The sequence below is a fragment of the Rana temporaria genome, chromosome 3 (genome assembly GCF_905171775.1).
Source record: "Rana temporaria chromosome 3, aRanTem1.1, whole genome shotgun sequence".
Classification (NCBI taxonomy): Eukaryota; Metazoa; Chordata; class Amphibia; order Anura; family Ranidae; genus Rana; species Rana temporaria.
In genome coordinates, this window is record NC_053491.1 from 365000100 (window position 1) to 365210212 (window position 210113).

General features: G+C 46.1%; 2 protein-coding genes across 3 annotated transcripts; one reads left to right on the forward strand and one right to left on the reverse strand.

Annotated features, from left to right (window-relative positions):
• The first annotated feature begins 27811 nt into the window (after window positions 1-27811).
• KIAA1549 (KIAA1549 ortholog) lies at window positions 27812-183181 on the forward strand. Of its 2 annotated transcripts, none has more exons than XM_040345399.1 (20): window positions 27812-27973; window positions 105059-107776; window positions 113594-113682; window positions 128547-128724; window positions 132813-132943; window positions 133038-133221; window positions 145444-145503; window positions 147819-147964; window positions 152780-152957; window positions 155545-155723; window positions 156692-156900; window positions 157136-157266; window positions 159074-159279; window positions 160075-160298; window positions 161761-161905; window positions 162256-162567; window positions 167449-167501; window positions 175091-175236; window positions 178927-179099; window positions 181509-183181. In XM_040345399.1, exons 1-20 carry the CDS (start codon window positions 27898-27900, stop codon window positions 181737-181739), a joined length of 5769 nt encoding a protein of 1922 aa, XP_040201333.1. In that variant the 5' UTR covers window positions 27812-27897; the 3' UTR covers window positions 181740-183181. The 2 variants fall into 2 exon arrangements, with proteins under 2 accessions (XP_040201333.1, XP_040201334.1); XM_040345400.1 differs by having other exon boundaries at window positions 157139-157266.
• A 10958-nt stretch (window positions 183182-194139) lies between these two features.
• Window positions 194140-202228, reverse strand: TMEM213 (transmembrane protein 213). Its single transcript, XM_040345401.1, has 3 exons — window positions 202120-202228; window positions 198830-198868; window positions 194140-195101 (listed from the first exon to the last, which is right to left on the reverse strand). Exons 1-3 carry the CDS (start codon window positions 202181-202183, stop codon window positions 194932-194934), a joined length of 273 nt encoding a protein of 90 aa, XP_040201335.1. The 5' UTR covers window positions 202184-202228; the 3' UTR covers window positions 194140-194931.
• Window positions 202229-210113: the final 7885 nt, after the last annotated feature.

The window sequence follows — 210113 nt, forward strand, 5'->3', positions numbered from 1 at the left end:
GGCCCTCCGTCTTCCCCGGCGCCAGCGGAACCCCGAACCGATCAGCTACATACTGCAGCGTGCCCAACAGTACCGCGCATGTGTTCGCCCCGGGCTGGCCAATGCACAAGAAGTCATCCAGGTAATGAATGACGGAGCTGAGCCCTGATACGTCTCGCACCACCCACTCCAGAAAGGAGCTAAACGTCTCGAACAGCGCGCAAGAGATGGAGCAACCCATGGGCAAACAACGATCCACATAGTATGCCCCATCCCAGCTGCATCCCAACAGCCGAAAGCTTTCAGGGTGAACCGGCAATAACCGAAAAGCCGATTCCACATCTGCCTTCGCCATGAGAGCACCCCGGCCGCACTTGCGCACCCACGAGACCGCTGCGTCAAATGACGTATAGGACACCGTACAATCCTCCGGCGCAATGGCGTCATTGACCGAGCCGCCTTTCGGGAAGGATAAATGGTGTATCAACCGGAACTTGCCCGGTTCCTTCTTGGGGACCACCCCCAGCGGGGACACGACCAAGTCATCAACCGGAGCCGTCGCAAACGGCCCGGCCATCCTACCCAAACTCACTTCTTTGGTGAGTTTCTCCGAAACCACCTCAGAATGCAGCACCGCCGATCTCAAATTACTCGCTTCAGGGGGGACAACTGAAAGAGAACATGGAATCCTAAAACCGCTGGCAAAGCCCTCCTCCAGCAACTTTGCCGCGCGCCTGTCAGGGTATCTATTGAGGAAGGGAAGCATCCTTGCCACCCGCACCGGAGTCACCCCCTTTTCCCCCAGACTCGCCGGGACGACCTTTGTTCCGCTTAAAGCATTTTGCCAACGCGTGGGTGCCTCCGCACCCTGAACACGTGTGCTTAAATCGGCAGTTTGTGCCGTATTTGCACGTCCCTTCATTGAATTGCCAACAATAGCCCCATCTCTTTTCGGCCGGTAGTCCTGAGGCAGAAGCACCCCCGACCCCTCCCTGAAAAAACTGTTGTGGAGCCCGCGCCGCTGTCATCAAGGTCATCCACAGGTTGATGTCCTTCTGGTTCCAGCGCAGTGTCGGTCGGAAAGACATCCGTTGACGGAATTGCTCATCATACTGCAACCACGCCGTCCCGCCATACGTCTGGTGCGCCGACCGTATAGCCTCCTGGTATATAAATAAACCTGAACAGTGCTCAGGCGCTTTCTCCCCCACCACGCATGCCAGGATCGAAAACGCTTGGAGCCAATTGGTAAACGTACGGGGTATCAGACGATACCGCCGTCGCTCCTCGTCCTCCTTCTTATTCAATTCTGGCTTCACCCGGGTTAGATTAAATTTCTCGAGGGGAAGTAACGTGAAAATCTCCACGTACTCCCCCTTCCAAATTTTTTTCCTAACTTCCGGCTTCAGATGAGCCCCCAACGTCGCCTCAAAGCAAGTGTACATTTCGCTCTGCGCGGCATCTGCTAACCGGACCACCTCCCTCTTATCACTTGCCGCCTCCGGCGCAACCACCTGCGCCCCCGCCACACTCGTAGCCGCCGCTCCGCTCGCCGACGCCGCCCCCGCGCTCGGGCCCTCCTGCCCCACCGGGCCTGCTGCCTGAACCCCCTCCGTCTGACCCGACCCCCCCCCCCAGCGGGGACCACGCCACCGCTGGCGAGGGCGTGCTGCCAGCCCCTGGTTCAAACCTCCTAACCAAGTCCCGCAACCCGGCCCAGAGATCCTGAGCCTCACCCCCTGACAGTGCCCCGCCCGTGGCAACCCCCCTCGTCTCCTGAGCCCTGTCTTTCCCAGAGCCCCCCCCGCACCACTCTGTACTAACAAATCCTGCAATAAATTACAAACTGAAGTAGATTGTGACTTACCAGGCCGCCTTGGACTAGGTCCACGCGCCGCCGGAATGGAATCCACCGCTGCTCGATGTCCCGGACCATCATCACTCTCTGACCCGGACAGCTCGCCTTCGGACCGGTCCTCACTCTGCGCTGGCGAAAAGTCTCTCTGCCGGTCCCCGTCTTGTCGTGACGCAGCTGCAGACGGCCTGTGTTGCGCTGAACTCCGACCCCTCTGTCCCGGAACACCAGACCCACTCGCGACCTCCGCAGATGGGCTCCGTGAGCGCCCGCTGGCCCGGGCCTCCGCTCCCCGACCACGTCCTTCACTCCTCGCCGCCCCCATCCTCCGCTCCGAACTCCCTCCACTCGCTGCCGGGCCCCTGGCCGCCGTAGGAGAGTGGCCCCGGGCCCGCTGGCTGGACTCCACCCGCTGGGTCGCATGACTGCCCCGACCGTCCCCTGCAGTCCCGACCGCGCTGTCCGGGCATCTCCGTCGAGCTGGTGGTGAGGGCCCAGGCGGGCTGTCTGACCCCCCCACTGCGGCGCAACGTCCGCGACGCGGATTCCTCCCAGCCCCCCCCCGAGGGCCCAGCTGTAGACCGCTGCGGGGATGGAGCTGGAGGGCCCCTGGCGGGTCTCCGTGCGTTCCGGTCTGTGCCTGGGGAAGGCCCCGGACTGTACCGCTCAGGCGGTTTTGACCGCCTAGCGCGCGCTGTTTTACCCCCCTCAGCGGCCGGCGCCTCTAACGCTGCAGCCACCTGCTGTCTCACCCACTCGGCCCCCTCTGTGGCCGCCGCCGCGCGCAATTGCGCCATTAGCTCCGCTACCGCCGCCATGTTCAGAGGAGCTGCCGAGCAGACAAGCTTTTCCTCTGCTGTAAGATGGAGGAGTGACCCACGTCACTTCCTCCACGTCTGTCCCTCTGCCGACCACGCCCCCTCTGCCCGGCCAGCCCATCCCCTACTTCCCCCTGACCTATCAGCACTGACGGTCCCCCCCTGTCATGCGGCCCTTCCCCCACTGCGTTGCTCCGTGCCTTTCTGGCATGAGCGCAACCATGTTTGGATCCTAGTGTGAACACACCTGATCTATCAAATCATAAACAGCCGAGGCATTCCCCGCAGTTGCATGTGTAGTGCCTTGCTTCTGTTGAACAGGCGCTGCTGTAAATTTAGAGGGGGTTTGAGTTGTTATTTGTCTCAGACAAATATGATTAAGTGCACTCCTGTGATGATCCTGTGCTGTCCGTCCAGCCGGAGGAAGCCACTTGATGAAGGAAGCCAGGGGAGGACCTAGGGTTGCCACCTTTTCTTCAAGTCAAGCCCGAACACTTTAGCGGCGCACAGCATTTTTATATTTTTTTTATAAACTATACATATATTTTGATATTAAATAACATTTATAATCATATAAAGTTAATAACAAGAGTCCCCCTTCATTTCAGAGTCCACAGAGTTCCCCTTTTACATCTGAACTCGCAGAGTTCCCTTTCACTGTGAGGGGGGACCCTGCAGTCTATGAGGGACTCTAACATAAGGGGTGCTCTGGGAACCCTGATCTAAGGGGGAACACTGAGAACTCTGATGTACAGAGAGGACTCTGATGTAAGGGGGAATACTGTGGCCTCTGGTGTAAAGGGGAACTCTGATGTAAGGGGTGCTCTGAGAACCCTGATTTGCCTTAGTGTACTCACTCAGAGGCAGGAGAGAGAAGGGGGGAGACATCAGTCACAGACAGGGATGGATGGTGAGCTCACTCACCCCTTGGCAGTCAGCACCTCTCATCCAGATGTATCTGAGGCTGCTGGGCTTCAAATTTCTGTCCCCAACTTTCCTTTTCTAAAGGCACAGTGTCGGGGATTAGAGTGTGGGCAGACACAGAGGGGGAGGGGGAAGAGGTGCAGATTGAGCCCACTCTCCTCTCCCCTCTGTGTCTGTGTGTTTGGGGGGATTGTTAGTGTTGGCTTTGGGCAGTGTGAAGGAATGTAACAGACATTCTCAGCTTAGACAACCGCAGCCAGCAAGCCTGCTGGAAGCCATAGTCCATTCTGAATAATGTGTCTGGGTTTCAGGCAGTCTGAATCCCGGACGCATGATTCCAAACCTAAACTGTCCGGGTGAATCCTGGACAGGTGGCAACTCTAGGAGGACCTATCCTGGAGAGGACCATGCAAGAGGCTGGTATCTTGGGAGAAGGCCTGGAAACTTCATCGAAGGATGCACCGTACACTGAGAGGTTTGACAGTGTCGCCTGTCAAGTCTAAAGTTCTACTAAAACTAAGCTGGAGAGATCCGGGTGCTGAATCCTGTGGCAGGGGATTGTGGACCAAAAGTGTCTCCTCATAAGGGAAAGTCTGTGGAAGGACTGTACTTTATTCTGTGCGCCAATCTCGGCTGCTAGGCCAGTGAGAGGGACCTATCCGGGTGAGCAATACCCACTATGGCTAGAGTGGCGACTAGAACTGTTTGCTGGAAGCAGGAGTGTTTCCTATTTGTGACTATACACTTGAACCTACCTACCTACCCTTCCACCCCTCCAACTGCTTTTCTACTAAGTTCTACAAATAAATCCCAGAAAAAGAAGTGTATTGTGTGGACATTGGAATTCTACAAACTCTCATTTCACCCTGGACAATGAGAAGATAGAGGTAACGTGCCACCCTAAATTAATCAGCAGCTCCTTCGGGGGTAGTGCTACATATGTATACATGTTCCTTGTATACGTACAGCTGCAGGGGAAGGAATGCCTCGGCCGCTATTGATTGGCAGGGCACAGTGAAAGCTTTCTGGCAGGATAGCCCAAGCATGTTGGGACTAGGATCTAACACACCTGAGCTTTGAGCTCACCCCTAGTAAAATGCATGAGAATAATCTGCTGCTCTTGGGTGTTTAAGTGGTAAATGGCCACCAGGAGGCAGCAGAGGAATTCCTATGTCGTAGTGTCCTGTAGACAACATAAAACACAAAAGTCTTGCAGTCTTTTCCCCTCTATCCCAATTCCAAACACTGCAGCCCAACTCAAATTATACCTGGCAGTTGAGCAGCTCTGGCACTGCAAGGGTTAATTGCTTTTTTAGGTCCAGTGAACTTGTTAGAGAAGATGCACTTACCCAATCCCGTGTGCTGCTAGACCGGTCCTACAGCATCTTCTCCCTAAACGCTAAATTCAATGGAATCTATTCTGTACTCCTACTCTTATGCCGCGTACACAAGGTCGGAATTTCATATGGAAAAAGTCAGATGGGAGCTTTTTGTTGGATATTCCGACGGTGTGTATGCCCCAACTAGAGCAGGTTCTCTATTTTTCCGACGAAAAAAAATTCTATCAGAAAATAATTCCGACGCCACAAAAACCATGCATGCTCGGAATCAAGTCGACGCATGCTCGGAAGCATTGAACTTTTTCTCGGCTCGTCGTAGTGTTGTACGTCACCGCGTTCTTGATTGTTAGAATTTGGTGTGACCGTGTGTATGTGTGGCGCTACCCCTGAAGGAGCCGCTGGTTGATTTGGGATCTACTCTCTTTGGCTTGCTCACCCCTATTTAACTGGCTCGAACCCTCCCTTGACACATCAGAAGTCTGGTGGGTAAGGTATTGTGACCTCTGCTTGGCTGGGGTCACAATAGCAGGCACACAACATGCAGTAACAATATAACAATAGTATTACCTGCTTTTATGGATGGTCCCTTCAGACGAGAAAATACACTTCACACGGTAAATATATTTAAATCAGGAAAGATAAGTTTACTTTATGTGAACTTAAGAAACAAGCATAGATTTGAATCACAAACAAATAACTGTTAGGTAATGACTCACTATGATTCCGCAAGGGCCCTTGCAGGAATCAGCAATTAAGTTAACAAATAAAAGGGGTCAAACTAAAAAATAGCGCTATTCACTTAAACTAAAGTAGGAAGTCTATACTCGCGAGCTCCCTCTAGCGAGCAGTTCTACGGAACAGTTAATATCACGTTGCGGCCGGTTGGTGCACGTTAAATTTGTAATCCACAAGTGGCAATCAGGAAGAAAGTACTCAACTAAGTATCGGGAACAGTAAGCGCTGGTGAATTGATCGCTCGTCAGCGTCAGTCACTTCTATGAACATTTAAACAGGTAACTGGGCCGAACGTGTGTCTGCGGCCTGTGGGATGGCACTAAGGTGTCTGTCTATGTGGAAGTCAAAAGCTGAGCATATGCTCTCTCACCCGACAGGCCGACCCGCCTGAATTCTCCTCAGAAGGCGCATTAGTGAAACACTGCTCCACAGCACAAGGATCCCTGACGAGGGTGGCTCCACTGTTTCAGTTGTCAGCTGGGCTGCCTCTTTGATCTTCGGGAACACGGGCTGGATGCTGGAGTCTTGCTTCCTTCTGGATGGCTGCTTTCTCGGGTGGATTTAGGCCCAGGTTTCTGGCCTATTCGCACAGCTGTGCTCTGTCAGCAGCTCTGCAGAGGAGAAGATGCAGGTCCCGAGAGACAGAAATCAGCCGCGCCCTCTCTTTAAGTAACCTCCCCCATAAGTCTGTGCGGAGGTGTCACATGTTCTAATGTCGCAGGGCATTGTGGGATGTGTAGTCTGTTTCTCCTAAGAGTCAATGGAGTCCATATCTCCCGCTACTTGCAATCCCACATTGCATAACTCCTTAAAGGTAACTCACATATTTACAAGCATGAATAAAGTCCAGTGGGGATAGCCTGTCATTAGACTTCTGACAGGACGACCCCGCTACACACTCCCCCCACCTGAAATCGTTGGTCCCCAAAGAGGATGGAAGTATGTATCCTGATACATGCTTCCCAAAATACAAGCGGAGAAAAGTTTGGTAGAATTTGCAAGGCAATAAATTCTGTGCATCATTCCTTACTCTATTCAGGGCTAAACAACTCATTGACTGACATAGAGTGGACAGAGCATCCTCCCACCAATCAACAGGCATGGGCAGGCTGCTCTGTCCTTCATTCACTAACACTAAGGTGTTAGATTCAGATGTTTCAGGGGGTGAGCAGGGGTTATCCTCCACTAAATGGGAAACTGGAGGATCACACAGAGCGTTAGATCTTTTGGAGGTGAAGATAGCTTCTTCAGAACATTCCCCTAATTGACTATAGGTCAGTCTCTTTGGAGGATGAATGACTCTTCTTTCTTTCGGTTCTTCTGAAAATAAAGGGTTAGGAAGAACAGAGTCTGTTTCAGCATTCTGAAGAGCAGTATCATCCTCTGTGTCGGACACAATAGACTCCTCATCGCCTGAAACGTTTAAGTCTGTATTTGACAGGATTGAGGCCTCCATGAATTCTTCTGCAGAGTACAAATCAACATCACCCTCTGTTTCTTCGTCAAGCACATTTTGAGGTACGAATTCAGGAACCTTTGGCCGAAGTGTCCCACTACTTGTTGCTTCCGATGAGGGCAGGAACGAAGTACTAGGCTCTGGTTGTTGAGCAGACCATAACCACTCTGACCCTATCCATTCATCTGAGGACTCTTCATCTTCTGAATCTGGATATGATATTTCAGACCTAGTAACTGGCCCAGAGGGCTTGGATGTAGAGGGTAGGTCCAGAGGGTCAGAAACCGAGGGCAGACGAACAGCTTCAGTGAGGGGCAGTAGATGATTTCTATTCCAGGTTTTTAAGGGGGCCAACACTTCCTTCAGGTCTGACCTGGTATACGGGAAGGTCAAGCAGTTTTTTACAGATGACATAAGGCTAAGGCCGGGTACTCACGAACAAACATGTACGGTGAAAGCGGTCCGTCGGACCGTTTTCACCGTACATGTCTGCCAGAGGGCTTCTGTACGATGGTTGTACACACCATCGTACAGAAGTCCGCGCGTAAACATTACGCGGGGCGTGTCCGCGTCGTCGCCGCGACGATGACGCGGCGATGACGCGGAGACGTGGGCGGGCCTGCCATTTAAAGGCTTCCACGCATGCGTCGAAGTCATTCGACGCATGCGAGGGACGGCGGGCGCCTGGACATGTACGGTAGGTCTGTACTGACGACCGTACATGTCCGAGCGGGCAGGATTCCAGCGGACGGTTTTAAAACACGTCCAGGAATATTTGCCCGCTGGGAAAAGGCCCGGCGGGCAAATGTTTGCTGGAATTCGGCCCGCTCGCGCCTACACACGACCAAACATGTATGCTGAAACTGGCCCGCGGACCAGTTTCAGCATACATGTTTGGTCGTGTGTACGGGGCCTGAGACTTCCATCTGTCGGCTAATTTATGTTTCCCCAGAATGCCTAGGTTTCTTAGCAAAACTCGGTCTCCTGGCTGTAGATCCTGAATCCGGACTTTCAAGTTGAAATTCCTTTTATTCCTTTGTTCCCGTTTTTCAGAAGTAGCCTGTGCTTGTTCATAGGCAGTCTTCAGGCTCTTTCTTAAACGGTCTACGTAACCTTTGTGAGAGGCTGTGGAAGTATGATCTAAGGATAGTCCGAAAGCCAAATCAACCGGCAGTCGAGCCTCTCTACCAAACATTAACCGATATGACGAGTACCCAGTTGCGTCGCTCATAGTGCAGTTGTATGCATGCACAATGGCAGCCACATGCTTGCTTCAGTGTTGTTTCTTTTCCGAACTCAAGGTTCCCAGCATGTTCAAAAGGGTCCGATTAAATCGTTCAGGCTGAGCATCTCCCTGGGGATGATAAGGAGTGGTTTTGGTCTTATCTATGTTCAATATGCCCAATAGTTTTTGTATTAACTTGCTTTCAAAGTCTCTCCCTTGATCAGAGTGAATCCGTTGGGGCAATCCATAATGAACAAAAAACTTCTCCACCAAAACTTTAGCCACTGTGGAAGCTTTCTGGTCTTTGGTTGAGTATGCTTGGGCGTACCTGGTGAAGTGGTCAGTCACTACCAGAACATTTCCTATGCCACTTAGATCGGGCTCTGCACAAAGAAAATCTATGCACACTAATTCCAGTGGGCCCTGACTTTGGAGATGGCCCATTGGAGCGGCTGGGCGGGGTAAAGTTTTTCTCTGGATACACTGGATACAGGAAGGGCAATATCCTTCGACTTCGACCCTCATGCCAGGCCAGTAAAATCTGTCCCTAACCAACTGGAAAGTTCTCTCGGGGCCCAGATGGTCATGCTGGTCATGAAGCGCAGCTAGTACAGTCTCTCTGTGCCTGCTGGGCAGGAACAACTGCCATTTCTCTTCGGCTCCATCAGCGTGGCCCCTTCGGTAGACCACCCCTTGATGGATTTGCAGCCTGTCCCACTCTTTATGCACCAGCTGTGCTTCTTTTGAAAGGCTGGTAGGGAGAAACTTCGGATCTCGATTCTCCAATGTTTCCAGGACAAGCTTACCCAGAGGATCTTCTTTTTGGCCCTGTGTTAGTTCCTTCTTCGTTAACTGAGGCAAATCCCCACTCTTCATTTGGGTCACATCACAATAGAACTTGGGCACTCCTGCCGTCAGAATTCCCATCTCTTCAGCTCAGGACCCTCCTTTTTCCTGTAGCTCAGTCCCTTTGCACAGTGCCCGCACTCCTTTTGAAGGATATTTGTGTCCATTCAATTTCTGGGGGAAATGACCCATGGGGTCTCCTGGAGAGAGCATCAGCATCTTTGTTTCCCGCTCCTGGGCGGTACTTCAGGCCGAAATTGGAACCTGAAAGGGCCGCCAGCCACCGGTGTCCTGTTGCATCCAGCTTGGCAGTGGTGAACAGGTAGGTGAGGGGATTGTTATCAGTCCGCACCTCAAATTCAGCTCCGTAAAGATAATCTCTTTAATGCTAGGAATTAGAGTTTATGAGTGGGATAGTTCTTCTCAGATGGGGTTAAACTCCTGCTCACATAAGCCACTGGGCGTAGACAACCACTGTGTTCTTGGTACAACACTCCTCCTAGCCCCTCTCTACTGGCATCCACATGTAGCTCATAGGGTTTAGACGTATCTGCGTAAGCCAGAACAGGGGCAGTGGTCAGGTTCTTCTTGAGCTGAACAAATGCCTCCTCACAGTCAGGGGTCCATTGATCACAAATGGATTCTTTGGGTTTTCGAGGGCCCTGGTGAAGTTTCATCGGTTTCGCAGATTCAGGACTGTCATTCTCATCCTCTGTCTTCAACAGCTCATTCAGGGGTTTGGCGATTTTTGCGAATCCCTCGACGAATCTCCTGTAATAAGAACAGAATCCCAGGAACGACCGCAACTCAGTCACATTGGTGGGTCTGGGCCAGGAAGTGACTGCTTCTAGTTTTTCTGGGTCTGTCGATATCCCTTCTGCGGAGACTATGTGTCCCAGGTAGTGAACAGACGACTGGTAGAACTGGCATTTCTCTTTGGACAGCTTCAGGCCCTCATCATGTAATCGCTTCAGCACTTTTTCCAATCTCTGTTCGTGTTCTTCCAGAGTCTTCCCAAACACAATGATATCATCCAAGTATACTAACACTTCGATCAGGTTAATGTCTCCCACAGTTTTCTCCATTAATCTCTGGAAAGTGGCTGGGGCACCCGAAAGCCCTTGGGGCATACGGTTAAATTCAAAGAAACCCACTGGGGTGATGAAGGCCGTCTTTTCTCTATCTTCAGGTCCATAACACTGAACCACTTATCTCCTGACAGGCTTTGCAAGGCATCCTCAATCCGAGGAGTAGTGTACTGATCAGGAATAGTTCATTTGTTGAGGGTTCGGTAATCTATGCACAACCGCAGAGAACCATTTTTCTTCCTCACCACCACTATGGGTGAAGCATAAGGACTCCTGGATTCTCTAATGGTTCCGGTCCTTTTCAACTCTGCAAGCTGTTCCCTGAGATCTTCCAAATCTGTCAGAGGAACTCTCCTGACCCGCTCCCTGAAAGGCTTGTCCTCTTTAAGCCGGATTCGGTGGGTGGCACTTTTTGCGCATCCGACTTCGAACTCAGTCTTCGAGAATATCTTCTGCCACCTATTAAGTTGTGCCTCCATTCTCTCCTTCCATCCTTTTTTTTCCCCGCCAGATTAGAAGGACCCACTGGGGTGGCTTGGTGTACCCGGCCCAGTAGCACTCTGGCTGGCACTCTCACAGGCCTGGTGGTGGGATTCCAGATGTTTACGGATACCCATCCATGATTTTTCTCCAGCACCTTCAATGGGATAACTTCAGGTATCACCTCCAATCCCTCCGAGGGTCCTGTCGGGTCGGGTTCAAGGACAAGAAACGGGCCTGGCTGAGATCAGGTAAGTTTTACTGAGGCCCTGAGGCAGGTTACTTCTCCCGGGTGTAGGGTTCTCACGGATTTTCCTAAACGCCAAATTCTTCCCACTCCTTCTTCAGGGGCATTTCTGGTGAAACACCCTCCTTAACATTGGGTGGACCATTTGAATTGAGGCCCCTGCTGCTTCGGTTAAGGGGGTTAGAAGTCTTCGGACTAAGGCCGTGTTTGTCCCTATGAAGAGAGAGCTCTTATGGGCCCCTGGGGGCCGAGGGCAGACTATTGCCAGGGTGTCAAAAGTTTTGGCGACTCCGGCGGTTGAAGGATCAAAAGTCAGGCATTTTTGTAAATACCCATCATAGGGGAAGCTCTGAGTTCCGATGCCCCATATCTCCAACTCCTCTAACTTCTGTAAAGGCAAGTGAGAAAGGCACTTATCGTAGAAGTCTCTGTACAGGAGAGTCACTTGTGCTCCGGTATCCAGGAGGGCCTTGGTGTAGATTCCTTCTACTTGAATGGGCACTAACAGGGAGGGGAGGGCCCCACCAAATTCTCAGGGAACTTTTGAATTGTAGCTCTCTCTCCTGTAACTTGCACTCTCACCCTTCCCTTGCGAGGGCTTTTTTTGGGCCCCATCCAATTACGTGAGCGGGGATGGGGGGTGCTCTTGGAGGGTTTTTTCCCTTTGATCTGTCCGTCTCTTGTTTCACATTGGAGCCATCTGTGTTGAGTGGGCCCCCGGTTGACTCCTTCACCGGGACCCTTTGAAGTTTTCCGCCAGCTGAAATGCGGGTTGGTAGACACTGACCGGGCTAAGACAAACTTCTTTGACATGTCCTATTCCTCCACAGTTGAAACAGACAGTGAACCTCCTTGGTTTATTTTGCAGATTGTAAGACCCATAGGTGGGTTTTTCAGCCTTATCTCTCCTAGGTTGGTACTGGGAAAACCCCGCTTGGCTGGTCAGAGCGGCTACTATTTCCGTCAACTGAGATACTTGGGTCGTCAAAAGTTCAACTTGAGGGTTGTTGTCCTCAGTGGCCACAACACGCACTCGTGCAGGAGTTTCTGTGGCTTGGTATTTGTTCTTTTGATCTAGGAGGTCCTCTTCCTGCCGAATGATCCTGATCAGATCAGGATATTTCAACACTCCATTTTCTTTCTGAGTTTGCAACTGAAAGACAATGGGATCCATGGGTTGGGCTCCCCTCACCACTTGTTGGAAGTGTGTTTTATGCACATCCTTTGGCTCTATCCCTTTCTTTAACAGCATTCGGTGTAGGATCTTGTCCAGACGGCTGACAAATTCAGAGAGTTTTTCACCCTTCTTTTGGAAGCAGTGTTCCAGCTGGAAACGGAGCTCACTAATGTCTTCAATCCTCCCGAACACATTCTGGAGGACGTCCAGATAGTCTTAGGCGGTGCAATCACCTTTACTAAGTTTGAGGTTACATATGGCGTCTAGAGCTGGTCCTCTGAGGCTTTCCATGATCCTCTGTTTCTTACTCTTCTCTGGGATTGCCCACTCTTCCAAAGCTTGGGTGGCCTGATCCATCCACTCTTCAAAACCATCTTTTGAGGATGGCACAGGGTGTCTCCCGGAGAAGGCTCGAAGTTTTCTGTATCCTGTAATCAAACAGTCTGTAGAATCCTTCTTGCACTGGGCTACAATCTCTTCCAAAACAGCACACAACTCTGGGTTGAGGTCTTTAAGTGGTGCTTTGGCCGATCCTTTTACGTTTTTTCCTGAGGCCCCACTGGGTGCCGGGGTACTGGATAAGTAGAAGAGGCTGCGCTAGAGGAGGAAGGAACAGCTGACTTTTGCTCAGGCAGCACCAGGAAAAGTTCTTTGCCATTTGTGGTCTTCACACTAGAGACTTTTAAGAAGTCTGGAATTATGTCTCGCATTCACATAGGGCATGGGTGTGTGGGTTGGTTGTATCCACCTTCGAGTTCATCACCCAGAACTTCTGGCCTTTGGACAAAGTTTCTAAAACTAAAGATGTTTCCTTTTCATCCCAAACTTCTCCCCGCACTTCAATCACTAAGTCTTTCTCTATAGGGACACCTTCATCTTTGCACCACTTTGCAGCAGTGGCTGCATTCAAGGCTGATCTTGGCAAGGGCGAGGTTCAGTACTAAAGGGTAGTGGATGATTTGAGAAGTAGAATCCCGGACTAGCCCCCACGTGTAGCGCTACCCCCGAAGGAGCCGCTGGTTGATTTGGGATCTACTCTCTTTGGCTTTCTCACCCCTATTTAACTGGCTCGAACCCTCCCTTGACACTTTTAGAAGTCTGGTGGGTAAGGTATTGTGACCTCTGCTTGGCTGGGGTCACAATAGCAGGCACACAACATGCAGTGACAATATAACAATAGTATTTCCTGCTTTTATGGATGATCCCTCCAGACGAGAAAATACACTTCACACAGTTGATATATTTAAATCAAGAAGGATAAGTTTACTTTATGTGAACTTAAGAAACAAGCATAGATTTGAATCACAAACAAATAACTGTTAGGTAATGACTCACTATGATTCTGCAAGGGCCCTTGCAGGAATCAGCAATTAAGTTAACAAATAAAAGGGGTCAAACTAAAGAATAGCGCTATTCACTTAAACTAAAGTAGGAAGTCTATACTCACGAGCTCCCTCTAGCGAGCAGTTCCGCGGAACAGTTAATATCACGTTGCGGCCGGTTGGTGCACGTTAAATTTGTAATCCACAAGTGGCAATCAGGAAGAAAGTGCTCAACAAAGTATCGGGAACAGTAAGCGCTGGTGAATTGATTGCTCGTCAGCGTCAGTCACTTCTATGAACGTTTAAACAGTTAACTGGGCCTTTATGAGTTAGCCGGAGGCTGAACGTGTGTCTGTGGCCTGTGGGGTGGCACTAAGGTGTCTGTCTATGTGGAAGTCAAAAGCTGAGCATATGCTCTCTCACCCGACAGGCCGACCCGCCTGAATTCTCCCCAGAAGGCGCGTTAGTGAAACACTGCTCCACAGCACAAGGATCCCTGACGAGGGTGGCTCCACTGTTTCAGTTGTCAGCTGGGCTGCCTCTTCGATCTTCGGGAACACAGGCTGGATGCTGGAGTCTTGCTTCCTTCTGGATGGCTGCTCTCTCGGGTGGATTTAGGCCCAGGCTTCTGGCCTATTCGCACGGCTGTGCTCTGTCAGCAGCTCTGCAGAGGAGAAGATGCAGGTCCCGAGAGACCGAAATCAGCTGCGCCCTCTCTTTAAGTATCCTCCCCCATAAGTCTGTGCGGAGGTGTCACATGTTCTAATGTCGCAGGGCATTGTGGGATATGTAGTTTGTTTCTCCTAAGAGTCAATGGAGTCCATATCTCCCGCTACTTGCAATCCCACAATGCATAACTCCTTAAAGGTAACTCACATATTTACAAGCATGAATAAAGTCCAGTGGGGATAGCCTGCCATTAGACTTCTGACAGGATGACCCCGCTACACATGCAAGCCATGCTTGAGCGGAATTCCGTCGGAAAAAACATCCGATTTTTTTCCAACGGAAAATCCGTTCGCGTGTACGCGGCATTAGACCTCTCTGCTGCCTTTGACACATTGGACCACCCCTTCCTCCTCAAAAAACTCCACGCCTTTGGTCTCCATGAATGTACTCTTCGCTGGTTCTCATCCTATTTACTCAACCGCACCTTTAGTGTCACCTACAACTCTACTGCCTCCTTTCCCTTTCTCTGTCGGGGTCCCCCAAGGCTCTGTTCTTGAGCCTCTACTATTCTCCATCTACACCTCCTCCCTGGGTCAGGTAATAGCCTCCAATGGCTTCCAATACCCTCTCTATGCTGACAACACCCAAATCTATCTCTCTACCCCTGAGCTCACGCCTTCAGTCTCCTCACGTATCACTAACTTACTAACAGACATATCAGTTTGGATGTCACACCACTTCCTCAAACTCAATCTATCCAAAACAGAGCTCATGATTTTTCCTCCCCCACGTGCCTCTGCCCCTGATCTCTCTGTCAAAATCGATAGTACTACTATCTGCCCGTCCCCGCATGCCAAGGTGTAACCTATGTACTATGAAATATCCTTTCGGCCCCACATCCAAACACTTTCCTAATCTTGCCATCTCAACCTCCGCAACATCTCCAAAATACGCCCCTTCCTAACCAATGACACCACAAAACTCCTAGTTTACTCCCTAGTCATTTCCCACCTCGACTACTGCAAATCACTTCTCATGGGATTACCTTTGCACAGGCTATCCCCCCTTCTGTCCATCATGAAGGCTGCCTGCTGCCAGGCTCAGCTGCCTTACCAACCGCTTAGTGTCTGCTACCCCCCTCTGTCAATCCCTCCACTGACTCCAACTCACCCAATAAATTAAATTCAAAATTCTGATAACAACTTACAAAGCCATCCACAACTTGGCCCCTAGCTATATCACTAACCTAGTCTCAAAAAACCAACCTACGTGTTCCCTTTATTCCTCCCAAGAGTTCCTGCTCTCAAGTTCTCTCGTCATCTCCTCCCAAATTCTCTCGTCACCTCCTCCCATACGCACCTCCAGGACTTTTCCTAAGCCTCTCCCATCCTCTGGAACTCACTACCCCAATCTATCCGACTATCTCCTACTTCTACTTTTAGACAATCCCTGAAAACCCTTCTCTTCAGAGAAGCCTATCCGGCCCCCACCTAACAATTGTACTTTTATTTTCTCCATCAGATCATCCCCCACAGCTATTACTTTTTGTATCACTTGACTCTCCCTCCTAGATCGTAAGCTCTAACGAGCAGGGCCCTTGGATTCCTCTTGTATTGAATTGTATTGTAACTGTACTGTCTGCCCTCATGTTGTAAAGCTCTGCACAAACTGTTGACACTATATAAATCCTGTATAATAATAATTATGCTACAGCGTTCTAAGGTCCTGACATCATGGAGACCAATGCAGGGTTCATAGACATAATGCTAAGCCGCAGTCCACTGCTGGAGAGTGGGGGAGTGCCATCTGCTGGGGTGCAGAGGGTCAAAAAAGTTAAAGTGCTTCTCCTCTCCCCTAGACTAACGGAACATTCAACCCTTGGAGTGCGGGCACAGTGCCCACCGCAAGTTAGATTTTACAGGTTTCTCGTCAGAGCTTGGCTTTAAAATAGATTTTTTTTTTACATTTTGGATAACAATTAAAATATCTGTCAGGGTTTTTTTGTTGTCTGTGTCCCCATTAGGGAGATTCACCCTCTCAATTTTTCCTGTTTACCTCTATCACTGCAAATGAAAGGAAATCCAACACTTTGAGTCGTCCCCAGAACAGGAATAAAGGGTGAAATCCTCTGGGGACACTAGCTCTGGTGACAACAAGGGATTCCATCACTTTGGAGGGATTTCCTCTCCCTTCTTTTTTTGGCTATAGCACAGGAAGTGAAGTGAATTCTACCCAATGGGACACAGATGGCAAAAAAAGCCCAAAAAACACAGCAGTTAAAACCCTCCCTACATTACCCAAAATGAAAAAAAAAATGTTTGCATTTAGCTCCACTTTAAGTTTATAGTAAAACAATTTCTGTGTTAATTTCCTTGACCCTCTACAGTGGCACAATAGCTAATATTATTAATAAAATTCATCAACATCTAGTGGACCTAGCATGAGCACAGCACAAGCCTTCTCAGCTGGCTGTGTGCCATCCTTCAGTTGACCGTTGGACTGCCAATCAGGTCTACCAGCTGAAGGAGCTCACATGGCAGCTTTAAAGGCTGCATTCACACATGATTGTGGTCGGAATCGTCGTGATTCCGCCCGTGACTTCAAATGGCTGCAAAACGCAAGATGCATTTGCGATGCCATTACATCTAATGGAACCCCAGTCGCATCGCGATTTTGCTGTAGTTGTCATACGGTAAATTGCGCTGCAATGGCAGGAAATTGCAATGCGCAATGCTGTGGCCCAAAAGAGGCTCATGTTCATTTTTGAGCAACAAGCGTTGTGCGTTGCGATTGCAGTGTGATTTACTGCACGACAGTTGCTGCAAAATGGCGGCGTGATTGGGGTGCCATTAGAAGTAATGGCATCGCAAACGCGCTCCATGTTTTGCAGCCAGTTGAAATCGCGAGGTGGAATGGCGGTGATTACGCCCACGATCATGTGTGAATGCAGCCTAAATGTTAAAAATATATATACACAGTATAATTATACAGAAAAGCAAGAAAGGTGTGTGTGTGTGGTCAAAAATAGCTTTTTAATTGGAAATTGATGGTGTGAGGCCTGTACTGCACGAGAACCAGCTGTGAGCTCTCTGGGTGCTCAGTGGGCAGCACCGTGTCACTGGGGATGGTCTACTGCTGACATCTCACATTCCAATATCAGGAGTCTCATCAATATTTCACAGTCTGCTGGACGGGGAATACGATACAACTGGCATCATGAAACATTAATGGGCAACCTCTGATACTAGTCACATAGAAATTGAAGGCAGCAGGCACAATGATATACTAAATATTTAAGTTGATCATATACATAAAATAGTTTTAGAACAATTCCAACCAAAACAGAACTCATAGGCCATCCGCAAAAATATTTTATCTCCTAACCCCCCCATGCACTACACCCTCTATACAGTAAGGGCTTACTTGCTCCGGTGTAACGAGTGCTCCTGATTCAGGAACCTCGTTACACCGACTGCAGCCTAGGATGTGACAGACATAAGCCTCCTTATGCCTTCACATCCCAGGCTGCATTCTTGCGTTGGCCGCTAGGGGGCGCGGCCATTGTGATCGGCGTATAGTATGCAAATTGCATACTACCACCGATTCACAAAAGTTGCGCGGGCCCTGGGCACGCAAGGTACGGAGTTTCCGTACGGCAACTTTAGCGCAAGGTTGCTCCTGCTAATAGCAGGGGCAGCCAATGCTAAAGTATAGCTGCGCTTCCCGCTCGTGAAATTTAAATTTCACGTCGGTTACGTAAGTGATTCGTGAATGGCGCTGGACGCCATTCACGTTCACTTAGAAGCAAATGACGTCCTTGCGACGTCATTTGCCGCAATGCACGTCGGGAAAGTTTCCCGACGGAGCATGCGCTGTTCGCTCGGCGCGGGAGCGCGCCTAATTTAAATGATTCCCGCCCCCGGCGGGATCATTTACATTAGGCACCCTTACGCAGGGCTAATTAGCATTTCGCCCGCGCAATTTACGGAGCTAATGCTCCGTGAATCGCGGGCAAAACGAAATATTTGCGTGGGCGCAGAGAAAAATCTTTGCTCTTTGCCCACGCAAATATTGCCCTGATCTACCTGAATCTGGGCCTATGTATTCTATACCCTACATCATGCATACACTATACCCTCCATACACTCTATACATGTATTCTATACACTACACACTCCATACACTATGTATTCTATACACTATGGCCTAGATTCACGTAGGGCGGCGTAAGTGTGGGCGGGCGTAGCGTATCGTATTTACGATACGCCGCCGCAACTTAGAGAGGCAAGTGCTGTATTCACAAAGCACTTGCGTCCTAAGTTACGGCGGCGTAGCGTAAATGTGCCGGGGTAAGCGCGCCTAATTCAAATTGTGAAAAGGTGGGCGTGTTTTATGTAAATAAAGCATGACCCCACGTAAATGACGTTTTGAACGAACGCCGCATGCGCCGTCCGTGGACGTATCCCAGTGCGCATGCGTCGGATAGAATGCCTAAGATACGTCGAACACTGCCTATGACGTGAACGTAACTTACGCACAGCCCTATTCGCGTACGACTTACGCAAACGACGTAAAAAGATAGGCCTGATCCGACGTCCATACTTTGCATGGGCTGCGCCACCTAGAGACCTGCTTTATCTTTACGCCGGCGTATGTCTTACGTAAACGGCGTAACTAATTGCGACAGGCATACGTACGTTCGTGAATCTGCGTATCTTGCTTATTTACATATTCGACACGGAAATCAACGGAAGCGCCACTTAGCGGCCAGCGTAAATATGCACCCCAAGATACGCCGGCGTAGGGGACTTACGCCGCTCGTATCTTGGCCAAATCTATGCGTAACTGATTCTATGAATCAGGCGCATAGATACGACGGCGGCCATTCAGGCTTACGTCGTAATTCTTTGTGAATCTGGGCCTATGAATTCTATACACTACACCCTCCATACACTGAGGGCCAGATTCAGAGAGAGTTACGCCGGCGTATCAGTAGATACGCCGTCGTAACTCTGAATCTACTCCGTCGTAAATTTAAGTGTATTCTGGAAACCAGATACGCTTAAATTAGGCTAAGATACGAGCGGCGTAAGTCTCCTACGCCGTCGTATCTTAGGGTGCATATTTACGCTGGCCGCTAGGTGGCCTTCCGTCGATTTCAGCGTAGAATATGCAAATGAGCAAGATACGCCGATTCACGAACGTACGTGCGCCCGTCGCAAATAGTTACGCCGTTTACGTAAGAGATACGCCGGTGTAAAGATAAAGCTGCTCCCTAGGTGGCGCAGCCCATGCAAGGTATGGACGTCGGAACAGGCCTATCTTTTTACGTTGTTTGCGTAAGTCGTACGCGAATAGGGCTGTGCGTAAGTTACGTCACGTCGTAGGCAGTGTTCGACGTATCTTAGGCATTCTATCCGACGCATGCGCACTGGGATTCTTTCACGAACGTCGGGTCACCAGTCATTAACATAAAACACGCCCCCCCGTTCCACATTTGAATTAGGCGCGCTTATTCCGGCCCATTTACGCTACGCCGCTGTAACTTAGGAGGCAAGTGCTTTGTGAATACAGCACTTGCCTCTCTGACTTACGGTGGCGTAGCGTATATGCGATACGCTACGCCGCCTCAACATTAAGCCGGTCTATCTGAATCTGTCTATATGTATTCTTTACCCTACATCCTGCATACACTATACCCTCCATACACTATGTATTCTATACACTACACACTCCATACACTATACCCAGGGGCGGACTGACCATTCGGGCACTCGGGCACTGCCCGAGGGACCCATGCCACTAAGGGGCCCCATCAGGGATGCCAGCCTGAGTAATACCAGTGACAGTATGTAAAAATCTGTGTTTTTTTTAAATCCCAAGATTATAGATGCTCCGCCTCTCCAGTACCTCAGTGTGTGTATGTATACTGTGTTTCTGTGAGTGTATACTGTGTATGTACACTGTATGTGTGTGTGTGTGTGTATACTGCCTGGGGGCCCCATAATCTCCTATTGCCCGAGGGCCCCATGAGTTGTCAGTCCGCCCCTGACTATACCCACCATACACTATGTATTCTATACACTACACACTCCATACACTACACCCTCCATACAGTATACCCACTATGCAGTATCTATTCTATAAACTATGTATTCTATACCCTACATCCTCCATACACTATACCCTCCATACACTATGTATTCTATACACTTTGGGCCAGATCCACAAAGCGTAATTTTTAAAGTTCCTGTGTCGCATCTTTGTTTTGTATCCACAAAACAAGATACGACTAAATGAGGGATCGATCCGACAGGCGTACGTCTTAGTACGCCATTGGATCGTCGGTATATATTTACGCTGGCCGCTAGGTGGCGTTTCCGTCAAATTCCGAGTCGAGTATGCAAATTAGCTAGATACGGCGATCCACGAACGTACGTCCGGCCGGCGCATTTTTTTACGTCGTTTGCGCTCGGCTTTTTACGGCGTATAGTTACCCCTGCTATATGAGGCGTATCCTATGTTAAGTATGGCCGTCGTTCCCGCGTCGAATTTTAAAAATGTTACGTCGTTTGCGTAAGTCATTCGCGAATAGGGCTTTGTGTAGAATGACGTCACCGCCGTAAACATTGGCTTGTTCCGGTTTAATTTCAAGCATGCTCACTGGGATACCCCCACGGACGGCGCATGCGCAGTTGAAAAAAACGTAATTTAAGGTCAAGACGTATTTACAAAACACGCCCCTATCACATCCATTTGAATTGCGCGCCCTTACGCCGCCAATGATACACTACGCCGCCGTAACTTACGGCGCGCCTTCTTTGAGGATCCAAAAAATAATAATAAGTTACGGCGGCGTAGTGTATCAGAGATACGCTACGCCTGACGGAAATATGCGCCAGGGTACGTGGATCTGGCCCTATGTATTCTATATGTAAAAACAATAAGGATATGGACAGCCGCACTCCAGTAACTTGAAAAAAGACGTGCCCTTTATTGGGTACAGGAAAAAATGCACTACAGATATCAGCACACAGTGGGATAAACAGCTGACGCGTTTCGCATTGAGTGTCAATGCTTAATCATAGCTATGATTAAGCATTGACACTCAATGCGAAACGCGTCAGTGGACATCAATTACCCTAGTGAGCTCACCTGGAGCGGCAGCTCTCTTACCCCTATGTATTCTATACCCTACATCCTCCATACACTATGTATTCTATACACTACACACTCCATACACTACACCCTCCATACAGTATACCCACCATACAGTATCTATTGTATACACTATGTATTCTATACACTACACAGTCCATACACTATACCCACCATACAGTATGTATTCTATACGATATACCCTCCATACTGTATGTAGTCTATACACTACACCCTCCATACCATATGTATTCTGTCAATTTCACACTCCCTAATATGTATTCTATACACTGCACTCTCCATACAGTATGTACTGTATACACTACACATCTATACACTACACCCTCCACACAATATTTACCCTATACACCAATCCCTGTGCACTACACCCTCCATACAGTATGTACTCTATACACTACACCATCTTTATACTACACCCTCTGTACAATATGTACCCTATACACAAATCCCCATGCACTACACCCTCCATACAGTGTGTACCCTATACACTACACCCTCCAAATAGAATGTATTGTATACACTACACTAAGGTGACCAGATTTTTTAAATGAAATCCGGGGACATATTTATTTTTATTAGTAATGGCCACAATCAACGACTCTCTGCCCGTCGCCGCCCGCCTCACAGCCCCGTCAACTCTCCAGGCCCTGGCTACTACTGGGTGGGGAGCGGAGGAAGATCACTCCAGGGAAGGCAAGGCGATAGGCAGGCGGCTGGCCGGGACTTGAGCCAAGGCAGAAGAACATGCAAGCAGAGCAGAACGAGCATGCACCCGAAACTGAAGAAATATTTCCTCCACTCCGACCAACACATGATCATCAGAAAGGGGCACAGATAATGAAAAAAAATACACCCACCCCCTGTAATTCAGATTTATTTATTTTTTTATTCTGCGCTGACTGTCTTTGAAATTGCCCTAGCTCTTGTTCAAATCCAATCCGGGGACAAAACCAGGAACAGACTTGGTCCGGGGACAGTGTCCTCAATCCGGGGACTGTCCCCTGAAATCGGGGATGTCTGGTCACCCTACACTACACCCTCCATACAGTATTTAACCTATACATTACACCCCATACACTACATCCTCCATAAAGTATGTTCCCTGCATACAGTATGTACTCTATATACTACTGCCTCCATACAGTATGTAGTCTACACAACACACCATCTATACACTACACACTCCATACAGTATGTACCATCCATACATTATGTACTCTATATACTAAACCATCCATGCACTATACCCACCATCTATACACTACATCCTCCATACAGTATGTACTCTATACACTACACCATCTATATACTACACCCTCCATACAGTATGTACTCTATACACTACACCCTCCATACAGTATGTACCCTCCATACAGTACAGTCAGGTGCATAAATATTGGGACATCGACACAATTCTAATCTTTTTGGCTCTATACACCACCACAATGGATTTGAAATGAAACAATGTGATTTAACTGCAGTCTTTCAGCTTTAATTTGAGGGTATTTACATCCAAATCAGGTGAACGGTGTAGGAATTACAAGTTTGTATATGTGCCTCCCACTTTTTAAGGGTCCAAAGGTAATGGGACAATTGGCTGCTCAGCTGTTCCATGGCCAGGTGTGTGTTATTCCCACATTATCCCATTACAAGGAGCAGATAAAAGGTCCAGTGTTCATTTCAAGTGTGCTATTTGCATTTGGAAGTAGAAATCGAAAGAAACAACTGCGCTAGGCTACAAAGCTGATTAAATAAGTGTAGCCTAAAGCTCTTGTTGTAAAGCAGCAACTAACCTGCAAACGAATTGGAAACAATATATATAATTGCGCTAAATCCTAATCCACCCTTGAGAGGCAGTAATATGAGTACTTCCGCTAAGGAAGTATCACATCTGCACATACAGTGTAAAAATAAATGGTACAATTTATCATAAATGACCAATGAAAAAATAGTGAACAAATCAAATTCATAAATCACAAGTGTAAAAACAAAACATAAATGTAAATCACACAGTGAAAAAATTAATGGATGTCAACACTAAGGCCCCTTTCACACGGGGCGGATCAATAATGATCCGCACCGCGAACCTCCGCTTGCTCAGCGGGGATCGCTCCGTTGATCCCCGCTGAGCCGGCGGATGACAGGGCGGTCCCCGCACACTGTGCAGGGACCGCCCTGTCTTTTCTCCGCTCTCCCCTATGGGGGGATCGGATGAACACGGACCGTCTGTCCGTGTTCACCCGATCCGATAGACGGATGGAAAAGTAGGTTTTTCCTCCGTCACACTTTGGCGGATCGGAGCGGGTCGGATGTCAGCGGGCATGTCACCGCTGACATCCGCGGCTCCAAAGAGGAGCACGGAACGCCCGTTCAGGTCTGCCTAAAAAACTGGCAGGCGGACCTGAACGGGCCGCCCGTGTGAAAGAGCCCTAAAAGTGACCATGTATGGTATAAGTCCAAAGCAATAAAAGAGTCCATTAGTGACTTCAGTGAAAGAAAACACCCATGTGATAATCCAAACAGCTGGACTCTCTTGACAGAGTCTAGACTAGAGCCAAAGTGAAATCCGCCACCATTTCATAGGTAAACTGCTTACCAGAACCAATGGTCCTGTGGACCTGAACCAGCGTGTATGTAGTACCCAGCGGGCAAATGACAGCAACTGTATCCTCAGTATGGTAAACCATCAGGTAGACTCCACAGCTTTCATGCTCGTTGGTATGGTACATCATGCAAGGAAACGAATGTCTCACATAGTGTAAAACCAATGATGTTTATTTGATAAAATTAGTAAACAGTAAAAAACTCACATTTTCATCAAAAAAGACCAGCCTTAAGCCTGTTGCGCCGGCCGGACGCAAACAGGCAAACCCGTCTGTATGGAGATCGAGCAGATGAGGGTGATGACGTCAGCACCCTCATCTGCTCGATCTCCACTCTGTCAAGAGAGTCCAGCTGTTTGGATTATCACATGGGTGTCTTCTTTCACTGAAGTCACTAATGGACTCTTTTATTGATTTGGACTTATACCATACATGGTCACTTTTAGTGTTGACATCCATTAATTTTTTCACTGTGTGATTTACATTTATATTTTGTTTTTACACTTGTGATTTATGAATTTGATTTGTTCACTATTTTTTCATTGGTCATTTATGATAAATTGCGCCATTTATAATATTTTTACACTGTATGTGCACATGTGATACTTCCTTAGCGGAAGTACTCATATTACTACCTCTCAAGGGTGGATTAGGATTTAGCGCAACTATATATATTTTTTCCTATTTGCATTTGGAGTCTGTTGCTGTCAACACTCAATATGAGATCCAAAGAGCTGTCACTATCAGTGAAGCAAACCATCATTAGGCTGAAAAAACAAAACAAACCCATCAGAGAGATAGCAAAAACATTAGGTGTAGCCAAATCAACTATGTATTCTATACACTACACAGTCCATACACTATTCCCACCATACAGTGTATTCTATACACTCCATACAGTATGTATTATATACACAATGTATTCTATACACTACACAGTCCATACACTATACCCACCATATAGTATGTATTCTATACACTACAAGGTCCATACACTACACCCTCTGTACAGTATGTATTCTGTATATTTCACTCTCCATACAGTATGTACAGTATTCTATACACTACACCCTAATGCACTACACCCTCCAAACAGTATGTACCCTATATTCTAGACCCTCCCTAATATGTATTCTATACACTGCACTCTCCATACAGTATGTACTGTATACACTACACCGTCTATATACTACACCCTCCATACAATATGTACCCTATACACCAATTCCCATGCACTACACCCTCCATACAGTATGTACTCTATGCACTACACCATCTATACACTACACCCTCTGTACAATATGTACCCTATACACTAATCCCCATGCACTACACCATCCATACAGTATGTGCCCTATACACTATGCATTAAGGTTCACCTGCTGCGCTCGCCCCCGATGTCCTCTTCTCCACTCAGTCTGGCTGTTGATTGGTTAGATTGGATGGATTGATAGCAGCGCAGTCATTGTCTAGCGCTGCTGTCAATCACATTCAATGACGCGGCGCGCTGGGTGTGGGGCCGAGTGATACAGTCGGCAGCTATAGCAGCCGGCTGTATCGCGGGAGCGCGCCTGCAAGAACTAACCCCCATGGGAGAGAGCTCCCATGAAGGGGGTTAGTTCTTGCGGGAAGGAGCCAAGACAGCTGCCGAGGGACCCCAGAAGACCAGGATTGGGGCCACTGTGTGCAAAATGAGCTGCACAGTGGAGGTAAGTATAACATGTTCGTTATTTATTTATCTTTTTAAACGGGAACCTTTAGCCCAGGTTCACACTGGGTACGATTTCCTTAGATTTGAGATGCGATTTAACATGTGAAATCGCATCTCAAATCGGCGGCATTTGCCGGCAATTGTCGGCAATGACACTGTCCTAATCAGTGCGACGCCGCATCTGCGGCGCTGCACCGATTTCAAAAAGTAGTTCCTGTACTACTTTTTGCGATTTCGGGCCGCGATTTACATAGACATCTGTGCAGAAACCTGCACAGATGTCTCCTAAATCGCGGCCGAAATCGGGACTGCCAGCGGGAGTGAAATCGTGCGAGTTTAGCTGAACTCGCACGGCTTCACTCCCGCAGCCCAGTGTGAACCAGGGCTTAGTGTCCCTTTAAGAGTTTCAGTTTGTATACAATCAGGCAGGCCCTTGCACTACATGGTTTTGGTAAATCTAAAGACAAAAATCTGCAGAAAATCTGGTGGATGGAGGGCCTTAGAAGCCACACTTGGGAGTAGGGAACACATTTAACTCTTTCATTGCCCCTGATGTTAACCTCTTCCCTGACAGTGTCATTTATACAGTGTCAGAGCATTTTTTTAAGCACTAATCACTTCCTTTGAGTGCTGGATTACCCTCATTCCCCCATGGTCCCTGGACTTTTTTACTTGCTTAAAGACTGTTCGCCCCCCAACATTTGGCATTTCATTTTTTTTGGGGGGGGGGGGAGTGTTTACCTTACTTTTAGTGGGACTTCCTGTTCTACTTCCTGCTTCCTTTTTTCGCCCTAGGTGGCCCCTCCCTGCCAGCGATCTTCTGGGACACAACACAGGTCCCAGTAGATTGACTGGTCATGCCGTAAGCTGTCACGGCCGGGTGCCCACAGTTATGATGATGGCGCGGAGGTGAGAATGGGGAGAGGAGCGAGCCTCCGGGCGGCCGCATCGCTGGACCGTGAGGCAGGTAAGTGTCTGTTTATTAAAAGTCAGCAGCTATGCTTTTTGTAACTGCTGACTTTTAATAAACTAAAACACAGGAAGCTTTAAAAAAATATATAGGCCCAGATTCACAGAGAGCACAGCGCACATTACGCCACCGTAGAGTAACCCATATACGCTACGCCGACGCAGCGCAGAGAGGCAAGCATGGAATTCAGAAAGCCAGTGCTCCCAACGCTGCGCCAGCGTGGCGTGGGTATCAAAGGCGCAGGCTGGCGTAGGTGTAAGTGGGCGTGACCCATGCAAATGAGGTGTGACCCCATGTAAATGATGGGCCAAGCGCCAGACAAGTACTTATAACGAACTGCGCATGCGCCGTAACGTTGATGCATCCCCCTGCGCCTGCTCACAACCACGTCAAAACAACTGCCTAAGATACGCGGGATCACTGCGTACGCCGTGAACGTAACCTACGCCCAGCCAGACACATGTCCAACGTAAAATTTGCCGGCTTGTGTTTCTTGGTGCAGACCATTGCATGTCTGCTGCTGGGTTACACCTCCTTTACGGGGCATAACTTTACGCCGGATGTACAACTTACGCGCACCTCTCGTAGCCTGCGTCGGGCGCACGCAGGTTCGTGAATCGCCGTATTTCCCTCATTTGCATGTTTGAATAGCTAATTAATGGGAGCGGCACTATGCGCCCAGCCTAAATGTGCGCCTACTCTACGCCGGCGTAAGCAAGTTACGTCGGCAGGGTGAAGCCTATTTTTAGGCGCATCTCTGTTTGTGGGTCTTGCGCACAGATACGACGGCGCACATTTGCACTTACGTCGGCGTAACCTGATATATGTCGGCGTAGGTGCTTTGTGAATCTGGCCCATAATGTTTGGGGGATTTCTAAGATCTCCAGCGCTCTACTTCTCGGCAGTTCCTCTTCTTCCCGCTAGGTGTCACCCGGCCACCTCCAGGGATCTCAAGAGAGCTGCAATTCCTCGTCTGGTCCCTGGATGTTACCCTCCTACTCCTCCTCCGCTTTACAGAAGGGAGCGGAGAGCAGCTGCAGTTCCCCGAATGACCGCTAGGAGCTACCCCACTTTCTCTTCCATTATGGAAACAGAGTAGACAGGCGTTGCAGTTCCACGGCCGGCCACTGGGTGCTCCTAGAGAGCGGAGCTGCAGTTCCCGGTCCGGCCACTGGGTGTCTCCGAAGCGGAGAGGAGCCGCAGAAGCAGCAGCAGCGGTAGAAGCGGCCCCGGGATGCCGCCTCCCCCTCCCCGCTGACCGCTACACCGGGACATGGAGCCGGGGGCCCCTTCCACCTTCCTCACCATCATCAGCCTCATCCTGCACATCCAGCCCGGGGCGCCTGAGAGTAAGAACCGGAGGGGTAATGTGGTGTCGGGGGAGGGGGAGATGCCAGCACTGGCAGAGGGGTGTCCGGGGAGGGGGATGTACAGATCGCCGCTCTGCAGATGGGGGGCACAATGTGTGATGGAGGGGGAGAGGGGCACACACCCGGCGCCCCTCCGCCTACATTCTATAGGGGGGACTCGTACCCAACCAGGTGGGCACTGAGGATCCACAGAGGACGATAATGACACCTGGGAGAACCCCCCCTCTCTATTGGGGCCAGGGCTCTGATCAATAGGGTGTTATAGGTACATATCTGTCCTGTAGGATGCTATAGGTGGCCTTGCTATAGGGTACCATGTATGTCTTCTCCATAGGGTGCTGTATGGATCCTGTATATACAGGACCCTCCATGCATCTTTTCCATAAGGTAATAGTGTAATGTACATATCTGATCTATAGGGGTCTAATCAATAGTCTAATATTGGTGTCTGATCAAAAGTGTGATATAGGGGTCTAATATCGGTGTCTGATCAATAGTGTGATATAGGGGTCTGATCAATAGTGTGATATATGGGTCTCATATCGGTGTCTGATCAATAGTGTGATATAGGGGTATGATCAATAGTGTGATATAGGGGTCTAATATCGGTGTCTGATCAATAGTGTGATATAGGGGGCTAATATCGGTGTTTGATAAATAGTGTGATATAGGGGGCTAATATCAGTGTCTGATCAATAGTGTGATATAGGGGTCTAATATCGGTGTTTGATAAATAGTGTGATATAGGGGGCTAATATCCGGTGTCTGATCAATAGTGTGATATAGGGGTCTAATATCGGTGTTTGATAAATAGTGTGATATAGGGGTCTAATATCGGTGTTTGATAAATAGTGTGATATAGGGGGCTAATATCCGGTGTCTGATCAATAGTGTGATATAGGGGTCTAATATCGGTGTCTGATCAATAGTGTGATATAGGGGGCTAATATCGGTGTTTGATAAATAGTGTGATATAGGGGGCTAATATCGGTGTCTGATCAATAGTGTGATATAGGGGGCTAATATCGGTGTCTGATCAATAGTGTGATATAGGGGGCTAATATCGGTGTCTGATCAATAGTGTGATGTAGATGCTGTCAATAGTATGCTACGAGTGTCTGATCAATAGGGTGTTATAGGTACATATCTGCTCTGTAGGGTGCTAGGTGGCCTTGCTATAGGGTACCATGTATGTCTTCTCCATAGGGTACCATGTATGTCTTCTCCATAGGGTACCATGTATGTCTTCTCCATAGGGTACCATGTATGTCTTCTCCATAGGGTACCATGTATGTCTTCTCCATAGGGTACCATGTATGTCTTCTCCATAGGGTGCTGTATGGATCCTGTATATACGGGACCCTCCATGCATCTTTTCCATATGGTCATAGTGTAATATACATATCTGATCTATAGAGTGATATAGGGGTCTAATCAATAGTCTAATATCGGTGTCTGATCGATTAGTGTTATATAGGGGTCTAATATAGATATATATCTGCTCTGTAGGATGCTATAGGTGGCCTCTCCATAGGGTACCATGTAGGTCTTCTCCATACATATCTGATACATATCCGATCTATAGGGCGATATAAGGGTCTAATCAATAGTGTGATATAGGTGACGGTGTCTGATCAATGGTGTGATATAGGGGTCTGATCAATAGTGTGATATAGATGCTTAGCCAGTAGTATACTATGGAGGTCTGATCAATAGGGTGTTATAGGTACATATCTGTCCTGTAGGATGCTATAGGTGGCCTCTCCATAGGGTACTGTATGCGTCTTCTCCATAGGGTACTGTATGCGTCTTCTCCGTATGGCGCTGTAAGGGCCACACCACAATTCCTGCATGCCAGATGCATTTCTGTATGTGCGATTTTAATGCCTTTCGTTGCATGTTGTCATTTTTTATCCTTCATCTGAGTTGAGGAAACTTCAGGAAATGTGAGGTCCAGGGCATTTTTGATGCGTCTTGCCACTGGTGTGAACTATGGAATGGACTGGCATACATGTTAAACAGTGTCTATGTGTTTTTAATAGAGGATAAAAACGCACTGGACTGCATGGGGTGTGAAGCAGCCCTGTGTGTTCTCTCTGTAGGGCGCTGTAAGTGCGATACATGTCCCTGGGACTGCTGCTTTACATGTCACTACAAACCTACCCGGGTATAGTTTTATGTGTCCTTGACGCATCTGTATAATATATAATACTATATGTGGCTGATAACGCCTGCTATATATTGTTACTAATGTTACTCCAAGTCACTGCTACTGATGGATGGATATTACTATATATATTGATGAGTGTGCTTTTTATATCCTCCTGGTTTATTACTAAACTTGTCTGTGATAGGACTGGATCTACTATACCTGTCTGTGTGATAGGACTGGATCTACTATACCTGTCTGTGTGATAGGACTGGATCTACTATACCTGTCTGTGTGATAGGACTGGATCTACTATACCTGTCTGTGTGATAGGACTGGATCTATATGACTATACCTGTCTGTGATAGGACTGGATCTATATGACTATACCTGTCTGTGATAGGACTGGATCTACTATACATGTCTCTGTGATAGGACTGGATCTACTATACCTGTCTGTGTGATAGGACTGGATCTACTATACATGTCTGTGATAGGACTGGATCTACTATACATGTCTGTAATAGGACTGGATCTACTATACATGTCTGTGTGATAGGACTGGATCTATATTACTATATCTATCACACAGACAGGTATAGTAGATCCAGTCCTATCACAAACAGGTATAGTAATATAGATCCAGTCCTATCACAGAGACAGGTATAGTCATATAGATCCAGTCCTGTCTCTGTGATAGGACTGGATCTATATTACTATACCTGTCTGTGATAGGACTGGATCTACTGTATATTACTATACCTGCCGGTGATAGGACTGGATCCACATTACTATTCCTGTCTGTGTGATAGGACTGGATCTATATTACTATACCTGTCAGTGATAGGACTGGATCTATATTACTATACCTGTCTGTGATAGGACTGGATCTATATTACTATACCTGTCTGTGATAGGACTGGATTCACATTACTATACCTGTCTGTGATAGGACTGGATCTTTATTACTATACCTGTCTGTGATAGGACTGGATCTATATTACTATTACCTGTCTGTGATAGGACTGGATCCACATTACTATACCTGTCTGTGATAGGACTGGATCCACATTACTATACCTGTCTGTGATAGGACTGGATCCACATTACTATACCTGTCTGTGATAGGACTGGATCCACATTACTATACCTGTCTGTGATAGGACTGGATCTATATTACTATACCTGTCTGTGATAGCACTGGATCTATATTACTATACCTGTCTGTGATAGCACTGGATCTATATTACTATACCTGTCTGCGATAGGACTGGATCTATATTACTATACCTGTCTGTGATAGCACTGGATCTATATTACTATACCTGTCTGCGATAGGACTGGATCTATATTACTATACCTGTCAGTGATAGGACTGGATCTATATTACTATACCTGTCTGTGATAGGACTGGATCTAATGTATATTACTATTCCTGTCAGTGATAGGACTGGATCTATATTACTATACCTGTCTGTGATAGGACTGGATCTATATTACTATACCTGTCTGTAATAGGACTGGATCCACATTACTATACCTGTCTGTAATAGGACTGGATCCACATTACTATACCTGTCTGTGATAGGACTGGATCTATATTACTATACCTGTCTGTGTGATAGGACTGGATCTATGGGCCAGATTCACGTAGATGAGCGGCGGCGTAACGTATTGTAGATACGTTACACCGCCGCAATTTTTCATCGCAAGTGCCTGATTCACCAAGCACTTGCGATGAAAACCTACGCCTGGCGGCCTCCGGCGCAAGGCAGGCCAATTTAAATGGGCGTGTGCCATTTAAATTAGGCGCGCTCCCGCGCCGGACCTACCGCGCATGCTCCGTTTCCGAACTCCCGCCGTGCTTTGCGCGAAGTAACGCCATTTTTTCGAACGGCGACGTGCGTACCGTAATTCCGTATTCCCGGACGGCTTACTCAAACAACGTTATTTTTTAAATTTCGATGCGGGAACGACAGCCATACTTTATACAGCAATACGATTGCTGTGTAAAGTTAAGGCACCAAAAAAAACTACTAACATTGCGACCGGAAACTAGACTAGCCGCGACGTAGCGAACGCGAAAAACCGTTGGGAATCGCCGTAACTCCTAATTTGCATACCCGACGCTGGTTTACGACGCAAACTCCCCCCAGCGGCGGCCGCGGTATTGCATCTTAAGATCCGACAGTGTAAAACAATTACACCTGTCGGATCTTATGGCTATCTATGCGTAACTGGTTCTATGAATCAGTCACATAGATAGAACAACAGATACGACGGCGTATCAGGAGATACACCGTCGTATCTGCTCTGTGAATCTGGCCCTATATTACTATACCTGTCTGTGATAGGACTGGATCCACATTACTATACCTGGATCTATATTACTATACCTGGATCTATATTACTATACCTGTCTGTGATAGGACTGGATCCACCTTCGTGAAACTGTCATGAAGCCTTTGGGACTCCTACCCACAAGTCGGCGCTCTGCCCACTATACAGCGCTGGGCTCAGTCCAACATTTAAATAACAATCCTCCGGATGGAACACTGTTAGATAATTTGGTGATTTTCCACACTAATGATTTAACACCGTAATCGCTGTTTTGTGGGGTGATTATAGCAATTATGGGATTACAGGCTATGTTCATTATGCTGCTGCGCCATTTCATTTTTATACAACATACTGCATAATACAGATTAGATTGTAAGCCTTGTGGTTTAGGGCGCCTGTGTTTGTTATAAGCCGCCTTCTGCTCTCTTTTATGAAAGCATTGCAATACTTTTGGCATTTAAAGTCAATTTGCTATGGCATATATTTTAGGGTACTCAGTAATGTGTAAATGTAACACTTCCAGGTATTTATTCAATCTCTGCGAGAGGTAAGTACTCCCCCCCGGCAATGCCTTCATCTGCTTTTCTCTCCAGACAGATGGAGCCATCATTTTTTAGGCATCATCCAGGGTCTCTATCTACATCTGGACTGAGAGGCCAGCTCAGAGATGATATAATCATGTATATCCTAATGCAGGGCTCGACAAATCCCGGTCGCCAGGTCGCCATGGCGACTAGAAATAGCCTCCTGGCGACTTGGCTTGGAAGGTGGGCAAAAAAAAAAAAATTTTTTTGGTGAAGTCCCCAGCTCTTCTTTGTGTGAGCTGGCGCCATCTAGTGGTGGCCGTTGATATTACAAGTTAAGCATTACAAGTTAAACAGCAATTCTAATGTAATTTTTCCCTATTTTCACTGCCATCTTCTTCCCTCTAATTAGAACCCCCAAACATATATATTTTTTATCCTAACACCCTAGAGAATAAAATGGCGATCGTTGCAATACTTTCTGTCACGCCGTATTTGTGCAGCGGTCTTACAAGCGCGCTTTTTTGGGAAAAAATTACACTTTTTTCAATTAAAAAATAAGACAACAGTAAAGTTATCCCCATTTTTTTTAATATTATGAAAGATAATGTTACGCCGAGTAAATTCATACCCAACATGTCACGCTTCAAAATTGCGTCCGCTCGTGGAATGCCGACAAACTTTTACCCTTTAAAATCTCCATAGGCGACGTTTAAAAAAATCTACAGGTTGCATGTTTTGAGTTACAGAGGAGGTCTAGGGCTAGAATTATTGCTCTCGCTCTACCAATCGCGGCGATACCTCACATGTGTGGTTTGAACACCGTTTACATATGCGGGCGCTGCTCACGTATGTGTTCGCTTCTGCGCGCAAGCTCGTCGGGACGGGGTGCGTTTTCTGGCTCCTAACTTTTTTAGCTGGCTCCTAGATTCCAAGCAAATTTGTTAAACCCTGTCCTAATGCCTGTGCAGTTCTTGGCTGTGTTCACAAATGTCAGACACAGATCAACCTCTGCTGTAGCCTCTCACCTTAGGCCTCTTCCACACCGGCGGACTCCGTTGCTACGGGAGTCGGCGGGAGACCTACCTGCTGAGCCGGTGGATGACAAGTCTCTCTCTGTTCACTGAGCGGGGAGGGGCTTGTGCAGCGCCGCTGCCTCCTATAGGAAGATCTGATGAAAACGGACAGCATGTCCGTTTTCATCAGATCTCACCCGATCCGCCATGGACGGGTCGGATGTCAGCGGACATGTCTCCGCTGACATCCGACGCTCCATAGGACTGCATAGAGCGGCCGTTCAGGTCCGCCGTCAAAACTGACAGGCGGACCTGAATGGTCCGATCATGTGAAAGGGGCCTTATGTCTCCATGCACACTGGAGCTGATTATTATTTTTTTTAAAGCCCATAAACTCCACTTTATGTTAGCCTATGTGTCCATGCACACATGGACATTGTTCAGCTTTAATGAGCAGTGAAGTTTATGGGGGTTTTTTTTCTGAATGCCCGAAAATCCCGTACAAAGTGCATTTTTTTTTACCTCAAAAACGCAGAATGCCGCTAATAAACGCTCAAAAATGTGGCTCGCCAGCATTTTTTTTAGCGTTTTTGACAGGGCTGTGGAGTCGGAGGAAATTTTGGGTACCTGGAGTCGGAGTCAGAAAACAATGCACCGACTCCAACTCCGACTCCTACTAAATTTAGATTGTCGGAACATTTAGGAGTCAAAACCTTTATCTACCGACTCCACAGCCCTGGTTTTTGATCCAGTGAAAAAAATAAAATGCTGAATAACGCAAAAAAAAAACGTGAATAAACGCTATTGCAAAAACTTTAAAAAACGTTGAAAGACTCCCTGCAAAGCTACTGTGATTTTTATAACATTATTTTAGCGTCCAGTGTGCATGGCGCCTCAAACTTACTACAAAGTTACAATATTGATGTCTGATCACAGAGGGGGGGGGGGGGGGGGGGTGACTGAGGAAATTCTCCCTCCAGCAGACTGATGACATCATCTTGACAAGGGCAGCTTTTTAATAATAAAAGATGGAGATTTTATGATACTGTTGTTGGAACTTATTCATGCAGATATGTAAAGTTCTCGAAAAAATGCAGCGAGTGCTTAGAAGGCGAAGCTGCTGCTGCACAAAGGTGACCAACCCTATAAAATAACTCAATAATAAAAGTGCAGCGCTACAATATTTTAAACATTAAGTGCCATGTGCAAACAGAAACATATGTTATAGGGGTGCAAGGATCAAAAACTCAGTTTCTCGCATCAGAGTCACGGATCGGATAATTTTTCGGATCAGAAGGAAAAAAAAAAGACAAGACAGGGGTTCAAGCTCCTCCTTTCCTCTGCTCACTATGACCACGCTGTGTGTGGACTGATTCCTTCCCCAAAGTAGAGGCAGGATGTGGAGGCGCTTCGGTTGCGGCCACAGGCAGCCTGGAGGCCGGAACACTGGGCAGTCAGGGAAGGTATGGGAACTCACCTAGGCCGCCACCGGGTGGAGCAAGATGGCCGCCGCTCCAATAGGTAGGTCGACGCTGCGGCCTGTCCCAAGGCAGGTGTAGGCTGCGGATGTGCTGCGGGAACACTCTCAGGCACTCCGGAGGCTGATCCAGGAGGGGAACGAACTCCAGGCAATCGGGAAGGCCAGGAAAGCTTGTTGCGGCCGCCGCTGGGTGGACCAAGATGGCCGCCGCTCCAGGGAGCTAGGCTGAAGCCCCCGCCTTTCCTATGGCCGAGGAGCCTCCGAAACCCGCAGATCACGCGTGTGCCGATCCGAAGATGTTGATCCGTACGGATCACAGATCGAGGACGATCCGTTGCACCACTAATATATTATGCATGTGATCATTATAAAAGGGTCCATAAAGTACAGTGCATATAAAAAAAATGTGTAAAGATCATCCAATGAAGGTATGTCCCCAAGTGGTAATAGAAGAAAAGTGACAAAGATGCTGTTCCACATAAAACGATTCAGTGCTGTTTTCTTCACCAATATGCACTCGCAAGAATGCCATTGGTATATGGCATAATATCAAATATCCCTTAAAGTGGTTGTTAGATCCTTATTACATCCCCATTGTTAGATAAAAGCCTGTATCCTAGTGCAAGTGCTTTATAAAAAATGAAGATTTCTACCTGTTTTACCAGCCTCCTGGCGATCAAGTGACTCCCAGCTCTCTCCTCTCCACGTCTGACAGCTTCTGTGTGTGGGGCAGAGATTCCCTCGCTGACGTCAGCCAGGGAGGCGAGGAGGAGAGAGCTGGGAGTCGCTTGATCGCTTTGAGGCACTGTTAAAACAGGTAGAAATCTGCTTTTTTATAAAGCACAGGCACCCGGATACAGGTTTTTATCTAACAATGGGGATGATATAAAAGATCAGATAGTTTTGTAGCAGCGGGTAGAGGAGCTGACAGGCAGGGAGTAAAGGGGGACAGAGGACACAGACACAGAAAAGCAGAGCTTTTTACGGAGGCACGTAAACTGACCACAGTGTCAGGGCTCAGCAGCCCTGATAAGCCGTGGTCAGCTTACAGGAGGAGGGAAGAACCAGGCAGGATCAGCCAGGTATTTCAGGTGTTACAGGGGCCAAATGACACAGCACAAGCACTGTGCTGTATATCATGCTTTAAGGGAACAGGATCCATATAATATATATCGTATATACTCGATTATAAGCCGAGGTACCTAATTTTACCCCAAGAAACTGGGAAAACGTATTAACTCGAGTATAAGCCTAGGGTGAGAATGCAGCAGCTACTGTAAGCGGGAAAAGAGGGTCAACAATGCCCATTTGCACGCCTCGCTGTGCCCCTTGCCACCTCGCTGTGCCCCTTGCCACCTTGCTGTGCCCGAGTCAGTGTACCTGAAATTCTTGACAGGCTGCGGGCGTCCATTCATTGTTTAAAAGTCGTGGTCTCCTCCTGGTCCCGTTCCGTGATAGGCGTTTCCCAGCAGCCTATCACGAACATCTTCTCATCCTCGGACTCAGTTTCCCAGCAGACACTGTGTACAGTGTTTCACCAATCACGGACGTCTTTTCATCCTTGGACAAGAGAACGTCCGTGATAGGCTAAACACAGTGTCTGCTGGTAAACGCCTATGACGGAAAGGACCAGGGGAAAGCCGCGACTTTTAAACAATGGACGCTCGCAGACCTTCAGGTACACTGACTCGCGTATAAGCCGAGGGGTGTATGTAACTTGGCTTATACTCGAGTATGTACGGTATATATATTTTTTTAGGGTAACAAACACGTAAAGAGTTCCACTATCCAGTGACTCCTTCTCGGGTAAAACGGCCTCTCGTGTTGGAACCTGATCAGAAAGGTTCTCACCACATGGAGCCCGAGAAAAGGTTTATAGTGTAGCAATTTATTATAAAATTGGTATGATACTAGCAGCATACAATGCATTAACTGGAGGCATTGCGCCTTACGGCGTTCGGCCCAGCCAGACCAGAAATGAATTTAAGCAAACTCTACATGTGCTGAATGTCCTTTCCTTCTCGTGTGATTTGTTAGGATCAAGTGGACTCTCGCTAGGCAACAGGTGAACGCCAGCTGTCAAAATGAAAGCGTTGTATTAAAAGACAGTGCCAAGGGGCCACAGAATACATGTCATCTAAGAGATATGGGCAGAGTTTGTAGGGTAGCAGCAAACGTATAACCATTGAAAAATAAAAAAGTGCCAAATGTGGAGCGCAATAGGTGTGTCAAATAATATCTAAAATATAAGACATACAAAAACTGCATACACTGAAATGGTGTACTTGCAAGAAGCGTGTTACGACATTTACATTTGAGGGGCAGCGTCTTTGGTTGTTTTTTGCACTTTTTATTTTTTTTGCCATTTTTGCACATTATAGAAAGCGGTTGTAAAGCTCATACATGAACAAAGTGTATCGCTCTATGCAGGGCTCGACAAATCCCGGGCGCCAGGTCGCCATGGCGACTAGAAATAGGGTCCTGGCGACTTGGCTTGGAAGGGGGGCAAAAAAAAGTGCCCCCCTTTTGTGAGCTGGCGCCATCTGGTGGTGAGCCGTTGGTATTACAAGTTATTACCACCAGATGTGTGTGCTGGCGCCATCTGGTGGTGGCCGTTGGTATTACAAGTTAAGCATTACAAGTTAAACAGCAATTCTAATGTAATTTTTCACTATTTTCACTGCCATCTTCTTCCCTCTAATTAGAACCCCCAAACATTATATATATTTTTTATCCTAATACCCTAGAGAATAAAATGGCGATCGTTGCAATACTTTCTGTCATGCCGTATTTGCGCAGCGGTATTACAAGCGCACTTTTTTTGGAACAAAATAAGACAACAGTAAAGTTATCCCCATTTTTTTTTTATATTATGAAAGATAATGTTACGCCGAGTAGGGGTGCAACGGATCACAGTTGATCCGTGATCCGAACGCGTCACCCCCTTCGGATCGGATCACACTGTGATCCGCGGATTGCCACGGCTCCGGAGCTAGGCCGAAGCCGCGGCCTTTCCTAATGTTACGGCGGCGGCTCCGGAGCTAGGCCGAAGCCGCAGCCTTTCCTAATGTTATGGCCGTGGCTTCTGCCTACCTCCGGAGCCGCGACCATAACGCTAGGAAAGGCCGCGGCTTCGGCCTAGCTCCGGAGCCGCCGCCGTAACATTAGGAAAGGCCGCGGCTTCGGCCTAGCTCCGGAGCGCGGCCATCTTGGTACACCCGGCGGCGGCCCTCCTCTGTTTACACCCACAGAGGAGGAGCCCGCACTCGGGCACACCGCTCGGGGAGTGCCTGTCGGTACTAGCTGAGGGGGGGTCACTGTACTGAGGGGGGGGGGGTCACTGTACTGAGGGGGGGGGGTCACTGTACTGAGGGGGGGGGGTCACTGTACTGAGGGGGGGTCACTGTACTGAGGAGGGGGGGTCACTGTAATGAGGAGGGGGGGTCACTGTAATGAGGAGGGGGGTCACTGTACTGAGGAGGGGTCACTGTACTGAGGGGGGGTCACTGTACTGAGGAGGGGGGGATCACTGTACTGAGGAGGGGGGGATCACTGTACTGAGGAGGGGGGGATCACTGTACGGAGGGGGGGGGGATCACTGTACAGAGGGGGGGGATCACTGTACAGAGGGGGGGGGGTCACTGTGAGGAGGGGGGGGTCACTGTGAGGAGGGGGGTCACTGTACTGAGGAGGGGGGGTGTCTGCACTGAGGTGGTACAATAGTTGGTGGGGGGGGGGGGACATGTGGATATTACAGTGGGGGAGATTTTTTTTTTTGCCGATCCGAAAAATGATCCGATCCGTGACTCCTGATCCGAGGAACGATCCGAACCGTGAGTTTTTTGATCCGTTGCACCCCTAACGCCGAGTAAATTCATACCCAACATGTCACGCTTCAAAAAAACTTTTACCCTTTAAAATTTTCATAGGCGATGTTTAAAAATATCTACAGGTTGCATGTTTTGAGTTACAGAGGAGGTCTAGGGCTAGAATTATTGCTCTGGCTCTACCAATCGCGGTGATACCTCACATGTGTGGTTTGAACACTGTTTACATTTGCGGGCGCTGCTCACGTATGTGTTCGCTTCTGCGCGCAAGCTCGTCGGGACGGGGCGCGTTTTCTGGCTCCTAACTTTTTTAGCTGGCTCCTAGATTCCAAGCAAATTTGTCAAACCCTGCTCTATAGTGTGTACTTGTCTCAATCTGGGGCACTTAGAGAAATTAAGTAGCAGACAGAAATGACACTATCAGCATGAATCGCTTATGACACCGAGAGAAAAATGGTGACAGGAGAGGGACCTCCAGCTGATTGACAGCTTCAGCTCTGTTCCTGTGTGCTATGTGAAGGGGGTGTGTCCCTTTACTCCAATCAGCTCTCAGAGCTCTCCTCACTGAGCTTTGTAGAGTGTAATTTCAGCTTTCCGACCCCTTTTTTCTGGACGATCAGATAAGCTTAGAAATTCAGCTCTTTGAACCGATGAAGAGAAGACTGCAGATAAATACAAACTTTTAGGCCTCATGCACACTGGATGTTAAAATAACGTTCTAAAAACGCCAGTAGCTTTGCAGTGAGTTTTTCAATTTTATTCAACGTTTTTGCAATAGCATTTTTCAGCATTAGTGTTTTTTTTTTTTTCAATGGTTCAAAAACGTTAAAACGCTGATGAGCAAAGTTTTTGAGGGTTTATCAGCATTAGAGCGTTTTTACAGCTGAAAAACGTCTCTCAGAACCCACTAGTTTTGTTTTTTACTGCTCAAAAAACTTTTTTTCAGGCGGCTTTCGGCGTTCGGCTAGGAGATGGGAACATCTAGGCGGACAATACCGGCGTTTTTTCGCAGCAAATCGCGGTACAAAACGCCGCTATTTGTACCGCGATTTGCGGCGACAAAACGCCGCAAATGTGTCTGCCTAGGTGTGAATGGAGCCTAAAGGGGGCCTCTATAGAGTGTCGCCTGTATGCAGTTTCCAGGGCTCGCTCTACGTGCTGGCGCTCACATCTCAGACTGCTTCCTGGAATGTTTTTAATCGGGAGTCCAAATGTTTTTCTCCCAACGTATCAATAAACAATCACAGACGATGAAACAATAAATATTTATGAATGTTTCTGACTCGGTGTACAGAGGTTCTCAGCTACTCATACGTAATGGACTCATGTCAGACGGGCCGTTCTTCCACTAGAGACAAATCGCCAGCAGCTGCCCGTCTGTCCTTATAGCGGTATTAAACCCACAAGCAAACATTTATTATATTGCAGCTTTTAGGCTTTCTTTCTTCTATTTTCATCTGGTGATTCAGTCAGAAAATCTGTTATTTTTTTTTCAAAAGCTCACAGCACTAGCTCTCCAGCAGAATGTATCAGTTTATGTGGATGGGACAAACAACTTGACACTGGCAGGGGTGATTAAAATGATGAGCTTTTATTTATTGTATGTAAAACCTTTACCCTCCCCTAAAAAAACCCTCTCTTGTTTATAAAGTATTAGCTGGAATTTGGCTTCAATTTGTTAGTGTGTCTAAATCTGCTAATACATTTAACACTACCCTAATTTTAGTCCGGCGTAGCGTATCGTATTAACCGCTACGCCGCCGCAACTTTGAGAGGCAAGTGCTGTATTCACAAAGCACTTGCCTCTAAAGTTACGGCGGCGTAGCGTAAATCTGCCGGCGTAAGGGCGCGGAATTCAAATGTTAAAGATGTCGGCGTGTTTTATGTTAATTTTACTTGACCCGACGTAAATGAAGTTTTTTCTGTACAGCGCATGCGCCATCAGTGGGGGGTATCCCAGTGCGCATGCTCGAAATTAAACCGCAACAAGCCAATGCTTACGACGTGTACGTCATTCTACGCAAAGCCCCATTCGCGAACGACTTACGCAAACAACGTAAAATTTTCAAAATTCGATGCGGGAACGACGGCCATACTTAACATAGGATACGCCTCATATAGCAGGGGTAACTATACGCTGAAAAAAGCCTTACGGAAACGATGTAAAAAAATGCGCCGGACGTACGTTCGTGGATCGCTGTATCTAGCTAATTTGCATACTCGACGCGGAAATCGACGGAAACGCCACCTAGCAGCCAGCGTAAATATGCACCTTAGATCCGACGACGTACTAAGACATACGCCAGTCAGATCTAGCCCAGCTTCAGGCGTATCTTGTTTTGTGGATACAAAACAAAGATACGCCGGAGCAAACTAGCAGTTACGCGGCGTATCAATAGATACGCCAGCGTAACTGCTTCGTGGATCTGGCCCTTTGTGTTTAATTCTGCTCTAAAGTGGTTGTAAACCCTCGGGGACAAGTTACACCTACAGGTAAGCCTAGATTAAGGCTTACCTGTAGGTGCTTGTAATATCTCAGAGACCTACATGGTCTCAGAGATATTTGCAATTTCCCTGAGCGACGACTTCAACGGGGCATGCACCGCCTTAAAAGGGCACACTGTGCCGTTTCAAGCCGGGGTCATGCCGTGAAAGGCGGCTCCTGCACACATGCGCGGGAGTGACGTTGCGCGACTCTGGCCAGTCAGAGAGCCGGAGTTCGCGCCCCCCGGAAGAAGAGGGGTGAAGATGGATGCTCGCTGCCAGCGTGGAAGGCGGTGACATTGCGGGCTTCTCCTGCAGGTAAGTGTCACATAATGGGCTACTATGCTATGTAAAGTCTCTTTTTTTTTTTTTTTTTATAAAAATAGCAAACCTGTTCTACTTACCTGGCTGTTGTAGTGGATTTGCACAGAGCAGCCCAGATCCTCCTATTCTCAGGTCCCTTTTTGCTGCTCCTGGCCCCTCCCTCTTGTTGAGTTCCCCCACAGCAAGCAGCTTGCTATAGGGGCACCCAAGCTGTGCTGTAGATCTGTGTGTCCATTCAGACAAGGAGCTGCAGTTCGGCCACGCCCCCTCTATCTCCTGATTGACTAACTGACAGCAGCGGGAGCCAATGACACGTTTGCTTTGTCTCAGCCAATCAGGAGGGAGATTTCCAGATGTCTGAGACACTCGTGGACATCGCGAAAAAAAGATGGGGCTCCGCTTTTAGTATTGGGGGGGGGGGGGCAAGGGGTGCATAGAATGCATTAAGATAAAAAACCTTCTGACTTTACAACCCCTTTAAGGAATGGGAGCAGCATCTCGCTGCCTCTGTGGAGTGTTGGACCCCATTCACACCTAAGCGACAAAACGCCCGACGCGGGACGCTTCTGTCGCTAGAGGGGAGAATTCCCATTGCCGTCTATGGAGATGGTTCACATCTCATAGACGCGCAACGCCTGTCGCCTGAAAAAAAGTCCCGGACCCTTTTTTTCACGCGACAGGCGCGTTTTCCCATAGACAGCAATGGGAATACTTTAGGAAAAAAAAAAAAAATTGAAACATTTGTAATCGCGGCAAATCTGCCGCTACACGCGAACGCGGCTGTCGTTTAGGTGTGAATGCAGCGTTATATATATATATATAATGACCTGATTTCCCCTGGGGTAATCCTTCCTGCTGAGTTATTGTGTTGTGACAGTGGAGAGACTTCCCTGCCGTCAGAATACGCAGGTCAGTGGCACTTATTTATAACCTTCCTTCCCATACTTGGATCGAGATATGTCTGGTCCCTGCTAAACTGGACGAATTTCGATCCTTGTATGGCTGGCTTGAAGCTCATACATTTTATTTTTTTTTATTTTATTAGCCAGGGGGCTGAATTAAGAAAAAAAATACCATTCCTCCACTGTGGAATATTGTATTTTGACCGTGGCACCTACATTGGCTCCAGTCACTGATTGGGGAAAATTTTCCAACTTGTCCCTATAAACCAGGCATGTCGTAAGTCCGGGCCGGGGGCCAATTGCGGCGCCCGTTCCAGTTTAATGTGCCCCCCTGGTAATTTGGATATATACTGTATTTATCGGCGCTGCCTCGGAGGGGACGGGGGGGAAACGAGTGCTGTCAAATTACATACAGGAGAATCTCCGGTTTACTCAGTGACATCTGTAATAGGAGGTCCCGTCTCCTGGGCTGCCATTGGACGACTCCTCTGTCTATCATAGGAGGTGGGAGAAATTGTATTAAAGAGGCTGCTGTGTAAACAGGAGATTCTCCTGTATGTAATCTGTTGGTGCTCATCCCGGCCCCCCCTTCTCTCCGAGGCTGCAGATGGACATCGATCAGGCTGCATTCATGGCAAGGGAAGAGTCTGCATTCATGGCAATGGTGAGGCTGCAGATGGGCACTGATTAGGCTGCATTGATGGGCAATGACCCTTTTTTTTGCTTCAGTTTTTTTATTTTTTATTTTTCCCTGAAACTTCCCTCCTAAAGTGAAGGTGAGTGTTATACGCTGATAAATACGGTATATCCAAATAACACGCTCATCTCTTCACCACACACATCCACAAAGGCAAGAGAATTTGTGTTGGGCAGTGTATTAGTGCTCGAACGAACACACTTAGACCAAATTTTAATGGTTCAAAGAATGTCAGGCAAAATGGTCGGCCTTTACGCATGTTCACTTCATCAAATCTGACCCTCTTTGAAAAAAAGTTTGGACACCCCTGCTATAAACCATCAACTTCTACAGTCATGCTGGGGGGGACAGGCTAGGGGCCTTCTGGCCTATGAGCCACAGTGTAAAGTCATACTGGAAGGGACAGGCTAGGGGCCTTCTGGCCTATGAGCCACAGTGTAAAGTCATACTGGAAGGGACAGGCTAGGGGCCTTCTGGCCTATGAGCCACAGTGTAGGGTCATACTGGAAGGGACAGGCTAGGGGCCTTCTGGCCTATGAGCCACAGTGTAGGGTCATACTGGAAGGGACAGACTAGGGGCCTTCTGGCCTATGAGCCACAGTGTAGGGTCATACTGGAAGGGACAGACTAGGGGCCTTCTGGCCTATGAGCCACAGTGTAGGGTCATACTGGAAGGGACAGACTAGGGGCCTTCTGGCCTATGAGCCACAGTGTAGGGTCATACTGGAAGGGACAGGCTAGGGGCCTTCTGGCCTATGAGCCACAGTGTAGGGTCATACTGGAAGGGACAGACTAGGGGCCTTCTGGCCTATGAGCCACAGTGTAGGGTCATACTGGAAGGGACAGACTAGGGGCCTTCTGGCCTATGAGCCACATTGTACAGTCATACTGGGACGGACAGGCTAGGGGCCTTCTGGCCTATGAGCCACAGTGTACAGTCATGCTGGGAGGGACAGGCTAGGTGCCTTCTGGCCTATGAGCCACAGTGTAGGGTCATACTGAGAAGGACACACTAGGAGTCTCCTGGCTTTTGGGCCACAGTGTGAAGCCATGCTAAGAGGGACAAACTAGGGGTCTCCAGGCCTGCTACTCAAATAATGAAATATGAGCAGGTAGATCAGAGTTTCATATGGCGCCCACCAGAGTAAGCAGGGATGTAATTACTTATTCTAGTAGCTGCTTATTTAAAGTTAAACCACAGAGGAGAAGTCGAGACTGGTGGCCGGGGAATAGAAGGTTTAGAAGCTACCAGTCTTGGAAAACAAAAATGAGGACATGCCAATTTTTCTGGATAAATCCAGCATGGGTTTTTCAGAGTGGGGGAACCGCTGTGGGAAAAAGAAGAAGAAATGTATTAAGGCATAAAAGGACCTTTCCAAAACGAATATATTAATTCTGGCCGGAGTTCAGCTTTAAGGGTCAACGGGCTTTGGACTTGTGTGGATGACATCAGTTTGAATCTCTTCTCGGATCATTCAGGATTCATTGACCGGCTCATTTGACTTGCTTCAAGTGGGTTTTAAATTCCCATAGACTTTGATGCGATCAAAATCCCGTTGACGCAGTTCCTAAACTAGCTATACATATGGAAATCCAATTGTTTGATATCATTTTCCATCAAAATTGAATTTCGATTCATGGCTGTGCCATTGAAGAAATACGGTTTAATCAAATAGAATTCTGAACGCTTTCTATCAGATTGCTTGACAGGGCTTGTATGGGTGAATGTCTTAAAAATTAGTGACACCATACCGCATTGCGCCATGTTTTATGTGATAACGTGCATGCGGGCCCCTTGTTGTTCCCAGCTCAACTTACAGACCAGTCCGCAAACAACTAGAACTGGCCGATTTTATTATTTTTCCTAAATACATCTGCAATTTTTTTTTTTTTAAATATATATAAAAAAAACTTGATTTTTATTTATTTTTTGATGGACACCATGTTGGTCCTGAGGAGCTGCGGGCAGGAGTTTTTAGGTGAGGCCTAGTTTGCGGCGCTCGGCCTTGCAGCCTTTTCCTAAGATCGCGGCGGATTGACTTCTCCCCTGCACACCCTGGAGAGGCCACCAAGGCAGGAGGGACACAGAAGGGTCAGTTGTGAGGGTCCGCACCCAGTAGCAGGAGGACTCTAGCGGCGGTCCTGAGGAGCTGTGGGCAGGATTTTTTAGGCGAGGCCACGGCTTCGGCCTAGTCCACGATGGCCATCCTCGCAGCCTTTTCCCAGGATTGCGGCGGATTGACTTCTCCCCTGCACACCCCGGCGATCAAATTTTTATTCTATTTTCTCTCCAGGTCTAATGTTATCCATTACTGAATAGTGTGAGTTAGGAAAATCCCACATTATGGAAACTAGATGGAGCTAATGATCATACCAAATAAATATTTATTATGATTGTAAGCACTATCAAGTGACCACTCATTCACATGGGCAGAAAAAACGCTGCGTTTAGATGTGTTTTGTGCTTCTTATGCCTTGTACACACGATAGGAATTTCTGATGAAAACAGTCCGAGTAAAAAAATAGAACGTGTTTTAAATTTTTATGATGGAATAAAATCCTATGGGAAATTCCGATTGTCTGTGTGGAACTCCGTCTGAGAAAATTCCTACGCATGCTCAGAATCAAGTCGACGCATGCTCGAAAGCATTGAACTTTATTTTTCTCGGCTCATCTTAGTGTTTTACGTCACCGCGTTTTGTACGGTCAGAATTTTGTCTGACAGTGTATATGCAAGACTGATGGAAGACAGCTTGATCGGAATTCTAACGGAAAATTCCATCAGATTTTAGTCCATCAGAAATTCCTATTGTGTGTACAAGGCATTATAGTGCTAAACCCAGGATCTGCATTCACTATATCTGGTCTCCCACAGTACACATACATGCAATGCTTTTAGTAAATATAAACTGCTAAATACCTTTCGCATCAGCAATATATAGCAGTCTTGTGAAATTTATCAGTGTCTGGTTTAAGCTTGTAGGAGGAGTTTTCATTCTCCCCTAATTCTCTGTCTAGATAGTGCTGATTGGCCTTGTTCTGATCACATGCACCCTCCTCTAGGAAAAAGAAACCTCTGACAATACACACCAAACTGAGCATGTGCAGAGTATGACTCTGTTCTATCAGGAGATGGTTTGCGGACAGTGGAAGAAGAGGAGGTTCAGAGAAGACAGGATCAAACAGTGGAGTATTAACCCCTTAGGTTCCACAGTGCGTATAACCAACATGCTTTACTGCATATATACACTGATTTTACTGTTGTGCGTTTAGTAACACTTGGAGTGTTTGAGTTCAGCGACACTCGTATGATTTCGAACCGGCAACGCAGTCCGACTTCGGAGCGATTTGACAGACATCTGTGGGGGTTCATGCACAGATGTCTATTCAAATCGCCCCCAAAGGAACTACTTTTGGGAATCGGTGTGGCGCCGCAAAGTCGGCAATCGTACAGCTTGGAACAGTGCCATTGGCGGCGTCCTGCCGAGAAATGCCCCCTATTGAGAAATGCCCGGGTGGAACTCTGAATGCACAGTACGGAGCCCCAGAACAGCTGAGCTTACGATCAGCTGTTGTCTCGCGTTGCCGAGACACGTTCATGTAGCTGAGGGATGGATAGTTACATGAAGGGGGTGGATTTTTAAATGATGGCCAGTGGTTGGGCGGAATTTTTATTGATGGCCAAACTTAGCTGCAAAACAAATCTTTATCTGCTATTCTTTCTGGACGCTTGTGGGGCGTGTTTAGTCAATTGAAGCGCAGATTTTTCTCTTTTACATAAAGATTTATTTTGCAGCTTTGGTTGGCCATCGGGAAATAAAAATTACGCCGCCACCACTGCTCATCATTTTAAAATCCGCCCCCTTCATGTATCTATCCGCCCCTCTCCTACTTGAACGTGCCTCGGCAACGCGAGACAACAGCTGATCGTCAACTCGGCTCCGTGCGGGGCATGCGCAGTTCCACCCAGGTACTTCTCGACAGAACACCGGCAATAGCCAAGGATTTGACATATTAAATTGCACGCCAAATCGCCCAATGTGAACATAGGCTAACACAGTGCTATAGTAATCAATCAGTCCATACACGACTGCACCTTCATGCATAAATGTGCGTTGCGTTTAGCTGTGCAGAAAATAAAAAGTAGGACACCAGATTTGCAGATTTTGCACCCGAATGCGAATAAATGCGTACGCGCTTAAATGTTAAGCCAATTATTTGAATGAAGGAAGAATTGTACGCATCTAAACATGCAATTACCGTATATACTCGAGTATAAGTCAAGGCACCTAATTTTACCACAAAACAATGGGAAAACGTATTGACTCCAGTATAAGCATAGGGCAGTGATGGCGAACCTTGGCACCCCAGATGTTTTGGAACTACATTTCCCATGATTCTCATGCACTCTGCAGTGTAGTTGAGCATCATGGGAAATGTAGTTCCAAAACATCTGGGTGCCAAGGTTCGCCATCACTGGCCTAGGGTGTCCATCTGCATGCCTCACTGTGCCCATGCCTCACTGTGCCCATGCCTCACTGTGCCCATGCCTAGACTTGCGTTTAACATAGGAGTCTATGGAAGGGGTGCCAAACTTTGAAAAATCCGGGTCCCCAAAGTCCGGGAGATCAGGCGCAAAAAAGTGCCTCACGTATAAGCCGAGGGGGGCATTTTCAGCACCAAAAAAATGTGCTGAAAAACTTGGCTTATACTCGAGTTATATACAGTACTTTGGATGTGTATTTTCTGGAACCTGCAGTCACACAGAAAATATGCCTATGCCCTTGTGAATGGACCCTAGTAAGTCCCTGATTCATTCTATTCTGTATGAATAACATTCAACCTGGAGAGAAAATAGCCTAGCAGCATTTGCCCTATTCACACAGAACGAATGTAATGCAGTTTCCAAAGACAAATATTTTTCTAAGTTGGTGTGCGTTTTGTATATTTCTTCCATATTTGTGCAGTAATCCACTCTGTATATGAGCTTCCTGTAATAAAGACTAATCACTGCTGCTCTCTATCCTTGTACAGGGTGATTGGTCTTTTCTCCGCCCCCTCCTGTAGCAAGCAGCTTGTAGTAGGTGGAGCCTGCTGGTCCCTCCCACAGCTCTCTGCACAGCATAGTGATGATGTCACCGCTACTTGGTAATATCAGGGCTTGCAAAACCAAAACGTAGATTTAAATCCTTTGTGGCTATTGCGGAATATAGTTAAATGAAAGCTTTCATGTCTGGAATTCATCTTTTATTAGAGGCGGATTGATGGGGGTTTCTTGCAGACTGGACAGAAAGATGATTCTCTGGTGGAGCTCAGAAGGAAAATTGAATTAGGAAATTTGGCTCTTCCACGCTCGGGTTTGATATGTGAGAAGGAGATAAAATTGGATGGAGTATAAAGTGATTCTCCTAATTGAGTCCAGCTTGCGTGTGGGGCGAGTGTGAAGTTGCGCTTGCTGTCACATGTACGCCGTACCCCGGCTGGCTCTGTGTCTGGACCCCCCCCCCCTCGCCTCTCGCAGTACGGATGACGTCAGCCACTTGTCCTGAGAGTGCGTACCCTGCGGGCGATGTCAGGCTGCGGCTTCTCAGTAAGCGACCCTTTCATGCAATTCTCCGCTTTTCCATCTCTGTTAAAGGGAAAAAATGGGAGCTCGGAGTTAACCCTTCACTGGCTGAAGACTTTACAGCTCTGTGAAGGTGCAGCTATTTTATTATACTGTCTATGTATATACTGTGTGTTTTTTTTATATACAGTATGTGTGATATATATATATATATCGTATTTATTGGGGTATTGCGCGCTCCGGCGTATAGCGTGCACCCCTAATGTGGACCCGCAATTCCTGTAAAAAAAAACATTTTAGTACTTACAGTTTTGGTGTCTTGCGCGGCGTCCATCGGCGGCCTCGTCGGGTCCGTTGTCCGTCTGCGGCTTTGGTGGTGTTCTCCCGCGCTGTCTCCCCGTCGAATCGCAGCTTCGCTCGTGCTCCCGCTCTGTGACGTTTATGCGTGAGCACGAGCAAAGCCGAGCCTGGCCGAATGTAGACGAGTGTACTGCACTCGGTATATGTCGGCGCAGGCATTCAAACTGAGCGCGGGTATCGGCGTATATCGCGCACCCATGATTTTCCTATTATTTGAAGGGGAAAAAAGTGTGCGGTATACGCCGATAAATACGGTGTGTGTGTGTGTGTGTGTGTATGTATATATATATGTGTGTGTGTGTGTGTGTGTGTGTGTATATATATGTGTGTATATATATATATATATATATATATATATATATATATATATGTATATGTGTGTGTATATGTGTGTATATATGTATATATATATATATATATATATATATATATATATATTATACATATACACACACACACATACATATACACACACACATATATATAATATATATATATATGTGTGTGTGTGTGTGTGTATATGTATGTGTATATATATATATATATATATATATATATATATATATATATATATATATATATATATATATATATATATACACACACACATTTTTTTTTCCCACAAATATCTCAAAGAAGCTTTAACAAGTTAATGGCATTTCAAAAAATTTCAGTCTTTTTTAACCTGCAGCTCTCATAATCATAGTGAAGGTTCTTGTTGAGGCTCTTCCTGTTATAGAGTGACAACGCTCTGTCCCTGCCTCCCAAATGTGCTCCTGTGTTGTCACCTTGTCATTTGGGCTTTCAATGGTGGCTACAAATGTCGTTTTTTTTTTTCTTCTTAAAGCGGAGCTCCACCCGAAAGTGGAACTTCCGCTCATCAGAACAGGTATTCGCACCCACTTTCGGGAATACACTCTGCGGGGACCTGCGGGCAGTACACCACTTCTCGTCCCTCCAAAGTTGTGTTCTGGGAAACACACGGCTCCCAGAACACAGCGGGGACCAGTGAGGACGGTGCAGCGTGACTCGCGAATGCGCAGTAGGGAACCGGGCAGTGAAGCCACAACGATTCACTTCCTGGTTCCCTCACCGATGATGGCGGTGGGGGCAGCCGAGAGATGAGCGATTGCTTGTCTTCTGCTGCCGACGTCCCTGGACTCCAGGACAGGTAAGTGTCCTAGTATTAAAAGTCAGCAGCTGCAGTATTTGTAGCTGCTGGCTTTTAATATTTTTTTAAGGCGGAGCTCCGCTTTAACACACATTGCACAGGCATGGTTCACTTGTCTTCAGGAAACCCATCCCTAGAGATTCTGTGCATTCTTTAGGCCTCATGCACACTGGACATTTTTACAGCTGCTGTTTTTGGCTTCAGACTTTTTTTCTGCAGCCAATAATTACCCCAGCATGTTATCCTATGTATCCATGCACACATAGGGGTTTATTTACTAAAGGTAAATCCACTTTGCACTACAAATGCACTGCAAGTACACTTGGAAGTGCTGTCGCTGTAGATCTGAGGGGAACATGCAAGGAAAATAAAAAAAACGCATTTATGCTTGCACATGATTGGATGATAAAATCAGCAGAGCTTCCCCTCATTTTCAGATGTTCCCCTCAGATCTTTAGTAAATCAACCCCATAGGCTGCTATCAGCAGTTTTTGGCAGGGGGTTTTCTAGCTGGAAAACCCCCCAGAACTAATGGGTTTTTAGAGGCGTTTTCAGCTGTAAAAAAGCTCTAAGACCTCGTGCATTCTGGACGTTTAATTTTTTTTTAGCATTGGCGTTATAAAAAATAAAAAATTCCCCAATGGATCAAAAACGATAAACGTTGGCGAGCAATGTTTTTTTGCATGTTTGGGCGTTTTTAGTCGTTAGAATGTTTCTATAGCTGAAAACCTCCTCTCAGAACCCACTTTAGTTTTTTTACAGCCTATCTGCGCATGGACACATAGGATAACATGATGGAGAGTTTATTGACTATAGAAAAAAACTTCTGAAGCCAAAATCAGCTGCTGTAAAAACGTCCAAAATAATGTAAGAAAGCCAGTAGCATTAGCTGTAGAAAGTTGTAGCTGTGCGTTTTTTTTTTCTAGCTTTTTTCTTTTTAAGCAATACTATATTTAAAAACGCTGACTAGCCACCTTTTTCAGAGTTTTTAAAGGGTCACTAAAGGAATTTATTTTTTTAGCTAAATAGCTTCCTTTACCTTACTGCAGTCCTGGTTTCATGTCCTCATTGTTCGTTTTTGCTTTGATGTTGCTGTAATTCTTCTCTGTTCTGGACACTTCCTGGTTGTCTGTTTCCTGATCACCACAGTACTGGGAGATTTCTCTCTGTGGTGACTAATCAAGGAGGTGTGTCTAAAACCCCTCAGCACCAATCCAGTTTCGTTTTGCAAAACCTTCACTGCCCTCTATTGGCTCTCTGGCTCTGTACATCAGAGAACCAGGAAACAACAGCAAAATGAAACTAAACTGCAGGTACATTATATGATTGTTTTTTTTATCAATTTTTAATAATTTTTAAAAGGAATCAGTTAACTATTATGTCTCTATACCCTGTAAACAGCCATTTCAGCAAAAAAAAAAAATGTTTTCCTTTAGTGACCCAGCTGTTTTCAGCTTTTATCAGAGTAGTGATTGTAAAGTCTCATTTTTTTTTTAAATAAAAATAACAAACATGTTATACTTACCTGCTCTGTTGCAGTGGATTTTCACAGAGCATCTTCTGTGATCTTGGCTCCTCCTTCCTGTTCAGTGCCCCCACAGCAATCGGCTTGCTATGGGGGCACCCAAGCCGAGTCACATTTCATTCAGACTCAGAGCTGCCCCCTCTCTCACCTGATTGGCCAGCTGACTTTGACAGCAGTGGGAGCCAGTGGCGCTGCTGTGTCTTAGCCAATCAGGAAGAAGAATCTCGGACGGGCGAGACACTCGCCGGAAAGAGAAGGACTTCAGGTAAGAATGAAGGGGGCCTGGGGGGGGGGGGGGAGCTCTGCTGCACACAGAAGGCTGCACACAAATACACAGAAGGCTGCACACAGAAGGCTGCACACAAATACGGTATGTAACTATGCGCAACAGCACCCAAGTGACGCGGCGCCCCCCCAGTGGCCGGAGGAGCAGAGGACGTCAATAGACGTCCTCCCGGCATTGTAGAGCCGTCTTGTGGCCGTCAAAGTGCAATTGCCGGGATGGGAAGTGGTTAAAGTGTTTTTTTTTTTTTTTTTTTAATTGCTGCGCAAATATGTGACATAAAAAATTGCAACAATTTTATTCCCCAGGGTCTCTGCTCAAGAAACTGTATAATGTTTGTGGTTAATTTTCTAGTAAAAAAAATACTAATTTCAACTTCTAAATAAAAAGTTTCAGAAAAAGCCTGGTAAGTAGTTAATGAAGCCACTACATCTAATGATTGGAAAGCTGCAATTTATTCCATCTTTGGTTTTGGGTTTAATACCACTAATGAGTCTTTTAAATGGCTGCCTCAGAGTTTGTGAGACAGGTCCTCTTCAGCCCCATAACACTGCGCTGTGCGGCGGTCCCCGGGGTAGGATGTGATCGATGTCTATTTACCATCACTTTGCCTATTAGAGGTTGTAATTAGCGTTGGCTTTGCCCCTCTGGGAGAGACACCTCTGAGCGTCTATGCTTGGTGCCAGCGAGCGTCACCCGTAGCCGGGATACGGAACAATTCGGCAGTGATCTCCCCTGGAGGAATGCAGCCACCAAACCCTTGTCACCTAACCTCTGCCTGTAGGATGTCCGCACATCGCCTACATTTAAATTAGTCACGAGAGGTGAATGTAAAGTGCCAGGGCTGCTGTTTTAATAATTAGGACCATTCGTTGTTCTAACCCTCCAGGAAGGTTCAAGATGCTGCGTGTTTGGTTGGTTGGTGTTGCCTGAGTGATGTGCTTGTTTTGTGGTTACGTTTTCATTGTCCGCTTATTTCTTTTATCTTTTTTTTTTTAAGTCTATGTTGGATTGAAGAAGGAGTTGGGTCCTATATCTGAGTGACACCTTATAAAATAGGTGACACCAGGACAGGAAGTGAAGGAAATCTCCCGAATGGAGACACAGACTGAAATAAAACCAGATAGTTTCACTTTCTCTGCTCTAAAACTGAAAAAGTTTTGGCTGTGGGTTATAATTCAAGTTAAAGCGGTGGTTCACCCTAAATAACAAGTTTCTACCATGAAATTCAGCATACTAGCGCGAGCTACAGTATGCCTTTATTTTATTTTTTGGCGCCGTACTCACAGTTTAATCCCTTAGTTAAGTTTCAGACTCTCCGCGGGGAATGGGCGTTCCTATGCAGAGGGAAGATGATTGACGGCCGGCTTTGGCGCGTCACACTTCCCGAAAATAGCCGGAGTAGGTCTCGGCTTTTCACGGCGCTATACGGCGCCTGGACACAGACTAGGAGCTGACTGCGCAGGCGCCGGGAAGAGCAAAGTCCTATTTCGGCTATTTTTGGGAAGCGTGACGCGCCATAGCCGGCCGTCAATCATCTTCCCTCTGCATAGGAACGCCTACTCCTCGCGGGGAGTCTGAAACTTCACTACGGGATTAAACTGTGAGTACGGCGCCAAAAAATAAAATAAAGGCATACTGTAGCTCGCGCTAGTATGCTTGATGGCATGCTAGAAACCAAAAATTTTTTTTTAGGGTGAACCCCCGCTTTAATGTAAACCCCATTCATGAAATTTGACCTGGGCACATATATGTGTAGTGTTTTACTTGTCTCTCTCCAAAACCCTGAGTCCTGTGTCTTTCTGCTGTTTCGTTCCTCTGTTCTCAGCATAACAACATCTGTCAAGTTCTCCGAGATGGGAGATAAAAGCAGCCAGAAATTTATGTCAGGGGTGGGTGCTCTAAATAGATTAGCAGAGAGCTTGTCTTGTCACAGCACAGCTCTGCAAGTCTTTTTGTTCTTCTACCTATGTGGAGTGGGGGGGTGTGCCTTTCCTCCAATCAGCTGTCACACAGTGTAAGGGCCAGTTCATACCAGATGAAGTTATGTGCGCTTTTTTTTCTGCACTAAAAATGCGTGCACAGTGTTTTCCATGTATTCCAATGGCTTTTGTTCACACGATGCAGTCAGTTTCTGCACCGGAAACTGATTGCACTGGTGTGAACTAGAGCCATTGGAATACATGGAAAACGCTGTGCATGCATTTTTAGTGCAGAAAAAAAGCGCACAGAACTGCATCTGGTGTGAACTGGCACTAAGCCCGGACACCACCCCTACAACTAATTGAGGAAGTAAAAAATCCATCACAATGTAAGAATTCTAAAGAGTATGGAAAGCTGAAGACAGCAGATATACATGTAAAACTTATTTAGGGAGATTTGTTTCATTTCTGTGTATCATCTGAGGCTGTTCACTTCACTGGGAGAGTTTGCATCCACTTTAATGTACTTGAGGTCTGTATGCATAGGCGTGCGCGGGGGGTGTACCTGGGCACACCCTAATCACTACGTTCGGTACCGTTTCCCCTACTTCCCGAGCTTCCCCGCAGTGCTGTTGGCTTCCCCCTTCCTTTCTCCCCCTGGTTGCTGTGGGGGATGTTTCAGGATAAAGAGTGGAGGAAGGGGCTATTAAATATGTCATTTACCAGCCCCTTCCTTTTCTAAATGAATACACTAAACGCACTTGCTTAATGTGTCCATTCATCACTAAGGATTGGTAAACTGTGTTTACTATATATAGGGCCAGATTCAGGTAGGTGAGCGGCAGCGTAACGTATCGTAGATACGTTACACCGCCGCAAGTTTTCATCGCAAGTGCCTGATTCACAAAGCACTTGCGATGAAAACTACGCTGGCAGCCTCCAGCGCAAGGCGGGCAAATTCAAATGGGCGTGTGCCATTTAAATTAGGCGCGCTCCCGCGCCGGACCTACTGCGCATGCTCCGTTTCGGTATTCCCGCCGTGCTTTGCGCGTCGTGACGTCATTTTTTAGAACGGCGACGCGCGTAGCGTACTTCCGTATTCCCGGACGTGTTACTCAAACGACGTTAAATTTTAAATTTCGACGCGGGAACGACGGCCATACTTTAAACAGCAATACGATTGCTGAGTAAAGTTAGGGCAGGTCAAATAACGACTAAAATTGCGACGGGAAACTTGACTACGGACGACGTAGCGAACGCGAAAATCCGTCGTGGATCCGCCGTAACTGCTAATTTGCATACCCGACGCTGGAATACGACGCAAACTCCACCCAGCGGCGGCCGCGGTATTGCATCCTAAGATCCGACAGTGTAAAACAATTACACCTATCGGATCTTAGGGCTAACTATGCGTAACTGATTCTATGAATCAGTTGCATAGTTAGAAACAGAGATACGACGGCGTATCAGGAGATACGCCGTCGTATCTCTTTTGTGAATCTGGCCCATAGTGTCTGTCTATCTTAGGCAAAAGTGACCAGTGATAAATGTGATCTAATTGGGTTTCCTTTGCTGAGTGTTGGAGAATGTTTATTGCACTTGATCTCCCCCTAACCCTCCCTTACCATTTAGTAATTGATTGCGCTGTAATTGCTGTAACTCATTCCAGTAACGGGCACCTTCTGAAGTTCAATTAAATATATTGCAGCTTTCTAGTCCTTAGATGTGGTGGCTGCATTCGTTTTCTTTTTTTTTTTCAGACTGATTTTCCCCTGATGATCCTGACGGTAACACTTCCTGTCCTAGGGTGACAACGTCACTCAGTGTACTGTATTAAGGAGCAGTGTTGTCACCCTAACGCAGGAAGTGTGTTGGGACTACAGAATACCTCCCGTGCTTATTACCTCTGTAACATTGGGAAGGAGGGGTTTCGTAGTACACAGAGAGAACTGGGAACATTAGAACTGATAAAAGGACAGCAGAGGACGTTGTCAGCTCACAGGATTTCAGGATCGATCGATCGATTTTTTTTTTTTTTTTTTAAACTGGTCGGACAGGTATAACAAAACACTTTCAATGGTGTATGTAACAGAGCAGAGCGCTGAAGCCATGTTTTCCTGATTTTCAGTACACACAATACAAGCTAAGCTCATACAATGTCAGTGTTCTGAATTAGAGGATGGATATGCACTGTGCAGCCAAAATCACTTTTCTATTTGCCACCCGAGTAGCATTCGACCTGCATGTGGCCCCCAGACGGGATGTTATATAGAAGCGATGAGCGCAGTCTGTATCTACCAATGGCGTGCACTGTGCTCTCTGGTTGCCTGTATGTGATCGGCTTGGCCTGCTCTCCAGTTTCATGGGATGGCTTTAGTTAGACACTGCGGTGACCCCACTTCCTGTTCCTATTCATAAAAGATGAAACAAGTTTTGGGCTCCTCGCCAGCGGCCCGCAGACTCCGCTCAGACGTAATGGCTTACGCCGACAACAATAACAACTGGAAATGTGCACTCCACTCCTCTGCGGCTATTTATATCCTCATGTGAGACCCCCTGGGAGCCCCCCCTATCACTGGCACACCAACATCTGTGCATGCTGGGTTTAATTTACCTGAGTTCAGCCGGGACAGTATTGTAATTAATACCACATTGGCTGTGCTCAGTGGTCCATTGCAGTCTGCGCTGGTTTCTTGAGGGTTAAATGTCATGTGATCTAGCTTGGCAGTCATGTGATCGACTTCTTAACCACTTAAGACCCGGACCAATATGCAGGCTAAGGACCCGAGGTGTTTTTACAATTTGGCACTGCGCTGCTTTATCTGGTAATTACGCGGTCATGCAATGTTGTACCGAAACAAAATTTGCGTCCTTTTCTTCCCACAAATAGAGCTTTCTTTTGATGGTATTTGACTCTGCGATTTTTATTTTTTGCGATACAAACAGAATTTTGAAAAAATGATATTTTCTACTTTTTGTTATAAGAAAAATCGAATAAACTCAATTTTAGTCAAACATTTAGGCCAAAATGTATTCAGCTACATGTCTTTAGTAAAGAAAAAAATGCAATAAGCATATATTTATTGGTTTTCGCAAAAGTTATAGCGTCTACAAACTAGGGTACATTTTCTGGAATTTACACAGCTTTTAATTTATGACTGCCTATCTCATTTCTTGAGGTGCTAAAATGTCAGGGCAGAACAACCCCCCCCCCCCCCCAAATGACCCCATTTTGGAAAGTAGACACCCCAAGGAAATTGCTGAGAGGCATGTTGAGTCCATTGAATATTTTTTTTTTTGTCCCAAGTGATTGAATAATAACACACTGTTTTTTTTTTACAAAAAGTTGTCACTAAAGCAGGGGTGGGCAATTATTTTTTCGATGGGGCCACATGAGAAACTAAAAATATTTTGGAGGGCCGGGCCAAAAGGCTAAACTCAATACTGCATAAAATCAATTGTATTTCTTTATAAAAAGCAGTAAATATCATTGTTGGAAAACTGGTACGAGTACTTGTTATACACATGGCACAGGAGGGGGACAGAGGCTGGGGACATGGCACAGGAGGGGGACAGAGGCTGGGGACATGGCACAGGAGGGGGACAGAGGCTGGGGACATGGCACAGGAGGGGGACAGAGGCTGGGGACATGGCACAGGAGGAAGACAGAGGCTGGGGACATGACACAGGAGGGGGACAGAGGCTGGGGACATGGCACAGGAGGGGGACAGAGGCTGGGGACATGGCACAGGAGGGGGGCAGAGGCTGGGGACATGACACAGGAGGGGGACAGAGGCTGGGGACATGACACAGGAGGGGGACAGAGGCTGGGGACATGACACAGGAGGGGGACAGAGGCTGGGGACATGGCACAGGAGGGGGACAGAGGCTGGGGACATGGCACAGGAGGGGGACAGAGGCTGGGGACATGGCACAGGAGGGGGACAGAGGCTGGGGACATGGCACAGGAGGGGGACAGAGGCTGGGGACATGGCACAGGAGGGGGACAGAGGCTGGGGACATGACACAGGAGGGGGACAGAGGCTGGGGACATGACACAGGAGGGGGACAGAGGCTGGGGACATGACACAGGAGGGGGACAGAGGCTGGAGACATGGCACAGGAGGGGGACAGAGGCTGGGGACATGGCACAGGAGGGGGGCAGAGGCTGGGGACATGACACAGGAGGGGGACAGAGGCTGGGGACATGGCACAGGAGGGGGACAGAGGCTGGGGACATGGCACAGGAGGGGGACAGAGGCTGGGGACATGACACAAGAGGGGGACAGAGGCTGGGGACATGACACAGGAGGGGGACAGACGCTGGGGACATGACACAGGAGGGGGACAGACGCTGGGGACATGACACAGGAGGGGGACAGAGGCTGGGGACAGGCAGCCACTGTTTAATCAATAACAATTGATTAAACAGTGGCTGCATGTGATGGCACAGTGGCTGCGTGTGATGGCACAGTGGTTGCGTTTGATGGGCACAGTGGCGACAATTGATGGCACAGTGGCTGCGTGTGATGGGCACAGTGGCAACAATTGATGGCACAGTGACTGCGTGTGTTGGCACAGTGGCTGCATGTGATGGCACAGTGGCTGCGTTTGATGGGCACAGTGGCTGCGTGTGATTGGCACAGTGGCTGCGTTTGATGGGCAGAGTGGCTGCGTGTTATTGGCACAGTGGCTGCGTGTGATTGGCACAGTGGCTGCGTTTGATGGGCACAGTGGCTGCATGTGATTGGCACAGTGGCTGCGTGTGATTGGCACAGTGGCTGCGTGTGATTGGCACAGTGGCTGCTTGTGATTGGCACAGTGGCTGCATGTGATTGGCACAGTGGCTGTGTTTGGGAACAGTGGCAACAATTGATTGCACAGTGGCTGCGTGTGATTGGCACAGTGGCTGCGTTTGATGGGAACAGTGGCTGCGTGTGATTGGCACAGTGGCTGCGTGTGATTGGCACAGTGGCTGTGTTTGGGAACAGTGGCAACAATTGATTGCACAGTGGCTGCGTGTGATTGGCACAGTGGCTGCGTTTGATGGGAACAGTGGCTGCGTGTGATTGGCACAGTGGCTGCGTGTGATTGGCACAGTGGCTGTGTTTGATGGGCACAGTGGCTGCGTGTGAGTGGCACAGTGGCTGCGTGTGATTGGCAGAGTGGCTGCGTGTGATTGGCAGAGTGGCTGCGTGTGATTGGCAGAGTGGCCGCGTGTGATTGGCACAGTGGCTGCGTGTGATTGGCACAGTGGCTGCGTGTGATTGGCACAGTGGCTGCGTGTGATTGGCACAGTGGCTGCGTGTGATTGGCACAGTGGCTGCGTGTGATTGGCACAGTGGCTGCGTGTGATTGGCACAGTGGCTGCATGTGATTGGCACAGTGGCTGTGTTTGGGAACAGTGGCAACAATTGATTGCACAGTGGCTGTGTGTGATTGGCACAGTGGCTGCGTTTGATGGGAACAGTGGCTGCGTGTGATTGGCACAGTGGCTGCGTGTGATTGGCACAGTGGCTACGTGTGATTGGCACAGTGGCTGCATGTGATTGGCACAGTGGCGACAATTTATGGTGGCACAGTGGCTGCGTGTGTTGGCACAAGTGGCTGCATGTGTTGGCACAAGTGGCTGCGTGTGATGGGCACAGTGACCCCTCCCGGCCCTGCCTACTGTTATCACCGCGGCGGGGAATATTTTGTTTTTCCCCGCTGCGCAGAGACACTCCCCCTTGGACGGATCTGTCCAATCGCGAGCAAGGGGGAGTGTCTATGTGACTCCCCCTTGCTCGCGATTGGACAGATCCGTCCAAGGGGGAGTGTCTATGCCATAGACACTCCCCCTTGGACGGATCTGTCCAATCGCGAGCAAGGGGGAGTGTCTATGTGACTCCCCCTTGCTCGCGATTGGACAGATCCATCCAAGGGGGAGTGTCTATGCGCGGCGGGGAAAACAGCTGTTCAAACGAACGCTGTCTGTAATGTTCCCCGCCGCGGTGATTAACGTGGCAGCGGCGATTTCTGCGGCGGCGGGCCGGATTAAAAGGTCCGCCGGCCCGTATACGGCCCGCGGGCCGTAGTTTGCCCAGGTCTGCACTAAAGGATATATTGCTCACACATGCCATGGTCACGCCGCTCGTGCGCACCCCCAAGGGCGTGCAGCGTGACGATTGGTAGAGGTGTGTCCCTTGGACACAGCGCATCACCGTTCAGGGTTAAGAGCCAATGGCATTCAATGACATTGGCTCATTACCATGTGATCAGCTGTGTCCAATCACAGCTCATCCCATGTAAATAAAGGTTGTTATCTGCATTTCCTTTCCTCAGCGCTGTCACTGTGTGATAACTGGCTTTCCTGTGACAGCACACATTTACACTAATCATCAGTGCCAATTAGTGCCCATCAGTGTAGCATATCAGTGCAGCCTCACCGGCGGCCATCAGTGCAGCCTCACCGGCGCAGTCTATCAGTGCAGCATAAACAGCCCTTAAACTTGACTGCTGATAAACATCCAAAAACTTCCATGTGTGCATAGACACATAGGATAACAAAGAGGGAAGTTTATGGACTCTTGAAAAACAAAAACAACAACAAAAAAAAAAAAAAAAACGCCCAAACTCCCAAAAACTTCAGTTTTATGAGCTTCAGTGTGTATGGACACATTGACACCTTGGAGGTCCCCATACTATGACGCACTGACACTTGGGGGTCTCAGAACATTGGCATGCTGAGAGGGGGGCCCTGGACAATGACATTGCCACAAAGGGGGTTGTGTGTTTTCTCTGTACACAGTACATTAATTATTAGTATTACTGGAACTCTGAGCTGCCTGCTTGTCAACCTGATGAATTCCCGCTGTTCAGTCAGGTGTAATGTACACATTGTGCTCCTTGTACCCTGACACTGATCCTTTCCCAGCATGTCCTAAACTGCAATCAATTGTAGTTCCTCCAGAGTCTTCTACCAGTGCAGAGTATTTCAGGAGAGGAGAGAAGCTGAGTCTTCTAGCAGCATAAAAGTATTTCAGGAAAGGATAATTAAAAGAAAGGAGCAGAGTCCTACAGTGCAGAATACTTTGGGTGAGAACAGTTATATATTTATTACAGGTACTTGGTGTATTTTTCGCTCCATAAGACGGCACCCCCCCCCCCGCCCCCAAAGAAAAGGGGAAATGTCTGTGTGTCTTATGGAGCGAATATTGACCAATATAGTTTAATAAACTACAGTGGAACCTTGGATTTTGAGCATAGTCCATTCCAGGAGAATGCTTGTAATCCAAAGCACTTGCATATCAAAGCGAGTTTCCCCTTAGAAGTCAATGGACACGAAAATAATTTGTTCCACATGGACTTCTATAGCATGCAATACCGCATGTGGCCAGAGGTGAGGGGGCGCCGGAGAGACTTGGAAATACTCAGAAACCATTCGGCTGCACTCGGAAACACTCTGTAACGGAGTATTTCCAATCGGCTCCGATTGGCTCCGGCCCCCCTGCACCTCTGGCCAAATGCGGTACTGCACACCACAGAGGCTTGAATCCTGCTTGTTTTGCGAGACAAAACACTCGCAAACCGAGTCAGGATTAAAAACAAAAAAATAATTGTTCGTATTGCGAAATGCTCGTTAACCGCGTTACTCGCAATCCGATGTTCCACTGTACCTTTTTTTTTTTTTACATGGAACTTTCAGAGACTGTTATCCATTATGCAATCTGAACTATCATTTTTTTTCCCCCCCATATCTACATTAAGACTGTGATGGTACGTCCCACACTCTGCTTGCTTCCGTCAGTATATCACTTCCTAAGCACTGGAACATGAGACCAATTAATCTGGCTATAGTAACCCCAAGAACCAGGCAACACCAGTTTTGGAGAACACCAGAAATAGAACTGGTTATTAGAACAAGAATACAGTTTTTTTATACACTTGAGGAGTAGGTCCCCTCCCGATCATATTACCCTAACAATACAAACTGTAACCAGAAACAAAAATTAACATGAGCTAATTAACTAATCATTTAACCAGCCTAGGTGATTAGATTATCCAGAGGTTTGACCTTTTAGGTCAGCCTTGCTGTCTTCTAGCTCAGAAGACACCATGCACATTATCATAAATATAAACACAGGACACCTTCTCACAATAGCAGGAGCCCACCAGTAGCAGACTATTCGTCTCCTACATTGTACAGAAGCCAATGTGATCAGCTCTTTCGATTAATCACTTGCCCACCGGGCCTAGTTTGGCACTTCTCTCCTTCATGTAAAAATCTAAATTTTTTTGCTAGAAAATGAATCAGAACCCCCAAACATATATATTTTTTAGCAGACACCCTATGGAATAAAATGGCGGTTATTGCAACTTTTTTCTCGCACGGTATTTGCGCAATCATTTTTCCAACACCTTTTTTTGGGAAAAAAAAAACGATTTCATGAATTAAAAAATAACAAAACAGTAAAGTTAGCCCAATTTTTTTGTATAATGTGAAAGATAATGTTACGCCGAGTAAATAGATACCCAACATGTCACGCTTTAAAATTGCGCACACTCATGGAATGGCGCCAAACTTCGGTACTTAAAAATCTCCATAGGCGACGCTTTATTTTTTTTTACAGGTTACTATGTTCGACTTACAGAGAAGGTCTAGTGCTAGAATTGTTGCACTCGCTCTAACGCACGCGACGATACCTCACATGTGGGGTTTGAACGGCGTTTACATATGTGGCCGGGACTTGCATGCGTGTTCGCTTCTGAGCGCGAGCTACCAGGGACAGGGGCATTTAAAAAAAATAGTTTTTTTATTATTACACTTTTTAAAAAAATAAATTAAAAAAATTTGATCGCTTTTATTCCTATTACAAGGAATGTAAACATCCCTTGTAATAGGAATCACTGTGACAGGTCCTCTTTATGGAGAGATGCGGTGTCAATAAGACCCCACATCTCTCCTCCAGGCTTACAAGCATGAGATCGTGAAAAGAAATTCACTGATCTCATGCCGACAGCTTTGTTTACTTCCGGGTACCCGGGCGTGATGTTGTCACATCGCGCCCGGGCCTCCGACAGTCATAGAGATGACTGGTGACCATCTGGTCACCAGTCATCTCTATGCTTCCCAGCCAGCGCTGGCCGATTCGTTCTCCAGGCCCCCTGATGGCGCGGGAGAGCCCGGAGAAGCACCGGATGGCGGTGGGAGGGGGGGGGGGGGGACGTCCCCTCCCGTTGCCTATAAGAACGATCAAGCCTCTGTCCCGGGTGACTCTATCACAGAGACCATTTGGTTCAGAATATCATTTTTTTTTCTTGTTTTCCTCCTCTAAAACCTAGATGGGTCTTATGGTCATGTTCGTCTTTATGGAGCGCAAAATACGGTATATAGCGCTGTCAATTTACATATATTATACATACACATCAGTCCCTGCCCTCAAGGAGCTTATGATCTGAGGTCCCTAACTCACATTCATACATAAACATTCTAGAGCCAATTAACCAACTAGCATGTCATTGAAGTGTACAAGACTCGGGCACAAGAAGAATGTGCAAACTGCGGGCAGGTTGTGCCGTGGTCCTCAGTGCTAGGCGAAAGGGCTAACCACTTAGCCACTGTGCTGCCCCAAACAAAAGTTAGGCTTTGTTCACACTAGTGCGACTTTGTGCGTCCAAAGTCACAGCCTATTTATTCCAATGGCAACTGTTCCAAACTATGCGATTTAAAGTTGCTGAGACTTTAAAAAGGTTCCTTCACTCGGCTAAATGCAACTTTCTTGACTTTCTCTGACTTGTATGCCAGAGTGTAAAGTCGCATTAAAAGTTGCACTGGAAATTGCGCAACTTTGGAGTCACGGTAGTGCAGGGGTTGACAAATCTGCTTGGAATCTAGGAGCCAGCTAAAAAAGTTAGGAGCCAGAAAACGCGCCCCCTTCCCGACGAGCTTGCGCGCAGAAACGAACACATATGTGAGCAGCGCCCGCATATGTAAACGGTGTTCAAACCACACATGTGAGGTATCGCCGCGATTGGTAGAGCGAGAGCAATAATTCTAGCCCTAGACCTCCTCTGTAACTCAAAACATGCAACCTGTAGATTTTTTTAAACGTCGCCTATGAAGATTTTAAAGGGTAAAAGTTTGTCGGCATTCCACGAGCGGACGTAATTTTGAAGCGTGACATGTTGAGTATTAATTTACTCGGCGTAACATTATCTTTCATAATATAAAAAAAAATGGGGATAACTTTACTGTTTTATTTTTTAATTAAAAAAGGTGTAATTTTTTCACAAAAAAAGTGCGCTTGTAAGACCGCTGCGCAAATACGGCGTGACAGAAAGTATTGCAACGATCGCCATTTTATTCTCTAGGGTGTTAGGATAAAAAATATATATAATGTTTGGGGGTTCTAATTAGAGGTCGACCGATATATTGGCTGATATTTGGCCGTTTTTAAGAAATCGGCATCGGCCGATTATTGTAAAAAAATCGGCTGATTTTCGGCTGCCACGATAAACCCCGCTCCACCTACAGCAGAATCCTTCAGCCACGCTGCTGGTAGCCTGCGCGCCGGCCCCGCCCCCCCTCTACCTCGGCAGGCTGTAGCAGAAAGCAAACTTGTCACAAGCCCGAGCAGCTGCAGTACAAGTTGTCTGCGCGAAGAGATCACAAAAGCTTCCTGCATGCTGGGACGGTGGCGGGATTACTGAACATGGGCTCTAGGCTACGGCTCCAGCCAAGTCGCCAGGACCCTATTTCTAGTCGCCATGGCGACCTGGCGACCGGTATTTGTCGAGCCCTGCGGTAGTGTAACCCGAGCCTAAGATAGAGGAAGGAGCAGAGTCCTCCAGCAGTGCAGAGTATTTCAGGAGAGGAGAGTTGGATAGAGGAAGGAGCAGAGTCCTCCAGCAGTGCAGAGTATTTCAGGAGAGGAGAGTTGGATAGAGAAAGGAGCAGAGCCCTCCAGCAGTGCAGAGTATTTCAGGAGAGTTGGATAGAGGAAGGAACAAACAAAACCTCTCCAGAGTATTTCAGGAGAGAAGTTTGTAGATGTTGATAATATTTTTTGTGGCAGATCTTTTTATAGCCGCACATGGTTAATTTACGCCGTGTGTTCTGTAGCTTTGCGTTGGCTACATTCTCTGTATCCTATACAAGGCGATGGAAGTGGTTGCTTTATCCCCAGTATGTATGTAACACCTGTCCCCTGAATGTGAATATTTTGGTTTATCCCACCCCATTAATCTCCTGCCCGGGCATGCATGGCGTATCTGCGGCACAAATGGCGGAACATTGACAGTCTAGAAGAATTCTGTTTATATAGAACAGCTGTAACATTTTACACCCCTCTATTTCGATCTATGTCTGGGTGTACGTGTGTGTGTATGTCTGGGTGTATGTGTGTGTGGTGGGGGGGCTTTTAGATGTCGATCTCCATGGGGTGTGAATGTCTAAGCTTGAATGGTATGCCAGAAGAGCCACGAAATGTGGAATTTTCAACTCTTGTGCTGGTAAAGGTGCACTGTGCCTCCTAAATAAACTTTTATATATACCCCCTCCTTCCTCATTACCCTGGACAGATATTATAATACACCTCAAATGCAGACTTCAGGATCGATCTACATCTGTGTGCTGCGATATCGCATGACAAAATGCGACTTTACCGCAGAGCGAGATGTGTGGCGTCTTTCCATTTGAAGGGATGCCCACTGCACCCTGCCAGCCGCACTACAGTGCATGTAACTCTCAGGGCACCATGACGCATGAATGTGCAGTGTAGGTCCCAGGTCATTCACACCTGCTGAGAATAGTGTCGGGTTCTAGGGATGATTGGATCATTAGTGGCCTTCTTGGCAATGGCGTTTTATGGGCGGCGTCTATGTATAAAAAGTTAATTGAACTAATGTGTTTTTTTTTTCTAACATATTTAATAAAAACGTTCTGCACTATGGCCACTAGATGGCACTTACGATCATAGGAGATAATTATAGTACACAAAATATGGCAAGTTTTGGAGCTGTAAGATGTTTGTCACATTTACTTACCGTATTTATCGCAGTATAACGCGCTCCCGCGTATACCGCGCACCCCTAAAGTTGCCCCCGAAATTCCTGTAAAAAAAAATGTTATATGATTTTATTACTTACAGTTTTGGTGTCTTCCCAGCGTCCATCGTCCGGTCCAGCGTCCGTCTGCGGCCTCGATGGTGTCCTCCCGGCTTCTCCAGCGTGCCTCAAGTCAAGTCCACGTTTCCCGCGCTCAGTTCGAACGCCTCCGCCGACATATACCGAGTGCAGTACACTCGGGTACATTCGGCAAGGCTCGGCTTCGCTCGCGCTCACGCTCTGTGACGTTTATGCGTGAGCACGAGCGAAGCCGAGCCTAGCCGAATGTACCCGAGTGTACTGCACTCGGTATATGTCGGCGCAGGATTAAAACGCCATTGCCAAGAAGGCGTCACACTACCCTTCTTGGCAATGGCGTTTTATGGGCGGCGTCTATGTATAAAAAGTTCATTGAAGTAATGAGTTTTGTTTTTTTTCTAACATATTTAATAAAAACGTACTGCACTATGGCCACTAGATGGCACTTACGATCATAGGAGATAATTATAGTACACAAAATATGGCAAGTTTTGGAGCTGTAAGATGTTTGTCACATTTACTTACCGTATTTATCGCGGTATAACGTGCTCCCGCGTATACCGCGCACCCCTAAAGTTGCCCCCGTAATTCCTGTAAAAAAAAATGTTATATGATTTTATTACTTACAGTTTTGGTGTCTTCCCAGCGTCCATCGTCCGGTCCGGCGTCCGTCTGCGGCCTCGATGGTGTCCTCCCGGCTTCTCCAGCGCGCGCCTCAAGTCGAGTCCCCGCTTTCCGCGCTCAGTTCGAACACCTCCGCCGACATATATTGAGTGCAGTACACTCGGGTACATTCGGCAAGGCTCGGCTTCGCTCGCGCTCACGCTCTGTGACGTTTATGCGTGAGCACGAGCGAAGCCGAGCCTAGCCGAATGTACCCGAGTGTACTGCACTCGGTATATGTCGGCGCAGGATTTCAAACTGAGCGCGGGAAGCGGCTATCGGCGTATATCGCGCACCCACGATTTTCCCCTTATTTTAAGGGGAAAATAGTGCGTGATATACGCCGATAAATACGGTATACATTGATTTACTAAAAGAAAATAGACTGTGTACCTAGCAAATGCAGTTGCTCCAGAGCGTTAAAAAATAATTTAACTCCCGCTATTTAATTCTCTAGGTTGTCTGCTTTTAGAAAATATATATAATGTTTGGCAGTTTTATGTAATATTTATGCCTAAAATTAGTTCTTAAACGTGTGCAAAAAAATGCCTCTGGCTGTGAAAAAGTATAGGTTCACGTTCGGGAATATGTTACATGTAGTAAAAAAAATAAATAAAATGCAACTTTAGTTTTAGTCATATTTAGTCAACTAAAATAGTATTAACCACTTGGCAACCACCTTCCACATCTATACTGTGGCAAGGAGGCTCGGCTGCGCAAATCATCGTAGCTGTACGTCGGTCTGTGCATGAGATACAGTGGGCGCGCCGACATTGGCCACCTGCGATCATGGTACAGAGAGGCAGAACGGGGATCTGCCTATGTAAACAAGGCGGATCCCCGTTCTGACGGGACAATACAGAGATCTGCTGCTCCTAGTGATCAGGAACAGCAATCTCTGTGTTGTCCCAGTAAGCCCATCCCCCACACAGTTGGAACACACCCAGGGAACACAGTTAACACCTTAATTGCCCCCAGTGTTAAAGTGGTTGTAAACCCTTACAGACCACTTTAACCTACAGGTAAGCCTAGATTAAAGCTTACCTGTAGTTCCAAGAAATATCTCCTTAACCTACACGGTTAAGGAGATATTTTCCAAAAATAGAGGCACCGATGTCTACGGCGCATACGCGTTGTAAACGGCAACGCAGGCACACTGATGCACGACTGCGCAATTGTCAGTTAAGAGCCGGTTCACACAGGGGCGACCTGTCAGGCGACTCAGCCGCCTGACAAGTCGCTGTCCGCTCTATTCAATGGAACCGTTCTAATAGGAGCAACGCAAGTCGCTCCGACTTAGAAAAAGGTTCCTGTACAACTTTGGGGGCGACTCGGAGCGACTTGCATTGACTTACAATACAGAAGTCATTTTGCAAGTTGCCTCTCAAGTCGTCTTGAGATCGCCTTGCCGAGTCGCCCCCAAAGTCGTGCCGCCTGTGTGTGAACCAGCTCTAAAGCGATGCAGTGTCGCATCGCCAAAAATGGCCTGGTCATTAAGGGGGTAAATCCTTCTGGGTCTGAAGTGATTATATTAGTCGATGAAAAATATTTTAGTCAACGAAAATTAACACTGCCCTTCAGGCAGATGAAACGCTATTGGAATATCGCATGTAGGGCATATTCTTGGAGGTAAAACGCCCTCCTAGTGGCACAGGATTACTGCGGAATACTTTTTAGTCTCTTTGTGCTTTTATTCCTTTTCATTCCATTCCCCGGACACGCCTGAATTGCAGTGTGCGCCGTCTGAATGAAGCAATATGATCTGACAGGCTGCCACGAGTTCTCTCGCAGTTGTGTCTTACATAGAAATAAAAAATTATGTTGAGAGTGGAATAATTTATCTGTCAGTTCTCTTGGTGAGATGATTTGATGAACAATAATTGAGTTATTGGGATCATTGAGGCTTTGCGTGTAACTGTCATGTGATATTGAAGAATTGGGCTGTGAAATTGATGCCACACATACATGTACAGGACACAAATGAAAGATCGTTCGATGCACATAGTTCCCACCATTGGCTCTCTAATTGTGTATGTGTGAGGAAATTGGGACCGTACATGGAGAGACTTATTAATGGAGAGCAAGTTAGTCCTTCAAATGTCCGTGTGCAGAAAGATGGAGGAAGACCTGCTTGTACCTATTATGAGGTGTTCCCACCATCCCTCTGCCAAGTTCCTAGATGTACATACCTGCTATGTCCACTAGGAGGAGTTCTCACTATCCACATGCTAAGTTATTTGGTCAGCACACCTACTGTGCCCCATTATGATAGGTTTGCAGCACCCCTTTTCTGAGTTTCGTGCTCTGCACACCTACTGTGCCCCATTATAATAGGTTTGCAGCATTCCTTTTCTGAGTTCCGGGCTCTGCACACCTACTGTGCCCCATTATGATAGGTTTGCAGTACCCCTTTTCTGAGTTGCGTGCTCTGCACACCTACTGTGCCCCATTATGATAGGTTTGCAGCACCCCTTTTCTGAGTTCCGTGCTCTGCACACCTACAGTGACCCATTATAATAGGTTTACAGCACCCCTTTTCTGAGTTCCGTGCTCTGCACACCTACTGTGCCCCATTATAATAGGTTTGCAGCACCCCTTTTCTGAGTTCCGTGCTCTGCACACCTACTGTGCCCCATTATAAAAGGTTTGCAGCACCCCTTTTCTGAGTTCCGTGCTCTGCACACCTACTGTGCCCCATTATAATAGGTTTGCAGCACCCCTTTTCTGAGTTCCGTGCTCTGCACACCTACTGTGCCCCATTATAAAAGGTTTGCAGCACCCCTTTTCTGAGTTCCGTGCTCTGCACACCTACTGTGCCCCATTATGATAGGTTTGCAGCACCCCTTTTCTGAGTTGCGTGCTCTGCACACCTACAGTGACCCATTATAATAGGTTTGCAGCACCCCTTTTCTGAGTTCCGTGCTCTGCACACCTACTGTGCCCCATTATAATAGGTAGTTCTGAGGTCTGCATATATTATGAGGCGTTCCCACCATCCATCTGCCAAGTTCCTAGATGTACATACCTGCTATGTCCACTAGGAGGAGTTCTCACTATCCACATGCTAAGTTCCTTGGTCAGCACTCCTACTGTGCCCCATCATAATAGGTTTGCAGCATTCCTTTTCTGAGTTCCGTGCTCTGCACACTTACTGTGCCCATCATGCAGATTCCAACCATCTCTGTGCTGAGCTTCTGGGGCTGCACACCTGCTTTGCCCATTATGAGGGGTTCCCACCATCCCTGATGTCTTTTTAGACCTAATGCATACAGGATGTAAAAAAACGCAGCTTTTACAGGCGTTTTTTTTTTTTTCAGCCTATAAATGCACCACTATGTTAGGCCATGAACACTTAGCCATTTACAGGTGTATTAGAAAACAGAAGAAAAAAATACACCACCAGCGCATATAGGAGAGGAGCTTTTGGGCAAAAAAAAAAGAGCTAAATGCACCTAAACGCAAGGCGCGCTTAGCTCTTGAGCGTTCTATTCAGTGGCCAGAATAAATGAAAATTCTGGCTGGGGGAATAGGTGAATGCTTGACATGCCTAAACGTGTATGCAAAACGCTGCTTTAAGCACATTTTCATTTTTTTAGAGGAGTTTTTTTTTTCCTAATGCATTCTATGCATTAAGATAAGCCTTCTGTGTACAGCAGACCCCTAATGCTTACCGGAGCTCCATCTCTATCCAGCGATGTCCCCGAGTGTCTCGGCCACCCCTCCTGATTGGCTGAGACACAGCAGCGGCGCCATTGGCTCCAGCTGCTGTCAAAGTCAGCCAATCAAGAGAGGGGGGGTGGGGCCGAACTGCAGCTCCATGTCTGAAAATGGACACACAGGGCTGCAGCTTGGCTTGAGTGCCCCCCATTGCACGGCTTGTTACCGTAATGTGGGGAAAATTTCATGTCGCTAGTAGCTTTAGAAATATATTTAGAAAAATGGTGATGTGTTCACTACTTCTTTTACCCAGTGTGTGCATGTGTGTATGTATGTATGTATGTATATGTATATGTGTGTGTGTGTGTGTGTGTGTGTGTGTAATATATATATATATATATATATATAGTGTGTATATATATATATATGTATATATATATATATATATATATATATATATATATATATATATATATATATATATATATATATATATATAGTGTGTATGTATATGTGTATATATATATATATGTGTATATATATATATATATATATATATATAGTGTGTGTATGTGTGTGTGTATATTTATATATATATATATATATATATATATATATATATATATATATATATATATATATATATATATATATATATATATATATATAAATAAATGTGTGTGTGTGTGTATATATATATATATATATATATATATATATATAGTGTGTAAATATAATATAATTTTTTTATTTTATTTTTATTACTGGTACACTCTGCCTGTTGCTACTCTGAGGCCCCATACACACGAGAGGATTTATCCGCAGATACGGTCCAGCGGACCATATCCGCGGATAAATCCTCTCAAAGATTTCAGAGGATTTCTATGCGATGGCGTGTACACACCATCGCATTGAAATCCGCGCTGAAATCCTCTGCCGATGACGTGTCGCGCCGTCGCCGCTATTATGACGCGGCGACGGGCGCGACACTGTCATATAAGGAATTCCACGCATGCGTCAAGTCATTACGACGCGTGCGGGGAATCCCTTTAGACGGATGGATCCGGTAAGTCTGTACAGACGAGCGGATCCATCCGTTGGAATGGATTCCAGCAGATGGATTTGTTGAGCATGTCAGCAAATATCCATCTGCTGGAAATCCATCCCAGGGGAGATTTATCTGCGGATAAATATCCCACGGAGTGTACACACCATAGAATCTATCCGCTGAAACCCGTTTGCACGGATTTATCTGCGGATAGATTCTATGGTGTGTATGGGGCCTGAGAATATTACACAACAGCTGCTTTGCTTAGTTTTTCCACACCAGACCTTGGAAAAGGAAATATTGACCATCTGTAAACTTAGATTTTATTTTTCCAGTCGCTAATTTTAGTGATTTGATGAGGAGTGAAGATTTTTGTTTGAGACTGTACCATGTTATACAGAGGCACAGTCCACATTGCTCTGGATCACAGCTGATCATCGAATGCTAGGTTTTCAATTGCATAAATACAAATATAGTTCAATCAGGAAATCGGGAACAAGATATTCCTGCTACGTCTTTGCTTTTTTTCTGGGCAGCGGGGATTCACTGGTGCTCAGTTAGACCCCTTTCTGTGTTTAATATATATACAGTGGGGATCGAAAGTTTGGGCACCCCAGGTAAAAATTTGTATTAATGTGCATAACGAAGCCAAGGAAAGATGGAAAAATCTCCAAAAGGCATCAAATTACAGATTAGACATTCTTATAATATGTCAAAAAAAGTTAGATTTTATTTCCATCATTTACACTTTCAGAATTACAGAAAACAAAAAAATGGCATCTGTAAAAGTTTGGGCACCCTGCAGAATTTATAGCATGCACTGCCTTCTTTGCAAAGCTGAGACCCGCCAGTGTCATGGATTGACATCACCTGGTCTTCCCAGACGATGATTGATAACAATCTCAAAGGTTTTAAATGCCCAGACTCATCTGACCTTGCCCCAACAATTAGCACCATGGGTTCTTCTAAGCAGTTGTCTAGAAAACTGAAATTGAAAATAGTTGACGCTCACAAAGCTGGAGAAGGCTATAAGAAGATAGCAAAGCGTTTTCAGATGTCAATATCCTCTGTTCGGAATGTAATTAAGAAATGGCAGTCATCAGGAGCAGTGGAAGTTAAAGCAAGATCTGGAAGACCAAGAAAAATATCAGACAGAACAGGATTGTGAGAAAAGCAATTCAAAACCCACGTTTGACTGCACGATCCCTCCAGAAAGATCTGGCAGACACTGGAGTTGTGGTACACTATTCCACTATAAAGAGATACTTGTACAAATATGGTCTTCATGGAAGAGTCATCAGAAGAAAACCCCTTCTACGTCCTCACCACAAAAATCAGCGTTTGAACTCTGCAAATGAACATATAGACAAGCCTGATGCATTTTGGAAACAAATATATATATTTTTTTAAATTGTCGCTCTTTTTTTGTTTATAGCGCAAAAAATAAAAACTGCAGAGGTGATCAAATACCACCAAAATAAAGCTCTATTTGTGGGGAAAAAAGGACGTCAATTTTGTTTGGGAGCCACGTCGCACGACCGCGCAAATGTCAGTTAAAGCGACGCAGTGCCGGAAGCTGAAATTTCGCCTGGGAACGAAGGGGGTTTATGTGCCCAGTAAGCAAGTGGTTAAACAAGAATTCAAAGACTCTTGGCTGGCTACAAAAAGCGTTTACAAGCTGTGATACTTGCCAAAGGGGGCAGGGTGCCCAAACTTTTGCAGACGCCATTTTTTTTGCTTTCTGTAATTTTGTAAATGATGGAAATAAAATCTAACTTTTTTTTACATATTATAAGAATGTCTAATCTGTAATTTGATGCCTTTTGGAGATTTTTCCATCTTTCCTTGGCTTCGTTATGCACATTAATACAAATTTTTACCTGAGGTGCCCAAACTTTCGATCCCCACTGTGTGTGTGTGTATGTATGCATGTATGTATGTATGTATGTATGTATATGTATAGATAGATAGATAGATAGATACAGTACAGACCAAAAGTTTGGACACACCTTCTCATTCAAAGAGTTTTCTTTATTTTCATGACTATGAAAATTGTAGATTCACACTGAAGGCATCAAAACTATGAATGAACACATGTGGAATTATACATAACAAAAAAGTGTGAAACAACTGAAAATATATTTCATATTCTAGGTTCTTCAAAGTAGCCACCTTTTGCTTTGATTACTGCTTGGCACACTCTTGGCAATCTCTTGATGAGCTTCAAGAGGTAGTCACCTGGCGCAGCACCCCATCACTCTCCTTCTTGGTCAAATAGCCCTTGCACAGCCTGGAGGTGTGTTTGGGGTCATTGTCCTGTTGAAAAATAAATGATGGTCCAACTAAACGCAAACCGGATGGAATAGCATGCCGCTGCAGGATGCTGTGGTAGCCATGCTGGTTCAGTATGCCTCAATTCTGAATAAACCCCCAACAGTGTCACCAGCAAAGCACCCCCACACCATCACACCTCCTCCTCCATGCTTCACGGTGGGAACCAGGCATGTAGAGCCCATCCGTTCACCTTTTCTGCGTCACACAAAGACACAGGGGTTGGAACCAAAGATCTCAAGTTTGGACTCATCAGACCAAAGCACAGCTTTCCACTGGTCTAATGTCCATTCCTTGTGTTCTTTACCCAAACAAGTCTCTTGTGCTTGTTGCCTTTCTTTAGCAGTGGTTTCCTAGCAGATATTCTACCATGAAGGCCTGATTCACACAGTCTCCTCTTACCAGTTCTAGAGATGTCTGCTGCAAAAGGTGGCTACTTTGTTTCACACTTTTTTGTTATGTATAATTCCACATGTAATAATTCATAGTTTTGATTCCTTCAGTGTGAATCTACAATTTTCATAGTCATGAAAATAAAGAAAACTCTTTGAATGAGAAGGTGTGTCCAAACTTTTGGTCTGTACTGTGTGTGTATGTATGTATATATATATATATATATATATATATATATATATATATATATATATATATATATATATATATATATATAATTATGATATGATAAGGCAAAATGATTCAGCAAACAGGTGTCAGTTCTTGGGCATAAGTTTAGTCAAGGCATACATAACCTCAGTACTACCGCTAACCCTTAGTGGCACTGTGGGTACAGTTATGCTCAAAGATTGACACTTGTGTACCAGCTTATTTTGCATTTTCCAGGTAGAAATCTGGGTTTCACCAGGACTCATAACATAAAGAAGAGAAGTTGTGTGCTGCCGTTGATCATTTTACATAATATACCCACATAAAACATAACAGATACTGAGAATTACACCCAGCATAGAGAATAAGAGAAGTGACACCGTGCAGAGTCCATACATACAGAATAAGAACAGATACTGAGAATTACACCCAGCATACAGGACAGGAGAAGTGGTACTGTGCAGAGTTTATACATACAGAATAAGAACAGATACTGAGAATTACTCCCAGCATACAGGCTTCAGGGAATCTTCTGACCTACAGAGCAGAATTGTTTTATCCGCTCTGTGATTCTTCTTACAAACTGGATGAGACGTGGTACGCAGGCTGCAGGCAAGTTTTCCCTGAATGTTCTATATCTAGAGATGTAGGCTGGCAGGCCTGACGTCATCGGGCCCAGATCACATCTAGCTCTAACCCTATTTATATAGGAATATGATGCCCCACTTGTGCACTTTTGGAGAAATGTCCTCACACTGTAAGTACAACCTGTAATTATGCCAATAAATGGACATGAAATGGGACTGCAATATAACGCAGGGCACACACACAAATAATTGCATTGCTTAACTGTCCGTATTTACTTATTACATAGTTTAAGTATCTAACTTTCTTGCAGACTAAATATCATACACGGATTTAGGTTATTTTTACCAAAGAAATGTAACGGAATACATTATGGCCTAATTTATGAAGAAAAATTATTTATTTGCAAAATTTTATATAGAATTTTTTATTTATTTTTTAAAAATGTTGTCTTTTCTTTTTTTTTTTTTTTTTGGGTTTATGTAGCAAGGTCTCCGGCCTGCTTCAGTCTAATGGGAACCTCCAGGGCCAGAGATGGCTGACATCCTTCTGTAAATGGTGGCTTGTGAGGCATAGTGGGTCCATGGTGGATAAAGTTATTGGGCGCCAGAAACTTCTTGGATGCAAAAGAGATGTTTATTTCTCTTAAAACCTTTATGGGGGGAAAGAGGGTTAAGGCCAGGACACCCTTAAGTAGCTGCTAGTACAAGACTAGAGCAGACTCCAAGACTTTAATAGGAGGACAGTCGTGCAGGGAAAGGCCTCCAGCAAAAGCCACATCTGCACGTGCAGGAATACTGTCTCCTATGGCTACAGTCTTTAACAGTTCCTAACTTAAAGGGTCACTAAAGGACTATTTTTTTTTTAGCTAAATAGCTTCCTTTACCTTACTGCAGTACTGGTTTCATGTCCTCATTGTTCGTTTTTGCTTTGAAGTTGCTGTAATTCTGCTGTGATCTCCACACTTCCTGGTTGCCTATTTCCTTATAACCATGGTACTGGGAGCTTTTCACGGTGGTCTAAGCTGTCATTGCTGTGTGTCTAAAACTCCTCAGAACCAATCAGATTAATTTTAAAAACAAAACACTGCCCTGGATTTGTTTGTTTTTGTTCTGTGAGTCTTCCCGACTCACCTCTCACCCGGAACTTCATGTATGTACCTTTAAAACCGAAAGTGAAACTAGAGGCACGTTATATGATAGATTAAATTCAATTTTTAATCATTTTTAAAAGGAATCGGTTAACTTTTATGTCTCTATACCCAATAAACAGTCATTTCAGCAAAAAAAATGTTTTCCTTTAGTGACCCTTTAACATAACAGTACCTTTCAGCTTCACTACAACTTCTCCTTGTAGTTGTTCTTCAGCCCACTGAGCTCCCGATCTCTCACTAGACCCTCTGATTAACTGCCACCGAATCCCTTAAGCTCCTCCAATCTTCACAGTGGTATTTACCTCAAGCTTCACCCTGCCTCTCTGCTGGGTCCCTAGCTTGGTACCCACAGATGCTTCACCTCATTGGCCTGCTCCTTCCCTGGCTTGGCGCACAAGGCGGCTCTGCAAGCGTCACCTCCTCTGGCTGGGTCCCTGACTGGATTATCCACTGTTTGGCGAGAATACTGCTCCGGTACTTGCTTCAGTTAATCACTGCGGTCCCAGGTAACAAGGTGGATGGTCCCTTAGTGGCGACAACTTCCCCTCTACCCCCGACCACATACAGCAGGGGTGCCCAACCAGTGGCCCGCGGAGCCCTCTGATGTGGCCTGCGACCTCCTGCTCTGGGATGGCTGGTTGGCAAGCCCAGATTGCAGGTTGCCGACCTGCCATCCAAGAGCATCAGTGTTGTAAACGAAGCTGGCGGTAGAGGAAGCAAGCCACTTTTCGGAGAGTGCACCACACCTGCAGAATATAATAGACGTCTATACCAAAGTGCAGCTAACCGGCGGGAAAACCACAGGTACACTGCGCCGCAATTGACTGCAGACCATCAGTGTAAAAGCAGCCTTAGGCCCCTTTCCCATGATCGGTCCGACCCAATTGGACCCTCTAATCACCTCTATGGAGCGGCAGATGTAAACAGACTTCTGTCAGTTTACACCTGCCTACCTCCAATCCAATCTGCTAAAAAAAGACTATCTGATTGGATCGGAGTGCCCATAGAGTAGATTGGGCTGTGTCTGCTTTGCATATGCAGACTGGACACAGACCTGTCATCTGCCCACTCCACTCATTGTGGCCCGCGACTGGTTACTAAGTCGCTCAAGTGGCCCTCGGCCTTCAAAAGGTTGGGCACCCCTGACTTACAGGTTCTCTGGCCAACAGAACTGTCGCTTCTGGTTGGACTCCAAGCCGCAATCCCAACCCTGTGCTGCTCTCTTGCTTCTGGATAGGCCCTCAGACAGCCAAGCAGCCAGATGCCCCCAGGATAGGCCCAATCTCCGACCTAGCAGCCTGGGGCAACATGACACTCGTCCACCCAGACAGCCATCCAGGTGGCACAGAACAGAGATCACCTGACTCTACCCAAATATATAGGCGCTCCCAGCAGGCAATGGGATTCAAAGAAACCCTTGCCCATTGGCTTGACATTGCGTTGCCCTTCTCATATCCAACACCACCAAGTACCAGGCCACCTAGTGATAGTAGAGACAAATTCAACCAGGCCATATTTAGGGAGGAATCGATAGATCTCTAACAATCAACCAGGGTAACTACTCCTGGCAATTTAATTTGTGAGGAGCATCCCAACCTAAACTCCAGGGTGCTACATCCATTTAGCAAAAAATTCAAATCCAGTGGTGGTTAGGGACCAACAAAGGAAAGCCCCATCTGTCTTAAAAAAAAAAAAAAAGATAAAAACTTCATCTGGGTATTGCATGACATAATTTGTGTTTCATGACTGAATAATCTGAAAATTGGCCTGGGCAGGAAGGAGGTGAAAGTGTCCAGTATTAAAGTGGCTAAAGACATAGCGGTGACATTTTAACCACTTAAGCCCCGGACCTTTAGGCAGCTAAATGCCCAGGCCAGGTTTTACGATTCGGCACTGCGTCACTTTAACAGACAATTGCGCGGTCGTGCGACGTGGCTCCCAAACAAAATTGGCGTCCTTTTTCCCCCACAAATAGAGCTTTCTTTTGGTGGTATTTGATCACCTCTGCGGTTTTTATTTTTTGCGCTATAAACAAAAATAGAGCGACAATTTTTTAAAAAATGCAATATTTTTTACTTTTTGCTGTAATAAATATCCCCCAAAAACATATATAAAAATTTAATTTTTTCCTCAGTTTAGGCCGATACGTATTCTTTTACCTATTTTTGGTAAAAAAAATAGCAATAGGCACTTATCGATTGGTTTCCGCAAAATTTATAGCGTTTACAAAATAGGGGATAGTTTTATTGCATTTTTATAAAAAAATTTTTTTACTACTAATGGCGGCGATCAGCGATTTTTTTCGTGACTGCGACATTATGGCGGACACTTCGGACAATTTTGACACATTTTTGGGACCATTGTCATTTTCACAGCAAAAAATGCATATAAATTGCATTCTTTATTGTGAAAATGACAGTTGCAGTTTGGGAGTTAACCACAGGTGGGCGCTGTAGGAGTAAGTGTTCACTTAGTGTGTGTTTACAACTGTAGGGGGGGTGTGGCTGTAGGACTGACGTCATCGATCGAGTCTCCCTATATAAGGGATCACTCGATCGATGCAGCGCCATAGTGAAGCACAGGGAAGCCGTGTTTACATACAGCTCTCCCCGTTCTTCAGCTCCGGGGAGCGATCGCGACGGAGCGGCTATATACGAATAGCCGCGCCGTCGTCCTGGATCGCTCCCCGCGGGAATCCGACCGCCGCATGTAGCGGGGGGCGGTCCAGATCGGACCCCCCACCTGCTAGAAGGCAAGGACGTACATGTATGCCCATTTGCCTGTACGTGTGTGGACGTTCATATACATGCGGCGGTCGGGAAGTGATTAAGGAGCTGTCACATGCTGTGGCTATATACTGTATATGTATGTTGGTGTGATGTAGGATGGCATCTTGAGTGTTATTGACCTTCCTACCATCCCTCTGGATTCTAAGTCGATAAAAGATTTATGTTTCTTGCATCTCTGCTTGGGAAAATAATTTAGGATGTTACAATGTCTCTCCCCATTGGAGAGATTCCTCCTCTCTGTTTGGCCTGGTGACCATTATCGAGGAGATTGAAAGTGGCTGGAAATCCAAAATGTAACAGTTGTCTTCAGAACAGAAATAGAGGGGAAATCTTCCAATAGGCACACCTGTTCTGGTGCCAAAGGTCTAAGATAGGATTGCCCTTACTTTGGAGAGATTTACTTCTACTTCCAGTTGTGTAGCAGGACTGCAAGGTGTTTTCCTGACGCATTCATGGCAGCACACACTGGGTTGTGACTCCGCCCCCACAACCTGACAGGATTGGTTAGCTATAAATTTGAAGGGGAGACGCCCCGCACCATTCTCTTTTTTTATCCTCACCTGACAGATTGGACGAACAAGCAAGAAGCATGCCTCTTACCGCAGATCGCCCCAGCAGGTTCAGCCTCTCCTGTTTGGAAGTCTCTCCTGTACAGTCTCTAAATGAGCTTTATGGTGGGAACCCCCGTTCTGGTGGTCTCAGGGGCTCTGGAATTATACTGGCACCTGTAGCAAGCTTTAAAGAAGCTTCAAATCTCGCAGTGGCCCCCACTTTCGCTCTGTCTTTCCTTCCAGTGCAGTGTGTGCTTCCACAAAGGTATTTGTATCATTACATTTGCCACCTAAGGTTAGTCCGTTTTGTACCTTTGCCTGCCTGTTGTTTTTTTCTCAGCTCTGCTGAGCCCTGTGGTTCCTCTGACACCCCATACTCTCGGGGTCACCGCCGCGTACCCCTCAGCGCTCTGCGCATGCACGCAGCTCAGTGATGATGCCGCCGGTCTCCTCTGCCCTCTTCCAAATGGCGGCGCCATTTAAAAAAAAAAAAAAAAAGGAAACAGTCCTATCGCTCTTTAGTTCTGGCTGCAGTCCTGCTGCTCTGCTCTACTCAGAGTGAAGATTGCACCAGGTGTGTGCAGGCTCGTCCCAGTTCAGCCTGGGCCAATTGATTACACAAAAAAAAAAAAAAAAAGAGGAACAAATAGGATAGAAGATGTAATACATTTATATATTAATTTATAACATATTATAGGAGAAAGTATATCCATAATTAAACAATTAATATAATCCAAAAAATAAAAAATAAAATAAGGATAGATATATGTATATAAAATCATTATATTTAATAAATAGAAATGTTGGGGGGGGACATATTGTAATGTTTTCCCTTCTCTCTTTTTTCCCACCTTTCCGGGCTGTCTCCCTGCTATCCTCATGGGGGCCACTGCCCTCGCAGACCACCATCAGCTGACCAGGTATAGAGGCCGTCCAGAAGGTGGTAAGTAGAGAAGAGACAAAAAAGAGAGCTTGGCCACTGACGCTACAGTTTTGGTAGCCCTATCGGGTCAAAAGACGCAAGTTTGCGGCACAGAGGGAGATTCTAGCCATGCTTCCGGCAAAAGGCGCAAGAAGTCACTCAAGGTTACCCTCTTGCTTTCTTCAATTAAGGCATAGCCGCTCGCGTCACAGCCACTCCTGTCATAGTCGGTCCCACCGCAGACGATTACCTTCATCCCAGATGGAGCTATCTTACCCGCACCACAGCAAATGTTTGCCAAATATGCGGGGCGCCAGCCTTGCCAGGGGAATTGGCCTGCCGCTCGTGCTTCATTAAAGTAACCAAGGATTCGGAGGCCAGAGTATATACTGAGCTCCTAGGAGAATCGCACAGGGATCAATTGTGGGCGATCCTTCCCCAAGCACATCGCCCAGCACCCGGCCGTTACGCCAGGCTGCAAAAACCCTCTCTAAGAATGAGGAGTGTGAGCAGGCGTCGGACTGTCTCTTCTTTAGTTGAACCATTTGCCCATTCAGTCGAAGAAGCGATCGGCTGGGAAGGGGTTATGGCAGAACCTCTGAAGGTTCAGAAATATTTCCTGGTGCTGAAAAGGGGGTCCTGAATCATTTCCCTTCATCAAAGAGCTGGAAAACCTCATAAAGGATGAGTGGGGGAGATCGCATAAGCGGCCCAGTATGAGCAACAAGTTTGCAGATTGTACCCCTTGTGGGAGTCTTGGATCAATTCTTTGATCAATGCAACTACGGTCGATTCATCTTTAATGCGACTCGCTAGAGACGTTTCTCTACCGATTGAAGATGCAGTTACCATCCGAGACGTTCTTGATCGTGAAATCAATATAGAACTGAAGAAAGCCTGCTCCACGACAGGAGACGCTAGTAGGCCGGCTATCACCACGGCGGCAGTAGCTAAAACTATCGCTGCATGGGCGGCTAACGTTGAGAATTCCATTCTAGAAGGAGCCGACCAGGGGAAGATATTCTCCTCCCTGCAGGGAAATTAAGTTGGCTTACGGCTCCTGAGGGGGCGACTTCATGACTGGGAAGAGCCTTATGGCTGAGACCCTGGATAGCGGAGGCAGCATCAAAATCTACTGGTGCAAAACTCCATATGGCGGCTCAAGTGTATTTGGCACAAAGATGGACTTGGCCATCTCCAAGGTTACCGGGGGAAAATCCGGGCTGATTCCCTCCGATAGTAGACCAGAGCCCCAGAAGGGCCCCGCTTACAGACGCGATCTTCCTGTCAAGTACAGGGATGCTAGATCCTACCGTCCCGGCAGGGAATTTAGGAGGGACTGTAAGACTCGACCCTCCTTCATGTATTTACAGTAAGCCAAGGCTATCACAGCCGGGGAACAGCAGAAGTCCTTTTTGAGGGTCCGTCTGCCCGCCCAGCTCAGGTGGGCACCAGACTCAAGAGATTCGCTCGGATATGGGCAACTCGTATAACAGATTCATGGACACTATCCTCTATCAAGACCGGTCACAATTGGAAATTCACGGGCACATTGCCAGGGAACACATTCCAGCCTACCAAGTACCTCCGCACCAGAAAGGGAGGGGGTTTTATTCCCCTTTATTTCTGGTACAAAAAAAACAAAAAAAACAGGGGATCTACGTCCAGTCCTGGACCTAAAGAGGTTCAACAGACGATCAAAATAGAGGCCCTCAGATTGGAAAAGTCTTCAGTCCATTTTGTTGACAGTGGACGTGGGAGACTGGATGCTATCTCCTCGATTTTTCGGACGTTTACCTTCACGTCCCGATCATCCCGCCTTCCAGAGGTCCCTTCGGTTCTCAATCTATCAATCTCATTTCCAATTTTGGTGCCCCCCATTCGGCATCGCCTCAGCACCCAGAGCATTGAGCAAGTCGGGGTGTTCCTAGGGGCAGAATAATATACCAGGTTGTACCGGGTGCAACTCCCTCAAGAGAGGCTGAAGCCCTTACTCCAGAAGCCCTTACTACAGAATCTGCTATCATCCAGACGTCTACTGTCAGAGCTTGCCTCAGTACCCGGGGGTCCATGTCAGCATCCATACCTTTGATACAGTGGCCCTGTGACACATGCAAGTCTTACAGAACTCCTTTCTCAGGCAGTGGAATGGAACGTCAATACTCCAAACCATTCACATCCCGAACTGGGTAAAGCAATTAGTATGGTGGTGGACACACCCGTCCAACCTCAGGGAGTCCATTCCAATAGTTCCCCCAAGTCCAGAAGTAGTAACATCGGACGCCAGCCAGGGGGGGTGGGGTCCACACTATCTAGACCAAGTAGCCCAAGGACAGTGGCACTTTCGGGCTCAGGGCATAGTGTCAAATATTTTAGAGCTCAGAGCAGCCTTTCAGGCTCTCCTGGCCTTTGCGCCTCTTCTAGAGGGGAAGAGTGTCCTGATCAGGATGGACAACAAGTAGCGGTGTCATGTATCCAGATACAGGGGGGCATCAGGAGTCGCACGCTTCAAGAGGAAGTTTGCCCATATTGGAAAGGGCACAAGTGCACCTGTTAGATCTATGGGCAGTATACGTCCCGGCAACACAGAATTCGTTGGCCAACTACCTAAGCCGAGAGACACTTTCAAACAACGAATGGTCCCTGAACCAACAGGTATTCTCCATTCTTATGAAAACTTGTGGAATACCAGAAGTCGACCTAGCGGCCACGCCAAAGAACTCCAAGTGTCAGAGGTTCCTGTCCAGAGCCCACTTTCCATCAGCCGAAGGGACAAACTGCCTAGTTCTTCCATGGAGCTTCGAGCTGGGGTACATTTTTCTTCCAACTTCTCGGATTACAAGATTCCTGTCCCGACTTCGGAGGTCCTCAGCCACGGTTATTGTACTAATACCGTTCCGACCGAGGAGGCCATGGTTTACGACCCTGCTACAACTAGGTACGCGGTCTCCAATACATCTTCCAGTAACCTGGGATCTCGTACATCAGAGGCAATTCTTCCATCCAGCCCAGAGAAGCTGCATTTGCCAGCTTGGAAGTTGAGAGGGCTAGGTTAGGGGAACTAGGATACTCTCAGGAGGTAATATCAACCTCGTTACAAGCTCTAAGGAGCTCCACTGATGTCACCTATACTAGGATCTGGGAGAGGTTTGTGTCGTCGCAGCAAAGAGATTGGAATCCCATCTCAAATTCTTGAATTTCTTCAGTCAGGGCTAAACAAGGGCCCGGGCCCGGGTACCCTGAAGGTGCAAATATCCGCCCTTTCAGCCATGACGGGTACTAGATGGGCTCTTCATCATCCGGTCACTCTGTTCCTCAGGGCCTGCGTAAGATCAGACCACCTAGGAGGCCAGCCTTTCCAACAGGGGATCTCTGTGTAGTACTCGAGGCCCTGTCCAATCCAACCTTTTCTCCATTCAACTTAGTCTCACCGTGGAACCTAGCTCTGAAGATGGCTTCCCGTATTGCTATCACCTCAGCTAAGAGGACGTCGGAGATACAAGCACTTATGGCTAGGGAACCCCTATTTAGTGTTCTCCCCTGACAGAGTGGTTCTGAAGCCCTCAGACCATTTTTATCCAAGGGTAACTTCCTCCTTTCATTATAACCAGGACATCGTCCTTCCATCTTTTACTAATGAGAGGGGCGAGTCCCATGCCTAGGATGTCAAACCGACCATCTCCAGTTACTTCACAGCTACATCTCAGGAAGACGGATTCTGTCTTAATTATCCCACACGGGAGCAGACGAGGTCAGCCAGCTACCTCCCGTACCATTACCTCTTGGTTGTTAGGGCTATCGCGGAGACCTATTCCATCCAGCAACTTACGACTCCTAAAGAGCATTAGGGCTCATTCGACAGGGGCAGTGGCCACTTCTTGGGCAGCATATTGTGGGATTTCACCGGAAACCATAGGCAGAGCAGCAACTTGGTCTTCCCAACAAATCTTAATTTCTCACTACAGAGTGGATTCTGCTCTCCTGGCTACCGTCGACTTTGGCAGATCTGTTCTTAGAGCCAATTCCTCAGCGCTATAGAGAATAAATATTACTGTTTTCTTGCACCCTCCCGACTGGCGAGTTATTTCCCAGTGTGTGCTGCCATGAATGCGTCAGGAAAACGGAAAATTGTATACTCACCTCTCCGTAATTTTCCTTTCCTGACGCATCTTCATGGCAGCACACAGATGCCCGCCCTGCTGTTTTATGATGATATATACAGAGAATGGTGCGGGGCGTCTCCCCTTCAAATTTATAGCTAACCAATCCTGTCAGGTTGTGGGGGCGGAGTCACAACCCAGTGTGTGCTGCCATGAAGATGCGTCAGGAAAGGAAAATTACGGAGAGGTGAGTATACAATTTTCCGTTTTTTTCACCTTAATGTATAGGATGCATTAACTACTTGCCGACCAGCCGCCGTTATACGGCGGCAGGTCGGCTCCCCTGCGCGAGAGCCCGTAGCTATACGTCGGCTCTCGCAGTGGCCACTAGGGGAGCGTGCACACCACAGGTGGCGTGCGCGCTCCCTGCTCGTCCCTGACTCCCGTGCCCGGCAGGCGCGATCGCCACCGGGCACCCCGCGATTGCTCGTTACAGAGCGAGGACCGGGAGCCACCCCCCTACAGTTAGAACACACCCAGGGAACATACTTAACCCCTTCCCCGCCCCCTAGTGTTAACCCCTTCCCTGCCCCCTAGTGTTAACCCCTTCCCTGCCAGTGGCATTTTTATAGTAATCCAATGCATTTTTATAGCACTGATCGCTATAAAAATGCCAATGGTCCCAAAAATGTGTCAAAAGTGTCCGAAGTGTCCACCATAATGTCGCAGTACCGAAAAAAAATTGCTGATCGCCGCCATTACTAGTAAAAGAAAATATATTAATAAAAATGCCATAAAACTACCCCCTATGTCGTAAACGCTATAACTTTTGCGCAAACCAATCAATAAGCGTTTATTGCGATTTTTTTTTTTTTACGGAAAATATGTAGAAGAATACGTATCGTCCTAAACTGAGGAAAAAAATTGTTGTTTTATATATTTTTGGGGGATATTTATTATAGCAAAAAGTAAAAAATATTCACTTTTTTCAAAATTGTCGCTCTATTTTTGTTTATAGCGCAAAAACTAAAAACCGCAGAGGTGATCAAATACCACCAAAAGAAAGCTCTATTTGTGGGGAAAAAAGATGCCAAATTTGTTTGGGAGCCACGTGGCACGACAGCGCAATTGTCCGTTAAAGCGACGCAGTGCCGAATCGCAAAAAGTGCTCTGGTCTTTGACCAGCAATATGGTCCGGGGGTTAAGTGGTTAAGGTGAAAAAACACAAAGGATTTCAACCACTTTAAACCCCCTGTTGCCTTTGGTGGGTGCTACTGTCAGCCCTTCGTGACCCATTCCGCAATTCCCCCGCAACTGCATGCTTCTGCGGGGTCCAAGGAGTTAAAACAGGTGGTGAGAAAACTACTCAATGCTACCTGCTTTAACCCCTTGTTTTCTGTACTGCATGAGGTTAAAGTGCATTTGCAGAGCGGCTTGATTCACTTGAATGTAGAGGTGGAAATTTTAGTACCGAAAATGCAGGATGACAGTTAAAGCGGATGTGCCACTAAAAAACTATATTAAAAGCAAGCAGCTACAAATACTGCAGCTGCTGACTTTTAATATAAGGACACTTACCTGTCCTGGAGTCCAGCGGTGATCGCAGCAGATGACGAGCCGATCGCTCGTCACCCTGCTGCTCCCCCCTCCATCCACGGTGAGGGAACCAGGAAGTGAAGCGCTCCGGCTTCACTGCCCGGTTCCCTACGGCGCATGCGCGAGTGGCGCTGCGCCCGCCGATTGGCTCCCGCTGTGTGCTGGGAGCCGAGTGTTCCCAGCATACAACGGGGGGGGCGACGGGAAGCGGAGGAAAAACCCGTCCTTTGCCCGTATCGTAGGGCCGGAAGTGGGTGCAGATACCTGTCTGTAGACAGGTATCTGCACCCCCCTCCCCCCTGAAAGGTGTCAAATGTGACACCGGAGGGGGGGAGGGTTCCGATCAGCGGGACTCCACTTTAGAGTGGAGATCCGCTTTAAAAAAAAATATTTATAATTTTATATATGATTGCATTAATCTCATCCATTTAAATGAATATGAATTTCTTGTCGGCCATTATTGGCACCTTTAGCGCAAGAAGAGCTCAAGAAAAATGCATCCCTTTAAATCCTACAGAGGAGGCATCGGCTTATGCGCTCTTGTTTCCTACTACAGCTCCAATTCTACAAGTAGTCCCTCTGCATTGCACTCTGTCTGTTTGATGCTCTGGAATGGCTGGTCAGCAAACCCAGACCGCGATCTACCAGTCACCTGCCTGTGATCTACTGGTTGCTGACGCCCGCCCCAAGGACTTCTAACAATTACCTACGCTATCCATTACTAAAAATAGATTCGTTTTAGGTATACTTTAAAGCTGAAGTTTAATCTGCTTATTTTTTCCGCTCCCCCCTTGAAATCGAACCTTTTCATTTTATACCCAGTGATCACTGGGTCTCTTTGCTTCGCTATGCAATTCAGGTAGATCATGGTTTAGGGAAGGGACTGGCAAGATGCTGCTGTACATAGCTTCCTGAAAATCATCACTCTGCCTCGGTACTCCTATCAAGAATTCTCAGTCCTGATGCAAGCAGATGGCTGGCTCTCGGAAGGAGTTATGCACATATCAAAGTGCCTTGAATGAATGGATGTAAGGAAATGGCTGATTGGGCATTCCTAGGCATGCAGAATGCCCTGTGTAAAGCATACTTGCGATGATGAGTCTCCATGAGTAAAAGAACTGAAATCCTATTAAAGAAAAAACACCAGGTCAGGGACAGTCAGGATGGGGAGGAAGGTGCTACATGATGTCTTCCAACCAGGGAACAAGGTAGGCTGTATTTGACCTGCTGCAGCTTCTAATTCACAAAGGGCTAGATTCAGATAGCCCTGCGTAATGTTGTGTGGGCGTAACATATCTCCGATACGTTACGCCGCCGTAAATTAGGACGCAAGTTCCGTATTCAGAAAGAACTTGCGCCCTAAGTTACGGCGGCGTAACATATGTGGTCCGGCGTACGCCCGCCTAATTCAAATTTGGATGATGTGGGCGTGTTTTATTGAAATTTAGTGTGACCCCACGTATTTGACGTTTTTTACGAACGCCGCATTCGCCGTTCGTGAAAGAATCCCAGTGCGCATGCTCGAAATTACGCCGCAAATCATCAATGCTTTAGACGTGAACGTAACTTACGTACAGCCCTATTCGCGAACGACTTGCGCAAGCGACGTAAAAATGTCAAAATTCGACGCGGGAACGACGTCCATACTTAACATTGCGTACGCCTCATATAGCAGGAGTAACCTTACGCCGGAAAAAGCCTAACGTAAACGACGTAAAAAAAATGCGCCGGGCGTACGTTTGTGAATATCTACCTAATTAGCATATTCCTTGCGTAAATCGACGGAAGCGCCACCTACCGGCTATAGTAAAATTGCAACTAAGATACGACAGCGTAAGAGACTTACGCCGGTCGGATCTTAGTCAAATCTATGCGTAACTGATTCTAAGAATCAGGCGCATAGATACGACGGCGTATCTGGCGTTCCTGAATCTAGCCCAAAGTATTTTGCTTGCTGCCTCTTTGCTGTTCTTTTTGGCAGAGCACTTTTTCTAGAGAAGACGGAGTGGACAAAGACAAGGTAGCAGCTCTGTCTTCACCCTATTTGAATTACTAATGAGTATTACAATAGGCAAAAAAAGCCCATCCAGTACAGCAGGGGTGGCCAACCAGTGGCCCGCAGAGCCCTCTGATGTAGCCCGCGACCTACTGCTCTGGAATGGCAGGTTGGCAAGCCCAGATCGCAGGTTGCTGACTCGCCATACCACAGCATCAGTGTTGTGAATGAAGCTGGTGGTAGAGGAAGAAAGTGGCTGCAGAGCAGAGCCCCATAAGCCAATGCTTCCTCTACAGGGCTGGATTTTGCCACAGACGGAGTCTATGGCAAAGTTCAGCTAACCCACAGGCTAGACACAGGTGCACTACCCTGCAGTGTCTTAGGCCCTTTTCGGACGACCAGCCCGACCAAATTCACCTCTAAAGAACGACCGATGTCTGTTTATGCCCACCTACCTCCAATCCGAAATACAGAAGAAAATTCGTCCCCTTCCATCAGGGCGGATCAGAGGGCTGTGACCAGTCATCTGCCTGCTCTGCGCATTGTGGCCCATGACTGGTTACCAAGTTGCTCAAGTGGCCCTCACTCTTCAAAAGGTTGGTCACCCCTGCAGTACAGTGTGGAACCAACTGTCTACAAGTCCATCCTTCCCTTGTTCAGCATCAGCATCAGGAAGGTGCACAGCTTTCACCCACTTCACATTCCCGTGGGTTTACTGCAAAGATTGTAGCTGACATCCTAGGTTGTCTTGGGTTAATCTAGCTTTGGCTTTTTCCATGAGGATCAATGTTAGTCACACCTTTCTGAGCACTTTTGTATGCGTTGACCAGTTTTGTTTTAGTGCTATTTTGATGCGTTTCCTTTGCCATCGAATAACCCCTTCGTACCCGGGCCGTTTCTGACACTTTGCACCTACATGTAAAAATCCCCAAAAATGTACATTATATCTTTTTTTGCAGAGGCCCTAGAGAATAAAATGGTGGGTGTTGCAATTTTTTATGGCACAGCGGTTTTTCAAATGCCATAAAAAAAAAAAACCATTAAAGTTAGCCAAACTTTTTAGTATAATGTAAAAGATGTTACGTTGAGATACCCAACATGTCATGCTTTAAAATTGTGTTTGCCCACTACAGTGCTTTAAACGCCTTTACAGGTTACCAGTTTAGAGTTGCACAGGAGGTCTGGTGCTGGAATTATTGCTCTCGCTCTGACATTTGCAATGATGCGATCACCGCTTACATATGCGTGCGGGAGTAACGTTTGCCCGGTTGGACAGGGGCGCTTTAATTTTATTCTGTACAAAAATTATTATTATTTTATATTTTTATTTATTTTTTACTCACTTTATTGCTATCACTAAGGAACGTGCTTTTGTGATAGCATGGGCCGTGACAGGTCCTCTTTATGGAGAGGTTTGAGGTCTTTTACACCCCAAATCTCTCCTTTGGCCCCCCATGCAGCCAAGATCGCTCCGATTGGATACGTTCCTGGCTGCTGGTGGCCTGGTAAACAATGGGGCGTGACAAACTACTCTCCGCTCCTGGTTTTTAGGTTTACAGACAGAGGGGAACGGTGTCAGTTGCTCTCCCTCTGTACAGAACAGCTATTACCACCGGCCACATCACTCCTGGGCCTCCTCTGTGGGACAGGAGAGACGGCGGCGAGAGATGGGTGGGACCAGGGCTCAAGTCCTGCGGGAACGCATGGGAACAGAGTTCCTGCACTTTTTTCACAGCAGGAACTCAGTTCCCTTTGCAGGACTAGAGCAGCCGAGCCGCCCGAGCCAATCCTTCACTAAGCGGCGATGCCCAGCTCGAGTCACTGTCAGGGGCAGGTGAACCTTAGTAATCCTTTGTTACTGGCCGCTTCCTGTATATGGATTCATCAAGTAGTGTGCGGGTATTCCGTCACTTCCTCGATGCCGCAATGTCTCCTGGGAGCTTTTGTCATTGTTCCCAGGATACATTGCGGAGGTCTGCCACAAGTTATCGTGGGATTTAGAAAGAACTTGCTTCGCACACTACCCGATGAATCCATATACAGAAAGCGACCAGTAACATAAAGGATTACTAAGGTACAGTGGATCGAAAAACAAAAACAAACATGCGGTTTAGTAATTGTGCATATGAGCGTATCATTTTTTTTTTTTTTTGGTGGGGGAGTGGATCTTGGATGGGAGTTCCCACACTTTTTTCCCCAGGACTTGACCCCTGGGTGGGACCCCTTTCCGCCACCCGCAGAAGTGATGGAGTGGCTGGTAAGCCACTCCATCACTTCTGCAAGAAAGAGAATCGCCAGCTGAAAAGAATGGTACTGGGATTATGCCTGTAGGTTCAGGCATCATCCCGGTATAACCACTGAAACCCGAGGATGTACCTTGGGCGGGAAGTGGTAAACCTACTGGGCACTTTTACCCCCCTTCCTGCCCGTGCCCAAGCCAATTTTCAGCTTTCAGCGCTGTCGCACTTTCAATGACGATTGTGCGGTCATGCTACACTGTACCCAAACCAAATTTTTATAATTTTTTTCACACAAATAAAGCTTTCTTTTGGTGATATTTAATCACCACTGTTTTTTTTTTTTTGCTAAATCAACGAATAAAGAATGAAAATTTTGAAAAAAACACAAAACTTTTTCATAGTTTGTTATAAAATTTTGCAAACAGGTAATTTTTTTCCTTCACTGATGTGCGCTGATGAGGCTGCACTAATAGGCGACACTGATAGGCTGCATTGATGAGGCGACACTTGTGGGCACTCATGAGGCGGCACTGATAGGCGTTACTGGGTAGAACTGATAAGGGGCACTGATGGGCACTTATAGGTGGATCTGATGGGCACTTGTAGGTGGACACTGTTGAGGAGGCACTGGTTGGCATCCATTGGCAGCACTGGTGGGCACTGTTAGGACTGCACTGATAATTAGTACCCTGATTATCAGTGTAAATATCCCTTTAAGAGCAGCTGGTTATCGGCTCTCTTCTCCTCTCCTCATGCTATCGGCATGAGGCAAAGAATGCCGATAACCGGCTTCTGTTTATATCAGTGATCAGATGTGATTGGACACCGCTGAACACGTGGTAATGAGCAGCTGATTGGCTCTTTACCTCCATCTGTGATCATCAGTGCCTGGAGGACACTGTGATCACAGCGTGCGCCGCCCATGCCCTGCACAAACGGTGGGCTATCATATGACGGCCTTCCAGAACTAGCCGGTCACGTCAGAGCCGTCATTCAGCTATAGCGCGGTTGGCAAGTGGTTAATGCTCATTGATGCAGGTATGACTATAGCTCTTTAGTGGGACCTCAATTAGAATACTGTGTCCGGTTCTGGAGACCTCACTTACAAAATAATAGAGTTCAGAGACGAGCAACAAAAATGATGAAAGGTCTGAGGGATAACGTCAAAGTGGCACGTTTTCCAGTGTGACTTTGAGCGACTTTACACTCTCTGGATCAAAGTCTCTTCAAAGCAGTGCCAGGCACCTTTTCAAAGTTGTTGCGACTTTTTGACCGGGTACCATTGAAAAGATTGAGTTGCGACTTGTCATGTGACTTTGGTGTTCAAAGTTGCATGACAAGTCACACAAGTGTGATTTGGAGCCCGAATTACTTCAAACATGCTTGGGGACAGGCATAGATCTACATAAAAAGAAAAAAAAAACATTTGATGGACCACTTGGTCATTTTTCTGCCATTCCTTTTCTTTGTATCTATGTTCTATGTAGACTGTCTTGTTTCCATGTCGCGGCTCCTGAATACACGAATAACCATGAATAGCAAACAAATCACAGACTAGAAACGAATATTCTTCCAGGCTGGGAATAAATTCGGCTTAGAGGAGAATAAAGGACGAGCGGAAGGTTCTGTATCTGGAATCGAATGTAGGAAATGCTGGCGGTGGAGGAGACACACCGGGGATTCTGGGAGTTAATATGGCTGACAGGTGCAGTGGAAGGAGTGGCTGCGCTGCAGTCAAGTGTCTGTGAATGGAATTAGGAATCTGTTTATCCCCCCTCCTTATCCTGGAAATTCCCCCCCCCCCCCCCCCTCGCCATCCATCTCCATATTAACCATTTCACAGCCATTTGAGAAGCCTGACCTGAAAGCTTTTTTAATTTTTTAAACAGTGGAGAAAAAACAAGGGATAACATTTTAGCATGGTTTTCTTTTTATATTTTTCAGACATCCCCCAACTGTTGGCATCTTCATAAGCAAACTCTGGGATCAGTTGACATCTTCCAGTTCTTAGGCCTCAGTTCATAATGACTGTTACAAATATTCATGTCCCAGGTCTCCATACTTCATACTCCAGAGATTCAGCAACAAATCAAAAAACATGGCAACAAAAAACACTTTTTAGGTTTGTTTCCCTCCAAGGTCAGCAGGGCATGCTGGGATTTGTAGTTTTTTCTCTCCCACTTCCTCGCTGTAGTATGCAGTATATACAGTATAAAGCCCAGCCATTGCCTTTTTATTCCCATAGAACGTGTAACCCTAGTGGCCTTTTTAGGCTGGATTCACACCTATGCATTTTTAGTGTTTGTTTGAATTTTTCAAATTTGCATTACAACTCATGTTGCAAAAAGCACAAAAAATGCATAGGTGTGAATCCAGCCTTATTCCTAGTACCAAAGGGCATGGTCTTTTCATTTCAAATAGCAATTGCCATGGCCTTTTTTTCTCCCATAGCAGGAGCTATTACCCTTTCCTTCTACCTTGACAATGGCTGTGGCCGTTTCATTCTTCCATGACAACAGCCACAGACCTTTATAATGTCCCATGGCTGTGGACTATTCATTTTCCCATAGCAACAGCCATTAACTTTTCTTTTTCTCTATAGCAAAGGCCATGGTATTTTCATTCCCACATAGCAATGGCCTGGGCTTTTCATTCTCCCATCACAATGGTCGTGGCCTTTTAATTCACCCATAGCAATGAACGTGGCCTTTTCATTCTCCCAGGGGAAAGGTTTTGGCATTTTCATTCTCCTATGGCAATGGCTGTGGACTATTCATTCTCCCATGGCAATGGTTGTGGCCTTTTCATTTTCCCATGGCAATGGTTGTAACCTTTTCATTCACCCATGGCAATGGTTGTGGCCTTTTCATTCACCCATGGCAATGGTTTTGGCCTTTTCATTCTCCCATGGCAATGGTTGTAGCCTTTTCATTCACCCATGGCAATGGTTGTAGCCTTTTCATTCACCCATGGCAATGGTTGTAGCCTTTTCATTCACCCATGGCAATGGTTGTAGCCTTTTCATTCACCCATGGCAATGGTTGTAGCCTTTTCATTCACCCATGGCAATGGTTGTAGTCTTTTCATTCACCCATGGCAATGGTTGTGGCCCTTTCTTTCTCTCATGGCAATGGTTGTGGCCTTTTCATTCACCCATGGTAATGGTCGTGGTATTTTCATTCTCCCATGGCAGTGGCTGGTGACTATTAATTTTCCCATAGCAAAGGTTGTGGCCTTTTCATTCTTCCGTAACAATGGGCGTGGCCTTTTCACTCTCCTATACATATGGCTGTGTTTTTTATATTTTTCATTTGTCTATATGCATATAACATGTAAATTAGAATTGTGTTGTTGCCAAAGACAGCCAGTCACATTTCCTTTCATTTTTTGCCTCATGGAATCTGTTGCTATGTCATTTTCCCCATCAGATCCCATTTGGGATAATGATTCTTTCTGGACTTCAAAACCTCTCCTGGTCACTACTGATCCATTCTGATAAGCTGCAACCAGCCTCATGTTTGTGGTTCCCATCTTCCTTCACATAAACCTGAAGTTTAGGTTACCCTCTACACCAGGGATCATTAAACTACGGCCCTCCAGCTGTTGTAGAACTACACGTTTCATGATGCATTGTACACTGACATTCAGACATGACTGGGCATGATGGGTATGGTAGTTCCTGAACAACTGGAGGGTTGTAGTTTCAAGACTGATTGGTTGCAGTGGGCAACCATATTGTTCTCACAGGTATTCACAAATTGGTTAAATAATGGTTCTAAGAAGCCAGATTATTCTTCTGTCCAGTCCACATGATAAGAACACTTCAGCAGCCATTGTCTCTGGTGGTGACATGACTTTGGGCTCCTGAACACAACATGGCCCGATGATGGACGTGAATCCCCTCCTCCTCCTCCTCCTCATGGAGAGCCTTTGTCCTCCTGAAAGAATGAGAAATCGGATTGCAAAATGAAAATCCTCTCACCTGCCACCTGTCACTGCCTGTAAACCAATCCACACATGCTGTATAGACAGGCTGCTCTGATCCCAGGGAATTATGCCAAGCACAAAATGGCCTTTGTCTGGATTTTATCCTGTGTAGCCCTATAAAAGACTAATCACCCTTTCCCCCCCAGACCTTCCACCATAAGGAAAGACTTTACAAGTAGTACTTATTGCTCATCTCATGTCCTTCCATTTGTTCAGGTGTTATATCAAGGGTGACATTTATAGAGGTCATATGGGATGACAACTGAATGCTTTCTACCCTATAGAAAGTATAAGCCTTATGAATAATAAATAATTGCCAGAAAAATCCTTCAAACATGACTTGCCTGTTAGCTGGCTGTGCAGGTTTTATAAATGGCCCCCAAGGTGTGGATGTCATTTAGGCCTTGTCTGTGTGCGTTATTACGTGTACAATGTTCAGGGTTGCCAACGTTCAGTAAGGCTGCTTTCACATTGGGCAGTGGAGCCGCGGTGACGGTATAGCCGCGCTGTTTGTAGCGCCACTATATCTTCGTATTTACCGCGATATTCGGGCGCTAGCGGTGCGGTATTAACCCCCGCCAGCGTTCCGAAAAAGGGTTAATACTGCCCCCCAATGCGCCTCTGCAGAGGCACATTGCGGGCGGTATTACCGCAGTTTCCCATTGATTTCAATGGGAAGGCACGGTATAGGAGCGGTTAACACCCCGCTCCTATACCGCTCCAAAGATGCGGCTAGCAGGACTTTTGGAGCGGTCCTGCTACCGCACCGCTTCAGTGTGAAAGCCTTCTGGCTTTCAAATTGAAGCCCGCAGGGCATGATTTTTTCATGCGGTATAGCAGCGCTATTTTTAGCACTGTACCGCATGAAAAACGCCTCAATGTGAAAGGGGCCTTAATTTACGAACAGTTTGTAAAATCTGTAGTTTTTGCATCTGTCTGTGAATGTCCGTTGGGCAGATGCAAAAATGTCAGATTTTACAAATTGTTTGGAAATGAACTGACAGTTGGCAACCCTGAGAAAGTTTGTGCGATGTGAAAGAAAGGCACGGAGCAACGCAGTGGGGGAAGGGCCGCATGACAGGGGGGGACCGTCAGTGCTGATAGGTCAGGGGGAAGTAGGGGATGGGCTGGCCGGGCAGAGGGGGCGTGGTCGGCAGAGGGACAGACGTGGAGGAAGTGACGTGGGTCACTCCTCCATCTTACAGCAGAGGAAAAGCTTGTCAGCTCGGCAGCTCCTCTGAACATGGCGGCGGTAGCGGAGCTAATTGCGCAATTGCGCGCGGCGGCGGCCACAGAGGGGGCCGAGTGGGTGAGACAGCAGGTGGCTGCAGCGTTGGATGCGCCGGCCGCTGAGGGGGGTAAAACAACACGCGCTAGGCGGTCAAAACCGCCGGAGCGGTACAGTCCGGGGCCTTCCCCAGGCACAGACCGGAACGCACGGAGACCCGCCAGGGGCCCTCCAGCTCCATCCCCGCAGCGGTCTACAGCTGGGCCCTCGGGGGGGGCTGGGAGGAATCCGCGTCGCGGACGTTGCGCCGCAGTGGGGGGGTCAGACAGCCCGCCGGGGCCCTCACCACCAGCTCGACGGAGATGCCCGGACAGCGCGGTCGGGACTGCAGGGGACGGTCGTGGCAGTCATGCGACCCAGCGGGTGGAGTCCAGCCAGCGGGCCCGGGGCCACTCTCCTACGGCGGCCAGGGGCCCGGCAGCGAGTGGAGGGAGTTCGGAGCGGAGTATGGGGGCGGCGAGGAGTGAAGGACGTGGTCGGGGAGCGGAGGCCCGGGCCAGCGGGCGCTCACGGAGTCCATCTGCGGAGGTCGCGAGTGGGTCTGGTGTTCCGGGACAGAGGGGTCGGAGTTCAGCGCAACACAGGCCGTCTGCAGCTGCGTCACGACAAGATGGGGACCGGCAGAGAGACTTTTCGCCAGCGCAGAGCGAGGACCGGTCCGAAGGCGAGCTGTCCGGGTCAGAGAGTGATGATGGTCCGGGACATCGAGCAGCGGTGGATTCCATTCCGGCGGCGCGTGGACCTAGTCCAAGGCGGCCTGGTAAGTCACAATCTACTTCAGTTTGTAATTTATTGCAGGATTTGTTAGTACAGAGTGGTGCGGGGGGGGGGCTCTGGGAAAGACAGGGCTCAGGAGACGAGGGGGGTTGCCACGGGCGGGGCACCGTCAGGGGGTGAGGCTCAGGATCTCTGGGCTGGGTTGCGGGACTTGGTTAGGAGGTTTGAACCAGGGGCTGGCAGCACGCCCTCGCCAGCGGTGGCGTGGTCCCCGCTGGGGGGGGGGTCGGGTCAGACGGAGGGGGTTCAGGCAGCAGGCCCGGTGGGGCAGGAGGGCTCGAGCGCGGGGGCGGCGTCGGCGAGCGGAGCGGCGGCTACGAGTGTGACGGGGGCGCAGGGGGTTGCGCCGGAGGCGGCAAGTGATAAGAGGGAGGTTGTCCGGTTAGCAGATGCCGCGCAGAGCGAAATGTACACTTGCTTTGAGGCGACGTTAGGGGCTCATCTGAAGCCGGAAGTTAGGGAAAAAATTTGGAAGGGGGAGTACGTGGAGATTTTCACGTTACTTCCCCTCGAGAAATTTAATCTAACCCGGGTGAAGCCAGAATTGAATAAGAAGGAGGACGAGGAGCGACGGCGGTATCGTCTGATACCCCGTACGTTTACCAATTGGCTCCAAGCGTTTTCGATCCTGGCATGCGTGGTGGGGGAGAAAGCGCCTGAGCACTGTTCGGGTTTATTTATATACCAGGAGGCTATACGGTCGGCGCACCAGACGTATGGCGGGACGGCGTGGTTGCAGTATGATGAGCAATTCCGTCAACGGATGTCTTTCCGACCGACGCTGCGCTGGAACCAGAAGGACATCAACCTGTGGATGACCTTGATGACGGCGGCGCGGGCTCCACAACAGTTTTTTCAGGGAGGGGTCGGGGGTGCTTCTGCCTCAGGACTACCGGCCGAAAAGAGATGGGGCTATTGTTGGCAATTCAATGAAGGGACGTGCAAATACGGCACAAACTGCCGATTTAAGCACACGTGTTCAGGGTGCGGAGGCACCCACGCGTTGGCTAAATGCTTTAAGCGGAACAAAGGTCGTCCCGGCGAGTCTGGGGGAAAAGGGGGTGACTCCGGTGCGGGTGGCAAGGATGCTTCCCTTCCTCAATAGATACCCTGACAGGCGCGCGGCAAAGTTGCTGGAGGAGGGCTTTGCCAGCGGTTTTAGGATACCATGTTCTCTGTCAGTTGTCCCCCCTGAAGCGAGTAATTTGAGATCGGCGGTGCTGCATTCTGAGGTGGTTTCGGAGAAACTCACCAAAGAAGTGCGTTTGGGTAGGATGGCCGGGCCGTTTGCGACGGCTCCGGTTGATGACTTGGTCGTGTCCCCGCTGGGGGTGGTCCCCAAGAAGGAACCGGGCAAGTTCCGGTTGATACACCATTTATCCTTCCCGAAAGGCGGCTCGGTCAATGACGCCATTGCGCCGGAGGATTGTACGGTGTCCTATACGTCATTTGACGCAGCGGTCTCGTGGGTGCGCAAGTGCGGCCGGGGTGCTCTCATGGCGAAGGCAGATGTGGAATCGGCTTTTCGGTTATTGCCGGTTCACCCTGACAGCTTTAGGCTGTTGGGATGCAGCTGGGATGGGGCATACTATGTGGATCGTTGTTTGCCCATGGGTTGCTCCATCTCTTGCGCGCTGTTCGAGACGTTTAGCTCCTTTCTGGAGTGGGTGGTGCGAGACGTATCAGGGCTCAGCTCCGTCATCCATTACCTGGATGACTTCTTGTGCATTGGCCAGCCCGGGGCGAACACATGCGCGGTACTGTTGGGCACGCTGCAGTATGTAGCTGATCGGTTTGGGGTTCCACTGGCGCCGGGGAAGACGGAGGGCCCCACTACCTCCATTGTCTTCTTGGGTATCGTGCTGGATTCAATGAAGATGGAGTGCCGATTACCGGAGGACAAGCTGGAGGCGTTGAAAGCGGAAGTGCGAGGGACCATTGGGCTACGGAAGATTCAGCTGCGCAGTATGCAGTCGCTGCTGGGTAAGTTGAACTTCGCCTGCAGAATTATGCCCATGGGGAGGGTGTTTTGCCGCCGGTTGTCGGGAGCGACAGCTGGCGTGCGGAAGCCCAAGCACTTTGTTACCCTTACGGGGGAGCACAGAGCCGACTTGAGGGTCTGGCAGGAGTTCCTGAGTTCCTTTAATGGCCGTGCGTTGTGGATGTCCGGGCCTGTGAGCAACTTCGACTTGGAGTTGTTCACGGACGCTGCTGGCTCGACAGGGTATGGAGCATTTTGTCAAGGCAGGTGGAGCGCTGAGGCGTGGCCGAGGCAGTGGCAGGAGGCGGGATTCTTGAAGAATCTGGTGCTCCTAGAGCTCTTCCCGATTGTGGTGGCGCTGGAATTGTGGGGTGAGACGCTGCGGAATTCGAAAGTACGTTTCAACTGCGATAACCTGGGGGTGGTGCAGGTAGTGAATCGTATGTCGGCGGGATCCCCGCCGGTGATTTGTTTGCTGCGCCATTTGGTGCTACGTTGCTTGCACTTGAATGTCTACATGTATGCTGTACACTTACCAGGGGTCGAGAACACCTTGGCTGACGCTTTGTCTCGTTTTCAGTGGGACAGGTTCCGGGAGTTGGCACCAGCAGCGGAGCAACACGGAGTCCCCTGTCCCGCCTGGATGTGGGACATTGTTTTCACAGCGCAGCAGGGTGGATCCAGCGGTCGGTGAGCAAGGCGACATGGTCGGCTTACTCCAAGGTATGGCGAGAATGGGTGGAGCTGGCGTTAGTACTGGGTATCTCCCCGGTGGGGCAGGAGGCAGGCATCGCTGTCCTCTATTTTCTCACGCTGAAAATGGAGCAGGGGGTGTCGGTGTCTGCGATCGATCGGGTTTTGGCAGGCTTGACGTTTTTCTTTAAGTGGCACGGGGTGACTGATTGCACAAAGGACTTTTGGGTGAGGCAGACGGTGAAAGGGTATAGGAAGGGCAGGAAGGCGGCTGATTGCCGCCGGCCGGTGTCGTTTGGGATGCTTCAGAGCCTTTTTCTGCGTTTACCGGCGGTGTGTTCAACGGCGTACGAGTGTGCACTGTTCAAGGCAGCTTTTGCACTGGCCTTTTTCGGAGCATTGAGGGTGAGTGAACTGGTCAGTTCCTCGCGAGGGGTGCAGGGTGGTTTGCTGACTCAGGATGTGGAACTAACCGGGGGAAGTCTAGGAATCTGGGTGCGTAGGTCTAAGACGGACCAAAGGGGAAAAGGAATGCGGCTACAGTTGTTCAGGGTGCCGGGAGCGGCAATTTGTCCAGTGCGGGCGGTGGAATCGTTTCGATCCATGCGTCCTGGGGCGGCAGGGTCCTTCCTAATGCATCAAGATGGGTCAGCATTGTCAAAGTTTCAGTTCGTGGCAGTGTTCCGGAGATGTTTGAAGGTGGCGGGGTATGACCCGAAGGATTATGCGGCGCATTCGTTCCGGATCGGGGCGGCTACAGAGGCCGCCCGGGCCGGTTTGGCTGCGGACGTGGTGAAAAAAATCGGGCGGTGGGATTCGGAGAGGTTCAGGATCTACATCCGCCCTCAGTTGATGCAGGAGTGAGTTCAGGGCAGGGGAGTTATCTGGGGGGCAGTTGTTTGTACACAGTGAGAGTGCGAATGGGGATTGCTGTTAGAAGTTATATGTGTTTTACTTGATGTTTTTCAGGTGGTGAGCCTTGCCTGGTATGGATACTAGGTCACTCATACGTGCATTGGGGGGCCAGACAGGTGGATGGGCGACCGAACGGCAGGCAACTGGGCATCCCTTTTCAAGAAGCCCTGGTCAGGTGGATTGGGTTCCCGGGGTTGGTGTGGAGCAGGGTCATGCCGGAGGTACTGAAGTTTGTGCGTTTAGATAGGGCTCCGGACGTCCTGGTACTCCATGCAGGCGGGAACGACATGGGTTCTAGGTCCATGCATCAGCTAATACGGGACATAAAGTACGATTTTCTTAGGTTGCGCTCTTTGTTTCCAGACATGATTATTGTCTGGTCGGAGATGGTGGGACGTACAGCGTGGAGATGGGCCTGGTCAGTGGAGAAGGTCAACAAGGCGCGGGTTAAAGTGAACAAGGAGGTGGGGAGGTTTTTTATGCGCAATGGTGGAGTGGTGGTGAGACATAGAGAGTTGGAAGTTGAGACATGGCGTTTTCTGCGTAGAGACGGGGTCCATCTCAACGAGGTGGGCATCGCCCTATGGGTGCTGGGGCTGCAGGAGGGAATCCAGAGGGCCCTGAGGGTGTGGAGGTGCTCGCAAGGGTAAGGCTTTATCCTTGTGAGCGGTGGCGTGTTTTTGGGTCTTGGTAAGACTAAAAGTCTGGCTAGTTGGGGTAAGTTAAAGTTGTACCCATACGTGGTATGGGAGGTTATGGTGTACCTTGTGGTTGGCGGGTGTTAACCAGGAAGGGGTTAAAGGGTTAAGGTCACTGAGGACGGTTACACTGCCTCCGAGTCGGTGTCTTGCGGCTGAGGCCTAGTTTAGAAGTATTTGTCCCAGTGTCCAAGTTCGAGAGGGGTGGTCCTTTTGACCACCAGGGGGTTGTTGATAGGGTTATATAGTATTTAAGAGTTATTTAATACAGTTATTTATATAATGTTATTGGTTTTAATAAATAAGGCCTGATGGCCAATTTTACTCCACAACGTGGTCTTTGGCTTTATTGGGGTTAGCAAGGGGTACAAAAGGGGGTGGTAACATGGGGGTTTAAGGTATTAAATGGTCACTAAGATCGGTCCTTAACATGTCAAGAAAGGCACGGAGCAACGCAGTGGGGGAAGGGCCGCATGACAGGGGGGGACCGTCAGTGCTGATAGGTCAGGGGGAAGTAGGGGATGGGCTGGCCGGGCAGAGGGGGCGTGGTCGGCAGAGGGACAGACGTGGAGGAAGTGACGTGGGTCACTCCTCCATCTTACAGCAGAGGAAAAGCTTCCCACCCACCCTCCCTATTTTAGGCAGGCTAGTGGGGCGTGTTTTTGGGTCTTGGTAAGACTAAAAGTCTGGCTAGTTGGGGTAAGTTAAAGTTGTACCCATACGTGGTATGGGAGGTTATGGTGTACCTTGTGGTTGGCGGGTGTTAACCAGGAAGGGGTTAAAGGGTTAAGGTCACTGAGGACGGTTACACTGCCTCCGAGTCGGTGTCTTGCGGCTGAGGCCTAGTTTAGAAGTATTTGTCCCAGTGTCCAAGTTCGAGAGGGGTGGTCCTTTTGACCACCAGGGGGTTGTTGATAGGGTTATATAGTATTTAAGAGTTATTTAATACAGTTATTTATATAATGTTATTGGTTTTAATAAATAAGGCCTGATGGCCAATTTTACTCCACAACGTGGTCTTTGGCTTTATTGGGGTTAGCAAGGGGTACAAAAGGGGGTGGTAACATGGGGGTTTAAGGTATTAAATGGTCACTAAGATCGGTCCTTAACATGTCATGCATGCTGCAGTGTGTTGTTATATTGCATTGCTTCTTTTTTCCCCCTAAAGCTTCTTTGTAACTCTATGTACTGAAGCACGTTGCAACATTTGTTGTTTTGTGTAATTGTACAATCCATTGCACGAAAACGCAGTTTGTCTGTTTTTCCCCTGCACATACTGACACAATGCTTTGGTGTAATCTGGGCACCTAGACCACAGTAGAATTTGCTGTGTCCTTGTGTTGGGCCTGCATTGATCAACACAGCTTAACGTACTGTAAATGAGCACTAATGGAGGATTATAAGTGTTGGGGACTGAGGGTCGACCTTGCCTCTGCACAAGACGTGGCATGGCTCTCTATACAGCACGGCGTGTCTGAGGCAATAGAGCCAGGCCTCCAGAGGACGATGCGTTTACTCTGAGACCGCACACTGAATTTCAATGAGCGCACACACCCCCCTTACCAGTTTTTCCTTTCAGACGCTCATCAGTCATTGCCTGTTCTTTTACAGAAGGAGAATGTCTTCCAGCAGATAAAATCGCACGCCTTGCACTTCAGTTAATCTCTTTGCACCGATTGCTATAGCGGACATCCACTCAAGTGGAGTTCACCAACTTTTCACTGGGCCAAAATTAGGGAGATTTAAGCCAATCGATTTAGTGATTCAACCTCTGGCCTTAAGGTCACTGCTTTTGGCAAACTGGTGTACTAAATATAGGATCTCAGACAAAATGACCACCTCACTGTATTTCCTAGACAGGTAGACTGCATACTTTTTTTTTTTTTTTTTTTTTTTACACTACTTACCAGGAGAAGGAAAACACCAATTCTAGGCCTTTTTACATGATTCTGATTTGGCCATGGGATGGTGGGAACCCATAATGGGTGCAGTAGGTGAGCAGGCCTAGTAATTCAGCACATGGGTAGTGGAAACCCCTCATAATTGTCATTAGTCGGTAGTTGTGCAGATCCAGGAACCAAGCGCAGGGGTTGTGGAAACCACTCAAAATGGGCACAGCAAGTCTGCAGACCCAGGACCCCAGCACATGCATGGTGTGAATCACTCAAAATGGGCACAGTAGCTGTGCAGACTCAGGAACTCAGCACAGGGGTAGTGGAAACGCCTCATAATGGGCACAATGGGTGTGCAGACCTGGGAAATTGGCCCAGAGATGGTGGGGACATCTCATAATGGACACAATAAGTGTGCAGACCCAGGAACTCGGCACAGGGATGGTGGGAATCCCTTCTTATGGACACAGTAGCTGTGCAGACTTAGGAACTCAGCACAGGGGTTGTGGGAACCCCTCATAATGGGCAAAGTGGGTGTGCAGACCTGGGAACTCAGTGCAAGGACAGTGAGAACCCCTTATAATGGACACTGCAGGTGTACAGCCCCCCGGATGGTGGGAACACCTCACAATGAGCAAAATAGGTGTGCAGACCCAGGAACTCGGCACACAGATGGTGTGAGCCGCTCAATAGGCAAAGCAAAAAAAGACCTAGGAACCTAGTACTGGGATGGCAGGAATGGGGACACCAGGTGTACAGACCCCGGAACTCAGTGCAGAGATGGTAGGAACCTGTTGTAATGGGCCCAGCATGTGTACAGTCCTGTGAACTCTGCGCAGGGTAGGTGAGCAACCCTCATAATGGGCACAACAAGTGTGCAGAACTGTGAACTCCCTAAAGGGTAGGTGGCAACTCCCTTTAATTGACACATCAGGACTGCAGACCCAGGATCTCAGCGCAGGAATGGTGGGTAATCTTCATACTGGACACAGCAGGAGTACAGGCCCATGAAATTAGACCAGAGATGGTGGGAACTATTCATAGTGGGCACAGCAGGCAAAAGAGGCCTCTGCAATAAAGCTCCGAAGATACGGTCCAAGGGCTTAACTGGCCAAGAAAAATCATATATATATAGTTCCATAATTGCTTGCATCATAAACTGTCAGATGTGCACAGTGTTGGTGTAACTACAAAAGAGAAACTTTGGTTTATATTCTGAAAAGGTAAAATTGTTTGTGTCAATAAAAAAAAAAAAATTCACATATACAATATCTACATCAGAAACGCAGATAAAAAAAAAAGTTAGTGTGTACAAGTTCTGTATTCTTTCAACCCAACCCCCCCCCCCACATGCACTCCTGTGTGCACCCCATGATGGGACATGACAGGGTTTTAACCTATACCTACTCTATTCAAAACGAAAACCAAAAAAATCTGATTTGCATATATTTTTATATCCTAGATCAGGGGTCCCCAAACTGCGGCCCGAGGGCCGGATGTGGCCCTTTGCTAGCCTTCATCCGGCCCTTGGGGCAGTATTGCTCCCAATGGCACCAACAATGGGGCACTATTTCTTAGACTAATAGCAATGATGGAGTACTATTACTCCTTCTACTGCCCACCAACACTGGGGCCATGTTTATTCTCTGATGCTTGGCCCTGGGGCATTTTCTACCCCAACTGGTCAGAATCCGGCCCCCCTGAAGTCTGAAAGACCGTAAACTGGCCCTTTGCTTTAAAAGTATGGAGACCCCTGTCCTAGATAATCAGTTTTACATGAATTGTCTTAGTAGAGTTGAGGTGTGGAAAGTATAGTAACCATTTATATCTCATGAATATTTTGTTTTTGTGTCTGAAATAAAATGTTTTATTAAATTTTTTTTTTTTTTTTTTTTTTTTGTAGTTGTCCATCTTGGCCCTTTTTTCCTGATACAGAATGAAACTTCAGAATTAAGCCAAAATGCCTCGACCTTGGAAAAAGATGTTGCGCTCTCATCACAAAACTTTTCCTTGGAGGAACACATCGCCCCCGAAACATCGGCCATTCAGCTTTTAGAGTCGGCAAAAAACATGGCACCTGCAGACACCATCTGGCCCTTTTCCAGCGAAGCTGTCCTGCAAGATGATTTGTTAATCACTCAAACTGTAAGTGCTCAGCCTTCCACATCACTAGATGAATCTCAAGTTTTATATAACTCACTGACAACATCAGTAGTGGACGTCAATCATTTAAGCTCTGAAATACTAGAATCAATAAACAATCAACCAACACCTTCTTTTGTACTGCTAGAAACTAGTCTGGGTTCTTCATCCCAAATTTTTTCTGATCAGCATGTGATGAACTCTCAAGAGGAGTTTTTTAGTAGTATCTCACAAACCTTTTGGAATACCGAAACTCTTCCATTGCCAAAAACACATGCAGACATTGTCACCTCTGTTTTCATAGAAGAAAGTTTTGTCTTGGAGAGTTCATCCTCCAGAGAACTCAAAACATTATCCTATTTTGACTCTGTGACCCTGCCGCCTGTGGTTTCTAGCACACCTTTGATGTCTTTAAATAGCCTGGATTTCTTGGAGAGTAGTGAAAACCTGCCAAGCTTGACCATTTCAGAAGAAGTCACCATCATTTCAACCAAAAATGTTCTGCAGAGCATATTTTCAAATATAGGGCTTGCACAAGATTCAACTACCAGCCCTAGCATGGAAGTGCTAATAACTTTTTCACCCGATACCTCGACAACGTATGAATGGCCCCATAGTGCAGTTCCGGATGTCTTTGAGAGTCTTCTTTTGGAAAACGTCAAAAGTTCGGAAATTTTGGCCACAAGTCTGACACCTGTTTTTGTATCTCAGTTTGAACAGACATTCCTGCCTTCTTTTACTGTGTCCTCAAGTTTTATGTACACCCAGTGGTGGTCAGAGGATTATCTAGAAACTATTATCACGAGCCCCTCAGGGTCCATAGATGGAAATATTCAGACTAGTGTAGTTTCTGACTTTCCGTTTTTAGTTGAGTCTACTGCTGAAGTTGTTGAATCTGTTTTCCCTTCAGTTATGGTAACTCCCGTTTCTTCATCTTATACGGATGTTTTGGAATCGTCAATGGATTTTACAAGCCTCGTTGACTCATCGATGGATTTTACAAGCCTTGTTGACTCAGTTTTTACTAAAGCCCCAGTAGTCACTTTGTTTCCAGCAGAAACCTTAAACCTGGAGACGCACTTGTTTTCTGTGGTAGAATCTACAATTTTAATGCCTTCTCTCACTGAACTGTTTGTCTCTTCTGTATCAACTGTTGACCTCGAGTCAACCCCTACTATTGTAGCAATACCAGAATCCACACTGTTCCTCGACAGTTCTCTTTTTATATCTATGAACACAGTGGAAGCCCCTGCCTTTGTGCCAACTGAATCTGTAATGCATATTAGCCCCTCTCTTTTTACTTTAGTTGAGTCAGAGAATATTTCTGACTCCACCATTTTTTTCTCAGTGGTTCCCACCTTTGAAACAAGTAACCTGTTTTCTTCAGTTCCAGAAGAAATTTCCTCTACGTTCTCTTTGGTAGCCAGTGATGTGTCAGCTGTTGTAACTCAGGACTCATCCTCTATGCTTGCAATATTGGAAACGGCATTCAGTACTTTTGATATAGAGACCTCAGTTCCACCAATTACAGGCACCATCAATCTAGAGACCACACTTTGGCCAACTATTAACCCAACATCTGTTGTTTCTTTCGCCCCATTGTCTAGTGCTGACTGGACAGAGAGAAGTTCAAATGTTCTGTTAGAGTCTTCTGAGATGTGGGAAGTGACCCCAAGCATTGTGTTTGAATCTGGCATTTTCTATACCTCAACTTTTTCTGGTGCTACCTCTTCTCTGCTGCCTTCATCGTCTGCATTGGTTTCTACCATGCTGGCCTTGTCCTCCACCTCCTTTGAGTCTGATCTCACCAGCAGTGCTTTTATTGAAGAGACTCTTCAGACCTCTTCATTTTTCTCCGTTCCTCTGACAACAGAACTTCCTGCTTCCACTTCTGCATCAATTATGGACACATCAGAGGCCCATACCTCCGTAGTCTCAAGCAACATTTTAGCATCGCCAACACCCAGCATTTCACAAGAACCAAGCATGCTACCTGATATGAGTTTACTACCGACAATAAGTTCAATACTGACATCAAACTTGCTATCTACGGCAAGTCCTGAAACTGTTATAAACTCACCAAACCCTCAGTCATCTACGGACCTACTGTTTACAACAAGCCCCACTCTGGACTTGAGTGCACAAATGAGTGTAAGTTTGATGTCCACTCCAGTTGCTCCTCAGGTTCCAAGCAGTAGTCTTTTTTCATCTCCCACTGAGCTAAACACTATGATAGCCACAACTTTTACTCCAACTACTTTCACCTCAGCACCTGTCACTCATACTGAACATGATACGACGACTTCCACCACCCAGGCATCTACGACAAGCACCACCAAACCTGAAACTACAACAACAAGTACAACTTCTGTGCCGATTACATCTCCATCTGGACTCACAGCCACATCTTCTCCAACTACCACAAGGCCTACCCGGTTGTGTGATGTCTCAAACCCTGAACCGTACCTAGTTACTGCAGGTAAGTGGTCACAGCACAGCATGTTCCCAGCTCTGTCCTGCTGCTGTTGCCAGGGTAAAGAAGCAGGAAGGAGAGGGACATTTTACAAATTTATTGAGAAAGGGCCTGAATATCCATTCATACTGCATGCATTTTCTATGAATTTCTCCTCTGTTCATTGAAGAACAAAGCCTGGTATTTTAATTTTGACTGTAAGGTTATAGAACCACTATCAAGAGTTGAACACTAGGTGCTAAAATAAAAGTGCCACTTCGAGGTGGTCCCTGCTGATTATCAGCCCCCCCACCACTACCTGCTGTACAGTAGACAGCTTTGTATTTTTGCCTGGTGTCTAAGAGTAAAGACCTAAGCTTTCCTGGTTCCTTTTCTTTAGGAAGGATAATATTCTATCTTTATTTTATTTAGCAATTGGGGTGGGGGACCGTTTTTATCACAATGTTTGCCTAAGCTCCCCCCCCCCCTCTCCGACCAGCGTTTCCTTCCTTCTTAGTGTGGGCACCCGGCCCGTGACAGCTTTCAGCTTCACGGCCGGGCACTCACGAGCGGCGCTGCACACTGTAATTGGTCAGGTGATCGCCTGGGACCTGTCACGTGTCCCAGGCGATTGCCTACAGGGAGGGGCCGCTGACGTATCGCCTAAGCGGTCCCTGGGCAAAAGGAGGAAGTGGGATAGGAAGTCCCACTCCTCCTGAAGCCCCCACTCCCCCCCCCCCAAAAAAAATTACATCCAAATGTGGCATGTAAGGGGGCAAGGAGTCCATTAAGCGGAAGTTCCACTTTTGGGTGGAACTCCGCCTTAATTTACAGAACATGCCCACAACTTTGAGGATGTTTGTTGTTTGCTTCACAATAAAAAATAAATAAAAAATAGAACAAAATAATAGAAAAAGTCAATGTGCATAACTAAATAATTAGCGTGACTATCTAAAAAAAAAACAACAAAGATAATAACCTCTTAGCATAAAATCAATATGATGTGTGCAATAGTCCAAAATAAGATCAATTCCCAAAGGAATAATGAACAAATGAATAGAGTTCTTATAAATATGAAAATTGAGTGTAATAAGTCTTCGTGCATCAGAGTGTATCAAACAAATCTTCTATAGGTGATTTCCATAATCCTTAATGCTCACATAGCGCTTTTATGGGCTTCATACATAGGCACATGGCAATTAGCAGTTTTTTATTTCTGAAAAATAGCTGTATGTATATAATTTTCAAATTTTACTTCACCAAAAATTAAAGGCTGTAATGTAACAAAATAGGTAAAAAGCCAAGGGGGGTGAATACTTTTGCAAGGCACTGTATACATTAGGGTGGGCTCCTGTAAGCATGGTCAAAGTTAGAAACTATTTAGGACATTCATTAATTTGGAATGATTTAGTAACCTCCTTTTCTATAAAACAGGAAAAAAGAAAAAACCTTGCCAATGGGACACAGATTGTAAAAAGTGCATAGAACACCTCAGTCACGTCAGCATAATGGTGTAGCTAAAACACCTGGCAAAAAGTATGGAATCTCTACTCTTGAAAAACATTCATAAAACAAATTGCAGACATACCTCAAAACTATTTTCATTTAACATTCCAACCTTCTGGCTTTAACCACTTCCTGCTCGCCATATAGCAATATTGCCGGAAAGTGGTTTCATTATCTTGATTGGGCATCATGTGACGTCCAGCAGGATAAGCTGCTAGCACGTGCCCGTGAGGGGGGGGGGGTGTCGAACGGTGGTGTGGTGTGTCAGTCTGAGGCTGGGTTCACACCATTGCGAATTGGATGTGGGATTTCCCCATCCAATTTGCCATTGCAGGACATTTTGACCGGCTCTATATGAAGCCGGTTCAAAGATCTCCGCAGCGGGTCCGGTGCGTTTTAAACAAAAACACTGTGCCTCTTTCTGTCCATTTCAGGTCCGAATTAAATCTGAAATCTGACCTGAAACGGTGAACCCGTACGTACCGGACCCCTGCTGGGGAGCTGCATGCGGCTCATATGTGAACCGAGCCTGACACACTGCAACTCTGATCTAGCTAAAGAGCCTACGACTTTGGCTCTTTACCATGTGATCAGCTGTGTCCAATCACAGCTGATCCCAGTTATAAACAGCTCATAGATTATCAGTGCAGACCCATCGAGGTGGCCCACTTCAGACCACCAGGTCAGCCAACCAGGGGTGCCAATCAGTGCTCATTAGTATGGCACTCTGTGCCCATCGATGATACCTGCCAGTGCCCCCTGATCATTGCCGCCCATCAGTGCCACCTATCGGTGCTGCATATAAGTGCATCATCATACGTTCTCATCAATTCCAATCAGTACCAGTACAGCCTCGTCGGTGCTCATCAGTGAAGGAGAAAACATACCTGTTTACAAGGTTTTGTAACGGAAACAAAGAAAAACCTTTTTATTTCTTTTTTATTTGTAGCGCAAAAAATAAAAACCCCAGTAGTGATCAAATGCCACCAAAAGAAAGCTCTATTTGTGGGATAAAAATTTAGGGCCAGATTCACGTAGATCGCCGCATCGTAACATATCTCATTTATGTTACGCCGCTGCAAGTTTTACGGGCACGTTTTCACAAAGCACTTGCCTGTAAAAGTTGCGGCGGCGTAGCGTAAATCCTCCGGCGCAAGCCCGCCTAATTCAAATGATCCGGGTAGGGGGCGTGGATCATTTAAATTAGGAGCGTTCCCGCGCCGATCGTACTGCGCATGCGCCTTCCCTAAAATTTCCCGATGTGCATTGCGCTAAATGACGTCGTCAGGACGTCATTGGTTTCGACGTTAACATAAATGGCGTCCAGCGGCATTCACGGACGACTTGCGCAAACGACGTTAAATTTTCAAATTTTGACGCGGGAACGACGGCCATACTTAACATTGGCTACGCCACCTAGGGGGCAGCTTTATCTTTACGCCGCGTATCTCTTACGGAAACGGCGTAAATTTACTGCGACGTGTAACGACTCGTTTGCATATTCTACGCCGACCGCAGTGGAATCGCCACCTAGCGGCCGGCCTAGAATTGCAGCCTAAGATCCGACGGTGTAAGTCACTTACACCTGTCGGATCTTAGGGAGATCTATGCGTAACTGATTCTATGAATCAGGTGCATAGATACGACCGTCGGAACTCATAGATACGACGGGGTATCAGGAGATACGCCGTCGTATCTCTTTCTGAATCCGGCCCTTAGTTTGAGTACAGTGTTGCATGACCACACAATTGTCATTCAAAAAGCGACAGCGCTGAAAATTGGCCTGGCCAGGAATGGGGGGAAATGCCCTGTATTGAAGTGGTTAAGACGCATTAAAAAAAAAAGAAAAGGAAACTGTAGTTAGTTGCAACTGTTTTTTCAGATCAAGCAGAGGAAAAAAATATATGGAATCACTTAATTCTGAGGAAAGTATGGAAACACCATGTACTCTGCGGTTCTAAAACGAGCATCTGCATCAGATTACATCTAGAAAAATGATGTCCTCATCACCAAATCTTTCAATTGATGGAATAAGAATAGTGTCCAAAATCTCAATATAAACTTGTGCATTTATTGAAGATTTAATGACTGTCATCTCCCCCCGTACCTTTACCTGACATGCAACCCCATATCATCAATTGCCAGGATTCAAGAAGCAATTGCGCCTGTGTAACCATAGGTTACACAGCGCAATTGCTTACTTGCCCCGGCGTTATGAATGCTCCTGATTCAGGAACATCGTAACGCCGACTGCAGCCTAAAATCTGCGTGGCATAAGGCTCTTATGCCACGCATATCTTAGGCTGCATTCTTGCGATGGCCGCTAGGGGGCGCTCCCATTGTGCTCAGTGTATAGTATGCAAATTGCATACTAACAGCGATTCACAATGTTGCGCGAGCCCTGCGTACGCAATTTATGTTGTTTCCGTACGGCGTGTTTAACGTAAGGCTGCCCCTTCTAATAGCAGGGGCAGCCAATGCTAAAGTATACCCGTCGTTCCCGCGTCGCGACGTTCAAATTTTACGTAATTTGCGTAAGTGATTCGTGAATGGCGCTGGAAGCCATTCACGTTCACTTTGAAGCAAATGACGTCCTTGCGACGTCATTTGCCGCAATGCACGTCGGGAAAGTTTCCCGACGGAGCATGCGCTCGGCGCGGGAGCGCGCCTAATTTAAATGATTCCCGCCCCCTACGGGATCATTTACATTAGGCGCCCTTACGCAGGGCAAGTTTACACAGCGCACACGCAATTTACGGAGCTACTCCATCATTAAAGGGGTTGTAAAGGTAAAAAAAAATCCCTAAATCGCTTCCTTTTCCTTAGTGCAGTCCTCCTTCACTTACCTCATCCTTCCATTTTGCTTTTAAATGTCCTTATTTCTTCTGAGAAATCCTCACTTCCTGTTCTTCTGTCTGTAACTACACACAGTAATGCGAGGCTTTCTCCTTGGTGTGGAGAAAGACTCTTGAGGGGGGAGGGGGCGAGCAGGAGGGTCAGGATGCTCTCTACTTTGCAGATATAGAAAGGAGCTGTGTGTTAGTGGGCGTCCTGACACTCCTGCTCGCCCCCTACCCCCTCAAGAGGCTTTCTCCACACCAGGGAGAAAGCCTCACATTACTGTGTGGAGTTACAGACGGAAGAACAGGAAGTGAGGATTTCTCAGAAGGAATAAGGATATTTTAAAAGCAAAATGGAAGGATGAGGTAAGTGAAGGAGGACTGCACTAAGGTAAAGGAAGCTATTTAGGGAATTTTTTTTTTACCTTTACAACCCCTTTAACACCTAAACCGAAAAAAAAAAAAACAAGGTTACAATGGGCTTAGGAAAAGCAATCGTGGACTGTGAATGACTGGATGAAAGTGATATTTCGCATTAAATCACCAATCTGCATTGGGCAAGGTGATGACGCTGGAACTTTTGTTTGGTGCTGTTCCAATGAAAAGTATGAAGACATGCAAATTCCCACAATCATTGATGGAATTCCTCGGATGCCCGCACTGGACCACCAGGGAAGCTGCCAGGACCACCAGGGAAGCCTTCAACATGTGGATGGCCAGGTACATCCCCCATGGCCATCCACATGTGCCAAAATATGCCATACATATGCCACAAATGGGCACTGACTGACACCATAATAGTACAGTGATAAAAACAGTGATGCCCAGCAATGTCACCCACCAGTAATCGGTGTCCATCTGTGCCACCTATCGGTGCCACCCATAAGTACCCATCACTATGAGTGCCCATCATCAGTGCTACCTCATTGGTGCCGCCTTATCAGTGCTCGTCAGTGCAGCCATATCAGTGCCCGCCATTTAAGAAGAAAACATATTTATTTACAAAATAAATAACAGAAACAAATAACTTTTTTTTTTCTTCAAAATTTTCTATTATTAGTTGCGCAAAAAATACAAATCGCAGAAGTGATCAAATACCACCAAAAGAAAGCTCTAGTTGTGGGAACAAAATGCAAAAAAAATTGTTTGGGTACAGTGTAGAGTGACCGCACAATTGTCATTCAAATTGCGACCTCGCTGAAAGCTGAAAATTGGCTTGGGCAGGAAGGTGCGTAAGTGCCTGGTATTGAAGTGGTTAATCTGCAAAAACAGTTGCAACTGACTACAGTTTTCTTTATTTTTTTAACCGTTTTTTGAAGCCGGAAGGTTGGAATGTAAAATGAAAAATAGTTTTGAGGCACATCTGTGATTATTATTACTTTTCTACATAATTAAACAATTGAATAAACAAAAGTGGTGATTCCATACTTTTTTGCCAGGGGCTGTAGAACAGGAACAAAAAAATGTTTTATAATTGATTTGTATTTTTATTTCTCAGTTCTGTCAAGACGATTCAGCATGCAGAACATCACTGAATCCATCAAGGAATTACTAACGCTAAACTTTAACCGTCCTGTGGAAATTGAGGTGAGCGTGCTGACAAAATAAACGCCAGAGAGAAAATGTTGAAAAGTCGCTCTGGGCAGTATCTCTGCTTGAGCAGTCCAGATGATGGAGACAAAAATTGTCACAGTTTTTGGATAGAGTGGTCAATAGTTGGAACTTCTGTCAGGTTATAAAGCTGAACTTAGGGCCGGTGCTCCCGCTAGGTGAACTAGGCAGCCGCCTAGGGCTCACAAAAGGGACTGCAGACAGGGGTCTCTCTCTCTCTTATCCCTCTCACCCCCTCTCTCTCTCACCCCCCCTCTCTCTCTCACCCCCCCCTCTCTCTCTCTCTCATCCCCCCTCTCTCTCATACCCCCCCTTTCTCTCTCATCTCTCTCTCATCTCTCTCTCTCATATCTCTCTCTCTCTCTCTCTCTCTCTCTCACCCCCCTCTCTCTCTCATCCCCCTCTCTCTCTCTCATATCCCCCCCTCTCACTCCCTCTCACTCCCTCTCTCTCCCCCAATCCCCTCTCTCTCATCCCCCAATCCCCCTTTCTCTCTCGCGCTCTCTCTCTCATGCCTGACCCCCCTCTCTCTCGCCCCCCAATTCCCCCTCTAACTCACCCCCCCTCTCTCTCCCTCTTTCATCCCTAATCCCCCCTCTCTCATCCTCCCCTCTCACCCCTCTCTCTCCCAATCCCCTCTCTCATCCCTAAACCCCCCCCTCTCTCTCTCTCTCTCTCTCTCTCTCTCTCTCTCTCCCCTAACCCCCTCTCTCATCCTCAATCCCCCCTTTCTCTCTCATCCTCCCCTCTCTCTTGCCCCCAATTCCCCCCTCACCTCTCTCTCTCTCTCACCCCTCGCTCATCCCAAATCGCCCTCTCTCACTCCTTTCTCTCTCATCTCTAATCCATCCTCTCTCTCACCCCTCTCTCATCACTAATCCCCTCTCTCTCATCCCCCTCTCACCCCCCTCTCCCTCTCACCCATCTCTCTCTCTCTCATCCCCTCTCTCACCCCCAATCCCTCCATATATAATATTATATTTATTTATTTATATATATATATATATATATATATATATATATATATATATATATATATATATATATATATATATACACAAATATTGGATACTGGATTGTGGGGAAACAATGGCATACTGTAAGCAGGCACCAACTTTTAGGAGCTTATTTTTTTTTCCGGGAGGTGCAAGTAGCTGTCTTGCCTAGGGGCGCCCTGGCTGAACTCTGGTCTGTCCTAAAAAAAAAATGTGATTGTAATGTATTTGTAAATTTTTATTTGTAGGTGGTGGAACTGAGATTTCTACTACATTACTACAGTATATCTGTGGCACAGATAAACTGTACAACATGTAAAGGAAAGCACCACTCGAATGCCGCTGTGAAATTAACTGGCTCGTTCATGTTACTACTGCCAGGTGCTGGTCGAGCCACTGACAGAGCACGATTAATAACTATAGAACTCCAAGTGCAGCACTGGGTCACCGCACACTGTTGGTAACAAAGGTCCAAAGGCTGGCCTTAGAGGGGTGTCTCTGATGGAAGGAGATTAAACTAATGCATTTCAACCAAACAGGGCTTAATCATACCGTGGCTTACGCTAACAGTGTGTGGCCCTATTCTACACTTGGAGTTCTACAGATGCACTGTATATACTTCTGGAAATGTATGTGTTGTCACTTAATAACCTGCATCATACAGCTGGATTAGTCCCACTTACTGCTTCTATTAACAGTCAATTAATTGGCCAAACTGTCAGGATCTATAAATACTGTGGCTTCACATCTCAGCGCGTGAGTGATAGAGAGCATCATGTCCTCGGTTTAGAAAGAGATGCAGTATCCAGTTTATTTATTCTCTACTCAATTTCTGTCTCTCCTCTCCTTTCACGCTCTATTCTATAGGTGTAAAATATATATATATATACTACGGTGCAAATATTTTAGGCAGGTGTGAAAAAATGCCATACATTTAGAATGCTTTCAAATATAGAAGTGCTATTAGATTTTTTTTTATCAGTTAACAAAATGTAAAGTAAATAAACAGGAAATCCCAGAAGCGATTCAGTTCGCATGCGCCGCGCTTTATAAGTTTTTCATTCATTCATTCATTCATTCATTCATTCATTCAATATTTGGTGTGACCACCCTTTTCCTTCAAAATAGCATCAATTCTAGATATACTTCCACACAGTTTTTAAAGGAACTTTTTTTTAAAACATCTCGGCGAACTAACCAGAGATCTTCTGTGGATGTAGTTTGTCTCAAATTCTTCTGTCTCTTTATGTCAGGGGTGTCCAAACTTTTTTCAAAGAGGGCCAGATTTGATGAAATTCTTTGAACCATAAAAATTTGTTTGAGGCTGTGTGTGAGTAAAGAGATGAGCTTGGGCGTATTATCTGGATATACAGTATTTATTGGCGTATTCCTTCACTTTAAGAGCGAAGTTTCAGGATTTTTTTTTTTCATTTTTAATAAAGAACTGTGAAGCAAAATAAGGGTCAGTGCCCATCTGCAGATCCACCATTGCCATGAATGTATCCTCACCATTGCCATGAATGCACACACCATTGCCAGAAATGCACACACCGTTGCCAGGAATGCAACACCATTGCCAGGAATGCACTCACAAGCGCCAAAGATTATCTACAGGAAAATTTCCTGTTTATATGGCGGCCTCTTTAATAGAAAGTCCCGCCTCCTTTGATGGACAGAACGGTCGTCCAATGGCAGCGCCGGAGACGGGACTTCCTATTACAGAGGAAGGAAATTCTCCTGTGTGTGTGTGTACGGCGCTCATCCCGCCTCCTCCCTGTCCTCCAAGACATATACATCTTTGTGGCCCTGGCGCTGGGAGATCATCGGGGGCCACAAAAGATATATATGTCCAAACAACCAGGCGGGCCGTTCAATACCGGATTGCATGCCGCGATTCGCCCGCGGGCTGGACTTTGGACATGCCTGATTTATGTAATCTCAGACAGACTCAAAGATCAGGGCCCTGTGGGAGCCTAACCATCACTTCCAGGACACCTTGTTCTTCTTTAAAGCATTGGGGATACCATTGATTCTGACCAATCTCCCGCTTCATTTTGCAGAAATGCAGCCCCGAACTTGCAAGGAGCCTCCACCATGCTTCACTGTTGCCTGTAGAAACTCTTTATTGTACTGCTCTCCAGACCTTCAGCGAACAAACTGCATTCTGCTACAGCCAAATATCTAAAATTTTTACTCATTAGTCCAAAGTACCTGCTGCCATTTTTCTGCACCACAGTTTGTGTGCATAGTTGAGTTGTTTAGCTTTGTTTCCACACCGGAGGTATGGATTTCTGGCCGCAATTCTTCCATGAACACCACTTCTGGCTAGACTTCTCTGGACAGTAGTTGGATGTACCTGGGTCCTGCTAGTTTCCACCAGTTTTGTGCACTGGCACTGCTGGACATCTTCAAAGATGTGTCTTTTATCTGCTGCATTAGGTTTCCCTGGCCAACCACTGCACCTACGGTCCTCAACATTGCTCAATCAATGGTGTCCTCAGTGCTAAGAAATACAGACAGATACTTATCTATCATTTCATACCATCAGGGAGGCGTGTGAGTGGCCCCAAATTTGTTCTGCAGCAGGACAACGACTTCAAACGGAGCCAATGTCATTTAGAACTATCTTCAGCGTAAAGAAGAAGGAAGGGGTTCGGTTTATCCACCACAGAGCCCTGATCTCAACCACTTTGCCTGGGTGAGGCCTTGCTGATGCAGTATACAGTTGTGTTCAAAATTATTCAACCCCCCAATGCTGTAAAGGGTTTTAGGGAATTTAGTGTACATTTGTAATTGTATTCAGAATGAAATCCTACAAGGACTTCTTAAAGAACCATATGCAACTAAAATGACATCAATTGGTTTTGTAATACAGTAGTAAATGTTTCTTTTGTGAATTCTTCATTTACACAATTATTCAACCCCTTAAAGACTACCACTGTGAAGAACAGAGGTTCATTGAAGTGTTTTCAATCAGGTATTGAAAACACCTGTGGATGTCAGGGAGCAGCAATAAAGCCTAATAAGCACCAATCAGGCAGCTTTAAAATGACTGATACTCAGCTCCTTCTAGACATTTACTGGTGTGGTTACAAACATGGTGAAATCAAGAGAATGGTCCGGGAAGACAAGAGAAGAGGTGATTACTCTTCACAGGAAGGGCAATGGCTATAAGAAGATTGCAAAGGTGTTAAACATACCAAGAGACACCATAGGAAGCATCATTCGCAAATTCAAGGCAAAGGGCACTGTTGAAACGCTACCTGGTCGTGGCAGAAAGAAGATGCTGACTTCGACTGCTGTGCGCTACCTGAAGTGTAGAGTGGAGAAAAGTCCCCTTGTGACTGCTGAGGAACTGAGAAAAGATTTGTCAGATGTGGGTACTGAAGTTTCTGCTCAGACAATACGGCGCACACTGCGTAATGAAGGCCTCCATGCCAGAACTCCCAGGCGCACCCCCTTGCTGTCTCCAAAGAATAAGAAGAGTTGACTGCAGTATGCGAAAATCATGTGGACAAACCACAGAAGTTTTGGGATTGTGTTCTGTGGACTGATGAAACAAAATTACAACTGTTTGGGCCCATGGATCAACGCTATGTTTGGAGGAGGAATAACAAGGCCTATGATGAAAAGATCACCTTGCCTACTGTGAAGCATGGTGGGGGGTCAATCATGCTTTGGGGCTGTTTTGCTTCTGCAGGTACAGGGAAGCTTCAGCGTGTGCAAGGTACCATGAATTCTCTTCAGTAACAGGAGATAGTGGATAACAATGTGATGCAGTCCGTCACAAACCTGAGGCTTGGGAGACGTTGGACCTTTCAACAGGACAATGATCCCAAGCATACATCCAAGTCCACTAGAGCATGGTTGCAGATTAAAGGCTGGAACATTTTGGAGTGGCCATCGCAGTCACCAGACTTAAATCCGATTGAGAACCTCTGGTGGGACTTAAAGAAAGCAGTTGCAATGCGCAAGCCTAAGAATGTGACTGAACTGGAGGCTTTTGCCCATGACGAATGGGCGAATATACCCGTAGATCGCTGCAAGACACTTGTGTCAAGCTATGCTTCAAGTTTAAAAGCTGTTATAACTGTAAAAGGATGTTGTACTAAGATTGAATGTCAACTGGGGGTTGAATAAAACTGATAATGATGTGCGCACAGAAAAGACATTTGTGGTTATTTCATTATAAATGTTATGTTATATTTGTCTGACCTACACGTGCCTCTTTGATTTAATTGTAAGCAGGATGACTGAATGATCAAAATCAATGTCAAACTGGGCAAAACAATCAATTTCAGTGGGGGGTTGAATCATTTTGAATACAACTGTAACTACCTTGCGTCTTGCCATGGTGTGTGACCTTTGAAATTAAACTGCTTTCCACAATCTCACCTTAGTAGCAGAGTTTGGCTGTTCCTCACCAAGTGTTAAGGCTCCTTCACAGCTGTTCGTCTCTGTTAATGCCTGTGTTTCAAAGTACATATGAAATTGATGCTCGTTAGCATCTGCTTCGTATATTTGGTTAATCATTCACCTGACTCAAATTCTACAAAATCCCTGACTTTGTGCAAGTGTACAAAGTTTTTTAAAGCGGAGGTCCACCCTAAAAAAAAAATTGTCAAAAAGGCTACAAAAAATTAGAATATTTTTTTTTATACCTACCAGAAGTGGCTGTTACTAGGCAAATCGTCCTAATCTGCCACTTCCTTGTCCGGTGGTCTTCTTTCTTCTCCTCCTCGTGCTGCCTCCTGGAAAATGGGGAGCGGTGTTTTTTGGGACCTTGTGTGTGTCCCAGGAGACATTCGCCCATTCACATAGGGCCACGTGACAAAGAATATAGCTAGAGAATTTAGCTTAAAAGGAATTTGTGAACGTTTTAGTAATTGCTTTTCGATGTGAATGTAGCATTTGTAAAAGTGTTGGAACGCATATGGCGGCGTCGCGTATGCGCACTCCAGCGTGTAGCCAAACGTAATGGGTAGCCATATGTGACGAAGCACCAGCCTTTAGAAATGGGCACCCTAGTCCACCCTAGTCCAGACAGGAACAAGCAATGCACCCTGGGAAATATTTGTATATTTCAGTCCAAGCTTCACTTGACCAGAAGTAATTTTAAGATTTACAAAGGTTTGTTTGCATTCAGGGAGGGTTGCCTGGAGCTTCTCTCCTTAATTCTAAACTAAAGTGTTTTGCTGGAACAAGTTTGTTAGCAGTGCAGTTTTGTCTCGTTCCACCTGCTGAACTGTTTTATACCCGCTCCCCTAGCATCAGCAGTGCCCAGTAGGTCTGGAAGGATTGTTTTTTTATATCCGCCCTCCTGGGACCCTGCCCTGTCTTTGCGTGCTGGTGCCAGCTTGGGTTGGTGATTTTCGCTGAAGTTTAGGAACAAGCATCTCATTCAAGGACTGGCATAGATGCTGCGGGGTAGGAAGTACAGGAAAGGAAGTACTTATTGCTGCAGATGAGATGTTTGCTGGGCGGAGAATGATTTAGTGTAGGAACATCAAACACATGCAGATGTCCTTTCCTGAAAGTATGAATTCGTCTTTTTCAATAATTTTGTATGTAAAGTTATAATCATAAAAGTAAAAAAAAAAAATCCAAGTGGTTGAAATAATAGGTAGGGGTAAATCTGCTTGCTAAAATATTTCACTTTTCACATTGGACTTCCTTGATTTTTTTCAGTCAATGCATTCTGAGAAATGTGTGCGTATGTATATATAAAATCCTTTTTTTTAATTTGTGAATTTTTTTATGTTGTTTTGTCCTTAAGCAGGGCTTTTTTTCAGGGGGAACTTGGGGGAACTCGGCTCCACCACCTCTGGCTCAGACCCTTTGGTGCCTGCTCACCACAATCACTTGTAAACACAGAAGTCTGGTTTCTGTGTTTACAAGTTACAGCTCTGCACTCTGTGTGTAACCCCCCTGAACTCTGCACTCTGTATGTAATGCAATCCTGGTACTTAATGCCCCTTTAAGACACTTCTACTGTTTGTGAAATCTGACCGGGTCGTGGTTGAGTTTCTGCACCTATTTTCTGAGAAAAAAAGCTCTGCCTTTTAGTATATGTATAGCCCAACCTTTTTTTTTTTTTTTATTCCTTATAGTTTTGGAAGGAAAATATAGAATCCCTCTCAGATTTTTATTGCCGCCTGTGCCCCTATTCACCCAGGATTTACCCTTTTTGTCATGGTGACCCGGTCACCCTAAGAGCTGGTTTACACAGGGGCGGCACGACTTCGGAGGCGACTCGGCCAGGCGACCTGAAGACGACTTCTAAGGCGACTTGCAAAATGACTTCTGTATAGAAGTCAATGCAAGTCGCCCCGAGTCGCCCCCAAAGTTGTACAAGAACCTTTTTCTAAGTCGGAGCGACTTGCGTTGCTCCTATTAGAACGGTTCTATTCACTAGAATGGGACGCGACTTGTCAGGCGGCTGCGTCGCCTGACGAGTCGCCCCAGTGTGAACCGGGTCTAAGGCCCCTTTCACACTGAGGAGTTTTTCAGGCGGTTTAGCGCCTAAATGCCGCCTGAAAAACTCCTGCCCCAGCATTCTCAATGTGAAAGCCCGAGGGCTTTCACACTGAGGCGATGCACTGGCGGGAGAGAAAAGAATCTCCTGCAAGCAGCATCTTTGGAGCGGTGAGAGGAGCGGTGTGTATACCGCTCCTTCCCATTGAAAACAATGGGACACCGCAGTAATACTGCCAGCAATGCTCCTCTGCAGAAGCGCATTGCGGGCGGTATTAACCCTTTTTTTCGTCCGCTAGCGGGGGTTAATACCGCACCGCTAGCAGCCGAATTCCGCTGCAATTCTGACGGTATAGCGCCGCTATGCCGCCACCGCACGTCCTGCCCCAGTGTGAAAGGGGCATTAGAGAAAATTGGAGTTGTCACCAGAACAGGAATATATGGGAAATCTTCCAATGGTTGCACTTTTTCTAGGGAGCAACTTTCTCTGTAGAGATGTCCCCTCATTTTCTGTTGTATCTTGAGGATGGGAAGTGTAGAAACATTTTCCTAGTGGGCAAAGACAAACTGACAGGGAAAACTGTTAGAAATGCCAAATAATGCACCAAGGCCTCATTTACACTTACTGGTTGAGCCATGTTTTTATTACCCCCCCCCCCCCCTTAAGCTTGGAGGAGTGGGCATTCCTTAGGCAACATCCACATGTGATGCTGAGCCTCCATGATTAAAGAACTGAAATTCGTTGAATAATAGGGCTGGGCAAGGAGAGTCAAAGCTAGGTGGTGAGGTGGGCAAGGAAAGGATGACATCACTGTATGTCCTTCACCCAGGAAATGAGGCAGGCTCTATCTCACTTTCTTGCATCTCCTATGGCAAATTTAAAAGAAGATCACAGTGTGCAGTGAAATCAGAGTAAGCAATTTCAGTAGAGGAGAGGAGGCTGTACAACCGTGCAAGACTGAAGGGAAGGCTTTAATTTTACTAGAAAGTATTTTCACGTCCGTGTTCTGATGAATTGAAAAAGAAAAGTGCCCTGGGGTTCTGCAATTCTAAGAGAAGTGTTTTCCTTTATGTGAAATAGCAATAATTTACTCGACATGTTTGTGTGATTCCCTCTTATCCCGACCTCAGAAGATCTCCTGTACATTATTGATGAGGCAGCTAAATATAGATACAGAGAAATACGTTCTAGATAATCCGCAGTAAAGCTGAGATTGTATGCGTTTGGGGAATGGAAGTAGAAAATGTGCACAGAAAGTACAGATGAGACGCACAGCAGAAAAGGTGAACGGCTTACTCATGGTGGTCTAATGGGTCACTCCACTCGGAAGTGAGTCTCACTCTGACTTCTTGTTTGTGTGTCTGAGAATCCTTCCACAAAAATTCCTTGGATCAAAATATTCACATATATTTATTAATAAGAACTGTGGATACTTTATTTTAATATACAGTGGACAATAAGAATAGCAAAAAAAAAATAAAAAATTCCATCATAGATTTCACTTTTGCTACTTTATATGGTAAAGCATTTTCACAACTGTAATGCTTTCACTGTAAAGACTAGGGGCCAGATTCTCGTACCTGCGGCGCAGCGTAACGTAACCCGTTTACGTTACACCGCTGCAAGTTTTCAGTCAGATCCACAAAGCACTTACCTGCAAACTTGCGGCGGTGTATCGTAAACACGTCCGGCGCAAGGCGGCCCAATTCAGATGGGGCGGGTACCATTTAAATTAGGCGCGCTCCCGCGCCGGACGTACTGCGCATGCTCCGTTTGCAAATTTCCCGACGCGCCGACATGTTGAGAATCGCGACGTGCGTAACGTACTTGCGCCGGGAAAACAAAAAAAATTCAAAAGCGACGCGGGAAAGATGGGCATGCTTTAACATGGTGGAGTAATTTTACACCATGTTAAAGTACCGCTAACTTTGCGACGGGAAACTAAGACTTGCGCCGACGTAACGACGGGAAAAACCTTCGTGGATCGCCGTAACTGCTAATTTGCATACCCAACGCTGGTTTACGACGCAAACTCCCCCCAGAGGCGGCCGAAGTATTGCATCCTAGGATCCGACGGTGTAATTCAATTACACCTGTCGGATCTTAGGGCTAGCTATGCGTAACTGATTCTATGAATCAGTCGCATAGTTAGAACGGCCCAAAAACAGAGATACGACGGCGTATCAGGAGATACGCCGTCGTATCTCTTTTGTGAATCTGGCCCTATCTTCCCTTACCCAGTCTGCAACTACTACTACTAGTGATTTCACTACTAGCGATGATCACTACTACTAGTGATTTCAAGTGATGGTCTTCCTTAAAGTGATACTAAAGTCTCATAGCCAGATTCACGTACGGTGGCTTAAAGTTATGTGGGCAGAGCGTATGTAATTTACGTTACACCGCCGCAAGTTAGAGAGGCAAGTGCTGTATTCACAAAGCACTTGCGTCCTAAGTTACGGCGGCGTAGCGTAAATGTGCCGGCGTAAGTCCAATTCAAATTGTGAAGAGGTGGGTGTGTTTTATGTAAATAAAGCATGACCCCACGTAAATGACATTTTGAACGAGTGGCGCATGCGCCGTCCGTGGACGTATCCCAGTGCGCATGCTCCAAATTACGCCGCAAAGACTCATTGGTTTCGACGTGAGCGTAAATTGCACCCAGCCCCATTCACGGACGACTTAAAAAAGTTACGGTTCCGACGTCCATACTTAACATTGGCTGCACCATCTTTTTGGTGATTTATCTTTGCGCCTGAAAACGCCTTACGTAAACGGCGTATCTTTACAGTGACGGCCGTGTGTACGTTCGTGAATAGGCGTATTTTGCTGATTTACATATTCTAGGAGTAAATCGGCATACACGCCCCTGGCGGCCAGTGTAAATAGACAGCTAAGATACGACGGCGTAGGAATACGCTTAAATATACGACGGCGCAGATTTGGAGTTACGACGGCGTATCTACTGATACACCGGCGTATCTCTACCTGAATCTGGCTATCAGTTTTTTTCATTTAAAAACAACAAACATGTCATACTTACCTGCTCTGTACTGGTAAGCAGCCCATATTCTCCTCTTCTCGAATCCCTTGCCGGCACTCTTGGCCCTTCCCTCCTGCCGAGTGTTCCGCATAGCAAGCAAATTCCTATGGGGGCACCAGACTGTGTGTGTCCATTCGTACACAGAGCCGCCATTTGGGCCCACCTCCTTTCTCTGCTCATTGGCTCACTGACTTTGACAGCAGCGGGAGCCAATGGCACCGCGCTGCTGACTCAGAAAATCGGGAGGGTGAGTCCTGGGAAGCCAAGTCTCCTGCAAAATTGCTTGACAGGGAAGGTGTTAACACTAGGGGGCGATCAAGGGGTTAAATGTGTTCCCTTATCAGTGTTTCTAATTGTGGGGGGGATGGGACTCACCGTGGGTAGAGACTGATTGTCTGTTCCTACTAATCAGGAACAGCAATCTGTCTCTCCTCTCCTGTCAGAACGGGGATGTGTGTGCTTACACACACGCTTGCCCGTTCTGGCTCTCGTACCCGTGTGTGGCCAGCGGTCATCGCAACCACCGGCCACGTGCATCGGGTCCCGCGCTGTGCAGCTTGTGCCCGCTGTCGCCCTTAAAAGTGGCGACGTACACCTATGGCGATTCGTGGGAAACTGCCGCAGTATAATGACGGCTGGTCGGCAAGTGGTTAACCTCTTCATGCCAAGCTCACAAATATGTGGCCTCACGGAAGTTGACCTTCTTCAGAAGTGCCGCGTACATGCGCTCGACCATTTGTGTCGGAAGTGTGCTCCATATAATAAAACAAAAGAAAATTCCCAACTCAACTTACCAGCCAGCCAACCAAATTATCCTGTCTAACAGTTTGTGTTAAAAACTGTTAGGATAACTCGGTTGGTTGCAGGGTGGCTGGTAAGTTGAGCTGGGAATTTTCTTTAGTTTTGTTTTACATGCATTGCCCTTCCTAACTGCAAAGACCAGTTATAGGTCGGGGCAGTGGCCATTTGTAGGTGTGCTACATAGCCTGCTCCCTGCATGAAGACTGAGCTGTCTCCTTCAGGGGTGGTGTTACACTGACACATTACACAGCATGCCGTACCTAACATGAAATCCTATATCTGATACTGGGTATGCTTTTAGGTGCTGTTCACACCTGAGCGATGTCTGCTTAAAGCTTGTATCTCTAAAACGCACTGCATTCAGATCGATGTACCCGTTCCTACCCACATAGCAAACCTTGATGTGCGGCTGTGTCCATGCATCCACTACATCTGCTTCTCCCTCTATAGGCTGCCTGCATGCAGCTTGGGGCGGACGCCGGTGCCATAACAAATATAGCCTGCATGCAGAACAGGTATCAATACCTGTCTGAGTGATCCCAAAATGTTGTGTATATATGATTTCAGGTGCTGTATACATTTGGTGATGATGCCACCTGGCATTCACAGGATTCAACACTAGGCATTCAAGGGTGCCCATAAATGTGCAGGAACCTTCTACACATGGTGTACGGCACATCGCGTGTCTTCCAACTGTCATAGACTGATCTTCGTGTCACTCTGTGCTGCTACTTTTCCCCAAGGTGTTTCACTTTAGAAGCAATGGGACACGCGCGTGTTCTAAGGTGACAATTGGTCTTCCTAGAGACGCAGATCCAGAATAAACAAACAAACAAACTGTCCTAACAATATAACCTTCCAGCTAACATGGAAAAAGTGAAATAAACTACATATATGGGCTACACAGTGGCTCAGTGATTAGCACTTCTGCCTTGCAGAACTGGGGTCCATGGTTTAAATCCCAGCCAGGACACCATCTCCATAAGGATTTGCATGTTCTCCCTGTGCTTGCATGAGTTTACAATGCAAAGGCGTGCTGGTAGGTAATTGTCTCCTGTCTAAATTGGCCCTAGTATGAGTATGTATGAATGTGAGTTAGGGACCTTGGATTGTAAGCTCCTTGGGGGCAGGGATTAATGTGAATATATAATATGTAAAATACTGTGTAAATTGTTGGTAGTATAGAAACACCTGTATGACATGTATATGGTTTACCGGCCAATAGACTAGTTAAGTAGCTTACATACTTTTATGATCCTGTATCATCACCGCGCCATATCAATGCAGAGCATGATTAAGGTGACAACACATTAGAAAGATTGTGGTTCTTTAGAATGTACACTATATTGTCAAAAGTATTGGGACACCTGCCTTTACACGCACTTGGGCCCGGATTTACGTAGCTCTTACGCCGACGTATGTGTAGATACGCCGCGTAAGTGCACAGATGCGCCGTCGTATCTATGCGCCGGATTCTTAATACAAGATACGCCTGAATTTTGGCTTCGACCGACGTAAGTTTCCTGCGCCATCGGAGCCTGGGCGCATATTTACGCTGGCCGCAAGGGGCGCTTCCATTGATTTACACGTCGAATATGCAAATGACCGAGATACGCCGATTCACGAACGTACTTGCGCCCGTCGCAGTAGTATACGCCGTTTACGTAAGGAGTACGTTCGGCGTAAAGTTATTCCACCTATAGGAGGCGCATTTCCATGCAGAGGTATGGACGACGGAACAGCCGTCGGATTTTACGTAAGTCGTACGTGAATGGGGCTGGGTGTAGGTTACGTTCACGTCGTAGGCATTGAGCCGTCGTAGCTTAGGGAGTAAATTTGACGTGATTCTGAGCATGCTCGCGTATGCGCCGTTCGTTCGGCCCATCATTTGCATGGGGTCAAGCTTTATTTAAATGGATCACGCCCACTTCCTTCCTACTTTGAATTAGGCGGGCTTTCGCCGGACAATTTACGTTACGCCGGCGCAACATTGGGAGCGAGTGCTTTGTGAATACTGTTCTTGCCTCTCAATGTTACGTCGGCGTAGCGCATATGAGATGCGCTACGCCCGCACAAATATACGCCGCTCTACGTGAATCCGGGCCATGGACTTTAATGGTATCTCAGTCTTAGTCCATAGTGTTCAATATTGAGTTGTCCCTTTGCAGCCATAACAGCTTCAACTCTTCTGGGAAGGCCGTCCACAAGGTTTAGGAGTGTGTCTATGGGAATGTTTGACCATTCTTCCAGAAGTGCATTTGTGAGGTCAGGCACTGATGTTGGATGAGAAGGCCTGGCTCCACTCTAATTCACCCCAAAGGTGTTCTATCGGGTTGAGGTCAGGACTCTGTGCAGGCCTGTCAAGTTTCTCCACCCCAAACTTACTCATCCATGTCTTTATGGACCTTGCTTTGTGCATTGGTGCAAATCATTTGGTGAAGGGGGGTTATGGTGTGGGGTTGTTTTGTCAGTGGTTTGGCATGGCTCCTTAGTTCCAGTGAAAGGAACTCCTAAGGTGTCAACATTACAAGACATTTTGGACAGTTTCATGCTCTTAACTTTGTAGGAACAGTTGGGGAATGGCCCCTTCGGTTCCAACATGACTGGGCACCAGTGCACAAAGCAAGGTCCATAAAGACATGGATGAGAAAGTCCTGACCTCAACCCGATAGAACACCTTTGAGATTAATTCGAGCAGAGACTGCAAGCAGGCCTTCTCATCCAACATCAGTGCCTGACCTCACAAATGCTGGAAGAATGGTCAAGACTGGGATGCCAATAAAGTTCATGTGCGTATAAAGGCAGGTGTTCCAATACTTTTGACAATACAGCGTATGTCACTGCCCTGCCTCCTGACCAGCTAGTGAATATCCCTATTTTAATGTTACCTTAACATTTGTGTATTTGCTAATTAAAAAATGAATAGCAGGTAAGGGGTTTCCGAAGGAGAGTGGGGTCAGAATTGATAGCAGGGTTCTGCATATTCCAATGTGATCTGAATACTGGTGAGGAATGTTTTATAATATGGATTACAGTGGTTGTAAAAGCAGAATTATTTTTTACCTTACTGCATTCTATATATTAAGATGCAAAACCTTCTACATGCAGCTTCCCTTGCAGCCCCCCTAAATACATACCCGAGCCTGATCTCCATCCAGCCATGGGCAGGAGAGCAGAAGCTCTCTCGCTTCTCTCCTTCCTCATTGGCTCAGATACAGCAGCAGGAGCCATTAACTCCTGCTGCTGTCAAACACAGGCAGTAATGCGGAGGGCAGGACTCGGGAGCGAGCACACTCTTGTCCCCCATTAAAAGCGGCTTGCTTTTGGGGTACTTGGAGGGGGAGAGAGCCAGGAGTGGCAGCGGGGGGACCCAAGAAGAGGAGGATCAGGGCTGCTCTATGCAAAACCAATGCACAGAGCTGGTAAGTATGACATGTTTGTTATTTTAATAGAAAGCTTTGAAATCACTTTAAGAACAATATGATCTGGAAAATTTTCATCGGTGTGTTTTCTTTCTTTCTTTCAGGTCTATACATTGTCAGAGAGCTACTCGTTCATGGTGACCTCTGGACCCTCCGTGTATACTGCCATTGCTGTTGTTAATGTTTTGGGCAGCAGCAGCCTTGTCATTGGGCCGGCTCCTCCCATTGTGTCTCTGCAGACCGCATTTCTTGGACTGGGCCAAAGATTCCACGTTCAGACAGGTGAGACTAGCTGAGCACCACTTTTGGTACCATGATCTGCAGGTTTCCCTTCTGATATCCTTAATCTTATTTTTTAAGTGTAAACCCTTTTATAAATGTGATGGAGCAGGGATTGACCCATGAACATAGAGTTCAGGAGCCATTCAGTCTCCTCTAGGAGCCAGCAGGAAGCTGACTACAATAAAGAATGCTCTGAGTAAGGCAGAATTAAGTCTATATAAACTCTGGCCCGGATTCAGATAGAATTGTCTATCGGCGGGCGTAACGTATGTCAGATACGGTACGCCGCCGTAACTTAGGGTGCAAGTTCCGTATGCAGAAAGAACTTGCGCCCTTAGTTACAGCGGTGTAACGTATGTGTGTCGGCGTAAGCCCGCCTAATTCAAATGGGGATGATGTGGGCGTGTTTTATCTAAATTCACTGTGACCCCACTTATTTTACACGGCGCATGTGGCGTTCGTGAAAAAATCCCAGTGCGCATGCTCGAAATTACGCCGCAAGTCATCATTGCTTTAGACGTGAACGTAACTTGCGTGCAGCCCTATTCGCGAACAACTTACGCAAACGACGTAAAATTTTCAAAACTCGGCGTGGGAACGACGTCCATACTTAACATTGGCTACGCCTCAGCAGGGGTAACTTTACGCCGAAAAAGCCTAACGTAAACGACGTAAAAAAATGCGCCGGACGTACGTTTCTGAATCGGCATATCTACCTAATTAGCATATTCATTGCGTAAATATACGGAAGCGCCACCTAGCGGCCAGCGTAAATATGCAGCGTAAGATACAACGGTGTAAGACACTTACGCCGGTCGGATCTTAGGGAAATCTATGCGTAACTGATTCTCTGAATCAGTCGCATAGTTACGACCACGCACACTCAGAGATACGACGGCGTATCTGGGGCGTATTTTGGAGATGTTACAGAGGTGAAGTCTTCAAGATTTATTGAAAGGAAAGGTCAGAGTCCAGGATTACACCTAGCACCGTGGCATGAGGGGAGGGACTGATGGTTGTATTATTGATCTTGATGTAGAAGTCAGGGGAGGGAGGGGGCACGGGCCAGAGGAAAAATGATCAGCTCAGTTATAAAAAGATCTAGATCTCTGTGTATCCAAAACATGTTTAAAGTTACATACTGTTCACTGATTCGCTACTTCTGCTGAAAGTCTGTTCCAAGTATCCAACTACGGTAAAATAATACTTTCTAATGTTAGTTTTGAACTTCTGATAGTTTGAGGTCATGTTCTTATGTTCTTGAACTTTACTTCATACAGAAAATTCTACCTTCCTTATCCTTATCACATCCTTCATGTTTTAAAAGTTTTTAGTCTTTTTCCCCCATTTCCCTTCTTTGCTCAACACTGTACATATTGGGTTCCTGTGGTTTCTCCTTATATGTTTTATCCCTCAGACCTTTCACCATTTTTGTTGCCTGTCTCTGGACATGTTCTATCTTATTGATTTATTTTTGTAAGCGAGGTCTCCAGAACTGAACACAATAGTCTAAATGAGGTCTCACTAAAGATGTATATAGGGGAATCAGGACCTCCTTCCTCCTGCTGGTGATCCCTAAGATCTGGATAGAGGAATCAGGACCTCCTTCCTCCTGCTGGTGATCCCTAAGATCTGGATAGAGGAATCGGGACCTCCTTCCTCCTGCTGGTGATCCCTAAGATCTGGATAGAGGAATCAGGACCTTCTTCCTTCTGGAGTTCCCTCTAGTGGTAACTTAAAGTGAATGTAAACCCTCCATACACCCAGTGACGTGAGCAGCCTCAGATGATACACAGGGATGAATCAAATCTCTCTACATAATTTTTACATGTATATCTGCTGTCTTCACATTTATATACTGTTTAGATAGTTGAGATCCAGTTAGGAGATTTTCTTTTCCTGTTTAACAGAGTGTAATGTTTGGGTATACAGCCAAGATAGCTAAAATTGCTGATTGGAGGACAGGCACACACCCCCTCTCATCATAGGCAGAGACTTTCAGAGGTGTTTTGTAACAGGGCCAGCTCCCTGCTAATCTATTTATAGCAACCTGTACAGAAATGTCAGGCTGCTTTTATCTGATGTGTCTGAGAATTTGTCAGGAGTTATCAGGCTGATAACAGAAGAACGGTTCAGGAGAGAGCTACCGGACATAGCTCTTAGAAGAGAGATGACAAAATACTGCAGATATTTGTGCCCAGGTAAAATTTCATGAATCGGGTTTACATCTACTTTAAGATCTATATCCATTTCTGGACCAGGCCTTTTCTGGCACTTTTTGTTTTCATGTAATAATTTTTTCCTAGAAAACTACTTGGAACTCTTAAACATTATGGGCCGGATTCATAAAGAGTTACGCCAGCGTATCAGTAGATACACCGACGTAACTCGGAATCTAAGCCCGTCGTAAGTTTAAGTGTATGCTCAAACTGAGATACACTTAAACCTAGCTAAGATACGACGGCCTGCGCCGTCATATCTTAGGGTGCAATTTTTCCCGCTGTCCGCTAGGTGGCGCTTCCATTGGTTCGGCGTAGAATATGTAAATGACTAGATACGCCGATTCACGAACGTCGCAGTAAAGATACGCCGTTTCCGTAAGAGATACGCCGCGTAAAGATAAACATGCCCTCTAGGTGGCGTAGCCAATGTTAGGTATGGCTGTCGTTCCCGCGTCGAAATTTGAAAATTTTACGTCTTTGGCGTAACTCGTCCGTGAATGGGGCTGGACGTAATTTACGTTCACGTCAAAACCAATCAAAACCAATGACGTCCTTGCGGCGTACTTTGGAGCAATGCACACTGGGAAATTCCACGGACGGCGCATGCGCCGTTCAGGAAAAACATCAAACACGTCGGGTCACCAAAAATTAACATAAAACACGCCCCCTCATCCTCATTTGAATTACGCGCGCTTACGCCGGCCCCATTTATGCTACGCCGCCGTAACTTAGGAGGCAAGTGCTTTGTGAATACAGCACTTGCCTCTCTGACTTACGGCGGCTTATAGTAAATACGATACGCTGCGCCGCCGTAACAAAGCGCGCCCCTACCTGAATCCGGCCCTATTTTTTTCTTAAAGCAGAGGCCCTAGAGAATAAATTGGTGGGTTTTTCAATTTTTTATGTCACCTGGTAGTTGTGCAGTGGTTTTTCAAACTCAATTATTTGTGAAAAAATACACTTTTTGGAATTCTAATGCAAAAATGTTTTTGTAAGATATAAAAGATGATTTTACGCTGAGTACTTGGATACCAAGCATGTCGCACTTTAAAATTGCCCGTGCAACGGTGACAAACCACGTAAGATTTACTATCCGTAGGCAACACTTTATAAGCCATTACATGTTACTAATTTAGATTTACAGCTGAGGTCTAGATACCTCACATGTGTAGGAAGATGGCTGTTTACGTGCACGCGGGACTGACGCACACATTCATCTTTGTGTGCAAGCACAGAGGGATGGGGGCACTTTACATTTTTTTTTTCTATCGCATTTATTGCTGTCACAAGGAATGTAAACATCCTTTGACAGCACTAGGCATTCAATAGGTACTCTTTATGGAGAGATCTGGGGTCTATTAGACCCCACATGCCTCCTCTGCCCTTAAACGCATTAAAAACACCAAGATTGGTGTTTTCAAATGCTTTTTTTTTTTTTTTTAATTAGCACTGTTGACATCCGGGTAAACAGGAAGTGATGTCATGTCATCACTTCTGGGTTACCATAGCAGAGAGCCAATCAGAGCCTTTCCTGGCTTTGTTTGGCTTTCTGACCAGCCTTTGGAAGCCCTGTAAGTGGTGACAGATCGCCACTAGAGGGCTTTGTTTCAAAGTACCAGGTAAGTCTTTCGTACTGTGCTGGTATGCAATGCATACTAGTACATTGTGTTGTTGCTTTGCAGGAGGACATTTTTACATGTATTTTTTCCTAAGGTTTACTACCGCTTACATTTTTTATATTTTGATGTGCTGGGTCTTTGGGATGTGTATGGCTCTGACTATATATCTAAAATTGAATATGTGTTGTGTTGACAGAGAATGCTACATGGTTGATTTTCTTTTCACTCTTTGTTGCTTCCTCCGCAGTCCTGCAGTTTGTGCCGCAGTCAGTCGATATCAGACTCTGCACATTCAGTGAGCAGATCCAGAAGGGGCTGAGCCTTGCGCTGTTTGAGGTGCGCAGACTGCGCCAGGAGAGGGAAAATCTCACTGTTCAGGTAAAAAAGATTGTACCACTGAGGACCTGCCACAGATTGTGTAACTTCCTGTGAGGAACCTACTTTGTTGTTTTTTTTTTTTTTCACTCCTTAGATAGTGAATATCAGTACCAGTTTGCCCCGGGAGATGATCTGGAAGGCACCAGTCACCATCACCTACTCTGCTCAAGACCACAATGGATTCCTGAATGGCTCAGAGATAAGCGATCAGTTGAGGAATCTGACCCTGGTAGAATTCAGCTTCTTCCTGGGCTTTCCGGTGAAGCAGATTGCAGAACGTGAGTGTGAAGTCATGGCTCTGTCTGGCTGCACTGCTGGTTTAGGTTCCAGATTCTTAGGGGGTGCAGTGCTAGTTTTGAAACTCTTACTTCAAACACATGTTAGAAAAATTTTACTACATCAAGGTAATATATTGAGAAATGCAAAATTAAGGTGTTTTTGGTGATTTTTAAGGGTGCAATGAGTGTAAATGGCTCTTGAGTGTTTGGGAAATGCCTTTTACCTTTCTTGGGCTTGGTCTCGTGCCCATAAACAGTCCTTTAACCACTTCCGGAACGCCGCATGGACATATACGTCGGCAGAATGGCACGGACAGGCACATTGGCGTACCTGTACGTCCCTGCCTAGACGTGGGTCGGGGGGTCCGATCGGGACCCCCCCCCCGGTACATGCGGCAGTTCCCGTGGCTTCAGGAGCAAACTGGGACGAGGGCGCGGCTTAGTTTCTAGCCACCCCCTCGCGATCGCTCCCCGGAGCTGAAGAACGGGGAGAGCCGTATGTAAACACGGCTTCCCCGTGCTTCACTGTGGCGGCTGCATCGATCGAGTGATGCCTTTTATAGGGAGACTCGATCGATGACGTCAGACCTACAGCCACACCCCCCTACAGTTGTAAACACACACTAGGTGAACCCTAACTGCTACAGCGCCCCCTGTGGTTAACTCCCAAACTGAAACTGTCATTTTCACAATTTAAATGCATTTTTTGCTGTGAAAATGGTCCCAAAAATGTTTTAAAATTGTGGCAGTCACGAAAAAAATCGCTGATCGCCGCCATTAGTAGTTAAAAAAATAATAAAACTATCCCCTATTTTGTAAACGCTATAAATGTTGCGCAAACGAATCGATTAACGCTTATTGCGATTTTTTTTTACCAAAAATAGGTAGAAGAATACGTATCGGCCTAAACTGAGGAAAAAACATTTTTTATATATGTTTTTGGGGGATATTTATTATAGCAAAAATATTGAATTTTTTTCAAAATTGTCGCTCTATTTTTGTTTATTGCGCAAAAAATAAAAACCGCAGAAGTGATCAAATACCACCAAAAGAAATCTCTATTTGTGGGGAAAAAAGGACGCCAATTTTGTTTGGGAGCCACGTCGCACGACCGCGCAATTGTCTGTTAAAGCGACGCAGTGCCGAATTGTAAAAACCCCTTGGGTCATTTAGCAGCATATTGGTCCGGTCCTTAAGTGGTTAATAGTTGGGAACATCATCTTGCATATTTTAAGATCCCCAATGCTAACTTTAACCCCTTGTAAATATGCATTTCCTAAACCCTCAGTGCCTTCTGTTCCCCATATCAATGCTGATGTGGTGGTCACATGACTGTGTTAGAAAGCAAAGCCCAATTTTTTTCTCTAAGCAGTGATGTTTAAGACTACATTTGACATTTTCGACAGACAAAATTGGTAAATTTTGCAGCAAATGTCATTTTGGGAAAATCCCACCTTTCATCCCTATCCGGTACACAGAAGGGTCAGATATCTATGACTCCACCAGTGTCTGCTTTTCTAATATTTAGTCAGGCTTTAACAGCATGTCCTGTCAGTTGAACACAATGAATAACTTATTTCTTAGAATGCTGTAAATTATCTACAAAACTTAAAAAAAAAAAAAAAAAAAAGATTGTTAGATTAAATGCCTTTGGTGAAAGCCAATAAAATGCCTAGATCATTTTTATATGCAGGTAAAACTTTTACTGTGAAAAAAACAAAGTTGCAATAGGTCCCCTAGGAAAGAATGAAGAAAGTCAGTAGTGTGATGCCGCGTACACACGATAATTTTTTTGGCATGAAAAAAAAAAACGATGTTTTTCGGCATGTAGAAAAAACAATGTTTTTCCAACTTCATCATTAAAATTACGTTGCCCACACACCATCGTTTTTAAAAATTGCTCTAGCAAAGCGCGGTGACATACAACACGTACGACGTCACTCTAAAGGGGAAGTTCCATGCGGATGACGCCACCCTTGGGGCTGCTTTAGCTGATTCCGTGTTAGTAAAAGACGATTCGCACTTTTCTGTCTGTTACAGCGTGATGAATGTGCTTACTCCATTATGAGCGGTAGTTTACTAGAACGAGCGCTCCCGTCTCATAACTTGCTTCTGAGCATGCGGTTTTTAACGTTATTTTAGCCCACACACGATCATTTTTTACAACCCGAAAAACGACATAGTTTAAAACGTCCTTAAAAAATGCAGCATGTTCGAAAAATTTTTTTTTCGTTTCTCAGAACCTGAAAAATGATGATCATTTTAAATGAAATTTTTTAAAAACAACGTTTTTTTCATGCCGAAAAATGATCCTGTGTATGCGGCATGAGTGTTGATTTGTAAAGGACCCGTCTTGAGTAAAATGCCCCCCAGTCTCTGTTTCCTACAGCATAATCCAGTTTCCAACCTCACCTGTACACGTCTAGAGTATCTGATCTTCAGGCTGTGATGGTCTTCTGTAGCATTACAAATAATGAATATTACAGGCGGCCCTTTGGTGATGTCAGGAGCCACATTATACCTTTTAAGTTGACAACCACTGTATTAGAGTGAGAGGGGTCTAATGCCCCGTACACACCATCACTTTATGTGATGAAAAAAAACGACGTTTTTAAAAACGTCACTTTCATTGACCGTGTGTGGGGGAAAACGTCGTTTTATGTCTTGTAAAAAACGACCAAAAAAAATTGAAGCATGCTTCAATTTTATGTGTCGTTTTTCAAAACGTCGTTTTTTACTTCACAGAAATTGACCGTGTGTAGCAAAAAACGTTGTTTAAAACAACGTTTTTTCACCCGCGCATGCCCAGAAGCTACTTATGAAGCAAGCTTCAATGGAAAAAGTGGTGAAAACGTAACCTCGCTTTGCTAGAACATTGTGAGAAAAACGATGGTGTGTAGGCAACTTCGTCTTTGAAAATTGAAGTTTCAAAAACGTCATTTTTTACTTCACAGAAAATTTCTTTTTTTTCATCACATAAAGTGATGGTGTGTACTAGGGTTGTCCAGATACCGATACCAGTATCGGTATCGGGACCGATACCGAGTATTTGCGCTAGTACTCGTACTCGCGCAAATACTCCCGATACCAAAATAGAATACTTTTTTTTTTTTTGTGACATCGAACACAAATTGGATGGCACCATTGGATGGCACTGATAGGTGGCACTGGCATTGATTGAATTGCACTCATAAATGGATGGCACTGATAGTTGGCACTGGCATTGATTGGGTGGCATTTATGAGATGCACTAATAAGCTGCCTCCCTGCACTGATGCACTAATGGGCACTGATCTGCACTGATAGGTGGCACTGGCTAGCTGCACTTTTGGGCACTGGCACCGATGAGCTGCACTGACAGTGATCACTACTTCAATGATATGTAGTTTTCCAGTACCGTATGCTAAAAAACAGCCCCACACCATGATGTACCAGTTCTTCATAATTCTAAAGAAAATATCTTTGGTCTGTATTGTGGTTTGAAAACGGTCACATGACATTAAAAAAAAGTATCGGTATTCGGTATCGGCGACTACTTGAAAAAAAGTATCGGTACTTGTACTCGGTCCTAAAAAAGTGGTATCGGGACAACCCTAGTGTGTACGGGGTACTACAGCTGGGATTGTCTAAATCAGAGGTTCTTAACCCCCACTAGTCTACAAGGGGTGCAGGGGCGCCGCCACCCAGTTCACACCATATATGTATCCATGCACTGTGTAGGGCGCCGGACCAATAGGTTTCTACCAGTTCCGTCACCTCCTTACAGGCACGTGACCACATCCCCAGCCCTCCCATCCTGCGATGCCAGCAAATCGGCATTGGCTTCCTGGCCATTCAGAAACCATGAAGACTGGGTGGCTCACTGTCGGACAGTCCAGGGGAGCTTCGCCGTACAGCCAAAAATTAACAGTACGCTGGCCAATACCATAAGAACGCAAGTCCTCCCATCCAAACCCGAAGAAAGATACACATAGGCTTCCTCCACTCACAAATTACAAGCTCTCAGGCACACTCATTTCCAATACTTCCCGTCAGGAAACTCTGCTGCCAGGAAATAACAGTCTGGTGCACAGAGCTTTTGCAGGCACACATGATGCATTGTCAACAGTGGAAAAGATGGCTAAACCAGTCATTTAACTTACGGGGTTAGGTATAAGTCATACATTTCTTTAAATGTGTATATACTTTAGAGCAAACCAAAAATCGACTTATTAATTTTAAATAAGACAGAAGCGTCGGACAATCAAGGGGAGCTCTGCCGTAGAGTTAGTGTGTACCTGGCGGGGGCCGCCTGCACCCAATGCATTGTCTAATATAGTTACATAGTTACATAGTTAGGTTGAAAAAAGACACAAGTCCATCCAGTTCAACCACAAAAAATAAACAAACAAAATAAAAAACACAGTATAATCCCATACACCCAACTCCATACCCACAGTTGATCCAGAGGAAGGCAAAAAACCCCAGCAGAGCATGATCCAATTTGCTACAGCAGGGGAAAAAATTCCTTCCTGATCCCCCGAGAGGCAATCGGATTTACCCTGGATCAACTTTACCTACAAATCTTAGTACTCAGTTATTTTATGTACATTTAGGAAAGTATCCAGGCCTTTCTTAAAGCAATCTACTGAGCTGGCCAGAACCACCTCTGGAGGGAGTCTGTTCCACATTCTGACAGCTCTTACTGTGAAAAAACCTTTCCGTATTTGGAGGTGAAATCTCTTTTTCTCTAGACGTAAAGAGTACCCCCTTGTCCTCAGTGATGACCGTAAAGTGAATAACTCAACACCAAGTCCACTGTATGGACCTCTTATATATTTGTACATGTTGATCATATCCCCCCTAATTCTCCTCTTCTCAAGAGTGAATAGATTTAGTTCTTCTAATCTTTCCTCATAGCTGAGCTCCTCCATGCCTCTTATCAGTTTGGTTGCCCTTCTCTGCACTTTCTCCAGTTCTCCGATATCCTTTTTGAGAACTGGTGCCCAAAACTGAACTGCATATGTCCCTATATCCTTTTGCTGAACTGGGAAAATCATCATCATCCTCAGTCCTATTGGGTATCAGTTTGACTTCACAAGATGGCAGTAACTTGGTTTACCCTTACCTATTAAGGCTAGGAACAGAATAGTTGTAAAACTTTTAAAATCTTGCCAGTTATTTTATTAAAAATGGCAAATCACAAATACACAACCTAGCTACAAACAGTGCGATTTTGCTGTTATTTTTTTATGATCAGCACATGAAATTGAGGCATAATCACTGAGAAAGTTACTGGTAAGCATCTGACACATCAAATCCATTTCTCTACTTTAATTTCAGAAGACAGTTATTTCTTTTCATTTTTAAAAGATCCTACCCCATAGTCCTCCCACCTCAATTATTTGGTTCTCATATTCCTGAAGGGTATGGATAATTCTGAATAAGAACCACTAATCTAGATGGAGCTAAAAGGGGTTGTAAAGGAACATTTTTTTTCCCCTAAATAGCTTCCTTTACCTTAGTGCAGTCCTCCTTCACTTACCTCATCCTTCGATTTTGCTTTTAAATGTGCTTATTTCTTCTGAGAAATCCTCACTTCCTGTTCTTCTGTCTGTACCTACACACCGTAATGCGAGGCTTTCTCCCTGGCATGGAGAAAGCCTCTTGAGGGGGGAAGGGGCGAGCAGGCAAGTCAGGACGCTCTCTACTTTGCAGATAGAGAAAGGAGCTTTGTGTTAGTGGGCGTCCTGACACTCCTGCTCGCCCCCTCCCCCCTCAAGAGGCTTTCTCTACACCAGGGAGAAAGCCTCACGTTACTGTGTGTAGTTACAGACAGAAGAACAGGAAGTGAGCATTTCTCAGAAGAAATAAGGACATTTAAAAGCAAAATCGAAGGATGAGGTAAGTGATGGAGGACTGCACTAAGGTAAAGGAAGCTATTTAGGGAAAAAAATTGCTTTACAACCCCTTTAAAGCAGTTATAAAGCCTATGTGTTTTTTGTTGTCTTAAAATAACAAACATGTTATATTAACTTGCTCTGCAATGGAATAGCACAGAGCAGCCCCAAACGTTCTCTTCTGGGTTTTCCCCCCTGGCACTCTCTGATCATTTTCTTCTGTGTCACCATAGCAAACTGCTTGTTATGGGGGGTGGATGTGTGGACTGGTGGTATATTTGGGGGGGAGGGCGGCAACAGGTGCACCCAGAGCCAACCAAACCTCCCTGTCCCCCCAGGTCACCCGCAACCCCCAAAACACCCCCCTCCCCACCCTTCCCTCCGGTCGGTTGGTCGGATGGTTCCCAACCCACTTGCTTCTCCTTCTCTGCATCACTGCATCTCCTCCCTCCCTACTAGGCCAATTGGAACGCTTCTCCTTTCGAACATTTGGGAAACACGTTGCTTCCTGATTGGCCAGGAGGAGAATAAGTGTGACAATAGCGAATATTCTTTCGCTATTGTCACACAACTGGATGGGCTCACTGCGTCCCGAGTCCACCCTTTTTTAAAGCCCATTGAAGCCTCTAGCTCTAATCATGTGGTTAAAAAAAATCCATGTGTAGGGGGCCGGATGCATGGATGGGGGGGGGGGTCGGGGCAGCGCCCGTGCGCCCCCGTATAGAAGAGCCGCCACTGGGACACGCAGCGCTGCTTTGCCCATTCCCCCTACTCCCTGCTTACAGGATTTGATTGACACCCATGGCTCCTGCTGCTACTGCCATTCTGTCCTGTGAATGCAGGGAGAGTTCCTACAGACAGGCACAGCTTTAGATCGAGTGCGGTAAATATTGGGGGGCTGGCAATACTGCTAATGTTTTGTTTTTTTACCTTAATGCAGGGAAGAATGCATTAAGGCCAAAAATGTTATGCCTTTTAGAACCCATTTAAAAAGCCTAAATACAAGCCTGTTATTCCTTATTTAAAACTTTGATATGTGGTTAGAAAAAACATTGATATGTTAAGATCCATTATAGTTTACCTGTGACTGATAACAAGTTCAGGGCACCGTTATGGATGCCAAAGCAAGTGATAACAAGTGCAGCCTTCATACCCAATCACACTACTGCATCGCAGAGCCAAATCATTGATAGGCCAAGTATTAAAAAATCTCTTATGTTCTACAGGAGACTTTGCAATTTCTTTCCCACCTGTCTTCTTTCACTTCTAGGGGAGTGAGATCTTTGCACTTTGTAAGTTACCTGCTGAGAATGCAGCAGGAGAAGTGATACTCCATGATGTGGACAACTGGATCTGGAAATCCAGCGAGCAGATCTCACCAGTGGAGAGCCTCAGGGAGTAATGCAAACAATAAGAAATTCAGCCCATCCTCCACCTATATCTTTAAACATAGTTATGATGTTTTGAGCTGTTAATGATTTGAATATAAAAAGTAAGATGTCCTGGTGACGTTGCATCTTTCTCACGTTACCCTCCTGATGATGTAATGCCAATCTGAGTTTAGGCTGGCGGTCTCATGTTCTCTCTCTGAAAGATGATGTCACTGTGTATTCAGTGGCTGTTTACACAGACAAAGCCCCCCCGTCTCCTGCCTTCCTGAATCCCCCTGAATAATACGAAGTCCGAACAAAGGAGATTCCTGAGCCGTAAACGTTCCCACATTCCCCTGCTCTGGAGGGCAAATAAACTGAGGATTAGAGGAGTGGGCAGATCCTGCACCTCCAATACATTTTCATGAGTAGGGGGAAGATGGAGTTACTTACAAATGTTCTTGTTATTTCATAAAAGCTTTATATGGCCAAGCAGTCTGTGGTAAGAATTCATTAAGATTAGTCTGCATTCTATTTGTCCTTTTATGCCATAATAATTTTCACTTTGATTCACACATGAATACATGGTGTGGAAAAGTCATTACCTTCATTGTACAGTACAGGACACAGTGCTTGTAGTCATAGACCATGGGTTAAATGCAGACAACCTTCAGGTGATTCTCTGCAAACCGCCAATCCTTTCTCCACTGATCATCATGTAAGTGAGCGTTTCTCCACTGGCCATCAATGCACAGGTGATACTCCAAAAATTTGAATATCGTGCAAAAGTTAATTTATTTCACTAATGCAACTTAAAGCGGTGTTTCACCCTAAAAAAAAACTTTATAGCATCTCATTCAGCATAGTAGCGCGAGCTACATTATGCCTTTATATTTTTTTTCGGCGCCGTACTCACTGTTTAATCGAGTAGTAAAATTTCAGACTCCCCGCGGGGAATGGGCGTTCCTATTCAGAGGGCTCGTGATTGACGGCCGGCTATGGCGCGTCACGCTTCACGAAAATAGCCGGAGTAGGTCTCGGCTCTTCCCGGCGCCTGCGCACAGACATCGGAGCTGACTGCGCAGGCGCCGTGAAGAGCAAACACCTATTTCGGCTATTTTCGTGAAGCGTGACGAGCCATAGCCGGCCGTCAATCACGAGCCCTCTGAATAGGAACGCCCATTCCCCTGAAACTTTACTACGCGATTACAGAGTGAGCACGGCGCCAAGAAAATATATAAAGGCTCACGCTACTATGCTGAATGAGATGCTAGAAAAAAAAATGTTTTAGAGAGAACCCACGCTTAAAAGGTGAAACTAATATGAGATAGACTTATTACAGGCAAAGCAAGATGGTTCAAGCCGTGATTTGCAAATCATAGTTGTGATGATTATGGCTTACAGCTCAGGAAAACCCTAAATCATCAGAAAATTAGAATATTGTGAAAAGGTGCAATATTCTAGGCTCAAAATGTCCCACTCTAATCAGCTAATTAAGCCATAACACCTGCAAAGGGTTCCTGAGCCTTTAAATGGTCTCTGTCTGGTTCAGTAGGAATCACAATCATGGGAAAGACTGCTGACCTGACAGTTGTGCAGAAAACCATCATTGACACCCTCCATAAGGAGGGAAAGCCTCAAAAGGGTAATTGCAAAAGAAGTTGGATGTTCCCAAAGTCCTGTGTCAAAGCACATGAATAGAAAGTTATGTGGAAGGGAAAAGTGTGGAAGAAAAAGGTGCACAAGCAGCAGGGATGACCGCAGCCTGGAGAGGATTGTCAGGAAAAGGCCATTCAAAGGTGTTGGGGACTGTCACAAGGAGTGGACTGAGGCTGGAGTCAGTGCATAAAGAGCCACCACACACAGACGGATCCTGGACATGGGCTTCAAATGTCGTATCCTCTTCACGCCACTCCTGAGCAACAACAAACGTCAGAAGCGTCTTACCTGGGCTAAAGAAAAACACACCTGGTCTGTTGCTCAGTGGGCCAAAGTCCTCTTTTCTGATGAGAGCAAATTTTGCATTTCATTTGGAAACCAATGAGCCAGAGTATGGAGGAAGAATGAAGAGGCCCACACTGTGTTCATTTGGGGAGCCATGTCATCTGCTGGGGTTGGTCCACTGTGCTTCATTAAGTCCAGGGTCACCGCAGCCGTCTACCAGGAGATTTTGGAGCACTTCACATGCTTCCTTCCACAGACAAGCTCTATGGGGATGCTGACTTCATTTTCCAGCAGGACTTGGCACCTGCCCACACTGCCAAAAGCACCAAAACCTGGTTCAATAACCGTGGGACTACTGTGCTTGATTGGCCAGCAAACTCGCCTGACCTGAACCCCATAGAGAATCTATGGGGCATTGCCAAGAGAAAGATGACAGACATGAGACCGAACAATGAAGAAGAGCTGAAGGCCGCTATTGAAGCATACTGGTCTTCCATAACACCTCAGCAGTGCCACAGGCTGATATGCCACGCCGCATTGAGGCAGTAATTGCTGCAAAAGGAGCCCAAAGCAAGTACTGAGTACATATGCATGCTTCTACTTTTCAGAGGTCCAATATTGTTCTATGTACAATCCTTGTTTTAGTGATCGCATGTAATATTCTAATTTTCTGAGATTGTGGATTTGGGGTTTTCATGAGCTGTAAGCCATAATCATCACAATTATGACAAATCACGACTTGAACTATCTTGCTTTGCATATAATGAGTCTATCTCATATATTAGTTTCACCTTTTAAGTTGCATTAGTGAAATAAATCACAAATTTTTGCACGATAATTTTTCGTGTATCACCTGTAAGTGCATTTCTCCACTGACCACCAATTTAAGGGTGCATTTCAGCATTGTCCACCAATGTAGCGGTGCATTCCTTCACTGACCATCTATGTAAGGATGCATTTCTCCACTGGTTACCAATTTAAGGGTGCATTGTTTACTGGTCCCCCAATGTAAGGGTGCATTGCTTACTGGTCCCTAATGTAAAGATGCAATGTCCACTGGTCCCTCCCCAATGTAAGGGTGCATTGTCCACTGGTCCCCAATAAAAGGGTGCATTTTCCTCTGGTCCCCAATAAAAGGGTGCATTGGCCACTGGCCCAAAATGTAAGGGTGCATTGTCCACTGGCCCCCAATGTAAGGGTGCATTGTCCACTGGTCCCCAGTGTAAGGGTGCATTGTCCACTGGTCCCCAGTGTAAGGGTGCATTGTCCACTGGTCCCCAATGTAAGGGTGCATTGTCCACTGGTCCCCAATGTAAGGGTGCATTGTCCACTGGTCCCCAGTGTAAGGGTGCATTGTCCACTGGCCCCCAATGTAAGGGTGCATTGTCCACTGGTCCCTAATGTAAAGATGCATTGTCCACTGGCCCCCAATGTAAGGGTGCATTGTCCACTGGTCCCTAATGTAAAGATGCATTGTCCACTGGCCCCCAATGTAAGGGTGCATTGTCCACTGGTCCCTAATGTAAAGATGCATTGTCCACTGGTCCCCAGTGTAAGGGTGCATTGTCCACTGGCCCCCAATGTAAGGGTGCATTGCCCACTGGTCCCTAATGTAAAGATGCATTGTCCACTGGTCCCCAATGTAAGGGTGCATTGTCCACTGGTCCCCAATGTAAGGGTGCATTGTCCACTGGTCCCCAATGTAAGGGTGCATTGTCCACTGGTCCCCAATGTAAGGGTGCATTGTCCACTGGTCCCCAATTTAAGGGTGCATTGTCCACTGGTCCCCAATGTAAGGGTGCATTGTCCACTGGTCCCCAATGTAAGGGTGCATTGTCCACTGGTCCCCAATGTAAGGGTGCATTGTCCACTGGTCCCCAATGTAAGGGTGCATTGTCCACTGGTCCCCAATGTGAGGGTGCATTGTCCACTGGTCCCCAATAAAAGGGTGCATTGTCCACTGGTCCCCAATGTAAGGGTGCATTGTCCAATGGTCCCCAGTGTAAGGGTGCATTGTCCAATGGTCCCCAGTGTAAGGGTGCATTGTCCACTGGTCCCCAGTGTAAGGGTGCATTGTCCACTGGTCCCCAGTGTAAGGGTGCATTGTCCACTGGTCCCCAATGTAAGGGTGCATTGTCCAATGGTCCCCAATGTAAGGGTGCAGTTCTCTACTGACTGTTGATATAAGGGTACATTTATCCACTGGTCACAAGTGTAAGAGTGCAATTCTTCACTGACTACCAGTTTAGGGGTTATTACAGTTTTCACTGCACTCATTTTATTGATCATGCTCACATACCATGAGCTGTAGATACAAGAAAATCATTTTTAGTAGGGGTTCCCTGAGACCTAAAAATTATTTCAAGGGTTTCTCTTAAAGGAGTTGTAAAGTCTCAAGGTTTTTCACCTCAATGCATTAAGGTGAAAAACCTTCTGTGCTGCAGCTGCCCCACTGGCTTTTTTGTACCTGAACCCAATTGTTCCAGTGTTGAGGAAGAGCCCAGCAGCTCCTGCCTCTGTCTTGGGTTTTCATTGGATTTTTTTAGCAGCAGGAGCCATTGGCTTCCGCTACTGTCAATCAAATCCAGTAACACAGGGGCGGAGCAAAGTCCTGCTGTATGTGTCAATGGACACAGCAGCAGGACTCGGGAGAGTGCCCACACGATCGCCCCCACGGAAAGCGGCTCACTGTGGGGGCATTCAATGAAGAGGAAGGACCAGGAGCGCCGTCGGGGACCCCAGAAGAGGAGGATCAGGGCAAGGGTTTTGCACAGAGCAGCTAAGTATGACATGTTTGTTATTTAAATAAATATCCTTTACAATTTAAGGTATGAAGGTTGAGAAAGGCTGGTTTAGACAACCAATGCTATTGGTTCTTATTATTTTAATATTGAAGACTATGTCTTAACACAAACATTAAAATATAATTTTATATTTTATAATATTAACATATTGTAGGTTTCATTGAATACATTCAGATTCCAGTTTTGGAAACATTGTAACACTTTTTTGTGTCATTGTGTTTTCAGCGTCTCAATATCCTCGGCTCAATACCTCTCCACACCTGAAGGATTCTTGGCTGCGCACAGGTAAGTGTCCTTATAGAGAGAGTTCTGTGTTTCATTTATACAAAATCTAGAAGAGCCTTATGCCGCATACACACCATCACTTTATGTGATGAAAAAAAAAGACACTTTCTGTGAAGTAAAAAATGACGTTTTTGAAACTTCAATTTTCAAAGACGAAGTTGCCTACACACCATCGTTTTTCTCACAATGTTCTTGCAAAGTGAGGTTACGTTCCACCACGTTTTACCATTGAAGCTTGCTTCATAAGTAGCTTCTGGGCATGCGTGGATGAAAAAACGTCTTAGAAAACGACGTTTTTTGCTACACACGGTCAATTTCTGTGAAGTAAAAAGTGCACTTTTGAAAAACGACACATAAAATTGAAGCATGCTTGAATTTTTTTTGGTCGTTTTTTACAAGACATAAAATGACGTTTTCCCCCACACACGGTCAATTAAAGTGACGTTTTTGAAAACGTCATTTTTTTCCATCACATAAAGTGATGGTGTGTACGCGGCATAATGCTATCCATGCAGTAGATGTCAGTTTGAGTTTAATGCCCAACCCCAGACAAAAGTTTTTATTTTGTTTGGGATATATTGAAAGAATGTTACTGCCTCTGCTATGCTAATACATTTTTAATGCTATCTGTGGCCCTATTGGGTTGTCAAGACAAGAAACGATTGGTAAAATCTGTCAAACCTATAGACGCACAAAAAGCACTTTATCTAGTGGCATGAGGAAGGAAAAGACCTTCTGATAATGTTTGACTGCTGAGCCTTTTGTGGGCCATAGATGATCCGATTTTTTTTCCTGTAATCACAGGTATTGTATTCTGGATGTGGGGGGGGGGGGGGGGGGCAGAATACAATACCAGTGATTGCAGGAAAGAAAATCGGATCATCTATGGCCCACAGAAGGCTCAGCAGTCAAACATTATCAGAATAATACGAAGATTTTTGCTAGCCACTAGGCTGATTGCACTCAAGTTGATTAATGGCTTGACTCCGGCCAGGAGCCAATGTACAGCAAACTCCACCACTGAGCTGTTGTGTTCTGACAGGGGGGGTGCCCCCCACCCCGCCAGAACACTGCGATCGGCTATCTCTGCCATTGGCTGTGAGCACTGATCGGGAGTTGGTGGGATGATAGTTTTCCAGCATGCACATCTGACAGAAGCCGGCCAAACCGACATACACACGGGCAAAATGTCGACCTGTATTTTTTGTACTGGCAAATGTCTCCCAACATTCTGCCCGTGTGTACTGGGCTTCAGCCTGCCCATACGGAGCTCTAAACTGTCTGAACCAGCCGAATTCCGATCCATGTATGGTCGGCTTAAGCGATTTCAGTAAAGAAGAGAAGCCGTTACAACTGTGAAGACTTAGGGGAAGGCTGGAATTCAGATTTGAAGGTACATATGAAAATGCTGTTTAAAAGCTGAAGGACATTTTAGAACTACAGTTAAAGAGGAGTTCCACCCTAAAAATGGACCTCCGCTTAACCCACTCCTCGCCCCCTTACATGCCACATTTGGCATGTAATTTTTTTGGGGGGGAGTGGGGGCTTCAGGAGAAGGGGACTTCCTGTCCCACTTCCTCCTTCCGCCGAGGGGCTGGAAAGGCCCCTGTAGGCGAGCGCCTGTCCAATCGGACGGCGCCGTTCGTGCATGCGCAGTGGGTGCCCGGCCGTGAAGCCGAAAGCTGTCACTGCCAGGTGCCCACAGTAAGAATGAAGACGGCGGCTGGTGAGGGGGGGGGGGGCGAGGAGCGGAGCCCCAGCCGGCGCGTCGCTGGAGCAGGTACGTGTCGGTTTATTAAAAGCCAGCAGCTACACTTTTTAAACTAAAAAAATGGCTGGAAAACCCCTTTAAGTGGTTTTAAAAGCAGAACTTTTTTTACCTTAATGCATTCTATCCATTAAGATAAAAAAAACATCTGGGTGCAGCCCCCCCCCCATACTTACCTAAGCCCCATCTCCATCTAGCAATGTGCATGAGAGCAGTGTCTCTCTCGGTTCTCTTTCTCCTCATTGGCTCACACAGCAGCCAGAGCCATTGTCAGTCACAGCCAGTAAGCCAATGAGGAGAGAGAAGGGGGTAGGACCAAGGTGCGCTCTGTGTGTAAATGGACAATGTTAATTTAAAGAAGCGTGGCTCGGGAGCAAGCCTACTCAAGTGCCCCATAGCAAGAGGCTTGCCATTGGGGGCACACGGCAGGGGTAAGGAGCCAGGACTTCCAGCAGAGAATTGGGGCTGCTCTGTGCAAAACCATTGCTGAGTGTTCTAGAATATGATTTCCATGCCTATAATTGTTTTTCCTATTTCTTTGCGGCAGTCTTGCTCGGTGTCCAGGAGCAGCAGCTGAGGAACGAGGCCTTTCAGACGGAGATAGAGAGGAAGCTTGCTCAGCTCATCAGCGAAGCAACGTTACAGAAGCGGCGCTGGAAGAGAGCCAGCTACGCCGGGAGCAACACCGTGCAGGTGAGATGGGGCAAAATCTATTCTGCGCACTTTCATTGCAAAAATACTCGTAGCGTTGTAGTTAAACATTAAATTGTAACAGAGAAGTTTTAGTTGACCATAAGTCATGATTTGTTGGAGATTACTTGTTAGCAGACTGCAGAAAAATATTTAATTGAGGGCATTTAGCTGAGAATTGGTTTGGCTTTCTTGTCTGATTTTGCTGGACCAATCAAATTTACAAGTTTGGCTCACAGAACTGTACTGCCACCTGGTGGGGGGTGGTTGTATGTACTGCCAGATTAATTTAAAGGATATGGGTTTAATTAAAAGGACATGTGTCAGAGGAATTATAGAGACTGGCAGTGCAGCAGACATCCACTTCTGGAAAAACGAGTTACCTGGCTGTCATACTCATCTGATGGCTTTGGTACTTTGAGACACATATCTGGGACAGGTATATCGATTAGGAGCTGATCTGCATACTTAATCTGAGTTAGTGTCTCAATGGTTGGTCTGTATTAAAACCAGCTACATCACCATTAAAACCAGCTATTAAATGCTACAGGAAAGTCGAATTTTCAGAGGAAGGTCAGTAATTACAGACTCATGTTTCTCCCAGTAAAGGTTACAGACCCATATGCTGAGTACACACGGTCGTTTTTCGGCATGAAAAAAAACCCGACGTTTTTCAGCATGTCCAAAAAACGACGTTTTTCCAACTTCATCATTAAAACGATGTTGCCCACACACCATCGTTTTTGAAAAATGATGAACAAAGCGTGGTGACGTACAACACGTATGACGGCACTCTGAAGGGGAAGTTCTATTCGCCTTTGGGTTGCTTTTAGCTGATCCCTTATTAGTAAAAGACGATTCGCGCTTTTTTGTCTGTTACAGCGTGATGAATGTGCTTACTCCATTATGAATGGTAGTTTTACCAGAACGAGCGCTCCCGTCTCATAACTCGCTTCTGGGCATGCGCGGGTTTAAAACGTCGTTTTAGCCCACACACGATCATTTTTTACAACCCGAAAAACGACATTTGTCGTTTTTTCAGAAGCCGAAAAACAATGTGAAGCCCACACACGATCATTTTAAATTACGTTTTTAAAGACGTTGTTTTTTTTCATGCCGAAAAACGACCGTGTGTACGCGGCAATAGTCTAAATTTAGTGTTACTTTAAAGAAAAACCACCTCCTTGTAGTGAGCAGGGCCTCGCTGATGGGTTGGCAGAAGAGGTGACTGCCTTGAGCACACACAGCAGCAGGAGGGAGCGCAAAAAGGGCAGGACCTTTAATAGTTTATCGCTCATGGTGTAGGGTGCACTTTGGCCCTTAAGTGTTGGGTAAGGATGAGCTACGGCGTGTTCGCACAGTCCACGTGCAGAGCCCAGGAAGTCGGCACTGCGCGGCGCTAATCACAGGCAGGGAGACATTTCCCGATCTCTGCAGCCAAGCATTGGGACAATGTCTCCCTGCCTGTGATTAGCGCAGTGTGGTGCCGACTTCCTGGCAGGCTCTGCACGTGGACTGTGCAAACAAGCCGGAGCTCATCCTTAGTTGGGTGCTAAAGGACCTCGTCCTGGCAGTGATAGCGAGAAATAGTATGAAATAATATATGGCATTCTGAAATACCTTTGCATTAGAATGTTTCCAAGTTGACTCCTCTCTTGTATTAGTCAGGTGTTTAATGCATAAAATATTAAAATAAACTATATATTTCTAGTGCAAAATGTGTCCAGTGTGGGCTGCAAATGGTCCAGCTGTCAAATGCTTTCCTGGCAGCGAAAGGTACATGAAGGATCAGTAAAGAATGTACTTTTATCTACAGTGGGTATAGAAAAGAATCATCCCCCTTTAAATAATCACATTTTGTTGCTTTGTAGTCTGAAATGAAGGCAGACACAGTTTTTGTTTTATTCAGCTGTATTTACTCAGTGCAATTTATAACATCCAAGTAAAGTACATAACACCAACATGTCAGAAAAAAAAAACACAGAATCACTGAGTTGGAAAAAGGATCACCCCCCTTGTGTCAGTATTTTGTTGAACCACCTTTTGCTTTTAATTACAGCTTTTATTCTGTTGGGATATGTCTCTACTAACTTTGCACATCTAGACTTTGCAATAATTGCCCACTCTTCTTTGCAGAACTGCTAGTTCAGTTGCATTTGATGGTGACCGATTGTGCACTGCAGTCTTCAATTCATTCCACAGATTTTCAATGGGGTGTAAGTCTGGGCTCTGACTACACCATGCAAGGACATTCACCTTTTTCTCCTCCAACCACCGTGTGGTCATTTTTTGCTGTGTGCTTTGGATCATTGTCATGTTGGAAAGTGAACCTTCTTCGCATTGACATCTTTCTGGCAGGGGGCAACAGATTTTCCTTAAGAATTTGATGGTATTTGGCCCCATCCATTATTCCTTCTATCCTGACAAGTGCTCCAGTCCCTGCTGCAGATAAACACCCCTATACCAGGATATTATTACCACCTTCATGCTTTCCTGTAGGAATGGTATTATTTGGATGGTGAGCAGTATTGGATTTCCACCAGACATATCGTTTGGTGTTGAGGCCAAATAATTCAATTTTAGTCTCATCTGACCATAACACCTTTTTCCATGTGGCCTCAGAATCTTCAAGCTGCGTTTTTGACAAAGCTCAGTCCTGACTGCTCGTGGCCTTTCTTGAGGAGTGGCTTTTTTCTTGCAACCCTCCCATACAAGCCACATTTGTGGAGAATTTGTAATATTGTTGTCACATGCACACAGTGACCACTGTTTGTCATTCCTGCAATTGCTTCAGGTTTCCTGTAGGCCTCTTGGTAGCCTCTTTAACCAGTTTCCTCTTGGCTCTTTCATCCAGTTTGGAGCGATTTCCTGATCCAGGGAGGGTCTGTGTTGTACCAAACACATTCCACTTCTTAATAATAGCCTTCACTGTGCTTCTAGGCATTAATTAGGCCTTTGAAATTTTGTTTGTATCTATCTCCTGTCTTGTCCCTGTCCACACCTTTTATCCTGGAGATCTTTTGACAGTTCCTTGCCATAGTTGTTTGTTTCAGTTGCACTACCAGGGACTGAAATGCTCCAGGAAAGCTATTTTCATGCTGAGCTTATCAAAATGACCACAGCTGATCATTGTTGTAAATCTGAGGGGTAGATCTGAAATGAGGGGAAGTTCTGCTGATTTTATCCAATCATGTGCAAGCTAAAATGCTGTTTTTTATTTTCCTTGCATGCCCCCCTCGGATCTACAGCGTCTGCACTTCCAAGTGCACTTTCAGTGCAATTTCAAGTGCACTTTGCACTTGTAGTGCAAAGTGAATTTGCCTTTAGTAAATAACCCCCCATGTGATTATTTTAAAGGGGGTGATTCTTTTTTATGCCCGCTGTAAACAATCAAAGTATTGCACAACCCAGCAATAAATGTAATGTATGCCAATAAATCACCAAGAAGTGAACCTTATACGCAAAACTCACAAGCATTATTAATGTGCGTCACAGTCCCAGCATGTACCACCCGGAGCATGCTGGGACTGTGACGTCATAAGAGGCCTATATAAATCGCCACGCACCGCACACCCTGCATTACAGTGGGAGGGCGTGTCGAGTCAACATCGAAGAGGAGAAGAAGACGACGCAGAAGACCAGGCCCCCGCTGGTTAAAGAGCTGAAAGAAGACAGCGGTGGTGCTTGGCAGAAGAGAAAAAGAACTGGGGAGCGTTTTTTTTCCACCAGGTGAATGGGTAGGGGTACGATGTACCCCCATACTCATTCACATAGGGTGGGGGGCTGGGATCTGGGGGCCCCCTTATTAAAGGGGGCTCCCAGATTACAATAAGCCCGCAGACCCCGACAACCAACGGCCAGGGTTGTCGGGAAGGGGCCCTTGTCCCCATCAACATGGGGACAAGGTGCTTTGGGGTGGGGGGGCCACAGGGCTCCCCCTGCCCCAAAGCACCCCCCCATGTTGAGGGCATGCCGCCTGGTACGGTTCAAAAGGGGGGCGCTCACTTGTCCCCACCCCCTTTCTTGACCGGTCGGTCTGCGTGCTAGAATAAGTGTCTGGTATGGATTTGGGGGGAAACCCCATGCCGTTTTTTCGGCATAGGGGGTTCCCCTTGAAATCCATACCAGACCTAAGGGCTTGGTATGCTCCTAGAGGGAAACCCATGCCAGTTTTTTTATTTAAAATTTGGCGTGAAGTTCCCCTGTGAGAGGGAGGAGCTTGCCTTAGAACAGGTTCACACTGGGGCGACTTCCTGTAAAGTTGACTCACTGTGAACGGGGATCTGACTTGGAGGCGACTTACATTGAAATCAATGGGTACAGGTCGCCTACAAGTCGGATTGAAGTAGTACAGGAACCTTTTCTGAAGTTGGAGCGACTTCAGTAGTGTACATTAAGACGGCTCCATTCACTTCCATTCATTTTCTCGACCGCACGACTTGGGACGTCTTGAAGTCGGATCCCAGGTCCCCACAGTGTGAACCAGCTCTTGTTGTGGTGCACCACTAACAATAATCAATATATTGCAAAACAATCGTGACTGGTGACAAAATATTATATACTGTATGTTGATGTTGTGAGAATACACACAACAGTATGGGCAGCAGCTTTAATTTAACCCCTTGGCACCAGGCCGCATGCAAATATGCGGCCTGTCTGCGCCTGGTCCTTGGTGCCAAGAGGCCACATATTTGAGTGAATTGGGGTCAGTACAGCTGTGCCAAGAGCGCACTTCCAGCACTGTTACCGGAACCTAGCCGAAAAGCTCCTGATCGCTGTACTCCTGATCGATGGGACTCACCTATTTTTTCCTCCCAGGTGGTGAATATTTCCCGAATGGAAGGTTTGGATGACCCGGTTGAGCTGATTTATTTCATTGAGGATCAGTACGGAGGACGGCTAGCTGCTGATAAGGCTTCTAGTTTGATAAATGAGGTGAACATCCAGCGAGCTGCCATCATCCTCGGATACCGACTGCAGGGCGTGGTGGCGCAGCGTAAGTGATACATTCATACATATCTTCATGTTGGTTTAGACGCAGGGATTCTGCTTTTTACTTATTTCTGTAACTCCATTGCTCCCAGTGTCTGGTGCAAATAAAGGGAAATTGACACCATTATGTACTAAAATAGTGAAAAATCAAATATACAAGAGTTTTGCAGCAAAATACATACAAAGCGGAGTACAATAGGAGTAATGCATGGTACGTTTATTTTTCGTCCAAACCCAGCAGGTTGAACGAAAAATAAACCCAGGAGCTCGCTGTACTAACTATGCAATGTTAGTACAGCAATCTCCCCACTGAGCTATTTTGTTCTGACGGGGATCGTAAATAAGAAAGTAATGGTGGATTATAAGTAGGCTGTATGTAGGATGACAGCGTGTCTTGTCAATGTGGTGGATAAGGGCACAGTGCAGAATCAATAAGCTGTATATAAGGTGACATATATGATGTAAGAGAATATAGGAGTCCGCTAAAAAAGTTAGGAGCCAGTTTTTGTTTTAAAAAAGCTTTATTTTCAACGACAAAACCCTTTCTCTTATGTAGCCCTGATGTGTATCTTTACAGATGCACAACTCAGGTTTACACACAGTTATGCCTCTCGGCTTTTGCTTATTGACCATCTTAGGATACCCAAGTACATTCAAAATCATAATAAGTAAGCGATTAGTCTCCTATCACACACAATATCCCGTACTCCTTTCACCATTCCTATATCACACACCATATCCCGTACTCCTCTCACCATTCCTATATCGCACACCATACCCCGTACTCCTCTCACCATTCCTGTGTGATATACACACCATATCCTGTACTCCTTTCACCATTCCTGTGTGATATACACACCATATACTGTACTCCTTTCACCATTCCTATATCGCACACCATACCCCTCTCACCATTCTTGTGTGATATACACACCATATCCTGTACTCCTTTCACCATTCCTATATCGCACACCATACCCCTCTCACCATTCCTATATCGCACACCATACCCCGTACTCCTCTCACCATTCCTGTGTGATATACACACCATATCCTGTACTCCTTTCACCATTCCTATATCACACACCATATCCCGTACTCCTCTCACCATTCCTATATCGCACACCATACCCCGTACTCCTCTCACCATTCCTGTGTGATATACACACCATATCCTGTACTCCTTTCACCATTCCTATATCGCACACCATACCCCATACTCCTCTCACCATTCCTACATCACACACCATACCCCGTACTCCTCTCACCATTCCAATATCGCACACCATACCCCATACTCCTCTCACCATTTATATATCGCACACCATACCCCGTACTTCTCTCACCATTCCTATATCGCACACCATACCCCTCTCACCATTCCTATATCACACACCATACCCCGTACTCCTCTCACCATTCCGATATCACACACCATATCCTGTACTCCTCTCACCTGTCCTATATTGCACACCATACCCCGTACTCCTCTCATCTGTCCTATATCACACACCATACCCCGTGCTCCTCTCACCTGTCCTATATAACACACTATATCCTGTACTCCTCTCAACATTCTGATATCACACACCATACCACGTACTCCTCTCACCTGTCTTATATCACACATCATACCACCTACTTCTCTCACCTGTCCTATATCGCACACCATACCATGTACTCCTCTCATCTGTCTTATTTTACACACCATATCCTGTACTCCTCTCACCAGTTCTATATCACACACCATATCTCATACTCCTCTCACTATCCTCTGCTATATATAAAACACCCTCATATTCTGTATTCTTCCTTCCTGATCTATATGGTACCGATATACCAATCATATAAAAGTGTGTATACAGTACTTGTAAACGAAACCCTGGTAAATTCCGCCTCCCTGGTATCGGCTAATTGCGAAAGGGCCTGAATATCTATAATACGAGAGCAGCCGTTTTTCCATCCAGCCGAAGTGACGCTCCATTCTGCTAGCAGAAAGGGTCATAGAGGCCATGATTGTGCGTTCCAAGCCGCTGGGAGGAGTGGCCGTAATGAGGGGAGGGCCTGACAAAAGCCCAGGCACCAAGACGTAATTTCTAGTTACAATGGCAACCTGGCACCTGGGATTTGCCCTGCAGTAAACTATACATATAAAGTGAGTGTGTGCCTTGCCAAATAGTGGAAGAGGAAGCAGTGCTGGATCAGTAATTTTATAAATGGTGACAGCATGTGTGTCTTTTCATATAGTGGTGGAGGAAGCAGTGTTGGATCAGTAATTGGTATGAATGGTGACAGTGTGTACTTTGTCATATGGTGACGGAGGAAACGGCACAGGATCAGTAAGCTGTGTATAAGGTGACTGTGAGGAGTAAGCAGTGGTGGATCACTAAGTGAAGAGATTTATTGTGCCAAAATGGATGATTGCTTGAAGAGATGCATTTTAAGGATGCTCCGAAAAGATGGCAGGGGTCAAATGGCATATGGAAAGGTATATGTAGAGGTAGAGAGAGTTTATGCTAAGTAGAGTTGCCTTTAAGAAAATACTGGGGTTTTAAGATGTGCCTAGAGTTTCTGAAATTTTCTTTCCACAGCAATAAACCAACCCTCAGAGAGCGACCGCCAGGCACAGAACCTGTGGATCATTGTGGGTGTGGCTGTGCCAGTATTAGTGGTGACCATCATCATAGTCATCTTGTACTGGAAACTCTGCCGGACTGACAAACTCGACTTCCAGCCTGATACAATGAGCAACTTACAGCAGAGACAGAAGGTGAGGTCTGTCCCAAGGGGGCTGTGCCATCTCTTACATTTGATTATTGTGCCCAGTTAGCATGGAATTGAATCAGAGTTATTTTGGCACATCTAGGGGATTACAGGATATCCTGGTCAGTTTTTAACTTTTTCATAGCTTATGGTGACTTGAAACATATGATAATGGCAGCAAATTTGTCTCTGCTTTTGTATTCTTCATACTGTGTTCATTGGTAAAGATCTAACTTGACAGGCATGTCAGTGGGGGTTATTTACTAAAACCGGAGAGTGCAAAATCTGGTGCATAGAACCACTCGGCTTCCAGGTTTTATTGTCAAAGCTTAATTAAACAAGCTAGAGTTAGATGCTGATTGGCTACCATGCCCAGATGCACCAGATTCTGAGTGCTCTTGTTTTAGGAAATCTCCACCAATGTGTCTAAATCTTCTAAAAAATTATACTTTATTTCAGGAGTCTCCAAACATTTTAAACAAAGGACCGGTGTATTGTCCTTCAGACTTTAAGAGGGCCGGATTGTGGCCAGCAGGAGTATAAATTGTCCTAGCATCAGTGAGAGTAAACATCGCCACATTTGGTATTGGGGGGGGGGAAGAAATAGTGCCCCATTGTTGGTATCCTAGGGAAGAATAGAGCCCTCATTATTTGTGTTGGTGGGAGAAAAGGTGCTCCATTTTTGGTGTCGGATGGCAGAATAGTGTCTTGTATCAGTGGGAGGAATAGTGCCCCATGGGCCGGGTAAAGACAAGCAAAGGGCCACATCCGGCCCTCGGGCCGCAGTTTAGAGACCACTGCTTTTATATGCTTGTAAATGCATCTGATTGAGCACAGACCTTTTTTTAATTGATTAATACATGATCTTTTAGTACATTTTCAAATTCAGACATTAAAATATATACCATAGAAGTGGTACTTTGTATATACAACATACAAACAGTTATTCATTGTGTTCTGTGCTTCACCCTGTAGCTCCAGGCCCCCAACGTAAAGGGATTTGACTTTGCCAAGCAGCACCTGGGCCAGCATAATAAAGATGAAGTTCTCATCGTACATGAGCCTCCTCTGCCTGTGTTACATGGACCCCTGAAAGATTCCACCCCCTCTGAAAACGGGGACATCCCCACTCCAAAGTCCAAGGCTTCTGGTAAGCCCAGCAAGATTGGGCGCCACCGTGGCAGGTAAGTTATGAAGAAATGCTTTGAATCTGGTGCTGAAGTATGTGCTATTGGTAGCGCATTGTTTGAATGTTGGAAAGAGTGTCTAAGGCTGCATTCACACCTGAGCGTTTTGTCGCCTGAAGCATGAAGCTCCAAAACGCTAGAGGGGAAAAAATACATTATTCTCAATGGAGATGGTTCACATCTCCACTCTAAAACACACAGCACACAGCATTTTCTTGTCTGTTTTTGGCAGTAGGATTACCCCCTCGGATGCTGGATCCACGGCTAGTGAACCATCAAGTGGAAGAGATTCGGGTGAAGACGGATCTCCGCGGCCTTCGGCTCCTCCGCGTGAAACCCCACAGCGACCAAAAGCCAAAGGAGGTGAGTCCATATAATCCAGGACATGTGACAAGATTCCTCCTGTTTCCTTCCTGGCCTGCATATCCCCAGGATTCGTTTAAGGGCTGTTTATATAATAAGTATTTGTACGGCACAGAGTCTTCCAAGGTGGGAATTTGAGCGGGTAGAAGGCTTTCTCTCATTCGCTTAAAGGTAATGTCACAATCCCGAGCAATTCAGACTAAGGCAGGCCATACATGAGCCAGCTGAGTTTTGAAAAGTGTATGGGCAGGCTGAATGTACCAAGTTGATTGATCGATCAACTTGGGTACAACCAGCATGCTGGGTTTTACCTGCAATTATCGCTATCGACTTCTACAGCCGCTAGCAATAATCACTGTCTTTTCCCAGCAGGGACAGCTTTCCCTTGGTGGGAGAAAACAATGGCCTGGCAGGAGGGGTTCCAGCATCAACACTGTCTGTGTTGGTGGGGGAATCTAGCTAACCTTTGGTTGCAGAAAATAAATTTGCTCCGTGTATGGCCAGCCTTAATCCTAGTATGCAAGAGCAAAATGTCGGCCGGTGATCTGCTGATTTGGTTCCGGCTATCAAGCAGGCGCAATCCTTGCCGACGGAAATCTCTGAACCTCGACCGGCATCCAGGGCGACATGGAATTTGAGGAAAGTAGCCAGTCAGCCTCAAGTCCTCGCTTCGCTCACCCTCCTGGCTCTTTTTTTAACATCCTCCAATCCACGGGGATGTTAAAGAATGAGCCTGGATGCCGGCCAAGGTTCAGAGATTTTCGTCGGCAAGGATTGCACCTGCGCAGTCCTTACAGGAACCATCTCGATAGGGGAACCTTAACGACAAGTCACCGTCCTACCATCTGGCCTGTGTGTACAGCAGCAGGTCCGACAGAAGTTCAGCCGGCTTCTGTCAAAGGCTCATGACAGAAAAAGGTCTGGCGACCAGCTACCTATCACGGCTCTCAGTTAATGACTGAGAGCACTGCCTGGATTGTTCTGAGGGGGGGGGGGGGGGCCGCCCCTCTGTCAGAACACAATAGCTCAGAAGATGAGATTGTTGTACTAACATCAGATTGCTAGTACAACGGTTCCGACCTGAGCTGTCAGTTTTTTAAACTAGTAGTGTGTACAAGGCTTTAGTTTGACGTTTATATGCAACTTATGTTTTCTTGTAAAACTCAACCTGGACCCCGCCACCTACTTAAATGAGCCACTCTGTTAGAGCAGCTCCACTTACCAATTTGGAGGCTCAGGAGGTGGGGAAAAGCTCAACTCCTTCAGGAGAAGGTATCTCCAGATAACCAACAATGGCAACGGGGGGTGAGCTTGAACATTACAGCATGGTGTGAATGAAAAGGTGTATGCTGTGCTTCCTGCATACATCTCAAGGCCTTCATTTTAATCTTGATTGGAGCCCAGGTTTGCATAATTCTGTATTTGAGAAGTAAATTCCTTTTCTTTTAATATCTATATCAACCATTCTCAGCTAGGGTTCCTCCAGAGTTTGGTAGGGGTTTCTTCAGCTGTGGCTAATTGACTTCCCATTTGACATTGCCTGCATAGTTCTAGGGCCAACACCACTTAACAGAGCCAGCTGCATGAACCCAAAGCTGCCTGTAGGGTAGCATTGTGACCACCACTGCAACAGGGACACTGGTCCCCAATGAAATTATTTTTGCCAGGGTTCCTGAGAACTGAATTTTATTTTTGTTTTCAAGAGTTCCTCTGCAGTAAAAAGGTTGAGAATGGCTGATCTTTATTATACTGAGGAAGAGCATATATGATCCTTTCTTTTTACCTTTTAATTGTTTTCTCTCCCCAGAGTTGCCAGTGTTGGGCAGCGGAGTTGAGCAGCATTCCTCGGCTTCTATATTTGAACACGTTGATAGGATGTCACGTTCCTCAGAGGCCAGCCGTCGCCTCCCCAGCAAAATTCAACTCATCGCCATGCAGCCGATGGCCACTCCACCCATGCATGGACTGTCTGTGGCAGAACGAGAGATGGAGGCTAATAAGATAAATAGAGAGGTGGGTGTCTGGGAAATCTTGGAGTCAATGCAGCTGTCTGTCCAAGAGCTTCTGCAATCCTTAATGTTCTTATATTATTACATTTATGATTACACTGACATAGCTGATTATATCAGTATGACTGTCACACCACTTCCTAAAACTCAGTCTTTCCAAAACTGGACTGCTAGGTTTAATCCCACGTTCTGAGCTCTCTTCCCCACATCCAATCACTGTTCAAATCTTGCCACTTTAACCTCTCCAAAATATGCCCCTTCTTAACCAGCTTTGGCAACTCCCTCTTCATTGGCCTACAGTCCATCATTAATTATGCTGTCAGACTCATCTACATTACCAGCTGCTAAGTGTCCTTGCCAATCCTCGCATCCCTCCCAATCTGACTCCCCGCCAATCCTTGCGATCACCCAAAAAACAAATATTAACCGAATACAAAGCCAACTCTTGTCTCAAAATACCACAGAACCTCCTGATCTCTAGACTCCTCCTTATCTCCTCCCATGCTCCTCTCCAGGACTTTCCCCAGCATTCACACATTTTCCCAAATTAATCCAATTAGACAAATGTGCGAGTTGGGTGAAAACATTTATACAAATTCCAATTTATGTGGTGCCCACTTTAAAAAATTATTTTACAAAATTGATAAGTTTCATCAACTTTTTTGGAATAACAAAAACAAATGTTTTAATGCTTTGGGTGTGAAAGTAAATGTAACCTGTTGACTACCTTAGAATTCATCATAATGTCATATTTATCTTCATTCTGCTTTTAATAACCCAGTTTTTGTGTCTGTTGTAGATTCAGACAACGTTGCGTCATAAGTCGGAGATAGAACACCACCGTAATAAGATACGTCTTCGAGCCAAGCGTAAAGGACACTACGAGTTCCCCCTGGTGGACGTTGTGGGAATGTCGGACACCAAGGAGCGCCAGCGCATGTACCGAAGGGCCCAGATGCAGTTTGATAAAATTCTGGATCCTGTGATGGGCGTTCCCACTGTATTCATAGAGCCCCGTAAGAGGTAGGACTCTGACCTACAAATAACCACATAATCTCAACATTAAGTACATTGTCTGTTAATTATCACATGACATCCTCATGCTTTCATCTCTCACCACATTGACTCTTAATGATCTTATGACATTTTGCCAGCTTTAACTACGTCTCTTATTGATCACATGACATCATTATAATGTCAGCTTCCACTGCATTTGTTCTAAGTGATCACATGATGACATTACTATCCTACCAGCTTTCTCTGCATTGTCTGTCAATAATCACATGAAGTTCTCATACTATTCTCTCACTACATTGGCTGATAGGAATTATGTGGCATCATCATACTGCCAGCTTTTACTTAATTAGCTCTTAGGGATTACAAGAATTTATCGCAATGTCTGCTTTTCACTATACTGGCTTTTGGCGATCACATGACATCATTATCTTGCCAGCGTTCACTGCACTGGTTTCAAGTGATCACATGACACACATCACCATACTGCTATCTCTCACTACATTGGCTCTTAAAGGAAAAAGTATAAAAAAAAGCTGTTTTGTCTGTACTTCTCCCTCTGGATCACAAGAGTGCGCTCCTGTGACCTGTTTTCAACCGACAGCGAGCTTCAGGGAGCTGGTCAAGGCTCTGAAAAGATTCCAACCATATGGTCAGCGGTGTTTGATCGCTCTGTTCTCAGTCTGGAGCCAGTAGGAGACATTTGCTGCATCCACCAAACATATTTGTTTCCAGGAAACCCAAACTTCTCTTTTAAAGGATAAGTTCACCTTTCTACAAAAAATAGTAAATGCACATCTTTTTGCAGGTAAAAAAAATGTGCATTAATTATTTTTTGTAGTAGGAGTTTGTAAAACATTGCACCCAGCGATTAGTAGATCGCTGATGCCATGCAGGTCTCCTGCACACTGACGGTGTATCTGCTTGCCCATACATCCAGTACGGGTAAGCCGATATTCGCTGACAAGAAGACTCAATGAACTACCACAGCTCTGTGATGGTTCATTGAGAACTACAAGCCAACAGCCGCTATGGATGTTGGGGTTTGTAGTTCAAACACAGAGAGCCGTGTGGAGCCCTGTTTTCAAACCGTGACAACTAGTACTGGGAACTTCTCTCCATACTGCTGCCACAGGGATGGGGGGCAGCGGCTGCAGCATTGGGAACATGTTACATGTTCTACCCTAAAGTCGGATGTAACATGTTCCAAAGGTGAACTTATCCTTTAAAGATCATATGACATCATTGGAATTTCAGCGTTACTCTGACTCTGGTCATATGACATCATCACAAAGTAAGATTTAGCATAATTTGAGCTCAATGATCATGTCCTATTCTTACAAGATTTAAGAAGAAGCAATGTTTAATTCAGTTTCTACAGGATGATTTATTTTATTTTTTGTTTGTTAAAAATGTGCTTTCTTTTTCAAGCTACGAAGACAGCAGATATTAAGGTTTTTCTTATTTTCAGCTCTCGAGCTCGGCGTTCTCCAAAGCAGCGGCGACGACAACAGGGCTCCTCCAGCCCCCCAGATGCAGACCGAGATCGTTTAATTGCAACTGATAGTGACGGTACCTACAAGAGGCCCCCAGGAGTCAGTAACTCGGCCTATGTGGTGAGTGCTTTGTCTGGTTTTTATTCTCTAGTAGAATAGGGGAAGGCAAAAACCCCATCAGATTTTTATTTCTGTTTTATGTTCCTGTTGTAAATTTTCTTTTATTTCCTGTCTGGTAAAATGTCACCAGGACGGAAAGTGAGAGTAAATCCCCGTATGGCAGTAAAAATCTGACATTTTTGACTTGGCCTACACTTTAACTGTACCCCACTCCCATCAGCCCACCTTCACAGTGGAGGAGTAAAGGGATGAAATTGGCAAAGTGCAAATTCGCTGTAAAAATAAAAAAATCTGAGTTTATAAAGATATTATCCTTGTGTGATTCTCATTTGTCTGTTTCTCCCCTGTAGTCTGACCCGGATCTTCCCTCTGACAACCCCACATCAGTGTCTGAGTTGGGTAAATACCCTGGCTCTCTTCCCCGGGGCCCTCCCCCTGCACAGTATGTGGCCCCTCAGCCTTCCATTGAAGAGGTCCGTCAGACTATGCAATCTCTTCTGGACGATGCCTTCGCACTGGTGGCCCCCAGCAGCCAGTCAGCTGTGCAAGCTGGAAACTCCCCTACGGGGCAGCAGCAGAACAATGACACTCCTACCCGCAGCGGAAGGGGCTCTACACCCTGGGGGGCCCAATATCCATCCCACCAGTCACCACACTACAATGTAAGTAAAAGGAGTTATTTCTGATAAACGTGTTATAATGTACCTAACGGAAAACCCTCCCTTTTAGTTTTGAATGTATTGGGGAAGGGTTAGAACCCTTGACAGGTTTTTAATTGTGGTCTGTGATCCTTGGGGGAGATTCACCTTCTCGATTTGTCCCAGAGACTTAAAATAATGGGGAACTCAAAACGTTACATAAGGCACAATTATTCAATGGGGATACCTCTTCTGTCCAAAACTAATAGGGGTTTTCCTGTTTCTTCCTGTTATGTATCATAGACAGGAAGTAAGGGAAAATCTGTCCTATGGGACGCCGGAAAAAAAAAAAAACACACACACCTGACAAGGGTTCTAATCATTTCACCCTCAATGCAAAATTAAAAGAAATAGTTTGACCGTTTAATTTACAAACGCAACTCTTGTACTTTTATACCCTACCTTTAACCAGTGTTAGTTTAAAGGGTTAGTTCACCTTTACAGAGAAAATTTAAAGGTGAACCAACACTGCACACCCTCCCCACACCACAGTCCCCGCTATACTGCTGCCAGGGTTGCTGAGCTGTCAGCACCTCCGCAGCTGGTCCAGCAGTCCTCACTCTTCTTCCTCTTCTCTGTGTAGTGCTCCTGGGATGGACCAGAATGGTTTTGTTTGGCCAGTGCCATCACAGTAAATCAATCTCGTCCATCCCGAAAGAAGGAGAAGAGAGGGGATTTCAAATTGGACTGGCTGTTGGGGGTGCTGACTACTCAGCAACCACTAAGGTAAGTACAACAGGGCCTGGGGGGGGGGGGGGCATTTGGGGAAGTGTGCGCAGTGTTGGTTCTCCTATTTTTTAAAGGGGAACTAACCCATTTAAAGATGGTTGCACTGTAAAAAAATGGCATGGCAAAATTATTTGCAAATAAAAAAGCCATTTTCTTGACTGGCCGAGACGCAATGACGTCACTCCCACGCGTATGAGTCACGGCAGTGGCACGGCTCTCTCAATGGTCAGCAAGCCAACCATTGAAAGCATAGTGTCGTCACTTGCTGTTTCTATAGTAAATCTCTCCTAAACAGATTTAGTAGATATTTATTGTTCCTACAGTTGAGCCTTTTTTTAGGCTTACCTGTAGGTACAAGTACTACCACTATAAAATAATTTTTTTTTTTTTTACTTTTAAGATTTCATTAGAAAAGATCGTACCTTGGATGTACATTTGAATGAAGCAGAACGCACAATAAGCACATTGGTTAATTGTATTTACTAAGTGACACTTGTAGACTATTGTAACGAGACCCTTGCTCGCTCGGTTCCACTCTCCCGACACTCCTCTGCTGCTATTGAATCAGATTGCAGAACGCAACGTCTGATGGTTCGGTCATCCAAGGCTTCGGGATTCGAACTACAGCTATGTGCTGTTCGAAATCCATCAGAACAAACACCAGGCAGGCTGTATGTATGTTCAAACAGGAAACTCCTTTATTGGATGCACACAACACACTTTTATGCAGCAGTTTGAACACCCCGCCCCCAACAACCGCTTTCCTATTGGTCAATTGTAAAGTACATTGTAGTTCTCAATTAGGTCCTCTTAGCCATGCAAATGAGGACTTGAAACAGGGTCAGCAGGGATTGGTTCGATAGCTTGAATAGGAAGACTGCTATGTGTAATGAGACAGAAGCCCCAGGGGGCAATCAAAGTACACAAACAGCCAAACACAGAACAATGCTTTTCCTCCAGACCATGGAGCCGTCTGGAGGGGGGGCGTTGGCCTTAAGACAGGGCAGAAGACCCCCCACTGTGTAACAGATTCAAACACTTTAGCATTCCAAGGCCCATGACAATACTCCCCCCCCCTGAGAAACAGTCCAACAGCCACAGTGGGACCCTGAATGGGTCAACTCAAGGATGTTGGAAAAGTAGTCTTAAGGTTCCAGGTCTGTCTGCCGGGATAACCCATGCGCCTTCCTGTTTTGAGGCCCTGGCCCATAATCGGAAGGCTAGAGGCTCGCATTCAGTCCTCTCCAAAAGCCTCTGTCGCAGCTAGGTCTGTCACAACTATCTACATGTATCGTTTTTCATGTGTCGTTTTGACAGCTTGCTGTGTAATACAAAGCAAACACAGACTGTCAGGGTCAGCTGGTAATAGCAGCAGCAGGGGGAGAGGAGCTGGATGTAAGAGATAAGTCCTAAAATCTTTGTTGAAGTTTTGGACATATCTCTTATATACGCGCATTCGACGCTGTACAAATCCCGTATCAAATCAATATACAACATGCTCAAGTGGTTAACAAGTCTTCTACACTGAAGGGACCAGATCCATCATTTTAAATAAGAAGAAAACCATAACTGTATATCAGCTGTTCACTTGAACAGAAGAAGCAAAACATAACCTGCGGGGCTGCTAAAGGCAAAGGTTCACAAAGCAAAGGAAATTTCACCCTTGTTCCTTTACTGAGTCCTTTACTGAGAACTGCTGCTATACACATTATAAAGTCAGTCCACGCCAAACAATTTCAGTTATTCAGACGGGCCTCCATTATTTTCTTGCTATATTTCCTTCTGCTAATAGCTCTCCCTTATGACCCGTGACAATGACATTGTGCAGAATCAGATGATATAGAAACTTCCTCGATCGAATGCCACAGAGGAAAGTTTTTCTTTGTAGGAGAGACTAACCGCACACAGCAAAAGGAAATAATGCTGAAATGACACTGGTATTTGTAAACTGAAATATGCTTAATCTGGATAGCCTACAAACTGGAACTCAACTTTGAAGGTTTTACATTGACTGAATGTAAGCATAAACTGTATGTAAAACCGAACAATGAGGCTTCATTTCCACTGACGTTTTTACAGCCACCTTTCTGAGCGTTTTTTACAGCTTAAAAACGCCTGTCCATGTTATTCTATGGCACCATGCCCACATAGGCGTTTTTGAGCTGCAAATGGCATAGGCGTTTTTGAGCTGTAAAAAAAACGCAGGACCAGGGCGTTCTGAAGCTCCAGAGTAGAGCTGTAAAAACGCTCAAAAACGTGCGAAAACGCTCAAAAACTCTACTGTTGCGTTTTTGAGCTCCAGCTCAAAAAAAAAAATAAATAAATAAACATGGACAGGTGTTTTTAAGCTGTAAAAAAGGCTAAAGAAAGTGGCTGTAAAAACGTGCATGGAAATGAAGCCTGAAACTTTTTAATTTGCTCCCCTTTGGTCTGTTAAAGGAGAAGTGTGGGGCTGAAAAAAAAGAAACACAGTAGATGGCTGCAGAATTGATTTGATACTGCAGCTGTCCCTTGTCGGCTCTAACACCGAGAACTGAGTGATCACATGGCTGCTGATCACTCAGTTCTCAGTCTGTCAGTCTCTCTGCTTTGCTGCTCCGGCACTCACTGGAGTGATGCACTGTGGAGGGAGTGACTAGCTCAGGCTCTCAGCAGTGCACTGAGAGGCAGAGCCAGCTGGGCAGGTCCCGACATTTTTGTTGGGATCCCTGCAGAGCTGAATCTGAGTCACAGGAGTGCAAAAATAAGTGCACTCCTGTCACCCAGAAGAGAAGTATGCCTAAAAAGCGTTGGCCATACTTCTCTTTTAAATACATAATTTAAAATGTTTTGTTATATCTGTAGCTCTTGCCAGAAATCTTGTGAGCTGTTAATTGCCTGTGCACCTTCTGCACTTCAAGTGGTTGTTAAACCAATGTGCTCTCTTCATACAATCCTCTCTGTTTGATAATGTTAGGTGCCCCAGTGTGTGTGCTGTATAAAAAAAAAATGCTTTATATCCTATTTTATAGCAGCGCTCACGTGACCGGCCACCGACCTCCTCTCTCGATCTGACAGCTACAGCGGAAGGGGCCGAAAATCCCCCGCTGACTTAAAGCGGGAGTTCACCCATGTATTACATTTTTTTTTTCTCCATTTAGATTCCTGCTCGTTCGGTCTAGGGGAATCGGCTATTTGTATTAAAATATAAGCAGTACTTACCCGTTTTCGAGCTGCATCTTCTTCCGTCGCTTCCGGGTATGGGTCTTCGGGAGCGGGCGTTCCTTCTTGATTGACAGTCTTCCGAGAGGCTTCCGACGGTCGCATCCATCGCGTCACTCGTAGCCGAAAGAAGCCGAACGTCGGTGCGGCTCTATACTGCGCCTGCGCACCGACGTTCGGCTTCTTTCGGAAAATCGTGACGCGATGGATGCGACCGTCGGAAGCCTTTCGGAAGACTGTCAATCAAGAAGGAACGCCCATTCCCGCAGCCCATACCCAGAAGCGACGGAGAGGATGCATCTCGTAAACGGGTAAGTACTGCACATATTTTAAAACAAATAGCCGATTCCCCTAGAGAAAACGAGCAGGAATCTAAGGGGAAAAAGTGCCCTCTAAGGGTGAACCCCCGCTTTAAGTCGGGAGGAGAGAGAGACGACTGGTCACGAGTGGTGCTAAGTAATAAGGTATAAAGTGGCATTTTTTTTTGATAGAGCACACACACTGACCACATAATATTATCAAACAGAGAGGATTGTATGACAATTGAAAAGTAATTTTCAATTACGGGGGAGTGGCCGGGCACTGGTGGGAGCTGACAGGCAGGAAGGAGGGGGGAGAGGAGAGAGAGCGGATGACAGAGGCACGTAAACTGACAGTAGCTCAGCAGCCATGATAAATCGTGGTCCGTTTACAGAGGGGAGGGCAGCACCAGGCAAGATCAGCCATATATTTCAGGTGATACAGGGGCCAAATTACACAGCACAAGCACTGTGCTGTATGTGCTGTATAACATGCTTTAAACAACAGGATACGTTTTTTTTTTTCTTTTAAGGTAACAACCACTTTGAGACCAGAATTGTGTAGCTGTCAGAATTCTCTGATGAGTTTCAATCACTTACTCTTTTTTCTTTTTAGAGATTTGTGGATTATGGTGTGACACAGCCTTCGGCTCCCAGCTTGCTAACAAGGTAAAGTGTTTGCTTAGTGTGATTTACTATTGCGGGCAGCACATATATGCACATGCATGGGTAATAGCTCCCCGGCTGCAGAAGAGTGCTGGAAGTTTACGCCAGAGCTCCCTTTCACCTGCAAACATCCACACATGCACCCTGAATGTATTCTCTTAATGGAACTTTGACCTGCTATTAGTGTCTTCCAATCCCTGTACAGCAGAGCTTAGACTAGGATAGGGAGACACGTAGCACAAGGAGGAGCCAGACAATTGTGCTGCATTGCAATATATATGCTGAGCAGAGTGACTGATAAATGAGTTTATAAGCCTGCTGCTCCTCTTTTCGCTGTACAGGCACACACTGAGGGAAGGACAATACCTGTATGTGTTGCTGAACTGCAGCAGGAAAAAATCAGGTCTCATGATTTACCAGACAGGGCTGCATTATGTGGCAGCTGTGTAAATCTCTGGATTTTGATGGACAAAAATACTAATATTTTGGCAGCTAAAACAACTCCCAAATGTGTATTTTGTCTGGGATATTTTGAAAGACAATCTCTGAAAGTCACCTGCTTACAGGCAGTCATTGAAAAGATACAAATAAGGCTTGGTTCACACTGCTGGGACCAAGAAGTTGCGTGACTTCAGGTGCGTCTTTGCCATACGACTTCATTGTGGGCTGCTTGTGACTTGATTAACAGAAGTCGTGATGAAGTCGCCCTAAAGTAATACAGGAACCTTTTTCTAAGTCGCTGTGACTTCAGTCGCACTGATTAGAATGGTTCCGTTGCAGTCAATGGGGTGCTTCTTGAAGTTGCAGCCGTGTGAACCAGGCCATAAGAAGAGGTTTATAATTGATAAAACTGTAGTGTATATTTTTAGTGCAGTTACTAATAGTTGGAGTTCCCCTATTGACGGTTCTTTCTTTACCCAGAATGCAGTTGGTTCTGGCACAGGAACACTGGCTGGAAATTTCCTCCAGATTCCGTTCATAATGAGATCAGTGAGCCGGTACAACAGTCACGGCCCATTGACTTTGCAGTCGTGCTCGATGGCTGATGTGCAGAGAGATTGATCTGCGGCGTTTGGCGGTCTGTTATGGCCAGGCACCACCACCACCCCCTGGGCTCCGGGGGGAATATTTCACCTCTGATAATGTGAGGTGTGAGAAATCTGAGAATATTATAGGCTGTTCCCAAATGTATTTGTGCAATGCAGGCTTCAGAGCACCTGGGTTAATCTAGAGCAGGGAACTTCAAACTACGGCCCTCCAGCTGTTGCGGAACTACAAGTCCCATGAGGCATTGTAAAACTCTGACATTCACAGACAGGACTGGGCATGATGGGAATTGTAGTTCCTGAACAACTAGAGGGCCGTAGTTTGAGGACCCCTGATCTAGAGCAAAACTCGTATAAAAGACCACCAGACCCAAATGACACGCCATCTTTTATAGGGGAGGCAGATAGGGCTTGTTCTAACCATACACCACACATTGTTGTGTGCATAACTTGTATTCACTGTCACGCAGTGTGATTGGATGCTGTCGTGGGCAGCAATATGGTAAAACTCATTGCAGTGCTTTCTTTATTTCCTTCTTAAATGTAAAGTTCAGGTTCTTTTTTGTGTATTGTAATAGATGTATTGCGTTTAGTAAATCAAACACTTGTAAGGCCCCATTCACACCTAGGCGTTTTTACGCCTGAAGCGCACTGCTCACAAACGCCAGAGGGAAGAATTAACATTATTCCCTATGGTGACTGTTCACACCTGAACGCCCAAACGCCTGTCGCGCGAAGCTCAAACAAGTCCCGGACCTTTTTTTGTCGCGCGTATCGTGCGGTTTGAGCGTTTTTTTTTCCCATAGAAAGTAATGGGAAACGCGCGAATTGAGCGTATCGCGCGACAACGGGCGTTTGCTACGGGTGTTTTGCCGCTTTAATAAATAGAACTTGTCGCCCATGCAGAAGATTAAAAAAATCTACCAACATAGCAACAAGTGATGAAAAGATGATCATTTTTCCTATTGGCTAAAATAAAAAACGCCGAAGTACAAAAACGTCGCACGACGCTGTATGCAAACGCGCGACAAAACGCCAGAAAAAAAACGCCCAAAAAAACGACCGAACGACCGACGCTCAGGTGTGAATGCAGCCTAAGAGCAGTTGCCCCAGAGCTTAGTAAACGAAATAAAGCTTCACTTTACAAAATATACTCAATTACATGCAAGAAAAGTAAAATAATTGTTTTTTCTTGCAAATGATTGGATGATGGAAATCAGCAGAACTTCCGCTCATTTACGAAGACTGTACTTACAGTACTGCACAGTCTTACCGCAATTGTGTTCTCATTGTTCTTGCGTTGATCCTGTGCTGATCAATGCAGATCAGTGCCCCTCTTGTGAATGAACCTTAAATGGAACTTCCGCTTTTCGGAACCCTTTCCCCCTCCAGTGTCACATTTGGCACTTTTCAGGGGGGAGGGGGGTGTAGATATCTGTCTAAGACAGGTATTTGCACCCACTTCCGGGAACAGACTCATGCAGGAGTCACGCCCATTCCCGCATCCCCGCTGTGTCCTGGGAAACGCACTGTTCCCGGGGGAGAACGGGGACCAGAGACGGCGCACCTCGCTACTCGCGCATGCGCAGTAGGGGGCAGTGAAGCCGCAACGCTTCACTTCCTGATTCCCTCACTGAGGATGGCGGCGGGTGCAGCCGACATTGTGGGAGCTGGTAAGTGTCCATATTTTAAAAGTCAGTAGCTGCTGGCTTTTAGAAAAAAAAAAACGGTGGAACCTCCGCTTTAACAACCAAAAATATCTTTGTAAAGCAAAGTCAGCTTATTAGGCCAGCCATACATGGAACACATTTATTTTTTGCAGGAAAGCAATTCGCTCAATTCCCCCCATCAACACAGACAGTGTTGATACAGGAATTCCTCCTGCCGGGCTTTTGTCTTTTCCTGGCATGGGGGCGAGCGGGGGAAGCCATCCCCGCCGATGATCTGCCGATATGGTTCCGGCTAACGAGAAAGTTCCTTTAAGGACTGCGCAGGCGCAAACTTGCCGACGGAAATCTCCGAACCTCGGCCGGCATCCAGGGCGACATGGATTTCGACGGGGATGTTAAAGAATGAGCCTGGATGTCGGGCGAGGTTCGGAGATTTCCGTTGGCATATTTGCGCCTGCGCAGTCCTTGAAGGATCTTTCTCGTTAGGGAACCTTAAGGACAAGTCACCGGGAGAAGACAGTGAGCATTGTTAGCGGCTATAGAAGCCATTAGCGATAATCGCAGGAGAATCCAGCAGGCTATTTTTACCCAAGTTGATGGATCAATTGACTTGGTACATTCAGCCTGCCCATTAACGGTTCAAATCTTGGTCGGTTGAACGGGCCACGATTCGAACCGTGTATGGCTGGCCTTAGAACTGACATTTTTTTTAAAATAAGGATGCAGACCTGAGGGGGAGACATTTTTTTCCTGCGCACTGTGTTTTTCATGTTGGTATTCACATGAAAGGAGGCAGTGTCCGCTCATCATGAAATTGATGATAAATGTAAAGGAATCCTGTTTTCAGGAGGGGGTCCCATGTGTGGGGCTTGTGCATAATATCAAGTGAATATTCTCACAGTTGTCAGTTGGGAAGTTTGGGAAACCTGTCTCCATTTCTATCCGTCATGCCCCCCCTCCCCCACCTTTCCCACATTCATGTTGAGTGTCTCCCCCCTTCCTTTTCTATCCCCTGGGGCAGTCAGATTGCGCTTGCTTGTCTTCATAGGATCTGTCAGCACATAAAGCATTAAGTAAAACCAGTGAATTGCTGCTGCCAGAAGCAAGTACTTTAGCTTTGCTTAAGTCAGAACAGTTGCTAATTCTTCCCTAAATTTAAAGCTGAACCCCCAGAAACAAAAGTTTTATTTAAATATATTCCTCAGTAGCCACAAAAAATATAAAGTCACTCTGTATACACCAAAATGCCTTTTTTAACCCGGGATATCAAAAATAAAAATAGTAGTATCACTGTGCTGTACATAGTCTGTGGGTGCACAGAGCAGGCCCCACCCACCACAGGCTGCCTTCAGAAAACTACAGTACATGAGGGGTCAAGACCAATCACCCTGCACAAGGGTAGAGGGCAGAGCTGTGGGAGAGACCCAACAGACCCCACCCACTACTGGCTGCCTTTAGAAAACTACAAGAAGGGGCGGAGACAAGATCAGTCACCCTGCACAAGGGTAGAGGGCAGAGCTGTGGGAGGGACCCAACAGACACCACCCACTACAGGCTGCCCCCTTTAGAAAACTACAAGAGGGGGCGGAGACAAGACCAATCACCCTGCACAAGGAGAGAGAGCATCAGTGACCGGTCTTTATTGCAGGAAGCTCCTACACAAAGGTAAAGTTTCACTCTGGATACTGCACAGATCTGAAGGAAATACACAATGCACGCCAAGTTTCTAGGATACACACGACTCTTGTATTTAGACAATGTTTGCTTATCCTGGAGTTTAGCTTTATTTTTTTGGTGCAAAACCCTTGCCATAGGTTTTTGTGCTCTGCAATCTCCTTTTTGTACTCCAGTGTATGTGGGCAGGGTTGTTCAGAGAAAAGGCGGGGCTCATAACCAATAAACTCACACCAGTGGACCAGATTCACAAAGCACTTACGCCGACGTATAACAAGTTACGCCGACGTAAGTGCAAATGTGCGACGTATCTGTGCGCCAGACCCACAAACTAAGATGCGCCTAAAAACAGGCTTCACCCCGCCGACGTAGCTTGCCGGCGTAGGGTGGGCGCACATTTATGCTGGACGCATGGTGGCGCTCCCATTGATTAGAAATTCAAATATGCAAATGAGAGAAATACGGCGATTCACGAACGTTCGTTCATGCGCCCGACGCAGGCTACGTGAGGTGCGCGTAAGTTGTACGTCCGGCGTAAAGTTAGGCCCCATAAAGGAGGTGCAACTCGGCAGCAAACATGCACAGGTCTGCACCAGGGAACACAAGCCGGAGTATTTTACGTTGGACGTGTCTAGCTGGGCGTAGGTTACGTTCACGCCGTACGCAGTGATCCGGCGTAGTTTAGGCAGTTGTTCCGACGTGGTTGTGAGCAGGCGCAGGGGGATGCTTCCACGTCACGGCGCATGCGCAGTTCGTGATACGTATCTGTCTGGCGCTCGGCCCATCATTTGCATGGGGTCACGCCTCATTTGCATGGGTCACGCCCACTTCCACCTACGTCGGCATACGTCTTCTAATGTGCGCCCTGCTCTCTGTGAATCTGGGCCTATATTTTCATAGGCTCAAATTTAGACCCTTCTTACCTATTTTGTATAGGTATTTTACAACTGTGACAGTTAAAAGCAGAGTACTGTTATTTCTGTTGCACCTCTTTATTTTAGGCAGCCCATGGATGGATCAGTTTTTTGTGTTTTATTTTTTTTGTTAAACCAGCAAGTTGAACAAAAGGAAAATGTAATTGGTGCCCCCATCCACATTGTCCAAATCCTCCCTGCTGAGCTATTGTATTCTGACAGTGGGGAGGCTTCCCAGCCATCAGAATACACTGATCAGCTTTGCAGTCTATAGCCTGCAGCACTGACCAGGCAGGGAAAATCTGACAGGACAGAAGTCAATCGGTAAATCAATTTCTATACAACCACATTGCTGAACTGGCCAAATTGTGATCCATGTATGGCTGGCTGGCTTTGCAAGTAGTAGGTTGCAGTATTATTTTACTAAAGGACAGGAAGTCATAGGTGTGCAGGAATCCTCCCCCCCCACCCCCCCAGTGTCTCACTTTTAATTTAAATAATTTTAAGTTCTGATAAGCTCCTGAAGCTTTTTTCATAATCATTTAGAAGGTCTCATGCACACTGGAGGTTTTTAGAGGTGCTTCTAGGGTAGGGTGACCAGACATCCCCAGTTTCAGGGGACAGTCCCCTGATTGAGGACACTGTCCCCGGACCAAGTCTGTCCCTGGTTTTGTCTTCAGATTGGATTTTATAGGGGGCAGGGGCAATTTCAAGGACAGTTAGTGCAGAATTAAAATAACAAAAATAGAATTACACACCTCCGCTTCGCTGTGCCTTCTAGCATAGGGGGGTTGTATTTTTTCCATTATCTGTGCACCTTTCTGATGATCATGTGCTGGTCGGAGCGGAGGGAATATTTATTCAGTTTCGGGCGCATGCCCATTCTGCTTCGCTCACATGTTCTTCTGCCTTGGCTCAAATCCTGGCCAGCCACCTGCCTATCTCCTTGCCTTCCCTGGCGGAGTGATCTTCCTCCGCTTCCCATCCAGTAGTAGCCGGAGCCCGAAGAGTAAGGCCTCGTACACACGATCAGTTAACCAGAGGACAGCGGTCTGAAGGACCGTTTTCATCGGTCAAAACCGATCGTGTGTGGGCCCCATAGGTTATTTAACCATAGGTTAAAAAAAAGCCAACTTACTTTAAAATTTGAAAAAAATTGTAGTAACAAAAGGCCTTCTATGAACCACCCCCACTGCGCTCAACTGGAGATAAATGAATAAATAATGGTGATGTATAGCTGCTGCTATTAACGAAAATATTAATGTGACAAATGATACCTATAATGACTCCTAAATGTGTAGTATGTCAATATGAGTTACTTTAAAATTTAACCGATGGATTGGTAACCGATAGGTCAAAACCGATCGTTAGTAGGCACAACCATCGGTTAAAAATCCACGCATGCTCAGAATCAAGTCGACGCATGCTTGGAAGCATTGAACTTCGTTTTTTCAGCACGTCGTTGTGTTTTACGTCACCACGTTCTGACACAATCGTTTTTTTAACCGATGGTGTGTAGGCGCAACGGACCATTAGTCAGCTTCATCGGTTAACCTATGACAACTGTCCTTCAGACCGTTCTCATCGGATTGACTGATCGTGTGTACGAGGCTTAAGACTTGAGAGGCTGTGAGGCGGGTGGCGACGGGTAGAGAGTCGCTGATTGCCGCCATTACTAGTAAAGAAAAAATATGTCCCCGGATTTCATTTTAGAAATCTGGTCACATTATTCTAGGGGCGTCAGGCATTTTTATTTTCCTGCCTCTAAACTCCTCCACGTTTATCCTATGTATCCATGCACACATAGGCTTTTAGCAGCGTTTAGTGGTTGAAGCTTTTGGAGGCAGAAAAAAACCTTTGCCAGTATAATCAGGAGCAGCAGCGTTTTGGCAGAAAAAAAATGCTTGGTGCTTGTAAACGCGTCTAAACTCGTGTTAACCCTGGGCGCGTTTATCGCTTGAAAGTTCATTCATTTCAGTGGCCAAAATAAATGATTGTTTGGCCAATTAAATTATTCACACTCAAGCACTTGACACCTGTAAATGCTCCTAAACGTGTTTCAAACTTTTACAATCATCATGAAGTTTTTTTTCTGCAAATCGCTGCTGCCAGGAGGAAAGGCTTCTAGGAGAGTTTGCAAAATGTCCTAGGTCCATGAGGCCTTGTTCACACAAAACAGCTTGTGATTTATATTTAGTGATCCTTTAGGTTGTGTCTTTTTTGGTGGGGGTGAGTCTGTCAGGTTCAGGCTCCTCCCCTTTCTCACGTCTCGTTTCCACCCCTTTTAGGAGTCCAGGGTTCGGTTCTGGATTCCTCCTCCCATCAGAAACGGCTCCAGCAGAGCCCCAGCAAACAGAGGTGCAGTACCCTGCAAGGATGTACCCTGAGGACATACCATCTGTGGCCAGACCCCGCCCCCTCGGCAGCACCTCAGGTAATTAATGTTCATGATGTGGGTGGTGGTGAAAATGTAACATTAGGTTTATATATATGAGTCTGTGACTATTTTGGGGATCGACTTTTTAGTTCCAGCATTAGGTGCTGTTACTTTTCAGTGCAGGCGGTGTGAGGATCTGGCATGGGAGGAGGTGAGTGTGCAAAGAGGGTAAATTTAGGGTACACGTACACTATTGCGTTGCACTAACAATGCACATTACATGCATTTGTGGGATGTGGTTCCATTCATTCTGAATAGCATCTTGCAGACAGAGAAATGTTGTGGTTCAAAACTCTGCCAAACATGCTGCATGTACAGTTTTTGGTCTGTTGTGTGATGCATTAGGCAGCCCTTTCTAACAAACCAACTGCCCCTAATACAATTAGGTGTTTCTGTCCACTCCCTCCATATGCAATCTGATTGTATATTTAGCGAGAAGAGTGATCACTGATTGATTGCATCTCATTTAAAAAATGCGCAGCTGAGAAAGGGTGGGTGGGTAGGCGGTTGGATGATGCAGGGTGTGTGCTAATGAGGTCAGCTGGTCAACAACTTCCTGTGTCATGACCTCTAGTCTGTTCAGGAAGTAAGGAAGAAGCAATAGATATGTTTGGAAACAAGGATGAGGACAGTAAGGTAAGTGATCTATAGATTTAATGAAAAGCTTTAATATTTTTGCAAAAAAAAGTATATGAATGCAATATTGATACATAGGGGGGCTGAAATTTAGGGAAAAAAAAGGTAAACTTATCCTTTAAGGCGGAGTCAAAATGTGTCCTGCTTGTCAGTGAGTAGCTACAAGTCTTGGACTGCACTCCGACTTTTAAATTCTGACCTCTGAATTGACCCAAGTTCTTTGATCGTCTATTTTAAAGCTGCTTTTCATTGTCATGCCTATAGGTCATGTGCAGCCTCTCCCAAGCCTGTTTGAAAAACTCCTAGGTAGACAACCCCCTCTATCCTGCTTGGCAGGATGCACCAGGCGTCTGGTGCGTGAACCTCAGCTTTGATGGAATGATCACTCTGGTTCATTTTAAACACTTGAGCACACAGACCATCTTTCTCCTTCTGTCTCGCATCACTGTTGCGACTGCTGCGACAGAGGGAGAAAGAGATGGCACTGTGTGAGTTTGGAATTAGCCAGGGTGCTCATTCCTGCAAAGCTAAGGGGTGCGTGTCCAACATCCTGCACCCTCCTGCTATCTAGGCAGGATGGGGTCTGGGGAGGTCACCTGCCCAGGATTTTTTTTAGCAGTGTTTTAATTATACTGGGGACACTGGAATGCTTGTGCACACATGTGACCGGGAGGCAGTAAAAATAGGCGGTTGAGCCTCAGTGTAGTACCTGCCTGTTCTCTCCTTCCTCTGCTATCTGCATGGAACACTTCTGAAAGGTTATGCCAACACCACAGTATACTGGGGGACAGTCCCCCAGCACACAGATGGTGATTGACAGCCTCAGCTGTGCATGTGTCCCTATAACACTATGTGGGGGGGGTGTACATTCCCTACACTCAGGTCTCAGATTACACTTAGCTGTGTGCTATGCATTGTGTGAGGACAGATTCCCCCCACCCCCTGCCTTCTGGAGCTAAGACATAGCCTTTGAGCTGTGTACATTGAACAGCTGTAGAGAAGATGGGGCTAAAGATAAACAAGTTCAGCTTATGTAGGAGGATTTTTTTAATCTCTGTGTATCAGCTGAGGTCAGTCACTTCAACTGGTATGTGTAAGGGCTTACAACCACTTTAAGGACATACAGTTAGGTCCATATATATTTGGACACAGGCACAATTTTCATACTTTTGGCTCTGTATGCCACCAGAATAGAGTTAAAACAAACAATCCAAATACATTTGAAATGCCAACTTTCAGATTTAATTCAAGGGGTTGAACATAAATATCAAGTACAAGTTTTAGGTACTCCAACCATTTTTATACACAGTCCCCCCATTTTCAGGGGCTCAAATGTAATTGGACAAATGAATATAGTCATAAATAAAATGCTAATTCTTTATATTTTGTTGAGAATTATTTGGGCTGGGTTCACATCTAAGCCGCATGCAGCTCGCAGCAGATGTCCGGTGCATCCCTGTTCTCAGTTTTAGGGACACATTTTTGTCTGAATTGGGCCCTGAAATGGAGCCAAAGACCCACAGGACCCCTGTGCAATCCACTCCAGAGCCACCCCGGAGATCTCTGAACCGGCTCCATAGAGAGCCTGTCACAATCTCCTGTCATGCCAAAATTAATATAAGACCCGGGCTTATTTTTGGAGAAACACGGTACGCCCACCTCCTGGAGAGTGCCCTTCACTTGTCTGGATGTACTATAGAGAGGATCCTGTGATCATCCACCACTGTTGTCTTCTGTGGACGTCCAGGCCTTTTTATGTTGCTGAACTCACCAGTGAATTCTTCTTTCCTCAGAATGTACCAAACTGTTGATTTGGCCATGCCTAATGTTGCTGCTATCCTTCTGATTTGTTTATTTTTTTAAGCCTTTCTCAATGGCCTGTTTCACTTGCATGGGCAGTTCTTTTGAATGCTCTTTGCATAGACAGCTCTTTGGAACGCATGATGTAGGTTCACAGCAGTAGATTCCAAATGCAAATACCACACTTAAAATCAACTCCAGACCTTTTACCTGCTTAATTGATGAAGAAATAACGAAAGAGTAGCCCACACCTGACCATGAAACAGCTTCAGATTCAACTGTCCCATTACTTTTGGCCCATTGAGAAAGGCGGATGGCTATTCTGAGCTGTAATTCCTAAACCCTTCCTCCGATTTGGATGTACATATCCTCAAATTGAACCTTGGCAGGGAAAAGTAGCTGGGGGCACCATTAAAACTTTGCTATGGGGCGCCATGATTTTTTTTTACGCCTCTATATGTTCATATCAAAACCCACAAAATGTTGTATATTACGGCTTACCAGTCCTTGGGTGTAGTAGCTGCATTTGTTTTCTTTTTTGCTGCACCTTTACAGATGCAGTACACAGAACGGTGAGTAAGCATTATAACTCTAGGAGAGAAATGCCTCGTACACATGACCGGTTTTCCCGTCGGGAAAACTGCCATGACCACTTTTGGCCAGGAAAACCGGCCGCATGTATGCTCCATCTCAGTTTTCCCGACGAGAAAACTTAAAAAAAAAAAGAGAACAGCTTTCTTTTTTCCCGTCGGCATTTCCGGCGGATTTTTTTCCGAGGGGGGGAAAAACGTGCATGCTCAGAATCAAGTATGAGATGGGAGCGCTCTTTCTGGTAAATTATTGCATTGTTTAATGCAGTGCATGAAAAGCACGAATCGTCTCTCACCAAACTTTTACTAACACGAGGATCAGCAAAAGCAGCCCAAAGGGTGGCACCGTTTGAATGGAACTTCCCCTTTATAGTCCCGTTGTACGTCACCGCACTTTGGACAGGCGGTATTTGGCCTGCACGTGTGTATGCAAGGCAGGCTTGAGAGGAATCCCATCGGGAAAAACAACGTTTTTTTTTTCCTGCCGAGAAAAACACTTGTTTGTATGAGGCATTAGTGTGTTGTAATGATAAACTGCAATATGTTACATTTTTGTTCTTGGATTTAGATGCACTTTAACAAATTTCCTTTTGCTTGGTATATATTGTGTTATGCTGATCATTTGTTACTAATGAGCTCTTGTTTGTTTTTTTCACCACAGGCTCTGCCCAGATCCACCAGCTGACCCAAGTGGGCATCGCAAGCCGCATGGGAGCCCAACCCACAGACCTGCCATTAAACAGGAGTGGACAACCTTCTGGGGGCCCTAGCTGGCCTTCTTCATACTATAACCGTGATGAGGAGACCACCAGAAATTTCCCTCACCGAGATGCTGTAAGTTTAATGCTTTGGGCTAAAGACAGGAAAAGAATGAGCCTCATGGCATAGTGTTGGTTTTGGATGAAATGGGAAGGGCATAGAGCTTCTATTGGGTATGTGTACCTGCTTGATAGATTTCCAGTCACTGAAGGCAAACCCCCCCCCCCCCCCCCCTTCTTCTTCAAAAACAAAAAATAATTGGCTGGAATTTCCATTTAAAGGTCCGATCCTAAAGTGTTCCTAAACCCAGGACCCTGCATTCACTATATCTGGTCTCCCACAGTACACAGAACATGGAAATGCAATTATTTTAGTAAATTATAAACTGCTAAATACCCTTTCTCTTCAGCTGTATATAGCAGTCTTGTGACTTCTATCAGTGTCCGGTCGAGCACTGAGTAAAGTCTGTTAGAGGAGTTGTCATTCTCCTCTGCCTGTCCTATGATGCTTCATGACCCCTGACCCTCTGTCTGGAGAGTGCTGATTGGCCTTGTGCCGATCACATTCACCCCCCCCCCTCCCCAACAAAGAAAAAATAAATTCTCTAGCATTACATACCAAACTGAGCATGTGTAGATATCTCCAAGGCTCTTTTCTATCATGAGGTGGCTTGGGGACTGTGGAAGGAGGGGAGGATCAAACGGCCTTTATTGCACAATGGCCAGGATTAACCCCTTAGGTTCCACAGTGAGTATAACAAGCATGCTTTACTACATATACACAATGGGCCAGATTCAGGTAGAATCGCCTATCTTTAGGCGGGTGTATCTCAGATACACTACGCCGCCGTAACTTAGTGAGGCAGGTCCCGTATTCAGAAAGAACTTGCGTCCTAAGTTACGGCGGCGCAGTGTAAATGGGCCGGCGTAAGCCCGCGTAATTCAAAATAGGCTGGTAGTGGGCGTGTTGTATGTAAATGACTTGTGACCCCACGTAATTGACGCTCCTAACGAATGGCGCATGCGCCGTCCGTGAACATATCCCAGTGCGCATGCTCAAAATCACGTCGCAAATAGTCAATGCTTTCGACGTGAACGTAACTTACGCACAGCCCTATTCGCGTACGACTTACGCAAACGACGTAAATCACGTAAAATTCTACACTGTTCCGACGTCCATACTTAACATTGGCTACGCCTCATATAGCAGGGGTAACTTTATGCCGACAAAAGCCTTACGTAAACGGCGTATATCAATGCCCCGGGCGCACGTACGTTTCTGAATCTGCGTATCTAGCTCATTTGCATATTCTATGCGTAAATCTATGGAAGCGCCCAGCGTAAATATGCAACTAAGATACGACGGCGTAAGAGACTTACGCCGGTCGTATCTTAGACAAATTCTGGCGTATCTGATTCTTTGAATCAGGTGCCAAGATACGACGCCCCACACTCAGAGTTACGAAGGCGTTTCTGGAGATACGTCGTCGTAACTCCTTTCTGAATCTGGCCCAATGATTTTACTGTCGTGGGTTTAGTAACACTTTAAATTTTCTGCACAGGTGGGAGAACATTTGCATAGATCTGTGTGAATGTTATTAAAGCCTAAATAAAATAAATAAAATAAAAAAAGCACAAAAATCATGGGACATAACGTCAGTCGGTAGGATGTGTCAACTTCACCAATGTAATCTTCTGGTGCTGGGGGGGTCATTTAACTGTGGGAACTGTCACAGGCTCTAATTATTAAAAGTGCCCGAATGGGCCAACCCCTTCCATCCAGCTCCTATATTCATAGAAGCCGTTCTTCAGCTGCTATGAATGAAACATAATTTCTGAATGGAGGACAGGAGTACGATTAAAAATTCTGCCCCCTCCATTCATAGAATGCTTTTCACCCCTTTGTTTCACTTATAAAAGAAATAGAGTGGATACAAAGGCACAGCTGCTCCAGATTTAGGCTGGGTTCACATGTGAATTGGATGCGTTTTTGAACCGCATCCAGTTCACATTACACATGAACCGGCAGCCTTCTGCATGGAGCCGGTTTAAATATCTGCAGGCCGGCCATGGTGCATTTTAAAAGAGTCCTGTGCAGGCGTAATTTTTATATAAAAGATTCCCACCAGAATCGCACCTGAACTGACGAACAAAACAATACGAGACTAAAAATCACGCTTACAGCGCAGCCGGACATGTGTGAACTGAGCCTTAGTAAATTCCCCTCACTGTATCGAAACGCTCTGGTTTTTTTCTTTTGACAGCAGCAGCTTCTACAGCTGCTGTATTTGCACACCAGCTGTGATTTTGACAATTGGAAATTGTACAAGCAGAAGCATACCGTACACTTTGTCCATGAAGTTTGCACAACTGGGTAAACTTGGTCTGGACACCTCTGGTCATGAAAGGGTTAATGTACAGGAACCGACCAACATTGTCTTCTGTTTTGCATTCAGTATAAATAATTAAAAAATCTCTCTTCCAGGGTCACGTTCATGGAGCCCAGGACTACGGCACCCCACCAATGTTTGGTGGGAACAGACCTGCAGCAGGTCGCCAGCCCCCTGCGCACCTCCCACCCTCTATCTGTTACCCGGCTGCATCCGCTGAGGACATTCACCCCGGTCACTCCTCCGCCTCCCTCATCAAGGCCATTCGCGAGGAGCTGCTCCGTCTTTCCCAGAAGCAGGTGGTGGCGCCTGCCTACCACAGCTGATAAGGACTGAGTGCGGCGTCTATACTGTCCACTTCCTATGGAAGCCACAGCAGGATCATTGGTCAGCATCGTAACTACTGGAGAAGAGGTGTAAAAGCCACCTCGCCCTGGGCCGGGTCAGCAACACAGGCTTCTCGGAGCACTGAGGGAACCATGCGTTCAAACTGTTCTAGACACATGGGCTTCTAGTCCCCCCCATTGTCATGTGTCAGGTTAGGAGCTTGAAGGGGTGCTCCACTTTTTTTAGATACTCCTATATTTTTGCTACTTTAACATCTTAGAAAACAAAAGTTTGTCTACATGACACTGACCTGTGGGGGCCTCTGCTCTGGATATTTCTGATGTTGGAGGGCCGTTTAGAAAGATTGGTCGTTCATTGCTGCGCAACACTCTATCGCTGCGTTTCTCCACTAAATTTTCTCTGATTTATAAAAGTTTGAAGTGTACAGTGAAAAGACATAGTGGATTGAAAATAGATTGGTTAATAGGCAAAAAGAACACACAAAACCGAAAGAAAATACACCGAGTTAAGGAAAATTCTCTCTTTTATTGAAGGATGATGATTAGGGTGGCCCAATTTAGGTGTGAAAAGTTGGCCAGGATGAATGTTTAATATCATGTTTGGTAGTGCATTTCATGCACTGGCAAGGAAGGCCGTCTATGGAAAAGTGGGTAATGGAATAAAAAGGTTTCTGAGGTTAAGGGTATTTGAGGCAGGTGATATCATGAGGCAGTGTGTTCGGGAAGAGTCGTCATTCCACATTCAGTGGAAGATCCAACAGAACCAGCGAAATGGTCCTAGATTGAAGGTACAGCAAAAGGAAAGTAATTGATTCACAGTGGAAGATGGATCAGAGAATTTTGGGTTATTAGTATTATTATACAAAATTTATATAGGGCCAACAGTTTGCACAGTGCTTTGCAAAATGAAGGCAGACATTACACTTCCAGTACAATTCAATACAAGAGGAATCAGAGGGCCCTGTTCATTAGAGCTTACAATCGAAGATCTGAAGAATAGAACCGGCTCTGGGAAAGCCATAAGCATTTCAACTCAGTAGAAAGAGTCAAGCAAAGGGTCCCAGAGTGAAGACGAAGCACAAGAGGAGTCCTGGCTACAGAATAGGAGGTGAAGGATGAAGCAGATGGTTTTTAAAGAGGCGGTGTGTATAATAGGTCACTAAGAAGTGATTTAACGGAGAACCTGAAACATTCAAGATTGGTAAATGGTATGATAGGGAAAGGGAAAAGGTTCCATATTGAAGGTAAAGCACCAGAGCAGTCCTGATTGGGTAAGGTATGATAAGGAAAGGGAAAAGGTTCCATATTGATGGTAAAGCACCAGAGCAGTCCTGATTGGGTAAGGTATGATAGGGAAAGGGAAAAGGTTCCATATTGATGGTAAAGCACCAGAGCAGTCCTGATTGGGTAAGGTATGATAGGGAAAGGGAAAAGGTTCCATATTGAAGGTAAAGCACCAGAGCAGTCCTGATTGGGTAAGGTATGATAAGGAAAGGGAAAAGGTTCCATATTGAAGGTAAAGCACCAGAGCAGTCCTGATTGGGTAAGGTATGATAAGGAAAGGGAAAAGGTTCCATATTGAAGGTAAAGCACCAGAGCAGTCCTGATTGTTGAAGGTATGATAGGGAAAGGGAAAAGGTTCCATATTGAAGGTAAAGCACCAGAGCAGTCCTGATTGGGTAAGGTATGATAAGGAAAGGGAAAAGGTTCCATATTGAAGGTAAAGCACCAGAGCAGTCCTGATTGGGTTAAAAGTCTAAAATGTTTCCAATTGGTGGATGATCTGATAGAAGTAGGGAAAAGGGCTCCACCGTGCAGCACAAAATATGTTATTGATACAGTTTGGAAGGCGGAGAATGACGGGATGTAATAGGTTGCAGTGTGATGAGTTAAGGAAGAGCTTGAAGCATTCCAGATTGGTGGAAGCTCTAAGGCCTAGTACACACTGGCCGAATGTCAGGCGGCATCAGGGGAGATTGCTGTGCCAATATCGGATTGTTAGTACAGTGGCTCTGAATTGAGCTGTAGTGTGTACCAGGCATAAAAGAAGCTGGGAAGTCGTTCCAGGTGCAGCACAAGAGAAGTCAGGGAGGACGATGGGAGCACATAGGGCCAGATTCACAGAGACTTGCGCCGACGTATCTACTGATACGCCGTCGTAAGTCCAAATGTGCGCCGTCGTATCTATGCGCTGATTCTCTAAATCAGATACGCCTGAATTGTGGCAAGATACGACCGACGCAAGTCTCCTACGCCGTCGTATCTTGGGTGCATATTTACGCTGGCCTCAAGGGGCGCTTCCATTGATTTACGCGTCGAATATGTAAATGACCTAGATACGCCGATTTACGTACGTACTTGCGCCCGGCGCAGTAAGCTACGCCGTTTACGTAAGGCGTACGTCCGGCGTAAAGATAAAACACCTCTATAGGTGGCGCAGCCAATGCAAAGGTATGGACGACGGAACAGCCATCGGATTTTACGTAAGTCGTACGTGAATGGGGATGGGCGTAGGTTACGTTCAAGTCGTTGCCATTGAGCCGTCGTATCTTAGGGCGTAAATTCGACGTGACTCTGAGCATGCGCCGTTCATTCGGCGCTTCATTTACATGGGGTCAAGATTCATTTTAATACAACACGCCCACTACCGGCCTACTTTGAATTAGGCGGGCTTACGCCGGCCCATTTACGCTACGCCGCCGTAACTTAGGGAGCAAGTGCTTTGTGAAAACTGTACTTGCCTCTCTATGTTACGTCGGCGTAGCGCATATGAGATGCGCTATGCCCGCACAGAGATACGCCGCTCTCTGTGAATCTGGCATATAGTTTTTAGAAATGAAAGTAGCTTAATACCTAGATAAGGGGACGATCTGTGCAGCCAGTGCATAGACTGGGAGTAAAAAAACAAATGGGGGGTGGGGGAGTGGGCTGATTGGCACCAACTTCAAGAGTTATTAATTGGCTGCTGGTAACTGAGTCGCTCAGGTTTGTAGTGCCTCTCAATATCTAGTGTTTGTTGACTTGATAGGTTAGTTGTTCTCAACTGTTAAATGATCTGACTTAAAAATTTCCTATACATTCTATACATTCCTGTCTGATTTTAAGGGACCATTGTGTGATGGTAATGGGTATCTCTCTAGTCCAGAGTAGTGGGTGGTGGAGTGAGCTCCCAGGGAAGTTGGTAAAGAGGTCCAGTCAGGTAAAGATTTATCTTGAGGAGGAAGATTGAAGTGGATGTGTCTAGCTGAGCTGTGACTTGTTTGTGGTCATAACAGGGAAGTTTCATTAGTAAGCAAATATGGGAGAAGGCCGGGATGTAGGCCCAACTTTTGAAGGCCGAGCTGTATGTCTGATTTCTTCTAAAGGACTAAACCTGCTAGAAGAAGAGGATTTGGGAAAGTTTAAAGTAGGTTTTCCCAGCATATCTTCTGTGGTTGTTCAGTCCTTGTCTTGTAGGTAGATTCAGAAAGAGTTAGGCCGGCTTATCAGTAGATAAGCCGACCTAACTCAGAATCTACGCCGACTTATGTTTAAGTGTATTCTCAAACAGAGATATGCTTAAACATATCTAAGATACGACGGCTTGCGCCGTCCTATCTTAGATTGCAATATTGAGGCTGGCCGCTAGGTGGCGCTTCCATTGCGGTCAGCGTAGAATATGCAAATTAGTAGATACGCCGATTCACAAACGTATGCCCGGCCGACGCAGTACTTTTACGCCGTTTACGTAACGCATTACAGGCCTAAAGTTATTCCATCAAATAGATAGAATAGTAATGTTAAGTATGGCCGCCGTTCCCGGGTCGAAATTCGAAATTTTTACGTCGTTTGCGTAAGTCGTCCGTGAATAGGGATTTACGTCGTTTACGTCCACGTCAAAATCAATAGGCTGTGCGGCGTACGTAGCCGCAATGCACACTGGGAGATATAGGCGCCCGGCGCATGCACAGTTAAAAAAAAGTCAAAAATGTAAGGTCAAGCTCATTAACATAAAACACGCCCCATTAGAGAAATTTGAATTAGGCGCCCTTACGCCCGCCCGCTTTAGGCTACGCCGCCGTAAGTTAGCAGGCAAGTACATTGAGAATCATGTACTTGCCTCGCTAACTTACGGCGGCGTAGCTTAAATGCCTTAAGCTACGCCGCCGCAAAGTTGCGGAAATGTATGTGAATCTAGCTATTTGTCTTTAGAGGGTTGATAATTAAATATTCAATTAGTAGGGCTCTTTTTTCTCTGGATATCCTCCCTGTAAGGCTGCATTCACACCTGAGCGTAGAGTTTTCCGCGATTTTTGCTGCGTTTTTGACGCGATTTTTGTGGCGTTTTTTACCGCTATTTTGGACAGGTCTGAAAGGGTCACCAATGTTGCAAAAAAACGCCCACATCTGCCTAAAAAAAAGTCCCAGAACTTTTTTGAGCTTCAGGCGTTTTGGAACTTCTGGCTTCAGGCGTTTTGGAACTTCTGGCTTCAGGCGTTTTGGAACTTCTGGCTTCAGGCGTTTTGGAACTTCTGGCCTCAGGCGTATTGTAGTGGACATGTGAACCATCTCCATAGAGAATAATTGATTTTTTCCCCTCCAGCGTTTTGTAGCTTCAGGCTTCAAGCTACAAAACGTTCAGGTGTGAATGGGGTCTAATTCATAAATTGTCACAGACAGATTTTGCGAAAGTGTCTCATGCGTTTCAAATGCCAAATTCACGTACCAGTCTAGATCGTGTACCAGATTTTGGCGCACTTTTAGAATGCATGTGAGGCACTTTCCAAAATCTGTCTACTCCATTTTCCCCCTGTCCCCCAAACGAGAGTTGGTCTTGTGTAGCTTCACTTTCATAAGAAACGAAGTGTCAGTATATTTTTTTGAATTTGACACATTCATTGCGCCACAATTTAAAAGTGATGCCTTTTTTAACTACCTGAATTTGGTATTGCGAAGCGTTATCGGAACCAAAAGTGACGCAGATGCTTCATGACTTTGGCGCAATACATTAACAAGACTGATTAAAAGAGAAGTAAAGGTTTTTTTTTTTTTTTTTCAGTTTCATACTTACCTAGGTGGATACAGCATTGATCCGATGCTGCATCTGTCCCAGGGCGCCTCTACACTGAAAACGGAGGGATCGAACACCGCCGATGGCTCGGTTCTCGCAGCTCCCTGAGCAGAAAGCTGCTGACTGTTAATTAGCAGCTCTCTGCTGTGCTCCTCCTTGCTCATTGAGGCAATGAGCTGTGGAGGGGCGAAGAGTGGCCGTCTCCGCGGCTCGCTGAGACGTGCATCAGTCCAGGCACATGGCGAATCCAAATCTCCTGGACTGATTTTTGTGATGTCAGCAGAGAGCGGACTTCAGTCACAGGAATGCAAAACAAATTGCACTCCTGTGATTCTTAGAAGCCCAGCTAAACGAGCTTTGGCTGGACTTAACCTTTAACCACTTAAGCCCCGGACCATTTTGCAGCTAAATGCCCAGGCCAGGTTTTGCGATTCGGCACTGCGTCGCTTTAACAGACAATTGCGCGGTCGTGCGACGTGGCTCCCAAACAAAATTGGCGTCCCTTTTTCCCCACAAATAGAGCTTTCTTTTGGTGGTATTTTATCACCTCTGCGGTTTTTATTTTTTGCGCTATAAACAAAAATAGAGCGACAATTTTGAAAAGAATTCAATATTTTTTACTTTTTGCTATAATAAATATCCCCCAAAAACATATGTAAATTTTTTTTCTTCCTCAGTTTAGGCCGATACGTATTCTTCTACCTATTTTTGGTAAAAAAAATCGCAATAAAGCGTTTATCGATTGGTTTGCGCAAAATTTATAGCGTTTACAAAATAGGGGATAGTTTTATTGCATTTTTATAAAAAAAATATTTTTTTACTACTATTGGCGGCGATCAGCGTTTTTTTTCGTGACTGCGACATTATGGCGGACACTTCGGACAATTTTGACACATTTTTGGGACCATTGTAATTTTCACAGCAAAAAATGCATTTAAATTGCATTGTTTATTGTGAAAATGACAGTTGCAGTTTGGGAGTTAACCACAGGGGGCGCTGTAGGGGTTAGTGTTCACTTAGTGTGTGTTTACAACTGTAGGGGGGTGTGGCTGTAGGACTGACGTCATAGATCGAGTCTCCCTTATAAAAGCGATCACTCGATCGATACGCCGCCACAGTGAAGCACGGGGAAGCCGTGTTTACATACGGCTCTCCCCGTGCTTCAGCTCCGGGGAGCGATCGCGATGGAGCGGCTATAAACGAATAGCCGCGCCGTCGTCCCGGGTCGCTCCCAGTGGGAACCCGCACGCAGCGGAGGGGGTCCCGATCGGACCCCCCACCCGCTAGAAGCAGTGGCGTCTCCAGCTTTCATATTTAGGGGGGGCACATGGGGGGACAGGGACAAAAGTAGGGGGGCCAACTATAAAATGCAATTATATATATTTATCCTGGGGCCTTTACTACGATCCCACTATGGGCCCTTTCATATGTTCTGCAGTGAGCTCCCTTCCTACTATACTGGGGCCCCCCAGGGTGGCAGAAAACAAGAGATATATGTCACCAGCACACCAAGAAAATATAAGGGTCCAAAGCAGTGGGAGAACTATCAGGGTTGCAAAGGTTGTCTTGCCACCGGGCCCTGGTGTTCTGCCACAGTGGGGATCCCCAGCTGTCCTGGCCCTGCTATTTACAGTGCTGGTCTGGCATCTGTCTCCTTGGCAGCGGCGGCAGTCTATTAGGACCTAGTGCTGGTGACATTATGGGTGCATGCAGGGGAAGGCTGGCACTATTGGTTATAGAGAGCCGAGCCCCCAGCTGGTCACCTAGCAGCAGTAATGCTGTATAACCTTCTATGTTAACATGCTGATCGGCATGTGATCCAGGTGATGCTCCCAGTCAGATCTAATAAACACAGTATTTATTAGCATCAAGAGTACAACCACATAAATATAATCGACCGTATGATCAGCAGCCATGTGGGCTCTATGCCTGTAAAGTGTGGGCTTTGATCAATAAAATCACTGATATTTATGACTAGGATTTGACTAAGAGCATCACCTGGATTGCATCCCGATCAGCATGTCAGAGAAGGGTCCACTGCATGCTAAGCAACCTGCAGGGAGCTCAACTGTCTACAACCAATAGAGATGGGCTCGGGTGTGTTTGAAATCCCACGTGCCCGATCATGCCAGGAAGCCGACACTCCACAGTGTTAATCAATGTATGGGCTGCCTAAGAGCTAAGACCAGCCATAGACAGTTTAAATCTCAGCTGGTTCAGCAGAAACTGGCTGAGATTGGAACCATTAATGAGCGGATTCTCTTATAATTATCACTAGTGGTTACTGTATAACCACTGGTGATAATCACTGTTTTTTCAGGAAAATATAATTGCTGGGCAGGAGGGATATTCCCCTGTCACCACTGTCTGTTGATGGGGGAATCATGCAAGTTTCTTTCCTGCAATCTGTGGATGCAGGAAAGAAATTTGCACCGTATATTATCTGCCTAACTGAAAGTGAAAGTAAATTGTGAATGTTTTGAAAGAACAGGAGAGGGGAGGGAGACAGATGGGGGGAGAGAGAAGGGATGGAGATAATGTAGTTCAGTGATTACAGTGTACTGCAGTCTGCAGTGCACACACTTAAACACGGTCCAGGCTAGAATATCTGGTTGTGTGAGCGCTCGCATTATGCAGTGATGGCGAGCAGAGGGAGGGGGAGGAATCCCCTGCAGAGCTGACTGGGGACGCTCTCCCTCTCGGGGAGCAAAATACAAAAATTGCAAAAAAAAAAAAAAATTTTTTTTTTTGGGGGGGCACATGGTGGGGCACAGCATGATGTTGGGGGGGTCAGGGCCCCCTCTGGCCCCCCCCTAGGGACGCCCCTGGCTAGAAGGCAAGGACGTATATATACGTCCTTCTGCCTGTCCTTGCCATTCTGCGGACGTAAATAGTCGGGCGGCGGGCGTTAAGGGGTTGTAAAGGTTTGTTTTAATTTTTTTATATGGGTTCCTTTAAGCTAGTACATTGTTAATTCACTTACCTTTTCTTTCGATTTCCCTTCTGAATGTTTTTTTTCTTTGTTTGAATTTCTCACTTCCTGTTCCTCCTCAGTAAGCTTGCCCCCATCATCCGAGCCGTTCTGGCTGGGGGTTAGTCAGCGTGCTCGCCCCCTCCCTTGGGACTACATCCCTGTGGGAAGACTCTGTGTTCACAGTTTCTCCTCGCAGGCATGTAGTCCCAAGGGAGGGGGCGAGAGCACTGACTAACCCTCAGCCAGAACGGCTCGGATAATGGGGGCAACTTACTGAGAAGAAACAGGAAGTGAGAAATTCAGACAAAGAAAAAAAACATTTAGAAGGGAAATCGAAGGAAAAGGTTAGCGAACCAACAATGCACTAGCTTAACTGCTTACCGACCAGCCGCCGCAGTTATACGATGGCAGGTCGGCTCCCCTGCGCGAGAGCCCGTAGCTATACGTCGGCTCTCGCGCAGCCCCCTAGTGTTAACCCCTTCACTGCCAGTGGCATTTTTATAGTAATCCAATGCATTTTTATACCACTGATCGCTATAAAAATGCCAATGGTCCCAAAAATGTGTCAAAAGTGTCCGCCATAATGTCGCAGTACCGAAAAAAAATGGCTGATCGCCGCCATTACTAGTAAAAATAAATATTAATAAAAATGCCATAAAAAAACGCAGAGGTGATCAAATACCACCAAAAGAAAGCTCTATTTGTGGGGGAAAAAGGACGCCAATTTTGTTAAAGCGACGCATTCCCGAATCGCAAAAAGTGCTCTGGTCTTTGACCAGCAATATGGTCCGGGGGTTAAGTGGTTAAAGGAACCTATTTAGAAAATAAAAAACAAACCTTTACAACCCCTTTAAGACCATAAAAGTGTCACAGCAACTTTACAAAATTTCGATGTGCTGGTTATGTGGAACGTTTGATGTTTAGGTCATACCTGTCCATAAGGATTCACAGTGGTCAGTTTATGGTGTCGTTTGGTTTTTCAATATTAAAAATTTATAAAACAAAGTTCATATTATGCCCCTTTTAGAGAAAGAAATGGTTAATAAAAGTGGATTTCAGTGACCGTTATTTTTATGCACTTTCTGCTATTCCCCTACCACATCTGCCTGGTTTGCCTGCATGGTAAACATACAATCCTTACTGACCTGGTATATTCCTCATAGCCTGCAGCTGCCGACCCATAGGAGGGTTCATTATCGGTGCTACAATTCAGCAATATACAAACTGACTGTTCTGTAATCAAATGCTGACATATCTGTGTTAACAATCAAAGAGAGAGGGGAAAAAAATAACACTTTATTGGACATTCTGAGGATAAAAAAAAAAAAAGAACGCAGACACTGCGGAGCGGACGGTTAAAGTATGACGTTGTGTGTAATTAAACAGAACACATTTGACATTTTGCGGGACAAACAAAACTCAACCGTTTTTGGTCTTGGCCCAGATCCTTTGCGGTATGACATGCTGGCCTGTCCAGCCGTGAAAGGGTTGGTTTCTGGGCTGTGTTGTGCGCAGACCTCGTGGACTCTTCATGTGATGTTTCTGTACCGACAAGTCTCTGTTTTCACAACACGCAACTTTGTACATAAACATGTTTGTAATGTTTTTCTTCTTGTGTGTTTTGGGGAGGGATGGGCCGGCAGGTCCGGTCTGGGGTAACTTTTTTTTTTTTCTTGCTGTGATTTTTTTCTTTTTTTTTTTTTTTACTGTTTGATGTTTCTGTTCATTTTTATTTAATGTGCACGTACAGGGTCTTGTATGGGGAGGTCCGAGCTGGTATTTGTCGATTGTGTCATTTGGGAACCGATGCATGTTACAACCCAGCAAAGTAATAAAAGAGACAAGTGAAAAAAAAAAATATATGAATGTGAAATGATTTAATGACTTATGCTCAACAACATTTTTAAATAATCTTGACACAAGCTTTACAGATTACTTTCTGAGGTCAGATTAGAGGGATTTTTAATAAAATACACTATATAGTATGTGAACCCCCCCTCAAACTGCATTCAGGTTATTCCACTAAACCTTTAGCCTTATGGTGTATTTATATTTATTTCTCAATTTAAATATGATACAATAGCAGTTAGGCCTCTTGCACACGGGAGTAAAAAATGCTGAGATTTTTACTGATCTGAAATGAGATGCATTGTTCTCTATAGGACATTGCACACAGCGGAGTAAAGATCGGTAATGTAGCGCTTAGTACAAGGCAGGAAAACAAAAATATTAATGTTTTCATTTGCGTGTAGACAGGAATGGACTGGCCATTGGGACTACAGGGAGTTTCCCGGTGGGCCGATGGCTCAGTGGGCCGGCTTCAGTGACAGTGGACCGCCGCCCCCCTCCGCTCCTCTGTCTCTCCCTTCCTGCAGCGCTCACCTCCTCTCCTTCCCCGCAGTGCTCACCTCCTCTCCCTCCCTGCAGCGCTCACCTGGAGGGAACAGAGAAGCAGGGGGGACGACAGAGGAGCATGGGGGAGGGGACAGACAGCTGGCTCAACAGCTATGGCCTGGGAGTTTCTCACTTCTGCCTAATCTTGTCCCATAAGGGGGGGCACCGAACTGAGTAGGTGAAATAATGTCTAGCTTCCCCACTGGTACTGCCTATAAGAGTACCAGTACCAGTCGTTCTACTCTAATCAAGTAGAACGGCTAGTGAAGGGGGAGAGGGGGCTTGGGTGGCCCGCGGGGGGGGGGGGGTGCGGGAGTTGTCCGGCCGCCGTGGGAGAGACCTGTTAAAGTGGGCCTGTCTGGATGAAGTACAGGGCCAAATTTTTGTCCCAGTCCAGCCCTGCGTGTAGAAATTCAAATGGTTGAAAAGCCTTAAAGGGTTTGTAAACCCTAGTTTAAGAAAAAAAAATAACAAACATGTCATACTTGCCTCCACTGTGTAGTTTGTTTTGCACAGTGTGGCCCCGATCACCGTCTTCTGGGATCCTCCCCACATCGGTAAACCCCCTGGGAGAAGCGCTCTCCCGGTGGGGTTACCTTGCTGGAGTGCTCCCAAGTCCAGCATTTGCGTCTATTGACACAGCATGCCGGACTCGGGCCTGCCCCCCGGCACTTGCATCATTGGATTTGATTGACAGCAGCGGGAGCCACTGGCTGCTATCAATCTATCCAATCAAGAGCCGAGAACCGCAGGCAGAGAGGAAGAGCGCATCTCCGCCGAGGGATCTAAGGGTTCAGGTTAGTAAACCTGGGGGGGGGGGGGCGGATTTTTTTCACCTTAATGCATAGGATGTATTAAGGTGAAAAAACATGCTAACCTTCTTTGCTGAAGTTCCCCAGACCCCCCCTTTTTGTTACCTGAGCCTGATCCAATCCAGCGATGTGCATGAGCGCATCAGCTCCAGTCTCTGTTGCTCTCCTCATTTGACATTGGCTCCTGCTGCTGTGACACAGGAGGGGGGCGGTTCTGAGTTACGCTGTCTGTATCAATGGATGCAGCAGCGGGACTCAGGAGCGAAGATGAGGAGGGGCATGGAGCGCCAACGGGGCACCTTAGAAGAAGAGGATCAGGTCTACGCTGTGCAAAACTTTTGCAGAGAGCAGGTAATTATAGGCATGTTTGTAAACCCTCACTTTTTTTTTCTAAAAATAACAATTAGGCATGTGCAAAAGGGAAAAATTAGTTTTGTTTCGTTTTAATTCGTTATTTAATTAATTTCGTTAAGTTAGATTCGTTACATGTGTTAATTTTGTTTTCGGAATTCGTTCGTTTTCGACCGAATTTAGAAAAATCCGGTCGAATTCGAAAATATTTTGACCGGATTCGAAAACAAATAGTCTCTTTTCGAATAGAATTTATTTTCCGAATTCCGATCGAATTTCGTCCGTGGCTTTTCGATTCGGAATCGAAAACGTTTGTTCAGATTCGGTAAATTCATTAATATTGCAATTCGGGAATTCGTATGCATCCGAATAATGAAAAATTAGTCCGAATTTCGATTCGGAACGAAACAAAATGCACATGCCTATTTACAATCACTTTCACTTACATATGCTCATCTATAAGCATATTTACATGAGTATGAGTGTGGAGTGTCGTGCTCGCCCCCTCCCTTGGGCTACAGGAGAGTCAGGACGCAAACTAACACACAACTCCTTTCTCTATCTGCAATGTAGAGAGCGTCCTGACTCTCCTGTAGTCCAAGAGAGGGGGCGAGCACGACACTCCACACCAGGGAGAAAGCCTTGCATCACTGTGTGGAGTTACAGACAGAAGAACAGGAAGTGAGGATTTCTCAGAAGAAATAAGGACATTTAAAAGCAAAATGGAAGGATGAGGTAAGTGAAGGAGGACTGCACTAAGGTAAAGGAAGCTATTTAGGGGGAAAAAATTGTACATTGTAATCAATAATACATCGTTAAATGCATTTTTAATGCAGGCGCTAAGTCCCTGAACTTGAACTGGTATCAGCCTTGTCCTTATTCAGCAGAGCTGGAGTGTGAGAGGAAGAAGCAATAGAAGGATACATCCAACGAATGCAGATGGGAGGAGAGAGCAGAGAGGGAAGCTTCTCAGCATGCTGCTTCTCCTTTACCTGTCCAGTCACAGGCTTGGGGTGGATCCATGACAACCTGGGTTCAGAGGAAATTCGCTAAATTATTCTAACCATCAAAATTATGAATCTAGCATCAGAAAAAAGGACTGTCAGGGAAATCTCTGGACTGAAGGTGAATATTGCAGCAAATGATGGTTTCACTATAGCTTTTAAAGAACTATAATTTATTTTATTTTTTTGGCTGGAGTTCTGCTATAACTCTTCGTTACCCCTATCCAAAACAACAAAAATATTAGCAAGCGCAACCTGCACTGGAAATAACAGATAGCTGCCACCTTCTTCTGAAAGTGATATTTTTGGGGCTTTTTGATGCAGCAACGTAGGCCTCCATTTTTTCTGTCTGTGCCCTAGGGTTCTCTGACCGTGTGACTATATTTGCTGGATGGGTGCCACGGACAATACTCTGGGAATTTTTAGGCTTAATTGCAACGTGTTCCAAGATGAAGGGGGTTAACCGACAGCACAGTCCTGCATTTTATAAAACTGCTTCATGGGAGATAATGTGTTGAAGTCAGTAGTTGCTGGATTTCCCAAGTCATCGCTCTGCAGCACCAATGTCCATCATTCTGTGCGCCCCTCAGGCCTGGAGGTATTTGGGCTCATCGGGACGGAGGTCCATAACCTTACAGATGCAGAGGAGGATCAACGTGAAGAACCACAAGGCCCAGCCGATGGTGGCGGCGATCCAGCCATAACTGTCCATGCCGGACAGACAGCAATGGCTAGCCACATCACAGATATCAGTGTCTGTGGGGAAGGGAAACAAAAGAAGAAGTGTAACAGGCAGTGCAAAGAGCATCAATGTGAAGTAACTTATAGCAACCAGACCATCTACTGATTAGATGCCAATGGTTACTGAAGATTGCAGTTTCCTCGGCTGAGAAATACGGAGCCTGCCATGGCTAACTTCTTTCTGAACATGCTAAGTACTGAAGCGATAGGCTTATGGTGACACTCCAGTAGTATCTTTTAGCTGGAGATGTCAGCAATGGCAGACTCCACATTTCTTTCACTACATGATTCCTTTTAAAGAAACTCTATACTAAGAGGAGGCTGCGTATTATTGACCTCTCTATGTGAAAGTGCTAACTTCCTAACTATCATACTCAGGGCCGTTTGAAGGAAGGACTGAAAGGAAGTGAGCACTCGGTGTGCACTTCCTGTCAGTCCGGCCTGGAACAGGAAACTGAATCTCCTGTACCATGTGTGGTACCCCGCCGGATTGACAGGACTCCAGGTGGAAGGAAGAGGAAGTTGGGGGCCCCAGGCCAGCTCGGGGCCCCAAGCAATTGTTTGTTTTGCCTGTCCTGTAGCGACGGGCCTGATCATACTGATTCCCTGGCTTCAGTACTTGGACTCCAAGGCCAGATCAAGTACACTAACCTGCAGAGTCAGAGTTCCTGATCTGCATCCTTGTTTCTGACACACAAAGCTTCAACGCTATTGGATCAGCATGACAGAGCTAGTACTTTCAGAAGGAGAGGTCATCATTGGCAGCATCCATTCTTTTTTTAAAAAACAAAACAAAAAAACAGGTGTCGGGTATATGCCATGGTTTTAATATCTGTTGCTGTAGCTTTATACTTCTCCATAGTCAATTAACTAATTTTGGATAGAGCAAGAAAGAGTTAAAACCCCTGTTAGATTTTTTTTTTTTATTGCCTGTGTCTCGTTGCAGAGATTTTCTTTAACTTCCTGTCCGATAGCCAAACAGGAAGTGGGAAAAAATCCCTGCAAATGAAGAGAATTACCCCCAGGTAGTTTTGGCGCAGTTTACTTTTATATTGGACTTTATATGCTTATCAAATTTCTTCTGCTGCCTTGACGCATATATATTTAGAACGTTTTTGACAAGCGCAGTTTTTTCTCCCTATAGTACCCCCAGGTAGTGTCCCCATTGAAAGATTTCCCCACTAATACTTTTCTGGGGACAACCCAGAATTTGGGATTTTCTTTTACTTTCACTGTCCATTATGGTAAACAGGACAAATAGAGAAGGTAAATCTCCCTGATGAGGGCAAAGACAAAAAAAAAAAACTGACAAGGATTTTAATCCCTCTCCCCTCTATCCAGAAAAAAAAAGTTTTGTCTTTAGTTATACTTTAATAAAAAGGTAATGGAAAAAAAAAAAAAAAACAGCAATACAGGCACTACCATTCACGTGCATTTGGGTTTATGGCTGCGAACCATCTCCTTCCTCAACTACTTAATGAGTTTTTGAAAGGGAATTACCATACGGCTAATGAAGCATTGGGACATCTGATATTTACATGTCTATTCCATATCGCTCACGTCACTGAGTCAAGGCCAAATATGGCAAACCCCAAACATGCACCTTCAAGAACTGCCTATGACTGGCTTCAGTCCAACAGTCCCTCGCCAGCACCGGCATCTTCTCCCCTGGTTTTTCCAAGTGCTGGTCTTTAGCCGTTTTCGTTGGCCTGGCACGGCCAAACGTATGCACATGGGAGTGCAGTGTGCCAGAATGTAAACTAAAGCCTCGTACACACGATCCGATTTTTGGAAGACCGTTCATGCATTTTTTTGTTGCATGCTAGTCTGATGTCGAAAGTGAAGAGGTTACTTACCTTACGAAAATTCTCGTACGACAGAATTGAACTTTAGAAGTGATGTTATGTGTTGAATAATTTTGTGTGTATTCTTTTGTTTCTGAGCATGCGTAGTCATGCTCTTACGATTTGTTTCATACGAAAACCATACTAATTAATCGAAAATCAGACGACAAAATGTTATAGTCTGCACGTCCAGGCTTTGTCGGATGTATAATCGGAATCGGCTGTCGAAAGCACTGTACGAACGACCTGAAAATCGGTAGATCGTTCGTTCGGATGAAATTTTACTTCCGAATAGGCAAGAAAGTGTACTTTATTGCAGAAGAGTCGCTGTATGTCTCTTTTGCAAAAACAAAACATCCTGCTTTCTTGCCGTTTTTAAATTTTTACATTTAGTTCCACGTTAAGGGTCCATTTACACTACTGGGTTGTTGCAACATGTAATAACACATTACATGCATTGTGGTGCAATTCATTTAAAATTGCATCCCAATGCCCTATGGCAGCTCATTTGAGTAGCAGCATGCCTCAATGTACAACATTACAGAATTCGATTTTTGGGACCTTTGGTGTGCTGGCAGTCCATTTGTTTCAAATTGCCTTCCTTAATGCAATGCAAATGAATGTGTGACATAATGGGGGTTATTTACGAACGGCAAATCCACTTTGCACTACAAGTGCAAAGTGCACTTGAAATTGCACTTGGAAGTGCAGTCGCTGTAAATTTGAGGGGTAGATCTGAAATGAGGGGAAGCTCTACTGATTTTATTATCCAATCATGTGCAGGCTAAAATGCTGTTTTTTATTTTCCTTGTATGCAGGCCCGTCGCGACAAGGAAAGCAAACCAAGCAATTGCTTGGGGCCCCCGAGCTGGCCTGGGGCCCCAAGCAGGGCCCTTGCTGCGCTTCCTATAAATGCTGCAGCCGCCTGAGCGCTCTATACAGAGCCTCAGGCGGCTGCAGCACTGCTGCCTCTCTCGTCACTTCTTCCCCTTCCCTGTAGCGTGGCCAAGCTCTTCTTCATTCCTCCTGTCAGTCCGGCCGTGTATCGCGCGGTACAGGAGATTCAGTTTCCTGTTCCCGGCCGGACTGACAGGAAGTGCACACTGAGTGCTCACTTCCTTTCAGTCAGGCCCGGGAACAGGAAACTGAATCTCCTGCTGTGAGGGGGGGGGGGGACAAAAAAAACATAGGGAGGGGGGAGTAAAAAGAACATAGGGAGGGCGGAGGGGAGTAAGAATGACACAGGGAGGGGAAGGGGGGAGTAAGAAGGACACAGGGAGGGAGGGGGGAGTAAAAAGAACATGGGGGGAGTAAAAAAAAACATAGGGAGGGGTGAAGTAAAAAGAACATAGGGAGGGCGGAGGGGAGTAAGAAGGACACAGGGAGGGGAAGGGGGGAGTAAGAAGGACACAGGGAGGGAGGGGGGAGTAAAAAGAACATGGGGGGAGTAAAAAAAAACATAGGGAGGGTGGAGTAAAAAAAACATGGGGAGGGAGGGGGGAGTAAAAAGAATATAGGGAGGGGAGTAAGAAGGACTCAGGGAGGGGAAGGGGAGTAAGAAGGACACAGGGAGGGGGGGAGTAAGAAGGACATGCTGTGGTTCCCGTAGGCTTTGCGTGCGTGCAGGCGGGGGGGGAGCCTCCATGTGCATTTTGCTTGGGGCCCCCAAATTCCTTCAAACGGCCCTGCTTGTATGTCCCCCTCAGATCTACAGCGACTGCACTTCCAAGTGTACTTGTAGTACAAAGTTAATTTGCCTTAAGTAAATTCTCCCCAATGTGTATTAACACAATGCCTAATGGCGGGTCCTAAATAGAACTAAGAAGCAGCTGATGTCAGTGCTTTAGGAATATAATTTGTTCTAAATAGGTAGCTAAAAAATAAAATCTGATGACCCACCTGGACATTCCAATAAACTCACTATCGTCCCATTGGATGCTGAAAAAAAAGAACAGATAATGTTAGTGATGCAAAAAACAGATCTTTATTGCAAGCTCATTATATACAGTATAATAATAGAATTACTTCTGCATTGTTGGCTGTTCCCACTCCTATGTGCCATGTTCCCGGGGTCTGCACACTTGCTGTGCCCATTATGAGGAGTCCATAATGCACCCATGATGGGGGGAGAGGAGGGTTCGCTTTTGGGTGGACTGTTCCTTAAAGCTGCAAAGCATTTTAACAATGTAGCAGTTGGGGAGATACTGCTCTTGACACACAGATTAATAACCTGGGTCCACTCTGGGGAGCACTTGCCAGCGTGACAAAGGGAGAAATTTACAGACTTATGTTGGCATCAAAAGAAAATGGGCATGTGGTTACTTTGAAAAAAAAAATAATCACAGAAAGGTTTGTGCGCCCATCCTAAAGTATTAGTGGATTGTTACAGAAGCAGCAAATCTAATCTAATTGGAAGATTTCAATACTGAAATTAATGTTAAAGAAATTCAAAATACTGTAATAAAATTATTATTAGTTTTTTTTTTTTTAAATCACAGTACGTTTCTCATATATTAACGCAAAGGTCCACCCAAATTATTATTTTTTTTAAAAAGCCAGCAGCTACAAATAATGCAGCTGCTGTACTGCATCTACTTTTAAAAAATGGACACTTACCTGTCCAGGGTGCCTGCGATGTCGGCAGCCGAGGCCGAGGCCGAGCAATCGCTCGTCTCTTGTCTGCCCCCGCCGCCATCCTTGGTGAGGGAATCAGGAAGTGAAGCGTTGTAGCTTCACTGCCCGGTTCCCTACTGCGCATGTGCGAGCAGCGCGGCGTGCCCTCACTGGTCCCCGCTGTCTCCTGGGATCAGTGTGTTTCCCAGAAGACAGCGGGGGGTGACGCGAAGGGGCGTGACTCCCACGGCAGTCGATTCCAGGAAGTGGGTGCAAATACCTGTATTCTACAGGTATCTGCACCCCCCCCCTTCCCCCTAAAAGGTGCCAAATGTGACATCGGAGGGGGGGTTCCGAAAAGCGTAGGTTCACTTTTTGTGTGGACCTCTGCTTTAAGCATATAAACTATAGGAGCTCAGTATGGGCGCAGTCTTGAATTTACCTTGTGTACAAAGATACATTAAGGCTAGGTCCATATCTATGCATGTACATTTTTGTGGAGCAGTATTTTTCGTGTGGGTTTAATGCTTTTTGCATTTTTTGGGACATGCTAGGAGGAGGTGTCTATTGTCATGCAGGCAATCCACCAATAACGCATGTACGTGCCTTTTTCATGCAATTCTATTAAAGACTATAGAGTAAGGTGACCAGATTTTTAAAATGAAATCCGGGGACATATTTTTTCTTTACTAGTAATGGCAACAATCAGCGACTCTCTGCCCGTCGCCGCCCACCTCACAACCTCTCAAGTCTTACTCTCCGGGCCCCGGCTACTACTGGATGGGAAGCGGAGGAAGATCACTCCACCAGGGAAGGCAAGGAGATCGGCAGGTAGCTGGCCAGGACTTGAGCCAAGGCAGAAGAACATGTGAGCGAAGCTGAATTGGCATGTGCCCGAAACTGAAGAAATATTCCTTCCGCTCCGACCAGCACATGATCATCAGAAAGGGGCACAGATAATGGGAAAAATACAACCCCCCTATGCTAGTAGGCACGGCGGAGCGGGGGTGTGTAATACTATTTTTTTTATTTTAATTCTGCACTAATTGTCTTTGAATATTTCCCCTGCCCCCTATTAAATCCAATCTGGGGACAAACCCAGGGACAGACTTGGTCCGGGGACAGTGTCCTCAATCAGGGGACTGTCCCCTGAAACTGGGGATGTCTGGTCACCCTACTATAGAGCCAAATATGCACCACGCTGCTTGTAAAAAAAAAGTCTCTGCACTTTTCCAAAAAACACATTGTAGGAAACTGCATAGATGTGAATGAGACCCCATAGGAAATAAGGGTAAATGGATTGTAGTGCGTTTCTGTGGATCTGCAAACACACAAAAAAACACATAGATGTGAACCTAGCCTTAAAGCTACGTTACCTAAAAAAGTTTATAAAGTCATTTGAGGCTCAGCCATACCTAGTGTGTTAAGGCTCAATACAAGGACACAGCAAATCCTATTGTTGTGTGTCCAGTTCACAACAAATTATTGCGTTTTTGTGTGCACTGGGGAAAAATTTTGACATTCTATATTTTATTTGCAGCACAAAAACATGTGTCACCGCTCAAGCCCTGTGCACACGATCGGTTTGTCTGATGAAAACAGACCAATGGACCGTTTTCATCGGACAAACCGATCGTGTGTGGGCCCCATCAGTTTGTTTTCCATCGGTGAAAAAAAATACAACATGTTTTAAAATTTTCCTATGGATAAAAAAACGATCGTCTGTGTGGTTGTCCATCGGTCAAAAATCCATGCATGCTCAGAATCAAGTCAACGCATGCTCGGAAGCATTGAACTTCTTTTTTCTCAGCACGTCGTAGTGTTTTACGTCACCGCGTTTGGACACGGTCGGATTTTTGACCGATGGTGTGTAGGCAAGACTGATGAAAGTCAGCTTCATCGCATATCCGACGAAAAAATCCATCGGATTAGATTCCATCAGATATCTGATCGTGTGTACGAGGCTTTAGAATTACATAGATGCTCAAGGGCTCCTTTATTAAGGTGCATGGAGCTGCTTTGATTTGCATTGATTAACACAGGCACAATGCCAGGAGACTAAAAGAACAATTGTTTTCTATGTTCCCTATTCCCTTCATACGGTACCAGTGCATTGTGTGTGTTGTATAAAAATGACTGCCTTTTTACACATTGCAACACACAAAAACACATCTCAACCTGTGCATCTATACTAAAACAAAAAGAACTTGCGCTTTAACAATGTACGACAGTATGCGTTTACACCAGCACGCTGTGCTGTGTCATATGAACAAGCCATAACAAAAGCAGGAAAACAAATAAAAAATAAAACGTGACAGTGAATAAAATATGTTTAAAAAAAAAAATTAAATACTACTGTAAGAATAACGGCAACATACAAATAAGTACATTATAGTAAACCTTAATTTAAAATAATGTAAAAATAAAATGCAACGACCCCCAGCCCCACTTTTATAAACACAAATTCCTGATCGGATACTCATTGTTTCAGTGGGAAATGCGCAGATGCTGGCACATAGACTGCGTAGTGTGGGATGAGCCCCCCCTCTCCTGTGCTGGATATTGGATGCACTCACCTGAGTGACACTGCTGGATGTAGCAGAGAAGGAGCAGCAGACCGACACACAGACCCCTCTCCATAGTGACAGCTCCCTGCACTGACTCTGCTGCATCTGACAATCCCCTACTGTGTAACCAGTGCAGGGGGCGGAGCCTCCGAGGGATGGAGTCAGATCTCCACCCACACTTACCTGTAAGCAAAATTATATTTGTATAACAATATATTTTACGATGAGAAAATGTTATTTAAAAATGAAAGCTAAAAAAAAAAACTTTTTTTTTTTTTTTTGTGACAACTTTACACAGAACTATTACCTTGGTGTTTTAGCTATAATGACTAAAATGAATTATCAGAACAATGATTTTGTTCCACAGAGTCATCATTCAAAAATTGATAGGTTGTGTGAGGCTCAATGAGATGGTAGTATTGAGTACAGATCTCCTGGTGTTACCCCAAAGACCCCCCACACTGACCTTCTACTTTATAAGGCTGGGTTCACACTTGCGCGCTGCCAGACATCGCATGTGATTCGCACCGCATTGCTGTGCACGTTACATCCAATGTCTGTGGGATGCAAATTCAGTCTTAAGGCCCGTACACACGATCGGATTATCCGACGGGAATTGTGTCCTGAAGACGACTTCAGAGGCGATTAGCAAAACGACTTCTGTATAGAAGTCAATGCAAATCGCCCCGTGCCGTCCCCAAAGTCGTACAAGAACCTTTTTCTAAGTCGGAGCGACTTGCGTCGCTCCTATTAGAACGGTTCTATTGTAAAGAATGGGACGCGACTCAGTCACCTCAGTGTGAACCGGCTCTAAAACAATGCTCACCAAACACAACATTAGCAGAAGGTGCCCAAAGGGTGGCGCTAAACAGCTGAAAAAAAAAAAAAGTAGTTTTGTGTTTCTTGGCCGACAATTGTGTGCCGTTTGTATGCAAGACAAATTCCTGGCCAACGCCCTTCGGACAAAAGTCCTACGCTTTGTCTGCGGAAAATCCGATCGTGTGTATGAGGCTTAACAGTTTGTATGGCTGAATTTGCATCGTATTTGGATCGAAATGGTGCAGGACCCTTTTTTGGCCCGCATTGGAATCGGATCGCATGGATGTTCAGACCCATGTGATCTGCTTCCTGTCCGATTCCACAGGAACTGATTTGGGGGTGTCATTAACTTTACATTGGCCCCCGAAACGGTTCACAGAGAGCAGTGTGAGCTGCTTGGGAGTCGTCAGTGGCGTCTCCAGCTTTCATATTTAGGGGGGGCACATGGGGGGACAGGGACAAAAGTAGGGGGGCCAACTATAAAATGCAATTATATATATATATATATATATATATATATATCCTGGGGCCCTTTACTACGATCCCACTATGGGCCCTTTCACATGTTCTGCAGTGAGCTCCCTTCCTACTATACTGGGCCCCCCAGGGTGGCAGAAAACAAGAGATATATGTCACCAGCACACCAAGAAAATATAAGGGTCCAAAGCAGTGGGAGAACTATCAGGGTTGCAAAGGTTGTCTTGCCACCGGGCCCTGGTGTTCTGCCACAGTGGGGATCCCCAGCTGTCCTGTCCCTGCTATTTACAGAGCTGGTCTGGCGTCTGTCTCCTTGGCAGCGGCGGCAGTCTATTAGGACCTAGTGCTGGTGACATTACGGGTGCATGCAGGGGAAGGCTGGCACTATTGGTTCTAGAGAGCTGAGCCCCCAGCTGGTCACCTAGCAGCAGTAATGCTGTATAACCTTCTCTGTTGACATGCTGATCGGCATGTGATCCAGGTGATGCTCCCAGTCAGATCTAATAAACACAATATTTATTAGCATCAAGAGTACAACCACATAAATATAATCAACCGTATAATCAGCAGCCAAGTGGGCTCTATGCCTGTAAAGTGTGGGCTTTGATCAATAAAATCACTGATATTTATGACTAGGATTTGACTAAGAGCATCACCTGGATTGCATCCCGATCAGCATGTCAGAGAAGGGTCCACTGCTGCTAAGCAACCTGCAGGGAGCTCAACTGTCTACAACCAATAGAGATGGGCTCGGGTGTGTTTGAAATCCCACATGCCCAATCCCGCCAGGAAGCCGACACTCCACAGTGCTAATCAATGTATGGGCTGCCTAAGAGCTAAGACCAGCCATAGACAGTTTAAATCTCAGCTGGTTCAGCAGAAACTGGCTGAGATTTGAACCAGTAAAGAGCAGAATTTCTTATGATTATCACTAGTGGTTGCTGTATAGACACTAGTGATAATCACTGTTTGTCGGGAGAATATAATTGCTGGGCAGGAGGGATATTCCCCTGTCACCACTGTCTGTTGATGGGGGAATCATGCAAGTTTCTTTCCTGCAATCTGTGGATGCAGGAAAGAAATTTGCACCGTATATTATCTGCCTAACTGAAAGTGAAAGTAAATTGTGAATGTTTTGAAAGAACAGGAGAGGGGGAGGGAGACAGATGGGGGGAGAGAAGGGATGGAGATAATGTAGTTCAGTGATTACAGTGTACTGCAGTCTGCAGTGCACACACTTAAACACGGTCCAGGCTAGAATATCTGGTTGTGTGAGCGCTCGCATTATGCAGTGTCGGCGAGCAGAGGGAGGGGGAGGAATCCCCCGCAGAGCTGACTGGGGACGCTCTCCCTCTCGGGGAGCAAAATACAAAAATTGCAAATTGGTGCACATGGTGGGGCACAGCATGATGTTGGGGGGGTCAGGGCCCCCTCTGGCCCCCCCCTAGGGACGCCTCTGGGAGTCGTGCAATGTGGGAACCAGCCCAGGAATGGTGCTGGTACCCACATCGCACCAGTGTTCCGCTTTATGCCCTCCACCCCCCTCTTCAGCTATAACCCTTTCCTATTTTATCCAAAAAAAAAAAAATGCTTTGGCTATACAGTATATACACTTTAACTACTTCAGATCCGCGCTATAGCTACAGGGTGGACCTACTTTTCCGGGAGGGCGTCCATGGGTGTCCTCCCATGCTCAAACGGCCTGCGCGTCCGGCGCGCTCTGTGATCAGCGAGTCAATGAGACTTGGCTGATCACAGATCGGAGTAAGGGCTCGATCCCGACCCTTTACGACGTGATCAGCTGTTAGCCAATGACAGCTGATCATGTGATTTAAACAGAGCCGGTAATCGGCAATTTTTTCTCCTCATGCTGAGGCGGCTGTCAGAGGGACATCGGTCCCCAATCAAGGAGAGCAGCCGCCTGCTCATCTGTGCCACCTACCAGTGCCAACCCGCGCCACCCATCAGTGTCACCTACCAGTGCCGCCCACCAGTATCACCTACCTGTACCCATCAGTGTCACCTACCAGTGCCCATCAGTGCCATCTTATCAGTGGCCATCAGTGCCACCTTATCTGTCCCTTACAGTGCCGCCTCATCAGCGCATATCAATGAAGGAGAAAAATTACCTGTTTGCAAAAAAAAAAAAAAACTATGAAACTTATTTTTTTTTCAATGTTTTTTTGTTTGTTTAGCAAAAATAAAAACCCCAGCAGTGATTAAATACCACCAAAAGAAAGCTCTATTTGTGTGAAAAAAAGATATAAAAATTTTATTTGGGTACAGTGTAGCAGGACCGCGCAATTGTCATTCAAAGTGCATCAGCGCTGAAAGCTGAAAATTGGTATGGGCAGGAGGGGGTGTTTAAGTGCCCAGTAAGGAAGTGGTTAATTGCTATAGGGAGCTGGGAGAGGCCCTAAAAGAGCACAATATTTTCGCCATTGAAGATAATGGCGATTCCTTCTCGCCTTGCGCATGATTTCCTCTTTCAGTGTAAAATGTTGTCTTAACCACTACAGATCCGCGCTATAGACAAAAGACGTCTGCAGTGCGGACCTGAAGTGCCGAGTGGACTTTAGACGTCCTACTGTTTACATTACCCGCGCGAGCCGCTGGGGGGCGCGCAGCGGGTAAACACTGTTCCGGCGCATCGCTGGGAAGCGATGCGTGTACCTGGCGGCCGCGATGTCCGCCGAGTACACGCGATCGGCGGGAACACAGCAGGAACATAGAGCTCTGTGTGTAAACACAGAGCTCCACGTGCTGTCAGAGGAGAGGAGACCGATCTGTGTCTCTTGTACATAGGGACACAGCATCGGTCACCTCCCCCTGTCACCTCCCTCCCCCCACACAGTTAGAACACACCCAGGGAATACATTTAACCCCTTCCTCACCCCCTAGTGTTAACCCCTTCCCTACCAGTCACATTTATACAGTAATTAGTGCATTTTTATAGCACTGATCGCTGTATAAATGTGAATGGTCCCAAAATTGTGTCAAAAGTGTCCGATACGTCCGTCGCAATATCGCAGGCCTGACATAAAAAATCGCAGATCGCCGCCATTACTAGTAAAAAATAAATCATAAATCTATCCCCTATTTTGTAGGCGCTATAACTTTTGTGCAAACCAATCAATAAACGCTTATTGCGATTTTTTTTAACAAAAATATGTAGAAGAATATGTATCGGCCTAAACTGAGGAAAAAAAAAAAAAAATGGGATATTATTATAACAAAAAGTAAAAAATATTGTGTTTTTCTGTTTATAGCTCAAAAAATAAAAATCGCAGAGATGATCAAATACCACCAAAAGAAAGCTCTATGTGTGGGGAAAAAATGATAAAAATATAATTTGGGTACAGTGTTGTATGACCGCGCAATTGTCATTCAAAATACGTCGGCGCTGAAAGCTGAAAATTGGTCTGGACACGAAGGGGGTTTAAGTGCCCAGTAATGAAGTGGTTAATCTACTTTACAAAACTGTTTTGCAGCTTTACACATAACAGGTTCTCTTTAAAGCACCTGTGTGAGCGGTGAGACAGAACGGGGCCGGTCGGAAACGGCCTGGGGCCAGTGTAGTCACCGGGGATTGGGACAAACCAGTTCAGTGTTTGATAAACATTGTGTGCAGCGCCCTATGAAGGTGACCTGCTGTGTAAACATTGTGTTTCATGAATCCTGCCGTCTCTTCCGCCACTTTACACGACACGAAACACATGTATATGGTACAAACCGCCCAATCGCAGGATCCGCCAGTATATAGAGGAGCCTTCAAGGACCTTCATAAACACAGCATGCCTTGAGGATGAGTTGTCTCAAATCAATGTCACTGGGCACCGTCTGATCCATCTTATGGTGGGCACACACACTTTGATAGAATTATTTGATCAGCCAATCGATGTGAGCAAACCGATCCAGTCGCATAAAATCCTTGTAAAACAAATATGGAAAAGAATCGATCGTCCGATCATGGGCAGAACTCACATAACCTTTTGTAAAATAATAACAAACTGCTCAATGTTATGGAAGAAGATTGGTTACAGCCCTTTATTATTGGATTCAAATAATAAAATTAATATTTAATTTGTTTATTTGGTAACCATAAACCATTGAGCACGATGTATAATAATTAACCGACAACTCGTTTTATCCAAAGAAAATACATAATTAAATAAGCCAGCTAATTACATTTAACCAAGTACTAAATAAATTGTCCTCGTCTTTAGGGAAGGAACGCAAACCACATAATAGGAGCCACATTTTTTGAAGCTGATGTTTATCAGTTACTGATGACTGACGCACATTTATGCCGCCGTAGCGTATCTCCTTTACGCTACGCCGACGCAGCGCAGAGAGGCAAGCATGGAATTCGCAAAGCACTTCCTCCCAAAACTGCGCTGGGTTTCCTAGGCGTAAGTCAGCGTAAGTGGAAGTGGCCGTGAGCCATGCTAATGAGGCGTGACCCCATGCAAATGATGGGCCGAGCGCCAGACAGATACGTATCACCAACTGCGCATGCGCCGGGATGTGGACGCATCGTTCTGCGCATGCTCAGAATCACGTCAGAAACAACTGCCTAAGATACACCAGATCACTGCCTACGGCGTGAACGTAACCTACGCCCAGCCATATTCACGTCCAACGTAAACTACGTAAAATACGTCGCCTTGTGTTCCCTGGTGCAGCCCTTTGCATGGATACTGCTGAGTTCCACCTCCTTTATGGGGCATAACTTTACGCCGTACGTACAACTTACGCGCACCAGTCGTAGCCTGCGTCGGGCGCAAGTACGATCGTGAATCGGCGTATCTCCGTCATTTACATATTTGAATAGAAAATCAATGGGAGCGCCACATGCGTCCAGCGTAAATATGCGCCCACTCTACGCCGGCAAGTAGGCAAGTTACGTCGGTGGAATGAAGCCTGTTTTTAGGCGTATCTTAGTTTTGCGGGCCCGGCGCACAGATACGACGGCGCATATTTGCACTTCCACGGCGTATCTCGAGATACGTCGACGCAAGTGCTTTGTGAATCCGGGCCTATAACTTTTGCGCAAACCAATATATATATACACTTATTGCAACTTTTTTTACCAAAAATATGTAGAAGAATAAATATTAGCCTAAACTGATGAAGAAATTACCGGTAGTTTTTTTTGGGGGGGGGATATTTATTATAGCAAAAAGTTAAAATATTGTTTTTTTTCAAAATTGTCGGCCTTTTATTTGTCTATAGTGCAAAAAAAAAAAAACACAGTGGTGAGCAAATACCACCAAAAGGAAGCTCTATTTGTGAGAAAAAAAAGGTCACAAATGTTGTTTGGGTACAGTGTCGCACGACCACGCAATTGTTAGTATCGCAAAAAAAGGCCTGTCATTAAGTGGGGGAAATCCTTCCGGTCCTTAACTAGTTAATCTATCCTTACCAATGTTTGGACGGTTTCTGCCTACAATAATCGTGTTGGGTTCTGTTTTATATAAGAATATGGATTGATGAATATCACATATTGCAAGCCATGTTTGTTCACTTGTAAATATAGGAACTTATTTGTTATTATTAATTTTACACTTGCATGTGTACCATGAGCATGTGCATTGTTACATGGAATAAATACATTATCAGTACATAGTGTCCTTGTTGCTTTCCTGCTGCATGCTTCATTTAAAGTCCCAACTTTTCTCTTTTTGCAACTTTTACAGGTACCTAAAGGGCCAAAAATCTCTGTGCTCCAGTCCCATGGGTATGGGTCATGCAACTTTGCTGCTCTCCAACCTTTGATTTCTGACCACGACTTGTCACTTGGCTGCTCCAATCATTTATCAATGGTCTTATCTGCCAAAAATAACACAATTCAGCTAGGGAATTAATCACATTTATGTGCCCTACACACAATCGGAAATTCCGACAGCAAAAGTCCGTTGTGAGCTTTTTATCGGAAATTCCGACCGTGTGTATGCTCCATCAGACTTTTGCTGTCGGAATTTCAGCCAGCAAAAGTTTGAGAGCAGGTTTCCTATTCGAAAATTCGCTCGTCTGTATGCTTTTCTGACGCACCAAAACCAATCATGCTCTGAATAAAGTCGACGCATGCTCGGAAGCATTGAACTTCAGTTTTCTCGGCTCGTCAGAGTGTTGTACGTCACTGCGTTCTTGACGGTCGGAATTCGGTGTGACCGTGTGTATGCAAGCCAGGCTTGAGCGGAATTCCGTCGGAAAAACTATCCAAGTTTTTTTCGATGGAAAATCCGTTTGTGTGTAAGTCTGAATGTAACATTCAGTGGCCCAGATTCAGATAGGAGATACGACGGCATATCTCTTGATACGCCGTCGTATCTCTAAGGCTGGACGGTCGTATCTATGCGACTGATTCATAGAATCAGTTACGCATAGATATGCCTGTGTTACACCATCGGATCTTAGGCTGCAATTCCAGGCCGGCCGCTAGGTGGCGCTTCCGTGTCTTGTACGCGTCGAATATGCTAATGAGCATTTACGCCGATTCAGAAACGAACGCCCGCCCGTCGCTTTTTTTTTTTTTACGTCGCTTGCGTTCGGCTTTTTCCGGCGTATAGTTACCCCTGCTATGTGAGGCATATCCTATGTTAAGTATGGCCGTCGTTCCCGCGGCAAGTTTTGAATTTTTACGTCGTTTGCGTAAGTCGTTTGCGGATACGGATGGACGTAATTTACGCTCACGTCGAAACCAA

Bases quoted from the DNA above. Each gene is read 5' to 3' on its own strand.
- KIAA1549 (XM_040345399.1), top strand. From the start codon at position 27,898: ATGGAGCCGGGGGCCCCTTCCACCTTCCTCACCATCATCAGCCTCATC. The intron at 132,944-133,037 runs GTAAAAAAGATT...TTCACTCCTTAG, and splicing joins GGGAAAATCTCACTGTTCAG to ATAGTGAATATCAGTACCAG. The intron at 167,502-175,090 runs GTAAAGTGTTTG...CACCCCTTTTAG, and splicing joins GCTCCCAGCTTGCTAACAAG to GAGTCCAGGGTTCGGTTCTG.
- TMEM213 (XM_040345401.1), bottom strand. From the start codon at position 202,183: ATGGAGAGGGGTCTGTGTGTCGGTCTGCTGCTCCTTCTCTGCTACATC. The intron at 198,869-202,119 runs GTGAGTGCATCC...CTTTTTTTTCAG, and splicing joins CATCCAGCAGTGTCACTCAG to CATCCAATGGGACGATAGTG. The intron at 195,102-198,829 runs GTGGGTCATCAG...CCTTCCCCACAG, and splicing joins GAGTTTATTGGAATGTCCAG to ACACTGATATCTGTGATGTG.